Source organism: Mastacembelus armatus, chromosome 22, assembly GCF_900324485.2.
Source record: "Mastacembelus armatus chromosome 22, fMasArm1.2, whole genome shotgun sequence".
NCBI classification, from domain to species: Eukaryota; Metazoa; Chordata; class Actinopteri; order Synbranchiformes; family Mastacembelidae; genus Mastacembelus; species Mastacembelus armatus.
Window position 1 is genome coordinate 7,795,638 of NC_046654.1, and position 221,692 is coordinate 8,017,329.

Below are 221,692 nucleotides of genomic sequence, written 5' to 3' on the forward strand. Positions count from 1 at the left end.
ATGTTTCAGGAATTTTTTTTCTTTTTTCTTTTTTTTTTTCAGGGGGGTTTTGGCAAATGGGGAGTTAATTCTCTCATTTTTGCCCAGAATGGATTAACAGGAACTTGGCAGGTAAGGCTACTCCACATCTGAGGTGTGATTTGAATATTGACCTGAAGCAGTGATATATCCATGTCAGACTGTGATAGCTGCTGCTAGTGGGAGGTCAGCCAAAGGGCAAAATAAAGTGGGAGATGTGCATGAACATGAGAGGTGAGAGTAATGAGACTGTCTAAATAGCGCTGAAAATTGAGCTCAGATTGTTCAGTTTGGAAACTTTTAAGTTAAAAAAACTCTTTGAATGGGGCAAATGTCTCAGCATCTCACAGTCTGACCATCTGTTATGAGTTTGGCAAAAAATCATATTCTCAGTGTATTTGCATCAAAATAATACAGATAACTGCATGCAAAGCTTCCAAGAAACTGTTTAGATTAATTATAGTTGGTTGATATATTTGTCCATTTTTATAAATGTACTCTAAAAAGTATAGTCTTCATGATGTATGTTTTGATATTAAGTGCAGGTAGTCTAGTGCATATAAGGCTGACTGGTGCGAGTCTTGTTTGAACATGTTGGTTATACCAATAAATTATGCAAGCTTAGAGGACAGTTATCTGTACTATGCTGATGTAGCACATTGCCAAGACAAGTACCTAGATTTCAGTGCACATTCACTTGACTCTTCTTTTAGATTAGTCTTATTTACAGCAAGAGCATTTCTTCTGGCCTGCCCATCAAGTTGTCTGCAAGGAGCTCTAATACTGACACAGACTGCACTTGGTTTGATCTCTTCCCCTCTGTGTTTCCCTGCATGTTGAAAAATCTGATCGGTCTCCTACACACAACAGTACGAGGACATTAATGAGAAGCACAGTATTGATTTTCAATGAAAGCACTGCACTGCTTTGTTGCCTTTCCTTAACTTTGGCTTCCCTAAACCTGAAACTGCCCAATTCAATTTTTCTTTGTTGGATTTTTCATCTTTCTCTCTCTCTCCCTCTCTTCCAAGGGGAAATTTCATTAACTCATTATTGTAGTGCATGGCATCTGTTATTCCACTCATAGTTTAGCTGGGGGGGGGGGGGTGGGGGGCAAAAACATGGAAAAAGTAGACCTATTTAAATGCACTGCTTTCAGTAAGTGCTGAGAGGGAAAACTGTAATAGGTACATTTACAATTCCAAAAAAACTTTGCTTTCCAAAACATGAATTTTGTGTGACAGCTCTCTACTGTCACCTCTCAACAACTCCCAAATCCAGAGCTTGTGCAGGGCAGACTCCTACTCACAGATGAGTGTCAACAACCTGCATTTCACGCTGCATTTTAAGCTCATTTGGTCTCAATAGTCTTGACAGGTCAAAGCAGAGCTATAAGAACTATTAGACTTGTCGCTGAGCTTGTGGATGTTGGTGGTCTGCCTAACAGGCATAGCATTTCTCCTCTGTCAGTCTGGCTGGTGGTTGAACTAACACAGTGCCTCTGGATGGAGCTCAGAGTTTAATCCTGCAACCTCTCTGACTTCCAGACTTGTGCCGCTGTCATTTTTAGATCAACTCTGATAGGAGAGGACATATTTAAAATGTACGGCGTGACAGAGACATGACATATTCAGTTCAATATATTTATATGTTTAAACAAGACTAAGGCTCAGGAACTAAGGCTATCAGTGATCAGTCTTGTATACAGAAGAAAAATTTGGAGACTGGAGTTGATATCCAAAGCTAGAGAATTGCCAGTCTCAAGCCCCCTTCACAACCTGTAAACTCCTGATGTAAACTAGGTCGGTGCGAAGACAGAGAGAGAGAGAGAGAAAGAGAGAAAGAGAGAAAGAGAGAAAGAGAGAAAGAGAGAGAGAGAGAGAGACAGAGAGAGAGACAGAGAGAGAGAGAGGGAGAGGGAGGGGTGCTGCTGGGAGCACTGAATTATTCAGCCAAGTCCGCTGAGCTCTGATAACATAAGCAGAACAACAGCAGCGTGTGAGCTCTGTGAAAGACAGCCAAAGAACCAGATCAGTTTATATGGGCAATGCCTCCCACCCTGTTTGGACTCAGAATCAACTTTACATGCTTTCACAATCTGAGAAATGTGAAAGGAAAATCATGAATGACAATTATGTGGGCTCAATAAGGGCTAACAAAAATGAAATATTTGTCTCGTAAAATCATGCAAACATATTATTTTTCACATCTACACATGTATCAACACATTCTGTAAAATTTCTGTGGGATTACAGGCTTCAGACAAGAAAATGTCAAGAAGAAGAAATGCTGAAATGTCAGTCCCTCCCCTGCATGCCCCTCATCTAAACCACATCCTAAAGCTTTGATCAGCATTATGTGCAATACGTCAGAATATGTTTGCTGCACTCCGATTATATGCAGAGGTTGTTAACTTTTACAACCTCTTTTGAATGATGGGGGAAGTGCATACGTCTTCACAAAAAACTGTTGAGGAAATCTCCTTTTTTTCCATCATGGACTTTCTGCCGTGTCTGCCAGAACCACAGGAATTAGATGTGGATGTAGACGTGCTCATAAATCTTACAAACACTGAGGTAACGTGTTTTAGACTTGCTTACCAGGTGTAATTTGTCAAGAATGGGTAACTATTCCACACAGAGCATGGCCCTCTGCTTTAGTAGCTTACTACAGCCGTTAGGGTTTGCAGTTCAGTGTGACATCACTACATCAGGCCTTGGCAGAGCTGTTATTGAAACCAGACAACTCAAGGTGTCCTACACAATGTCACAACAACATACCATGTCACAAATCTAAACTTTGTCACTTTTAAAATGTAACCTCCCAGTGAAACTAACTACATTTTTAAGTTAAGCACACCTTTGGTACTGTACTTGTAATTTACTTAAATATTCCCATGTAATGCTACTTTAATGATCTACAACTACTGCACTTTTTATTTCAATACATTTATGTGTCAGCTACTTTATATATATATTACAAAACATATGGCCATTAATATTATACAATTCAAATAAATAAATTACACTTTACAAATTAGTAATAGTCAAATTTAGTGTGCGCACTTGAGAATTTTGAAGTTCATTAGTTCAACAGCACAAACATTGGCTAACTCATTATTATAAGGCTTAATTTTTTCTCTCTGGCCTGTTGATGAGCCAACTGTTGGTATCCATAAAGCCCAGCATTGTTCATTTTGTCCTCACAAATGTGGAGCTATATCAGATTTAGGCAAATTGTTTCAGGTGGAAATTCCAAAAAATTGCCTTTGGCTTACGGTGTTAAACGATGGATTCATACTACTGCAGATGAAATAAGTCATGTTTTACAATAAGTCTTGTCAAATAAATCAGATTGCAAGGTTAAATGATAATATCACATATACAAAAAAATATTTATTTTGGATTGGATTCAAAACAAGAAAAATCTCCTTCGAATCAATAAAGTCGCCAATTAGAAGAACTCTGCTTATATTTGCATGTATATAGCCTATACATAAAGCTAGTGACATGCTAAATGAATGACAGTGTGGCGTGTATGTCAGCTTGTCATTTGGACAACAATAACATATGAGGAAAAATCATCCGGGCTCATGGATGCTGCAAATGACAATACGGCCTCACCATTGACTTTAACAGCATGTTAATTAGGGGAAACATTTAGCCAATAACACTGTTCTAATCACAGTTGAGTAGATTCCCTCCCCGGGGTCTCATCCGTAAGCATGAGACAGCAAAGGGAAGAGAGCCGAATGTCACTCTAATAAACAGGGAATTACCTCACCACCAGCAGACGCATCTATCTGATAGTAAAGGTTTATGCGTGGTGTTCACAAAACAATGCTGAGATGGCTTTTTATTTTTTCCAGATAATTGATCTCTTGAGGCAAAATAGCATTCTCTCACTGAGGTCCTTGTAAATATCTTGATCAACAAGGTAATAAGAAAGGACAAGCTCAGATTCCCAAGTGTTAATTTTTTTTTTTTTTTTTTTTTTATGAGCAGAAAATTTTAATTAAACTTTAAATCCTCAAAGAAAAACACAAACTTAAGTTATTAATAACTGACTGTTTACTAGGCCCTGTCCCACTAAGCCTGTCAAGCTGTGTTCTGTCATTGTAAAGGTGGCAGATTTAGCACTCACATTGCGTAAATAACTTAACTTAAAACTTAAACACAACTGTTGAACTGGTCACTTGAAACAGCAACTGTTTTCATCATCACTACAAAGCTAATTAATCCTTCATGAGTTGGTTTTAAAAAACACTGTATTTTTTGTTTTGCTCCTGTGATTGACTTGCTGTAGTCTTGAAATATCAACAAACGGCATCCAGCTGTTGCTAAATCCTGATCAGTGCATGTAAACATGGACAGTTCTCATGTCAAATCACCTCTTTCCATTTCTAACCACCAAGAACGGAAGAACAAAACACAAATATGCTAAAATGTATTTTTTGTGTTTTTGTGATACAAAACTGCAGCGATTTTGTTAGAATAACATGCATTTATGTAGGAACACATTAATTAAGAGACCATTTTTTCAGGGCATTTAAAACCAAAAAATAAATTTCGCTGAATGCAATTTTTTTTTTTTGCGTTCCCCTGACTTTTGAAGCTGACTGAAACTCAACAATCCCACTTTAATTTGTTGAACCTTACTTACAAGTTAAAAATGTAATTTCCCTTTCAATTCAGCTGGGAGTGCTGTTAGTTTGCAATATACTTTATTGGAATAATACCTTTAAGGGTTATAAAATTACACTGCAGAAGGCTGTTTATGTAACATAATGTTGCATTAGCAGAAGATGAACTGCAGTTTCAATATGCTGCAGACCAGTGAAGGTTTCTTAGCAGGTGGCCCTTGCAGGAATATGTAAAATGTGCATGTTAATGGAGCTGAGATACCACCACCACCACCTCCTCACCGGTGCCTCCATGTCTCTCTTTCAACACTTCCACCCCCCACGCACACACACAACTCCCTCACAGTTACTCCAGTCTAGATCCCTTCTCCTTGCCTGTCCTCTCTGTCACATTGGCTCTGGACTGTCATAAAAACAGCTTGTGATCCAAACCCCTCTCCTGTTCTCTTCAGTTACATAAATGCCACATACTGTTGGAGTCCTGAACCGTATTTTTAGACTGGCATAGACAGGGCAGATAATGATGCCAGCCATCAGCAGTCCCTTTATATAACACGGAGAGGGGATGTGCACATGCATGGTGCTTTTTTCAGCACCACACTGCTTTTTCTCATGTCTGCTAGCCTTGCTTGAGGCCAGGAACAAGCATCCGCATACACAGCAAACACTGAGCTGTGTTACTGTATGTCATGTACTGTAGTGCATCCATACTGGTTTTTGTAGGAAAAAAAAAATTGACTGTGAATAGCAATCTTTCTGGAACCCAGCACGATGAATCTAGCCACTCTGCAGCAAAATGTGGATGTTACTCCACTATTCAGCCACCTGTGAATGTTTTCTTATTACAGATCAGTTAAAAGAACCCCTGAGAGCCTGCTGCAGAAGGTGTGCAAATTTCTCAAATATATAATGTTATTGTAATGCACATAAACTTTTAAGGACTTTAAAGGGCTCTGTGGACTTCTCCTAAGACATGAAAGCTATGCCGTAGCTGTTTACCCTCAGGACTTTATCGATTAAACAGTAAGGTTTTTAGTGGGGCTGCCTATTCAGTGCCATCTGTGGCCTGTCAGCACCATGGACAGCATCATGTTGGCGTTACTTTCTCCCCGGGACCTACTTCTGGATCTGTGTTTCCTCTACTTTTAAAATGTTTCTGGAACAGAAATACCTAGGGAAGGAATCACATCAAGTTTCATATTTTCTGTGATGTTCTGACAAAAAGTAAAAGAGAAAAGACAGAAAGTCACTAACAGTCTGAGGTGCAGTTTTCATTGTTGTGGTGCAGGATATCTTAGACTTTGACATATTAAATGAAAACACTTTCACATCCTAAATAATCAGTTATTTCTAGTTATTGAAATTTTGCTTTAGGATACAATGTCACATACTATTGCAAGGTTGTAAGGGATAATGGTGTTTTGAGCTACATGCTAATGCTGCTATAGGAGCATTCTCACAACAACAGTGATGTTGGCAGGTTCTTTTAATAGAGACTGCATATCTCTAAGACTTACATACTAAAGTTCTACATATCTGGGCTTGATTTTTCAAACTATTTCTGAAACACCATTACAACAATACAATGCATCCAATGAGAGCATAGTGGTTTTCTTAAAAACAGGTGCTACTCTCTAATCGATATAACACACAGTCTGCCAGAGGAGATATTTGGAAGAACTAGGAAAAACCAAAAAAAAAAAAAAATGCACTAAACAAAACGGAGGTATTTAAAACAGTATGGAGGCAGAGCCAGTTCGGGAGCTGGGGAGAAAACAGATGGGTTTTCAGGTCACAAGTTTACAGAGGATTAAAAGAAAACCAACTATATGAAAATTAGATATAAATTTAAAAAAAAAACATATAGGTAAAGCAGAGGTTCATTAAATAGAACTAAACCAAAGAGACGTGACACCTCCAAACTGACACATTAGGATGCTGATAAACAAGCCAAGTATAATGCAAGGATTGATTACTGTGAGTTTCTCTCCAAATGAAGCTGCTTACTTAATAGGTAATTAGGAAGTGAGCAGATGCTGGTATTGACCAGCTGAGAGACAAAGTAATTGTTTTCTGTTGATTACATGGCCTTTTGACAGAAAAAATAAGTCAGCGCAAAAGTGACCAGAGACTGGGATAGAAGACATACACAAGTAGAGAGACACATAAAAAAGTGGAAAGAAGTAGGTTAGAATTACTTGAATTACTATAATTGCATCTGTAAATAAATCATGTTTTTGTTCTTTTTTTTTTTTTCTTAAAATGGCTATAATCAATATTTCATTCAATAGCATCATGCTAATGTCAGCCAAGGTTAGCAAACTTTATACAGATGCTATACTGATTTTTTTTTTCTTTCCCCTTTTTAGCCGCAAAGGCTGCTATTCAGCAAAGGTCACATTGTCTCACTTTAATTTTTATATTTTGGTTTTTGTCTCTATATTCACATTTCTTGTCTTTCTTGCCTGTCCTCTCTGTCTTTTATTGGTTACAATGTGGTTCGTTGTAGGTCATTGTTGTTTGTATTAGTTCAAGGTTTTTACCAAGCCAGGTGAGGATTCACTACAAATCACTGAACATACTGAACAATAATTTCCCTTAAATAATTTTTCAAAAATACTGATTAAAAAAAAAACAATATCTTTACTATATAATTTGGGCAGAAATAGTCTCTTACAAGGAGCTTTTTGTTAACAAATTGTCTCACTCCTTGTAAACTGTAACTTTCCCAATGACCTTAGCAGAACCTTCTTCTCATATTCATTGAAGATGCTGTGTGTATTCATATTGTCCTGTATAAGGTGCTTACTTTATTGGCATAAATCATCAGGAAAGTGATTGTGTTATTTATGTTTCTTGAGTGCTGGCGCCATCTGGTGGCATTTACCTTAATACTCCTTTCACCATAAATGCACTGGAAACAAGTTGCAAGTCAGAATCTCTTCTATTACAGGAGCTGTTGGTAGGAAATATATATGGTTATATTATAATTATTGTGTAGACTGTAAATAAACGTTTTTGTAGTAAGCAGTGAAAAAAATTCCTGTGAACTTCTTCCAGAGGTCATAAGTTCATCTCTGTGACGTACTTTCAACGTCACCACCACAGTAAAAGCCTTAATTCACATTTGGAAATCTAGCAGATTAAGAGGGATAGCTCAAAGATAAATAGGGCTGTCCCTGGTCCTTTTACTACAGCTGAACTCCTCTTGGTTGTACTGTCTGTTGTCCTGACAACCTTATGTGTCACAATATCCCTCTGTCTCAGCGCTGCTCATCTGGTCAGTTGATGAAGCTTTTGTCTGAGTGCAATGGGGGATTTTAGTGTCTTCCTTTACAGAAAATCTCTAATGGGCACTACAGCACTGTATGTGAATGTAATGTAGGTTTGGGAGTTGAGATAAAGTTTGGATGGAACTCTCACTACTTAAAAAATTGTAGCATGTGCAAAACTTTGGGCACCCTTACGAGGATTTTGTATTTCCTCCTATGACATCATAGATATCATGGTTTGCAAACACTTAACACCTAAATAACAATTAACATTCTTAAAGGCTTAATTTGTAATATTTAGTGATCTATTAGAAAAGCATTATAGTATTCATAAATACGTTGTCATTATTGTCTTCTTCTTTTCCTTTCGGCTGCTTCATCTGCCTCCATTTAACCCTATCCTCTGTATCCTCCTCACCCACACCAACTATCCTCATGTCCTCCTTCATACATCCAAGAACCTCCTCTTTGGTCCTCCTCTAGGCCTCCTTCCTGGCAGCTCTGACCTCAGCATCCTTTTACCAATGTATTCACTGTCCCTCCTCTGAACATGTCCAAACCATCTCAATTCTCAGTGCCACAGTCTCTAAACCAGACAACATTGCTGGTCTCACCACTGTCTTGTCCACCTTTCCTTTCATTCTTGCTGACACTCTTTTGTCACACATCACACCTGACACTTTCCTCCACCAGTTCCAACCTGCTTACACACGTCTCTTCACTTCTTTTCCACACTCTCCATTGCTCTGGACTGTTGACCCCAGGTACTTAAAATCCTCCACCTTCTTCACCTCTACTCCCTGTAACCTCACCGTTCTACTTGAGTCCCTCTCATTTACACACATGTACGCTGTTTTACTGCAGCTAAGCTTCATTCCTCTCCTTTCCAGAGCAAACCTCCACCTCTCTAGATGTTCCTCCACCTGCTCCTTGCTCTCCCTACAGATGACAATGTCATCTGCAAACATCATGGTCCACGGAGATTCCTGTCTAACCTCATCTGTCAGCCTGTCCATCACCACAGCAAACAAGAAGGGGCTCATAGTCGATCCTTGGTGCAGTCCCACCTCCACCTTGACCTCCTCTGTCACCCCTAGAGCACACCTCACCACTGTCTTACAGCTCTCATACATGTCCTGCACCACTCGAACATACTTCTCTGCCACTCCAGACTTCCTTATACAAAACCACAGCTCGTCTCTCGGCACCCTGTCATACGCGTTTTCCAAATCTACAAAGACACAATGCAGCTCCTTCTGGCCTTCTCTGTACTTCTCCATCAGCATTCTCAAAACAAATCTGTGCTCTCTAACATTTTCCTCATTCACCAACTCTTCAAAGAATTCCTTCCATCTTTCCATCACACTTGTGGCACCTGTCAACACATTTCCATCCCTGTCCTTGATCACCCTAACCTGCTGCACATCCTTCCCATCTCTGTCTCTCTGCCTCGCCAACCTGTACAAATCCACCTCTCCCTCCTTAGTGTCCAACCTATCAAACAAATCCTCATACGCCCTTTGTTTGGCCTTTGCCACCTCTACCTTCACTTTACGCTGCATCTCCCTGTACTCCTGTCTGTTCTCTTCTGTCCTCTCAGTGTCCCAGTTCTTCTTAGCTAACCTTTTCCTCTTAACACACTCCTGAACTTCCTCATTCTACCACCAAGTCTCCTTATCTGCTTTCCTCTTTCCAAATGACACACAAAGTACCCTCCTACCTGTCTCCCTGATTACTTTAGCTGTAGCTGTCCAGTCATCTGGAAGAACCTCCTGACCTCCCAGTGCCTGTTTCAGCTCCTCCCTGAAAGCCACACAACACTCTTCCTTTTTCAACTTCCACCACTTGGTGCTCTGCTCTGCCCTTGTCCTCTTCATCTTCCTCACCACCAGAGTCATCCTACACATCACCATCCTATGCTGTCTGGCTACAATTAGCCAATTAACCAATATTTTATTGGTAATGAAAAAAAAGATTAACTGAAAGAAGTTTTTTGACTTTTTGTGGTGGTTCCTTCAAATTCCTATATTATAACCACCTTGGTGGCAAAACAAGAAGATCGTTACGCTCACAAATAAAAAGTGATGGTAAAATATGACTGAATACATATTACATAAATGTTTAAACAGATCCATGGTAAAACAGTGGGATTTCATGTTTGTTTCTTCTGGGCCCTGTCACATTCATGTTTGTGTACTTAGTAAAATATGAAGCCCAGACAGTTTTACTGGAAGGCCTATCGGTAAACAGCTGGATCATTATATGCTCTCTAAAAATTCTGTTTTGCCAGACATATGGTTGTAACTTGACAGAGGTTGTACTTGTTGTCCTTCAAATGGAACAGTTGAGTCATAATAATTAAAATTTCTCACACATGCTCGCCTGCTGCTGAGAGGGAACAAAGGTATGCGTTAGAGTGCAAAAGCCATGCACAACAATGTCTAATCATAGTGCCACAAACAGTTTGCTTCACATAGGTTTTTGTGGGGACATGATGCTATACAGGAGGCAGAACCAGAAGTTTGTAGAGACAGAATATAACTTAGTCTTTCAATTCTCCATCTATGGGAGGAGGAATATGCTGGAAGCAGGAAGAGGTTTGAGAAACCACAGCTATGTAGCAAGCTTGGGCTGTGGCCTGTGTTTGCAGCAGATCCTCCCCTTGTCTGGAAGCTGTTGAGTTTTTCTCCAGATGTGGTTGGCTGATCTTTTTAATGATACACTGGTCCAGGAAGAAAAAAAAAGCAGAAATGGGAAACAAAAACAATACAAATAAAACTCCATGAGAAGGAGGGGTAGATGTGCAGTACTTTTACTTTTGGATACAGTCTAAAATTCTAACTTCTACTTTCACTTTAGCTGATTTTAATGATGTATTTCATTTTAACACTGCTAAGAAATGTAGTATACAACTATTGCATAAACAGGAGGATGTTATAGTTTCACTGAAGATGTAAGAAGGTTTTTACCTTCAGTTTTCTTTCCACCCTCGACAAAACACCCAACATCCTACACATGTTCTCTAAAACTCAGATGCAGGAATTTCCTTGATGGGCCACGTGGGACATGCAGGCTGATTGTTTTTTCTTCACACTTGCAGTGAGAGAAAAAAAATTCCAGTTACTTAAACAGCAGGTGTCTTTGACTTGGTCATCCTCCAGAGAGAACAGGTTGCACAGCTGTCTGGCACACTCATGTATGTGCACAAACAAGCAAGAAAAGAGGGCAAAAGCGGCACTTAATGAAAGATGGCAAACAACTTCTTTACTCGGATGGACTCTGGGTTCTTGTCGGACAGCTCTGGCAGGGAGATGCCCCCGCTGTGTCTTTTGTATGTGCAAGTGGACCAAACAAAAGCTTATTGAGGAATCTCTGGGAAGCCCAAGCTGTTGGAAAGGAATGCCCCCTCTCTTGTGGCCCAGTGCTTGAGTCTTAATCAGTCACTGGAGGGGCTGATGAGCTGGGGGCCTCCCAGACCCGCAGGGCGGACAGGAACTCACTCACTCTTGACCTCACTTGTTTCAATAAAATCTATTAGCTGGACACAGACAGGCAAAAGGCTCGTCATTGTTGCTGATGTGATACAGATAAATCAAACTAATTGCCCCTGTTGGCCTGTACATTGTAGGTCTTTCTGTAATCTTTCTCGGAACAGCTAAATATTTAAAGGTACTGTATAAGTTATCCCTTTTCATTTTTTGTTTTTTATGAAAAACAGTTGTATCATGTATGATATGAGAAAGTGCAGAGAGAAGCTAACTTCTGAGGGAAAAGTGGAAATGATTTTTGTCCAGTAGAAATGGTGGAAACATAAAGGGTCTGTGTTTCTCCCTATAAGAAGGCGTGGTTTTCTCCACAAGGTCCGGAGCCAAACTGGTGTTATGTAACGGGTACACTGCTTCTCATCCTGATGTAGTTACTGGAAGGTTTACAGGCAGCGGGTCTGGCTCAAGTCCGTTCTGTGAACATGGAATATAATTCAGATGTGCGTCTGCACACCAGGGGCGCAGTATTTTTCGAAAAAAATGGTCTTTAAAGCTGTTTTTCATGCGAAGGACTTTCTTACAGCCTTGAACCTAATTGAAAAGGGGCCTTAAACACTGCCAGAGATCAGGGCTTTGTTGGTTAATGTTTAACTCTCTCGCTGCGCCTGAAGGAGAATTTGGAAATGGGTTTTTGCATTTAGAGGAGCCAAAAAAGTGGGACATGGGCAGCGGTACGAGCCGAGGGAAGAAAGTTGCACCTGCGTGTGTCAGCGAGGTGAATGTGACCAAAACAGCTGTCACGTCACCCAAACAAGAGACCCGTCCATTCAAGCCTCTCAAAATCCATGCAATTTTGCGCAACGCGCGCAACCGTACTCAACCGGACTGCCACAGCGAGGGGCACGACTCGGACTTTTCTGGGGAAGACGATAATATAGATGGAGAACTGGACACAGTTCTCGCAGATTATGAGGAGAGGGAGAGAGTTTCTTTGAAGAAACGCGCTCCCAAGAAGACTGTTATTAAATCCAAAACATACAGGCTGTGTCATTTCAGCCGGGAGGACACTGAGGATGACATCACCGAGGAGCCACGTGGCTCACACTGTGGATCAACAGATGTAAATAAAAAGAGCAATGATGCTGTAACAAACTTTAAAAACCACACACCAGAGTGTCCCAATCAGCACAATGTAAGGATGCTTCTTTTTCTGCTATGTGATGATTAGTCTAACATGAGCTCTGCTTCTGTTTTAACAGTGTAACCCAGTTTATTATAGATCATCAACAGCAGGAGAGTTTCAGAATAACAATGAGGCTGGATAACATCCTTTCATTCCTCTCAGGTTTGTCAGGCCTCTCGGGGGATTTTGACCAGAGGGGATTTGCAGGAAGCTGTACCCACACCAGAAAAACAATCGTAAGTAGACAACTCTGATAAATAATTAATTTCCGAGCTCAGTGGAGTAGTAAAAGCTGAGCAGGGCCAGATCATATTTACCTTCAAGCGATCAAGATACAAACTCTTTGTTTTTGCTGCTTTGTTGGGAGATGAGTGTGAAAAGCAAAATGAGGCCAAAGATATTTGAAAGCTTTGACCTCTTCTATATTCAACCCTAATAATCTCTTAAATTTAAACATAATACATTGTGTGAAAAAAACCCCACCAGATTTCCTGTCTTCTTTCCATGATGCTGACATGTTTCTAATCTCTCCCCCAGGAGTTTTGGCAGCTGCCACAGCTCCTCTCTTACCATGCCAGTCATCCTGTACCATGGATCAGAAGAGGAGCTGATGGACACTATTGAGAGAGAGTTTAGTTGACCCCCAGCTGAGAATGCTGAGGCAAAGCTGCTGTCTCTGTCTGCTGTTTTCATGGGACACAGCAGTTACAGCAGAGAAAAAATTAAAACGAGAAAAAGAACCAGGGTTTTTTGGGGCAAATTCCCTGCTACACGAGGACACACACAACACTGCATACATTAACATCTGCACTCCAGGTCTTTGCATGTACCCAAGTCTTACTTAACAACAAGGAGCTGTGTAAGTATAACAACGACTTTGAACAGTTGCCAGGAGGTTCTCAGACAAGATGTTAACTGACACAGGCCTCTGAGGTTTGTTATCTGCAGTGGTAAACCGTCACTGTCACCCTTCCAGTCCTGCTGCACGCCCACAGAGCATGCACCTACTTATTTGTTAGCTATTCTTTACTTTACTTTAACCTGTCCATTAATAAGTGAAGGAGCCAACAGAAATTTCACTTGTTGCTTAAAGTCAGACTGTGGTGTAGGGCAGTAGTTTTGAGGCAGCCCTGCAAAGGTATGAGCATGGATTGTTTAGTTAAGGTTTCCTTTCTTACCACAGCTCCTGAACTTCTTTTACTTTATGAAGAAGGAATGTGTGGCAACAGAGAAACATTCTGTCAGAGTACCCAGCTGCATTCGTGCTCACAAGTTTCCTGCTGCCACTCAGTGGTGGAGCAGAGCAGCTGTGTGCTTGTACGCATACAGCATTAACAGAGAACTTAATATTTAACAAAACATGTATTTCACCCAGCCATGTAGAAGAATCATTTTATAATTTTGTTTTATATTGCAAATAAAAAAAAGACTGATGTACTTTTGATCGCTTTGTGTAGAAAATGTGAGTGTGTTTAGCTTTTGACATTAACATGTTGCTTAGTCAGCTAAAGCTTCAAATAACTAGTAGGAGGTAAAAGGCTTCATGATATGCATTTAATAATCACAGTCACCACTGGAACAGAGTGTTAGAGTGATTCAGCAGGCAGGCTGTACAAAATAAAACGTGTAAAACAAAACAGAACAGAACACCATAAAATATGCACAATATGTTTTTAAGATAAAAATGCTACCTCCCTGTCACTGCAATGTTCATACTGAAGGGAGTTCAGTACATAAATTAAACAGAACTGAATAGTACCAGATTTTTCTTGGCATTTAAGACATTCTTTGAACTAATGTTTTTGCTCCTTTGAAGGCCTGTAGAAAGACATCCTCCTCCGTACTGCTGTCAGTAGTTTAGGAGGCAGGAGAGGAAGCTGATTTCTGAGCATCTCATATTTCCTCACATTCTTTGCAATGTAATCCTCACAAATCCTGTCACAAGAAAGAATCATTTCTCATTTAAATGTTCACATAATTCAATTAGATATTGAGAAGTAAGTCTTTTTGTAAAATTGCTTGAATTTTCTTTCAATTTATGAAAACCTCTTTTAATAAAATGTAGTTTTTACCTGAATAGAGGATATGGCTGCATCTGGAAAACAAGTGCATCGTTGCAGTGACCCTGAAAAGAAATGTAAGGTTTTAAAAGTAGAGTACTTCCATTTATAGTGAACACTGACTACAGCTATTATGAGGACACTATTTTTTGTTTATAGAGATGCTGAGAGTTATTTCTTGCTTTGGAACTGATTTTAAGGTTCACCCTTTGTTCTGAGCACACACTGCTTAATCTTTTTACTGGTATTGTAGTTGTTAGGTCTTTTTTAGATACTTACAGTGTCAACAAGGAGGATGTAGTCGCAACTTCCACCAAACACAATGACATCAGAGTCTTTGCCTGGACACGCTGTGTGCCACAACCTTACACAAGAGAAATATTCAATTATACACATTTCAAATCTTCCCATATTCATAGAACAGTACCCTACTATGATATATACACCCAAGAGCTTATTAATCCGTATACAACAAACAACTTCCGTGCAGTTAATCTTTAGCACCTTGGCTTATCCCTGTAGGGATGCTCTACTTCTCTCCAATTCTTTGTGTCAACATCAAGCAGCCATCCATCACCTAATGGAGAATAATAAATGTGTTTTTTAAATAAAGTTAGTGCACATAAAAAGAACAAGGAAAGCAAGGAAATAAATAAGTGCAGTGGAGTTTATTACTCATTGGTTTGCAGTCTACACTGAGTCCTCCAAACAGGAACAAGGTGCTGTCTGAGACGGCTGTGAGTGTATGCCACGACCTGCCCATTGGAATGGGGGACACTGGGATTCTGGAAGTAATAGTTTGCACAATACCCTCAAAGACAAACTCGGCAAGAACATAAGTCAAATAATAATGAAACTTTTTTGATTTTTATTAATGAAACATTTGTGCAATCTCTCCTCTATATATTTTATGCAAAACCAAAAACTAAATTCTAAAATACAGGCTGGAAGAACAACACAGGATGAAAATTCTTCATGATTTAACTTACATTTCTGACCATGTCCATGATTCAAAATCCAGGCAGTGGGTGTCACTTGTCCTTGTTTCCTGCATTTTAAAAACAGATTGCAAAATCACTGTGATCCCTGTTTTGTGTCTACTAATAACTACATTTTAAAAGGAAGTGAAAAGCTTGTTGAGCTCTCACCATGACTCTGCCGCCACAAATGTAGCCTTTACACCCAATTGTGGCACTGGAGTGTGCAGCCCTAGGAGCTGGAGCACGGCCCTACACACCAAAAAATGTTTCATTTTCTTTTAAGACCTTTCAATACGACTTATCCTTGAATAAATCTAATCTAAATCTCTGTACTATATTCAGTGCATGTGTCGGACCAACATACTTGGATTTGTGGCTCGTTCCAACTGGATTCCATGGGGTCAAATATATGCACCTCATTGTTCCATCCCCAGAAGACATCTTCCACCTAAAACATTAAAACGGCTGCTTTATTTAGTAGCACGAAAACTGATTTCTGCAGTTTTTAACACAAAATGACTGCTATATATGGAAAAAACTCTTGGTCAGTATCATACTCTTACTGTAAAAAAACATTACCCATGATGCTTCATCTACAATGAAACTTCTGTTTCTGCTGTCAATGTCAGTCAGTAATTTGTGACCATATCCTCCAAAGTAGATGATCCTGTAGAACAGTAACCAAAGACAATTAGAATTTTTATCACTCTGTGTGATCGCAATCCCAAACAATCGGCTGTTTTTTCATTTAGATGTTAATGCATGTTGGGACTCACTGCTTACCTTCCATTGTAAACCCAGCAGGACAGTTTGTCCCGAGGTGAGGGAGCAGAACCGAGCTTGTGCATGATCTTTCTCCACATGTATTTGCCATCTGTCAGGTCTACACAATAGATCTGTGTGAAGTCAAACACTGATCACTTTTTCATGTCAAGCATGTTCAGTCTAAGCTTTGACCTTTCAGTCTGTACACACACTGATTCATTTTGTCTATTCATCAATATTTGTTAACTGTTCTCAATAAACACTGTCCATCTTTTCTATGTGACTGTTGATACATCCGCTTCTGGCAGACAGCCAGACAGCCAGAAACATTTTTCAAACGTTGAATGTTTTTGCATCTGGTTGAAATGTTTGAGGAATTATCAGCATCCATTTGGCCACTAGGCCTGAACTTAAAAAAAAAAACACAAATAGATCAATGTGCTTACACCCTAGCAGGAGATTTTATACATAATTTAGTGTTAACATTGCAATGCATAAAATAAAATTTAAAAATGTAGCTTATCCTAAAGTAAACCATGATTAAAGTGTCACGAAGATCAAGAGCATCAATTATCAGGCTTACCTGATTGGTCTGTCCATTGTCATCGCAACCTCCAAATATGTACATGTGTCCATTCAGGGAGCACCCGCAGGTGCCTGACATGGAGGGTGGAACGTCCCCTGTCATGTGAAACACTTCCCTTCAAAAAAAAAAAGAAAAAAAGAAATGTGGGTAAACTGCTCGTATTCACTTAGGTAAAGATATATATTTTACAACAAGACAGCAGAAGCTCCAGGCACATATTTGTCAATAAAAGCTTAATATAAATGTTTTATGACTATGTGACAATCACCAGAAAGGGAAATACAAGGAGACTGTCATGAATAACCATACAGTACTATTCTCTGATTTGACCACCAACATTTACTTATTATTCTTACCATACACCTCGTTCTAAATCATATACCCAGATTTCATCATTGGGTAGGAAAACTTCTTCATCAGCAACTGACTGCAGGGAATAAAATGTGTCTGTTATCATCAAATAAATATGTGCAGTAGAAATAATTTCCAAAAGCCCAGCAATAACCTTCCAATTACTATCAAAACAACTCAAAAACAATCTAAAGCCTATTGAAATGCCAACTGGTCACTTAATATTTATGAGTATAGTTTAGTTTAGAGTTTTTGTTTTGTTTTGTTTTTTTTGCAGTATGGCTAAATTTGTACTGTCTTTGGACAATTACACTAGTGTTTATATTCTTGATTAACAATGTCTTATAACTAATGCATACTGTGTAAACACCATTTTAATATAGAACTGCAACAATATCTCAGTCAATCCAATCCAGCCAGTCAACAAAATACATTTCAATACTCAATTAGTTATTTTTGATCAAACATTCAGTCATTAGAGGTTTTCAGATATGAGATTTTTGCTTTTTTTTTTTCTATGTCTGACAAGATAGCACAAAAAATATTTCTGGATTTTGGACTGTTTATGATGCAAGTGTAGATTATGGATTTATTTAGAGCATTATTAATGTGTTTTAGACCAATGATCCACTGATTAGTCAAGAAAACAGCAGGCAGATTCATCAATAATGAAACTAATGCTGGAACTGGTCAAGTGTAGTTAATATTACTGTTTAGTAATTATCTTTAACCGTTTCCCAAGGGATCCTTTGATTTGAAAAGTAAATAATAATAAAATGAATGTAGTGGATTAAATGTGTAATATTACACTCACGCTAATACACAAGTACAAATACCTAAAGGCTGCTTTATTACACTAGTTGAGTAAACCTGCACCTACATATGCGTGTGTTTAACGCAGACACTGGACGTGTTAAAGATATGTTTGTTTTTCTCACCATGTAACCCCCCCACACGTAGAGCAGGTTTTCGTCCACCACAGCCGTGTGTCCGCTCCTCTCACGGGCTACCAGCTCCGAGCGGTGCCTCTCAACTGCGGCATCCATGCCTGGCTTCATAAATAGACAGGAGAGACATACCTATGAACCTAAAATTATCTAAATGTGTCTAAAAATGACACGTACATGCTCAGCCGCAGTTTGTTACAGTCACACAAGTAACGCAGCAACACACAAACACAAACAGCCGTGTTGTTGTCACAGATAAAACACAGCAGGTTGTGCCTGGTCTATTCAGTATCTACCATTTGTCGTCTGTATAATCAACATTACAGTATCAACATTACAGTATCTTCTTCTGACATTAACATTATATAGTGGCTGATACAACATATGGCAGCACTGTGCAGAAACGTTTTAGACAAATACATACTCAGAGGCAGCGGGACACCCTTAGTCAGTCTCACAGTTTTTTCTTATGTTGCAGAAAATAAAACATCTTATTCACGTCACGTTAAAAAAAAGCACAAACGCCCTGATCTTCTGCCAAAACAGATATGTCAACATCGCTTCAAAATAAAATGCAACTTCCTGTCCTTTTTTGTATTTCAAAATAAAAGAGTACGAAAAGTTTTATTATTACATCGACGAGTTGAGACAAACAGATTAAATGTAGAAATTTAAAAAGGACATTTTTAAGAGGACTAAAATATATATATTTTATAATTTGAGTTTTATTATGAAATTATCCTCAATACCCAATAGGCCTATAAAGTAAGTACTGTTCAACTGTTCAATCCAATACAAAAGCCCTGGCACAACATCTATATTTACAAGCTTCAAAATATTTGATTTTAGGTGACATTGTCCATCCAAGTGGCTTCATCAGTCTGAGAAAAAGCTGAAAATTAGAAAACAACACAAAAATGTCAATTATATGGGCATATCAGTTTTTTTCATATTAGAGAGAATACTCATATTCAATAACTGTGATCATAGTAATACATACATATGCAGTTAGATAAAAAACTGTGGTTTAACTGAATCAATTTAACTTATTCAATTAAATTTCAGATTTTATATTGGCAATATGTTAAAATGTGCTTGACTGCTGCTGAAATTATATACAATAGTTATATACTAATTTATTTGAATTGTCTCCTATTTAGTTTTAAAATAGTGGACAGTAAGTGTGCTTTAACTATGCATAAAATCATTTTGTATGTAGTTGCTTTGAGCCACCTGTAGAGTAAAATAGAAATAAAAAGACATTTTGTTGTCATTTTTCACTTTAGCTGTTTAGTAAAACCGAATATCGAGAGAACGGGCAGTTTCGTTTTCTCGTTTTCCCGTTTTGGTCAAAGCTGGTTGCTCTTGCTGGTATTGTTGTTTTTCCTTTTGGGCTGTGTAGATGAAGTGGAAGGGGACTGGGGATTAGTTTATTAGCCTGACCAGCGCAGTGACTGTCAGCCAGACTGGTTGAGACCATTGGCGGTGTGGGGCTACACAAGTGAAGTTTTAGGAAGGTGCAGTGGACTGCAGACAGTAGATGGCGGTAACGCTTTACGTCTGACAATCGCCGTAAAAACCGCAGAACAACAGAAGAAGAAGAAGAAGAAGAAGAGGAACAATTTTTTTTTTTTTTTTTTTTTTTAGCGGAAGTGATGACATACACAAGGAAGTTGGTATTTAGCGCCAAAGCTTGAGTCGGACAGTAAGATAAAAACAGTCATGGATGTTGCTGGCAAAGTAAAGAGAAAAGTGACGGCTGGCTTTAACATGCGAGGACTTATACTGCGACCGTATGTATTTTAATGGCGGTTAAACGTTGCTAAAATGTTTTTGTTGAAGTAGTTGGTGCCTGCTCGGTGTATAAACAATAGAGTCATGTCAAAGGCAGTCGATACGTTCTGCTTTATTTATAACACTTGTCTGTTCTTGTATTTTGTTCTCCAGTGAAGTCAAGTTCAAACAATAATTACAACGTTCCACCATCATTTTTTGATTTTTATTTTGTATTAATTGTTTGGATTTAACAAGTGATTTAAAGTGATTTGTAAGCTTTCAAAAAATGTGCTGCAGCTAAAAACACAATATCTGCATCTAAAATCTAATGGAGCTGAATTATAAAATATATTAAAATAAAAAAACAACTGAGTAAAGTAAATTAGAGGCAAAGCCTTAAATTCACTTCTAGATTGGACTGTAAGTCAGTACAAGGATCTGAGAATTGTCTGTTCTTGGTGTTTGCCAGTAATCCAGCTGCAGCATTTTGAATGAGTGGTGACCAGCCTGGATTGTATTACAGTAATCTGCCCTAAAATGCCTGAATGATAATGCTATTTGATAGACAGTGAAATTTAAAGTCTCAACAATGACATCCAGGGTTTTTACATTCGTGTTAGTTTTTAGTACACCAGACTAGACAAGCACTTAGAAAGAAATAACACCACCATGTCCATCCATGTTTTCTTATATGTACCAGAGAAGCCAGCAGGTACCTAGTGGAGGTGCTGGAGTCAGTCAGTCCCTCTGAATTGGAGGATGTCATTGAAAGGGTCCTGGATGCAGTGGAAAAACAGCCATGTAAGTACAATGAAGTCAGTCTGTACAGTTGCAGTGTACTTAATGCACAGTCTGCTGTATGCAGTATTTGATGTGTTTTTGTATTTGACTGGAGTGTTTTTCAGGTTTTGACCTTTGTGTGTGTGTGTGTGTGTGTGTGTGTGTTTTGTAACAGTGTCATGTAGTATGATAGAGCTCTCTGTGGTGGAAAGTGCTGTGCAGGACTGCACTCAGTCCTGTGATGAAACCATGTAAGTAGGGATGCAGCTCACAGGTTTTTTCATTATTAATATATGTATTGTTGTTTCGTTAAGTGATCATCATTTTCCTCAATATTTGTTTTCCTTTCTTAAGATAATTTATTAAAATTTCTGCATTGTATTTTTATTATATTTCACTCTTTTCCAGAGATAATGTTTTCAACATCATTGGAGCCTTTGATGTGCCCAGATACATTTACAGTGTGGAGCGGAAAAAATTTGTACCGTGAGTAAATAAACCACAGTTATTTGATAAATATACTGTATCTTCATCGTAGTGCAGTGTATAGGCTTACATATATTGTATTTTAAGACGTTTAAGTTTTTATTTTGGCTATCTAATCCAGTATCAGTATGACCAGCCATCCAGCCCCCAGCCTGTGCGGTTCAGCCAAAGACAAAGCCGAACTGTTCAAAGAGCGCTACACAATCTTACAACAGGTCAGCGAACGCTGCCTCATGATTACATTTCCATATTTTGCATCATATTTACTTATTTGCAACTGCTTACATTATGTGTTACAGTATATGTAGCTTGCATGTTGTATTTATATAGTCATACCTTTTATAGCGTACACATCGCCATGAGCTGTTCACCCCACCTGCAATAGGAGCTGCTGTTGAAGAGGGTCAAAACAAATTTCAGGTATCAAGTCTCAGTGATCATTGTCAATGATGAGCTGCTTTTAATAGCTGGGAAATGGAAATTAACTTTACTGTTTTACCGTTGTTGTCTTTTGTCTCTCTTTAGTTAAAAACAATTGAAGCACTGCTTGGTAGCAATGCTAAACTGGGAGAGGTGATTGTACTTGGGATGATCACACAACTGAAAGAGGTGAGATAGTCTGGCAGATAAATTTACCCATTTCAATTTGAGGCCTTCTTGTAAGCTTGTCAATATCTAGTATATTCTAGATCTACAGTACTTTCTGAAACATGCCTCTATCATTTTAGGGTAAATTTTATCTGGAGGATCCAAGTGGAACAGTACAGCTGGACATGTCAAAAGCAATATCCTTTTAATTTCTTCACTGGCATCTTCCAATAAAAGCAACTTCATATTGTGCAATAATTTGTGGATTTTAAAATAGATGAACTCCTTAACTGTTCTCACCAGTTTCATAATGGCCTCTACACAGAGTCCTGCTTTGTATTGGCAGAGGGTATGTTTAAATATAACTACTACAACTGTAGTTAAAAACGAGTATGATTTAAAAATTCTAACTTTAAAATATTACTACATAATCAGATATTTTATATTCATACGGTTATACATTTTGCTTGTTCTTTGTCATGTAGGTTGGTATGAGGATTCTGTGTTCCATGTCAGCGGCTTTGGGTTCCCACCAACGGAGCCATCGTCTGCAACAAGGTCAGTGAAGAAAAGTGTTCAGGAAAAATTTTCCTTACAAACTAAAGCTGTGTGTAGCAACATACAGAAGATGACATTTGACAGTGGGGTACGGTTTGAATCAATTCTGTAACTTTTCACATAAACTACAGCCAAGGTTCAGATTCAGACAGCTTTATTGATCCCAGAGGGAAGTTGGTTAGGATTAAAGGTGAAGGAACATCTAGGCTCACGTTGTGTCTGTGAAGTTGTTTGAAATTCAGTGAAAATGTTAGTGATCAGGTAACATGAAGGCAAATTACGACAATAAATGATAACATGATGCTTCCTCCCTGTCCTTCTTGGTTTATGTGCAGGGCATACTACGGCAACATAAACTTCTTCGGCGGTCCATCCACCACTTCTGTGAAGGCTTCATCTAAGCTAAAACAGCTGGAAGAGGATAATGAGGATGCCATGTTTGTAATAGTTTCTGATGTGTGGCTGGACAGTGTGGAGGTGATGGACAAGCTCAACATCATGTTCTCAGGTCTGGTATTGGCCAAGTGTAATTTTGTTTTGGGACCAGTAATTCCAAAAATAGACACTTGACACTTAGGAAACTCCAGTCGCCTTGAAGTTCACTTTGCTCTTACAGGATATGCTGCAATGCCTCCCACCTGTTTCATTTTTTGTGGGAACTTCTCTTCTACCCCATATGGAAAAACACAGATCAAATCACTAAAAGGTGAGACTTTTAAAAGGCTTGTTTAAAGGTCCTCATGAAGTATTGCACTGCGCTTCTTGATGTTTGTTTACACAGTTTTACGATTTAATAATAAAAACACTGCATTTCACGATCTTTTATTTTTCCTTAGAGTCATTGAAAGCACTTGCTGATGCCATATGTTCGTACCCCAGCATCCACAGCAGGTAGGATCTGATAGATTTATTACTCAGGTCTGCTCTGATCGTTTTTTTAGAGTTTCAGCATGTTTGACTTAAATTTGTTCATGCTAAACCTGCAGCAGTCGCTTTGTGTTTGTACCTGGTCCTGAAGACCCTGGTCCAGCCACCATCCTCCCAAGGTAAACACAGGGAAAATCTTGTAACTTTATTATGTGAGTTTTGTTCAGTGGTTTTGTACAAATGGCCATAAATATGTTTCTCTCAGGCCTCCCTTGGCAGATCATATCACAGAGGAGTTCAGACAGAGGGTCCCATTTTCTGTGTTCACAACTAACCCGTGCAGGTACAACACATGTGGCTTTTCTTTAAGCTTAAAATATTACAAGTTTGTTAGTCAGCAAATTATTTTACAAGTTTCCACTAGTTTTGAAAGGCTCAGGAAAGATCGTGACCAGGCAGTAAAACTGACCTTGACTGTGATGTTTTTCCTTTCAGGGTCCAGTACTGCAGCCAAGAGATGGTCATCATCAGGGAAGACCTTGTCAACAAGATGTGCAGGAACTGTGTGCGGTTGCCCAATAATAATCTTGACATTCCAAACCATGTGAGTTGCAGCTTTTCTGAACAAACCTGCTTATTGTCAGTTTTTTCTTCCCTTCTCTGTTTCTCATTGTACAGACTTTATCAGTTGTGTTGTCAGAAGTTTACAACATGCCTTTGTAATTAGCATTTTAAGTGTTAAGCATTTTTCTAAGTGCTTTTTAAGCAGTGACTAATTGCTGCAAAGATGTTGCTGAACTAATTAATCCTCAGCTGAAGCTCAAGCTTTTTTTTTAAAAAAACATCTCATTTTCCTCCTCTCCACAGTTTGTTAAAACCATTCTATCTCAGGGTCACTTGACTCCACTGCCTCTATATGTCAGTCCGGTATTCTGGGCGTACGACTACTCCCTGCGTGTCTACCCAGTCCCTGATGTCATCGTCTTCGCAGACAAATATGACCCCTTCAGCATCAACAATGCAGACTGCCTCTGCATCAACCCAGTATGGAACAAAATAAGCTTAACTGAACCATTTATTCTTCTAAACTTTGGACAGAATCTGATCATATTTTTGTAACTGGTAGTTATTTAATTGAATTTAATTAATATCATTGCGATGTTATAGCTCTGAAATGCCCTTGTGTTATTCATCACTAATATGTTTTTCTGTCATTTATTATGACAGGGCTCATTCCCAAGAAGTGGCTTCACATTTAAGGTGTACTACCCATCCAACAGGACTGTTGAGGACAGGTGGGAAATATTCTCCTTAAACATTTGTTTTCAAGTCATTCATTACAGATGGTTTTAGCAGTCATTAATGTTGATACTAATCTGTTGTATTCTTCTAACTTCACAGCAAACTTCAAGGACTCTAAAGTAAAAGTGGAGTGGATTTCACTTGTTTTGTACATTAATCGTGTATGATACTGTATGCTTGACTAGTAATCCATTGTAGTGTTTTATTTTGTATGTATGTTCTGTCATGAATAATAAAAGTTTTATTTGTTGTATTGTACATTCAGATATTTTGTATGTCCAATACTCAGAACTGTGAGGTTTGGCTTGACAAAGTAGACTCCATCTAAAAAATAAATTGCACATAATAGAGTTTTAGATATTTTTTTAAAAATTCATTTTAAGTGCAATTAATTATTGCTGTATACAAATTGAATGAAATGAGTTAAACTGGTAAATACTTGGCGTCACATTTAAAAACAGTTACCTCTGGCTTCGTTTAGAATTTTGTGGACTTCAAGGATCTTTGATGAAACGTGAAACAGATATGTACCTCGGTCAGGCTGTATTGATGCTTTACCATCGTACATGTTTACTACTTGTCGTGTACGCCGACCTTAGCAGGATGGCGAACTTAGCTCGACAACTTCCGGTCGTGCCCCCAGCCTGCTTGTGATGACCTCACATAAATGGAGGACTGAGATTTGCACGAAGACGAACATTATCGAGGTAATGCACTGAGCTGCAAATAAATTGCAAAGCTTCGACGGCAGCGTGTCACATTTGTATAATGTTTCTCTTCGGTGTCATTTGCAAGTTTAATTTCACAAACGCTTTGTAAGGCTAGTTAGCTGACGGCCATGGGAACTTTAATGTTGACGGGCGAACAGCTGCTGGACCTTTGCTAGCTTGGTCACCAGCTAGTGTTAAATAATTCAGGGCATTTTAATCAAGGAGCGTTAATTATATGAGTTAACTTGGGTTTTAGTTTGTCGTCGCTGATAGAAACGCTAAGCTAACAGCTAGCCACGCTGTAACGTTAAAGTTAGCTAAGCTGGCAAAGTAGGTCAGTAACTACCTGCTCTAAGGTGATTTACTAACTCTGAATTATCGTTAATTTAACAGTGACGTGGTTCTGAAGTTTAAAATGTGGGTCTCGGTAAAACTGCACTTTATAACATTATCTTCTTTTTGAGTATGTGTCATTAAAAACTACTGAGATAATCGAATAATCCTGTCAGCTTTACCTAGTTTGTTTTTTCTTTACTTTTCATGACAGGAGACACTGACATGGCAGAGATGGAGGAAGACATGGGAGATCTTCTAGCCGGAGAGGAAGACAATGACTCAGACAGAGATGAAGATGACAGACTGTTTGCTTGGATGGCGAATGACGATATGGAGGAGGATGAGGAAGATGAAGAAGAAGGGATAGTGGAGGAACAGCCCCTGAACACAGAAGCATCTGAATCGTTTGAGGTGGATATCCCAGCTGAGCGCAGTGGTCATATAGCAGTAGTTCACAGAAACCTCATGTATGTGTGGGGCGGCTATAAGGTGAGTGTATAGCTATCCCATAGAAGTCATGCTTTATTTCACTGTGTTCTGTATGTGTGTCTCTGTTTCCATATTTATTTCAATTCCATTTTATCCCTCTCTGTACAAGAATGCTCAAAACCATGGCTTCTTTGACTTGTATCTGCCAAGGAATGAGGTCTGGACATACAACATGGAGACACGAGTATGGTAATAGTGTTTAAATCTAACTTGCATATTGATAACACAAAATTTATTTTTTTCCCCCCACCATAAAAAGTAGATGAATAAAACACTTGGATTTTTACAGGAGAAAGCATGTAGCTGGAGGTAACCTGCACACATCCATGTCCGGCAGCTGTGGAGTGTGTGTTGATGGAGTCCTTTACCTGTTTGGAGGTCATCATGCCAGGGGGAACACAAACAGGGTACAGCATGTGTGTTATGTTTATTTCCAAACACCCTCTGTTGTTGAAAATGATTGCATCAAGTGTTAACCTGCAAACCTGAGGAATGTCGGCCTACTTTTTGTACTGGTCACCTTTCAGAGCTCCTGCTTTCTGTGCTGTGCTTTACAGATCTATCGACTGCCACTAAATGCTCCCAGCCTTGTCTGGGAGGAAATGAGGGATCTTAAAGGACTTCCTCCATCCTGCAAGGACAAGTTAGGGTGCTGGGTTCACAAGAATAGGTGAGGAATTTAAGATCTTTTTCCCAACTGAATTTTAATGTTTAGTAAATGCAACAAATACTAAGATTGTAAAATTTAAATCCCAGGTTTTTGCCCAATGTGTTTAGGAAATTAGTAGCAAGTTAATGAATTTCAGTGAGATGCTCTTCATTTATAATGAGGCACCCAGTTCCCCAGTAGGAAACCTCAAGATCAAAAAGCTTTACATACAGATCACCACTCTATCACAGGGCTGACACAGAGACAGTCACATTCACGCCTTCGGGCAGTTTTTGAGTCACCAGTTAGTCTAACCCCATACTGCATGTCTTTGATCTGTGGGAGGGAGCCAGAGCACCCCGAGAAAACCTAAAGACAAACTTCACACAGTGTCCCAGGATCAAGCAGGATTCAACCCAGAACCTTCTTGCTGTAAGGCAACAGTGCTAACTGCTACACTGCTGTGCCTTCCCTAAAAACATTAATTTTGTTGTATTTAAATGAATCATGTTACAAATTCTGTGACTTTTGTATCACATTATGTCTTCTCAGGCTTATTTTCTTTGGGGGTTATGGATATGCTGCACAGGGACGTCATCGAGGAACTTTTGAATACGATGAATCATCTTCTCTTATGGTCTGTAAACAAAAATCTCTGACAATGATAAACACGTTTCATTGTTTTATTGGTATAGATTTCCAAATTCCATTAGATTCAAACAAAAATTTAGAAAAATAAGATCTCTTTTTGGCAAGTTTTACAAAGAAGTAAAGAAATCTATTCATAGCATTATATGGATTTTCCTTCAATCACATACATCATTGGAGGATTATGAATTAAATGTATATGTATTCATCCCCTTGTATTTGTTTTTGCTGCTGTAGTGGGACAGTCCTGGCCGAGGCTGGAACAATCATATTCATATCCTGGATCTGGAGACATCAACGTGGAGTCAGCCTATCACCACGGTAAACACATGGACATGCAAACGTCACTGCAAAAATGAACACATGCCAACAGTGACAGTGGAACATGCTTTAGAAATATCTGACTTTTTTTTTTTTTTTTTTTTTTAAAGAATAGTAGAGAAAACTGTTTTATATTGTCCATTTTCTTTCTTTCTTCTGATTTAGGGGAACACTCCATCACCCAGAGCAGCCCATGCCTGTGCCACAGTTGGTAACAGAGGCTATGTGTTTGGGGGACGGTACAAGGTAACAAAAAGGGAGGAATTCAAGATGTCCTCTTTGTTGTGAATTGCCTAAATGCAGTCATACAGTTGCATTTTATGCCATAAGTAATTTGTGTCTCTTGTCCAATTTCATCTCCAATGTTCATCTCATTTCAACTATAGGACCACAGATTAAATGATCTATACTACATTGACCTGGACACATGGGAGTGGCATGAAATGTAAGTGGTGTTCTTTTCATTTTCAAGTCATAGAATACTATTCCCCTCTGACCACTCCCTGCCTGGTTTCAGGAGCGTTCCCCAGCAGGGTCCTGTGGGCCGGTCCTGGCACTCCTTCACTCCCGTGTCACCAGACCACATCTTCCTATTTGGAGGTTTCACTACAGACGGAGAGACACTGAGTGAGTGTGGCACTTTTGAATAGCAAATTATCATAGCCACCTCAAAAAAAAAAACAAATCACTGGTCTCACAGAGATGCTTCCGTGTGTTTTCAGGTGATGCTTGGCTGTACTGTGTGAGCAATAATGAGTGGAAACCGTTCAAACACAGTCACACAGAGAACCCCAGGTAATTCTTCCATCTTACTGTGTGTATATAGAGTACGCTTCAGCTCAGTTGATCTGGAGGTTGACCACTTGATTCGTTGAGACAAGACTTGATATTGTGTTTGTGCATTTCAGGCTTTGGCACACAGCATGCTCTGGTACTGATGGTGAGGTGTTTGTGTTTGGAGGGTGTGCCAACAACCTGTTATCTCATCAAAGAGCTGTAAGCTGCAAGTCACATCTTAATGGAACATATGTTTTAACATACAATATCTGTTCTTCTGAGTTTGACTTCTTTTTTTTCTTGGCAGGCTCACAGCAATGAGTTATTGGTTTTCAACGTTCAGCCAAAATCACTAGTTCGGTGAGTGTGTGCAGAAACGTGGAAACGAGTCATTTCACACCTGACACTGACGTGGTTTTCTTTTCATTGTCTCTGCTTCATGTGTCCTTGTGTCCACTCTCCAGATTCTGCATAGAGACCATTCTGCAGCACAGTGAGCGTTTGTCCAGTTATTGGGACTGCCTGCCTAAACACCTGCTGCACATCCTCAAACAGAGAATGGCACATGTCAACACACTGGGCTCCTAGGCAAGAGGATGGGAGAGTATGTATGTATGTATGGCAACAGCGAGTTTCTTCTAAAGCAGGCAGTCCTTGTTAGAGCCTTAGTTTAATGTGTGTGGTCACTTGAATGAAAGCATCATAAAGCAATAGTTAACATCTGTGTATACGTTGGAAATGGGTTCTGGTTGGAACATTAGGTCCACAGATGATTTTCAAAGATGCCCTTTTATTTATTGAGAGATAAAGTTAGTCCTGCACTACTTTTGTCTTTGCTTTCCCCCCATTTTTTTTGTTTCCTTTATGCTTAACACAATTTTCTGGTCTCCTTTTGAGAAGCTGAAATATGATAGCAAGGTTTTCTGTCCATATTATAACAAATGTGTATGTATACTACTGTAGTGAATAAGAACATTGTATGAAGAACTTATTTCTCTGAATTCACACACTGCAACTAACTACTGCTTCTATAGAGGTGTTGGTCTTTAATGCTAATGTTAAAATATAGTGTTTTGTACTTGACAATTTCATAAATACCAATTTACTTTAGAATAGCGACAGAAAACCAGATTTTCGTCTTCAGATTTTCAAAGACCATTGAACGAAACATGAACTGTTGTTGAGGCCAGTGAGGGGAAAATGTAGTTTTGGAAAGGTGGCAGGACTACAGAGTTATGTTTCAGCAACTCCATTTTCTCCTATAGATTACTGTGTAGTGTTAAAGGGATCATTTCTTTAACACGTGCACGGTCATTTGTTCACATAGTCATTTCGTTGGCCTTCCTCTGAACCACCTTAATTTTTCCAATGTTTTAACACTAAATACATCGATGCAGGGCTGAAAGAGGTTGGCTTTAAATAGATTTTTTTTTTGCGGGGAAGCCTATTGCTTTAATGACTCCTATGACTAATGTTTGGCACAATCTGGAATACAGATTTGCTAGATCTTGGGTAGTTTGCTCTAGATGTCACAGACCTAAAACTAGTGCTTTATGCCACACAAGACTATCTACTCTGAAACCACAGAAACTCCTAATGTTTATTTGTATATACAGCTATTTATATATTTGTGAGGAAATGTGTGGGTTCTGAAAGAGGCTTTAAGCCTTTAACTTCTCCTGATCGGCTCCTGTAGCATTAGAATTTTATTTAATCAAGTGGTTAAACTACTGCTACTAAGTGTATTTGGATACTGAGCCACATTGCACTGAGATGCCTCATGTCAGTTCGGCTTTGTTTGCCCGTTTTGCACAATGTTCCCTTAGTGTTTTTTATTGTAGAATACAAGGCATACTGTCAATTTGTACTCAAATAAACACCAATCATAAAATTCGATGTTATTCAGCTTTGTTAATTTACATCTTTTCAATACAACAAATTGAACGGAATCACAATATCTCTGTGAAATACTGTAATGTTTGCAACTCTTGCCAGGTCTGACTTCACCTGTGTTTCATTTCTTCTTGGCAGCCAGCAGGTTCGGAGCAGATACTTTAACTTTTCCGGGCATATTTCTGGAAAGATCCGTGTCCTGCAACACAGGAGGTCAGAGTTAAGTTTTTAATACAGAAGGGGGGAAAAAAACAAAAAAACTTAATTTAGGATTGAAACTAATTACAGATGAGTGGTTGTTTCAATAGGATCTTAGAAAACACCCTAAAGAGCCTGAAGCGAAGTCTAAGCACTTTTGTTGATGCAGATTACCGTAAATCTCTTTTGAGTGAGCAATAGTTTTTTTTTTTTTTTAAAACCACTGCCTGTTAACAATATAATTTATAGTTTCGTTAGTAAAAATGCAGGTAAATTACTTACCTTGACGCTGCGGAACAGGTCTTTTTCTCTGGTTGAGGCCTCTTTGGCTTTCATAAAGCTGAAAACTGCAGTGCGGGCAGCTAGCAGGAACAAAAAATAACGTTACCCTCTACTCAAAAAAATGTCACTGAAAAAAAAAAAAAAAAAGTTAAATGTTTATGAACAATTCTTACCTTTTCCTTTCTTCTGAGAACCTGGTGTCAGTTTCACCTTGTGTCTGTATGGAAACAAATCCCCATTAGCCTTTGCAGCCACTGTTCCTTGTCTGTATCTTTTTGACATGATAATGAATGAATGGTATTACACGTACTTGTAGTTGGAAAGGGCAGTGTATGGAGCACAGACTGGCACAGCGAACATCAACACATCTTCTGGGTGAGGCTGGCCTGTCAGAGAGGTGAGCAGATTCTCTGCTTCCTGAGGCAACAAAGGAAGTTTACCACATAGAGCAGTAAGCTTACTGGTGAGTGCAAATGTTTTTCAGATTTTTCCACAGTAAAATGTTTACAATTAGAACCTACCTCTGCTCCGGGGTTGTCTTGGTCTACATCATCTTCCTGAAAGGGAGATAGCTTTATTTAATCCCGTAAACAGAATTAAAAGAGAAGTGCAAGGTCAGTAAATCTGACTGCCATTTGTCTATTTTCTTATATTTTCAGTATTTTTCATAACATATTTACATAAAACATGTCAAATTATTCATCATTCATATTCTTGGTAATTAGTGGCAAAGGCTTTGTGTCTGACCAGATACTCCAGACTTCTTGTGACGCTTACCAACCTTTTACACGTCTCCACTGGGACTTTGGCCCATTCCTCTTTCCTGAAGGTCTCCATGTCCTCGAGGACGGAAGGCTTTATTGTCGTCACTCTGGTCTTAAACTACCTCCACAGACTGTCAACTGGACTCAGGTCTGGACTTTGGTTGGGTCACTTTAAAACATCTGTATCATTATGTAGGAACTGTTTGTTGACCATCTTGGCAGCATGTTTTGGATCATTGTCTTGCTGGAAGGTTCGGTTCTGACAAAGGCAAATGTTTTTCTATGGATTGGCCTGATGTTTTCGTCCAGAATGTTGATGTACTGCTTCTTTTTCATGATACCATTCATTTTGGCAAGGCTTCCTGAATGGCATCATGACAAAGAAGCAGTACATCAATATTTTGGAGAGAGAGGCAGGGCACACACACTGGGCAGATCACAGGGCTGACATGTAAAGACAGACAAACACTCACAGTTAGCCTAACCCCAAACTGCATGTGTTTGCACTGTGGGAGGCAACTGGACCATCTTGAGAAACCCCATGCAGGCACAGGAAGAACATGCAAACTCCATAAAGAAAGGCCCCAGGTTTAAACAGGGTTCAGTCCACTGCACAACTGTGCAGTCTGGTCAACAAACAGTTCCTACATAATAATGCAGATGTTTTGAAGCCCTGAGTTCAGACCTGTGTAGGGAGTGACGACAAGGAAACCTTCCAGTCTTGAGAACCTGAAGATTTACACAAAAGACTAGAGTCTCCATGGAGACATGCAAAAAAATCTTATACGCAGGTACAAGAACTATCAGGAGACCAGTCCGAAACAAAGGCTTTTCCATTGCTAATAAGCAAGGCTAAGAATTTGGAACAACCATTTGTTTTAGAAATGTCTTGATAAAATCTTAACTGAGATTAAAAATATTATATAATATTATATTATATATTATATAATATATAATATATATATATATATTATATAATATATAAAGTAATTTTACTATAAGAGTACCTGGTAAGGTAAGGCAGTAGGTAATTTTAACATATCAGCCAAAGAAAAAATAAAACTGACAGTTCTTATCTACCTTGTCCTCCTGTTCAGCAGGACCTCCCTCTTCTCCAGGCTGCCTCTCTTCCTCATCCTTCCCTGCTGCCATCTGCGCTGGTTTCCTTGCTGCAGCGTCCATGTTGCGAGGTTTCTGAGGTTGTTTTTGAAAGGGTGGTTTCCTGACTGGTTCGTCTTTGCCTTTGCCCTTCTTTCCTTTCTTCCCCTTATCCTTCTCGTCCTTAGTGGAACCAGCAGACTATGGGAGAAGAGCAGTTCTAGTGTTTGTGTCCATTCAAACAGCAACAGCATTAAAAAAAAAAACAAACGCGGTGAACAGCATCATGGACTTACTGTTCAGTAAGTACAGTACTAGCAAGAGTGTGTTGAGGGTCGTATGATGATTTTTATTCATCCTCACCCCAAGCAGCTGCATCATGAGCTCCCTGTCCTCTTCATCCTGGTCTTTGTACTTCTCTTTGATCTTCTTCAGTTTGTTCTGCAGTGACAACAGGAGAAAAACAAACGAACAGCACAGGTAGATTCATCAGTTTACAAGACTGAAATGAAAATAAGAAAATTATGACACCTACTGATACTGTAGGACTGATTTAAAACAAACAAAAAAACCAGTTAAATACCATTTTATTATTTTATTTGAATAATTCTGTTTTTGTTATGGCATTTTATACTTATTGACTTGATCAGCAAAAAATATAGTTTTAATTCTTGATAATGAAACATGCTTGTAATAATTACACTAGTGTTATTCACCTTGTAAATTTAGTAAGGGCTTAATTCTGAATTTCATTTCTGATTTATTCTCGTCTTAATTTTATCTTCTATAACACTGATTTGGTAAATGGAGCATTTTTAAAAAGTTTTAAAGCCATTGTTTAGATTTGGGCCTTGGCACAGCATAGTACAATAGTACAATTTATCTTCAAACCACTCTCTTACCCTCTGGCCTCTTTTCAGAGGCTGCTGGGAGGGGCCTCCTCCGCTTTTAGACCCTTGATCTTCTCCTGATGCACCAGTTGGAACCTCGGCCTTGTCCTCTGCGTCGCAGTCGTCATTTTTCTGCTTCTTCTTCTTCTCCTCTCTGGCATGAAACACAAAAACACCCGGGGATTAAATCGATGGCTGGACATGCTTTTTTTTTTTTGCACTTGGTCTTATCAGGCTATATAAACTTTACTGTTGTTAGACTCCTATTAAATATTACAGTTACTTTCCTCCCTTCTATGTAATTTTCCATGTTTTTGCTGGAAAATGATAGTTTTTCAAAGTGGATTAAATATTAATGTTCAGTTGACTCACCTTCTCTGCCTGGCAGTCATGTGTTTCTTCCCCTGTGCGTCTGCATCAGCCTTAAGACAAATGATTGAATTGATATGAGAATCTGACATGTTTTAAATGCATGTTTTGACTTGCACGGAGCTGCTTGAATTTACCTGAGTGGTTGTTTCTTTTTTGAAGCCAGAGTTCTGAGTAATCCTAGGAAGAGAAGTTTTAATTAGCCACTATTTATTATTTATTGTGCTATTTATTGTCATGTGCAACGATCATATTATTAGGTAAGTAGGAAGCTAGACAGTATCGTTCCCAGTGTGCATCTGTGGTAACATTACCTGCTGGGCTGTAAATGAGTGAGGGAGATGGTCGTATCAGGAAAGCTGACTTCTTCACTCTCTTTGTTCTCCACCTCTTTTTCCTTCCTGCTATCTTCTTCTCCAGCTTCCTCTCCCTCCACCTCCATGTTGCTCTGCTCTGCCAGGATCCCTGCAGCTTCCTCCGGAACAGCGTTCAGTCCTCTGCTCGTGCCATCACCCACCTCAGCTTTGTGTTCCTTCTTTATCTTTTTCATCTCCATGTTCTCTCCATCTCCTTCTAATCTTTCCTCACCTTGATCTTCATTACTGCTGTCATCACCTGCAAAGGCAATAGAATCTCTTCACGCCTGAAGATACAAAACACAGAGTAAATAAAGTCAATAGCATTGTGTCCTGCTACCTATTAGCTCTTCTCCCTCCTCTAACAGCTCAGCGGTTCTGGATGTGACCTCCTCCATGTCTTCCTCCACAGTCTTCACTTTTCGCTCCCCTGTGTGTCGAAACACGCTCTGCTCATCTACCTGCACAAATAAAAAGCATATAAAACTTACTGTTGAAGAATGAGAGTTAAAATGCATCCCCAGCTCATGATGGTATTTACCTTGAAGAGAAATCCAAAGCCCATGATCAAGTAAGAAGGTGGCAGAAAATTTTTCTTTCCTAGAGAGAAACAAAAAAGTCTTCTGTTTGACATATTCATACCTCTATCACCGGCTCCAACTCTTTTATTTTGTTTTTGGACTTAACACAAGTCATACACTTTCAATTTGAGTGTTGTTACCTCTGATCATAAAACTTCCAGTGGTCAGGTACTCTCCAGTGGGAGCTGTCTTAGACACCTAAACAAAAATATTGCACACAGCATGAACAACAGTGACATTTCTAATGATCAGTTTGAATTAGTTTGTTGCTCAAAGTTACTTTATATTTGCCCAATGCACCTTATAAGAGCCACTGGCAGGAGTATGAGGCAGTGTTTTTATCCTGTGCCTAATAATCATGACGTACCTGATGATGATGAACCCACCAAGCGCTGGTGATGATCTTGGCATCCCAAGCAGCGCTGTAGCACACAGCCATGGTTCCAGCTTCTGTCAGAGTACGAGGAGGGATGGGATCGCCTGGACATGGAGAGGTGAATACAGTTAGGACAACATACAAATTACTTTTCAAAGTAACATTAAGTATCATTATAAACAAAGTCGTTCTAGTGAAGGTCAGGTGTGCAGAGGTACCTGAAGGGTTTTTGATGACACAACTGGTTGCCCCATGGAGGTCAGCATGAACATAGATATCACCTGATAAAGTACAGGTACGCATAATGAGACAAACCAGGTAATTCTTTTAAAGTTAAGATGCGCATGTGTACGTTTTTTCCATTACCAGCCCGGAGGTATCGTTTGACGATCATCTCGTTCTGCTGCTGGTCCCTTCCTGCAATGATGAGATAATTCTCTGAGCTGATGAACCACAGGAACTTCTCAAACCTACCAAAAGAAAAAAAAGTGGTGGGCTGTCCATCAAATATGCATAAAACATAATAAATACCAAGCCTGGATACATGAATAAGCTGAGGTGAAGTGTGTCTTACCAGTAGACCTTCCTGGCTTTCTGAATTGTTGTCACTGTCTGGACTTCCTTTAGCGTTTGCTGTGTTTTTTTCTCTGCAGACTTCATAGCCTTGGATGATAGAAAATTGGAAGAACCTTTAAAAATGCATTCTGAATCAAAGCACAAAAGTTATCAAAACCATCTTAAGTCAATAAATTGCCGGTGGTTGCGAAGCACATGAAGAATATTCAGAATAAGAAATACAAGCCCTGCTTGGATCTTGAAAGCAAATGCCAGATGTTTCTCATTGACTGTACAATAATTTGTCACTATAGCCTTTAGACTGCAACAATTTAAAGAGAATTCAAATGGATAAGGAAAAAGAACACCTCACCTTATCTGCTGCTTCAATGGTTTTCTGTTCCTTCTTTTCAGCACTGCGTTTGTAGTCATAGTACCTGTGAAAAGCGCAATAACAAGGTATGTAAAATCAGCACCTGTGATTTCTCTCTCATAATCCAAAATTCTCTGCCTAAATTTTTACATGTAAACCTACTTTTTGGCATTTGCATAAGCTGACAGGCTGAGATCCACATCCACTAATACTGGCTTGTTTCTTTGAAGCTTCTTGTTCTGTCCTTTGTTTTTGTTTTTCTTCCCTTTGTCATCAAGAGCATTGCTGTTCTCTTCCTCTTCCTGGCCTTCCTCAGAAATGTATGGATTCCTAGAGGAAAATGTCAAACACATGAGCAAACCTGTGCAAAACAGACCAGTGTGTTATAACAACTGTACTTCAAATGGTTAAAAAATGAGCAGATTGGCCCAGATTGCTCTGACGTTTATGCATTACTGATAGGCTCACTTTAAAAGCATGGTGATGTGGTTGGTCTGTAGCTTCAGCTCCTTAATGGCACAGGCCACAGGGTCTCCAGCAGCCTGGGCTTCCTTGACAATAATTCCAATCTCAGTCCAGTCCACTTGATTGGCCAGTGCACTGCGCACAACCTGCAGCGCCCTCTCTACCACTGGCAGGTTCATCTCCACTAGCTCACCTTTTATTCTGTCCACTTCCTGCAACACATGACAAAGTTGTCGCGCTCAAACCTACTGACCTTTGTATGCAGGAAGCTTCATACAAAAGGAAAAGCAAGGAGCAGCATTTTATAATGGCAAACAAACCTAAAAGATGCTGTGTTGCTAACCTGTGCTTGGTGCAAGGCCTCCAGCCTCTGCTCATGGTCCCTCTTCACATTTTCCAACTTCTTCAGAGCCTGTTTCTCCTGCTGCAAGGCCTTCATATCAATCTTCTGACTCTCAATCTTGGAAAAGAACTCGTCCACTGCCTGAGTGACATTGGATTCATACCACATTCTTCAGTGTTCGTTTAACAAAGAAAGGATCAAAACTCTTTCATAATCGAGGCATCATAAACGTAATGAGCAGTCCTGCTAATATTCACCTTGTCAAAAGAATCAAACTCCAAATAGGGGCTCTTTGTATGCTGGGCGAAGAGGAATGGGTGGAATTCATCATATCTGTATGTACAGATCACCATAAAAATTAATTAACCACAATAAAAACAACCCAGTAAAAATGTGAAAATGTATGCATAGTGTTCCTCTATGTGCTTTGAACAAGACATACGTGAGGAGTTCTTCACTGGGTGTGCCAGGAGTTAAGGCTGGCTTCTTCTCTCTCTTTTGAATGATGTACCCCTTCAATTGAAAGCAGAATGTAACAAATCCATGAAAGGTTTACAAAGTACTGCCCTTCAAAAAAAAAACAAAAAAAGACAACTCTTACTTTGCCACTGAAGGTTTCTGTTTTTTCCAAGTATGTCTGAGCAATCTGCATAGCTTCCAGGATTGTAGGTGCAACTGAAAACACAGATAGGTTAAATATTGTGAGTACAACATGTTTAAGAATCAGAGCTATCATAATCCAAAATCTAAAACCATTACTCTCATTGCAAACCAACCCTGATTCCAACTGTTCTATTTGTACCTTGGGCAGCATCAACTTGGCTGTCAACTTTGGCAGAGCCTGACAGTCCTGCTTCTATCAAACTGTGTTCAATCAGAGTGGCTCCATAGGCTGGAAAGGTGTTTGAAAAGGACAAAATATACTGCTCAGTGTTTTTTTTTTTACTCTGTATAAGATCTTTAGTATAGAAGTAGAAATTCAGTCTGCTTTAGTTCAACAAATAAGAACTAACTAATTACATAGTTACTTACGAAGGTGGGGGTTCAGGACCCTTTTTACTTGCTCTCCATTTGGTGCTTTTCTGAGGATTTCAGTCAGTCTACACAAAAAGGAGCAATAAAGCAAAATGTGTTTTTACTAATATAGTAATGATATCCTTTATTTTAATTTGTATGAAAAAACCAACAAAGATATTTTCACAAGGTAAAAATGTGAATACCGCTCTAAACTGATGAGAGGTTCAGGGGGTCGGGCGCTCTCCACAGGGTACCGCTCTCTCACAGCAATCTTAACATCTTCTGCCTCTGCTGTGCGAAACCGCAGCAAATTCAGGATGGTGTACTCATGGTCTGCAAGAATGATGTTACCCTGAAAGTAAACACTGTCAGACCTACAAATGAACAGATACACAAAGTACCACCTGAGACAAAAAAAAAAAATTTAAGTGTGATACTCTCACCCTGTCATAGAGTTCAATTATCAAGTGGTAGGCAGCCTCTTCTGAACCGAACTGGATGTCAACAATCCTGTCAATCCCAAGCTGCTTAACCTGGGTCAGTCGCCGTGTCTTCAGGTGTTTTCGACACTATTGAGAGATAAGTTGTTTAAACATCCAACTCTAACATAACAAAAAACTCTGAAAATAAGAAAATATTGATGTGTGGTAGGAGATTAAAAAAAAAAATCACAATAACCACAAGAGTTTGAACTATATTGTAAAAATCCATATATTTAGGAATGAAAAAAATGCATGCCATATTGGAAAGGAGTTTGATGTTCACCACAGCAAAGTACAGACTACAGGTAAGAAAGACTTTTTTGGAAATGCACTTATTTTTTTACAGTGATACAGAGAAATGAACTTAATAGCATTTAAAAAGCTGGAATGTCATTACAGTTACATGATAAATCACCTCTAACAAGGTCTGTCTGCCCTGATCAACAATGAAAACATCCTGTTTAATAGTAACGGATAAAAAGGATGTCACCTACTTTCATTGCAAAGCCCGAAGGCATCATGTTCTTGGGCCATTCAAAGTCTGTGGAGTGAATACGGGTCCCAGACTCAATCAGGAGAACAGCTTTGCTGTCAGGTCTAAAACAACAACATGACACTCTGAAAAACTGAAAAGCAAAATGTGGGCAGAAATATTGTACTTTACATTTATCTAGGAACTATAGTCACTGGTTAGTAGTCACAGGACCAAATCTTAGACAGAAATATATGACCAGTTTGAAAATCGGATTCATGGTCACAGGTTAAACTACCCAAATGCATAGTAATCAGTAAAATAGCTAAAACAAATGCAGGAGCGATGATCTATAAGACTGACAGGAGCCACTCTGCTGCATAAGGAATACTATAAGTTTTCATTCCTAATGCATTTTATAAATAATAACAATAACACTATAACTAAATGCAGTTTTGAATGCAGGAGGTTTTTGTAATGCAGTGAGCTTCATGTCCATGTATTAAACGCCACTACAGTGAAACTTTAGCAGACAAAACTTCAAACTGTTCTTACTTCTGCAGCCGGATGAGATAGGTCTTAGTGTCAATGTCGTATACGTTGTTTACTCTCATACCAATGTAGCTGTGAAATAAGAAAACAAAAATGAAGGAATCTGCAAACTAACCCGTCTTAACATTAACGATGTTTAACGTTAGCACAGGGGAAGCTAAGTGATGTTAGCACCTACTTGGCATTGATCTCGGCAATTACTGCCCTGATATCCACAGTGGTGAATCTTGTTTTCATGGTGGTTTAAAGCTTTGATAGGATTAGAAAAAAAGAAAGCTAAGCCCCGCGTGTAAACATTTACATTTCTAACCTTAACGCAAAAATCAGCAAGAGACATGAGGAAATAGCGGAACATGCGCAGAAATGTTTCTACAGAAGCCTACGTGGAGCAAAAAGGAGAGGTCCACGCCTTTTTACACAGTGGCCGTAAGTGAGGAGAATGCATTGATTGTGAATGGGGACTCACTGGTGCCTGGTAACGTTACGCTGTGACACTAACACAGTGGAGCAGAGCAGCAGCTGTGCAGTTACTAGACATTACTAACTCATGGTAGACTCTCTAGCAGTGAACGTGCACTAATGATGCACTACTCAAACTGGCTTATTGGCGTCAAAAACAGGGCAAGCCTGCGAAATGCATGCAAAACACCAGCTAACACCGACTGGAACAACAGAGGGAATGCTGTCGATATGCAGAACAACAAATCGCAGCCTAGCGAAAAGACGTCCGAGCTAACGGTGGCCACCCACCTCTGGAGGAAAGGTAATCGAGGAGGCGAACTACAAAGACGTAAAGATCCGTCGTCTCGATATTCGGGCCTATAGCGAATAATTCATCTTGAATTTTTTTTCTTTTTTTTTTTTTTTTTTTTATACATGCCAAGGCATCTTTAGATACGGTTTCCAGCTTAGCGGCCAAGCTGAACTGACAGTCCGATATTGAGCAGGAGTTTCCAGGATCCTCCTCAGGTCAGGGTGGAGGGCGAAGGCGTGCTCCGTTACCAAGGCGACGGTCAGCTAACAGGGTTTGCTAGCAGGGGGCTAAGCTAGCACCCGCGAGACGAGTTTGGTGTTGTTTTGACACGTCGATGCGTGAAAAAACGTACATTTTCAAACGTTACATTGAGATGTACAGGCCAGACATTATGGATAACACACTTACATGTGGCGGCTAAGACTAAGGAGGAATGCATTGTAAGTTGTGCATTTACAGCTGAGCAGTAATGACGGGTCTGACAGGCGACTTTCTCCGAAGATTTCTTTACGTTTGCTAACTAGCTGTTGTAACCTTCAGCTAGGTACTTCACAGTGTCATAATAACTGACTAGCTAATATATTTTATAATTATATATTTATTTTTTTGCCATAGTTTTAACCTGTTTTGGTAACAATAGTGACCTTTACGTGACTGAAAATGTAGCACCTGAACGCACATGGTATTAGTTATTAGGGTTGGCATAAACAGAGAGACGCTTAATTTGATAAACTGGAAAAATGAACACTTGACAGTTTTTAGTGTAGTACCTGTTCAGTTTGGAAACATTTAAGGGAAGATCAGTAATGCTGTGAGCTTAAATATGTAGCTAATTTTGTCTCAATACACAGGAAGGTTTGAACACCTAAAGATCAGTTTAGTGGAGTCACAGTTTTAGAGGTAAAACAGTTAACGTATTCAATGATTTGTTTCTAAAGAGAAGTCTAATCTGCAGTTACATGTTTTTTTGTTTGTTTTTGTTTTGAATGGTTGTGCAGGTTACAAAATAATCAAGAAGATTGGGGAGGGTACATTTTCAGAGGTGGTGAAAACTCAGAGCCTGAAAGATGGGAAATTCTACGCATGTAAAACCATGAAGCAGACAATTAACAGGTATGTATGCAGCAACACTGTGCACAAGCAATCACAGGTGCACTTTCCCCCATCGGTTGTTGTGTATGGAGCCTTGAAACTTGAGTCAGCAGCTTCAAACCCCCTTTGCCTTTAGTATCCTATTGTCAGCTTACTTTGCTGACAGGGAGGAGGTAATAAGTCTCAGTGCACTGGTCCTTAAACATTGGCTGTGCACTAAGAATCAGCGAAACCATTTACATTGACCTGTTGATTCACTTCAAATTCCTGTATGTGTACGATGTTACTGTCAAATAAAGCAATGACAATAACATTGTCATCTTCATTGGACAGATGTTCTGATAATGTAAGCAGATATGCAATTTGAGTAAACAGTTAACTATGTTATATAGTTGCCTATGCAAATGTCATCTATTCTCTGTTAAGTCTGGAGCAGGCCAACAACTTGCGGGAAGTCCAGGCAATGAAGCGACTGAGCCCACATGCAAATATCATCCAGCTACATGAACTGATTTTGTGAGTACTGGAGTGTTGGCTAATGTGAAGTAATTGTAGTATGTGAAGCTTTGTTTTTTGGGACATGTTTCTTTAATATAATTTAATGTTTCAGCGACAAAGACACTGGAACTGTGTCTTTGATTTGTGAGCTCATGGATATGAATATCTACGAATTTATACAAGGCAAGTTTGCAACTATAACTGTACAAGCATATTATATATATACTTATAAGGGTGCAGACTTATATGCTAAGTTTTGGGTTAATTATGGGCTGATGTGAGTTTATTCCTTGCAGGAAGAAAATCCCCATTGCCTGAGCATACAGTAAAACAATATATGTACCAGCTTTGCAAGTCACTTGAACATATGCACAGGTAGTTATGAAAATATAAAAATTATAAATTGCTAAATTAAAAATGAACATCAAATATGCTGAAAATTTCTCCCTTCCTCTTCTTTTTCACAGCTGTGGGATCTTTCACAGAGATGTGAAGCCAGAGAACATTCTTATCAAAGTGAGATGCATCATTTTCATATATTTACTTTACAGAAACTCAACAGCGGTGAACTGGTTTTGATTCATACACGTTTTAAAAATTGTTTTATACAACTTACAGCAAAATGTTCTGAAGCTTGGTGACTTTGGCTCATGCCGGAGTGTGTACTCCAAACCTCCACACACAGAGTACATCTCCACGCGTTGGTACAGAGCCCCAGAGTGTCTCCTCACTGATGGCTATTATAGCCTAAAGATGGACATCTGGAGTGCTGGTTGTGTCTTCTTTGAGATCATGAGGTACCTCTATAAGGGAATTGGCACAACACTTAATCTCTAATCTTTAAATAGGACAACAGAATAAGGTGGAACAGGAGTTTATACATGTCACTTTACAGAGTCATAAATAAATGTACAATATGTTTTACAGTGTCTGCCACTAGATACATAAACAAGTGTTAAACAAATAGCTTTTTTGTGGCATTCAGATTATAGTTTTTCTACCTGTGTGTTTAAATTCAGTTTAAATCCTCTCTTCCCTGGAACCAATGAGTTGGACCAGGTTGCCAAGATCCATGATGTGTTGGGGACACCAGATCAGAGTCTCCTCCAAAAATTCAAGCAGTAGGTTTTCCTCCTCAAATACATTGTTTGAAGAGTTTGCCTCCCTTTTACCAAAGTAACACAAATAAAATATGGATGGTTTTATTTTTATGCATTTAAAAACAAGAAATCTCCTTTTCTCTTGTCTGGCAGGTCTAGAGCGATGCATTTCAACTTTCCTCCTAAGAAAGGCACTGGTATCTCACGATTAATCCCCAACTGCCCGGCCCCAACTATGTCACTGCTCTATCAGATGCTTGCTTATGACCCAGATGAACGTATCGCTGCAGAAACAGCCCTGCGACACACATACTTTAGGGAAATCAGGTTAGTTCTTAAAAATATATGTTTTTAAGAACAGACATTTGTTGACAGATGGCAGTGTCAATAATATTATTATATTAATATTATTATTATATTGGGAAACAATTGAATTATTTGAAACTTTCTTAAAACACACTGGGGAAAGACATTAACTTTTAAAATTCTTAGTCTGTTATCTAAAAGAAATCTTTTCTCCTCTTGCTTTTTTCTCCCAGACTGGCAGAGAAGAAAACTGACACTCTTGACAGAGTGTCTATGGCTATAGATGGAATAGAGAGTAGTGGGACTCGCACATCCTTAGAGCACATCTGGCGCCCAGCCAAACTGGGCAAACAGCTGAGAGGAAGACATACCAGGCAAACACCTTTAATGAGTGTATGTTTTAAATCTACTGGCCAAATTTAACCCTGTGTTAACATCCTCCTAAATCAAAAGAAATACTAATACTTTCTCCCTCCACAGCACAACATGAAGCATGTAGCAGAGCCCGTCATTAGACAGAATGTCCCTCATTATCCCACAGAGCTGCCCAAGCTCAACATGGTCGTACCAGGACCACAGATCTCCTTCCCAGTCTCCACTGTGCCTGCATTTGCCGTCATTCACCGAGGCACACTGCCAGCCATCACATCGAAAAAGTGCCAGACACGCTTGGCCAAGGTAAACACAGAAGCACGTCGCAGAGATCAGGCTTTTCATATTTCTGAATCGTTCAGTCATTAAGACCTCCTGGGAGTCCCAGCTACCATACTCTGCTAAATATAAGATTTGTCACTATGGAAGATTGAATTGATACAGCTAAATGATTGCCTTGGTAGTCCTTTCAGTAAGAGTTTTGACATTCAGGCTGCATTTCCTTTCTCCACAGCCCCGGGATGAGTCACACCGTGTAGCTTTCAAGACCTACTACATGCCACCTCTGGATAGGAAACATGGAGGCTACTGAGCACCAATAGACTATAATGTTTCCTTCAAGATTTCCTCCCAAAACAACATAGATCTATATTGATGAGCAGATTGTTGAGAGGACAAGTTTGGACAGGCGTGATGTTGTAATCTGTAAAGCAACACAAAGATCTTTAGGAAAGAATGCAATGAAGACCGCAAAGCCTGTCATCACCGATTCCAACTGCTAAAGCAAACTGTTTAATACTTATTATAATGATGAAATTCAACGTCATCTCTAAACCAACAACATAATCTGTCATATTAACTTGGATTGAGAATGATTAGTTTAGTTGTGACCGGTTTTACTTGATCTAGTCAGGTGTTACATGTTTACAACTGTTCTATCTGAGCCTATTACAGTACACCAGCTAAGCAATAAGATATTTGACAAGTAAAACGCTGTTAACCATTGTATATAGTATAACTTCTGATGAAAAACATGAAACCCCTGGAAAATAATAGGGTGCTTTTAAGAAGTAGTCACATACCCTGAGTTAAACATCTTTGAATCACAAGTGACTAAAGAAAAGTTTGGCACTGATGAACAGTAAAAATAATTTCAAAGTGAACACAGTTTTCTACAGATCGATCTAGATCGGGTGCAAATACAAAAAAACTAAAGATATGTCAGTATTGCATTAAAATATTCCATGCACTGAAATAAAAAAGCTAAATGGTGGGAAATTCAGTAGGAAAGCCTGGTCAGTCTATAGAAGAACTACAACCAGAGATTTCATTTCCAGGAACAATAGGGCTCCACCCATCCAGTTGAAACTATACTGGACTATACTAATTTCCTGAAGTGGACAAGTCATAGCCCAGATCTCAATTCAATAATTTACAGCAGGAACTATAAAGTGCTGCTGCATCCCTATACTACACATAGTGGCTATAATTAATCAACTGTGATTCAAAGTTGGAAGACAATAAAACATGAAAAGCTCCATGGATTGAATACTTCTTACAGGCACTATATTATTTGTGACTGTAATCTTCCAAAAGCTGTGAATGAGTTCTATGGGACAAAGGGACTTGAAGGACAATGGTCTTCCAGAACAAAGATAAACAGAAAAAAAAAAACAGCCACATAAAGTTCTTGTTATAATCCACAAAATTGCCATTGGAGAAGTAATTTAAAGGCACATTTCATGTCCCAGGTGTAAAATAAACTACAGAACCATTTGGGCTGTAAAGCACGAAATTAGATCACTTTAGAAAAACACCTTTCTTTTATATCAGCTCTTAAGGAACACACCATGTAACACCTGTATTTATATGATCAGATATTGCAGATTGGGCCTTGACAAAGTCCTGAATCTGGATTTTTTTTATGCTATAAGAATGTAGCTTGGCAGTTTACCCTCATTCCACCTCATTTGAGGCAGTGTAGTTGAAAAAAAGTAACATTTTATTCACAGCTGTAAGCTCATTAAAACAGACTGTGACTCAGTCTGCACTTTACTGTTATTGTGATGCATAATCAGAGTAAAAAAAGTTATTACTGTCAAATGGGACTCCTTGGTTGAATCTCAAGTGAAATCTTCTGTGTCGCTTTAGTTAAAATTAAAAGATGAGAATTTAGGGTATGAAGTTCCATGTTTTTTGGGTTTTTTTTTTTTTTGGCTGGGGCATAAAGAAAGCCTGCACCAGGTTGAGTAACTGTTTTCAAGATCCATTCTTGTTTACAAGATTTCCTGAGCTTCATAGACTTCAATACTTGACAGCCCCTTTTTGCGCAGCTACAGCATTTTTTTGAATATGTAAGCAATTCTCCTGCCAAAAGGCAATACAGCTTTGTTGTGAAAGAACAGTACACATGAGTGAGCAAAAAAAAGAACAGTGAACAGTGTATTCAAGATTATTTTAATATTATTAATATGTATACTTTAGGCTTTAGAAATATAACTATCAATGACAAAACTTCCACTGGAGTAATGGTAGTTTGCTTAGGCCCCCATCAAATCAGTTAATTACAATATACACATTATGATACAGAGCAGATTTGAATCTGAAATAATATTAAAATAAATGCTCAATAGATAAAGGTTTTAATAGTTTTTATCATTTTTTTTCACCTATTGTATTAGCCATCTGTGAGTTCTGAGCACACCCAAAAATGTAAAGCCATTTCCTTCTAATAAACTAATTTAAGTGCAAACAATTTTTTTTCTTTAAAAAGACTATGATTGCAGCATCCAGCTTTATAGATTCAGATTTCAAGACTGAGGATGTTAAAGCCGAGTGCAACAAGGCAGTCCTCAACCCTCTTTTGTTCCATTAGAGTAGTTATAAAAACAAACAACAAAATAACTAACAAAATCAGTGCAAAGTCATTGATGGGGAGAATCTACTCAAGAAAAGACAGAAGTGGTGACTGAATGTGGATGGATGGAAAATTTTCAGATGCTCACACACTTGGTCATAAAAGGATAGTTGATCCAAATTTCACACTTTAGTCAGTAACCCTGAGTCACAACTAGGCTACATCAAAACATTAAAAAAATGGGGTACAGACAGATTATGAAAATTAAATGAACTATCCTTTCAATCTCAAGCTGCAATTGTCTGATTTGCATCTAACAAAGCCAAGCCTCATTCTCGGGGGGGGGGGGTGGTTGAGATTTGACATGAAAGAATTTTTTTTTTTTCATCTAAAATGTGTTAAAACCCCAGCGAAAAATAGCATATTAGCGCAATAGTCCACAATTGCACCACACCTTTTCTTGCTTCATTCCTCCTCTAGGTCAACTGAGTGATAAACGGAAACAACAGAAAAGCCATTAACAAAATTGGGAGGGGGAGGGGTATAAAAGAAAAGGAAAACTTGCAATGCTTGCAGGGTGAAGAGCAGCATCAGACTCTGGGTTGCAGGGTTCTTTAGCAGCAGAAATATTGTGGCTATACTACTGTTCCACTGGGAGAGCTGGCTTGGTTTTGGGATGACAATAAACCCTGAAAAAAGGAAAACAAGGAGATTTGCATTGGGAAAGTTCACACAGTGGAGCAAAAGAAATCAAGCAACAAATAGCTCATTACAAATTAGCCTCAAGCCTTGTCTTTCCATATCTCGGTCTCCTGCATTTAATTAAAAGGCTGAGCACAGCAGTCAAAGTGGATGCTGAGTGTACAGTGAGAGACTAATGCTGTCTGGAGAGGCTTGCTTTGAGAGGCTTCCTAAAAGCTGAACTTTATTTCTTTCTTGTACATAGAGAGGGCTTAGTGACAGAGTCAAATTCCTTCTTTGTGTGCAAAAACCCAGCCAATAAAGATGATTGTGATTCTGACGAAGGCACTTCTAATATTGATGACTGGACCATTGAGTTGTTTGTCCTAGAAGGCTTTTTTTTAAAAAAAAAAAAAAAAAAAAAAAAAATCTCTTATTCTGAATGACACGGCCAAACTAGGTTTAACAGTCAAATATTTATTACGTTTCTAATCCTAATCCTTGACCCTATTAAAGTAAATCTGGTGTGAATTTATTGAAATAATTTTTACACTGTATCTGTTCTATTTTCTTTTCAAGAAAACAACACACACTGGTCAGACAACTCCACAAATGACCTGCAGTGAGCCATCAAAGACAGTACCATACACCGCAGTTTCTGGCACTGTTTGTCTTCTCAGTTTTACTGAAACATTTGTTGGAATTTCAAGGGCATTTCTGCCCATGAACCCACGTTAATGTCTGACTGGTTTAAAGTAAAAGTCTCAATGAACTAACTAGCCTTCTGGCTGTTGGTTATGTTCCAAGGGTAGACTATTATGTGCCTCGATCCAGTAAAAACCTTCAAAACACAGACAAAAATGGAAATATAAAAGAGCGTGTACATATTATTAAGCTGTAAGCATGTCAGAGACTGCAGAGAGTCTTTGGGCAAATACAGAGCCATTTGCATAAAAGCTGAAATGTGAAATAGTATGTAGATGACTTCTTAGCTCTGCTGCTATGCACTGAAGGATGAGTACGATGAACCAATGAAAACACTTCATATGGATTAACGTCTTCTTTCCTTTGACAGGTTTACACACAAAATCCTCCTTATCAGAATATATTATATAACCAGGCTGTAATATTTTCATTGCATTGGTTATATTTGAAACTTAGACATAATAGGTATTTCACTGGGAAGCGGATGTACATTAAACAAAGTCTGATATGTTACTTGCCTGTCTGCAGAGAATGACAATCTTTCAGAATAAATCTCGACTTTTAGTTACAGCCCACAAATAATTTTAGGACTGACTGACGAACAATATTATCACTTCAAATGTCCCCACATTTCCTACATTAAAAAGAACTTACCACTTTGCCTGGCCTCGCCCATGTGCAAATAAATCCCTCCTGACAAGCAGTCACTAAACAGTCCTCTAAAAATATGAGTACAGTCAGTCTCTCGTGTGCTATCTTTTTACAGATGAGGGGCTCAAGGAGGGGAACATCCTCCATGCGCGGGCAAAGCAGAGTGCCCAGAGTCTTAGCGGGGTCTGTTTTGGCTTTTGTCAGCAGATTGAGCTTGTCGCTGCTCTTGCTGCTGATGTGACCCATGCTGTGGTTGCGTTTGTGGTCCTTCTCATGGTGGCGCTCCTTCCTATCATGGAGTGACAGTGTGGCAAACTTACTGACACCTGTAGCGATGGCACTGTCCATAATACCACTGCCAATTCCACCACCACTGCCAGTCTTGTTTGTATTGTTCGCTGTTGTTGTGGTGCCGGCTGAATGGGGTAGACTGTTGGAGCGTGGTAATGTAGTAGAGAGGGAGTTAATGCCAGGAGTATTGGCACCGCTGTTGTTTCCATTAGCAGTGTTACTAGAGGTGTTAGTGATAATTGTAGCGCCAGCAGGGGGGCTGGTAGCATTCATCACGTTAGTGTGTGTTCGTGTTCGTGAAAGTGGAAGATGAGGAAAAAGGATGTCCTCAGTGAGGTCCCATAGGCACAGCTGAGTGTCCTGGCCCACTGAGCCAAACCGGTACGTCACACTAACAGGCCGGCTGTCCGTGGAGTTGCGCTTGGAGAGTCGAGACTGTGTACTGTTGGCCCGGTCTCGTCCAAAGTGGATCATCTGATCCTGAAAGTCCTCATCACTGCCACTGAACTCCATTGGGTCACTCTCCTCCACGCTGGTGGTGTAATGGTCAAATGCCACCACACTTACCCATGATTTGTGCCCATGACCTCGTGCTATGACTCTGCAGTCCAAGAACGACCACACCGTCACTAGATCGTCCTCTCCACCTGCAACTATGTACTTTCCATCAGGGCTCCAGCACACACACAACAAGCCACCAAAGTAGCTCTTCATGGTGCCATGAAGCTCAACAGCATCAAAGTTGAACACCCGTAGGAAGCCATCTTGGCTTACGCAGGCAAGGAATTTCCCATCTGGAGAGAAGGCAAACTCATTCAGGGCCCCCTCGCCCACTGTCCATTTAAGAAGAGGGTTCCGTGTGGATTTACTCTTACAAGTGTGTACAGAGTAGTTCTCTCCCTGTTTGAGCAGCTGGTAGTGTGGTGCCGTGGTGCCACAAGTATGCTCCACGTTGTACAGGTACATGTTCCCACTGGCATGTGACACCAGAAACAGGCTCTCAGAACCTGGAACCCATTTCACACATGTTACTCTGGACTTGTCTATTAGTCTCTGTTTGGAGAGAAGGAAGGTTGAGGTTTGAGAGACAGGAGAAGAGAGTGGAGGGAAAGAAAATTGCATTAGACAATCATCACGAAATTGTCTTACAATTTCATATAAAGTTTTAGGACAATTGGAACCATTTGGTTTAAATGTGCTGGGCAGGGAAAAGAGAGAAGCATAAACTAGAAGGAAAGGAATGAGAACTCTTAAACTTTGATCTATGACGTGTTAAATTCTTTACATAATTGACAGGTAAAATGCCTTTTTGATTATACAGAAATTCAACACTATTCAACACAAAGAAACACTATTTTGGGTCTTAGAGAGATATTTTATACAACACAATGGCTTATCACAAAAAAACATTCCCATAATCAATTTGTTGAAAAGTTAAAACATCTCTGCCTATTTTCCTAAACTGACACATCCTACATACAGAAAACACTACACACAGAACTCTACGCTCTCTCTTTCAGAGACCTACCTCCTCATTGAAGAGCTTGCTTGTCTCCTTCTTGATGGGATCAATGAGCTGTACCTGTCCTGCTGAGAAACCCACCAGCAAGGACACGCTCTCTGCTGTAGCTGTGAGGTGATTGAAGTCATGACAAGTTGGCTGCGTTCCCTTGTAGATGCGCTTGTCTATGGGCTTGCTCAGGTCAGCAGCCTGATGAGAGAAATCATGAACACACATGAAGTGAGTGCCATGACATTTAAGTATCTAAAATGACTTTATGAATTTTGTTGAACGACAAAGGCTATTTATTGCAGTGTGCAGCTACATTGTGCAGTACTATCTCAAACATGGACTAGAATTAGTCAAACTGAAGTGTATAAGAATCAAATTCAACCAATACTGTAGCACTTTCAGCAACAATCAACTACAAAAATAGACATTTTCTCTTTAAAAGGGCAGATTCTATAATGTATAATGTGCAGTTTATTTTTAATTCCAGGGAAACACTAGGGAAGAGGAAACTCTGGTCATGTACTATAGATAACAAGTACAACAACAGCTCTAATGTTAATGATTAACAGTTTACCATACTGGTAGAAGTGAAAATTCGTGACTGGAAGATGATGACTTAATGCTTGCTCCACTACTGTTTGCTGTGACACTAAGCATTTCCGTCTCACCTCAGAGAGGCAAAATGTCAAAACAAATCTTAAAAGCAGTTCAGTCCATACAGGTCATATACCTCTGAACAGCATGCATAGTACAGGTCCAGTACTTTGATGACTGACATTACCACCAAAAAGGGTACATCCGGTGCAACGGTGAGAAATACTACTAAGTATGGAGGTTAGGGATATGCACATACAAAATGCTTATACATATGTTCAAGCAAAACATACATACATAACTGCCAGCTCTTAGAAAAGAGACAAATAATCAATAAGGTGATGTATTGTGAATATGATCTTCTGATACATTAAGTTTGGTCTTCATGTGACTAATTTCCCTTCACCACAGTAACCTGCCATTTGACATTTTTTATCAAACTCAAACTGCAAGACTACTATTACTACTACTACTATTACTGCTGCATATTACAATGAAAATTCTGTACTAACAAACTCATGAACTGCTCTAATTCTTGCAGTCCAGACCTTACAGTTACATATAGGAATAAAAACATGCACATGTTCCTGTAACTCTTAGTCAGCTGATTCCTGTCAGCCTGTGATGTCAAGTCAGCTGTTTGCTGGAACCACTTTATGTAGTGACAAAATTCATATGGCTGCTCTAAGGTTTTATAAAATAATAGAGCTTATCAAGATGCTCTTATGGATACCAGTATACTGTAACATTAGACCGTTTCTCTTGGATAGTTTCTCTGTTGTTCCCACTGGTCCAGGATCCATTTGTTAGTGACAGAACATCCTCACATAAAACAGAAACATACTAATCGTCTTCAGTGACGTTTGGCTATACCTGTAACTGCAGATGGTTCACCAAAACGTGTTCAATAGTGAATGTTCAAACAGGCTAACGTTAGCATTTCCTTAGAGACAGAGCAAGTCAGCAGTGTTTTTTCAGGTCATAGATCCCAAACCTAAAAGCTGAGTGCTATTAACGTTAGCACTTAGCTTGGTGTCCAAAGATCACGGTCCTTACACCAAACGACATCCCTGTGATCTGTTCACACCTGTCAGTCAAAGGGCGTTGACAGGTGTTATGGGTGGCGACGTATAACTGTCACTGTCATCACGAAGTGCGACCGTTACAGCGGCGACTTCACCCCTGACAGCTTGTATAAAAAGACCAACTTTACTCTAATGGTCGCAGTCCGACCTAACGAACCAAAGCCGTCATAACACAGCGGACTGAGGGCGGAATTTAGCCCCTGGCCTCAGAGTAGCTGCTGGCTGGCTAACGTTAGCAAGCTGCGTTGGTTAGCTAACCAGCAGGCTAGCTTCTTCATAGCTTCACGCTAACTAGCTGACAGCTAACGTGAAAGTCAAGCACCTGCTGGAGTTATTTATTGAAACAAACACAAGCCACAGTCCAGCAGCAGCCTAAACAGAAGTCACGTATCTTGACATGCAGCATTTCCGTGCACGGTACCTTTCTAACGCCTTTATAAATGTAGAAGTAGAGCTCACGGCCCACATTGAAACAGATCCTGTCGCCGTTGCCCGACTGGTCGTTGACGTTCACGAAGGAAACCTTGACCGGGTTGGAGCCCTGCGAGTTGAAAGGCACCCTGTTAGGACGACTGTATTCGGAGTGAGTGAGGAGTTTGTAGACGCCTTCTCGTGTGGTGAACTGAGTTTTAATTTCGTTCATCTCCTTCCCTCCTCCCTCCGCCGCCATCTTTGAAATTAACATTCATCCCTTTCCCCCAGGCCGGATCTTACGCACGGAGAGGAGCGGGCCATGGAGCGGCCACTCCGGCTCTCCCGTACCCCCCAATGGCTCACCGGGGAACTGGAGAAGGATGTGACTGGATCTAAGTCGCCACAGCTGTATTCTCACCTAAAACGACGCACCATGATATAGACAAATGCCTAATTTAGGAGCATAAATAAAACAGTTATAATTTTCATTGGGTTGTTTTGTTGCTTCACCATACGCATATTATTTTGAAGTCCAATACAGTGTTCTCAGCTTTTACAGCTTTTAAAACTCTATAACAAAACTTTAGGTAAGATTTAAAGCTCATTTAAACGGCAGAATCTGTTATTTTGGAGAAACTAGCATATCATCAAGAAGCGCGATCATTAAGTCTTATTTTGAAAATCATTCTGTCACCGGACGTATTATTTTATTAGACCCTTGAAATTAGGAAACTCAGCGGCGCTTTGGAGCTCGTGTCAGTGTCGTGTGGTCAGCTGACTGCTCACCTGTGACCATCCAAGACACCTGGCACACTGCTGGTTAAGGACTGGGAGTTTTCCTGATTCCAATACAGCGACATTATCTCAGTATTTCACTTTTTTGTTGTGCAAAAAAAAAAAAAAAAGTTGGTCGCGCCAAATGAAATGACATGGCGTGCAGGAGACGACAACGCTCACTTACAGGTAGATATGAGCTTCTTCTAAAGTGTTCCCATGGCACGTTCAATTTTACACCAGGGGGGTGGGAAAATTGATGTATCTTCACCTTGATTTCTTTTTCCTGGACGTGATATTGTGCTGCTGATTGATTTTCACCTAAAGTTTGGCTCACTATGTTGCAGGTAATATTTTGCAACAAAGAAAACCTTAAGAAAATTATCTTGGTGTTGTTTTTATGTAGCCTATTTTCAGTAGATTTTCAGTAGATTCATAAGTTATTTTTTTTCTCAATTTAGATCATAGTGACAGACATGTACCCAACAACATGGACCAACTTGCTTTCAAATACATGGTAACGTTATGATTTCTTCACCATACTCTGATGACTGGTCTGTTTATCAGTTTGAACATTGTTGATCAATGCATTAAAGCTTTGGGTCTGTGAATATGGACTGGAGTGACCTCTGTTTTCTATCAGGAGATGTGTAAAGTGGAGTCCAGCACCGACTCTGATTCAGAAATCAGTCCAAGATGGTCAGACACCAGCACTATGGTATTGCTCTTGTTCTGAGTGTGAACATTGCACACAATGACACAATAAGCATAAATGGATAGGTAGCAATGTAAACTTATATAGTATACATACATAAATGACTTAGAAAGAGGTCAAGCCCATTCCTATACCTAGGATGTTTTCCACTGGATGTTCCCAGAAATTTTGTTTTAAACGAGGATGAAATTTAATTTCTTCTCTAAAAACTGACCTTATATCATCATCGCCTTGATTCCACCAGTGATTTCTCGCATACATGCTCAGCTTTCGACATCCACAGTCTTTTGTGATCTTAGTAACTTCATTTAGCTTTTTAATTAAGAATGGATTGCTCTTGTCAGTGTAATGCAATGCTGATTTCCTTGTTGAGCAGGGATGTGTGAGCAGTGCACCAGAGAGTGTGATGTTACGTCAGACGCTGCCATTGAAGCCAGCAGCCAAGCACGGTTGTTACTCTTTGGTAAGCATTCTCCTTTCACTCATTTATCTAATTACTGCTGATCTGTGAATGCACATGTGCTTATTTCTGCAGTTTCTGGACCCATATGATGGGAGCTCTGAGGATTCTGATGGTTCGAGCATCAATGTCGGTGTGGCCAGGCGAACAAGGCAACAAGGAAAAGGAGGTGGGGGATGTTGGTTCTCTGGCCGGAGCAGGAGATACATCCTTCATCACCCTGCTTCTGTGACGTTCAGGGAAGTGATTAAAAATGGAATAAAAGATCCTGTACCAGAGCAGCAACATCTATTGGATGTCCAGATGAAATGTGGGAAGGACTATGAGCTACGGCCTTGTGACCTTGACACTGACAAAGATGGTTGTAGTGATCTTATAGTTGAAACACCAAATGATTCAACAATGCACACCCAACCCATGGATGTCGAGTTGCAGCTTGATGATTCTGGTTTGCACACTACAAGATCCTCCCCATCTCGCACATCTGCACCACTCACCCCAGTGGGGGGGGGGGTCGCCCCAGATGCTGGGTAGCTCCTCTGAGAGATCCCCCAGCCCAAGTAACCTGAGATCTCTTTACAAGAGAAAGCTGGCTCTCCCTGGAACAGAAGTGGTGGAGTTAGGGCAAAGAAAGAGGCAGTGTGTTGTCAACATGGACTGATAGACTGAAGTGCTGCAGTCATCCAGTGCTTTATCATTTAAGGTGGAATAAAGATGTACTGTGAATGGTTACTTTGAAATGCACTTTAATTTATATATGGAAATGTTTGTATAACAGCATCATTTATTTTACTACCTCCATCAGTGCCACATTGTGCTAACCCCCTTTTTGAGTAGTTATGATTTATGATGGGAGTTACCATGGTAACCTGCTTTAACCACAGGTTTTTCATATGATCAAAACTTAGTAAAATTGTACTTGATAAAAATGAAACTAAATGAGGGTAAAATTTTCTGTAAGTGTTCACCTTTGTGTTTCTATGTAACCTTGGCTTTATGTTTGAAGGTGTTTTGCTGGAAAATAAATATTAAAAATCACAGTTCTCAGACTGCAGTGATATGAGTTTTCTAACATAGGTAAAAAGACTAAAATTATCCTGGAAGTTAGTCCATGTATTTTAACACTAGGAATAGTGATAAAATATGCAACTAAATTCATTTTATTCAGTGTTAGAAAACAAACCATATGCTCCAAAGTTCTGTGTTTGCTCCAGCCAAGAAACCAAATCTCTTCGTACATACTCACCAATATTGTGAAACTTTATGTATCTTTAATAACAGCTTGCAGAGTTTTTAAACCTGTATTTATTCAGGTTAGTTTCACTGAGAGCAACACCCTGATCACATTCACACCTGGAAGCTGCCCAGTACAACCACAGTCAGACTGGCTAGCTATAGAACAACTGAGAGGTGATGCCCCACCCAGATTTAATCTGCTCATGTAGACTGAACTCCCCATTTTCTAAACATTAGCTTGTTTGTCTAACACTTATGTGCCATAATCTTGTGACATGTCCTATACTTTTGTTGTTGTTCTACTTCAGCAAAAATACAAATTTCTCTAACCAGCAGATGACAGTAATACACTGAAACTAACTGCAAAGCCTCCAGGATCATTACATGAGGTTTAGACACTCAAAATGTATGATCATTATAAAGACCAGTGTCAGGAGGGATCTGTTCTGGCAACTTCAGAAGAGTGGGATTCTCCACTGAAGTGTCTAAAAACAGTAACAGGAGAGATGTCACAAAAATCTTTTTGACATATTTCAATGATCAGTGTTTCCTGCTCTTCATGTCAAAAGCAGCTATTACATTTTCATTTTTATCTTGTAACTACAATTTCAATTGACTGAAGTTTGTCCTAAGCAAGGTAGGTCACAACTAATATACCGATGACTTACAACTGCACATTTCACAAGGACAGAGACACCACGCTGAGATTATTATTGCAGTTTATGTCCTTCCAACTGGCTTTATTCAATCTAAAAAACATACAGGATCTTTCATAAAAACGTGATTTCCTTTCCAATGTTCCTTTTCATTCAACACTTTCTGTTCATTTACCATCTGACGACATCTCTTGACCTTCTAAGACACTTTCCAAAAACACTAAGAATGAGTACATTACTGTTTCACAAACATTTCTACCTACATTTCATATTGGAATGTGACAGGCTACATGCTACTCTTTAAATGGTGATTAATAGGGATTAAATGCAAGAGATGTAGTATGTTTAACAATCAAGACTCCTGTCTTCTGGAATGACCTGCTTCAATTACTCTGTGCACAGGATAGCAACTCCACGCTCATAGAAGCTATGAGGATCTTCCTTAGTGGCGATGTCAAAGTCAACAGTGAAGATCAGGTCAGATCTGGTGAAGTTCAGATATACTGGAAGAGTCACCTGCAGTGAGAAGAACAACATAATGTGATGAAGACAGCAAAACCAAAGCTGAATCTTACAGCCTTGTGTTTTTGATAAATCCTCTAACAATACAGAAAGATGAACAGCTGTGTAACCATATTCATACCATGTGTCTCTTCTCTGCGTTGCTTTGTTTGATCCAGCGGAGCTGAGTGAGAGGCAGCTCAGTGGAGATGGAGGTGGACAGAGAGAGCTTGTTGTTGGCACAGGTAGCTCCCTGCAGTTTCAGACCTGGGAGGGAATAATGAGCACATTTAAAACAATATATTTTTTAGTTATTACAACACAAAGTTATATCTGCTGGATATAAATGAGTTCTGTAACTCTCAGCCACACAAATCCGGGGCAAGGATCCTTTTACAGTTGCATTGCATTTGAATTGGTAACATTCAGTTCAAATCTTCTATAGATTATTAAAATATATGAAAATAAAATTATTCAAACACATGATAAATGTTTTATTATATTTCCTTGACATTGCTTGTCTGACCTTTGATGCCAAAGCTGCAGGCATCCAGTGAGGCGCCCTGGGCTGTGGTGACATTGACCTCCAGACACAGCTCTTCCAGAGACCAGCTGTTTGCCTGGGCCACGTACTGGCGGGTTGCAGTAATGTAAGCCTCTGGCACAAACAGGCTGCCCAGGCACACATGGATGTTCTGAAGAAAGGTAGACAGGAACAGGAAAGGTTAGCAAGAATACAGCGAGTGCCTCTTGAATGTGTACACTAACAGTTAACCAAAATACCTTCAGTTCCTTGGCACCCCCACTGGCAGCTCCCTGGGAAATCTGCTGCAGCTGTTTGATTCGCTCACTGAAGTCTGCCACCCACTGGATCACAGTCATGGATACTGGAACTGTGTAGCGACACCAGCTGCGAGGAAGGATGCCTGCAGAGAAAAACAGGTTTATGCTCGCCGTTCTCTTCAAGTATCATCTATTTGGTGACGTACTGCTGATGAAGAGACAAGTTTCACCTTTAACAAGGTCACTAATGAGGGTGCGCAGGTAGTTGGTCTGCTTCTTCTTGCCCTCACACACTTGAACCACATCAGACAGATCCTGACGGACTTCCTGCAGCATTTTGCCGCCCATCTTCACCTCACGCTCAAAGAACCGGAACAGTGGGTCCTGGTGTTTGTGGATTTGAATGAAGACGACATTAAAGCAAATGCTGAAGCTTGGCAGATGAATTATATTCAAAGTGACAAAAGTACAGTAAAAGTACAGCAATTCCCAAGGATATATTAGGTTGGCCTCCTGAAGCCTGTGTTCCAACCATCTTTCCTCCTATTTCTGCCATTACCTTGATGTTCTCCACTGTGCGTTTAAGTGGATTGACAGTTTGGGGCATGAGCTGCAGCCAGTTGCAGGCAGTGGCGTGCAGGGTCCTCATCCAGGCTGGCTGGGCATCAGATGTGGAAGAAGTGCGCTCCTTCTTCTCCGTTTCATAGGCAAGGTCATCCTCATCCTCCAACATCTGCATTTTCAGCATCTTACCCATCATGTCAGTGCCTGTGCAGCCCAGCAAAGGGAGCAAGTGAGCAGGGAGGGCAGTGAGGGAGAGGTGGATTGGACAAGACCATGGCAGGAGGGAAAAAATAATCAATTGTGGAGCAAAGAAACAAATAGTCTACATTCAGAACATGTTAATAAAGGAAAGGAATTGTTTCAGACAAATAAATAATTAAATAAAAATAAATAAAAAATTAGGGCTACATTGGGAACGACAGACATGAAAGGCTTCAGGCAACATTTCCATCAAATACAACATTCAGCATAGTTGTCAAGTAGACAAATTAACTGTGTTCTTGACTGACTGTAGATGTAGAATGTCAGGTTTTGAGGGAAAAACTAAATGGGAACAGGGATAACAGAGGGGGGAGTGTGGAAGATTTTGCAAGGGGTGGATGCTCTGGTATCTGGAATAACGGGAGTTTGACAGCATGGAAAGCATTCTTTAAAAAAAAAAAAAAAGGGAGGGGAGGGATATGATTGGGGGGCAGCTAAGGGAACAAGGACAAGTGTGGCAGTTTTGAATCCTAATCTGAAGATGCGGTGGAATTCATATCTCAGCAAAGCGACATGATGGCTGTGAAATACAGCTGCTGGAGGGTGAGGTGACACACACCCTTCCTTTGGGCACAGCACCTAACAGCATGATGGCTAAGATCACAGCTAGGTTATAACTGCACTGCTAAACTGGATGGCTATGATATACAAGACTACAACTAGGGGCTACTTGCAAAATTACAGAAAACTAGATGGTAATGAGAACATGAGACTTTAGCAGGGGTAGCACCCAAAATATGTTCTGAGCACAATATACCCAGCAAAAAGAAGCCAAAAAAAAAAACAAACAAAAAAAAAAAAAAAACCTTGACCCGCTGCACACACCCTGTCAGTAAAGATACTAAAATAGAGAGAGAGAGACGGTTAATGATGGGCCCTGTGAAAACAGAATCTGAAGAGATGGACCAGTGAAGACCAAGCAGGACATCCTGTGTTCCAGTTACTGTGACAGAACACCACAGTAGTGATGATGACCAGCTGCAGCATACCCTGAGTGGTGAGCAGGACCTTCTCAGCATTGCTAGGCAACCCTAGCCAAGATGGAGTTTGAGTGTCTGGAAGCATCTCTACCCAGTGCATGAACTCTTCACGTCTGTAACAAAATGATGAGTGAACTTTACTGATCAAGGTCCAGGGGAGCAAAGTCAATATATAAAAACAGAGGAGTGGTGTAACTCAAATGCGCCACTACTGACCGAATGCCGTCGGGCATCTTAATGTCTTTGTGTCCGTCAACCTTGAGAGCCAGTTTAAACTCGCTATCAAAGCTTCCCTTGGTGAAGATCCGATCCAGGAAGGTGTTGAGCAGACGCTGATCAAACTCATTATCAATGCGTCCACCATAAATGGACTGGGCCATCAGGGTTTTCAGAGCGGCCCAGGGGATCTTGTCTGGTGCGATGTTCTGACGACCCTGTGTACAGCCAAAGTGTTGCAAGGTTGTCACAGTTATGTCCTAATACTTAAGTACTTTAATCTTAGTATTTACACAGTAGTCAGAACTGTATGGGCCTTATGGGTTGTGAATGTAAGTTTCTATTGGCAACAAATATTTCTTGTACTGACAATCACAGCACTGTAAGTGAAATCAGCAATAAGCTCCAACCTTAGCGGTGTCGTCCAGCCAGGTGTCAACTGTGTCACAGGCAGAGCGGAGGTCTGACTCTCCAAACTCGTATTTCTTAGACCAGCCCAGTGGTGCATAACGCAGACGCTCCTGGATGACAGCATGGAACCAAGCCAGCAGGAAGTAGAGACGAGCACGCTCATTGGGAGCCTGTAGAAACATGGGGGGAGGGAAGATGGTTCTTCAGATGCCAGTTGAAGTGAAAGTGTGCAGGCAGTATCGGGTACAACGACTCCGTTTGCCATGCTTGTGTGTTGGTGAAAGAAGCTCATGTCACCTTGCACATGCGAGCCACAGGGATGCTGCAGAAAGTCCTGAGCATGTTGGCTTTGACACCAGGAGGAGGCTCAAACACAAAGATGCGACCAGCACGCAGGAGATTCACTGGTACCTGGCAGGAAAACACAGCACTTAAGAGTTTGAGGATGTTTTTAAAAAAAAAAAAAAAAAGATGTATATATATATATATATATATATATAAATAAAACTGTATATTGAAACTCTGGAACTAGAGGTGAGAATTAATTTGTGGCTTTGCTCTCAGTGAGTTCTTCAATGCCAAGAGTATGAAATGCAGTTATTTTTTAAATTTTATTTATTTATTTTAAACCAGTGATGTGATATACCTTGGGGTTGATCTCCATTGTCAGGAAAAGTCTGAAGCTGGCATGAGGCTGCATTGAGTGAAGCTTCTTCTCCAGCTGCATCAGCCAACCGGGAGCCAGGTGGACGTTCTCCAACATCACCCACCTGCAAAAGGAAAACAGTCAGGATACAGGTCCTACAAAACAAGGTGGCGATGCTCACAGAGACAACATTACCAACCTGCCAGACTTGACAGCAGTGTTTATGTCTCTGTCAGCCTTATTGAAGCCCTCAGCCGAGCCTGTGGACAGAACAGTCACAGTATCGTCACCAAGCCTATGACTGGAGGATCTGATTTGGGTGTCCGTTTAACCACAGCAGAAAATCGTTGCTTACCGATAGAGACAGAGGTGATTTGTTTGTTCTGTTCAGCAGCCAGATCTCTGACCAACCCGCTGGCATCATAACCTGGTACAGAGCACATCAACACTGGAGTGCTGGGCTTCACCTAGAGACACATCAAGAGGGACATTATCCAGAGATTCAATAATAAATATGGCAAATGCACCTGAAGCAGCAATTACTGAAGAAACACTGTTTATTACCTCATTATCCACAATGTTAGCCAGGTCAAGAGGCTGCTCAATGATGTTCATGAAGGTTTCTCCCAAGACCTTCGAGACAAAAATGTGTGACATAGCCAGCAGCCGGTCAGGGCGGAAGGCCTGAATCAGCAACAGCTGATGCACTGCCTGGCCAATGGGAGCTGAGCAGAAAAAAACAAAACAAAAAACAAAACATAAGGTTATTAAAGCTGAATATTTTAATCAGTAACATAAAATAATACATAATTATTTAGGGTAAGCAAAGTGTAAGTCCATGTACTCACTGGACTGCTTCTCTTCTGACCACAGATAAGGAACAGCCAGCTCTGGAGTGTTGCTCTCAATCCACATGAAGAATTGCTGCATCACCAACAAAACCAGGAAATAAGGATCACTGACAATGTACTCACATACCAATAAAGTTACATTGACAAATACCAGTATGTTCTAACAGAGAAGTGCTAACAGACAAACAATATCTGTCAATACTCACCTCGTCGGCCTGAACTTTGGCAATAAGGTCTTTGAACGCCGGCAGGTGGCTCAGGCGGACCATGGCCTCACTCTGGTCAGTGGTCAGACCCTTCACTTTGGGCAGTGATGTACCAGTCAGAACAATCTCCTTACCACGCAGGAAGTGCTGGAACTCAGTATCATATGAGGGCTCACTGCAAAGAAATGGATTCAAAGTGAGAAGATTTTGAATGACTGATATTACTGAACAACCTCTTGTGTTTTTTAAAAATGCTGCCTATGGTAGTAGTCTGGGGGTGTAATACCGGTGTCTTACCTAGTCATGCCCTTTAAGCTGATCTTAGCCAGCAGCATGGAAAAGGTGATGTGATCCTGGTGCAGCATACCTCTGGCTACTCTGTTGAATGCCACCTACACCCAGGAGAAGACAAACAGTATATGTATTCAGTTAATATTCATTTACAATCATCACACCACCAAAAACCAAGGTGCTTGTGCTTTAAAAGTGCAGTTTGTACCTGGAAAAGGTCTTTGGTGATGTGAGCGAGTCTCTGTGAATGGTCGCTGATGTTCTTGAGGTTGGGATTCTCATACAGCACTGTGTGGTAGGTGTCCAGGAAGAAGTGAAGAGAGTACTGGTACAGGAAGTGCATCTAGAACAACAGTAAAAGATGTATTAGGTAGTGTCACTTATGTAAGTCATAATTTGAATATCAATATTAGAAAGACATGGTGAGATTTAACAAAAAAAAAAAAAAAAAAAAGGATGAAAGAGAAACCCAGATGTGTCCAGACCTGGTTGAGAGCCTCCATGGTGAAGTAGATGCTGCTGCAGGCAGAAGACAGGGACAGGTATTGCTGTGACACTGCCTCCACCTCAGCCATGACAATATCAGTCTCCTCCACTTTCCTGGTCACCTCAGCTGCCTCCTTCTTCAAGTTCTCCAACGTAGTGATGATGGTGTCGTCGTCAAGGATACGGCCCTTTACCTCATTGAGGGCCTGCAGAAGGGATTTTTCCAGTTGACGCAGACGCAGCTGGAACTCGCCTAAAAAGGAGCCAGGAGGACAGTTGGTATTAGGATTTCTCGTGTCTCAAATATTTTACCACCATAACTCATGTAGCATCCCAGTCAGTGTTGACCAGCCCCCTCCTCTTCTGCCACTTTCTGTCTCACCCTGCAGTTTGAGGAGGTCAGAGCGTTTCTCATCCACATCAGGTCTCTCAGCCTTTAGGACCTCGTTGAGACACTGGCTCTGCAAACTGCTGCGTGTCACGGTGAAGTTGACAAACGTTACACGAGAGCACAAGTCTGGTGGGAACTCAACCTGTATACATTAGAGATGTCACAGATTTACTTCTATATACAATCATTTCAATGAGGAAACATTTTCTGTCTTTGTAAATTAGACTTATTAAAATTTGTTCATCTTCTAGTAATCCTGAATGACTGAACTCACTGTTGGATCCCGTGTGGAGAGGAAGATCACAAAGGAAGGTGACAGATCAATGTCCTGGTCTCCAAGGGTGATAAGGACACGTCCTCCAGTCCTGCGCACCTCTCTGTTCAGCACTGGATTTAGGATGGGGTCGTAACTTTCTACATCCTGAAGGATTCAAAAATTAAAATGACGGTTAAACAAATTCTTCATGAACAGACATTGATTACACAGCAACTGCACCATAAAAGGTCAGCAGCGTGAAGTAACTGCTTTTACCTGGACCAGAAGAGGGTTTCCAAAACGCAAAGCACTCTCCAGGTTTTTCCTGAAGGCGTCATCCAGGAAACTGGTCCTGGTGATTTTGCGGTCTTTATACTCATTCATTATGAACTCTGTGGCTTGGCCAGATGGATCGATGATGAGCGGGTACCTGTGAAGGTCAATGGTATAGAACAGATCAATTGGACTGTAAAATCAAGTCAGTGCCAAAAATATATTATATTTTCAAACAAATAAGACACTGACCTGTTGAACCTCTTGAGCATGATAGCGTTCTCAGTACAGAGGTCATCAGCTGGGAGAGAGTTGGCTTGCCAGCGGAGCCTCTCGTCAGCATTCGACAGATACTCAGTTCTGGCGATATCTGTACGGAACTGGGGAAGAAAATTTGGCCAAGTGGAGTTAGGAATCTGACACCAATTAAAGGAAATGCAAAATATGTATAATATTGTGCAAGGATGGTGCATATGATTCATTTTATGACATAATTTGTGTATCCCCAAGACATATTTGATGTATTTTTTATGTCTTCAATGAGCATAACAACCACAGTAATACACTGCATCTACATACCTAATAGTAATGTGAATGTGGCTGAGATTTGTAGATGTGATGACCCCAAGTAACTTCAGAGTTCTAAGTACCTGAATGTTGGCCTGCTGCAGGTGGTGAGACCAAGTAGTGAAGAGGTTCTGTCTCATCTGTTGTTCAAAGTAGCCAGCATAGGTAATGAATGCTGCAGAGAGGAGACAGTCTCCGGCTATGGTGGACATCTGGTTCTTGAAGGTCTCGCTGGTCTTCTCCCAGCGTTCCCTTTCAGCAGACAGACTCTTCAGCAGGGCTGTGCTGCGATTCACCTGGGAGCAAAGGCCAAGAAGATGCAAGATGTTTCCATTATGACCAGACCTGAGGGGGAAACATGAAGGAAACTAGGCACAGGTTTGATGAATTGTTACCTTAGCCTCAACTGCAGCCAGGTCGGCCTTAATGGCCTGGGCTTCTGAGATGAGGACGGCGTACTCCTCCTTGTAGCGGGCGATGCTAGCCTCCAGGTCTCTGATCATCTGCTCCACCTCTTCTGCCTTTGTCTTGTTGTCTTTGGCGTCATCTTCAAGCTTCTGTAGTTCATTACGCAGTGGCTCCACACGCTTCAGCATGTCAGCGTAATTGAGCTAGGGGAGCAGAACACCACAGTATACATTAAAAATGCATTCCGTTTTATCTTCTGATTTTTTTTTTTTTTTTTTGTTTCTTACCTGAGCAATTGCCCATTTCACCATAGGCCCGCAGGCCAGAGACGCCCTGTTGACTTGGTCATAGTTGTAACTTGGGTTGGACAGATAGTTCTTCTTCATCTTCTCACGGATCGAGTCACTGGATAAAGTGAAAACGGTCCAATAAGTTAGAAGGTAGAAGCATCTTTTACAGTAAATACTTCAATGTCACAAATCAGAGGAAATTAAATATGAAGGCTATTCTATCACTTAAATTTTCCTTTTGCTTGAAGAATGAGTGTACTTCGTATCATATCACAATGACGACATATGATCACTAACCAGGTTTCAGTAGCTGTTCAGCAAGTTATTGGTTCGTGTTCTGATTCCACAGACACACACACACACAAAAAAAAAAAAAAAAAAAAAAATTCCAGAAACCTAAAATCAAGTAATAATCACAGGTTCCACTTGATTAATATGCTGATTGAATATCATTTGCACTTCCAGTGGATAAGGACTAAACAGATACACTGGTACCTCATTTCCTCAGAGGAAAAGTTGACTATGCTGCTGATGAAATTGTCCCTGATAATAACTTGTCTGATTTTTTTCCAGTCATTGGTCTCCTCGCCCAGCATAAGACAGATAGACTCCAGGGCCAGTTTGACTGCAGCTGGGGGATTGGTCATAGCCCGCACTTCTACTAGGTGCTGTCGCTTAATAGAACTCACCGCTAGTTAGGTGAAAGGAGGAAGGTGTTTGAAAGGAAGAAGCAGTGAGAAGAGGGGAAAAAGGGGAGGGTTTGGGAGCAAAGGGGGCAGCAAGAGAGAGGGACAGGGAGCACTTTAGTGAAAAAAAAAAAATTCAGAATACATTCTCATTTCACCTGATCTCTTCAGCTGAAAAGTTAACAATGGTGGGGATGAAGTTCTCTCTCATGATGATGGATCGGATCTGCTTCCAGTCAGTTGTGCTCTCCCCCAGAAGCAAGCAGATAGACTCAAGTGCCAGCTTCACGGCTGCAGGTGGATTGGCCATGGAACGCACCTCCACCAGGTGCTGCTTCTTAATGGACTTAACAGCTATCAACATCAGGCGAACAAGGAGGGTGATTATGACAAGGGCAGGGCAGTGATGAAGGGAGGATGTAAGTAAAGATCAGATTGTTAACAGTAGACAACATTGTAATATAATGGAACTCAATGACTGAAGAAGAGAAAAATATATAATCACCAAAATTCTATTAAGCAAAGTGTATAACTGTGACAACAAATTAATTATACACAGTGAAGACAGATGTGAGTAAATAAACCACTGTACCATTCTGAGCCTCAATAACAGCAGGCTCCACCTGGTCGAGGTCCTGTTTGACTCTCAGTTGTTTGTCCTTGATTACCTCCTGCTGCTTGTACACAGCTTCCTGGATCTCCTGGCTCATCACCTGGAATCGCAATAATAACAATATGAGTTAATACTTTGCAATACAGAGTTCACAGAATCACATCTGTAGTTTGTAACATGTTCAAATGCTTAATATCAACAAGTTGTGTTTGTCCTCTAGGAGAAAATTATTCGCCCTGCGTACCTTTTTCTTCTCAGCCTCCTGCTGGTCTTTGACCATCTTCTTCAGCTTGTCGTTGGCAGCAGCGTTCTTTGCCTCCAGCTCTTGGCTCTTAATTCTCAGGTCACGACGAAGCTCTTCCACCTTGATGAGACAGTAAAAGTACAACCAAGGAGTTGGACAAGAGCAAGCAAAGAATGACACCTGGCTGGTTTGTGGAGAACAACCTTCCCAGGTTTTCAAAAGCGGGCGGGACAAAACAGCATTTAATGTATGCATATACATTAAATAAAATAAAATACAAAATTACCTGATCAACAGTCTCCTTGATCTTACGGAGACCAACGTTGAGGTGCATCTGCTGCTCCTCCAGCTCGCTGCGTTTCTCATTGAACAGGTTGGCATACTGATTGATAAAGTCCAGGTAGTGGCGAGGTGTAATGGCCATGGTATGACCACCTCGCTTGGCCAGACGGTTGTTAGCCTATGAAGAGTTAAAAACATTTATAAAGTACACATATGAAGTGTTACACATACACACTTTGTGCCTATTGAACCAGCATTGCATATATCTGTACCTGGTGAAGCGTCTGGTGTACAAACACACAGCCATTGACGATAGCCTCGCGATGAGATGGTGGCTGGGGCAGTTTGTCATACACAGTGGGCATGTAGTCTGGCACCTTGTAGTTTGGTTTCTCCAGGTCCATCTTGCTGGTGAACTCCTTACCCACCTGATAAAGCGCCTCTGTGGACCAGTCTCCAAACCAGTTCAAGACACACCTGGCATAAAGAAACAGTTTTCATTTAACACAGAAACTCAATTTTCTGTATTCCCTTCGTTTCTCCGATGCAATATATTCAGTCAGGATCAGTGTTCATAATGCCTCTGATACCTGTTGAAAAGGGCAGGAGATGTGGCAGCCCTGTCTTTCAGGCCCTCTGATGAGGGGTTCATGGTGAAAACCACATGGAGGTTTCTGATGACCTGGCTAGTGAACCATTTATACAGCTCCTCATGTGTGTCAAGCATCAGGCCTTCCTTCTGGGCTCCCTCCTTACACTGAGTCATCAAGGTGGCATACTCATCCCCTTCAAACAGACCAGGGACCTACAATGGTAATATTTTATATTGAAAACCAGAAAATGGCTTGTACACAACCCAAACAGATTTCCCAATTTCAGAAAGCTAAGGTTTTCTCAGAGGACTGCAAAGTGGTAACAACTGGTGCCTTCAAACAGACCACAACGGCAACCTTACCTCTCCATTGGCCAGCAGTGTGTTCATTCGCTCGAGGAAACCAGAATCTAACACGTTGGACTCATCCATGATGAACGCTATCTTCTCGTTCTTGCAACCTGAGCGACGCAGCACTGTACGCAGGTCCTCGTCAAAGTCTTCCCCAGTGTATTTCCTGTGTACCTGAAAACACACATACACAAATCATTAAAGACAAAGGCAAATGAACAAATGTGGCTCTAAATATCTTCACATTCATTTTACCAACCTTGATCTGGTAAACACTAAGTCCGTTCATCCAGGCTACAAAGCGAGACAGAGTGGTCTTTCCTGCTCCACTCACACCAATCAACAGGAGATGGCCCTGAGGCTGACGGAAGATTCTAGAAAATGATTCATAATAAAAAAAAAAAATAAAAAGTTCACAAAAATTCTGAAAAGTCCATGAGCAGTATGAGATAAAGGAATTCAGAGGCTGTCACTTACCGGTCAATCCTGAGGACGTGATCCAGCACCTCGTTGAAGAGCACCAGTGGGACGTCCAGCTCCTCTTCATAGAAAACCTTCAGACGTGCCTTTACATAGTCCCTCAATTCCTCCTGTTCCACTGGGATGTAGTCCTGCACCCACAAACAAGAAACTCAGCAAAAATGGAAACTGAGCAGCTGAAAATTGAAGGTAAATTCAAATCTTTCAGTGGCATTGCCAAGGTATAATTAACACAGCATGTTCAGCCTCTTGCTACTTTACCTTGGAAAGCCAGTTGCTGTAGAGGATAGGTCTGCTGAGAGCCTTCTCCTTATCAATGTTGGGGAAGTGTTTGAGAGCAACCATGTCAATGTTTTCATCTGTCCATCTCCTCTCTTCATCTCCAACCAGCCTGAAATAAAGTTTAGGATCAACATCATCATGTTTAAAATTACTGTGAAATTTGTAAGTGGGACAGATTCACTCTGCTAAAGACAAGAGAATGCAGCTAACAGGCCAAAACCATTTCATCAATGGTTCCATCCATATAACCAACAAAGCCTCTCAGAAACCTGCACCCACCTATCCTGGAAGAGGCGAAGGGCCTCATGGGCCCAGATTCGGATAAGACCCTCGACAGGCAGAGTCTCAAGTGGCCGCAGAGCCTCAAAGATACCCCTCACCCAGCGGGTCATCTCTCTGGGAGAGTAGATGTAGTGGGGCTGTATGTCCTGGGTGAACCGTTCCTTAATTTTGGGTGAAAAGGGGATTACATAAGATATGCAAGCAAAAACAAACTATAAAAAGTCACCAACTTAACATACTTCTTTTTAGTTTGTACACTGGGATAATGTGTATTAAACTTTACGCTTTCATTATTTTGTAATTTCCTTTACCTGAGACATGGTGTAAAACTCAACCATAGCAGCAGTGAGAGGCTCAGCATAGGTACGCAGAGACGGAATGAGGCGCAGCATGGCACGGTTGAAGGTTCCATAAATCTGGGTAAGAGAGGCTGGGCCTGGATAGTCCACATAGACCACAGGAACATGACGCAGGAACCTAGAAACAGCACAACATGGCCAGTGTTATGACTTATGTCCTATGCAGTGCATTTTCAGTGTCCTTACCATTTGGAGATAAATTTTCAGTTTGTGCATGCACCTGTGTGTGAGAGGCTTCCTGCCAGGATCAGTGGGAGGATTACAGGCTCCAACAAACTGGATCCTCTCCAGTTTGACCCAAGTCTGGTCTGAAGTGCGATAGAAACCTCCGTGTTCCACCATCTGCAAAAGAAACAACAAGGAAGTCTTTAACATACATGGATTATGGATGTCAAAACTTATAAATTGCAATTATAAACCTGCAATTACAGTTGTATTTGCAAACAATGTATCATACCTGTCTGAGGAAGGAGATGACTCTCTGCGTGCCGTACTTATCCATGTCCGGCAGATTTATCTCATCACAGAACAACACCAACCACTTGCCCAGCTGGACGGGGGCAAGGACCACACCGTTGGGGGTGCGGCGGTACTCACAGTAGTGGTCAAAGGTCTTCAGCAGCAGCTCTGGGGTGGTGGCACTGGAGAAGTTCAGACCCACGACCTGATAAACAGGAGAAGGAATTGAATTTACATATTTGTCATCTATAAAATATTCTCACCTTTGCCAAGTTTATGCATAATTTAAATTCCTACAGTCATGTAGGATAGTGTCAACTGGTGAGTTACAAACAGATTCAAGGATTTTTAACCATCAATTCTTTTATTTGTTGTCTCACCTCCATATCAGGCAATGCCCTGAGAGCGCTAAACAGGGTCATAGTTTTTCCAGAGCCAGGAGGTCCACACAGCACCAATGGTTTGTGCTCTGCCAGCCATGTGTAAAGCAAAGCTTCATGGCGAACAGTGTCCAAGGTGGGAACCACAACATCAGGAGATGCCACCTTGTGGGTCTCTACCTCAATCTGGGGGACCTTGCCCTGCCAGGACTGCCATTCCCCTGAGATGCACACCTAAAGGCACAGAAAACAATATAGTGTTTGTTCTGAAAACGTTAAAGTACAGGAAACAGCTGTTTTAGTTTACTGTACCTCGTAGTCAATGATAGGGACATTAGGTGCGGAGGGGAGAGGCACAGTGGTGATGCGACGGATGTACTCCCCGAGCTCAGCCCTCATCTTTAACCGTCCATCACCAGAGAAGGACCAGAGCACTGCATAGATCAAATATCTCTGCAGAAAATACCATAACATTCATCAGCTTTAGGAAAGTGCAAACATTTCTGCAATGATAAAGTTCCTAGATGATACAACAATAAGACACATATGCAGCAGCTTTCTTTGTAACTGAAAGTGTTACCTGCAAATATCTCTCCAGCTGGTCAATGGGCATGGGAAAGTCAGGATGATTGTTGTTGTAGAGTGCCACGTTACGGCAGGCCTGGTGCAGCATTGAGCACAGTGAACCCAAGCAGCGCAAGCGGGTGAAGTCCATGATGTGCTCCATCTTGGACGCGTGCTCCAAGGCCTTGATCACCAGACCTGTGGAGGTGAAGTAAGGCTGCAGGATAGATGCAGCATCACGCTGGATCTGGAGGAAAACACACAGTAGAACATCATTAAAGAAGAAATGTCTTGTTGCATTTTTATGTAAAATATCTTCTTAATATTTACTTGAAGCATTGGTGATGCAGTCTCCTCTTCATCTTCTGTGCCCTTCCTCTTACGCTGAGCTTCATCCTCTCCCTCATCCAGTGGAATGCTGCGAATGCGAGCCAGGAAGTTGTTGAAGATCATGTCAGTGCTAAGGACATCCTCACTGAACCAGACCATACCGCAGCGAGACACAGTGGCCAGAGTGGCGTACTTAAGGTCCTGTACTTCAAACATCACACGAACCTGTGACGAGAGACAGAAAGTCAGGATAAATACCAAAAAATGCTCCTAAAATTTTTTTCATTACAACAGATTTAAGTGAGGAATCAGCTTTTAAAGTACATTTGGTGGCAAACTGAGACGCTCTCCGTTGGGCAGTGTGAGCAGTTTGTTGTCATCCAGAACTGAGTTGAGATTTTCAACCCATTCAGGGTCAACATCACCATCAAAGATGATCCACTGCCGCTTCTGCAGTTCACCTCGAACATTGTCAATGATCCTGGAATAGAAAGATTAGGTGTTATTTAAAAAACAAACACTAGGAAACCTTAACAGCAAACTGTGTCAAAGAACGCACTTTCTGAGGATGTGTGTGAACAAGCCATCGGTCCATTCACGGGTATTAGGGTCCAGAGTTCCATACAGATGATCCTTGCTGATAGCTTTCGGGTCAATTATGTGGGCGACGCCCTCAACACCCTCTAGTCTCTCCAAGGCCTTGAGCAGCACCCTCCATGCCATGGACTTCCCACTACCTGAGGGGCCAACCATCATCAGACCATGGTTGATCTGTGTGATCTGGTACAGCTGGAGCACCTGGAGGAGTTTGAATGAGACAGTTTCATAATATTAAAATTACCCAAATTCTGTCAAACCCTACACATCTGTGTCTCCAGATGCTGAAGCTAATGTCTATTTCAGGACACACAAAGAAGACAGAGTCAATTAAACTACATACCTTCTCCACCCACATGCTGCCCACATCATCACCATCCCCATAGGTGAGGTACATCTCCCCACAGACTTTCTTCAGCTCCTCCCTCAGCGCAGTCATCTCTCCACGATGGTACTGGACTCCTGGGAAGACATCTGACAGCAGGCTGAACAGCAGAGGGATGTCCTCCGCCACCAGCTTGGGAACCATGGTCTCACATACACTCTGGATCAGGATCTAAAGAGAACGGAACACAGACAAATACCCATTCAAGTTCTCTCCAAGCTAAAAAATTAATAAAATAAAAAATAGCTTGCAAAATACAACACTAAAAATAATACTGAAGCTTTATTTCCCAGTCCTACAAAATATAAATGTTTATACCTCTTGTTCAGGAAGGTTCTCAGCGATATCATTCTCATCAACATCCTCTCCGCGCTCCAGCTTCTCCCTTTTGATCCTCTGGATGCGTTCACGCTTGACATTACCAGCACTGATCAGCACACTCTTTAGAGCTCGCAGGCCGAAATCATAGTGGCTCTGAGATGACAGCTGCTCATCACACAGTCTGAAAGAGGAAGTAGATTCATTCAGAAAAGAAAATCCCCTAAAAACGAACTTACTTAAACAGTACATACTTGAAGAAGGGCACAATCTTCTTGGCGAGGATCTCAGCAGTGCGGAAACCTTGCGAATAGAGCATGACCTGTGCAATAAGCTGACGGTCGGGCTTAGTCATGGCCAAGCTGCGGAAGAGCTTCTTCAGATTATCAGGCAGGTTGGAGCGGCCAGCATAGCCAGGGTTCATGGTGATGAAGATGGCCATGTCTGGGCTCACCTTCACCTGCTTGTTGAGGAGCTCTGTGGTGACCGGCACACCTAAAAGAGAGACAGAAGAGTCTAATGTAAAGTAATGTTTAAGTGTAGATAAAAAAATGATGGTGACTAAGGTGGAGACACAGATTTACTCTCAGTTGAAATTTCATGCTTTAAAAACCTTAACACAAGTTGCACATATTATACTTACTTCTATCTCTGTTAGGGTTGCTGTGCTCCCTCAAGGCCACCTGAATGTACTGAACTTGCTGGGAGACAGCAGACAGCATTCTCTCTTCCAGACGGTTGAACTCATCAAAGCAACCCCAGGCTCCGACCTGACACAGGCCCACAAAGATACGACCCATGGCCTGGGAAAAAAAAAAAAAAAAAAAGGGTGATACTACTGATGTTTATGCTCTTTCTGTCTTGGCTATAAACTAGCCAAAGAACAAACTGAAAAGGTCATACCTGGAAGTCAAATGTCTCATCACAGTTGAAGACCAGGACAAAGCGACCAAGCTGGTGACCAAGAGCTTTCACTGACTCAGTCTTTCCTGTGCCAGCAGGTCCTATATGACAAAATGAACTTTGTTTTTATAAATGTAAAACAGTACTTTTCTTACTAATAAATTCTTCATCTCTAGTGCAGAAGAGATGTCACATTTAATAACATACCAAATGGTGACCCTCCAAGGCGGGCCTCCAGAGCCTGGGTCATGGTCAAATAGCAGCGGTCTGTTAGAGGGGTCTGGACAAGCTTGTCCTGGACACCCAAGTACTCAAAGCCATAGTTAAACTTGGCATTTGCCATCTGAATGGACAGCTGTTGCAATACATCTGTCTGCTTGGGATCAAAGTAAAAACGCATTTGGCTAAGCCACTCAAAGGACTTGGGGTTGTCAATTTTGTTCTTGATCAGAGTCCTGGTCACGTCACGTTGGTGCACCAGCTCGGTGATCTAAGATGAAGAAGGAGGAGGATTTCAGAGTTTTCACTACAAAGAACATTTTCAAAATGCACGGAAAAAAAAAAAAATATCGCACTAACCAGGTGCTCCAGTTTCCTCCTGCGAAGTGGAGGCTGCTCCATCAACACAGTATCAGCCAACACATTGAGTGTGGCTTCCACATTTGACAGTACTCCCTGCATGGGTGTCATGTCCCCACCACCAGAGATAGTGGTCAGTGCAGACTCAATGTTCTCAGACCAGGCAATCTGGGTGGACAGGACCACCAGCTGTGCCTGTGGAGAGAGGAAAAAAAAAACATTTCCAACATGTTGCCAAATGTACATGTCTGTAACAAATACTGAATGTTCTCAGTGCTGACCTGGTAACGATCAATCCAGCTGATGTACTGGCTCAGGTCAACGGCTGTGCCCTTGTTGAAAGTGATGACCTCTGTGACAGACTCAGCGAGCAGCTTGGCAAGCGTTACCCTCATCTCCTTCTCCACCAGCGTCAACCACTCGTTGATCTTGGGGTGTTCTGTGATGGAAACTGGCGTCTTGTACAGAACCTCCTCACCCTCGCGGGACGAGATCCCCAGCACCTCTGTGTTGTCCTCGTTGAGCAGGATGCTGGAGACGCCAGCAAACATCTTTTTGAAGTGCTTCTGCAGTTTGGCCACATTCTTGCTGTTGCCAATGATCTCAAGGAGGTCCTCATCTCCCACAAAGTAGAACCTTTGGTAAAAGAAAAAAACAAAAAAAGAAGAATCATAAATTAGTACATAAATGTATGAATCACCAAAGCTCACTACAGGAAAGTGATTCTAACTGATATTTATATTGCATTTTCATTATTAAAATCAAAAACAATGCACATTTCCACTTTGAGCTATCACTGCATTACCTGGGGAATGAGGATCTCTCTCTCTCCAAGTATTCTCCAAGAGCTTTCTGGATTTTGCCCAGAAGGTCAGCAAGTCGCTCCAAAGACCTCTGCACTCCTTGTATGTTCAGCACATCCATCACTAAAGGAGACTTTGTCACCTTCTTCATCAGTGCCAAGAACTCTGTGCTGATACTGTGGAATTAACACATGGAGAGATTACATTAAGTTACAGAAATAAAGGTTTTACAGTTGTAACTGGTGGAACTCATACATGAGTTCTTTGTGAAAACTGAATTACCTCTGGAATCTCTGGGTTTCTACAGGCAGCAGATGTTTGATGTCAGCGCTGCCTGTGAAGATGCCTTCCAGGTAGACCCAGCGACGCTGGACATCAATCCAAACGTCAAACAGAGCCATGATGCGATTCAACTTGTCTTCCCAGCTTAGGGCATCTTCCTCAAACACCTGAAAGAAAAAAGGAAGAAAGGGTATGGTGATGATGCACTTCTGATGCAATGAAATAGTTGTACACTGCTGTAAACGACTGTCCAAATGCAGAAAAAGTGAAACTGTTTACCTTGTAGTAGGGAGACAACTTCATGGCAGACACGCTATTGATGTGTTCTTTGACCTTGTTGAAGAGGTCATCCCAGCCTCTAATCAGACGACACTTGTTCTGGTAGTTCACAAGGTCCAGCTCATATGAGTTCCACACTTCACGGATCTGAGAACCAGCAAACACAGCATATGATAATTTTAAAGCTCTGCAAAAATGTTAATCATTCATCATTATTTGGACTGAAAACATTGATAAAAACATAGCGTGTCCCCTCCATAAGCATCACAACTACACAGTTCATCTTCACCTGCTTGAGGAACTCCTCCAAAGCCATCTCTCCCTGTGCTACCAGAAGAACATCTTTCACCACCATCTCATTCTTCTGCAGATCTACATCCCAGATCTGTCCCAGGGTCAGCTCTGACAGGACCCAGTTCACATGCAAACGCTTCATTAGCTGCTTCCAGTGGCGGTCCTTGAGAGCCTCAGATTTCAGCTCAATCACCAACATGTTGACCTGGTCAGAAAAAGGATTTAATAATCCATTATTTTAGTTTTTACATTAGAAAATATGTACTTAATATGGAAAAGCCAGGTGCCTGACCTTCAGGTATCCTTTAAGCAGCCTCTGGACATACTCATAGGAAGCATACTGTCGCAGTCTTGCTTGGAAGTTCTTCAGCTGGTTCAGAAGAGCATCCAGGTTCTGCCGAAGCTACGACACCAAAAAGAGAACAGTTAAATGCAAGGCAACTTAACATCAATGATCTGCATGATCAATGTGAATTCCTTACCTTGCGAGGCTGGACAGACACCCATGGCTGCTCTTTCATTTGGTCAATTTGTTCCCAAACCTTTGACAGCTCAGACCAAACCTCTTTCAGGTCATGTAGCTCTTCCAGTGCCACCTATAAGAAACAAAGATACGGTGAGAGATAAAACTCCATGCATAATGGGGTCTTTGAGAGACCTAGTGGTGATCTTTCTGTGAAGGCATGAGGTATTACCTGCACCCTCTCTTCACTGCCACTGAACAGGCCAGTATCAGTGAGCTCCAAGGCCTCTTTGGCACGGGCGCATTTCTCCCTTTCAACCTTCAGACGGCCAAAGTTGCCTTCATAGATGGTCAAAGACTGAAGAGCCTCCTCTGGACGCAGGTTACCCTGATGGAACAGTTGCTCATTAGAGAATGTCAAAAAAATCTCAGATGATCACTTTAACAAATGTCTTCATCTATTCGACCTCACAAATGAGCAGTAACCAGTGCACCTGAAAAACTACAAACCACTACAACCTCCACCTGTAAAGTACGTTTCTTGTTGAACTTAAGATAACTTACAGCAACTGGTTTTGTCTTCTCCCACTCATTGAGCAAGTCAGTGGTGCGGTTTTCCACAGCTTTGTCCTCCTGAACGATCTTCATCTGCAGGTTGGCCACCTGCTGCTGGATAGCAGTATCTTTGCGCTTCATTATGTCACTGAAGGCACCCCATTCACCTTCAATGTTGTCAATGTAAAGCCAAGATGGAGGGAACTGGAATCTCTGCTTCTCCAGTAAACGCTGTCCATTACGGAACAACTGGCGGTAGAAGGGGGAGAATCTGGTTAGAGCCAATCATGCTTAAACTAAATTCATGAAGGAGAGGGCACAGTGTGTTTGAGTACTTACATCCACATTTTTTTCAAACTGTTTGATCTTGCGCTTCAATGTCTGCACATATGTTATGAAGTTGACAGCATCTGAAGTGCTAGCTGTGTCCACAGAATGCTGCTCCAGGTCTTGACGGGACTAATAAAGGAGCAGAAAAAGGTAAGAAAAAAAAAAAAGTCTAGTTCACAAAACAATTGTCCAAACAAAGTCTTTGGAATCAAAACTGGCCAAAAGACATGGTCCTCAATCATGCTATGTGTTACCTTGGAGATCTGGGCATGGAAGTCCTGCATGTTCTGTCCAAGCATCTGTCCAAACTTGCTGAGGACTTCTTTGTGCCAGGAGTCATACTTCAGGTTAACTTTGGACTGGACCTGCCAGGAACAAGAGGGATGTCACCAAGGGGTTTTTAACTGTATAAGATGGGGCAGCAAATTTGCATATAGGTTTACATAGATGGCTTCCACTTCCTTTACAATAATGGAGCTAGTAAAGGTGTATAAAATGTCATCTAAAATGTCTTTTTATAGACTGTTACAGACTCAACCACTGTGTTTTAATTTTCAGGAGAATGTTAAAACAACACCTATAATTGCTACCCATCATTACCTTGCCATAGTCAATGATCACAGGTCCAAACTCTTTGCGTGTCTCTGCATTATCAAAGGTTCCACGTGCTTTGCGGATCTGGACCAGCAGGGCCTGCCACTTGGTGAGATCTTCACCCAGACGGTTGTAGATGTTCTCAGCTTGCATGTCCCACAAGCACTGGTACTGTAACCATACCTGAACAGAGCCAACGAAGAAAACCATTGACCAATGGAGGGATACTGACAAACATATGTAAAGATACTATGATTTGAGTTAAAGAGGAAACAGTATAAAAAAATAAAACTGATAAATTCAACAATTTCATTATATCTGTTCCTCCAACAACTTTGTTTCAACAAGTCTAAATGTATACAACACTTGATGTGATTCATTAATACAAGGTGGCTCTTACCTTAACATACTGCTCCACCTCATTGACTATATCTTCCACTGCATTGTAGGCCTCCTCTAAAGCTGCAGGCCCATCTGGCATCCTTGTCAAGGCATTTCGGTAGAACTTCTCCTCCTCTGACAATTCATAGTGGACACCAACCTGGTGGGGAACAACACAGTTTCTTAGATATAAGAAGTAACAGTAGTCTTAATAGGACACAGCATCCATACCCTCTCCATATCTCAGCTAAAAGATAAGTAGTACATGCATCTTCTTTCTCCCAACATTCAGATACATACTGTATTAAACTGTCTCTACCTGGTATCTCTGGCTCTGGATCCTGGGAAGAGAAAGGATGATCATCTTCCAGGCAAACATCTCCTGGTAGAGCTTGTAGCGACAGTCTTCAATTGGTGGGTTCAGGTAAATGACCTGGTTAGTAATCCTTAGCTCATGGACAACATTCTGAGAATTTAAAAAAAACGAAAAAAAAAAAAACAAAAAAAAAAACGTTAGCTCTTTTCAGGTATCCCAAGTTGACTGTTTTATTTGTGGCACTAGCATGGCACAAAGCAACACAATGACAACCTAACCTTGATCTTGGGCTCGCCTCCAGGTTTGTGGCTCACTTGTGGAGCCTCTGTATCCATGTCCACATCAGCTTTGTCTTCTACCTGGCCACGCAGCACCTGGGTCCAGGCCTTAAGACCAGCCTGCAGACGCACTCCCAGGATGCGTTCGATCTATGAAAAAAAAAAAAAAAAAAAAAAAAAAAAAGGTGCCATTTTAACACCATCCTCAAATGAAGAAAAAAAAGTTACATAATTTAGGACATTTTATCCTTTTTTTGTGGCCCAACCTCAATGTCAAGCTTGTTGACCCAGATGGGCAGATTGGAATAAGAGTGCAAATTGAGGTCATCCACAGCCTTCTGGACTCGATTGAGGATGTCAGAGAAGGTCTTGTTATCAAACATGCAAGTCTCCAGAGAGCGAACCTCCAGATCTATTTTCTCCTCAATCAGTAAGAGGTCATCCACCTGAAAACAACATTGACAAATAACAGTGTGAAGTGAGCCTGTATTTATACAGTATATATGCCACTGAAAGGTGACAGCGCTTTAACACTGACCTTCTCCTGGAAGTTGAAGACAGTCTCAGCCAGCCTCTGAACATAAGGATCCAGCTTGTACGACTCCCACACCAGAGTGATGCCTTCAGTAATAAGAGCCTGAACCTCTTTCTTGAGCCCAGCCACCAGCAGCGAGATAGAGGACCTCTCCTCCACCTTCTCACAAGTGCGCTCATAAGTGCGAACGCTCTCAATCAGAGAGATGGCAAATGGATATAGCTGGTTAGCTTGGTGGGCTTTGTTGACAATGGCCAAAGGAACACGGAAGCTCAACCACTTTAGGTTGCGGACCTCTTTGGACAAGGTGATGATCTCAGGAAGGAAATTGACTTTAAGTTTCAGCATATTTCCTGTGCGTCCTCGGGCACGGGTATTCTCGATGGTGAAGATGCGTCCAGACACACCAAGGTTACGCTGCTGCACCTGATTTATGAGGGAAAGGGATGATCAATAATTTCAAAACACAAGATGACAAAAAACTTGCAATGTAACAGAGTAAATACAAAAACAATATTGATATATGAGAAAAATGGCCAATAAACAACATTTACAAATGTTAGACTACATTTAAATCTATAATCAAGTCCATACCTTGCGAGCCCAGTCATCAAATATCTCTTGAGTGTTGAGTTTAGCTCTGAAGCTATCTCCATCCTGCTTCAGCTTCAGCCCCTCCACATGGTTCTCCCAGCCTTTTCCCAGAACATCCTCCACCCTCTTCATATAAGCAGTCAGCTGACGGTCAATCTGCTTGGCCCAGATGATGGACCCAGACACAGGTGGCAGGTCCCGCACATGGCTCATCTTACAGGCCTGGCTCTGAGGATACTGCACTTTGAACTTGTCATGCAGTGACTCAATGTCATCTTTCACACGCTGGATGAGCTGTGTCTGGTACTCTCGGATGGCACCACGGATATGGGGTCGCACAAACAGAGCATTGAAGCGGGAGAAGATGCGGAACATCTCGTTGGCGTTCTTGGCGGTTCCCAGCTGATCACGTAGGCGGGCAGTGATGCGGGTTTCCACGCGGTCGATACGCTCATCATAACGCTTCATAGCAGCTTCCCAGGCTTCCATGCCTTCCTTTGACACATCCAGACCGTCGACCTCTTTGACATTCTCGTATGCCAGGTTGACCTCTTCAATAGCATTAGCATCAGCTGCATCAAAGAGAACTCCAGCTACCTTCATGTCTTGAGGCTCAACTGTCTCTCCAGGGGCATGCTGTGGCACAGCAGAAACCTGGAGACAAAATGTTACAGAAACAGTTTTAAATCAAGAACAAATAAAAATACTTTTGTTTCTATAGTAAAAAGCTTTAAAACAAGAAAACATTTCATTTTAACATTAACATTTAATAATTTCAAAATATATACAAAGAATGTGCACTCTACCTGAGGCCTCAGCACACGGACAATGACAGCTCTCAGCTGCTCATGCTGCCTTCTGAAACGTCTCATGTGGTCGAGACGGGACTGGAGCTTCCTGTGGGCGGGGCTTAGACGCCACACCATTTTCAGGTTCTCCTCTCTCTTCCTCTTGACTATATCCCTCAAAAGCACCTGGAGTTTCTCGTATTCATCCTCCCAGGTCTGGAACACCTCGAAGCAAACAACCATCACCTGCAACAAAAAATGAATTACATTTAGGAAAACATTAGATTCTGATTAGCTAAAGTAAGCATTTACATATTATGGGGGGAAAAGGTACAGTAGACTTAATTTACGACACTAACCTTTTCAAATTCCTCATAAGCAATATGCATGAGCTTCCTGGTGCCCAACACTTTGAGGAGCTGCGAGCTCAAGTCCCTGGAAATGGCCTCTACCAAACGCAGAGCTCTCTGAATAGGATACTTGGTGTTCCTAATCTTTTTCAGGTGAGTGAATATGGCCATCAGAGCCTGGCGAATCTTATCAAGCTCTGAGGCAGAGAGCAGGTCATTGAGAGGGAAGTCCTTCATCAGAGGATTGTAGTCATTGACAGTTTCTACAGCCTGTTTCAGACCTGTGGGTAAAGGAAGGGAAAATGTTTATTGTCCAAACAACTACCAGAAAAGCAAGCATGAACTTTACAAACTAAGAAAATTATGAGTAGTTATTACTCACCTGTGTCAGTGTCAAAGCTGACAGTAGCATGGAAACGTTTGCCGTGTTTTAGGATGTCCAGTGTGAGCAGAACCTCGGGGCTCTCTCTCTTCTCCTGGATCCTGTTAAGGGCTCTTTCCAGATTCAGCCAGAAACTGATCTCCTGCAAGGCTGTGCCTGAAGCTGGGTCACGATCCAGCTTTGTCACCTGATAAAAAGGTGGGTGGAAAAGGCATAAAAACCCAGTGGGTAAGTAGGAAAAAATATCCCCAGATATTTCCTATTATAAGGAGTATCAATAAGTTGGTTTCTCTCAGTTTACCTTTTGGATCTCCCTGATCCAGCGGTTGACTCCAGATTGCAGCTGGTTAAGAAATGTTGGATCCTCCACCTTATCACCGAAGTCTGTGACCTTGGGCTTCTCCCCACGCTCATAGGACTGCTTGGCAATGTTTGTGATGATGGGATGGATGAGCAGGCTGATCTCAGGAATCTCAATGTTCTGCTGCAGATGAAGAAGACCCATCTCCAGCTCAGCAATCTTCTTTTCAACAGAGGGAGCCATCTTATCCCCATCTCTGAAAGGTGATCACAGGGATTTAAGGGGTTTGGATTCATTTTCAATCATCTAATGTCACTTTCACTACTAATGCTGTGTTACAACATCAGGTTAATTTAACAGAATGTGGTGAAACTATCAAAATAATACAACACACTTGAAAAATTACCTGTCTGCCTTGCCAGACTCACGGATATAGGACTTGAAGAAAGGTGCAACAGCATTGCTGATGAACGAGTGGAGCGTCTCGTAGGGTGAGTCCTCACTCAAGGTCAGAACTCGAACTTGGGTTGATATGGGCTTGTCTGCATCAATGACTCCAGTCCTCTTGATCAAAGCCAAGCTGCAGGGAAGAAAGGAGCAAACATTGATAGCTCTGAATTAACAGAGTGAACTCTATTAAACTAAACCCACATCCTAAACAGTTAAATGGAGAAAACAAGTTAATTAGATAGAATTATTCCACTTTTTGCTATAGCACAGCTGAACAGACCACCTCTGTTCAGCACTTTAGATGCATAATTTACCTGTTGGACTTGACCCCATAGTGTATGTCAATGTTGACGTTATAAGTGATGCACTCTTTCTCCTCCTCTCCTTCATCTCCAACATCCTCTGTGTGAAAAGCAAATAAAAATCAAGGTTATATTTCTGCGTAAATCCATAAGGGATGTTGGAAGCTGTTAAAATCAGATATGAGTTAGTAGACTACAAACATTTCCCCCTATAAACTACATTTAAATTACAACCATATCACTTGATCAGAGCATCAAGATAAGTTGAAGTTGTTCACCATGTCTCCAGTCACTATTTAGGGACTTTCACTTAGTCCAGTAAGGCCAAAAACAGGACTAAAAATAAATTATTTGGACTGCAGACAAAAACTGAGTTCATCTTTATATAGTGGGCCATGATGCAGTAGGCTGACATTGCAATCAGTCTATCCATCCATAGCCCCACCCTCCTCTCCAAGTGAGGTCACGGTGGTAGGAAAAGAAAATCATCTGCAGACACTTCCCTCTCTGCACTGCAGTATTAATATTCTCAGCAAAACACAAATGGGCTGGGGCAGTGACTCTGGCTGGGAAACCAAAACCTACACTCTCAGACTCAGTGGCTGGTCATGTGCATGACTAAGGGATCAAGCTTTAGCACTCTTAAAACATTAATAAAGGCAAGCAGCTCAGGATTAATATGCCCGGAAGAAAGGGGAAATAATATATTCATTGACACAATGATTCACATGATAAAACCCAAGAAGGTGCACACAAAGATTCATTATCTTTGAAGCTCCGTGACTTATGTCATCTTCTGAAATGGGGCCCTGTGGTTTTATAAGTACTGTGTGTTTGCCTTATTCGCTTTAGTACAGGACCGATATCAGTAATTTTGACGATCCTAATTTGCATACGATCCTGCACTAATTCAATATGTGTCACTGGGACTTCATATAACCACTAGCACACCTTGGAGTGTATTGTGTGATCATTTACCGTTTTTCACTTCCCCACCCAAAGTGGCGTAGTTGTGTTACAGCAGAATGATGGGATGGATGCGTTAATAATTAGCCCCATCTAACCAGCTACCAAAAACACTGACTTTAGGTCACATACAGCGTTGAGATGGCTAGCTACCGTAAGGCTTAACGTCATTTCGCTGGTGATGGATGGACAGCTAACTAGCAAAATAACGTTACGTTCATTTTAAAGGGTCGCTGAACAAACAGGCTTGGTATTTAAATAAAATCATCCATCTAAGCGCTTGTTGCTAAACGTACCTTTGAGTGCACTTCTCTCCACCAAGATGGTGTGAACTTGTGGATCAGCTAGAAATTTTCTCATCTGCTCCACGGCGCTCTTCTCCTCCAGGGCGGTTTCCAGTGAGGCCGGGGCCTCGCCGCCATCTTCCAGGAGCAGCGGTACCAGTTTCCGAATGTGCTTTTGCAGCACCGAGGTATCAGCGACCGTTTGAACGGCAGACACCTCCATGGTGCCAGAGTTCTCCTCCGTCCCCCCGCCGTCGGACATTCTGTGAAGCGGTCACCGAGGAGTCGGTAGTAGAGCTGGACAAAGAAACGACACTGACGTTAGTTATGTAGCGGGCGGCCTTACCAAGTGAGCTGGTCACAGGCTGACTGCCGCTGTCAAACACCGCAACCGTGGCTGTCTGATTTATTTGCGCAATGGATTGTGGTACATGTCGTTAAAATGACGCGCAATTCATTGGACTACATTCGCCAATAAACTACAACACCCAAAATTCAGTTAAAAGAATCTGGAATTTTTTTCCCTTTTTGTTGTGATGTGCATGACACATATAGCAAGAAGATATGACATATTTTATGTCATTCACTACTCCCTACATAATGTGCACTAAATAGTTCACTCGCTAGTTTTATTGTGTGACTGTTAGTGTCGTGGCATGTAACGCTACACAAGTGTTAATTTTAGCACCTGATATAATTTTGATAAACATGTATATATGATTTTAGATACATTTTGATTTTTTGTTAGTTTTCAATGCAGAATGTCATCCTGGACCTGTGAAATTAAAACACCCACAGTCAATAATAATAATAATATTAATAATGAAAGTCAGGAGTAAAAATCCTGTATTATCATGAATCCAACACAGATTTTTCAAAGCGTACTGAAACTTTGTAATAACAGAAGGTAGAAAGTGATTTGAGGTTTTGGTGTTTTATTAAATAAATATTAGCATAAGGTAAAATTTCAGTTTTGAAGAATAACACACACACACAGTTAAAACAGTATATAAACAGCATGAGCTGGATTCATTCTAAACCATATTCCTGAGTTAGAAGAGCAATACATTCACACTTTTTACATCATTGATTTGCAAATTACATTACACATCCATTTATGTAAGTCCCTGTCCAGAAGTGGTTTTAATATAGTTGCTGACCAAATTGAGAATGCTGCTCACTTAAAAATAAAAGAATAAGCTTAAGAAGTATGGTAACAGATTTCCTTAGTCTGAGTAAAACAGCCTATTATGCCTAGGTACTGCACGCAACCTTATGTACATAACTGGACATTTTGTCATATACAGTATTTCTATACACAGATGTATGTATCCTTTTTGTCAGAGAACTCATCATAAAGGGTTAACCTTGGCAGAAATTATAAAGTCTAGGTACAAGAACATTGGCTTGTGAACCCTGACCTTTCCCTGGAACAATTAGAACTAATTTCATAGATGTAATTTCAAACAAAACATAAGAACACATGGAAATACTAGCAGCCTATTTTGCTGTCAACAGGGAAACTCCAGTTTTTACTCCTGCTGCACAAAACAACACCATATACCTTATCTGATTATCTTCAGGTGCAGAAAACTATGATCCCTGACTGACTTTAGTTGTATCCTCCCCTTTTGGGTGTGCTAAACTCTGATTTCACCATCTCACTGATTTACAAAATTTTAAATGAGCAAAATGTGTTATTAGTGCAGACAAACTGCAATTCAACTATAGTCCATGGCCAGGCAATCATTCCTCCTGAGGAAACTTGAACTTAGCATAGACGATGAGCATGACTATGGACATGACGACACACATTGAACCAATCACAAGATAAGCAATGCCCAGAAAGTCATTCTTGCCACCCATCCAGGAAACGTTGCTGAACACCACCTTCTTTCTGCCCACTATGCGCACAACAGGATAGTCTGGAAGACAAAATGTTAAGGATATACACCAAGAATGGAAATACAAAGAATTTTAGCAATCAAAAAATACACATAGTAATACTGACAGCATTAAATACATACAACCATACTGAAGACCATACCACTAAATTTAAATGTTTTAGCTCATTAGCTACAAAAATCACATTTAGCTTGGTAATTATTAAGACACATGACCTGTAAAGCCTTTAAACTTGGCAACACATGTGTATGGTTAAATAATGTAAAAGCAGTCTTTGAGGGCTTTAGAGAGTCCCTGCCTAGACTTACACCGATGAGTTGTGAAAAGTATTTGCCTAGCTCATTTACGTCAAAAAGATTTACCTGAACTCCTGAGTCATTGTGTTTACTCCACCCCTAGGTGGTAAAACAAGTCAGACAAAGCTGCTATGGGGTGTAACTTTACATGAAATGGCTGCCAACTCAACTTGAAGAGCTATTACTGTTCAAATCATTAAATCACTCTAGTTTTACTTGTGTAAAACAGTCACCTATAGACTGGATTTTTATTATTCTACCCAAACACTATTGTTTGACAACATATACTGTATAGTACTCAAAACATACTGGTATTAAAGCATGATTTTTCTTACTGTGATGATTGATTTTAAAAAGAAATTAAATCTTGTGCCATTTTATGGGTGCTGCTGACAGTTGTTGCTATCTACATAAATGAAAAGACTTAAATAAGGAGAACATTAAATGAGCAACATGTTTCTGACTTTTGATGTTGTTGGAAAAAGATCAACTATAAACCATGTGAAAAAAACATCATCTTCTTTTAGCACAAGATTTAAAAACTCCTTCATCCCAGAATCTGTAACACATGTAAGGATACTATAGGCAATTTCAAGGGAGTAGTTTCCAGCTGGCAGACCCTGTGTATAATCTCCAGAAGTGATTCGCCGATACAGCTTTCTGAAATTTGGCAGGGCTGCCCTCCTCATCCACACCAGAAAATCCTGATTGATGAAGCCGTTGTTGTTACTGTCTGTGGGGTCCAACTCATAAGCAGGCTTGGACCAAAAAATGGGTTTCACTGTATCTGAAAGTAAAACATCTGATCAGCCATCACGACTCAGGATTCATGTGATCATGTGAATTATAATGAGTTCTTCAAAAGGATCCCTTAACAGCCCCCCTTTTCTGTGCTAAACTAAGCTTTCACTTTAACACACAATACACCAATTCTACTCTTTTTCTACCTTGTGCATATCCAACTGTCCTTTCAGTACACACAATTGATCTGCATCATAGCACTACTTAAACAGCACAGCTTGTGCAGGTACTACCGTTGAAGGCGTCCTTCAGAGGAGAAACATTAGGGTTTCTGTATTTGATGTTGGAGTCTGTCCACCAAGCAATCCCTTTTCCATCCAAGGGTACCTCCTTCTTTGTTCCATTGATGATCTCATACAGCTTGAAGGTGTCTGTAAAAACAAACAAACAAAAATGAATACTTCATTAACAGAGAAAATACATTTAACTCCAATTTCTTTTTGGTCATTTTAGATGCCTTTACATACCATTGAACATGCTGTTTGCTATTGATCCGCATGGTACAATCGGTTTGTTATTCTGGTCATACTGATAGGGGGCACATTTGTCACTAGGGGACTTCAAGAGACAGAAAACAGTGTTAATATGGCTTTTGTTTTTCCCCCAATCATATTAAATCGGAGTGATGTGTATGTTTGTTTTTCATTACCCTGTGTTCTTAGCTCACCTTAAAATATGACAGGTCTCCATAGAGCTGTGAATAATCTTTAGACACACCATACCTTCTGTGGTTCTGGAAGTAGTTGGACAAACCATAATAGAAGAACACAGGGCCCTGTGGAGAAAAACAGAATCACAAAAACACAGACTGGTAAGCAGCAGCAGTCTGGTTCAGCGTCACAAATTATAACACTGTGTGTGTGAGTGTGTAAGAGAGACTGTGTACAAAGCTTCACTGTAACCTTAAAGAGGCTGGCAATGGAGAAGTCTACACTGCACACACAGCTCTTTACATTTGAGTCAGTGCATTTGAAGCAGGGTGATGTTTGCTCAAGCCCAGTGTAGTCCAGCTGTGTGGGAAAGAAGAACATAGGTTATTATTTTCAAATCTCTTTAAATTCAAGAGTATGACACTGTTTACAAGCCACAAAGCTGTGTCAGACGTGTAAAAAATGTCATCTGAAGGTTTGTTCTCTTCCTCCTCTTTATTGGCTTTGACCCTTAAATCGCAGCATGAAATAAGACAGATTTATGCTTTCAATGGCCGCAATCCTACCTCCAACACTTGAATGCTCTGTGAAGTGACAAAGAGTGCGACGCCAATGCCGATAAAGGCCACACCAATGATCAAAAACCCTGGGATGACAATTCCAGCAGAAAGCATAGGCTGCCATGCTGGAAGCCTCTGCTGAGTGAAGGCAGTGTTGTCGGGTCGTTCGGATGGCTCCTTCTCTTGTTTCACCATTTTCCTCTTTCTGTTGTACAGAATGTTAATAGCTCACCAGTAGCACTGTGCCTTTCCTTAATTGTAAGGCAAATATATGAAACACTCCCTAATGCAGCCTAAACAAATAAGCCTTTCTTTCAGCTGCTCTAAGTTTAGAGACTTAAACATTAATGTTACATTTATTTGATCTAATGTTGAGTGCTGCACAATGTTGCAAGCACATCTAAAGATTCAAACCGAATGAAGAAACTGGAAATGTAACCACCTCCAACACCCAGTTCAGCCAGGAACTCAACGCAGAGCACAGAATTGACATTTGCTCATATTAGACTTTATACTAACCCGCTGTTTAAGAGAAATTCTTGAATATTCTCGATTACATCTACATCAGAATTTAGGTTTTACTTACTCAGTCGGATAAAATGGAGAAACAAAAGAATCAACAAAACATCGGTAAACTTCCTTAAAAGGCACGACGGTAACAGATCACCTTTACCTGTCTACCACCTACTTTCCCTGCCCGCCCTGTTCTGCAAAGGTGACGTCAGTTTGCGGTGATCCGATCTGGGATCAGTTCTGGCGTTGAACGGAAAAACGTGGGGCGGAAACGCTAAACCCAAGTCAGCCAGAAAGAAAAACTCTAACCTCAGTTATCAACGATAAAACTATTGCGTTGCACTGCAAAAACATTATGCAATGCTAAGCTAAAAAAACTAATAAATCGATCCATTGCTTTCTACCGTTAAGTAATAAATAGATTGGCTTCTTTTTGATTGATAGCTGTTTTGGCCAATAGGTTTACTGAATGGTACTTCGGAGTTTTCGATCCACCAATCATGAATGAGAACATTGAGAAGCAGCTCTAACACACCGTGCAGTCTTTGTGTTGACATCCTCAGAGGACTGAGAGGTAATATTCACATTTTTATTGCTTTACGCTTACTTTTAAATTCTAAAACAGTGGTCTCCGATGTGGAGACACTTATTTAGTATTACATGTCCATGTATCAGTACAGATCCCTTTGCCAGAGAAGCCAGCGCTTTGTTTTTCACCAGGTCGCACCTGCTGCTGCGCTAGCTACGGTCTATTGTTAGCGGTGTGAGCTAATGTAGCATGGTTGCGCAAGATAAATTTGAAATAAGATCCATTTGGAAGCGCTTCCGATTTTTGGATTAAAGCGTTTGTTGCAGTGATGTTACAGAACTATGATATTACAGTCAGATGTGCTGTAACGTTGAGCAAGCCACCGTCAAGAGCAACGCTACAGTAAGCTTAGGCTAAAGCTGATAGCTATATTCAGCTGCTAGCCTCGCAGTGAACTAGCGTGAGTCCGTTTGGTCAGATTGGCATCAAATCGATATTAACAGAGAGATTTCTGATTCACGGCTATCTTGGTCAGATTCATGACTCAAGCACCAACATCCACTCGGCCACATGTTCAGGCTTTTCAGCTTTTCTCGAGTGGGTTTTTCCCCCACTTGGCTAACTTATTAAAAGTCTTAAACTAGTAATCCACAATAGAACATAACGTGTTTTTGTTTATCAGTGGATATTAGATACATGGTTTTCCAAACATTTAACGTTAGCTACGGGAAATTCAATACGATGTAATATAAAAGGCCAGCGTTTCTGTTTAGTTGGTCCTGTTCGTAACTGTTCTTCTGGTTCTGTCTTCATTTCTTAGTGTTTGAATGGATATTACACGGTGCACGGAGAAATGGGTAAAACAAGACAAGGTTACTGTACCATGGAGCCTTCATTTCATATAATCATGACATTCATGCACAGCTAACATTAGTTAAATTGTCCAGTGATGCAGATCTAACATTTTCAGTACAAACAGTATCTTGTTGCTGTTATAGCAGGTGCATTCACTGCCCCTCAGCAACAAGATGACCAGTACTCTGATGGTTTTACGTTATAAACTAAATCTACCTTTCTGCAATAATCTTAATTGGGAATGCTACAAAGTGCCAAAACAAAACACATTAAATACCCACACTTCATTTTCATCTTTTCTTTTAAAGAATAAGTTGTATTCTTTTGTTGTATATTCTTCTTTTATTGATTACTCTGTTGAACATTTAATTTTAAATCATGTCACCTAAAAATGATTGTGAATATTGTTGAGCTGTGATATGTTTCATTTGTAATGGTTTAATCTAATCTCCCCCTCCGTTCAGGAGAGGCCTCCAACATCCTCCATTATGCTGTCTAGCAAGAAGTCAGATGCTGGCTCCTCCTCCTCCTCCTCTTCATCTTCTGCTGGACCAGCAGGAAGTGATAGGGTCCCAGTATCTGACACCCAGATTGGTCCCTCAGCCTCAGCTGTAGGAGTAATGGATGCAAAGAAGAAGGAGAGGTCATCCCCTAGTGGGGAACCTGGAGGTGTCCCTCTACCCCACCAAGCAGGCCCTGGGGGGGCAGACCAGGACTCAGCTGAAGTCCGCAGGACAAGTCGACGTAAACGAGCAAAAGTAAACATTTTAGGTTTCTGCAAGGTTAGGGAAGGAAGGATTTTACCAAAAACTGAGGTCGTGGCGGAATTCACCGCAGTCCGTGGCCAGTTGTTGTCTACTTTAAGTCACAGGTTTTGATTTGCACGAATCATTGAAAATTCTAAACCAAAGTAATTTCCTGTATCTTTGCAGCATAATGTTCATGAAGTGGGATCACACTAACTAATCAGTTCTGCTAATGCTGGTTTTAATGATGCTTTTATTGTGCCTACTGTTGCAGGTGGAGTACCGCGAGATGGACGAGAGCCTGGCCAATCTGTCGGAGGACGAATATTACTCTGAGGAGGAGAGGAATGCCAAGGCAGAGAAAGAGAGAAAGCAAGTCATCCCTCCTCCAGCTCCACCAGTAGAGGAGGAGAATGATAGCGAACCAGAGGAGCCATCTGGTGAGTCTGAATCTTGATCATGTCAAAACTGTGAAATGAAACTTGACATTTATATCAAAGAAATGTGTAGATTTGAAAGGTCTTGTAAAACTTAGGTTCCTGTTTACATATATTTCAAATGACACTGAAAAGCATCATCTTAAACTGTCTGAAAAGTGTGTTCAGGCGTAACAAAACGGTGTTGTGCGTGTTAATTTCTAGGTGTGGAAGGAGCTGCTTTTCAGAGCCGTCTTCCTCACGATCGTATGACGTCTCAGGAGGCCGCCTGCTTCCCTGACATCATTGGTGGTCCACAGCAGACTCAGAAGGTCTTCCTCTACATCCGCAACCGTACAGTAAGTGCCAATACACACACATTACTTGGTGTTGAAATTTTCAGGACTGTAGGCTTATTGTTTTCATACATATTGATTACTGTATTTTAATTCATATTTATCTTATCCAGCTCCAACTGTGGCTGGACAACCCTAAGATCCAGTTGACATTTGAGGCCACAGCACAGCAGCTTGAAGCTCCATACAACAGTGAGACAAAAAATAATATCAAGATAGCTTTCTTTTTTTCTGCTGTCTTTTTTACTATAATGATTGAACTCATTTTGAAGTTAAGCATTAATGTGTTTTTGTTCTCTATTTAGGTGATGCTGTGCTGGTCCACAGGATACACAGCTACCTGGAAAGACACGGTCTCATCAACTTTGGCATTTACAAGAGGGTCAAGCCTTTACCCAGTAAGTTCATTTCTTTCATTACACTGGTAGAATAATACAAGCCATTAGCCAAGTGTTGGTGCAGCTTATGTATTCTACAAGGACCTTTAGTTGGAAAGCAAACTCTTGGATTTGCTTGACAAAAGCAGTTGTCTGGCTTTGGGATTTATGACATACTCTGGCTTGTTGCCAGAAACATTAAGAGACATTCACCTGGGAATGGTCAGTGTTATAATCAATGCACTCCCTGCTTGTTGTTGCAGCTAAGAAGACTGGGAAAGTTATAGTTATTGGTGGAGGTGTTTCTGGCCTAGCTGCAGCCAGGCAGCTGCAGAGCTTTGGGATGGATGTTACAGTGTTGGAGGCCAGGGTAGGTCACAAAGAGGGTTTCTAATAATTTGATGTTTCAGGTATATCTATGTTTATTGCATTCTCTTAACTTGCTGTTAGTAAAAATTTATTATTGAAAAATATTTACTGTACTTTTATAATTGATAGCACAGCTCTCGGTTTCATATGGCATAAACAAATACCATATAAAAAAAATACTTGATCTTCCCATGCAGGATCGGGTTGGAGGCAGAGTGGCCACATTTAGGAAGGGCAACTATGTCGCTGATCTAGGAGCCATGGTGGTGACAGGGCTGGGTAAGACTTTTTTTTTTCCTTATATGACTATTAAAGTCAATCTCTTTTGCCTGCTTGCTATGAGGAACTTTGGTCCAAATGAATACTGATAATCAGCTCAACCTAGAGCTTCACGATGGAAACATGCACTTAGTTCTGAGGTTACTGCTTTAACAGCACCAGAAATACTGGCCTCTTTCACATTCAGATTCTGCTATTACTAAGATCCTCCAGTAGATGGTGATGTGTCACTGTCAGTTTTATGTGTTTACTTGTTTAGGAGGGAATCCTATGGCAGTGATCAGTAAGCAGGTTAACATGGAGCTGGCCAAGATCAAACAGAAGTGTCCACTGTATGAAGCCAATGGCCAGGCTGTAAGTATAATGAGAGATCTTACTCAGAAAATTGAGTTGCCTCTCGTCCACTATCCATAGCCAAGTCATCAAGAGTATTCTCACATGGAACTAGTAAAATCCAGAAATACCTTTTGGGTGATTAAATAATTGCTGTAGCCATAAAAAGACTTCATTTTCTCTGTTACTTACAAAACCACCAGGTTTTCTCATAAAACCCAAAAGTTACTAAAGTTTGATAGATGGCAAGAGGCTAATGGCCGCAGAGGCATGGACATGATTTAATCTAGCCAGCTGGTGCTTGAAAAATATGTGCCTGCTTCAGTCATTCTGACATTTTTAGCTCTGCAAACAGATAACCTCAACAATAACCATCTGCCAGTGTAGTTACAGCTGCATGAGATATGTGCATCCCAACTACAATTTTTTAAACTAGGACCTTGTTTTCTTCCCTTTTTTAACCTAAGATGCTTGTGTGTATATATACACAAGTGTTCCCTTTTGGCATTGACATGCTCTGTATTTGGGTTTATACCTGTTTTCCAAGCCTGTTATTGTCCTGGCTCTCCATGATACACAAAAAACACAATCGATGATGGATTCACTGCTTACCGTTGTGTGTCATCAACAGCAGCTCCAGTTCCTTTCAGGGCAGAGCTGAAGAGAAAACGGATACAACCTAATGTCATTAAATTGGAATAAACAGTGCTTTCCCTCCCATTTTTGTTCTGTCCATCAAGTGGTAGCAACAGTAGTAGGATGTTTAGGTTCATGTTCAGGGCACTTCCACTGAAGTAGACACTTGACAAACAGGGTTCTTGGTGCATCACATCATGTGTAACTGGTTTCCTTCTCCACAGGAAAAGGCCAATTAAATGTACATGTAATTTTGTGAAAACCTGTTTGAGGTTAAAATTGTTTACTTATTGTGTTCTCTCTTTCCCTCCCCCCTCCCCTTTTGTCTTCTCAACCACTTCCGTGTTCATCTTTTGGTGAACTACTAAAGGGTGAACGGTGCACAAGTGTATGTATTGGTTTATTTACATAACACATTCCTTACCACATTTTGAATCACTCTTAAAAGTCAACGTTTCATCTCCATCCCTTTTAGCTTCCATGTAACTCCATCTATAGTTTCTGCTTCACGTTGGAAATAAAGACATAAACAAAACAAGCAGCTCATGTTAAACTTTAATCTTCCCACAATAGGAAAATTACAGTTTTTCTTATTTATCCTGTACATCCATCTATTTGGACTCTGATGGTTATGCTAGAATGGGTCCTGCACATATTGAGACTTAAAATGTTTTTCAGTAAGACCTTTTCTCCAAAACTGTTGCTTTCCTAGAATTGTGTCTTTAAATGTGTTACTGCATGTATTTGGGAATATATCTGAGGGGCATTGACTGTATCATTTCTGCTTCTTCTGCTTACAAAAATCAGTCAATGACTTAAATGCAAATACAAACATAATATTTAAATGTGATTATTATGAAAATGAAATTATGATTATTGAACTGCTGATAATACATGTCATTAAGAAAATTCCCTTTCAGCTGTAGCTCAAACATGCCTGGCTTGCTTTTTAGCCTATGTATTTACTTTAGTTGTGCAGATTCAGTCTTTGTTGTATTTATCATGACTGATGGCCTAGTGTCCTTGTTATGTGATTGATTGTGTGCGTGTGTGTGTGTGTGCGTCTAGGTGCCAAAAGAAAAAGATGAGATGGTGGAGCAAGAGTTCAATAGATTGCTTGAGGCCACCTCATACCTCAGCCACCAGCTAGACTTCAACTTCCTCAACAACAAGCCCGTTTCTCTAGGACAGGCCCTGGAGGTGGTCATACAGTGAGTACAGTGTACACTACATGAGATGTTGACAGATGTCTTTTATGCATGTGGACCCAAAGAAGATATGTGTTTAAATACAAACAGTAATTCTATGTCTGTGCACAGGCTGCAGGAGAAGCATGTAAAAGATGAGCAGATAGAACACTGGAAGAAGATTGTAAAGACACAGGAAGAGCTCAGGGATCTTCTGAACAAGGTGAGCGATGTACATTTGCTACGTAAAGTTGGCTCTGTTTTCCATTTGTGCTTCACAGTAAAAATATTTGAAATATATTCACTATTGAAATATTTTATCTTGTTCTGTACAGTTTGCTGCTGCAACACTCCAAATTTACCTTGTTGTGGGACAATTAAAGGTCCATCCTATCTTCCACTTTCTTGGGGGAACATTTATTTTCAAAACCTTCCACATTTAACTGAAATATTCAAAAGATCCTTGTAGCAAGCAATTGTACATTTATAGGATGGCTTAATATAGTGACTTTAATATTAATAAAAGGGAAAAAAAACTTAAGTCAACTTACTTGTGAGTAATAGATGCAGTAATTCCAGTAGATGCAGACAGATCTGATGGCTCCCAGTATGGTAAGAAGAGCAGGCTTGAGACTAGAACACTGGTGGTCGAAATCCAAAAAGTAGGAAAAGACACCTGGTAATACTAGTGAAAAAGCATGTCAGGTCAATCAAATTTTTCCAACACAACCAATCACCGTGACCACATTATTTAGTGTTCACGTTACTTCCTATCCTCCTGCTTCAATTCCTGACTTCTCCTACCTCCCTTTCCTTTTCTTACTCGCTCAGATGGTGACCACTAAGGAACGGGTTAAGGAGCTCCATCACCAGTATAAAGAGGCCAGTGAAGTCAAGCCACCTAGAGATATCACAGCTGAGTTCCTGGTGAAGAGCAAGCACCGTGATCTTACTGCACTTTGTAAAGTAAGCTCAAACCCTATCACTACAAAAAAAAGCTGAGGAGTGAGGAAAAAAAAAATAACACATTGAAATGTAACACTTCTTCCTCAGATCCCCACGATAAGGCGTAAATGAAATTGCATTACAAAAATAATCTAGTCAAAGCAGTTAAATTTAAAACCTGACTCTGCAAATGTGTTTTGTGGTGTTGTGGTCATTACATAGTCTCTGTGTGTTCAGTTGCTACAGTTTAAAGTACTTTAAGGCAGTATTAGATTTAGAGGGGTTGATTATTAGGTGTAACCACAGAACAGGAGGTTGATCTCTGGACAGAATATTTGTTTTTGTCCTCAGAAATGACATTTGCCATTAACAAAGATCAAATGATTTGAAGTATTATTATGCTCAAGAAATACTACCATGAAAAGGGGATGTTTCATAGACTACTAGGGTGGGTTCTGAGCTATCTAAATAAACCAGACAGGCTGTGTTTAAGTGGTTTAATGCCTTGGTAGGATGTATTATTAGAATGAGTGCTGCTGTTTTATTTTTGGTGGGGACAAATCACCTCCACTACTGCTATGTGTGGGTTTTAGGGGGAGGTTTTAGTTGGTTTAAACACAGCTGGTGTATGAACTGGATTTGTCTGCCAGCAGTCCACTGACTGAGAAACCACTTCAAGGCCTTGAATCATGGTATTTAGGTCTGCAGATGTACACACACACATTTTCACACATTTATGAGTGCGTGGGTAGAGGATTGTAATGCCCATATTGGGAATGATTTTCTGGATGTTTCTGGTGGAGTATTTCCCCAGAGTCATCTTTCTAGCCTGGTACTGTCATTAGGATGTTGGTGTCCTAGACTTGATTTGGTGTAGCTGTGCCATGTGTGGTAGCTAGGTGGTGTTAACTTACCAAACTCTAGAGTTGCTGTCATAGCTGCTTCTATTGTGGTGAACTGATAAAACAGGTTGAGTCAGCCCTTTTTGTCAAGACTGCTTGTCCTGTCTACACGACCTGAAGCCCTGAGGGTGTGTGCTTTATAAACACACACACACACTTATACCGCGTTGCCATTATACAGTTTTAGCATTACTCGTCTCTGCTGGACTGGACTCAACTTAGGTCGTTTTCCATTACAACTGAGTATCACCTCGACTGAAACGTCCGCACCTCCTCGTAGGACCACGGTGTTGTTTAGTGAGTAGCGTTAGCCATTTGCCTCGCTAAAGACGATAAAAATGGAAAAACAAATGGTTGCTGTTCCGGGTTTTAAAAATGGCGGGTTTTTCACTCAGTTGTCGGACGTAGAGCTCGTGACTCGTCCCGTGACGTCACTCCCGGTCCAATCGGTGGCCCGCAGTCCGCTGACGTCACATTTTAATACCTGCTCAACTCGCTTGGTGCAGAGCAGGTACTAAAAAAGTTTCCATTAGCGGATAGTACCTAGTACAAGGTACTTTTTTAGTATCAGGTACTAAAAAAGTACTTTTTAAAATGGGTGCAACCTGGTACTAAAAAAGTACCTGGTACCAGCTACTATCCCCTAATGGAACAAACACACACAAAAAAAACGAGTCGAGTAGAGCTGAGTAGGGCTAGTGAAAAAAACCCAATATTTTTATGTGCACACACTGTCAGTTAAAGGCATAAGTCTCCAGATTGTCCTCACTGTCTGTCCTGTGTGTGTGTGTGTCTGTAGGAGTATGATGAATTAGTGGAGATGCAGGTCAAACTGGAGGAGAAGCTGCAAGAGCTGGAGGCCAATCCACCCAGGTGACTATACAATAGTGAAATTACAGCATATTATATTTTTTGTCATATCTCTTAAAGTTTCTCATCATAAATTATTGTGCAATTATAAAAAAATACTTCCTTATTGGAGCCCTGCAGCCCTTAGCAACAGATATTTACTTGTGTTTTGCCCTGTATCCATCTCTTTATTTTAATTTTCAATGAATGTTCTGTGTTTAAGTATATGTTGTTATGCAGCCTTTCCAGATCAAATTTTCCAGCCTATGTATGAGAAAACCTGTCAATCCTGTGTCTGAATAGCTGTCAGTATACATCACTATCTGTCTTTCACTCCCATGGTTCCCACAGCGATGTGTACCTGTCGTCCAGGGATCGGCAGATCCTAGACTGGCACTTTGCCAACCTAGAGTTTGCCAACGCTACGCCCCTCTCCACCCTCTCTCTCAAGCATTGGGATCAGGTATTTACATGCACCCATTTTAAAATATAATAAAACTGTGTTCTCCTCTCAGTGGTCGTGTCATGTGTCCTAAGTAAGTTATTGCTTTAGGTTTAGGTTTATGTGCCATATTATGAAGTTTATTGTGCTACTGGAACAACAGGTTTTTCATGTGTCTGCAGGATGATGACTTTGAGTTCACTGGAAGTCACCTGACAGTAAGGAATGGTTACTCCTGTGTTCCTGTAGCCCTGGCTGAAGGTCTGGACATCAAACTGAACACAGCGGTGCGACAGGTTCGATACACAGCATCTGGTATGTACTCGGGACTGTTTGCGTGTTTTCCATGATGGACTTCTTACTTGATGCTCCTGTAGATGTGCAGTGTGTCAATCTGTTCGCTTGCCAGGCTGTGAGGTGATAGCTGTCAACACTCGCTCCACGACCCAGACCTTCATATACAAGTGCGACGCTGTGCTGTGCACCCTGCCCCTCGGTGTGTTGAAGCAGCAGCCCCCAGCTGTGCAGTTTGTTCCCCCCCTGCCAGAGTGGAAGACATCTGCCATACAGAGGATGGGCTTTGGCAACCTGAACAAGGTTGGTCTTCTTCATAATTATACAGAGCCATATGGTGATTAGGTTTCATCAAAATGAGCTTAATTCCTTCCCTCTTTCCTTTAAATCACAACCTGTTTCCAGAGACTTGTGATGATGATGACGATGATGATGATGATGATGATGATGATGTGCCACATTTTTGCAGATTCTTCAGTCTTGAAATGCGTCATCAGAATTAGATTTTAAATTATGCAACATGGTTCCAGCAGGCCTGAGGATTTTGGTTCCTAAGGGAGACCTGTACCACTTTTTGCTGCAGTGTCCTAATACTTCAGTTAGGCTGCTGCAGCCAAAACACAATGAGCATTCAGCATTTTTACTTGCATGTTTATGTATCATGGCCACTGCATAGGGGGGGAAAGCCTGTCGGCATGTGAGTGAAAGATTTTTGCTTTTGACAGTGTATTATCAAACCGATCAGAGTGCTCATTTTGCTTCGCCCCTGACCCAACAACTCTTGCACTCTCTCTTTTGCTGAGTAATATTAGCAGCAGAGTAGTTTTTCTCCTAATTGTGCTGCAGCATGGAGGAGAGTGCTGCATGATTATGCAATCTGAGCTGCTACTACTATTTGATATCCAGCAGAGGGAGCTCTATCATTCACACAGCTGTGACTTGTGCTGAACATGAGATGTACTTTACAGACTGCTGAGCTGTTTTTTCATCCCTACCTCAAGGTGGTGTTGTGTTTTGACCGTGTGTTCTGGGATCCAAGTGTCAACCTGTTTGGTCATGTCGGCTCCACCACAGCAAGTCGGGGTGAACTCTTCCTCTTCTGGAACCTGTACAAAGGTGATGAGAGAGCACATTTCGGCCACACTGTTAGTTTGAGAAGAAATCATTCCTGTTTATACATTGTGTTTCTCTAAGAAAATGAACAAATTGTCCCTTTTACCTTGTCAGCCCCGATTCTTCTTGCCCTGATGGCTGGTGAAGCAGCTGGCATCATGGAGAACATCAGTGATGACGTTATTGTCGGACGCTGCCTGGCCATTCTCAAAGGAATATTTGGAAGCAGCGCTGTACCGCAGGTACACAATTGTACATTGTTACATCACTATTAATAATCGTTGCATATGTCAAATTGTATATTTCTTTTAAAAAAAATGACGTCCACATAAATCGATGAAATTTACAGAAAAGCAGTGGTTGATTGTATCTTCAAGGTAAATCATAATGGTGTTTCCAATAGTTTAAATGGTGAACTGTTGAAATATGTGTTGGTTATCATGGCAGCCAAAAGAAACTGTGGTCACCCGCTGGCGTGCCGACCCCTGGGCGCGGGGCTCCTACTCGTACGTCGCAGCAGGTTCTTCGGGTAACGACTACGACCTCATGGCACAGCCCATCACACCTGGCCCTGCTATACCAGGAGCCTCACAGGTAAAGACACAAAAGCTCATAAAGAGACTGTGGGGTGAGAATGTGAATGTATGCTTGTATTAGACATCCCAGCCTGCCTACAATATTCAGTCTTTTTTTTGGGGGGCTGTTTTGATGTTGGCATGCTGATTGATGCTAACAAGTCTTATATATCATATTAATGTGCCGTTTGATGACTGCTGGCAGATTACCACCCACCAAATCCTCTATTTTCTTTTCATTTTTTGTTATATTGGGCCATCGAACATTGATTTCAGTGTGGCTTTTCTTTTCCTCTCAGCCTGTCCCTCGTCTGTTCTTCGCTGGTGAACACACAATCAGGAATTACCCGGCCACAGTTCACGGCGCCCTGCTCAGCGGGCTCCGTGAGGCCGGACGCATCGCAGATCAGTTCCTGGGTGCCATGTATACACTGCCTAGACAAGCCACTCCCACAGCCACCAGCAACCCTCAGCAGGCTCAGCCCACTCCCAGTGTCTGAAATGGCCTTTTCCAGTTCCTGCCAAGACTGTTGACCAACTATAGCAGTTTATGAGAATGTTTGCACATATACTGCTGATGTTTCTGTCTTTGAAAGATGTTGGAAGTCCCAGAATCAGCTTTGCCTCTGCCTTCAGACTAAAATAATGACTTTATACTTTATTTTCTGGTTACTTGTATGTATACTGTGGAACTGAGATTCTTTCACTAGAACATTTCATTTTTTCAGATTTCTAGTTTGGGATGTTAGCATTCCCAGCAAAATGTGAGAGTGTACATACAGTGTACCTATATTTAACTAATTAAGTCAGACGTAACCTACTACAAAGGCTCGGGGAATGAGGAGGAATAAATTCCAATTTTATTAAAGACTAATGTAATACTTCATCTTCAACTTTATAAACGTGGGGTTTCCCAGTCTTAGGAGAAGCATGGTGTTACCTTTGGAACTTGGAGTTATTTTGATTATTTAATCCCAGGTGGAGTTTGCTTGCAGAACATATATTTGTGTGCCCCTATGTGAACATTAAAAAAATGACTAAAACTGTCTTTACATTAATATAAACACAGTCTAGAACCAGGTCTCACACAAGGCAGAAGACCAACTCAGTAGCACGTCGTGAATTCACTAAATGTTTTTTGCCTTTCTAAGCAAAAGACGTTTCCCTCAGTAGTGATTCCAGGGGCCACGTCTTTGTCTTAACACAGACTTAAAACATTGCTATGTACTCTACTGTAGCTGTATGCCTCGTGAGTTTAATTAGTATCATTTCAGTTGCAGATATAGTGATTATAGTTTGTACTAAAAGTAAGAAGAGTGACAGGTCAAAAGGAATTTTTTTTTTTTTTTTTTTGCCATAGCAATTTAAAGTATTTTATTATCACATAATAGTATGTCATTGCATACCTTTTTTTAATATTGTCAATTTTTGTTATTAAAATGAGAGAAATTTCATCTTGAAATCTCTGTCTCTGTGTTTAATAGAGTTTTGCACAGAACTAACTAATTGCTATGCTGTTTGTGGCACTGTGTGAGGGGGACAGATGAGGGTCTGTGGAAAAAGCTTCATGTAGTGGGGGATCTAATGAATGGGATCCAAATAGTGTGGAGTTGTATTTCAGGGCTCTGTGTCCCTCTGTTTCCATGCACTCTCAAGCATCACAGGCCCTATTTTCCCCCAGAACTGCAGTTATTATTGTCGTGACCAAAGGAGATGTTTGATGTAACAACAGTAATTTGAGCTGGGGTTTTGGACTGTAGCACATGGGTATTTTCACCTCCCTGGTAGACCATAGGCGCAGAGCAGTGTGTAACTGTTGACTGGTGAGGTTATTTTTAATAACAGCCTCAAGCCCACATCAACTGATTACTTGATAGAGAGGCAGAGTCATAGAAAGTCTGGTGGGGAGAGTTATGAAAGTGTTTGGGATGTGAGACCACGGCATGCCTGGGCATATCTCGTGAATCACAGGTGTGGGGTAGAATATAATTTTACACACATAGGCCCACATGCTGTTACATGTTCTATCATCTGTAATCTTTAAATTTGCAGTAAATCCAAAATTGCAACAGCATTTTTATCCCCCTAAATTTTATAGACATGCAAAGATCCCAATGAATGAATTGTTATTCCCTGTAATTGTGAGCATGTTAAGATTTAGCCCAAATCACTGTTTTGCCTCAGTACAGCATCACAGAGCAGGCAGCATTACTCTTGATAACTAGTGAACTAGTGCCTATAAGTTACATAAAATCTAGTGTTACATGTACAATTACCAAGCAGGTGTCACCTTTAAAGGCCGTGTACTCAAACTCAACAACCCTGTGGTTCCACTCACACATTCATCATCCCTTTCAGTTTTTCCTATGACACTTGTTGTGGGCAGTGAAACACTCACTCCCCCACTCACCTGGACTGCAGCTGACTCACTGCTACAATTGACTTCACAGCATTAATTCAGGTCAGGCATCAGTACTGAGGCTCTGGAGCGCCCGCGTCCGAACAGGCACCCGTGGTGTTAGGGTATAGCACCTCCCTGCATCTGAACAGAATTAACAGATTAAACCAAGTAGCAGTGTTAACCCATGACTCTCAACCATTTTGATTTATGACTTCCCACATTTTAAAAAAACAGCCTATGCTTGATTCTTATTAACACATCAAAATGTTTTCTGTAATAAAGGCTTGTGTGATTCAATACATACATACACAATAAATATATTTTATGGGTAATTTCTGCTCCAAAAAAGAGGAAATTTTATAGTTTTATTTTTTAAAACTCTTTGGAATAATCTTTTTTTTTTTTTAATCAACACAAGACAATACACCATACACAGCAAATAAAACAAAATTCTTTGTATACACTGACGTGAGTTTATTGTTGAAATAGATTTTGCAAAGTTGTACAGTTGTCTAAATGCCAATTCATCATCCTCTGAAGTTGTCTATGAAACCATCCATCATCTATACCTGCTTATTCTTATTGAGGATCAAAGGGATCTGCTGGAGCCGATCCCAGCTCTCTTTGGATGAAAGGCAGGGGTCCACCCTGGACTGGTCACCAGTCCATCACAGGGCCACATAGAGACAAACAACCTCACACACTCACACTCATTCCTATGGGCAACTTAGAGTAACCAACCAACCTGACATACATGTTTTTGGACTGTGGGAGGAAACCAGAGTACCTGGAGAAAACTTGAAAACTTCAGCCAGAAAGGCCCCTGCTGGATTTCGAAGCAGGAACCTTCTTGCTGTGAGGCAACAGTGCTAACCATTGAGTCACCATGCTGCCACTATGAGAACATGTAAATTACAGTTTGATATCATGATGATTTCTGTAATTAATGTGGAAATCCAATTTTAAAATCCAACAGGTGCTGTTCACTGACAATAAACAGAACAGACAAGATTGCAGCATAGATGAGGACCAGGCCTGATGGGTTTTTGACCACAACATTTTTTTATCACTTCCCACCTACAGTATATATAAAAGACAAGCAACTGAATGCAATAGATTCAAAGTGGTAGTCTGAAACTGCAATTGTGTAAAAACTGTTCTAGTGAATGTGGGAAACTACCAGGCTGCTGAGTTTAAGTGAATAAAAAAAGTAAAGCAGAAGAGTAACCCCTCTGAGATGCACTTAGACAAATTGTAGCTGCGAATCAGAGATTGGTCAGTTTCACATGAAATGTAGGTTTTATCAGACTAGATTGTTTGAGATTAGAGGATTATTTAAAGTAACCCACAGCTGCAGGAGCAGAACTGCTGGATTTCACAAAGTGAGGCGTAGCTGCTGAAGAGAAAGTTGTGTGTGCTGACTTTGCATTCCCCAACAGCTTGTGGTTTTCCTCAATGTACCTGACCAATTTGCCTCATTTGTCTGCCTGCTTATTTTGCATGTAAGCTGCTGTTCTCTCACTTTCCTCTGTACACACACACACACACACACACCCTCACACACACACACACACACACACACACACACACACACACACACACACACACACACACACAGGGTGTACCCCAATGAAAGCAGAACTTGCTGAGCTTGTTCCGCAAAAAGATTAATAGAAATGGTTGGTTTTTACAATACAGTGGGCTATGAGCACACAAACACACACACACACGTTACAAACAGCTTGGTTTTTATTTTTATTGGAATACATATGGTCTGCTGTACAGTTGGCAGCTTCAAGAGACCTACATGCAGAGTGCGCCAGCCACAGTAAGGTTAGAACATGCACAATGTATTAAGTCTAAAACAGAAAAAAATGTCCATCTGGCATCACTGCCACATTGAGAAGCAATAATAAATCTGATCTCATTACATACATTTTTGTGTTCGACACCCCTGTCTGACAGTCTCCTCCTGCACACAAATCTATAAACACTCAGCATTAAAAAGAAATTTGATTGTACAGGCCTGGAATCCTTGTGTCTGTGTATATGTGTATATATGTATATGTGTGTGTGTGTGTGTGTGTGTGTGTGTGTGTGTGTGTGTGTAAAACTGCTGAGATTCAGTTTTATGTTGGTTTTAATTACTATAAGATGATTCCAATTATTTTGTGTATGTTTATATTTTATGCACGTGTCTGGGTCGTGCACGCTTCTTTCTTTGGCAGCACTTACAAACATGACATTCAGAAAATGTACAAACCCTGAATTTATGAGCGAGGGAGAACAGAGCAGCGAAGAGGCAGGAGCGCTAAAAGATCCCCCATAAAAGCGGCACAACACATGGTGAACCGCTCAGCACTGCAGACCTGTTCAGCTCCGATAAAATGCACATAGTGCTCATTCTTCAGTGACTATGACACAACCCTGGCTTCACTCTCTCTTTTAAACAGTATTTCTCTCTGATCCATAGCATGTCAGAACGTCCCCAGGTCGTGAGAAATGTCTTGCGTTAAAACAACAAACACAAAATACAGGAAGAAGTACTCTCCAGGAGTGTAATAACAATGAGAAAGATACATCATCTTGCAAAAAAAGAAAGAAAAAAAAATTCTTAAAATCGTGATGGACAAACAATATATTTCAATAATAAGGCCCACTTTACAAAATTACAAGATTTTCCTTAAATAAAATCTATCCATTATAGCTTCCAAAATAAGACATCTTTTGTTTAACAAAGAAATAAAAAACATACATAACCAGAAAACAAAAGAGAAAACCCTCAAATTGAATATTTCCCCTTTATTCCAATATCCTAGAGACATGGGATCCATCTTGGGGAAACATTGGCACGGCCTCTTGATGTAAACTGGAAATACTGCGGAATGATTTTGGCACAGCGTTAGAAGGCTGAGATGCAGGCAAAATAGGGTGCCATAACTTAAGAAATATGTTGAAACATGATTCATTCACTGAGTACATGCCATTTTCCATTGTTTATCTAGTGAAATTATTCTTAAATGCTGTAATTGGGCTGGTGCAAAAAAAAAACAAAACAAAACAAAACAAAACAAAAAAACACACATCTCTTGACAGGAGTACATTCAGCAAACAGCTCCTGAAAACAGACTCAAAAGTACAATTCCGGGACACGAAAGAAGAAACTTTTTGACTAAGAGGACTCTAGGGTGCATTAGTCATTTTGAGGTCTTGAAGTTAAGTGCTGGTTAAGTGCAGATTACAGCCTATGGCACCCAATGACACCATGACCCTGGCTCCACAAAGGAGGCCTTTGAGGAAACAGGGAGAGCCATTTCTGCAGAGACACGCCAATCTCCACTAAGTACATTCTAGTCTACTTTATAAAAGGGAAAAAAACAATGACTTGTAAATAACAGATGTTTATACATACACCAACAGAGCTTTAGAGGATTTCTGTTAAATCTCTAGCTGGTATTTGAACAGGAAAGCAGAAGCAGCCTCTTTACTCTTCACTGCTTCACCTTATAGGAATTTTGAATCATTTCATTCGAAGATACGTCCCAAACATTCTTCTTGAGCAGCATCTATCATACCAATTCTCTGATTTAACAAATGTTTTGCCAAACTGCCATCCATTCATTCATTCATGGATCACAGGAACCGGCAAATCCTAAAACAGCACCCAGCTCTTTCTTTATGGCGGCACAAAAGGCCAAAGTCCAGAAACCTGAAGAGTCCTGAGTCCCAGATGACCAGTGAGTACAGGTCACCATGTCATCACTGTACAGGCTTTTGCCACTGGAAGCAATACATAAGACCTGTGAGTAGTGGCATGATGCCCAAATAGAAGTCATAACTGGTCTTCATCATGACACGCAAAGTTCAGTTAGGAAACTTTCAATGGACGGAGTGAAGATACAGCCAGGAGAGCAGCAGCGTGAGTGGACTTTAGAGTTTTGTAAGGAAGAAAAGCAGTGTGCATTGTGAAGGATGGAGTTTCAACTTTGCCTTTATAAAAAAAACCAAAACTGTTTCCTTTGAACCCTGTCTCCAGAAAGAAAACCCTCCAACGCACCATAAAACCTACAGTTTCCGACAGCCTGGCCCTTCTTGGGAACCCTGACTCGAGCACTCTCTTCTGTTTGAGGAGGGGGAAAGTTAAGAGGCAAGGAAGGTAGAAATAAAAGTGACAGAGGCTGCACAGTTTAGTTGTATGGGTGAAACTGTCTATTGCATGGTGCATAGTAGGGCATCATATGGGTGGAGGGAAACGGGTAACACAAAAAACTTTATGGAGGCAGTAAGGCAAGCTAAGGGTTGAGGAGGGCAATAGTGTTTGTACTTGCATCACCAAGTTGCTATATACAGTAATCCTGACCCACAGTGATGTCAGCCTTAAAAATAAAATTTAAAAAACAGTATAACATGCCAACTCTCACAAACACACATGCCCATATGTCACTGGGAGCCTTCTTACCCAGGGATCTGCAGCAGCTTACAATGAACTAGTTCACGTCAAGCTTTGAACAAGAGCCCTCACTGACATATTTGTAACAGCATTCACTGAGGAACAAACATGTGCCTCTCTGGCTCCATGAGTGCTGGCTAAACTGGACGTTGGATACTCGTCTGTTTTTATAACGCCCAAAGTGGACGTCACTGTCGAGCTGTCCATCTTCCTCTCTCCTCTATTTATATGTCCTGAGTCAAGATATAGAAACAGGTTTAGATGCAGCCCTGACCTCTGACCTTTCAGCTACCTAGGAGCTGTCCACCTGGAGTTTAATAGAACAATTGTTTGGGCCATCAAAACACCACTATTGCTTTGGACAATGGCTTTCCCTTTAGAAAATGAGAATCCAAGACAGATGCAGAGACACAAAGGAGGAAGAGAAGCAGAGTGGAGATGAAATTGCATTTCCTCTTGGTAAATGGTAAAAGTGGTGGGATAAACATTAAGAGAGACCACAGAAGGACTATATGATCACCAAGTCAGAACAGTGTTTTTTTCTCCATCACAGCACTACACACTGCAACTCTGACAGACATAACCAGAGAAAGCTCCTTTCCATGGCGGTGTGGTCTATATTCTTTGAAAGAGAAAGAGGGAGGGGGACAGCATCTTCTCAGGAAATCTTGTTTTGTCCTCCATCAGAGAATCAAAACACTTTTACAATATTTCATACAACACGCACCACAAAAGAAAAATGTTGAACAAGGTAACCTTAAACTCTACTGCATGTAATTTATCAGCAGAGCAAGTGGAAGAATAAGGGTGTAAATCTGAACTTGCTGGGACACTCCACCTATTCAACTATATCTCAAGGCACAGATGAACATACTGTTGATAATAATGAAAATGAACATTAATGATTGCATATAATCGCCTGCTTGCGTAAATGATAATGTGACAAAGTGGCAACAGATCGTGCTCCTGCCACTTGGAATACCTCTTGAAAATAAAACAATCTGTACATAATATGGAGACAAATAAATATTACAGCTAGATTGTGAGTGATAAGAATACAGAAGAACTGAGAAATGTAGTCAGGCTGAAACAGATCATCCCCAGCAGGATCTGACCCAACAGTACTAAAATCCATAACAGCAGAGAAAGCAGATAGAAAGCAGGCTTTAAAAGTCCCAAGTTCTTTAGCAGATCCCATGTGTTCAGAGTTGTCACAGTTATGGTTATATGATCTTGTCAGAGGAAGAATGCAGTCATGTTGGATTGGTGCATCGAGCCATGAAGCAATTGGTCATTCTCACTTGCATTGCATTCCTCAGCAACATTCATAAATTTTATTCTGGGATCAAAGTTTACATCACCTGTCGTACTGCAGTTAATCTTGTGTGTCAGCCCAAAAATCCAGCAGGAGCCTGTTCAAACTTTACAGAAAGGTTTAACAATGTCAAGTGAGGTTTCTGGCATTGATATGCACCATTTACCTCAATGAAAACACCGTTTTTCATTACTGGCCATCATGATATCAATTTCTTCGGCACCCCCATTGCTGCTATGGCCTCCACCAATGAGAGATTGCTCCAATATATCAACTACAAGTTGATATTTATGATGTAACAAAATAATACACCAATATAGAATTAACAAACAGAGGTAAACTGGGACGATTCGCACGGCGAACCCAGTCACATGTAAGTTCTTTGTGGTTGAAGTGTCCAACCCTTTTGTGTTTTTCCTATCACTGGCTGGCATGTACACAATATTTACAGCAGAACTGAAAAAAAAATGTCTGCCAGGCCAGGTTTGCTGGTAATCTGAAGTCCAACGTTCAGTTTAATCAGAAACTCAAAATACATGAATGCAGACAGTTCCAACAGCTGTAAAATAAAGCACCATGGAAATTGTAGCATGGTTTGAGGTTATGAACAATGCCCCCGCCAAATGTTCTTTTTTTTTTCCCCCTACAATGTGCACTGCATTTCATTACGTGCAAACTATGAACTTCTTGTCTTGATATGGTTGAGCAGAAAGGGAAGGGAAAGGATGATGCAGAACAGGAAGCGAATTACCAAGAAGCGAAACAAGTGGTGAAAAATGTCAAAAAACATGCAGTAGGTCCCTACTTGTGAAAAATAATGTGTGTTTGTGTGTGCACTACTAAAATGCAGCCAACCAGCAATACTACAAGCAGAGTGCATGCTGAGTCACACACTCTTTCAACTGCCCTGTATTTTTTACTTTGAATCATGCAAATGCTTGCTTAACATCTAAGACCCCAGATTAAATCCAGTTTGAGGTTACTGCAAGCCAGAAGGTAGTGAGAGCATTTAAAAATAAACCAAAAGTTAATAATGTGCTTGTATTCACTTGTTGTCAGCATATGTGTTTGTATGGTTTATGTATATATGTGTGAGTAAATCAGAAAAAAAAAGCAGATGGCCAGGCTGATTAATCAAAGCCATTATGAGCTAAGTAAGAACAAGTGAATATTAATGGTATCTGCAAAGAGGGTAATTTGCTTCCTGTTTTTGGTCACATTATAAGTAAAGACCTGTGTATACAGCCCTGTGAGATGAAGATGCCTTTTTAAGTTTTAAGTTTGCCAGACTGCTGACTTATGTTTGGGTTTTCTTTTTAGTTATCAAAGAAGGATGTAATTTTGATTCAGAAGCAACATATCCAGCTGTAATGGTCCTCTGGGAAAGGCATTTATAAGGTTTGAGTCCTTCCTCCAACTGTCTTGAAACAATCTCCGGCATGAAGGATTAATCTCTAGCCATCCCCAGCATGCCAGCCTCTCCCTTGTCAAGTTTCAGGATTACACTATAATACATCCAACACAAGAAGCAGAAGAGGATAGATACACGGGCTGGTGAGGCGACCACCACAACACTGTCTGGGCTCTGTGTTTCCATTTATTCCTCTTTTGGGATAGAGTAAGTTCCGGATACGAAGAGCCGTTTACGTCTCAGCGCTCAGGGTCAGGTCTGTGGTTTGTTGTTCTATATGGCTGCAACTGGTAATTTTATTTTCTTTGCTTGTTCCATAGCTCCAGATGTCTGTAGGAGATGGTGGTAGGAGGTGTAGCCATTAGTTGATGGGAGACTGATGTTTGGCTTTGCTTGTGTTATTGAAAGATTAATGGAGTGCTGTTAAGAAAACAAAAAGATCTTAATGCTTCATATTGTAATATTTTATCAAATATAGAGCAATTTCTTTATAATTTCCTAGAAAGTTTGCCAGAAAGATCAAGGTCATTTGGCACCAACTACGGGGAAAAGACTCTGTAAACACAGTGGTGCATTTCTAATAACATTATTACAATGAGAGTCTTTTAATGATGAGACATGAACATGTAAAACTGTGAAATTTATTAGCATGCAAGAGGAAAGAAATTTCCAATTATAAATGATGAATCCATTTTTAAATGTAAAAAAAAATGCAGCCTTTTCTTTCAAGGAAATTTCAAGCTAAATTACAGTTCTCTGGAAAATACTCTAAAAAACAACAAACATTAAAACAAGGCATTACAAAGGCTTTCTCTCTACATTTTCTTGCATTCTAGCTTAAGGACACTTCACCAGGCTGTAGCATGCAGTGAACCTGGGGCTTCTCAGGGTGTCACTGTTTATTAAAGCACCGTGTCAGAATACACTACTTTCACTAAAGTGTGTCACAGCAGTAGTGGCTCAGCTTAATAGTGGAAATTTGATGTGAAAGTCCCTTAAGAGAAGTCACATTATTACAAAAGGGGTAATTAACATCAGTTGTCTTTAATTAATCAGCCAGGAGTCAAAAGAAAAGATAAGGAACAAAGAAAGTGCATCTCTTACCGATCCTCTATGCTGTAGAAGTCCCACTTAGACTTCTTAGTGGTCTAATGATGCTCAGACTGACGGCTCCACGGTCGGCTCACCGTTCCACTCCTCCCCTCAGTTCTGGCCCCTGACCCTTGACCCCGACTGGACCACAGCTCCCCTCCTCTGGAGGAGGAGGCCCCTGCTGTCTTAGACGTCCGATCATAAGAGCAGACTGAGTCGCTGCTGGGTAGTTGTCGTCTCCAGGAAGCTGGGCTGTGGATTGGTTTTGGAATGGGGTCTGCGTTATCACTAGCCTAGAGGGGTTAGCATAGTAAACATAGAAAGAAATTAGATCAAGAAAATTGTTGTCCAAAGCTAAATAGGCAGCAGCAGCAAAGCCCTGTTTAATAAGTGAATTGGGTTGGCATATGATGGCATGGGCTTGGAGAGTAAGACTACTTTTAAGCAGAGGTTAGTTTATTCAATCCCATATAGTATGTTTATAGGAGCTAGGGGCGAGGAGGATTTTGTTTGGAATTTTGCATTATGGGCATTGAATACATGCTGTTTATGTTAACTGGTGTGTGACAAGACAAGTCTGCCATGTGGCCTGCTGCCAGGGGAAAAATTCCCAACCAAAAACCCCAAACATACCCCCAAGCTGAGAGATTTATAATTTGGTGGGCTGACTAGAAAACAAACCCCAAGTTACTAGTCTGTGGTAGCTACAACAGCACGTCCCCTCTCATAACCTCAGTAACCCTGCTCTAAAAAAGCAAGAGTTAGATGACGATGCAGTTCCTACAGCACACAGAACCAGCTCCTGTAATTTCAGCTTTAAAAAAAAGCACCATAATTAGTGACATTTGGTGGGTTGGAGTTGGCTTTTGATGCCATTTTAGAATGCACTCTCGCTAATTGGCTTTAATGGAGCCCTGCTGGACTGCCTTTCTCTGTCTCCAGGGGTAACAGACAGGAAATCAGTTACCAGCGAATCCTGCCAAGTGGGCGTGTACAATGTGGTCATTTCCTGCTCTAGTCATTGGAGGGAGGAAACAGCAGAGTGGCATACTTTCCTTCTATGGTAAGCTGGTGCAGGCCCGGGGGGCTTTCACAAGATTGCCATGTAATGCACTACCAGTTCTCCTGATACACTGGAGACTTGTACATTATTCAACACATTGTAACATATTTAAATAAAAAAAATATGCTAGACAACAAATGTTGGCATGTAATAATGGGCAAGGAATGTAGTGTACTATAAAACTGGACAGCTTTTAAACGATGTAGGAGTTCAGTAGCAGCAAAAATAAAAACGCTGTGTGCTACAGAAAGCTTTCCATGTGACTGAGTATTAATTTAATAATATACTTGGGTAAGAGAAACTTCAGCCTGTAACAAATGCTACTAAATAACTCAATGTGAGATAGAGGAACTCTATTAGAAAAGCAAGAGCTGCTCCTGCTCCCACCTGAATGCTTTTATCTTCGAAAAACCCACATTTACTGGCTGTCATACTCAGCAATAGCAAATCATCTCTGGCATGATGATTTTGGCGTAATGAAAGTGTGGGGGACTGAGAAAAGCAGTGTTGCTAGGTAAAATGTCAAACTACATCTTAAGAATGTCTTGGAGATTATGTGAGTACACATGTTTACAAATTGTTTACTCAGCTCATTCAATGTGATGCTTGGAAGAAAAAAAAGTCTCTAAAAAGTGCTTCCTGGGCAAAAAAATACATCTAGTCACCAGAAAAATATGTTGAGTTGCTACTAAATATGTCTAGTCGCTAAATAAAACATTTAGTTATTCAGAGAAAAAAAGGGTCAAGTTGATAAAGTTCTCACAAGTTCAATTTGACAACCAAAACAAAAACTGTATGACCACTCCACTTTCTAATACAGAATAAAGCCCAGTTGGTTTAACAAAATAACAAACAGCATGTTGAAGCTGCTGCAGAACCAATTATATCCCTGCTTAAAATCAGTCTGCCCTTGGTCCCATGCACATTTTTCAGGAATGAAATTGTCCAGCCAACCTAAACTCTTAAATCTGCTCTCCAGCATGACAATACCCTTGATACTCCAGGTGAAATGTTTCAGAAAAGGTGAAATTTGTATTAGACTTGCCCAGATGATGATATGTTTATTAGTTTTGAGGTATGAAAGTCATTCATTTATTGCTTTTTCATGCGTCATTTAAGCACTGTCTGATGTTTTAATCTACTACTAAAAAGACCACAAAGTCAACCTTAAGATGCTGTACAGAATGTCCCGGGGAGCTTTTTCTGCAGAAGTCACATTAAGTGTATATAGGCACCGTAATATTATTGTCTTTGTTATGCCCAATTTCTGTGTTGTCTGTTGTTGTTAGGATTGTGTGCACTAGTGAACATCTTGGCCAGCTCTTCCTCACAAGGGACTTCCTGGTAAAATGAAGGTTTAAAAAAAAAAAAAAGTGAATGAAGAACAGTGGAGCAACTGATCCCACACTCTAGCTTGCTGCTACTGGTTCTGATCCAACAGAGGATGTTTTGGTATCTTGTTCATTGGCCGTATCAGCACACTGTCCTCAGCCAAACATAAGGTCACAGCTCATTCATGCACTGGTTGAGGTTTCCCTCTGCTACAGTGGGAAGGAAGTATAACAGTGCTGTTTTGTTCGGTACTGAGGTGTGGAGTGACTGCTTATAAACAAATCCCATTTTAACACTGACCTGTTGGGCTTATTCAACAGGAATTTGGGTTCAAGTGTCTTTTGGACCAAGTCTTATATTCTCTTTCCCCACCATCTGGTCTGCTGACCATGTCTATTATCAGCATTTTAACAAGACAAGACTACGGCTATGAGGCTATAGTTGAGCAGCAGTGTTTTAAACTAAATGTTAAAGTCAGTATTTTACAGTACAACAATAGTGACAATGTTAACATATTGATTGAGTAATGTAAGGTAATATCACCTTAGTTTAACATGTTAGCCTTCATTACCAAATATCAGTAAACAATGTGCATTGCAATTTGTAGTGCAAGTATTTGGTCATAAATATTTGGCCAATTAAAATTATGATGGTACAAGAAAAAAAAAAGAGATGACTATGATTATTACAGTCCTGAGTCTGTACAAATTTGTGTTTAACCACCTAGTAGATGTTATATTTCACTGAATATAGATACAGATTTATGTTCTACACAGCAAAACTAGATGTACTAAATTACATGGAAATCCAGCCAATATTGGTCAAAACATAAAAACCTAAGTGTCAGGGAATCACCAAAGTCATTAGACCTAATCTCTTTGAAGAGTATGCATGTGTAAACTAAAGTGGCGATCAATTCTAAATTTTTTTACTTTGCACAGTCACTGAATTCTCACGAGATTTGTGAGTTCACAAAATCCTGTGAATCCATCTTGCGAGACTCTGCAGTGTGTAATTTTACTGAACTGCTAGTGGTTTGGAACAATCAGTGTCCTGTGAGGATGTGGCATCAGTTAGGGGTGAGATGATGGCCTAGGGTGACAACAGCGAGAAGTGACGGTTTCTTAGGGTGCCCACCCCAATGGTTCTGTGTAGCAAGCCATCTGGTGTGTCAGGATAGAGAATTTAGATTTTGGATGAAAGTGGTGGGGAGACCATTTGCTCTATTAATACTGGTTTGGACAAACCAGAGGCAAAAATCAAGGCTAAACTGCATACATAGATTTGGGACATTATCATATGACCATGACCTTTCGAATGAAAAGATGCCATTCTTTGTCCCATGAAATGTTGGATAAACGACAAATGAGTTATTTATGAGGCTAAAAAAGAGAGATAATCAATAAGCTATCAGTTAGCATAGGCTTCCCCAGGATATTTAAGGAATTGGAAGTGCTGTCTCCTCTTTAATGACTATTGATCATTGGTGTCTTTCTAGCCTACAGGAAGCTGATTTAAGTCTACCTTACTGTCATCAGCCGTTTAAGTAAATGATCAGAAGAAAATTAAAATGATGTAGACAGGAGACATTTTAATCACATTTAGAAACAGACTTTTTTATGTTCAAAGAGAATTTAGGAGGAATAAATGTCTAAAACAGTAATATGTCATCACATATACAGTATAGACATTATATATACAAGACTGCTGCTATTTAAACGCAACTACAGATTATGTTTTGGTCAATGATAGAAGTACAGACACCCGGTGAAAAAATACTTAATAGGATGTTACCTAATGATAACCAACTACATTCCTCTTCCATCAAACTATACTTCTCCATGTGCAAGCTTGTAATAATACCACCCTCTTCTATCAGCCTTGACACTTTAATCACAAACTAATCCCAACCTCCCACTGTCCTAACTACATCTGTATTTATCCAAACCTAGTGGGAATGGACATTGTTTAGACCACTGAAATGTTCTGAAAATCCAAACCAAAGATGACTGGCTATGTTTCAAGACGTGCTTCAAAGCCCAATCATGATTTAAAATATGTTTTTTTTTTTTTTGACTGTAGAATTTTTGTTCATAATTGCTATCCAAATTGAGTGACCAGTTCATATATCAAACATCAGGATGAACATGGTTTAACTGTACCACATAGTCAACCAAACGGGTTTAGGAAAATCCCATAATAGGGTATAAAATGCATGATTTGCTAAAACGCTGAAGGAGTGACAACAAAACCTGCAGTTTATCAGGCCACTGGTGATTTACCACATCAGAGACAAGGCAGGGACTCATTCAATAGACTATTTCCAGGGTAATCGGGGACATTGAGGGGAAAGGATGTGGAACAGGGTCACAAAGAGGAGACTTATGAGCTAAACTGAGAAAAGAATAAGTGATCAGTATCCTGCAAATGCAGAGCTGGGGTCAAGGCTGTGTGGTGAAACTGACCCTGACCAAGCACCTCAAATGCATGTCAGGGTTTGGATGACAAATTAAATAGGGGGATGGGAAGGAAGTGTGGTAAGAAAGGGTCGAGGCTTAGTGCGTTACACAGATTTCAGTGAGCCCAGTGGAGCTAATGGGAGGGAGGGGCCTTAAAGGCAATTACAGCTCCAGGGCCATGGTAGCTGTTATGTTTTCATATAATGGCTCAGTTGGCTCGAGATGAGAGCCAGCAGATGTCTGGGTCCTCTGTACATTTACTATATAAAGTAAATCTCTATTAAAATGTCTTAAGAGCATTGATTAAAGGTGTTATCACAGAAGGATATAATTAATTCTATGTTGCATGATTTAAAAAAAAAAAAACGTAAAATGATTGAAAAAACTTCAGAAGATGAATAAGAGTAGAGAATGGAACACTTACACCAGGTAACCAAAACATTTAATATTACACATAATTTTGGTTGAACTGATTTGATTTCAATTGACCTTTTTTGTTGTTTTTTTTTTTTTTTACTTTGTCCTATTTTCCTGTACCTTCAATTGAAAGGATCTGCATTACCATTTGACCAATATTAAATTAATTCTATACATCATCTTCCAACTTCAGTATGAAAAATGAAATTATTTTAAAAAAACAATAATAATAAACAAGATTAAAAACATGATCTGAGGTAATAGTTGACAGATTTTGGAGACAGTTTGGTCTAACAAAAAAACAGGCTTGGTGCTGTACCTACCTTCAGTAATATGAAACTGATAATTAGTCAAAACAGTGAAGACAAAACATTAAATAGTGCCAGGATTTAGGATTATCTTCTAGAGTGGATCTGTGTGCGCAGTATAAAAAAACGACTTTATGGCCCTAGATTGCAAACAAAACCAAAGATGATGGATGAAACAGCAAACACTTTGCATGTGTGTGCCGGTCTCCTTGGCAACATTCAGTTTATTTGCAGGGGAAACACAGGGATCTTAGGCCCCTAGTCCAGCCTATTTTGTCAAACTGACAGACTGGCATGTTGTTGGAGCCATGGTGCCTACTCTGTAAGCAGTATTACAGCCATTTGAAAGTATTCACCTTTTTTTTTTTTACAGTACTCCATCTTTCTGATGACTTGCATAAACTTTTACACTCCATTAATTATCTAGGCAAGCTTACATGACTGCATGTACACCCATATGGGCAATAACCAGGCTCAATCTGGCTCCTTACACAGAAATGAGCTGGTGTGTTAAATGCTGATGAAGGAATATTTTAGGTTTTGTTTACAGCCATAATAAATGTGAAAATCTAAAAATCTCAGAATTGCTAAAGGGGGTGAGTTTTCCCAAAAAGTTATTTTTACTAATGTTTGCATATAATAGCAAAGTAGCCTGGCATGAGCATCAACTGTAATGTGGTCACTCATTTCAATACAACAAAAGCTATTTTCTTCTTGAGGTTTAACCAGCCTTCATTTCCCTTTGTTAAGGTTTTTTAAATTCCATCCTCCCTTTTTTGTCCCTCAGTTTTCTCTTTGTGCTTAATGGGGCAGCAGGAGTGCGGCCTGCAGAACTGCTGTGCTAAGCTTCAGGTTTCAGAACCTCGCATCAGGGAAAAAAACAAGCCGAGTCTCATTCAGCGTGAACATACCAGGAGCTTAGCCCTGCAGTTATACTTTCTGGACTTTTACCTGTGAGAAAAACTATTTGCAGAAGGTTACAGATCATGACCATAATCACTGGTAGTGAGTATTTCAGAAGATACATGATGATATATGACCTTACTTGAAGGACCAGTTTTCCAAGAATGGAGAATTTTTATTTACTTATTTTTTTTAAAAATGGTATGTCATGGTGAATGGAAATGTCTCTCTCTGTTTACTGTAAAACAAACTTACCTGTGGGTATTAATAAAGTAACCTAACCTAAAAATGATAGCAAACTAGTCTAAGATCCTATCTAGGATCCATGTGATACGTTTGACAGTCAACATAAACAAAACCTTAATGAAATATGTTTCTACCCAATACAAGAATACATACCAATACTAATATTTTCTTCTGTGCGAAGCTTTTCATTTTAACAATTTATATTTACACCCTATTTCCACTTGCATCATTTGAAATTGAAATGCTTATGAGAGTAAAGAAGTGTAAAAACCTAAAGCAGTCGTACCTGGTGTGGTTGTGTGTATGATCGGCCCCAGGACTGAGACGTCACAGGTGCATGGGGTATGGTTCTTCCAAGGACTCCTGTTTCCACAGTGGGAGACTGAGAACTCTTGCCCCGGCGAAGCACTGGTTCTTCAACGTCTCTATTGTTAGTAACCACACTGTTGATCCTACGCATGTACACCTGGTAGCCACACAAAAAGCAACATTATGTAGCCATGAAGAGGTACACGTGACCTCCAGTGTATTATTCCTCTTTGTGTAGGGAATGTACTCAATCATTACTTAATCATTCTCTTACCTCTGCAGGGGATGGTCTGACTCCCTTCTGTGATGCAACATTACCACCAGCTCCTGTGCCACTATTTAGTGTTTCTTCTGTGTCAAAGGTGGTTGCCCGGTAAGCCCTCCATGTCGATGCTGCTTCTGCCTCGTCCTCAGAGCCACCATCAGCCATCGTCCTTGTGTCCCCTTTTCCCCGGCGTATCTCATCCACGGAAGCGGTGCCTCTGTTCCTCCAGGTGCTTCTCATACTCACATTCTTCATGTCTGGTAAACTGTCTTCTTGGGAGTGCTGGCTTTGTCTTTGGCTTCTCCAGCTGGTGACTGTGGTGGTGCTGCTGCTGCTCTCGAAGCCTGACTCTGCATCATTATAGTCTGAAGAAGTATTGTAGAGTTTGGACCTGGAAAAGGACTCGGTGTGGTCGTCCGCCCCACAGTCCTGGTCCTGGCAGGGCCGCAAGGTGATCTCACTTTTAGGGATGGAGATCTCATATGGGATGGAAATACTGCCGTGGTGCTCACTGCTGGGGCCTGTCAATGAATAACATTTTATGAAACCAAAACATTTCACAGATGCAACAGGCTGACAGTAAGACTGGTAAAACAGTAAAGCATCATTAAACATTTACCCATCAGATGCATGATGAAAGCAACCTTAGTGTTGTGAACAAATACCTGCAACTTTAATGAGATTCTCAGCCTCAGCTTCTTTAGTTCTAGTTAGAAAACACTAGCATGTTACGCCTCTTTTTCTAATGTAGTTGCCATTTAAATTTCATTCATGTTTTAGTCCCATTTCACAGCACATTGTGCGAGTGCTGCAAAAGTGTACAACGAGTGTTCAACACCAGGCGTACATGATACCATCACACAAATGTCTGACAAGAGAGAAAGTTTCAGTCATAGTGCAGACAATGTTTGAAGTGTTACATTACATTTCAGTGATGTTATATTGTTGTTTGTGTTAATGAAAGAAGTTGCTGCCATTAATGAACCAATATAATCTGTTGTCGTTACAGTGTAAAAGTGTTCGAGTGAAACAGTGAATTACTAAAACCTACCTATGAGTATGTTACTGGTGGAGGTGTGGCGTTCTCTGACGGGTATGGGCTCACTGGACACACTGCTGCTGCGGCTGCTGGTTCTTGAAGAGCTTGGGTCATTAGGGTAGATGGTTATACTACTGGTCATTTTACTAGTTGTGGTTACAATTGGTTTGGTTGAGATTTTGGGTTTGCCATTGGTAGCCAGAGGTTCTGAAATCATCACTTCTTTCCTATCAATCTCAACAATAGCAGGCTTGATGACAGCTTGTGACCTCAGGGCCTCACGAGGGCTGCACACTCGCTGGATCTCAATCCCTGATGGCGTCTGTGTGGCCCCCTGGTGCCCTCCCTCAGCTAGCTGTGTTCTATTGTGGAGCTCCTCATCAAATGAGCTCCTGAAAGAACAACCCTCTGAATGTGAGTCATGGACATGAGAGTATCTAGGATATCTAGAGGTTGTAGTCCTACTGCTTATGTTTTTAGTAGCTGTCTCAGTTATGGGCTCAGATTCAGACGGCCTTGAACCTGTAGATTCTGTCTCAGAGGCAGAGGAATGACCCTCTGACCCCTGGTCGTTGGGCAGTAGAGGAGTGACGTGGGATCTGTAGGCCGTGTATGAGCCGTTGGCTTTGGAAAGGGTCGAGGTGACAGATACAGAGACAGACTCCTGTACCTGGTCTATTGATTCTTGATCTGATACAGATGCTACTTCCTTCTCTAGCGCAGAGATACTGTTGATATTGCAGGAGCCCTCAGGCATGATATCAGAGTTGTTTGACTCACTATCACTACCTACATACAACTTTGAAAACTTTTCTACTCTGCTCTTTGTCTCCCCATCAGCCTGTTTGGGCATCGTCCTAAGAGGCTTCTGATCATTAGCTGCTGGAGGATAACGACTAAGAACATGCACCTTTTTATTATCACTAGAAGATGTATTTACAGAGCTGTATGTGGCTCCTCTTGTCTTCTCCTCAGTTATTCGTCTGGTGTCTCTTATTCCATTATCAGATGATATTGCATTAGTTGGGATTTTGGGTGTCCTCTTGCCTTTGTGAGCAGGACTGAGGGCTCTCCTTACTGACTTAGGAGAACTGTCCTCTGAGTGGCTCAGGTCTTTGCTCCTCAGCTTAGTCTCTCTCTTGTGTTGAGGAGAGAGCTCCCTGTTCCTGTGTTTGGGGGAGTTTGGTTCTGAGACTGTTGCAGCACTCCTATATTTAGGCTTCTCTTGTCTGAAACTACCCTTCACAATAATCTCTTCATTGTCAGCTTTGCCATTCTCCAAGACATTTGCAGGACTACTGGGGCAAATATTGCTGTTTCCACTGCTGTGTTTATCCACATTACTGCTTACATTTCCTACAATTCCACCTTTCCCACATAGCTGTGTCCTCAGCTGTTCTACCTGCTCACTCAGTTGCCGAGCCCGATTTCTTTCCATCTGGAACTTCTCATGAAGTTCGCCATTTTTGGACTCCGAGTTCTTCAAATCCTCCTCGACTATCTCAAGCTGTTTAAGGCGATTCTTCAGCCTCTCAATTTCCTGTGTCAGCTCCTTTACTTTGTTGTCTTCCTCCTGTGAACCATCAAGACTGCTGTTCTTCTCATTTTCAGATTTGTTCACCAGACTGATGTCACCAGGCACCTTGAAGTAGTCAAGGCTTTTCTCAGCCCTCCTAAATTTACCTGTGAGGAGCCCTGTGGATGACAGCTCGTCTTCAATTCGTGACCGCATAAAATCTGCCTGGCCAGCGTCTGTTGATATGCCAAGGCGATTCTTCTGGTGCTCCAGTTTTTCAGTCAGCTTCAAAATGAGCTTCTCATCTTCTCTCTGCTTCTCCAGTAGCCTCTTACGCTCACTCACAAATGTCTGGGTGAATCCCTTGAGTTTCTCAAACTCCATAGCCAAAGCTTGCTCTGCTTTGTCCAGTTTTGTCTCAGACCCCTCCAACTCCTTCAAACGGGCTTTAAGGGTCTCTAACTCAGATGAGAGCTTCTTGGTCAAATTCTTTTCCTCATTGAGGCTCAGGCAGAGCTGGCTGCAGTCAGACTTGCTTTTCCCAAAGGCTTCTTCCAGTTTTTCCAGTTCGGCCATCCTACGTTGTAGACGTTCGATCTCAGCCTTTAGCTCCTTTGTAAGGTTTTCCTCCTCTTCCAGTTTCTCTCTAACTGTGCGGCAGAGGTCCTCAGCTTTGCGTACCTCCTCATCTTTACCCTGGATTTTTAGGAGACGTTTCCTCAGGGCCTCCACGTCGCCAAGCAAGGTTGAGTTACTGCCTTCTGCCTGGATGATCTTGTCCTGTAGAGGTGAGTGTTTTTCCATTCATTAATTTATTTATGTATAGAATGTTAGTTCCACCTTACTTCCCTGAAGGCTTCTGAAATATAAACAAACAAAAAAAAAACACACCATCACAAATCACCCAGTACTGACCTGCAGGTCGAGCAGCTCATCCTCAGACTTCTGCAGCTTGTTAGTGGCTTCTTCCAGTTCATCCAGTCTTCGAGCGAGACTCTGTAGTTTGTGCCGTAGATGGCGATGTGTCATGTCTTTATGATCAGACATGGCTACAAAGTTCGTATTTTGTTTAGGTGTTTATTTTATTGCTCAGATTATTTGATAACAGTGTTTTGGGAAGTCCACATTTGTGAGGTAGTTTTAGCAAATCCTTTAGCCTCTTAAGGAAATACTCTTCTTCTGGTGGTGTGCTTTGCTTTGTTTGTGTGTCTGTCACTTTAAAACTGAAGTTTACTTTGAGTGCTGTTTAGCAGGCAAATCTTTCATCTGTAGGAGGGAGAAAGGAAACAACAGTCATCATTAATTTGTCAATGATTTGTCATTTTCATTTTTTAGACGTAGCAGGGTAAGTGAAGTAAAGCAGTGAAAGAGGAAGAGATTAGCTGATGGCACACTGTAGCAGATAAGAACGGTCACAATATTGTATGATTTTACACAAACTATGAGACAGGGCTTGAAGAGGCGAAACAGAGCAAAGCATGAAGGTTACTATAAAAACACAATGCACATGATTTTGCACATATACAAATAAATCTTGTTCCAGCTACACTTTATAGCATTTACAAACATAATAGGCAATACAGTAGCTCTCTCAGTGAGCACAAACTGTACCTATGTTTCCTTTTGTCACTGAAGTAGAGTGTACTTCACCTTACCTTCACCGATAAAGGAACTGGGGATGGTGCAGTTTACATGCGTACATGAATAATGGGGTTTCAACATGCTTGCACACCTGCGCAGGCATACACACACAGACATCCACATTTTGTCGTCTCCCTGCTGTTCCATCCAATATTGATTTCTGCCTGCCTGCTTCTGCCGACAGCAGCATATTTCAATAACACCGACCTCTTTCACATACCCCCAATATGTACACATGCACACCCGTCACTTTGGCAACCACTACATCCCAGGTCTGTCCCAACATGACACTATTCATGGTCACTTGGAACTGGTGTGATGATAAAACAACAAAATGACCACACAATGTGTGTCACATATTTCAGACATTTAGTTGGTGTAGTGTTTTCAGGGGCTGCATCATGAGTTTGATCCTACACACTCCCAACAAGCTTATCTCTCCAGTGTATAGGCAGAGATTGGCTGTATGTGGTGGGAATACTGCCAATTTCCATGCCGCAGTGTTCCTGTCAGCAAGGCCTCCATAAATCTAACAGCCAATGCTTTTGTCTCTTGCATGATTGAGGTAGAGGTCTTTCTTTACTTCTAAATCCCACGACTCCCTTCCCCCACCATCACTCTGCAGAGCTTCCCTACTGACCACGAGGGGGGGATGGAATTGACCTGAAGGTGGGACATAACATCTGCATCATCACTTATCGACCCCCCGATCACCAGCCCCGACTCCATGTCTCCTCTTTCTTCTCACATACAGTACCACATTCAAAGCTACAAACCACAGCACTAAACACGACAGTAGTTTTCTTTTGCTTGAAATTACTCTTAGTAGTGTAAAAACATCAACCAGTGCAATAAATTTTTTTAATAATCTTTTTTATCTATATGAACTATGTGCCTACATGGTATACAACAAGGTATAACTTGCCATTGCGGTTTACTTCGGTTCAGCTTCATATATTTCCTATCGTTTCATTTGGCATAAAAAAAAAGCCCAAACCACCCTTTCCACAATTCATTAAATGTCTTGTTGAACAAAAACCAGCCATACGCTTTGGAAGTCAATATGGTAACAATTACTTTATAAAAAAAAAAAAAAAAAGCGCTATTTGAACTCAAAGCATTTAACTGTAGCATTTTAATTACTACTTTCATAATGTCTAGTGGTTTGGTAATCTTCTCAGTGGAGTACAAGACTTCAAGGAAACAGAGACCGTAGATTAAAGTGGGAATGGGGAAAAGACAAATGGGGAAAAATGCTGGAGAGAAAACTGCTATCTTAGCTGTCCACTTGAATGCCAAAACACCTTAATCAATAAAGTAATTCTGTGTTGCATTTGGCTTCTGCAGCTGTGGCGTGCTTAGTGAGTTGAAGGCCAGTTTTTGTTGCTGTCTCGAGGTGGTCGCTGTGGTCCAAACCTGTCCTGACCGATCTAGTGCCAGTGGAGTAAAACTGTTACATATATTTTTTAATATATCCATTAAAAAAACAAAACAAAAAAAACAGTAGTTGCAGTTTAATTCCTTATGACACCTCTTCAGACTGAACTATACAATTTGGAGAAATTTTAACAACAAAAACTTAAAAGAGAGCTACAATGTGCCTCAGCAGAGAACAGTTATTCCCTGGAAACCAAACTAGATGGATAATTTTCCAGTTTGGTGGTCCTCTCACTTACCAATGAAACAACCTTCAAGTTCAGTCTTTATGGCCCCTTACATATGATTTTTCAATTCAACAGAACCGAGAGCAGCTCTGGTCAAGCCTCATCCGGGCTAATAACATTTTGTTAGGTCCAGCTACTCCTGTCTTGGCAGGCTCCCTACCTCTCTTCTCATTCTCTCTTTATTTCTTTGCCAGCTTTCTACCTCCCTCCCTAATCTCTCCCCTTCCATCTCTCTCAGACACGCACAGCAGCATGACCAAGTGAGAGCTTTTAAGGGGTGGTGGTGCGTACAAAGCCAACCCGGTCAAGGGCTAACCTTTGCCAAACCAATCAACATACCTGATTCACTTATTACAGGGCTGGGGCCTCATTAGCTACAATCAGGACAAGACAGGAGGGAATTAGAAAGATGGTGGGTGAAATAGAAAAAAAAAAGCTGAAAAGAAACCAGTGGAGGAAAAGGGAGAAGCAAGGAATGAGATTTGAAGAAACGATGAAGAAGGAATGTAGGTCATCAGTATTTACAAATTCCTTCTATTTAGGAAAAAGACCTCCCACATTTAAGTGCTCACAAGCCCTAATATTTTTGTATCCCTTTGATTTCAAACACCTGGATACTTACGAATTAGAAGGATAGTTATAAGTTTATTATTCAGCGTCAAGACTGACATGAAGAGTACAAGGTGTGGAGCTGTTTGGTCAAAAACGGGTTTAAAACATGTAGAAGGGAGGAAAGGAGGGGAAGGAAGTAAGGCAGGAGGGGAATTGGTGAGATATTCTGAACTTGGCTCAATTTGAAACAAGTTTTATTCCCCTGTTCTGTGTGTGTTTGACAATTCTAGGACACCTGGAGAAGGGTAGGAGAAACTGACACATTCCTACTGACAGATTAATAAGGGCACCACAGTCCCTCACTCTGCCTTGAATAATCTTAACCAGGCCAGTGACAAGCTACTAGGCTGCCTCTCTTCTGAACCAGGGCATTATCTGGGTTTAAGAGCCAGGACACAGAGCTTACATAAAATGTTTTTGATTTGGTCTGCTTTGGACATCACACAGATCAGAACAATTATTATCCAGATATTATTCCAGTCAATGAGATTATGGTGGTCGATTTTCTGATGGATTCTGTGAATATTCTAATCTGTGTGAATACTGTGACTATAAAAAAAAAAAAAGAAAAAGCAAAGCCCAGACTGATTGCTCCATACAACACTATGACTCTGGCACCTTTCACTTCCTACAATCTGGACAGGAAGTTCCCTACTTGAACCTTCACTCTCTTTTGCATTGCTACTTCTGCTGTTATGAGAAGCAGGGCCCTGAGACTACAGGAAGAGGCTCCTCTACCACAGAGGACACCGTGAGATGAGCTCTGTCTGAGTAAGTTTATGTGGCTCTGCTGTTAAAGATGAAGATGGGATGTTAGTGTAGGGCTGAATCAACTGAATGCAGGAAATTGCATCAGGGCCCAGAGCCATTCACCATGTTGAAACTGGTGGCAATTTAATTACCTGTAAATAATTTCCTAATAGTGAATTTACCAATAAAGTATATGAAAAACTGAAAAGCAGTTAATTTAACCCCTACATGGTTAATATCACCTTGATCCAAAGCATCCGTGACTAGGTCCAGTTGCATAGCTAAGCAAGCATAGCAAGTTCCAGCTAAACCTGTGCCTCCTGTACGCATGAGAAGTAACAGTAACAGAAGTTCATACCTGGAAACCTAGATATTTGTCATTTACAGGTAGTAACCACGAGTGAGTATCTAAAAAAGAGAAAATGAAGGCAAATGCAAACTGATCACACACATAGGAAGGACAAAGAAAAGAAAAAGAGTTTTTTTTTTTTCCTCTGAAGAACAATACGAATGAACTTGGAAGTAAAACTTTTTTGAGGAGGTCCATCCACTATGCTTGTACTTTCTTAAACGCGCACAACAAGGTTACAATCATACACTATATCATTAGGGCTTCAGCCACTCTCTTCCTGGCTGCCTGTTGCCTTGAGTACATTATGTTCTACCCATGAGAGAAAGAAAAAGAAAGAAAGAAAGAAAAAACATCTTGTTTGCACTTGTTAGAATGTATGGGTTTTCCTTATAAATGGTTAATAAAGGGCCCAAGTCCAATCAAAATGTCTCAATCACTTCTTCATGTAGGAGGTTATTGCAACTTTGAATATGTGAATGTGACAAATACTGTGTGTGTGTGTGTGTGTGTGTGTGTGTGGAAGGACGACTGCAGTGGATGGATGCTGGCGCAGCAGTGGAAGCCACAAGATGGTGGAGACCTGATGCTTGGCCTGAAGTTTTCCATTTTTCCAAGAAAGAAAAAAAAGGCATCCCATAATGTTCGGTTTGTCGTTTCCTGTGCTGTCACGTTAGTTTTTTCTGCTTCTTCCACCCTTTCAATTTTGAACCACTTCTGGAAAAGTAGGAAAGAAATGAAAGGCAGCCTTGCATTTCAGCAGAAAAATGGATAAAGAGCTAAGGTCATGTAGCTCATTTATTAAAAGGAGCTGATTGGACGAGATGGGAATATAATATCACTATAAACAAGAAAACAGATGCTGTCTCCTTAATGTATATTCTTTCATGATTTTATTTTCATCCCAATTTTTTTCTTCCACCAGTTATTACACCAAAACAGTGTCAAAATGAAATAAAAATTGAGTTGGTACATCTGCTCTTCACTTCTATCTTCAAAACAGACATCATCAGAAATTTAAGGTGTATGGTGAATCGTGCCACTTTTATAGGTCTGCTGTAAACACTTTGAAGGTTATTTTAATGATTTCGAGCAATTCATTGAGAAAACACATCAAGCAATAATGAAAAAAAAATTTGTTAGCATTAAAAATAAAAGCTGTTCTAACATAGTAATAGTGCAGTTCGTAAAGAACAGTGGATAGTGTACACACCCAAAACCAGGTACCAGGAAGAAAATCTGGATACAAGAGAAAAGGAGAAGTTGTCTGCATACAAAATAAACTTTTATTGATGCCATAAAAGCACGTGTACGCGCACACACACGCGCATACACACAGGGCCATAAAAATAAATATGACTGAAAATCTCAAATACAGGATACTATGCTATCCCAAAAAAAAAAAAAAAAAGATAAAGTATAATCTAGCACCTAGTCCAGCCAGTGAGTTTATGCTAAGGTAGCCAAAAGTTGTCCTTATGACATTTATGTAAAACTCATAAGTCTTAATTTAAAAGCTTGGCTGAAAGTAACCATTCTCTCATTGGTCTTAACCCAGTAACCCAGAGACTCTCCTCAACCCCACCCCAGTCTGGATACATCAAGAGTCTTGCTACTGGGGCTTAAAAAAAAAAAAAAACCCACAGCAGTCTGCTTGTACAAGCAGGGAAGATAAGAAGATGACAGAGGGAAATATGGGGGAGGGGAATGAGAAATGCCAGTAAAATGGAAGAGGGAAGGAAGAGACAGAAATGGCAGGGTGACAGAGAAACGCCAGAGGCGTTGCAGTGACGGATCTGTCATCTTTTTTGCAAGAGTATGATGGTTGCACATATGCACAAAATCTTTGGCTTCTCCATTTTTGATCTGATTGAAGAGGTGACTTTAAAGCCTGACTCAAGGCCATCAAAGCTTTTTTGGCTCTGCTCTTGATCTTGATGGCAGATCAGTAAATTAAAGCATGTTCTTGATCAGAAAACAGTGAACACAGGATTACACGCACTGGTCACTGTTATTGCGATCAAGTAGCAGAGCAGGGGAAAGATATTAGATGCTCTATTTAAAAACAGCAGCGCCCAAAAAATACTGGCCAGTCATTTGCTAAGCAGCCAAGGAGATCTGGAACAACTTACTTATAGTCAGTGCAATAAAAATACAGAATATCACGGTGGAGGTTTGGACAGATTCAATATATTGCTCAGTGATATTTCCATCAAATGCATGCTCACCAAATCACGGAGAAGATTAATGCAATCTCTATATTTCCCTGTTACTAGTAATATCTTTCCAGTATGTCTCTGTTTCAGTGCTCAATACTGCACAGCAACCAGTTGTGTTTATTGCAAATGCACTGTCTAATAAGTATACACATCAATGCTCTGTGCTAATCTTATTCAATAATAAAATTATAAATGGATGCACATTTTAATATTTATTCATTTGAATATATTTGGAAAGATGTGCAAAAACATCTAAATGTGTGTTTCAAACACAAGTTAAGTAATACTCGTGGTATTGACACAAAAATACATATGTCCTCATGTGACTTCGTAGATTCCATAGAGTATGTCCCCACTCTAATTTGGCATGTCCTCAGCCTGTTGCCCAGTGTGTTTAGGGTCAGAGGTCACGGACACTGTAAACATGCTAAACACTCAAACAGGAGTGAGGCCCTGCATAGGAGAATAGTGCTGTTTCAGACTACAATTGAGACAAACCCAACTGAGCTGAACTGTATCAGTCTGACTAGAAACTGGAAAATCAGAGTGGGTTTTTGTTGCCAAATAATGTGGTTGCTGTACAAGTAACAAAAAACACATGGATACTCAGACAATAACATGTTAATGATGAGTACTGTGCAAAAAATGTTCTGTAACAAATTAGTTATTTAAGAATTGTAACCACAGAACATAATCAGACAGTAACATTAGTGATATAAATTTACTAAATCAGTCATGCTCAGCAAGCAATGAATACAAGTAATTTGTCCCTAAAGCTCATGCACATGAATACAATCTTCTACTAGATACAATGAAAATACATACCTCACATATAGAAGCAACATTTGTGTACAAACTTTAGGAATGTCAACCCCCCCCCCAAAAAAAACAACTCTTGTTGCATGAATGAGTTTGTGTGTTGTGTGTGTGTAATGAAGCCACAGGAAGTCACAGTTGCAAAGTGATAGACAAGAAGACTCCAAGAGGAGAAGAAACTGTTCACTGAGACTGACATGGCATTAATATGAGCCACGATTAGAAAGGATCACCACTGAACAGAAAAGGAAAAAGAAAGAAACCAAAAGACAGGCAAGGAGATAATCTAAGTCTATTTGAACAGTTGTTAAGGACATTGTTGTGTTTGTGTGTTGTGTGTGGCAACAATGAACAAAACAGAACCAAATAGTGGCCATTGGCTGTATCACTGTATAAATATTGAGTGGTAAATAAGAAAACTGTGGAATTGAAATGCCAAAGACTTAAGTTTGTTCACTAGGGTTCAGTAACAAGTTTTTTTTATTTTTCCAACTCCATATCTTAAAGCACTTTCTTTAAAAAAAAAGAAAAAAAAAAAAGCATATCCCATGTGTTACATAATATAAGCTGAGGAAGTCATGTTGGTATAGCTGTCCTCATTATGTTCTTAAAGTGCAGACATTTTCCTACAATGCTATTTGGTAGTGTTGGAAATCATAGATTTTATCTTCAAAGCAGCCAGTATTTTTAATTGTTAGGAAGTGATGAGCTAACCTGCTCATCCACTGCCTGCGACTCCAGTTTAGGACATCAGTCTATTATGTGTCAATGCCTAAACAGCCTTTAAACAAGCAGAGTTGATGGTAGACTGACATTAAAAAATGTGGTCACAGTGGATAAGTCCATGTGCAGACACTATATTTATTTAATTTATTACCCTTAATCTATAAAACAAATGAAAAGCACTTCAGGGAACAAAAGCCTTAATCTGTCTAAATCCATGTGAAGAGAAACTATCTGACCTCACAGTGAAACTGTGTTCCTGTCAGGATCAACCCAAGCTACCTATTTAAAGCTATGCTTAACAGCTGTTTAAGCACTCTCAGGTATCAGCAGACGTCAGCTAAAATCCTTTTATGAGTCAATGAGTGCACACGGATTATGAAATGTGAAGATGTGTTTAATAATGAACTCCTTGGGAAGGAATGTGTGTGTGTGTCACTGCTTCCCACTGATAAGGGAACATAAAAACAACACAACATGATGACACTTGTTAAGAGCCAACACGGGGTAACTAACAGTCTGTACAGCTGTGTGAATAAGTATGAGTCAGGCTGAGAAGGAATGAGGCGAGGCAGACAGACAAAAGTTAACAGACAGCTTAATAGTGATAAAAAACAGAGGATGCCAGATAAATAATTTGTCCCTTTACTCCTTAATTCCCCCCTCACATACAGGTTGTGTCATGTGTTCTGTTTGGTTGAGGCTTTATTGGCTTAAGGATTTAAAAAAAAAAAAAAAAACAACTCAAATTTCAATGAAATCTTCCGGCAAGTTAAGTAAAAGAACAAATTATTTTTTAGTGAGATTTACTTCCTTTTCACTCTACATGGAGATTCTGATTAAAAGTGACATTTTAAATGATACGAAATCTAACAAAGTGAGTACTGAACACCCATGATAGAAGTATGGACACTGTTTTACTTGTAATTGTAAAAGCTGACTTTAGACCATCCTCACTCTGTTAAACAAACATTTGCAAAACATTAGGCTTCATTTCCAATCAGAAGATAACAGAGTCACAGTGCCTGCAGCACCTGCAGAGTATCACTGGCAGAGAGTGTGCAAGTGAACCGAGCAGTATGTGAAAAACGCAAATACACACAGGTGCCGCAGAGCGCACAAATGCATTAACAGGCTTATCATAGCAGTCAGGTGAGATTTATAGTGAAAACACTGCATCACATCCGTTCTTTGCATATGGACTGGGTTAAGGAATGTAAAGGAACTAACCGTAAATCAGGCGAAAGACTTTCGACAAAAAGCAACATAGCACAGTAGGCAATTTCATTTTCTCCAGTAAAGGTCAAGGACAGCAACCACACCTTATTAGTATTCATTATTTTCTTTTCTCACTTTCCCTATTTTGCTCCTTTTTTAACATTTGTCATTTTACTTCTACCTCTAACGATCACCCTAACCCTACATTACTGCTGCTGAATTCCTTTCTTTTCCTTCCCTCGACCTTTACCCTTATTCTCTGGCTGCACTGTTCCATTTGCACATCCTGTCCTGTGTACCGAACAGACAAGGAAATGACAGCTGAACATCAAACTCTCCACGATGATGGACTGGGCATTTTACCAGGCTCGCTCCCCTGATGGCTGACAACTGACTACAAACACCATCAATACAACAGCTCTTAACATACAGCCCTTCCACCTTCTGTCTGGCTGCCTGAGACCCTGCTCATTCAGTGCTTTCCCATCCTTGCGCGCACACGCCCGCCCGCACGCACACACGCGCACGCACACACGCGCGCGCGCGCGCGCACACACACACACACACACACACACACACACACACACAGTGCTTGGATGGCAGAGCTTGGCAGTGCTTCATCAGCCTGAGTCTTGGCATTAGCTGCCTGCTGCGGCTGAATGGCGACCTCAGTGGCTCACTGATGAGAGAGAGTGCTGTAGCAGATGAAGCAAATGTGCAGAGCAAAATGTGTGTGATAATGCGATGTAAGCAAAGAAAGACAGAAGGAAAAACAGATGAGGAGGAGAGAGAAGAGATGAGGGGAGTGACTCCACAGAATGCAGAGCAGGTCCCTGCCAGAGTGGATTACTGCAGCAGGAATGCAGCACTGGCTGCAGGATGGAGGGAAGAAAGAGGAGACAAGGGAGAGCAAGAGAGGTAGCAGGAGGTAAAATCACGAGGTTTCCTATCAGAGGAGGGATTGAAGCATGCTGAATGATACAGTTATTACAGATTGTCCTATTGCGACAAGTAATCAAAGTAGTTAGACTTTAAATGTATGCTAAGGGAAAGATTAAAGAACTAACCAGCAGAGCTGCTTATTCCGCACATATCTGTGTGCACTATTAGTAGGACTCTTGAATTTAAACAAATCAGCATGGATTCTGAAATGAAGATGAACATTTTTGCACAGATGATCCACTAAGGCAAAGTTTGTGAGGCTCATAAAGCTGTTCATTTGATTAGATTAGATTTAACTTGTCTTGTCTTTCCTTTGAAATTACCGAAACAAACAGGAAAACAAATGGCACGGTTTGTTTTCAGAATTAACATTGCATGACCTGGGTAGTTTGATTGAGAAGCAACAGACAACAACAAGAAGAAACCACCAACAGAAATGAAGACTTTACAAACAGAAAACAACCTTTAAGCTGCATATGAAACTATAACCTAAATTCAGTTAACAAACAAAGGGCATAAATAAATAAATAGATTAAAAAAAAAACCTGCTTAACCATTTATGAAAAAGCACAAATTTAGTGAGATGTGGCTTGTCATTGACAGAAGAAGGTCATTTTCCTGGTTTTCAGGGACTTTGTTACTTGTAGTCTATTTAAGATGCATTCATCTTGTTCAGGACGTGAACAAGCATCCAGAATAATAAATGTAAATGTAAATGAAGCTTAGTAAAAATATACACAACACGCCCTGTACACATATTGACCTTAAAGTGCTGTGTGAGCAGACAGCTGAGAAGACACAGTAAGACAGTGATACATATATTGTGCTGACTAACCTGCCCTGATCTCTCTCACGCACGCACGCACGCACGCACAACCAGCTGCTGTCCCTAAGAGCATTGTGCACGTTTAAGTCTATGAGTGCATTGACATATCGAACAGAATATGCCCATACAGTATCGGTATGTGTGCCACTCCTGTGTGACTTCAGACTACAGGGAAGGAAGTGTGGCGCCGGTGTTTGTGCCCAACAGGAAACAGACTCAGAAGGCAGAGGAGGGGAGGAAAAGGCTACAAGGAGGAGGAGGAGGCTACGAGGCGGATTAGGAGGAGGAGGAAGAGAGAAAAGGAGGAATAGATAGGCAACAGGGGAGAATAATGAGAAGGAGAGGAGTGGAGGAAGAAGAAATGAAGGAAGCGGAAACATTTGAAACTTTACAATATCCAATCTGTGAACTGAATTTGTGTCCTGATGACCACAAATCTTTAAATATATACATATACATAGTTATAATCTGGTATCTCAAGGTTTTTGAAAGCCATATTTTTTGTTAATGTCCCTTTTCTCTTTTCCTACAGTTAATATTATGAATACTAAAATTATAAATGTCACCATAAAAAAGGAACCCAATAAATCCAAAGACTACCAAAGGAACAGTTTGTTTTAGAAAATATGCTTTTCTTTCTTCACCTCGGAGATATGGGACATGCTATATTTTACATTTTTTAATCTAATCTAAATTTGTATAGATTTTAAATTTGTAAAGTTTTACAGACTTTCAGTAACACCCTCAAAATATGCACACACCGAAAAGAGCACAAATAAATCAAATCATCATTGTCCAAAGCACAGAGAAACATAACTTACATTGGAGATGAATTCTTATGTCTGCAGCATGTTACAGCACCCACTGAAAGGTCTCACTCCTGTGGTTAAAACACACAAGCAGAGCATGAGATTAGTGAAATTGACTCACTGATCTTCATAACATCAGAACACACAAACTGATGCCATGTTTCCCCATTGTTATGCTTGGCTGTTGGCAGGGCCAAGAGCTTGTGGCCAGGCTGACAATGCAGTCACTGTAGGGGAGTTCGTTCACAGTCAAGCTAACAGGCTAAGAATGAGCTAACTGCTCAGACATGGGATGCATTTGGAGGCTTTGCAATACACTCATGCATGAGCAGACAAGCTGCGTTTGGCCACGACAACAGAAGGCTCCATTCAGTTCTCTGGGGAGGCACTGGTGTACACACACAAACACACACGGACCATTATCATAATCACCATCATACTAGAAGCTCTCATCTGCTTCAAACTATGTGCACGGCTACACACACACACACACCAACCCAGACGAGGAGCATTCCACTACAGTAGCATTCCATATGTTTGGTTAAGCACCGAGAATCCAGATTTAAGACTGGAGTCTGGACTGAATTTAAAGAACGAGCGAGGGAAATGAAGGGAGGGGAAACAATGAGATAGAGGAGCGGGTCAAAAGAGAAGGAGTACATTCCTGTGAAGTCCATCAACAGGACACTCGGGTATAGAAATGGGTATTAATACATTTAAAAACTATCAATCTTAGCTTTAATGCCTACACAAAAAGGTGCTTTGGAAATAACTTAAAGGATTAATCAATTATTAAAATTGTTGCCTATTTTTTGTCAGTGGACATATTGACAAATTGTTTCAACTCTAACCCTCAACATGGGATGGAAATCAAACACCTAAATAAACCTGCAAATGCAATTCATATTAGTGCGGCTGAAAATGATTTTTTGCCAAAGAAAAAAAAAAAAACATTAATTCTCAAAATTGTTGCCGATTAATCTTTTATTGTCTGTCTGATCTTTTTAGCTCTATACCCATGAAGTAATCGCAGGACATCTTTATTTCTTCCTCTGTGAACTGATCAGAAAAGGGTTTTCAAGTGAGGAGAGTTGCAAGTGATGTGCTCACAGGCACTTTGATCATGTAAGTAGCCACTGATGGACATAAAGCATCAGTCTTTTAGCTGCTCCTGCCACTCTCTACGCTTCTGTTTGTTCACACACCTTTCCTTTATAGGAAGGAGGCAACTTTGCTGTTCTGCCCTCAGCTGCATCATTATAGATTCATGAAGGCAGCAGCATAATCACATAGGTTTTGCTGAATCAACTGACATTCTCACATTATGCTGTGTAATTAAAAAATAAAATGATCAATGATGTGATCAATTATTCCTTATAAATTAAAATATATGATTTTACAAGTAAGATTTGATATATTCTTAGCAATGCAATACCCCAGAGACCATACGCTTGTGTTTGGGGGGGTGCCAAGATCACATTACAATTTGATTACAGTGATACATATATAGATCTAATATATGACTTTTAAATCTTTCTAAAATCTTCAGTGGGGGGATTTGTTTATCTTGATTCAATCGAATTTTGCTATTTTGATCATCATATAGAGCGTACATCCTGTGAACACTGATTGTAATTGTTAGGTCACTTGTACCCTTTTTTCCCTACAAGAAACATATTTATCTGTCGTGCACTGTGCTAAACAAAACTTTCTGTTCCTTACTCTATATCAATATGTGGTATGACTGTTTATCTTAGGGTATGATGCACTTTTTGTTCTGGCCCTCTTCAGGCAGTTTAATATTACAAAACAACATAATCCCTGGCTCACCTACCTTTTCATTCTACATCAAGCTTTTTATCATGTTTATTTTTACACGTCTTTATCACGTATCATGAAACGTGATAAGATATCAGTGTATGCTTTTGAGCTCTTAAGGCTTAAGCCTTCGAAACACATACAGCACAGTATATATGAGGCCACACACAACCACCAACACTCATCTGATTTGGCACAGCGTCTTGTAGGTGGTTTTTGTTCCTATGACATTAAGTGGTACTAAAACACAACAAAATGTATTTCAAGCAGGGTGAGGTGCCCTTTTAAATGTTCATTTTATCCACATATTTCCACTGAGGATAAACCAGTATATGTCCATTAGTTAGCCTGAATGTCAGTAAGTCACAGCAAAATGGATGTATTCAAATGCAACATGAAAAAAATGAGTGTGTTAAAAGAAAAGGACAGAGGAATCACATCGAGTAAAATAAGAGAAAATTAGGATGAGCAGAAGGGGGGGGGGGGGAATTCATGCTCAGTATCCTTCACTGGAGAACATTTCAAGACTTGAAACTCCATCCTGGGTTCCACTGGCCAGGCGGGCCTCGTTTGCATGGGAGCCCATTTCCTGTGAGTGATTAACACAACGGAGGGTGTATGTGTGTGTGTGCGCGCACTGGGGGTTGCAGTCCAGAGAGGTCTGGGGTTGTTTTGTCTGCTTAGGGGAAAGGAATGCCCAAATCAAACATAGTGAACAGTATGCCAAGAGTGAGGAGAAGTACAAAAAAAAAAAAAAAAAAAGAGGATCAGAAAGACCAAGCAGATACACAGAGAGGAGAACAATGGACAAAACAAAATGGAAGGAGCACTAGAGAAGACTATAGCAAGAGACTGATTTTTCATTTGCAGCCACTGAAGACTGAACAGCATTCCTCCTGCTGCCATTTGCATTCTAAAGCAGAGCAGCAAGGTGGAGTGAAAATTCTGTGCTGAGCTGTCACGTGGAAAACCATCCACCTCTTTAACTTTACCGTGAACTTGCAGAACCTGTCCTAAAATCTAATGACTTACAACCATGCAGCCTTCCTAGTTCCACAAATAGCAGCTAAGGCTTTCCCACACTATACTGCTGATTATACAGATAGATTAGTGCAGACTATTATTCACTGATACAACAGTAGTATGACAACTAGCAATGTCACAGATCTTTGTAAGCTTACCTTTAGAACAAAGCTCAACAGTACAGAAATCTCTAGGCATTTAAGAGTCCTTACAGTTCTTTCATTATGTAAGGATAAACAGGTACATGACAACCAACAGGGCTCCAGTGTCGGACATAGTGTAGTTGTCTAATAACTTGGCAAATATATTGACATGATACATATTCATCCCAAGGGTAATACCAATAATTTGAGACTCCTAATTTTGCAAGTAGAAGAGCAGAATCAGCTGTAGGTCTATAGTAGCTCCTACATAGCTTTTATGGATTCACTGTCTTAAATCACTTTTTGCTACCATTGGGTGAATCATTTCTCATCACTAGAAAATGAGATTTTAAATTGTGAAATTTAAATTTGACTGTCCTCAAGCTTTGAAACACTAATTAGATGGCTAACTAAATAAACAGAAAAACAATCTTAATCTATTATTTTATATCTGGTCAAGGTTTTGTTATATGGGTATGGTTGCATTGTGGGGTTTCACATTTCTGATACTGTGGCATTTCTAAACAGCCCTGGATTGAGCTTTACTGGGCACACTGAGCTGCTCTTATTTCCCAGCAGTCTGAAAGTTCAGTTTCCAAACACTTCCTTGTGTTTGTATGCGAGCTGGACCCTGCCCATGCAGGAGTGAACCATTCCTTGACTGGCAGAGCAGAAGTGATAGGCCACTATTGTTTCCTTTTAAGGTCAATTGTGTCTCAAATGCTTGGCATGGCTGAGAGTACAGATGCAGATGGCTGGCAGGAGAGGTAAAAACACTAATTTAACTGCATTCCTCTGTGGAAGTCCACACCTAGAGAGAGAAAGTAGAATGGAAAGACACGTAATGAGACAGTACGTGAAAGTATTTTAGACAAGTAGGGAGAAAGGCAACTGGACACTGAAATAGGCACTATTTTAGAGGTTCAGACAAAGAAAAGGGTGAAAATTAGGAGGTAAACCTGCACGTTTTTGTCCAAGTGGGTGGGCGACAGTCATTCTTTGCCACAGGCATCAAGCTCTGCTGTACCCTTGTTTGACAAGTCAGTCATAACACCACCACATGTGGTTAACCTGTTTGTCAAGGCCAAGAGACGAGGGCAAGTACTTGCACATACATACATGTTTGCATAGGGACCTAAAATGTTCACAAAGTGACAAAGTCGGTTGTGTAATTCATCCCAGGGCCACAAGTTCACGACTAACTGCTCAGCCAAATTTGTCTGAGCAGCGAAGTGCACTCACTATTAGTTACTCTGAATGAAGGCATCAACCAAATGTCTACAATAAAACGCAAAGTTTAAATATTCTGTTGGAGTGGGAAAGACATGGGAGGGGGGTCTGGATTGCTAGACCGGCTTAGCTTCACAAATAAACTCAGACTCTGGGAGAACGAGAGGGAGCTGGCTGAAGGTTGGATCATAAAATATGCCTGGTATTCCATAATGGTCCACAGTGCACAAATGAGCCACTCAGGGACTTGGGAGCGTTATTGGATTCTTGCGAGGTTCCTGTGTCTGTGTCCACATATAAACATAATTATGAGTTAGCCAGATATTCAATGCCACATCATTTTAAGGTGTGTTATCCAATGATGACTTGACACAAACCATCACAACTGACAGAACACGGAAAGATTCACTGTCTTCATGAGAAACCCGACTTTGACCAAGTTGTGCCTCTTGTTAAACCAAATGTTGGCTGACATTTAGCCATAACGGGACACACAGAGAGGAAGAGAAAGAAGTAGAGAGACCACCAGAGGGGAGCTGGTGACACAGACGTTTGAGTTGCTAAGCACGTTTGTCCGCTTCAGTCTAAGGACATGGGAGAGACTGTCTGTTATCACTGTCAGTGATCCATTGTGTTTGCTAATACAGAAGTGTTCCTGTGACACAGGACACTCAGCTGCAATGCTTAAACAGTTAGTCAGACAACTGATAAGTCAATCAACAGAAAATCATTGAACAATTTAGACAATCTATTAATTTTATGTGTGAAGCAAAAAATGCACAGAGTTAGCTTGTTTCAACTTGTGTGGTTTGCTTTAGACAGGGAACTTTTGGGGCTGTTAAGACAACACATGCAACTGAGTAGATGAGCTAATTGAAAGCATAAACAAAAGTTTTGATTATTCTCAGTTTTCAAATATGAAAATATGATGCTTTTCTTGCTCTTGCATAATCTTAACCGGAATATTTTGGACTGGTGGCCAGACAAAATACACATGTCAAGATGTCACATTATTATTATTTTGTTTTTCACTACCTTGATTACTTAAGAAAATGATGCATAATGAAAATAATCAATAGCTGCAAGCCTAACCTGAGGACATCACATTAGTTTCTGGGAAACTAAATGTAATTCAGTAATGTGGGCATTACTGAAAAGACAATATACAAATCAACTAAAACAATCATTAGTGAAGTGTCCTGGTAGCTGAGCGGTCTCAACACAACCTCTCTGGTTTGATTTCGGTTGAGGAACTTCGTTGCATGTCAAAGTCAGCTCTCTGTCTTTACCTCACTTCTTGTCTGTCTTTATATAAGCAAAAGTAAAAAATGCCACAAAAAGCAGCTCTAATCTACTCACAATTTGTCTTCATCTACTACTACTACTACATAAAACTAGAACATAAAAGGCTTCATGTCTCTTAAAGTAGAATCTGCACTTTATCCAGTCTATTTTTATGGCCTCACCATGGCTTGCATTGTGCTGCTTCACTTCCCTTGGTTGGGACAACTAGCATGAGAAGGAGCTCCAAAAGCAATGCTGGCATGGAGAGAAAAATCAGCCAACCCAGCCCTCAGCTGCCCTTTACAAAAGGCAGCAGTGCAAGGATCTCCTCCAAAATAAAACCAAAGCAGAGAGGGGGGGGGGGGCTGAAAATAGCCTAGCAGTCGGGGTCTGCATGCATCAGTACCACAATGATGAATGCTCCTAAAACCAGACTTGCTAATATATGGACAGAAGGAGGGATGCTTGTGGGAGAAGAAAAACATCTAACTGGTTTAGTTTGAAATAAAGTTGAGTGAAAACAAAGGACAAACAGAAAATAAGGGTACTGCGGAAAGTCATGCAACTGTCATGCACATCAACTAAGTGTACAACTCTGTAAAAGGCACTAAAAAAAAGTATGTTAACCAGTGGAGATGTAGCACAGAAGACAACAGCCATGGACGGGAGAAACAGAAGAGGGGGAAGTGAGCATTTCCCAGGTTTCTATGGTGTCTGACATTCCTCTCACTGAGAACATGTATATTTTCTGATCACAAGAAAAATAATCTGAAGGAGGAATTTTATTTTGAGAGCCGCCATGTAGACCCAAGGCTTAGAACAAATCAGACAGACGTGTGTGAGTGTTTCAGTGTGAAAACGTGTGTAACCCTCATACAGCCAAGGTGGCAATATAAGAGCCAAGGCTCCCAGGTCAACACCAGACAGATTATTTGCAAAGGAAGCGCATGTGAGGATCCAAACCCGGACTGTTTGAGTAACACACAATCAAATGAACAAACATCCACACCCACACACACGGAACACACGTGGCCTTCTGAATGCCACTTTTGAAGATGTTGAGAGATATCACAAGTAGAAAAGTCTATTGCTTCTTTTTTTTTTTAGGTCGATCTCACATCTCTGTTGAGCCGAAAGACGAAGTGAGCTGCTTCCTGTGTATGTTTCATTACAGAGGCCTCAACAAGGTAAAACTGAAAAAGAATAAAAAAGGATGAGACTGACCTTCAGAAGAACTGCCCTAAGCCAGGCCAGCAAAAGCCTGATTATTTAATTATTTGTATTTGCCCTATTCTTATCATTATAAAAGCCAGATTTTACAGGTAATCTGTATTTCTTTCTATTTATCCAGTAATTTTTTTTTATGAATATCTGACATAGATTTATGAAGTATTAGATAAGCAGTACAGGTTATGTGTCAGACTATTTCTTGCCTAAAACTAAAACTTCCTGGAGTTGCTGCAGGTTGGAGGCTTTAATCAGTAACTTATTACAGACTAGGTGACAAATTAAAGGTAAAAAAAAAAAAAAACAACTATTGTCAAATGCTGCTTTGATCATGATGGAGAATTATGTATATAAAATGTTCTATAGGTGTACCATAGGGACGATACATACTGAGTCACATCATTTTTGTACTTAAACTATTCATTCAGTGAGGATCTTCATTGGTTATACCATTTTCTATTCAGTTTTTTTTTCTTGCATTTGTCATAATTTGGCACTTTTCAGTCAGATGTGGCATAAGACACACCAGAGCACAAGACAAGTATACACATTTGATGTTCTCTCTAATGGGCCTCAACCAGAAACAGCAGCACCAGAGTCAGGACAAAAAACTTTCACCAAAAAAAGATGATTAATACTATATGTGTGATCCAGTCATTAAGATTTGAAAAATAATCTGATGCCTCAACTCATAAGACCATTGCTGGGGACCAAGACAGAAGTTTGGCCCGTTTAAATATACATTTGTACACTCCGCTCCAACATGGCCCTCAACACACACTCTCAACCTCATGATGAACCTGACCTCTGCTAAGACCCGGACTGTCACATTGCTAACCACTGTCAGCAGCCATCCGACTGCAAATAACAGACTAAAATATAAATTGTAGGAGAAGAAAACAGAAACGATAATGCCATGGAAGAGAGGTTGAAAAAGACATATTACAGCTCTCAACACATAAACACTCTTTAAATTGTAGTGATGGTACCCAAGACATACAAACCCTGCTGCTGGGTGAAGGACTTTGGTTCAACATTTAGCCTTTTAGGGATATTACTGTGACTATAGAGTTGTTGCAGAGGTGAGTCATCCATGGGTGGCATGAGGTTTTTTTTTGGTTTTTGGTTTTTAAAAAAAATCTATTTATACCTGTGTTCCAGGTTTTTAATTTTGGCTCTATCAAAGCAAAGCATGCATAGTCTCTTCCACCACTATAGTGTCACGAGACTGAAGTACAGTCCTCCCCCCGTTGATTATTATCTGTCTGTTGTCTTAGCCAGATCTCTAGAAAGAAGAATCCATCTTGAACCAGACTGGAATGGCTCCTGAAATATGCCAAATATGCCCCTGGCCTCCCTCCCTTTTGAAAATGTAGGCCTGCTTGCTAGCCCACCCTCCTTTCCTTTTAGTCCCCCAACCCACCACATTCCTGCACAGTACTCAGCACCGAACTCACGCATACTTATCACAGATGACCCACTCACATAGAAAATGTTAGGGACATTAATAACATGGGTTTTCAACCAGCTGACCCAGACATGCCTTTTATGGGTAAGCAGTTCAGATTTCTCTTTTCATTGACTTCCAAAAATACTCCTGTACCAGGGGGAGAAAGGGGAGTAACAGGAAAAATGGAGGGGTGGGGGGTGTCTACTCTTTGCAATGCAAAAAGAAAAGGAGAAAATGAGTGAGACAAGATAACAATTGAAAGGAGAGAGGAAATATTGGTTGTTTGAGGTGAACACCTAAAAAAATAAAAGCAAGGCTGAGGAATTTGTAAGAAATATCTTAACTTAAGCTCTCCCCCGTTAAAATATCACAGTCCCAGCCCCCCCCCAACTCTCTTAACTTTGCTGTGCCTCCTACATGCTTTTGAAGTCTATTTCCTTTACACTTCTTTCCTCTGCATTTCCAGGATCAATGAGCCATTTTTGAGAAGTCTGTACAGTTTAGAAACAAAACAGACACATGGAAGAATGTCTGTGAAACAACTTGTTGGACGCTGAAACGTCTAACAGCAACCTAATTCCAACCAGTTGGGAAAAAAATAAATCCAAGAAGAGGATCCGCTTGTGTTTCACATCAACAACCTGAAAGCATGTAAAACACAAACATAGTAGCAGGGTGACCCACATTATAAGTCTGGTTCGAACTCGAGCCATGTGGGGCAGCTGTCCTGGCCGGGCCACAGATTAAACATTAGACGACTTATCACCTGCAGCTATAACGATATATCTAAGAGCTACCAACACATTCTTGGCACGAGTGTTTTACTAAATAAACCGGTATCATGAAGAGCAGGGGCGGGAGGGCAAGAGAGTTTAAACGACAGAATGAGGTAACAATTCATGTTAGAACCTCAAAATAAAACCACTGTTTTGATTCAGGTTATCTACAGTGTTTGCACCTGAGGTAAAGTGAAATGAGGTCATATTCACTAAGAATAATGTTACTGTTTGCAAAGCAAAGACAAAAATCTAGACATACGACAGTGAAAGAGTCACGTGTGAAACCATGCCCTGTAAACTCCAAAGACCAAACTTTCCACTTTAGATCTATTTAAAACTATGGAACTGGAAGTAAAGGCAAAACTGGAAAAATGTTAAAGCTACAAAAAAAATACAAATATAGAATAAATAGTCAAACTAAACTGCATTCTAGTATGGCATCTATTGACTTGACACTAACTATGTCTCTATCTGTTTCTGATTGATAAGGAAATGATAGAGCTGGAAAGCCAAAATGAAGACCAGATGATGTTTTCCCCCTCTTCAGTTACATGCCATAGTTTAAGATCCTTCACATGGTCAGCAGCAGGAAAGCTGCTTGGTTTTAGGGGCTATAAGGGAACAATGGCTGTTCATAAATTAAAATTTCTGAAATATGGCACTAGGAGGCAGTTTTAAAGTCTCATGTAGGTCAGCATTACAAAGTGTGGATAATTCATGAGGAATGGTGATAAAGGAACATTGAGGTCCTCTGTTCAGAGCCTGTACACTTCACAGTGTCTGTGCCAGTTTTATACCTTGCCCATTATTGATTTTTCTGGGGGGGACGCTGTTAATATTGCAGTAATTTCTAAGCAGAGGTACAAATATAATGCACTAAGCAAAGCTTCACAGTTTTGAACAACACCTCAGAATATTAACATTTAGCAAGCCTGTTTACAGTGACACTCAACTTCATTCAGAGGGAATAATAGGGAAATTACATTTATAGCACTCTGGTAAGTATGTCAACTGACTAGCTGGCTCATACAAGAATACAAGCAAATAAAAATGTGTCATTCAGATTTCAGGAATGACAGAGAACAGGTCTGAGTAAAGTTTCAGTAAATGTGTTTTCCTCAGACTTGATGAGTCACCACTGTCAGGCTCCCAAAGCTCTGATACATACAAGACAATTTATTAACCATGATGTTGGCTTTGAGCAAACGCTTGCACTAAGCGTACAAAGTTGAACAACAGAGTAATTTGCCAAAAAATACAAATAGAAAAACAGTATCACATATCATAACATGGTCTTTAAACACCCTGTCACTCAGTATAATTCCAGCAGGTCAGTAAATACTAGAAATGTCCATTGGGTAAAATGGAAGTCAGAGTTACACAATCTTGCAATATTGCTTAATATTTTCAAATCAATTATGAAATACAGAGATTATGATACAAATAAGAAACTAAGAGGTAAAAACAAATGTATGGTGCTTCAAAATGAATGATTTTCTTTGGGAATTAAATGGAGTTAAGATCAGCAGAAACTCAAAACCACAAATATAAAGTTTTACATTAAGAAGGAAAGGTTGACCAAAGAGGCTATATAAAATGTTTTTGCTATCCCCTTCATGTCTCAATAATGTGATGACGTATAATTATTTATGATTTAAAAATCACATACTGCTAACTAGCTGAGTTATTTTTCAACTGTTTCTGAATGGATTTTGCAGAAATATCGCCATATGAATATGCAATTATTAATATAGATATGATCTATCTTGCCTAGTTGAAATAACATAATTTCATGTTATGTCATTAAAATGTGTGTTATTGAATACAAATGCATAATTCAGCAGCTCACATGTACCCAAATCTGACCTGTATGACATTTTAAACTTTCTGATTAGCAGTGAAGACCGGTCAAGTGATTATTTTACCCTAAATGATATATTGTTCTATTTGTGTAAATGTGGGGAAAAAAAAAAAAAAAAAAAAGTCAAATCTGTGTTATCATGGATATATGCTGTAGCTCACACAATACAGTCACAAACAACTCCAGCCTTCAATGGAGCAGATCTCTATTATGAAACTGTTTGTTCACTCTCCTTGTGCAGCATAACAGAGCGACTGTGGTCACCGCGCCACCACAGGACAGAGAACCCACCAGAGCAGCTGGTAATGAGGAGGCCGTTTGGCACGCTCTGCAGGGCTAACGAGGGGGATTTCATTCACACTCACGCATACTCAGTACGAACAGAACGCATTTTTGCTTTGACATGCAGTTCTGAAAGAGTGGAAGCACATATCTGTGTGATGGTGTATGTGTTAATGAGGGCACTTGGAGCTGAGATGGAAGCATGTGAACACTTGGAGCCAAGATGTGCTTCTAGCTACTACTCACTAAGTGACTGACACTTTCAGCCTCTAGTATCTGATGACAAATCGACATGGCAGGGAACAGCACTGAGGAAAAGCTCTTTGGCATGCAGACGTGTGCACAGGCGCACAACATAGCAAACCTACGAATACATACTGAGTTCAAGTAGTTTGAACTCCAGCTGAAATCACAGAGCCCTGCCCTTTCACTGGCCCACCACCGATAAAGAAAGCTGGCAGGGAGGTCAGACAGGAAGAGGGAAGAGAGGGAAAAGAAATGGGAGGAAAAGAAGATGACGGTAACAGGAATGTGAACAGTAGAGTAACACAGAACCACTGAGTAAAGAATATTTTCATGTTTACTCAGTTATTTTTCGTTCCTGTTCATCACTTTTGTCTTTAAAACAATGAATAATCTCAAATCCGAAAGGCACAGTTAATGCCATTAGATTGTTTCATATGACCATGTTTACCTAACAATCCAAAAAGATAAACAAAATCCTCACGACTGAGATTCTATTTTTCAAATGAAAACAGTTGGAAAACACTGCATTTTAATTTCAATGACTAATCGATTAATCAGCCACTTGTTCCAACTCTTACTACCTCCGACATACTCAAACACCAGATATAAAACAGGTACACGAACAGTCTCACAACAGGCAGCTTTATGGCATTACCCCACCTTCCTGCAAGTCTGCAAGTAAGCAGTAACTCCAGCTGGCCTGCGCAGCGTCAGCAGCAGCTTCTGTCCCCAAAGCTGAGCACATTATTGCATTATAACGAAACACACATGCATACACACACTCAGAAGCCATGTGTGGGCTTTAATACAAGCCTGTAAGAAACGATGATTCATCTGTGCTATTTTAAGGAGGTCCCAGTTCTGTAATGCCTGCAGCATCACTATGTCCTCTGTGTGCATCCTCCCCTGCTCTATTCCTGGGTGGGAGGGTTACTGAGGCTAAAAATGAGAGTCTACCACTAATAATAACCAACACCAACACCATCCGGTCTGTCTTCTATCATAGCTATGCATTACAGCTTACACGGGTTACACTACACATGACATTAATCTGCTTGTGTGGGTGATGATGATTCTTTTGAGTGAGATGTTATTTTGTCTTTCCATATAATGATGAAAGGACTAATAAAAGTGCAAAAAAGTTGTTGGTTTATGTTTTGTGGATGAATTGCTTTGTCCTAGATGACAGTAAACTGTCAAGAGCTGTTTGTTATGTAAACCAAGCAATTTGAATACCTGTCCTCAGGGCTTTTGAAAATTATACAGGTAATTTTTTTTTTTTTTTTTTAAATCGACAAAACAAAACACAATCTGCATTAAATGGATTGTACTGGTACTAACACAGAGCAATACTCTGTGCCCATATTTCCACTTTGTGCTTTTTGTGGATTTAGATAACAGCTTGATGACAAAAATATTTCTCAAAGCATGTTCCCATCTAAGCAGTAACAATATTCATTCTTATTTGCATTCACTTGCAACAAATGACGCAAATGTTAATGCCTTGTAATTCCACCCTGATGTGATGGTACTACAATTACAGCAAGGGCTCTACACATTGTCCTTGATGTGTGGAGTGGCAGTAATACAACCACTGACAGGCTGGGTTTGACATTCCCAGTGGTTTGATTCTCCCAGGCAGAAAACCTCAATATTTTAATTTAATCCCCAGAGCCGTCATTTAGCCACTCTGTAATCTCCAGGTCCAGTGCTTAGTCTGATAATTACCCTTATTGGACACCCATAATGATTAGTTTTTGGTTTCACCCAAAGCAGTGCAGGCAGTTTCATGGGGCAGTCATGGGGTTCTGCGGAGTGGAAAACCAATCATGTGTGGTATAGCCCAGGCCATAAAAGAGGAGAGAGAGGTATGATTATTACTTTGCATGGAAGGTGACAGCTCCTGGACAGCACATAGGGCAAGTTTTGTCTTAGTGTAACTTTCACTTCTTGGCAACAGCACTTATAGGATGACCAAACAGGTGGTGGTGGTGATGGTGGCACTCCTGCTGTGTCAACATTAACCATCACTACACTTACCAATCACGTTCTGCTACAGGAACAAAGGTCAAAGTGGGCATTCATGTAATCATCCCTCTTCAGAGGCAGAGCAACCAAACCCAACTTGAAGCATAATTTCTTAAGACTGTAAATGCATGGATAAAGCAGAAATCAGGGAACATTTAAGCATCTCCATCTTCACTTTGCTGCTACTCTCATTTAATTTTCCCTTTGCATTTTTCCTATATTTCCAAACTAACAGCACAACTGCTGACATTCCCTCCATATGAGGTGTAATAATTCCCCCAAGTACCAAAGAAAACATGTTTGACATATCTACCACCATGACAAGCTGCCATGCAAGTGTCTGTGCAGAGTCCAAAAGGAAAGTGGATTCACTGCAGCACAAGTTGGTGGCTCAGTCAGCTGGTATAATCTACAGCTGGTTTGGAAAGCAAGCCTTACGGGAAAGTCATCAGTGTTTTTTTTTTTTTTTTTTTTTTTGGCTCCTTCATGTCTGAAACAGGTCAAGGCAGGTCCTCTCCTTCTCCTTCCTTCCCTGTGCTGCGCTTTACGAGCCCCACCTGGCAGATTAGTATTCCACCACTACAGCTACCTTTTCTACTGCTGACAAATGAACACACTCCTCTGTTACCCTTCTGGCGAAGCAGCACAATGGGCATACTCTTTGGCCTTTGGGCTCTGCCACCTTGGTTTTATACATATGTACAAAAGCCAGACACCAAGTGTTCCATCACAAACACATAAACTCAAATGTAGAAACCAAATCTTGTCACTCTGTGAATTTAACATCAGGGGCTGCAACTTCAAGCTACTTTAGTAATTGTTCAGAGAAAGATAATTGACAGACAAGACAAATTGTAAACGCTAACCAATGCTGATTTGTCTTTCTCTGTGGTGACTTTCATAGATTGACCAACATGTGTACAATGAACAGAAAACTCATCCTACAGATTAAAGACGTCCAAAGGTGTCCCATTTATTTAATGTAACAAAACACTGATGTATTCTTCATATTCCCTACACTGACTCTGGTGCTCAGTTCAAATTGTGTTTGTTTCCCTTAATTTTCCCTCATAACTAGAGCTACTCACCTGAAGTATATTTTGGTCAGTCAAATCTCCCACATACCCTTCAAATTATTTAGGTAAATATGATGTTAAGCTAAAGTCTTCCGGCTTTTTTTGTCCCACTATTTTAGGGGAAGGTTGGACCAAAACAGTGCCTGTAGTCTTGATATATGCTGGTTTAACATGGCTGATACTTGATGTCGACGAGAGAAACTAAAACATTTTGACTCCATTCATAAAACAAAAATACCCTAACATTCCCGACGACTTGCGAAACAGGGGAAAGGCGGTAGAGACAAGGTACATTTTGAAACAACTCACAGAAAGATGAGGTCCTTTCCCCGCAGTGGCTCAAAACACAGGCTGCATGAATGTCAAGAACACGTACAAGTATCCTAACGTCACTCTCCGCTTTCTGCTGCTTGTTTTACAGTCGCCTGAATGAAAAACCACCGACGTTTTCCATGAGACAGACACAAGAACTGTGTTGTGAAGACTGTGACATGTAGAGGGAAATAAACGCTGCGTGCAGCGCTACATTTTAACCACCTGAGGGTTGTTTCGCCGCAGTCCTGGCGTCCTGTTCGCGACAAAACGACCAGAGGAGGCGGAGGAGGTTGGAAGGAGGGTTGAAAACTTGCCGCAGTTCAGACTCCTGCAGTCCCTGTTCACTGGGACCTACTCAGGAAGCCTCTGTCTGAATCCTCAACTATAGCTCCCATGTTCCCCATCCAACCCAGAGAAAACACACACACACACACACACACACACACACACACACACACACACACACACACACACACACACACACACACACACACACACACAGTAAAAGGCTGCAGCTTTACCTTAGCGGCTCCACCGCCGGGTCAGATAAACAGTAAATCCACAACTTCCCACGGTTTCGGTTCATGCGGACGGTAGGACTCACTGCTGCCGACAAGGCCAGGACAAGTTCATCCACATATTCTCAGGCACAACCAGAGAGTTGGAGGCGACGGGGGGGAATGCTTTTTTCGGTTTCCTGCTTTCCCTAAATCCCTTTCGTTGGTCCTTTCCTCTCGGATATCCCCCTCCCTGCCCCGTTTGAGATCAAACTATCACATTCCACCGCGTCCTTAACAATGAAAAAAGGTGGGTTTTCCTTTTCTGCTGCCGGAGGATCCACCCCTCGGGATGACTCTGCCCGGTCTGACCGCAAAGAGAACGCCCTTCCCGGCTGCGAGGTCCCGCCTCTCTCCCCCTCGCAACATAACGCTGATCTGACCGGTGAGGAGGACTGACTCCAAACTGGGCTGAGTGGATAGTCTGAATATATTCTGAGTTAATGTGTCTACACTGGTGCACAGTGATACAACACTGGTCTACATAGTAATATATTATAACTGAGACCCAAGCCACAGTTTGACAACACTGTGTCCCAAAGGACCCTCATGGAAATGTGATTTGATATGAAACCACATTATGTTTAAGTTATGTAAGTTAAGTTAACGATGCATTTCATCAGGCAGGTTTGATCAGTTTTGTGGTTTACTTATTCTCTACAGAAACAATTCAAATCATTTTGTTATAACATCCCCTTTGACTGGAATAACTTCTTCTCACACACAAAATTCCTAACTTCTTCAGGAGACTATGTTTTTTATTTGAAATCAAGACTGTTTCTAATGTTTACTTGAATTTAATTTAATTTTGTCTACACAAATTTTACACAAAATTTTTGTGTAAAATTAGCTTTAGATTATCCCTAATCTTTCAGAACCTGTTTTAAAGAATCTTGGTGGTTCTCTGAGCCTAGTTTAGGGAAGTTTGTTTTGAACTATTGACCAGGTGATTGCTGTGGAAAATACAACAGACTGTGTCACCACAATCAGTACTTGCTGTTAAACTCTCCTCAATCTACTGCTCAGTTTGTGTCGATAACAGTGGAGAGTTGCTGGGTCATTCAAACCAGACCACATCAACTCTTTCTTCCCCTGAGTCCAAACCAAGAGCAGCTAAGACAGCCCGACCTTCCAGACAGATCAATCTGTGCTGCCATTCAGAGCAGCCCCTCTGCTGTCCCTGTACAGGGGCATCTATACATCCTCCTTGGCTTTAATTGCAATTGAGTGTGCTAATATTACATGCACTACAGTAAGATAAAGACTGCAACAGATTTGTGTATTTTGTGATTATTATGATTATTGTGCGTACACTAAGTTCTTCATTGTGCTTCACTGTCTTTTAGTTTCTACTGTTACCACTGTGGAAATGATTCAGTGTGATAAAAAAAAAAAACACCCCTAATTCTTATGTCAGCTAGTCAACCAGAGAAATCCTGCCCACACAGATACACACTCACATAGTGAAGTGTTTCTTTTGTATCACTTGAACCATTTAGACTGACTCTTGCGAAACACAATTTTTTTTTCGTTGTTGTCATTTTAGGACGCTGCTGTATTATCAACAACAAATCTGTACTGCCCAGTTTCCATTCAAAAGCAACATCAGCAAGCCATTGTTGCACCCTGTGAAAGGGAGAGGCTGAAGGACACAGTTATTAGATGTCAAAAGCCTCATGTTCATTAGTGATCTTGATAGTGTCTTTAGGACTTCAGCAATTGTGTAATTAAAATGGTCCTTTGTGGAGATTCCAGTAGTCAAGCTTTTTCTCTCCCCTTCGCTAAACATCCCTCCCTGTCAAAAGGCCACACCTCTTTAATCAGATAATATAAATGTCATATCTAGTTGGGGAAAAGGCCAAAGATACTGAGTAATCAAAGAGAAATGAAATGCTTTCTGAGGCTGCTCCAAGGCAAACTGAAGACATAACCAGGCATGCCCAGACACCTGGATGCCACAACAGGAAAGCCAAGCACAGGTGTATTTGAATTTGTATGTGTGCGCTGACGTGTCTCTGCATCAGCGTAATGTGTCTATCTCTTGTGTGAATGTGCATTGATGTCAATAGCGTTGGAGAGAAATGTAGTTTTTAAAAGATAATAATAAGGATTTATCTCTCACTTTCTAGAGCTACTGGTCTGCTCTAGGCAACTTACCTGTAACCTGTAATCTGTGAAGTAGCAAATAACACAAAAAAGTCATCAGGATAGTAGAAAGAGTGAAATGACATGTAAGTTAAGACACGCATGGAAATGCCTCTTTCTTATGAGGATGTGTCTTGTTCATGTTTCATCTGTATTGAGAGGTTTGGCTCATGCACAGACAAGTTTCTGTCATTTGTGGAATTTGACTTAATACATCAAATAATATAAATGCAAATGCATATTACAGACTGAAATTTAGACCATAAGGACAAGAAATGTAATCTCCCACATTGCATACTGAGGGATTTACAGACAAGCTGATTCAGGAAGAGACATGTTCTTGCAGACATCCTTCCTAATAACAAACATCCTCCACCAGCCAGCAACATTAACTTGTTTTTCCAATGAGAATTTATGGATGAACAGCATAAAATATAATGATATTGCCAAGCAGATTGTCTTTCAAGAAGTCCACATGACTGAGTTGTTTGCATGTACATTTTAGGTATTTTAGCTCATCCCAAGTGACTTACTGTGACTGCAGCAGCAGAGTAATCTCTAATCATCCTCTGCAGAGAACCAAAATTACAGTCAGCCAATAGTACAGAGGGCATAGATCAGGTTGATAATCACTTGACAATGTACTTTTAACTACAATATGCACATGCAAGAAATTAAATGACAGCAATGTAGAAGGATTTAACGCCACAATAAGGCTTACACTGGTGCTTTCCTATTTTACGTCCTATTTGGAGCGGGCCTAGAGGATTAATGTGCTTAATACACTGTACTCTCAGAGTGGGTTATGGCCAGCATTTAAACAGATGTAACCCTGTTGGACCAAAATGTGGGGCAGCTTGACATGTAGGAAAACATGCACTTATCCACTACGATCAAGCACTAAAAACTCCTATAACCTTACATCTATAATGCACTGTACACATGCTATGTTTGACAACTAAATATTCATTAATAGCATGAATGTCACTAACAGTCACCTTCCAATAGTTCTTTTTGACTTTTGATATTTGCAGCTTGTATGTGTTAATTTAAAATACGTCAAACAATATCCCATAAAAGGAAGAACTCCAATTCATTTGATAGATATGTCTTACTGTCAGGTCCTGTATCATTTTGAAGTGCAGATGCCTCAGCCTGTCCCGCTCACCCAGCCATGGCCGTCTCTTTCTCACTGCAGGGGGACATTCCTAAAACTTCAGCCTCTATCATGCAGTAATCTGCCTGAGTGAGACCTACACTTGCTGGTTTGCCAGGGAAGATTTGCGGCTAAATACTATCAATTATTCAATTCTCAACCCCATATTTTGTTTCTGTGGTCCTGAGCATACAGCCATGGCCTACCTGAATTTAAAATACTCTATTAGGACAGTTCATGTCTAATACAGGCAAAGAGGCATAGAAGAAGTGAAGAAGCAACTGTGAGAAGGTGTTAAAAGGACAAGAAAATCTTCTCACAATCAAACGCCCCCCCTTCCTCCTTCATGACTTTGACTTCTGCCTACACAGCTCATGATAGCTAGCTATCTCATAAAACAATCTGTTGGCAGCATTCCCTCTCTGCCTCTGAACACCTGGAGTAAAAGTACAAGCCGTCTTTGAGAGCATGGATTCTTTAGACTGACCTGTGCAGCAGTGCAGAACATCAGGGATCACCTGCACAAATCTGTATCTGATTATTTTTCTTTTTTTCTGAGCCATACAGAGGCTTGTGTTTGAGAAGAGAAATGGCATGCAGGCAGAAACCATAGGCAGGTGTTAAGCCAGTGAATTTGTGAAGCATATCACTACTGCCAGTGTAACATGGGACGTTCTAACCCAATAAATGAAGCTTTTTCTACTCTTTCAGCCAAACTTAAGTGTAATTGTTTTTGGTTACAGAGTTAGTGTTGTACTACAGGGGACATCTGCCAGTGATTTTGTTTTCTTACCCTGCAAAGTGTTGTGATGCACTAATTTTATTTCAAACGTGTACACTTATGTAGTGATATTACATTGAAGATGAAATGAATTTATATGTAATGATTTCCAGTGTAGCTTTTAAATACAATTGCAGTTGCCCACATCTCACAGAAGTTGCTCTCTATGTCATGACCAAGACAAATCTCAGTGACTTGCTGTGGAATCTTTCACATCCACACCCAAACCAAGAAGCATGTGAAAAGATTTTTACAGTGTAAGTCTGAATACCCGGCAATGGCACAGCCTGTCTGGGACTCATGCAGGGCACCAACCACCAAAAACTGTGCTCTCTTGTTGCACTGCCAAGCCATAATAACAGCAATAAGGTTGAGGAGGCTTGTTAACCTTAATCTAGGAATTACACTGCGGCACCAGGGAGAGGAGGACGTGTTGTGTTGTGTGTTTGTACATGGGAGCTGAAATTAAACATTTACCACAGAGGGGGGCTGGTGCCGTTTTGAACTACACAGAGAACGAGTGTGGTGGTTCATGCAGTTCACACAGTGCTGGATCCTTACTGAACTAAAATCATCACACTACTGTGCATTGTTCAGGGGGCGGGAGAGGCCTTTACCTCTTTTTTTATTAACCTCTTCTTCCCCCATGTGGTCAAAATGGATAACTGCACAATTGTCTCCTGACAATATTCATACAGGATTATGTATGAATAATCCATTCATTCATCCATTATCTATACCTGCTTATTGTACGGCTAATGCTGATGGATTGGTTTTACATGGGAGAAATTCTGAAAAAACAAACCTGAAACCATTAAAGTGAGGGGAACAAATATAAGCTACTATTTTTTTTTTAGAATTTTAGATAGTGTACCAACATACACTAAGGATACAATTTCCTCCTCTTCTCCCCCTCACATTTATACAACTTAATTAAATGTCACTAACTTTGTGCCTCCTTTCTCCCATAGTTTGTGCTCTCTCTATCTCTGGCCTCTCTGTCTCTCTGGACCTTCTGCAGGAATCCCTGGTCCTGGAGCTGTATATTGTTGATGTGCAGTTACTGGTTCCACCAACCCAAACAGTGTTTTTTTTCCCCTTCCATTAAAGGGTCTGTGTAGATTCGTCCAGGAGAGGTTATCTAGAGGTTGAGTCATGGCAACTGGACTTTATGTTCTTTAAAGCTGAAATGTTTCTATATCCAAGTGGAGAAACCCTCTCTTAACAGGGGTGAGGGACTCAGACATAACCTACCTTCAATATACCAGGCTGCCCTTTCATCTGTTCCCAGCAAATTAAGAAACAAATCCAATGTTTCTCAGGAAGAACAGACTGAAGACAGCTGGGGAATCAGAAGGAGTCCACTATTAGATCCTAAAGACCCTCACCTGAGCTCACTCCTTTGGTCACTTAATGAGCCTATTCAGACCAGGTGTGAAGTGAAACCAATTCAGGGGCGTGGGTCTAACGACTCTCACCTGATATGCTTAGCCCACTTAGTGAGCCTACTGGGGCAAGGGTGGAGTGAAACTACCTGGGAAATAAATTTGGAGGTTCCAGTCCAGCCTCTCTCAGACCGATGAAGCCACTTGGATGGGTAGCGAAATGTTTCAGCTTTAAAGAACATAAAGTCCAGTTGCCGTGACTCAATCTGTAGATATCCATTAAAGGGTATTTTTCCTCTCTATTGTCACCAAATTCTTACTCATATAGGCTTTGCAGCATAAAGTAAGGTTGCCCTGAGAACTCAACACTGCAAAAAGAGAAAACACAACCAAATACAGAGATGCATTGCAAATAAAGAAAACCCAACCAAATACAGAGATGCATTGCAAATAAAGAAAACACAACCAAATACAGGGATGCACTGAAAATAAAGAAAACATAACCAAATACAGGGATGCACTGAAAATAAAGAAAACATAACCAAATACAGAAATACCACGCAAAAATAGAAAACACAACCAACTACAGGAATGTGCTACAAGTAGCACAGACGTAAACAGAAATTATCTCTATTTCTGTCTCTTTAATGCCCCCAGGAAACATTGCGGATAAAGTTAGTGAGCAAAAAGCTATCGCCAACTTAGGATAAAAGCAGATATCGGCAAAGGAAAAGTCAAACTAAATAATCATGAAATGTAGGTTACTTCATTTTCTAACTCTCCATAGTGATCTGGTGTTAAGTTGGTAAAGCGCCTCTGGATGAATTTTTAAGAGGAGGAGATAGAAACTGGTTCAGTGAGAAGTGGATTCAATTATATACAATGAGCAAATGTTAATGTGGGGAATTCAAAAAATAAAATAAGCACCTGCTCATTCTGGTTTTCTAATGTTTTAGTAACTTAACTTTACTCCTGAAATGAAATTAGTTCTCAATGTCAAAAAAAGTGACATTAATACATGACTGTGTTCATACAATCATGCAGTGGTCTATAGTTTTAGCTTCAAAGTGTATGATCCTTCCGAAAACATTTTCTGGAGAGAAATAAGAGACTTTTCTTTTGATGTGTGCCTTATGATGTTCACAGTGATCGCAGGTTTGAATTAACTACAAAAGTGTCTACGCCTCTAGGTGCTCAGATCAAAAATTTATATTTCTATGAATAGGGAAATGAATACCAAATCTAAAATTCCAAGATTACTCCAAATCACCTTCTGTTTTTTTTCCAGACACGCATATACAGACAGACAGATTGCACAATGAGGGGTTTTCCCTTACAGGCTGAAGAAGTTTCACACCCCTCTTAAAAGCCACACACCACCCTGGCTTTCAAATAAAACACATCTTCAGAGCCCCTGAAGCATTCATTCCAAGGAGAGGAAGCAGGCTGGTAAGTCGAGTGTGTCATTTCCTATTTTATTGTTTTCTGTTAGATAAAGAAAAGTGACTCGTCACTCACATCAAATGAAGCAACAATTGGAGACACCGTCACTGAGAGGGAAGCTGCGTTTGGTTTGAAGTTGATAATCAACAGACATTCGCCTCTGACGAACAGAGCAGCCTCCAGCAAGACACTAAGACCTCACCTACCCCGAACAGGAGCGCATTGATTTAGGGACCGTCTGTAAATTACTTTCCAATTGACATACACACCACACACGCGACATACAGTACATGTTTTTGGACTGTGAAAGCAAACCGGAGTACCCGGAGAGAACATGCAAACTCCGCACAGAAAGACCCCTGCTGGGTTTCAAACCAAGAACCTTCTTGCTGTGAGGCACTGACTCCACTGTTCTCCAGGAACAAGCGGTTAGAGATGATGGATGGATGGATGGATCTGCTGGAAACTATCCCAGCTCTCTCAATCATTGAAAGAAGATTCTTCTTTAAAACAGTGTGAAATTCACAACAATATATAATTCATGTGTATAAATTGAATTGATTGATCGATTTCAAACTTATGAAGAAAAATGTACAATGTTCACAGTGTAAAATACTAAATACATGTACACAGTATGTAATTAATATACATATTACACAGTATGTAATTAATATACATATGTACATAAATAGAAATGATATATCTTTGCATATTACACATAAATAAAAAGATATATATGTATATACTGTTTGCTCAAAAAGGAGTATTTGTGTGATCCAGATAACCATAACTGATGTATGATTCTTAGTGCACGTTTTTGGAGTATGAAGAGGGGATGTAGTGAACTTTTATAGTTATTGCCCCAAACATCTATACAATAAGTGAGGTAGGGCAAAACTAATGAACAATACAATATTCCAGGACATATTTTTCTTTATTAATTATTGAGATACTTTTGGATATTTTCTTTTGTATGTATGTGATGTGTGGTTTCCAGCTTAATTTACTATCAATAGTTATTTTTAAAAAAATATTTTCTGATACTTTTTCTATTATATCTATCCTTCTATACATATTTATAGTTCTGAGTTATTTTTATAATTACCAAATAACATTACTTTAGTCTTATTTAAATTTAGAGATAATTTATTAATATCCATCCATGTTTTTAATTCAATTCATGCAATTACATTTCACTTTTACATTAAATTAAAATGTGTGTAATTATGTGTATTAGAATTACCATTAGAAAAAATATACTAGTATTATCAGCAAATAATATCAGTTTCAATCATTTAGATACATAAAATATATCATTTATATTTTTTAATAATTTGGGACCCAGTATTGATCCTTGAGGGACCCCCAAACAATGCCAAGACACCCTGATGTAAACTCACCCATCTTCACGTACTGTTTCTCTGTTAAATAGCTTTCGATCCAGTTCAAAGCCATTCCCCTAATCCCATGCTTTTCCAGCTTGAGTAATATAGAATGACTAAGTGTATCAAAGGCTTTCATTAAATATTCCAACTGCATATTTTTTCCTATCTAAGGTGTTTGTGATCTCTTCCACAGCTTCAATTATGGCCATTGATGTTGACCTCTTTGTTTTAAAACTATGCTGCATTAATTATATCATGTTTATCTATAAATGTTTCTAATCTGTCATTAAATGAAAATTGAGGGAGCAGAGAGACAGGTCTATAGTTTGTGAAGATGTGTTTGTTTCCATTTTTATACAGTGGTATTACTTTTGCAACTTTTGCATTTTGTTTGGAAATGTTCCAGTTTGAAATGATAGGTTGCATATGTATGTTAGAGCTTTCGAAATACTATTTATTACTTTTTAAATTATTGTCATATCTATATCATAACAATCAGTAGATGTTTTATGTTTGTAATTATTAACTATAGTTTTGATCTCTGACTCACTCATATCAAAGAGAAAGATTGGATTTCTTTTGATAAATGAATCATTATTTCATTATTATTCCACTATGCAAATATTTGAAAACACCCCAGTGATGTATAATTATTTAGACAATTTACAGTCACCAATCAACCTGACATACATGTTTTTGAACTGTGGGAGGAAACTGGAGTAGCTAGACAAAATATGCAAACTCCACAATGAAAGACATCTGTCAGGTTTTGAACCAAGAACCTTCTTGCTGTGAGGCAACAGTGCTAACCACCAAGTCACCATGGTGCGCTTGGAAATCTTTGACTACAAAATATTTAGCACAAGACCATAATAACTACTGATCACAGATGAATCAAATGACAGTAATACATGTTGAAACAGGTGTTTGTATGAAATAAATACAGTATATTCAACAGTTTTTTTTGACACAAGTGTTTTGAGTGAGTGATAATGAAGCATTGCACTTCACAAAATACCACCAGAATAGTTTTTGGTATGAAAGGACACACTAATTTTTAAATATTTTCTCTCACACAGGCTGAAATGTTGGCATCAACCACAGAACGAGTTGTTGTGACCGGTACCTCTGGTCTTGGTGTTAAAGCCGGAAATGACTCAACCTTCCTGGACTCTGAGTTTCGTTATGTCCTCTTCCCAGTTGTCTATGGCATCGTCTTCATCCTGGGCTTCTTTGCTAACCTGTACGTGCTGTTCGTCTTGCGCTCCCTCCGTGAAGCCAAAGCCATGGGCGAAATCCGGATCTACATGGCCAACTTAACCATCGCTGACCTCCTTTTTGTGTGTGCCCTTCCTTTTTGGATTGACTATTACAGTCGTCATGGTAACTGGGTCCACTCAGACTTCATGTGCTGGCTGATTGGGTCATTGTTCTTCATCAACACCTACGGCTCCATCCTCTTCCTTGGAGCCATCAGCCTCAACCGGTACTGGGCAGTCACCAGGCCGCTGGATGCAGCCTCCTCAGATCACAGGCGCCGTGGGATCATTGTGTGCATTGTCATCTGGATGTTGACTGTAATGATGGCTGTTCCGTATCTGAGAATTCCAGCAACCAACACTGATGAGAACAATGTCATTCGATGTTTTGAGGGGTACCAGAATAAGTCTGAGTCAGAGAAGAAAAATGTGGCAGCCACTCATTTTGCAATAATTGGAATGTTTTTTTTTTTTTTTTTTCTTGTTATCGTGTGTAACTTCCTTATTGCTCGAGCTTTACTTCTTCAAACTCTTGGTCAGTCAAAATTCACGTCTTCAACAATTATATCCAAAAGATGCCACAGGACCATGTCCTCCTCAGCTAAAAGGCCCAGGGGGGTGAAGAGGAAGGCGCTGCAGATGTTGTTGGCAGTGGTGGGAGTGTTTGTTCTGTGTTTCCTGCCCCATCATGTGGTTCAAGGCTTCTGGACACTGGGGGTGTTGCAGATCAAACACGGTTGGGGCCATGTGGACTGGGACCAGGAGACTCTGCAGGCGCTCAACGATGTACATCAGATCACCTACGCTCTTATGGGAATCAACTGCATTTTGGATCCTGTAGTTTATTTTTTTGCCACGAGGAAGTTCAGAAGGTTCATCATGGGCCACATTAAAAAGGTTGGAAAGGGAGAGGGGTGCTCGCAGGCAGTCACCACTCAGCTCTCCATGGACAGCAGGAATCACAACCAGAGACTCCAGAGTGAGCACCAACAGCCCAACGCGGATTGATTCAAACATGTAAATAATATACAGTATTTTGTTGCAATGATAAACTGAGGATTGAGCATTTGAACTAAATATGTAATGTAATGTGTATGTGTAAGTAGTCAGAGGCTTTTTTAAAAACGAGAATCTTGGTGTGGTTTCACACGTGATGTTGAGTGTGAATAGCTGAATGCAAAGGAAACAACAGAATTGCACTGCAGTCTTGGGTGATTTTAAAGCTGATAGAAGTTTTCAAGCAGAACAGGAGATGTCTATGGCTCCATGAAGACACAGTCTGAAAATTGTCAGTTTATTATTTCAATCACTAAAGTGTTCTCCACACAGTAAGACACTAAATATAGCAAATATATCGAACCAGTGGCGATTCTAGGAGTCCATTTTTAGGGAGGCTCAGGCTCTCAGTAGCTGACAGCACTGAGAGATGAAGACCTTTTATATCAAGCCTATGTTAACAAAAAAATTTAATTGAAAAAGAATCTATGATGATAAGTGGGGTCATTCCCCATCTACACATATGGACAAACTGCACTGGCATTCAACCCACTGTTAAATCTGTCACTACTGTGACATATATGTTTCTAACACTTCTAAATAATGGTTACGAGTGAACAATTACAGATTTCAATAGTATACAGCTGTTTTAGAAAGAACAGTTGCTAAATATTTGCTTATGTAAGTTGAGAGGATTATGTCATAATGACTAGAACAGTCCTAACTACGTAAAACATGAACATATCAACCACCACTTGTCTCTGGGTGGTGACATCTGGTTCTTCAAGGTCGTCTCCATTCTGGTCTCTCCCTCTTAGCGCTGACAATCACATATGTAAACAAACATATTGTAATCAACTAGAAAATACTCTTTAAAAAAACAAAGCCAAGAAACACAGCAGTCCTATTTATGAGGTCGATAAATGCAAGAGGTTTGGTAGAAATAACATTTAATAACATATAAACGCAGTGCATATGTAATGTTAGTACTTCACTGCCCAACACCTCAAAATGTCAGTCAGCTGCAATACAAATGGGCAAATAGCTTATGGCATTAGTCACTACATGTCCCTGACCATCTATCCACATTCTCACCTGCTTCATCTTCCTCTCTCTTTTTTTCTCTGTCTCCACCCTCCTCACTTTGTGCTATCATCCAAAAAGCAAAGGTAACAACCAAACAGAGAATGCACCATTGCTGCTCAGTGCACTGGGGTCATGTTATTATGGGCTGTCTCACATGAACCAGTCTGTTTTCTTGTAATAAATAAATAAATGTATGTTTTGTCTGCAGGGGAGAAAATGCATTTTCAATGGATCTTGGTTTGTTTTTACAATATTTCAATCCACTGTCCATAGGTGCAGGTTACTGTTAATAGGCTGTCATCAAGACTAATGCTCTCACAATAACGTGGTTCAAACCAGCAGGATATATTGAGGGGCAAAGTAGTCCCTCAGTTTAATCTATAGACAAAAGAAATGGGTTGATTTACACAGCAAAGTGCGCATATTTCGCTACCATGAAATTAAATGGCCATCGAATATTAATTAATCAGCGATATAGCTCACATTAAAACTCGTTGTAGGCTAATAGTGAATAAGCTGCTGTAACGAAGTCTGCAGAAATAGACCTAATAAATGAAGGTAACGATCAATAAACAATTCACAGAAATATCCACATTTCTACTTCCTTTACATTTCAGTTATTAGGCCAACCTTCACATTTTACTGATGAAAACTCAGTTAGAAGCGCAGATTGACAATGTGACTTTTGAAGTCATGTTGCTCAGACCGCCACCAATCAGAGACACATCCGACACCTGCACGTGATCTCATTTATTTTATTGCTCCATTTGAAACTAAAATTGTTTACTCAATCTCTAAAAACCAAGTCCGCGCACTAATCTAAGAGTTCAGGATTACACGACTATACAAAATCATTGTGATGAGCACTTTACCTTTCAGCGGTGCTGAAGAGCCACTGAAAATAGTCTAAACCTCCAAATCGCTTCCTTTAAGTTTCACGGACACTCACATAAAGACAGATTGCACAATGAGGGGTTTTCCTTGTAGGCTGAAGAAGTTTCACACGCCTCTTAAAAGCGTTTACCCTTCCGCTCACAGCCACACACCACCCTGGCTTTCAGATAAAACACACCGATCTTCAGAGCCCCTGAAGCATTCATTCCAAGGAGAGGAAGCAGGCTGGTAAGTCGAGCGTGTCGTTTCCTATTTTATTGTTTTCTGTTAGATAAAGAAAAGTGACTCGTCACTCACATCAAATGAAGCAACAATTAGAGACACCGTCACTGAGAGGGAAGCTGCGTTTGGTTTGAAGTTGATAATCAACAGCGATTCGCCTCTGACGAACCGAACAACCTCCAGCAAGACACTAAGACCTCACCTACCCCGAACAGGAGCGCATTGATTTAGGGACCGTCTGTAAATTACCGTCCAATTGACATATGTTGACCTATACTGAACCTGGACAGGGTGTAGCCCAGACTTTCCCTCGAAGAGAGCTGGGATAGTTTCCAGCAGATCCATCCATCCATCATCTATACCCGCTTATTCCTAATTAGGGTCACAGGGATCTGCTGGAGCCTATCCCACCTCTCTTTGGGTGAAAGGCAGGGGTACACCCTGGACAGGTCACCAGTCCATCACAGGATCACACTCTCACACTCACTCCTATGGGCAATTTAGAGTCACCAATCACTACGTGACATGATGTACATGTTTTTGGACTGTGGAAGGAAACCAGAGTGGCCAGAGAGGGAAGAACATGCAAACCACACAGAAAGACCCCTGTTGAGTTTCGAACCACGAACCTTCTTGATGTGAGGCAACAGTGCTAACTACCAATCCACCGCTCTGCCCTCGAAAATCCTCGCCTACAAAATATTTAGCACAGGACCATAATCACTACTGATCAAAGGCGAATTCGATGACAGTAATAACCATTGAAACAGGTGTTGGTTTCACATAAATATATTCAACTGGCTGTAAAGTAATTTGACTTTAATGTGCTCTGTTATGCTGACTCAGTTCCTGTGATATTTGACTTCCTGGATGTACGCAGAGACACAGGACAAAGTAATGTATTTTTGAGACTAATGTGTCGTGTGCGTGATAACAAAATGTCGTGCTGCACAGTAAAAAATGATGTGATGATTGCTCTGAATGTTTTCAGTTGTACAGCTGTTAAGCAATAACTAGTGGTAGAAAAGTGATTTAAAAAAAAGAAGTGAAGTGACTTATGGCCACGTCTGTGACCTATACTCGAAATTTGTGCTCTGCGTTTGACCCATTCAAAGTGCACACACACAGCAGTGAACACACACACACACACACACACACACACACAGCCGTAAACACACACTCGGAGCAGCCAATGCTGCGGAGCCCGGGGAAAGACTTGTGGAAAACGTGGGCAAGAAAAATCAACTCACTAAAGCGTTCCACATTAAAGACCCTCACCATAAATTAACTCAACAGAACTGACACATACATATTTATCTCTTACCTATACTTGAACTCCCTTCCTATAAACATCAAAGTGAAACTCTCGATACTTATTTGGACTAAAATTACCACCAGAATAGTTTATGGTATGAAAGGACACACTAATTTTTAAATATTTTCTCTCACACAGGCTGAAATGTTGGCATCAACGACAGAACAAGTTGGTGTGACAGGAACCTCTGGTCTTGGTGTTAAAGCCGGAAATGACTCAACCTTCCTGGACTCTGAGTTTCGTTATGTCCTCTTCCCAGTTGTCTATGGCATCGTCTTCATCCTGGGCTTCTTTGCTAACCTGTACGTGCTGTTCGTCTTGCGCTCCCTCCGTGAAGCCAAAGCCATGGGCGAAATCCGGATCTACATGGCCAACTTAACCATCGCCGACCTCCTTTTTGTGTGTGCCCTTCCTTTTTGGATTGACTATTACAGTCGTCATGGTAACTGGGTCTACTCAGACTTCATGTGCCGGCTGACTGGGTCGTTGTTCTTCATCAACAACTATGGCTCCATCCTCTTCCTTGGAGCCATCAGCCTCAACCGGTACTGGGCAGTCACCAGGCCGCTGGATGCAGCCTCCTCAGATCACAGGCGCCGTGGGATCATTGTGTGCATTGTCATCTGGATGTTGACTGTAATGATGGCTATTCCGTATCTGACATCTCCAGCAACCAACACTGATGAGAACAACGTCATTCGATGTTTTGAGGGGTACCAGAATAAGTCTGAGTCAGAGAAGAAAAATGTGGCAGCCACTCATTTTGCAATAATTGGAATGTTTTTTGTTATTTTTTTTCTTGTTGTCGTGTGTAACTTCCTTATTGCTCGAGCTTTACTTCTTCAAACTCTTGGTCAGTCAAAATTCACGTCTTCAACAATTATATCCAGAAGGTGCCACAGGACCATGTCCTCCTCAGCTAAAAGGCCCAGGGGGGTGAAGAGGAAGGCGCTGCAGATGTTGTTGGCAGTGGTGGGAGTGTTTGTTCTGTGTTTCCTGCCCCATCATGTGGTTCAAGGCTTCTGGACACTGGGGGTGTTGCAGATCAAACACGGTTGGGGCCATGTGGATTGGGACCAGGAGACTCTGCAGGCGCTCAACGATGCACATCAGATCACCTACGCTCTTATGGGAATCAACTGCATTTTGGATCCTGTAGTTTATTTTTTTGCCACGAGGAAGTTCAGAAGGTTCATCATGGGCCACATTAAAAAGATAGGAAAGGGAGAGGGGTGCTCGCAGACAGTCACCACTCAGCTCTCCATGGACAGCAGGAATCACAACCAGAGACTCCAGAGCGAGCACCAACAGCCCAATGCGGATTGATTCAAACATGTAAATAATATACAGTATTTTGTTGCAATGATAAACTGAGGATTGGGCATTTTAACTAAATACGTAATGTAATGTGTATGTGTAAGTAGTCAGAGGCTTTTTTAAAAACGAGAATCTTGGTGTGGTTTCACACGTGATATTGAGTGTGAATAGCTGAATGCAAAGGAAACAACAGAATTGCACTGCAGTCTTTCAATCTTTTCAAGTTTTCAAGCAGAACAGGAGATGTCTATGGCTCCATGAAGACACAGTCTGAAAATTGTCAGTTTATTATTTTTATTTCTATTTCAGTGTTCTCCACACAGTAGGACACTAAATATAAGAAATGAAACACCAACAGGAATGCTCATGTATTAGGAGCCTTTTTTGGTGTGTTCAGAGCGTAATCCTCAAATGGCTTACACACACTTGAGCTTGGTGAACTTGATGCTTCCTCACTGCAGCTGGCATTATGTACAGTATATGATAATGAGGTTGTTGTCTCCCATCAGAGAGGTTGTTAGGGTTTTTTTTAGCTACGCCTGGACACATTATATCCAGAATTGTGAAACCACGGTAGTAAAATGGTTGAGCCACATTTCCCCTCTGGTATTTGATATTGTGACATTGCATTGATGTCTCATGACAAAATTCCCATGATTCATACTGATAACTGAAAACATAACTGTAAATATTTTCTGCATATGTTGTAACTTATGTTTTGCTATTATTTTTTATATCATAAATATCCCATGATTCCCTGTGATAAACTGTATATATATTTTATGTATTTGCACTATGCTGTGTACTTTAAACTTTTATTTTTGTGTTCATTTTACTGGATGGTGAGTATTTATATAATATAAAAACTGTGTATGTACAATAAAATGAAGTAGAAATTAGATACACAAACACAGCAAGTTAGAGCTTTTATTAGCATATGCAAATACATAGAAGGGTGGTTTGCTTCCTGTTTGGTGGGAACATTTTCAGCTAGCTAGAAATTTAGCACGTAGCAGGAACCAAATGCTTTTTCTTTTGTTGAGTAATTTCTTCCTCATTTTATTGCATGTTTCTCATACGTGCTTATGACAGACATGAGTACACGTTATCAGCAGTCATGTTGGTGGGATCCAGATCACTGTAGGCTTGGTTGGTATTTGTGTAATTCATGTACACGTCGTCTTCTTTTCCAGTCTGTGGCAAACCTCCCCTGACGTATTGAAAAATGTGATTAGTTAATACATACAACATGGGAACAAAATACAAACATAGTGTTCGTGTCTTACTTTGTTGCTTTTTCTGGTCCGGGAAAACCTTTAAGAAAACCAAAAAAATGAAAATAATACTAGAATATTTGTGTAAAGATGATGTTCAAGAGTAAAAATTTTTCTACTATTGGTTACCTTTAGCTGCAGGGGTGCTAGAGGTGGTCAATGTGCCACCAAGTCTTTGCCAGACCAGCCACAAGACAATGGCAAGATTGATTATCAAGGCCAGAAGGGAAAGGACGAAGGCAGTTATTCCAAAACTCTCCACCACTGTTGTAAGTCAAGAAAAGAGAAATCATTAATGGTTTAAAGGGAATTAAATTTTTGACAAACAAAATTTGCTAGTTGTTAGACATTAGCTCACTGCAGATACACTGATATGTGTGGATTAGTTTGCCAATAAGTCACATGGAAGCTTTGAATATGCAGAATATACAGTATGTTTGAGGAAATTTAGAAACACTTTCACCTTTGACCAACAAAGAGTGACTGACAAGTTTAATTTCCAACTATGAATGTCCCACTAAGTATACCTATATCTAGCTCACAGTCCTTTACAAACCAAATTTAAACCTTCAAATTCAGTAATGTTTTCCATTGGGCTCAATGTGGAATTGGTTTTCCTTCTGCTGACAGTGAATCTTTAACACTTTAAAACAAAATCTCATTTGTCATTAATGTTTTGACTAACAATGAGTCCAAAGCCAGTCATAAAACCAATATTTGGTAGGTGTGTGCAGACCTATAAAGATTTTACACAGTTTTCATTCAGATATGCGTCAAATCAAACCATAGCACTGACCTGTTGGCAGCATGGCAAAGATACGGACAGTGTGGCTAGGGCTTATGCCCTTCTGAAAAAACTGGTCCTGAGCCCAGCAGCGGTACGGACCACTTTGTTCTGGCTCGGTGAGGGTCAGATTCCTATTGGTGCTCACGTTTTGCCAGGTCTGGTTTTCCAGGCGTTGCCAAGTCACCAAGGGCCAAGTGCTGAAGGCTGGCACGGTGACAGCAGTGCAGTAAAGTGTGACTGTTTCACCTGCTGCAACTGGGTGGTCTGGTATGGCTACAACCTTCAGATTTTCTGCAGAAGAAGGGTGAGATGTAAGAGAGTTTGAATGGAGGATGATGGATGGAGGAATAGAGGGAAAAAAGTTACTGAAATATAAATATTTGCACAGTATAACTAGAGTTTTTTTAGTCACAGTAACAATGTGGTTCTAGCAAACTAACACACTCAACTCTACATATTAGTTCAAATAGTGTTTTATTAATTTAATTTAAAACCAAGGATCAACTTCTGCGTTACCTTTTGTTGTAACTGGAGAAGTGGAACGATGTGTAGTCCACTGTGGATAACTAACCTCGACTGCAGCTGCAAAGCCTAGATACAGAAAAAATCAATTATTACGTGTTTAAAAGTTGATATTAGTTTGATATTCTGAATACTCCCCCCCCATTTGCAATAGAAATGTTCTTACCTGTGTTCTTGGACAAGATGAACAGGAAGCTAAAGCTAAACAGCATGTTTTTTTTTGAGATGACTAAAAGGCAAATGCCACAGTTGCTTCAGCTAACAGGTATGACAATGAATCAGCTGTTTTAATCAAAGCACAGGTGAGAATTTAGGAAGTATAAAACTAGGAAACTCAAAGAAAGAGAAGTTTTAAGTTCCTTATATTCAGGCTCCAGATATTCAACAAAACAATTGTGCAGAAATAATTCAGCAGTCCCTGATTCTTATAGAGGGTAGCGCAATCTGTCGAACTCTTTTAAGCAGAATCTTGCTATGACTTTAAGTGAAATCTTGAATGTGGCAGAGAAAAAAAGAGGAAAACAATTAACAAAACCTCAAAAAGCCACAAATTAGCATAAAGATTTGATGACAGCTATTTGATAGTTGAGGCGAATGCTCACTGGTTGCCAGATTGGGTCAAAAAACCAACACAGAGGAAAAGCAAATCTAAAACACTCATATTAATAAAATATAGCAAAGCTTTATGCAGCGGTCACAACATTTTGAGAATAGGATTAAAATATTGTAGCATTTCTTAAATGCATTACAAACATTTACAGCACTGATCAGCCTAATAACTACTACAAATGCACATGGTTTCTTTTGGGTGCAGCTGTCCATACAGATCTGATGACTTTAAAGGGGAAGAAACCCACTAAGACTGCATCTACACATGTGCTGTCACTACTTATATTCAGAACACACCTGGTTTCATTATGTGTAAGGACATTTTATGTTTGGCTCATTCATACTCTACCCATACAGATTGTATGTGGTACTCAAACACAACATTACTCTAAAATGAGGGTAGTTCTAACTAATCAAGGTTAACATTTATTTTATTTTTGTCATCCCAGTGTCACTGTCTGAACATTTGTCTCCACAAAGCAAGCTGGATTTAATTTCTTCCTATGACCCATGGTATCAGTTCATTAGCTGTCTCTGTTGTGTTTAACAGTCTTTCCACAGGTCATGTACTGGTGTGCTGAGCACTGCTGCACTAACCCATGCAGTATTAAATAATGTATAGCTTTACCACAAATGGACACAAACACTGCAGTTATGTCCTTAAAATGTGGAAGTGGTTTCATTGCATCACTGAACTGTTGCTAAAACCAACCAACACCTGCTATTTCTTAGTGCAGGAAATAAACAAAACATCTGGGAAGCGAGGGAACAAGTTCTTACAAATCTGAACCATGACTGAACTATGCTGAACTTTACTTAAATGTGACAATACTTGTGTGTACTCAGTTATAGTAGAAATATTGCATGTATTATACAGAGGAATGACTCGATATGAACAGTTAACCAACAAGATTAGCTGTCAGGTAAATAAAGTGGAGTTAAAAAAGAGTTTTCCTGTGAATGGCAGCAGAAAGGAAAAATATGAACTAGACTCAACAAATGGCAGGAAACATCCAGCATCAGTGTTGTGTTTACAGTTGCACATTAAAGTGACAAAAACAACTAATTAGTTTCATTCCCACAGTCACTGTGAAATTTCTAAATGATATAATCTGCAACCTATTCATTCCGAGAAAAAGAATTTTTGTTTTTGTTCTTTCCAGTAGAGAAAAGATAGTGTGAGATAGTGTTTCTGCACAACTCCAGTGGCCCTTTGTGGCTTCTTCCTAATGAAGCTGTGTACACCAAAGGCAGCAGAGGAGCCACTTTCTCACTCTCTCTGAGAAAAGGATAAATGGTGATGCTGCATAATTATCTATGTCTGTGCTCATGTGTGCATAATGTGGGCATATCAGTGTATATGCACACGTGTGTGTCCCCCACAGTCATTATTCTTCATTATTCTTCTGTTATTCATTCACTCATTCATTATTCTGCCTGAACCGCTGGCAACAGTTATGCCCATTGGTTCTTACAACACCACTGTGGACCCCCTGCTCCCTAGAAGACAGTGAAATAATGGGATGAAGTTTGTATGATGTGTGCGTGTGTGTATTTCTCTCTTTGAGAGTACCATTTTGAGGATACTTCTATCAAAGTGAGGACATTTTTCCAGTCTTCATTTTTTTCAGACTCCTGTTTGAGGGTTAAAACTTGGTTTTAGGGTTAGGATTAGATTTAGGTTTAGGGTTAGGGCTGGGTGTTAGACATTTAGTTGTGTTGGTTAGGGTAAGGGTCTAGGGAATGCATTATGTCTATGAGTGTCCTCACAAAGATAGAAATGCAAGTGTGTGTATGTGTGTATACACAAACTGTAATGTCATCCCAGGAGCTGCTATTTGCCTTTAACTACCTGAACAAATGCAAATAAATTTCATGTTGTACTTTATTAATCCGTACTATGAGTATTGACCTTTGATCACTAGGGGGCAGCATGTGTCTGGTAGTTGAAAAAGCCACCCAAAGCTGATTTGTGAGCAGAAGATGAATAGTGTGGATCTCTGCACTGTAAAATGTGTGAAAGAAAAGAAAAGGAGAAATGGATTCCTCTGATCCAGTCTCTGATAATGTCAAACAAAAACACATAAATCTAGCTTTGCTCTAACGGAGTATTACAACACCACCAGCGATTTCATCAGGATATTGTGCAAAGAGGAAATAAAAATGAATCTAGGAAGTCCTGCTTCTAAATCGAGAGGCTGCAGAAAAGCTATCCCATATATATTTTAGCTGGCCTGTTGAACAAAACAAAAAAATAAATAACTAAAAATAACCAGCTGTGATTGGATTACTGATTCATTTCTTCTTACTTGACATGCTAGAGATGTCTTGAAAGTCTAGATATTTTCCGTGGACTAAATTTTGATGTACATCAGTGTTTGCAGCAGGTTGGATGGAGGATTTACTAGTTCAGGAGAGACAAAACTATAAAGATTTAACTTCTGCTAAAAGGCAGACACTGTGTTTACAAGTGAGAGTTTTACTGACAAATTTAGTTGCACGTGTTAAACGCTTTGCACATTTCTATTTGTAGGAACAGCTGTTTACTTGACATTGTCTATGTTTTATGTTTTCCTGACCTCACCTTAAGTTGACCTTATTTATAATGTGCTTTGAAATATTTCCATTAAATCAGCTTTATAAAAGACCTCTATCATATTGTCACATTGAACTCACATTGTCATTTGATGGTAATGATAAAAAATATCTGTTAGAACTAATTTAAAATTTTCACTACAAAACAACAACAGTAACAGATGTGTGTGTGTTTTTTTGAGATTACGTATCAGGTGCCCCTTAAATTCTATGTCATCCTATAAAAAGCTGGTGAGATCACCCTAAAATGCAGCTTTAAGCATGTGAAAATGATTTTTTTTATTTTTCTGAGCAGCTGCAGGACCAAATCTGTGTTTCCACTCAGTGGGAGTTTTAGCTGAACATATGATTAACCACTTGGTGGTGCTCACTGCTCCCATTTTCCATTCAATTCTATTTGTTCATGTGTTATAGCCTCTGAGCCGACAGACGTCCTTTAAACCTTTATTCCTGTTATCCGAACCATCAGTCAGCATTTTTAAGTGCTTAATGTTGCTGGTTGATATGGGTGGCTCTAGGTCATGATCCCATTAACTGCATGGGCAGGTTTTCTAGTGGACTGGATAATTGGAAATTGTAAATTTACAGTAAAAATATGAAATGTATTTACATACATGACACAACAATCATTTTGGCTTTTAAATTTAGACAGTATGATATTAATCACACTTTAATTGCAGTCAGCTTTAATGTAGATTATGCAAAAACCAAAACATTCATATACAAAGTGCCTGTTATTTGGTTTATAGGTTCATTTCCTCCAAATGAATTCATGCTTTTGTCTCCAGCACAAGCAGATACTTGCCTTCAGTGTCCATGTGACAGTCTTGGGCTCTGGGGTGTTTTTTAGTTCACACTTGAATTGCTGTTCCTCATCCTCTGGTGCTTTCAGTTTATGTGTGTTCTGAACATTAGCCCTATGGGGGGTTACAGTCACTTCATTACAATGAAAATATATTATTAGCTTTTTCAGCAGAGAAACCATGAGAATTCAGACAGAGATTTCCTCTTGGAGACACTTGTTCTTGATGACCCAGATGAAATATGAAGCCATTGTGTGTGCATGTGTGCAGGCACAAAGACGAAAGAGTGCGCTCATCCCTGCATCATTTTTTGATGGATAAGTTTCCTGCCTCCACTCGTCACACGTTGGTTGTCACGGTGATGACGAGTGGCTTCCTTCTGCTTTTCTGGCGGGCGGTGCAATGTGACAGCCATACGGATAGCTGCCAGCATGTGTCTCCCTGCTCTCCCTTCTACAGACCCCCCCAAAACCCCACCCTCACCTGCTCTACTACTCCCCTCCTCTCAGTTCAAATGACAACGTCTTCACTTATTGTCCATTTTACCAGTCCTCTCCTCCACATCCTGCAGCACAGCATCTTAAACTATGAATATCATTTCTTTCTCCCCCATCTCCCTCGGCTGACCTGTGAGTGCTTCAGAAATAATAACAGTGTTGAGAACAGCAACAGCCGTGACAAGCAGTATTACAACCTCGTGCAACACAACAACAGAGGACAGACAGCACTCAACTCCAGATGGGCGCTTCCTGTGCCAGGCAGGAAATGGCACTGAGCTCCCTCGCCATCATATTTCATTTTAGCAGAGAACAGAGATGATCATCACTTCATCTTCCGCACATCCATCCCCCAATGGGTGAGCTGTAAATTCATTTCAGTCTTTTTGTTCTTTCTTTTCTGTGTGGGTCCCACTTGGGTTGTTGTCATCATTGGTGAGAAATACTGAGCTTTCGAATTCCAATATTTAGACTGAGAGCCTTTCCTCTCCCTGCCGTGGCGTCTCTCTGAGTGGAATGGAGATTATTTGATTGGGGCTGGCCACACACAGATGCTCAGAAGTGCAGACAAACATTCTCACTTTAATGCTCATGAGTATATGGTGCATTCCAGATTATATTTATTAAAGGACCACCCTGCTGATTTTCCATACAAAGGTGAACATACTCATCATGGGGAGCAGTACTCAGCATGTGATGACAGTTATAAAATGTTTTCTGTGAAATCTTTTCTAAAATAACTTGGCTTGAATTTTCATGGAAAGTGTTTAAGAGTTTGAAAGATGTAGGCGTTAATGGCAGGAGGAGCCAGCAAATACTTAAAAGTGTTAAGTTGCATTATGGGAATTTGAGGACACTGTTTTTGGACAAGCCAGTTTGCTCATCATGCTGAGTACCCCTGTGGCCAGTCTGTGAGAACAGACTAAAATAGACATGGAACAGACTCTGCAGAATCTTATGAACAAACAGCAATAATGATACTATGAAAACACATCGAAGTTATCAAACGGGAAAGAAACGCGTCAATTTGTTGTCTATATGTGTGTATGTTGTTTACCTGTATGCATGGACATATGTGTGTGAGACTGCACCATCCCTGTGCGGTGCGGTACAGATAATGTGCTCAGTTCTGCTGTGTAGGCCCTGTGTTGAACAGATGTCGTGTTCGCTGATACTGTCCCTGTGCTGAGCAGGAACAAATTACAGTCCGATACACACACACACACACACACACACACACACACACACACACACACGCTACAAATATAACCTTCAGATTACAGATGGCCCCTATCAGAGGCTGCTGGTTGGATTTGCAAGATGTAAATACTGAGGGGGTAATCCAGCACAGGGCAGAGGGGAGTATAACATGGGGCAGGATGGGTACCAGATGGCGAATGCGTATCTGTGTATGTGTGTGTGTGTTTGTGCATGTGTGTGTGTGTTAGAGGGAATGTTAAGCATGCTGAAGCACTGACATTGGGATTATGGTGGTCTGTCTTTGATGTGCCACAGATGGACCTGTGTTTTTTTTGTTCTCAGCACAAAATGCAGGTGAATAATAGCAGTTGACATGGAAAACCCCTGATCCCTTTTCCCATTATCTGTGCCCACAATGCACTCTGGCAAAAGGTTGGGAACTTCCATTATTTGTAGAGGCCTACGCTTAGACCGACCTTGATATGAGCAGTCAGCTGAGTAACAGGAGCACGAGTGCGCTGACTTTCAACCTCAGTTTCCCTGTGGTTGTGTACAGTGACTCATATATCACACAGACACAAAGGAAGAAACACATTTGAGTTGTCATATGAGGCCTTGTGTAATTCTTTGACTCACAGAGGTCACATGCCAATCACGCTGCCATGCTATGTTCTGGTGTACTATCCTGGGAAACATTTTCTCCTGCACATCCTTTTTCATTTCTCCTCCTTCCCTCCTTCCTCCTCCACACCCCATCTTTTACACCCTTTTTGTCCTTGCCATAATTTCATCTCTTCGCACGTCATTAGCAAGCTGGCGCCTAATGAATTTCTTATCTCTCCGAATTCAGTGACTGTTGTGATAACGTTTATTGTTTTCAGTTTCACTATTCCCCACACTGGAGGTAGGAATGTGTATGTGTGTGTGTGTGTGACGGAGAGAGGGGGAGAGAAAGTAATAGAAACAGTGAAACAGGCAGCTCTTAAACAGAAAGACCGTGGGGGAAAAAAAGAGAGATGCCCTACAAGTGGTGACATTTTGGTTGTGCATCATCCAATATTTAGGTTTAAATTGTAAACCCAACTGAAAGTTTTAAAATGTGTGTATGTGAGCTGTAGAAGCGGATGGCAGCACGCTGGGAGGGATACAGTACATGGAGAGATGTCAAGAAGAACAGGTGGTGGGGAACGACAGGATGAGGAGAGCAGGAAATGTTAAAAAAAAAAAGGAACAAATACAAACAAGTGACTAAACCTTTTCAAGAAGAAAGAAAAGACCTTGAAGGAAAAAATAAATAAATAAATACAGCAGATTATTGGAAACTGATACAGTGAGAGATGATTAAAATGGAAAAAAAAAAGGATGGGAGGCAGATCGAAGGACAGAGTGCTGGCAGATGGGAGTGTTCTGGTCTGTTACTAATGTTCCTCAGAAGAATTAAAGTCCAGGAAGAAATTAGTACACACACACACACACACACACACACACACACACACACACACACACACACACGCTGTTGGCTCCATATAGGTGTTAGTGAGGGCTCCTGTAAACATCAGTAACCCCCCTACTGGCTTTCCCTTGGATGTAGTTAGTGACTTAGTGATCCATGGAACCCCTCACACACTGGCATCAGCCCCTGTAGTAGCGCATGGTCGATTCAAGGTGTCACCTCACTAAATACTGATACACACACACACACATTTATACTTACACATACTGCCAAGTGTTGTAGGAAACGAGGAAAGGGGTGGAAAGCTAATAGCATCTGTGTCGCACTGTTAGCATTAGTGTGATGTGGTGTCAAAACAAGACCTCAGTCGAGCTGTATTTTACAGGTATAAGGAGCACAGCAGCACTACAGTGGCTTGGGAATGTGATGTTCTTTACAATAACATTAAACTGAGCTGATCTTTAATAGTTATTATTATGTCTGTGGCTATCTTTAGCAAAATTGTGGCTTTGTCGAGTACAGTTTAACAAAATTGTCATGCTCTAAGTCAAGCTGGGATGGAAATGAGAGTAATTCCACATTTTACTTGAGGAATACAGTTCTAAGTTGGGTCTTATTAAGGCAAATTTGTAGGCAACATCCTGTGAACATCAGCCTTGATAAGCGTCTTTCTTGTACAAGAAAAATACTTCCCCTCAAAGATGTGATATCTGACTGTTGTCCTACTGATAAGCAAACATTTCATAGCTTGTGAAAAGCGACTTAGAACTTGTTCTCAGTGTTTAGTGTCTCCTGTTAAATCTGGCAATGGAGCAGTTCAAATTGAATTTATTCTGAGTAGAAACTACATTTAAAATCTGACTCCTTCTATAAACTACGGCCCTGCACTGTACAGCTTTTTGGCAAATGATCTGAAGCAGTGCTCCAAAAGTTTCCTAGAACTAGCAGTTGGTCTCGAAGAAAAGATATAAAAAAAAAAGCTAAAGTCTTAAATGTAAGGAATTCCACTATTAAAGTCGAGGTGGGATATAAGATGTTGCTCAGAACTCTCTTATGCACAGGAGAAAACGGCTGAGCAATGATATTGTGGTTGATATGTGAATATCCCTTAAGATCTGGCGCCTCGGGCAGTTGTCCTCTGCTAAAAAATGACTGCTACTACAACTACAGGTACAGTAATAATGGTTGTATATGGTGAGTCACATATCAGACAGGCACAAAGGAAAGATATGTGGACTGCACAAATATTAAACATTAGATATGAAAAGATTTTTTAAAAAAAATCTCTGCTATAAATATGTCATAATCACAGAATTCATTTTTAACAGGATCAGAAAACTGCACTGGCATATTTGTGAAATTATGGAGTGATGTTAGAGAGTGAGATCTGTCAGGGACGGTCTCTAAAAATGGAGCAACAGCTTAAGCAAGATCATACTTTGCCCGACCTCAGTGATTTAACATTTTCCTAAATCCCTCATATTTTTAAAACTTTTCTCCTCTGAGGGTGTTGTCATAAGGCTTCTATTTGACTAGAGTGCAGTATCTCCAGATACAGTACCTGCAGCATAACAAAACAGCATCCCACAAATATGGCAGATTATTTTGAAAACTGGAATCTTGAAATAGAAGTTACATTTATTTTTACTCACTGAATTATTCTATAATACCTAACACTGCAGGAGTCAGGGGATACATTACCAGAGTTAGAGTATGAAATCATTTAGATGGATGGATGTGGACAGAAAAAATAGGCATGATAAGGCAAACACAACTGTTGCCTGTTTAAAAATGATTTTAGCTACTACAAGGAAACTACAAGGACAGGGGAAGAAGTCTCTGGAGAGGCTAATATGGGCTTTCATGCTTACATTTGATGCCAACATTACACTTTGAAGTCATGAAGCCACTGAGGAATGGATTTATTTGGGATGCAGGAAAGCACAAATTAAGGCATCTCTTTGGCCTCTATTGAGCACTTTCTTGCTTTCTCTTTCATTTTGCACGCATATGTGTACCTGTCAAAATCAGACAACAGGCCTTGTCAACCCTTTAAGAAATCATTAATTTTACATTCAGATTTCCCATCATTTGTTCTCTCGCGTACGTCGTGTTCTGCACCAGCAGCTCAGACAGTCATTGTACACGGAGTAAGAAATCTACACAAGGACCCAGAAGCTTCATTTCACTCGCAGTGTCATCACAGTACACTCAGCCAGAAAGCAGTCACCTCGTTGTGTTGGCGCTGTAGTGCTTGCCAACTGTCCACATGTCGTAGGCACTGCTGAAGTGGGTGCAGCCTGCAGAGAGAGGCTTAACTACCTCAGCGGGAACATCAGTAGTGCAGTTCTGCTACCTGTCCCCACACATATGGCCCTGTTTTTCATTTTTGGGTGTAGACAGTGGAAATGAGAGGAAGGAGAAGGAGGCAGAACAGGGGAATAGGTGAGGAGAAAGTGACACGACAGAAGCCTGATAGAAGGCTGCTGTAAAGGAAAAGAGAGATGACTAAAGAAAGAGAGATGTGAAGGACAGAGACAAAAAACCCAGAAAGGCAAGAAATGAGTGATTGAGAAAGATAGAAAAAAGGCTTGAGAGGGTGTGAAATGCGAGAAGAGAGTTTAATTTGTTTTTCAGCAGTGTCGTGCCATCACAGAAATGTGTTTACCAGCCCCTACTTTGCCATTAGTGACACTCGGGCGCTCCTGTAGAAGAAACCAAATAGGTTCATAACTGCCTCATGTATCCTCCAAATGTCCCCATAGCTCTCCGTCTGTTGGACTGTGTCCGTCCATATGTCTCCTCTTCTCTCTTCATCCATCCCCCTCTCTGTCTCCCTCTGTCTCCTTCGTCTAGCTTTTGTTTTTTCTCTTGTTCCTGCTTGTTCCCTACTTGTGTTTGGTCTTTCTTCAAGTTTGAACTGCTGCCTTACTATGATAGAACGCTGACCCAGAAGTGCCACAGTGCGGTAAAGTGTGGAGGGGTGGAGAGCAGGCAAATGAGAGAAAACCGGTCACATACAGAGCTGTGTCCAACTTTAGGGACTGCCTCCTTTGACAGATGTGGCCTATGAAAGTGTAGCCATCCAACATGTGATGGGCTGCAAAGGATGCACCATAGAATAAATAACCTTCCCCCTATTTCTTCTCAGAAACCAAAACCACTCAATGTCCAGAACACCTTAATGTTACGAACATGGCTGTGTACTGTACCAGATCCAGCTGTGATATGAGCAAAATTCACACACACGCTATAGTGATATGCTCAGAGCGACAATATCAACATGCAAGCGGAAACATTTGCAAAAAAAAAAAAAAAAAAAAAATTATGCAGGAGCACTTTGCTGGTTATGCAGCACAGATTTTATCTTATAATGCTGCATAATTGTCAAAGTACTCCAGCTTCCTTGCAAGTATTTTTGCTTGTTTGCTGCCTGCATTAGGATGCCGTGTGCATTGAAGCACACCTTCACAGACACTGGCCCATCGAAAAATCGGCCATACTACTTCTTTAGTGACAAAAGGATCCCGGTTCTGCTTTGATATATTGGTAAAAATGATGGATGATGTTGTACTTTAATAACTGTTATATAGATATAGAATGCCTTTTATGATGACAGACCTACGTTCTTCACCGCCATAATCAACCAGCCTGTCAGAAGCAGCCTGGAGGTGAAAGGTGCAACTCTGGCTGTGGCTGCTGCTGAACTCTTTAAAATGTATTAGTCTTCTCTCATATTCTGGTCTCAGACCTGTCACAGAGTGCAGCTAAAAGAGGGACATGGGAAATACCCTTTATTAATATTTTAACAGCTTAAACAGTTGGAGATCAGGCAGAGTGACACATACAGGTAAGGCAGATTGAATCTGCAGGTCAATACATAGAAGAGAGCCAGGCCAAAGTGTGCTAGTCAGAGGTCTTTTTAGAGTCAACATCCAGTATTGGCAGTGTTGACTCAAAGTTGTTGACTTAAGGGATTGGAAAGAAATGGAGGAACATAGAAAGAGACAAAGGAGAGTACAAGAAGAGCATGAAATATGGTGTAAAAAATATCAAAGGAAAAAAAAATCTGTTCTGTGGGTGTATGTAGCCATCTGTATCTCTGTGTGCCCGAGTTTGCCTGTGCAAGTCCATGGAGTCTTGCTTGTGAGTACATGTATGCATGTGTGTGTCTGTGTGTGTGTGTTTGCTTATGTGTGTGTGTGTCTTGGGAGCAGCTTGTGAATGGGAGGATTTAGAAGGGAAAAGTTGGAGCAGAAAGCTGCTGGAGGTAATCTTTTGGCCTACAGCTGATAACAGCCCTCCACCCGGAGTCTCTTAACAAATGTTTGAACCACCATCAATCAACCAAATGTCCTTCAGAGAGAGAGAGAGAGAGAGAGAGAGAGAGAGTAAGAGAGTGGTTGAAGGTTAGAGAAGAGTAGTGATGTAATCCAGTACTGAGACCATGTAGCAATAGTCCATGTCGGATAACATTTAGTGATTAAAAATATGTAATAATTTAATACTTTCACACATTTGTGAAGCACTGCTACATAATTAAAGGAGCACGCCAATGATTTTACACCACTTGTCACAGGAAGTACCACATTGTGTGAGATTAGCTGTATAAGGTCTTATGTGGCTCTCAAGGGAGCTTTATCAATGCTGAGAAAATTACCTAAGCAATATCTTTAGGGTATCTTAGCTTGGGTTTGAAAATTACAAATGTCTGAGACTAACCCTGTTACAAACTGGATGTGTGGAGAAAAAAATACAGGCTTTGCTGCTTTGATTTGACCTTTCTTTTTGCACATCTGCTGCTAATAAAGGCATGAGTATGCTTCAGATAAAGAGCTTTCTTTGGAAGGTTTTCGTCCAACAATTATTTTATAACTTCCCAAATCACACAATCTGACAGTACGGCCAACCTTATGTAGAGACTGGACAGATTTGTGGGTTTGTGGAAGGAAGCTGGTGTTGAGCCTCAACTACCTCTGTGACTGATTGCGTATGCAAATGTACAAATTGCGAATATCTTTAAAAAGAGACTGTAATGTGCACTGATATACTCACTTGTACAATTTTTCCTGCACACAACTCTATTGGATGGAAATGCAGCCTCAGCTGAAGGTCTTGCTTTTGCTGATGCCCAGTGGTTTAACTCTGAACCTTGCTGCAGCGATGCACTAGCATGCTCCAAGCTGTGTCAGTACACTGTGACAACACTGCTGGGTGTGGTTACAAGTATAACAGACCACACTACTGACTACATACCTCTCTGTCATGCTAGATGAGGTCAAGCACTTGCATGGTATTAAATCACTCTTTAAATCCCCCAACTTTATCAAAGTGTAGGAGCTGTTTTTTTTGTTTTTTTATAAAATTCAGGTCATGTACTGCAACACTGGAAACGCATGCAGAAAAATCTATTATGCTTAGAGTTTATTTGAATGCATGTGGTGGCACATCAAATGGCCAGACTTTGTATGTGTGATACTCTGTGTGTGTGTGTGTGTGTGTGTGTGTGTGTGTGTGTGTGCGTGTGTGTGTGTGCACATCTGTCTGTCTGTCTGTCTGGTCTGGCCTAATGGGCCCTCAGCCCTTGCATTGCTGACAGAAAATCAATGACCCACTCGGTAGACCCAATACTGCTACCTCTGTGTATAGAGAGAGAGAGAGAGAGAGAAAGAAAGAGGGGGATGAAGGGATGAAGGCCGGTGTATGGTTGACCCACTGTAAGTACTATAGATTCATGTCTGTGGCTCATGACAGAGTTGTCAAACATCTCCTTTCACTGGATCTTGATTTCCATTGTATCTTTCTGGGTGCTCATTTTCACACACAGCAGTGTGGACTCAGACAACACACAGATTAGCACAGTGCTATTCTGAAAAGTTTTCGGCATGACATGCCACAATGGGGTCAGGTTAATCAGACTACTCGTAACTTTAGAGTGTCATTAGAGGAGGAGGACACAACAGACAGAACAAAAAAAAAAAAATGGAAAGGCGAGATAAACTGAATTAGAGTACAAGTGCACATTGTGTGCAGCCTCGACATGCATCCTGGCAGTCAAATGTGGTTCGTTCTGAATCTGAGACATGGCATGTGGGAGCTGTGTGAAAATCTGTGCTGAAGGTGTGAGAACTCAAAGTTAAAATTGAATTTTAAGATAGGAGAAATTCAAACTTGCAGCATAAAAAGCGATGATTCAACAGCAACAGAGGCTATATAATACTTATAAAATAATCATGGTATCATGGTATATGCTAAAATGCTTCGGAACACTTTTCGTTCCTTGCGGTGAGCATGTTTTCTTTAAAAAAGATTTAATGAATGATTTTACTAATTTTTCTGTGTACAAACTCCATCTTTTGAAAGTCTTTCAACCATGACAGCCTTCTGCCTAAACTCAACAGAACCTGTATGATATGTAGCTGGGGCTAGCAGTCACTTGTGTTAGGGCCTATCACCCATAAAATACTGAAATGTTGTTTTTTACAGATGATTGCATAGATTAGACCAAGCAGCTACAAAATGTTCAGCCATCTTTGGAGGTGTATGTGGATTTTGTTCATTTAGAATAGAACTAGGATATAGATAACTGGCTTCTGGCTCTGGTTAAATATTTACCAAAAGTCAAGATCCCAGACCTCAGCAGGGCAAAGCAGTAGTGAATCAACACAGTCAGTGTGTATTAGGTCAGTGGACACCCCTCCCTTAGTTCTGCCTCTCACTGCTGTGTGGATTTCCCTGAAAAATGCTGGATCACATGGTAATCTCAGTTTAATACACAAATCCCCAACCCCAATCCAATCAAACCTAATACCCCAGCTGGGTCTGGCAGGACAGGGCCCACCCACTCTCCATACTTCCCAATATCATCAAATGCCACCACACCTCCACATTCCTAAGCACTGGAAACTCCTTGTTAACTTGTGTGAGTGTATGGATAGATTTAGGTGTGTGTTACTGTGGTGCATAGTGTTTAAGTCAAAAAGCTTTCACAGAAATGATTCACACTTAAAAATAACTTTTAACTGAGGGGTTTGGATGTGAACGTGCAATTCTGCAACACTCAGACAAAAAGATAAATGTAGAGTTGGAATTTACAAATGTATACACATGGTTTTACAAAGAGAAATCATATAATCTTTAAAAATACACACACACACAAAAAGAAAGAGAACTACAGAGACTGAGAGAGAGAGAGAGAGAGAGAGAGATTGTGTGTATCAGTGTGCATGTAATGCCCAGTCGGCAGTGTTTAACGCTGTCCCAGAGGGTTTAATCCAGATTATCAGGAGTATAAAGTCAGTGAATCTCCCTCTCAGCTCGGCCTAGCCAAGCGCTTAGTGCACACACGCACACACACACACACACACACACACACACACACACACACACACACACACGCACACACCCATAGATTCTCTCTCTTTCTCTCTGTCTTGATCTATTTTACTTTTTCAGTTCGTCTCATCCACAAAAGAAGAGTCCCTCTTCTGGATTATCCTCTAGGGGGTGCTGTGTATCCAGACAGGAGTCGTCCGGTTTGTGTGTTTTTAAAGCAAACACAGTCGACTCACAGATGCAGCTCACTAAGCTACATAAAGACCTCAGATCAGCTGCACTCAGCTTGACCTATTTCAACATATTTGCCACGTTATTGTTGCCTCATTCGACATTTATATGATCCCTTCGCTCGAGACATCCTCCTTTGTCTTACACTTTGTGAACATTTGATCTTGTAATACAACAATCAGTGCAGTGCAGTGAGTCTAGATCTGAACTGGTAAGCTGTACGTGACTCTGTTGACAGCTGTTTTTGGATAAAACCACACGGCTGAATGTCTCTCCATCTCTGAACAGCCGCTCCATCATTTACATATTGCAGTGTGATCCAGTGGATCTGGATCATTTCACCATGTTTAATCTGACGGTGAAGATTGACGCTTGCAGCAGGGTAGGGCTGGTCTGTATAGGTTTCCTCATATGTGCTCACTCACTCATACATCCTGGTGACAGCCAGTCTGATTGGATCACAACCAGTCATTTTCCACTCAAATAGACAACAAATGAAATGTCTTTGCTACAGGCAGTGGTGCTGTCTGGTCAGAAATCCGAAGCTGTGGCCTTCCCCTGCTTTTTTCTCTCTATATATGTGTATCTCTTGTATTTCGGTCAGTCCGTCCCTGAATTTCTTTTATTTTGCTCTCTGCCCCCCCAGCACACCCTAATTCTGCCTCTTTCGAATTCTCTCTGCATGCATGTTTCCGGGTGCTCTCTAAATTAGGCTGAAAATGAAAGATTAACCTCTGGAGATGAGAAGCTTCCTTAATGTGCTGTGTTCCTCTCACTCCTGTTCTTGTTTCAGTAAACCACTGCATTGCAATATTATTTAATGAGAGCAACTAATTGGAATCAGCTGGAAAGCAGAAAAACTGGGTGGCCAAACCTTTCATTAGGCCACAAGATTCAAACATGGAGGATTATGCTCATTAAGAGAGAGTATTTTGTGTGCATGCATATGTGCGAGTTAATCGAGACTGGTGTGCCTGCTGTAGGTGCACACACGTTTCTGGGAATTCCTGGGTATGTGCACCATCCATAGACTCCTGATTAAATTAAATGTGTATTTATATCACTCAGCAGTGTGATACATTGTGTAATCTTGAAACCACAGCACAATTCTTCAGCCTCCTAACACTTGCATTATTCTGTATTGTTTGCGGATAGTCCTTTTATGGTCCATTGTTGCTTTTTTCCACCCACCACAGTGAATCTGCAGAAGGCTGAAACAAAGCTTTGCCAATTACATTTTTGTGCATGGTTCACTGGCATACAAGCTTCACCAGGGTTTCCAGTGACATCAGTGTGTCCATGTTTGCTTTTCCTTTAAACAAAGGAAGTGCTTTAAGAGCTGTAGGTGGCCTATTGAACACTGTATCACATTGCTACAGTAGGTGTGGCAATGCTCAAATCACAATGTACAGTATGGTCACCTGAAAGGCAGCACAGTGATTCATAAACATGCTGCAAACACATGAGTCACTGAGTCACAACTTCCCCCAGCACAATTAAACTATTTTGTACAGCTAAGCTAAAGACACACCAGACAACTGATTGTTGATTTTGTGGTTGATGAACAGTGGTTGTTGTATTTTTGTATTGTAATGGCATTCTGGGATATTCAGTTCAACTTTATTGCCAATATAATAGTGTGCAACAAATCAAGGTCATGTCACAGCCAGGATTTATGTTTATGATCCCATGACGCAGTCCCAGCATGAGGTTGTTTAAAGTAACTCATCTTCCACATAAAGAATGGGTAGCTACAAAAGTCAGTGAGTCTGTTCAGTATTCTCAAAGGATGAATCCTGACAACTTTGGTGAAATTGACATTTGTACCTTTAAGTGAAATGTCTCAATAACCTTTAGGTGGATCGCTCCAAATGAAATCTGGTACACACATTCATGTCCCTCTCAGGATGACCTTTGATGATCTCAGCTTTTCCTCTAGCTCCTCCATCCAGGCAAAGTCTTCACTGCTTCTTCTGTTCTTTGGTTTATGACCAAAAACCTGCAAAACTAATGATATTCACCATCAATGTCAGATCTCCCTTTGGGTTAAGTCCCAGTTATGAAATTATAGCGTGCTCACATGCTAAACCAAGAAACTGAAAATCAAATGTTACCTGCTAACCATCATTGTATTATCAGTGTATTTGTAAGTACGTTGCCATATTGACATTAAAACCTAGCTCAAAGCACTGCAGGACAGCATCTACTGCTAGTGTGGATGAGACTTTACCACTTACTGTAGATTATTTTGATTACATTTTGTCAGTTGACAATTAATGTCCTAGTGAACAGAGGTGTTGTCATATCATATCTCTGTAATCTCTTTTTGATTTACTCGAGGTGTGCATGCACATACATACATACTGCTATCATATGAATGCAGCTGTTTTAGCTGGGCTGTTTCTATCTGTTTAATACTCAAAATAATGGGATCAGAATTTCTCATCAGAAAAAGTGCAGAAGCAAACCTTTGGGTATGAATACACAAACACACACACACACACACACTCACGCACACACTGCACTCAGGTTATTACGGGCTGTCATTGTTTAATTCTTGCTCATTAAATGCTCCAGACAATGACAAAGAGCCTCAGTCTTCGACAGCTTCTTTGTTAACCCCCTTCCTCTTATCTCTTTACGCCTCCCATTCTTACCCCTCTCTTCTCCGCTTTGTGTCTATTGTATGACACTCAAGGACGATTTGACGGTGTCCCAAGCCACCACTTAAACATCCCTATTCATCTCAAACTAAAACCTGCGAGAGCGAGTGAAATACCAACTTGAATTGTCGAGAGAACAATTTGCAAAAGCCTTGGAATGTCAGATACCACTTGCCTCTTACTGGTAATATAAAACTTGCACTGAGGGAGATGGCGCTGATGGCATTGGCAGCAGAGACAGTGGTGATATAAGATGCCATAACCTTGTGTCCTTGTGCCGAGCGTTTTAGAACCATCAATCTGTTTGACCTTTATCTAACACTCAAGCTCATCATACACTCAGATCCTTTCTCTCTATTTCTCTCACTCTCTCCAGATCTGCTCTGACAATGATTGTTACAAAGAGTGTTGGGAGTCTACATGTGTGTGAAAGAAATGCTGAGGAAGATGGAGAGACACAGGGAGGCTGCCCCTGAGTGCACTCACGTAAGAACTGGAGCCACCTGAAAGCAACGGAGCACAGAATGGTGAAGATGAGAGAAAATGAAGACACAAAAGCACTTCCCTGGTGTAATTATGCTTTAATTTCATGGCCAAGTATCCACATGATGTGCCTTCCATGCAGAGGCTCTCATTAGATTTATTGCACATCAGAAATATAACTGGCATCTGCCTGGAGAGTGCATGAGTTTATGTAAAGAAAGGTTAAAATGGCAAAAAAAAGATATAGAGATTATAATTGAGTGCAGGTGTCTTCTAGCTTTAGATGAACTGTGACGTTTGGCATAATAGAGCCATGAAAGTGAGAGCTTTTCCTTGTGCATGAATTTCACCCAGAGTGAACGTTCACTTCTGCTCAAATAAAGCAGCCATTAATCTGTTAATAACAATGATTTTGATCAGGCGTCTGCTTATTCCATGCAGGCAAACATTTTGATCGAAAGGAATTTCTATTTTTTTTCTAAAGTAAAATCCTTTTTGGATCAGAAGAGTCTCTCCCTTGATGCTCATGAAAGGAAAACACAGCAGCAAACGACAAACCTTCTCAATGCATTATCTCAAATACAAACAAAGCTCAGAGTGAATCTGTAGACCTTACAGTACTTCACTGCAAAATTCCCCCTGCATCCTCTACGCTAGTAAAGCAGCAGCATCCTGATGCTTGGATCAATGTTGCAACAAATAACTGTAATGTGTCTGACTGTGAGCGCTGTCATGCACTACCTGACACACTGTTGAGGAGGAATAGGATCCTAATGTAGTTAAATCTGCACACTCATTACTGCAGCAGGGACTTACTTCATTAACAGCCCCCCCTCCCCTGCTAATGTGCCACTCTTATTTTTGTGCTTTTATGTGTATGTATGTTTCTCTGTGTACATGTGTCATATCAGCATGAGACACTAAGGGATGGAGGCAGAGATTGAAACTTGATTGGTGTGTGTGAGTACACATGTTTGTAGGCGTGTTGCAATGCAGATTTATGATGGGATGCAATAAACAGTCATCCATGGGCCAATGACTTTGCAGCAGGGATGAGACCAGTATTAACTGACTACACTGAGCATAAAACTCTCTGAAACTAATCAATCTATATCTCAACTCTCTCATATTTTTAAAATCTGCCTGCTGCTCTCTTTTACACTACATCTCCTCCTTTGTGATTCATAGAGATATAAGAAGCGAAATCAATGAGGAATAATGGCTTCTACCTGGATTCACCTCATCAATACAGTTTATGGGGAAAAAAAGGGCCACTAATGTGCTGTACATGCTGTAACAGTGTATATATGCAGTTTCTTTTTCTCACCAAAAACCCCACAGTGCTTTTACAGCACATGGAGGAGGTTTACTGTCAGTGACATCCTGCGCAGCTTCTCTGCCTCACCTTCCTCCCTAAATACACTGCAAACCTTGCAAACCTCAAGCATGCACACAAGCACACACACACACACACACACACACACACACCTCACCAGTGTCTGAGATTCCAGCAATTAATGGGGCGGTAAATGAGATTGTTACTGATGTGTGGTAGGGAGGTGAACGAAGGTGTGGAGGTGATGGAGGGAGACAGGAGGAAGACAGAGGAGAGCCTGGGGGAGGCAAATGCCGTGAAGATGTTATGATGCAAATTAGAAACTTTTGCATGACTCAAATTCAGGTTAAGTCCTAAAAACAGATTTGTATGTAACTTTCCTATCCCTGCAAAACAGGTATGCAGTGAAAATACTCGCCGAGAGCAGCAACATTCTAATTTCTGCACGGTTTGCAGAAATAGCTAAAATTTGTTTCGCAGTTGTACGAACAGCAAAAGGTTTTTATGCTATACTGGTCGTAAAATTCTTGACAATTTCAAGATTTTAAGTCAAACGCTACCGTCCGTTTGGAGAAGAAGTGCTGAAATCTACTGTGCTGCTCAAGCTACTTTCTTTCAGCTGCTAAATTCACTGATGTTACTGATTTTTAACATTTCCTGAAATGTCTTGTGACAAACCCTAGAGAACAAGAGTGAACTTGTCAGTTCTTCATGTAGAAACAGATAGTGGAATAGTAAGAACAAGAACATGACTTTATCCACTGAAGAAAAATCTATTTCCATACTCAGCTCAAAGTGCAACATGTGTTATGGCACCACTGTGTTATTCTCTCATATTGGAGTTTCAGTGGGAAAAAAAATCACTGTCTCCTTTAATTGATTTCCTCATGTGTGCGATCCCTCAGAATACTTTTACACTGAGTGACTGGGTGATGTTTTGGGTAGCTGAAAATCTTTTTAGCTACTGCCGGGAACATGTTTTTCTAATGTCATTACAGCACGTTTACAGTTTGGCAGAAAAATGAAGTTCACATCTTTTTTTTCCATTAAAATGAAAATAGACAATAATCACCAAATTATTAATGTTTGCTGCTAATACATTTTGTATTTGCTCCCTCTTGCTGGCACATCTTTTATACAAATATATATTATGACCCACATCCTCTGGCAGTGAGACTGATTTGAATTGCTGATTGCTCCTGCTTCTTCATTTGTCTCTTCTTCCTCACTGCTGATCCTTGGTGACTGCAGCAGTGGCTCTCCAGTGAGGCGAGACAATAAGGCAGGTTTGGACCTGTGTAACAATGTCCTCCTCAAGGGTCCATTTTTTTCTCACAGGCCTGCAGGCGGATGGTTCATCAGGAGGAAAAACTATCCATTTATATCACTTAATCCAGTGGACACACTATTAGAGTGCTAGACAGGGGAGGAAAATACACACATATGTGTCTGGACACTTACATACACACACTCATGCACGCCCACACAAAGAAAGAAGAACACACTTACAGGCACATGTATAAAGGTATGTGAGCATACATACACACCCATGCATATGCATTCAAGTATTAGATCTGTCCCTTGTAAGTCCTGATGTGTGTATAAGTGTGAATTTGTGTATGAATGTTAATGAAATACAAACATATAGCTTTTATATAGTTAGTCATTTGCATGAATCTGCCAGGGCTCTATATTTTAACGCACTTTTGCCAACTTATTATATCGTATTTTATCATCTGCTACATCAACTGTGAAGCAGTTTAATTTTGTATTAATCTAAAAGCACCATGTAGTTTTCAGAATACTATTGTCTTCACAGTCTGCATGCTTGTTTTTGTATGCATGCTCCTATGTTTGCACGTGTATTAGTGAGTCAGAAACAGTTTGTTGGATGGGTCTGAAGCCACAAAATGTTGGGCACATGAGACATTTAATTAATGTCACCCCCCCCCCCCCCCCCCCCACCCCCCCCCCCCCCCCCGCAATCATCCCCACCTTCCATTCTTGGGTCTATAGCTGGCAGTGCTGTTTGATTTTTGTCACAATGTCTCCAAGTAATCTGTGGGACTGCACACAGCAAATGTCTTCAATCTGCTCTCTAATCATGGCTCAAACCAGGAGAACAATAACATGCTGACATCCTAAAGCAGATTATGGTGAATCTGCTCTCACAGAGCCCCACCGATCTGTTCCACGACTGCTACTGCAAAACAGAATAGAAACAAAATATTTCTCAGGTATTTGGGTTTTTTTTTGTGGACTTTGACAGGCTACTTTCTTCACTCACTTTAGGTTTTTAACTGTGAAACTCATCAACGGAAACTAAGAAACTAAATCTTCATGTTTGACAAATAGCAATTAGAACAGGCTGAATTTCAGGCTATGTAATTTAGGATGAAAAACAGTCATAAAACTGAGTCTAATAATAATTTCACCCACTGCTTTTGTCATTATTCCCAGAAAGATGGCAGCAGTCATCTGACATTCCATTTACAATGGGCTCCTACTGTGGCTGAAAATGCAGTTCATTTACATGAACTTATCAAAATTGAACACGCACAAAATGAATGAGAGCCATCCATGCATAATACATTTAATATTTAAAATGGCTGGAACCATATTTTATCTATATGTCCACGCCTTTGGCACATAACAACCTTTCCAATCTCAGCCTTGCAGAATCCAACTGTCACTCATATGGTATTATTGCAGCCTCCCCACAAAAATATCAAGCTGGGAGTAGAATCAGTTGGGTATGGCACAAATGGTAATAATATGATCAATATGCACCATCTTCTGTGTTTTAGATATGACATTTAGTCAGACTAATGACTATTTTTTTAAGCAGCTAAGTGAAGCACGATAACACGTTTCTATTGCTACACTTGTCCTCTCATTCCAGTTTGGCTTGTGCTGAGAATTGAATCTCTTCAACTGAACAAATTGACTGTATGCGGTGAGCGAGGCAGCACTGACCTTTTCCCAAATAGTTCCACAGTACAGTGGAGCTCCGGTTTGATATCTACTATACAACTCAAAAAAGACGCCGGTTGAATAGGCAGCCCATTTCTTTGACTCTACAGCAAATAAATCTATATCTCCTTCTGCCTGCCCCTCTCATACCTTTCTGAATCCACTTGTCAGAGACCCCAACCAATAAAACCTGATCTTCATAAGTCTTGAGGGGAGAGAGGGGCTAAGTTTGGGGAAATTGCTGCATGGAAAAGGCAATATAGGACCTACAGATAAGAGAGAGCAGAGGGACTAGCTGAGGATATTACCTGCTTAAGGCTGTGATTTACATTTGGGATACAGAGACAGGAGAGAGGGGTGGAGAGGCCCTGAGCTAACTGACTGTTGGCTGCAGACAGTATATGGTTGGTAATTAAAAATTTCCATACTATAATGATGTTTTGGTAAGATTAAGGATGGCTGACTGAAATGACGGCTCACTCTTCAATGTCACCAGAGCAGCCTTAAATGTACTATTTCTTTATATTTCGTCACCATATTTGTGCACTACCATTCCCCAAGATAGTAACTCCTGTCTGCATCTATCCTCAGAGATGGAGCAGAATTCGATCTGACATCCTACAAACATCCAGTAACAACCAAATGAACAGAAATGAGAAGCAAAATGTTTTCCTAGTCTGGGCTGAGCCTAAACACCATCTGACTTTACCCAAGATTGGTGAGGTGTCATATTCAAGTGTTTAGCTCTCAACCTAGCTCTGACCATTCCTCTTTCTCTAGCCGTATATTGGAAAATACATTTCATGACATTCAATCAGCATTTTTCTACATTTGTATAATGTGTGCATTTGTATTTGTGTGTGTGCGTGTGTGTGCTCTCTTGTGCGTATGTATATGTTGCAGACTTGATTGATGGATGGCTGATGACAGAGCTGTCATGCAAGAGTTGTCATGCATTTTCATATTTGTCTGCCTGGAAAACGAAGCACGCCTCAAAGTTCTCTCTCTCTCTCTCTCTCTCTCTCTCACTCACTCACTCACTCACTCACTCACTCACTCACTCACTCACTCACTCACTCACACATACACACTCTCTCACCCCCCCCCCCCCCCCCCCCCCCCCCCCCACACACACAATAACCTGGAAATTTACACAGATTTAGTCTCTTTATAGTCTCTTTATTATACAACAAAACCCCTGGCAACAAAAGTCAGTACGCTGAAATTGAATTGTTTTAATTTATAAATCTTTTGATGACAGCTGATATCAGCCTCGCACACATCTTATGTTTGTATATCGAGGCTATATGTTTGTATTTCATTTCAAGATGGCCGTTCTTCACAGATGATTCATTTTAGCTGCTCTTTGCTGGAGGGGGGGGTTACTTTTCTTCTTGCTTTATAAAAGGTGCTCAAATGGCTTCAGGTCAGGGCCATACTTGTACAAGTCAGGGGGTTTTCTTTTTTCTAAAAACGTGTGGGTTTTGCAGTTTCTTTGCAATCATTGTCATGTTCGGAGACATTTTCTCATCCAGTGTAAATGTGTACAAACACACCTTTATAGGTCCATCCTCACATAAGCACACTCTCAGTGGTCCTGGTCAATTCTACACCAAATATGCCAAACCTCATTTGATCCAAACTAATATATTTTGGTTTAATCTGACAAAACAATGTGCTTTCAGTATTCATCAGGGTTCTTTTCGTGTTCTTTGGCAGTTTAATACTGCAGTTTTGTGCTGGTTTGTGAGTAATGGTTTTCTTCTTGGAGGCCGTCTGACTTTAAGCCATATTTTTTGCACTGTCTGATCAGTCACAGAGATGCCAGATGCCACAAATAATATTCATGCCAATTCAGAAACTCTTACCCTGTTTTTGAATCCAAGGTTGTGTTACTGTATTGGCAGTATGGCTCTTCCTATTACCCCTAACAACTGCTGCAGCTGTGGTTCAGCTTATGTTTGGGAGCCTTCTGATGCTCTTGTACCCTTTCCCATTTTTGTAGTCTCAGAATCTGGTTACAATCACAATCTTACTTGTTCGGGCAATTCCCAGGACAAAAGTGAGAAAACTGTTGTTTCATTTCTAACCTTCCTCTTGCATCACAGATGTAATCACTTTTGTTGTAGCGGTCAACAATTGTGCAGAGACAGAGTATTGGGTGTGCCCAGCTTTGTTGTATGCTGTATATTTTACCATTTAAACATATACGTCTACATATATGGCTGTTTTGTTATAATAGATGATGTTTTAGCACTGTGTTCCCTCTCAGTGGCAGCTCTGAGACTCCTCTTTACCATATTGTGAGCTGTCCCATACGCCACTAGAGTTTGAATGTTGTGTTTGCGAAATTTTATCTTTGCTACGCTTTCAGTTGGAGATGGGTATGTGATGGTAAATGAACCGTATCCAATTATAGTGCAACAGAAAATTGGTGGCAGGGAAAGAGAGAGGAAGCAGACACACATATAAAGTGACGTCATGTGATTTGTTTTTAATTTCATGATCACTCTGCAGCTCACATCTTTGGACTAGTCTTATAAACAATATGTTCAATAATCATCTGGGTTATGTACTCTATGCAACTAATATGGAAACAGTCTGGAAAATAGTCTCAGTTTTTATTGGCTTTAACCAAACTATTGCTACAGCTGCAGCCACGTTTTTTGATTTAGGTGGACACACTAAATTGCAATTAGTACTACTGACAAAGTTGTAGGGTTTTTGAAATACAGATTAAGAAAAAACAATGCAACTAAGGCTGACATATACTGGCTTTTATTCCCTCAAATGGATCAACCTCTAAAAATACTGGATGCTACAATTCTCATAAAATATCTTTATCTGTCTTTTGTTAGGACCTTCCTGGCTAGTAAATGCCCATACAGTATCTTATCCATTGCAACAAGTCTTTCTCTTATAAATTTTGAGTCTAAAGCTCAATCTGAAATAACCCTGTTGACATCACACAGTTATTTTCTCAGACTTTAGAAAGCTCTCTCCAGAGCCACAAAAGAAATTACTGAACCTTTCAAAGGCTGAGCAGCAAGTCTCATGATGAGTCAACTGATTGATACATGTAAAATTGCTGCTAGTGCTTCTATAACAAAGAAAGAAAGAAACCAAAGTAAAACCCTGTCCTCTCTCTAGACACAGCAGCCAATCACAGTCCTGAGCAAACACAATCACATCACTGAGAGGCAATCTGGATCAGGAGGCGTGCAAGTTAAAACACCCTGTTCAGAGATCTCTTAGCTGCACGCTGCATATTGCCGAAAACACATCGGCATCCCAGACATCTCATTACCGTGATCTCCTTCCTTTCTTCTCTGTCTTACTCTCCCAATTGGCATTCCTTGATTTTTCTCCTGCTCCCTGTTGAACAAACACATATACACACACTGATAGTCATTACAGCCATCCTCATTGGCCAGGAAGTAGAAGTGGTTGCTTTTTTTTTCTACTTATTTCCATCACCCCTCTGCTTTGCCTGCTCTTGGCCTCCTCTAAGATAATACCTATTTATCCCAGAGGGTGTTTACACAAGCGATTCAGGTTAAGTGACTCGCTGAGAGGGATGACAGACAGCAGCTTTCCTTTATTCAAAGAAAATTGGATTCATCAACTACTGCTTAATGGTCGCGTTCAAGCTTTTGACTACACTCCGTCTGGCACATTAGTAGGTGTTTATCTCTGCGTTTGCTCATATGTATGCCTAAGTAAATGCCTGAACCTCATAATCTTAATAAGGGATATCTGATTGCTGAGAATATGCTATTGGTTTCGATTTTCTGTGTTTAGCCACCATAAAGCCTGCAGCCTTTACATCTTGGTGTCTTATAAAAAAAAAAAAAAACACTACAGGAACCTGCGTCTTATAAAAATCACTATCTGAGTTCCACATCATAAACTACAGCAATAAACAGCCCCATGTCCACTATGCTAATATGAAGGTTTTTTGCATGCTTCCAGCAAATTGCATGAAGTGTTTTTCAGTGTGTTTTAACAGAGAAAGTGAGGAGCAGCAGCAGGTCCGAGGCTCATTTTAATAGGTTATTTTAATCTAAATGCTCTTCAGGTTACTGAGTCACAAGCATTAAAAACACCTTTCAGTAGTCATCACCTTGCTTCATTTGTTTTTTATTCTCTTCAGTTGAATTTCTTTTTTTTCCTTCTCTCTCTCTCCTGCTTCCTTGGTCTTTGAAAGAAATATATTATATCTGTACTGGCCCTGTTCAATTACAAGTGAAATGCACCTCACTGCTTCACAATAAGCTGTGATCACAACTGAAAGGGGGGTTAAGTACTTTTTTAAGAGTTCAATAGTAAGTTTATTAGCTGTAAGGTTAAAAGAGATAGGAAAAAAGAAAGGATATATGAGAAAGTTACATGAATCAAACATACACAAGGTCACAAGTGAAGTACTGAGGGAGGAAAATGCTGTCAAAAAGACTCACTGAATGGTATCTGTGAGCTGTTGTACAAGTACAACCACTCATTTCAGTGTTTCTAACTCATGTAAATGGTCTATTTTTGTGTTGATAAATTCTAGCTGTGGCTGGAACGCTGCAGGTTTGGATGAACGTGTGAATATTGTGAAAACTGGATCAATCATAGCAAAAACGTAGAATTACAGCAGATAATCTCTTTTAATGAGAAATCCACCACAGAAAAATCAGTCATCAGGCACTGAGCCACTGAGCTTCATCCTAATCTTTGAAGTTACTCGCACATCTGAACAAAATAATCGAATGTCTAGCAAATACAATATTTAACTCCCAATTAGCTGCAATGTTTTTACTACTGTAAGATTTGTCCAGTCTGTGATAAATCCACATGATAAAGTTTCATGTCCTTTATCATGCAAAATACTGGCTTTAACTGTAGAGATAATGGAAGGCCATTCTATACTACTTTGTTAAACGCAGTAGAAGGTTCAGATGTGAAGGAAATATGAAATAAATTTGCATTTGGTAGGACACTTTTTTTTAACCCAACAAAAACCTTGTCTGTAGCTCTGCATATCCCTAGGTACTACTGTGTTTGATAAAATAAAAACTAGATTTCACCAAATTAGACATAATCTCAATATACTGTCTAGAAATGAAAAAATGAGGTTAAAGGAAACAGTTTGTAAATAAGGATATAATAGCAAAGACATTACAGCTGCATCTTGAATCTTTTTGCAGTACTTTCCTTGCACTCTCCAAACCTGCCCACCTATCTAATGGGTGTTAGAACCATTTCATTCTAGTTTGTTTCATGGGTGGAAGGGCTCTCTCATTGTAATTAGTTTCTGCGGGACAACAAACCATCAGAAGTGTGTGCCTTGTTTCTGATTTATGAAGCATTTAAAAGGTTGCAGTGGGGAAAAGACAAAAGGCTCCCATCTAAATAAAGCAGGCCTCAGCCAAGCTCTCAAAGCCAATGTCAGAGTGAGACGAGAGGGAGAAAGTGGGAAAGGATTCATGATTAACTTTCATTTCCTATGCCTTACTATTCCTTCCCCAAATGAAATTTCAGAAGTGGAGATAAATATTCTGGCAGTGCCCGGTTTGGTGCACCTAACGTCCAGGAATAGCTACTGCTCAGCTTATCGCTTTAAATTCACAGCAAACTAGCTGTCCAGCTTGCCCTGGCAGTGTGAAAGGTCTGCATTGCTTTAGTGTGTGTGTGTGTGTGTGTGTGTGAGAGAGAGAGAGAGAGAAAAGCGAGAGAGAGATTGTGAGGGAGAGGAAATAAGGTCAGTCTATCTCAGGTTGATATTTATAGATATGGGGGTTTCTGTGTCTGCTGGCCTGCTTGTGTCCATATGTAATATGCATATGAGTGTACGTGAGGATCTTGTAATGGTTTATGTAAGGAGATCAATAGAATTGAATGCACGACTCACACAGCCTTTTAATCACATTCCTCTCAGCCGATTTCTAGATGGACACGTGGATAAGTAGATATTGATGTCACGGCTCAAACATCCATCCTGCTCATAATTTTATCATAGTGGAGAGGCAGGTTGTCCATTGGCTCTTGTAACTATACACTCTCATCTGCTCTGGAGCTGAGAGGTAACAACCACTTTCCTATTTCCCATATATTCCAACCAGAAAGTTTCACTGACAGTAGGCGAGAGACTTAAAGTAATTAACGCTTTTCCTCTAAATTTGCTAGATATGCACATTTAATATAAAAACTGATGTGATATTGCAGAAGAAGTATTCAGTGTACATTTAACTTCAGTTTTAATCAAAGAGAATTTGTTTATATATCCAGGAAGTCCTCAGAATTAAATGAGAAAGTAAAGTATGTTGCTTGTTCATACCCTTTAGAACGCTGTTCTATAGCAATGTAATCTAAATCCATCCTTTGCTACCATCATACTACAGCCACTAGAGGGTTTTGTCATGTGACTGCAAGTAAATGTGCTAAAAATGTTTCCTCCATCATGTAAAACGACTGCATGTGTATGTTAGTTTCTCTTGGACCCATATGAAAAATGTTATTCTTTGACATGTTCTAACAGTAAAATGCTTTTTGTGTTTCCAGGGTTTTTATTGTTGTAGTACCACTGATTGCTGCACTGTACCCACCTCTGGGTCTATGGGCCTATGGGTCTAAAAAAAGTCTTCTGCTGAATATTATTATGGCACTTGAAGGATCCAGGGTTTTATTAGCTTGATCCATCCTATTGATTCATAGTATGGCTGACTTACAATACTGTAGGTCAATAACACTGGAGTGCCATGCATTCTAATGAGGGATTCTTTTAAGTCTTGAGTCTGAGCTGAATCTTCATATTCCCCTGACTTTATGGAAGTGCAGTAACAAAATGAAACGTTTTTGTGGAAACATTATAACCAGCCCTGCCTCCTCAAACGTTTGTTTGTATACAGCCACAGAAAATAATTTAGAATACTATACTATAATTTACTATATTTTCAATAATATAGATCATTTGTTAATTTATGGTTATGCCAAACCTTAATATGTTAATATGTTTTCTGGCAAAATGTCTCATGTTGTTGTACAACATGTTAGTTATGTTTAGATACGTAGTTACATCATTTATGAAAAAAAGACAGGGCTGCAGCTCTCGATCATTTTTGGAGTCGACTATTCTATCGAATATTTCAGTGATTACTCAAGTAATCGCCACAGATGGAATTATAGACGTCTGGTCTTTGATGGGACCCTTGTGTTGTCCATTGCTTTTAAAAACTGTAGCCCTTGTTTCATTACAAAAAAAAAAAAAAAATCATCAGCCTTTTGCTTTCACCATCTGCCGTCATGACAAACGTGCAACACTTGCTGTTTGCTGCTGTGGAATAAACCTGCAAATACACAAACTAATGCATCACATGGTGTCATTTGTATTAGCCATGGTTGAAATATTAACATTTATTATACAAACATACACATTATTATAAAATGATAACTAAGAAGTATTCATGTCTCCAAAATCATATATTGTGCTGTACATTATACCAAACAATTCATCCCTGTAGTCAGCATGGTGCTGATAAGGTCGCAGTAGTCTTAGCAAAAACTGGTATTTGATTAGGACTTTATTGTAAACATTATGAAAAACATAATCAAGGCAGAGGGAAGAATTAAACAGGACAGTCATCGTGAGCCTTGGGAAATTTTGTGGTCCAGTTTACAATTTGTTAGTAGTGGAGATTTGTTTGCCCAGTCCCTGCTTCATCAGGATAGTTGTATTCCCCATTTTCATTGATATTCATGTTGCTTGAGACTGAGCCATTTGCTCACTTTCTGTGCCAACTACGGTCTACTCACCAGTTATGAAAATTTATGGGCATGTTTAGAGACCATGGACATTCATTATAATATCAAGGAGAACCAGTGGACCAAGCATGTGTTCTCTCCTACTACCTTAAAACGATCCATCTCGCTTTATGCTCTACCCTGACCTGCACATACAGAGTACACAGTTTTTTGTGCTTGCTCATACTGTACTGAACCTCCACCACATGGCCCACGCATAGCAGGCATTTCACTCAGATGTGTGGTAACACATTTTGCTTAGCATTCTCTGTAATTACAGGTATTGAGCATGGCTGTACTGTGCTGCAGGTGATAATTATTCATAGCACACAAATGAAAATGATTGACGGATGGACACGTAAAAAATACTGTATTTGTCTACTATATTTGTATTAGGTGACTACATATCATATAGGAGAGTATAATCATACATTAATCATCCTTGTTAATTTTCTCACAACACCTTTGTTTATTCTGTGTTACCTAGACTTACATGTATTTAATATATAGTTTCTATAGCAAATCTGGTAAAAATGACACCAACTCAATCATGTTTGGGATGTCTTGTCAATAAAACAGAAACTTGTCATCAGGCTAGTGCTGCTGGTGGGTTCAGGCTGTCATTACATAGGGGCCAGAACCTGGCGTGCTGCAGTGCGTAACTGGAAGGCTGCTTGTTTCTCTCCCTGTGTGCATATATAATTTGTGAGTGGGTGTATGTGTTTTGCATATGGGCCCCTGTCAAACTGTGGGCAGTGGAGACAGTGTCCCTGTGGTTTGTGTTCTGTTACTGTATGCCTGCTAATTATTCCTGTAGTAATACTATTGCAAATTCTGCTGCCTCCGTGTCTTCACCCTCTCCCCTCCTGTCATTTTCACAGACATTTTCAGCTTTCTGCTGTTTGACTTGCGTTGTCTTGGCAGCCAGTTCGATCATACAGGTTTGTGAAGCCATACGTGCTGCCACATAAACATGCAAACAAAAAAGAAAATATATCTAAGTGTACACCGTCGCCAAAAATTCTCTTAGTGAGAGTGTTGGCAGCATCTGTGCGTGTCATTCTCATCAGACTTGGATCAAACAAATTTGTAGATTCTGAGAAGACTGACCTTGTTGACGGTGTGTGCTGGCTGCAGTGAGCTCGTCTGAGAATGGATTTGAAACGCTGCCTAAATTGGGGAAATGTGATGAGCAGAGCTGAGAAAAGGCCTTCAAGGGATGTATCACGTTCTTAGGCCATTAGCCTTTAGTCTAGGCTTTGCGTCTACTGCCTCTTGGTTTCTGCTGGTGGCACGGTCAATAGTTAATTAAAGGCTGACACAGGAGAAGGGCCATCATAGTGTTTCAGCAATTCTTCTCTGCACTACTACACTCTATTCTTCTCTGCTCATTTCTTCTTTTGTCTTCTCTTAGAATTAAGAGTATTTTGGTTTATTTATTATAGTTAGAATCTGCCTAAAAAAAACTATTGGTATTAATGCATTATATTTATAATAAAAAATCTTATTTTTCTAAATGTTCTATTAATGTTTGTATCTTGCATCAGACAGAGTTAATTCTTTAACACCGGCAGTCATGACCTGAACAAACCCTGAATTTTGCCAAGCATGCTGTTGTTTCTTTGGTTGTGTGCAAAAAAGGGATTATCTGTGACATTTTGCATTTGCTCATTTTTGGTTTTACCACCAATTAATCCATGCACCTGACATTCATACAGTGAATAGCCAAATAAAAAAAAGACAGATCTATCAGGAGCCCTGAAGGAAGTGTTAAAAAAACAGAAAACAATAAATCCATAAACCGATAGCTCAGGTGTTTGTCTGACTGCTTGTTTCTTGCCTAATTGGAGTGTGGTGATGTTGCCATGTTCCTAGATTGAAGGGAAAAAAAACTGCTTTAAATTATAACTCAAATATATACAGAAACAACTGCCAAAACTGCAAAAATAAGACTGTATATAAAACTCCATTTTTTTCTTTAAATACGACTGTTACATGTAAACACTGAACTATATTTTAATCCATGCAGTACACAGTCATTACAGCTCCGGTCATTACAGCTATAACTTGTCATAGCAGGAAAAGCACAGGTGTATCTAATAACACTAAGTGTCTCAGTGAAGTATACCAATGGGTTTGTGCATATTAGCACTGAATTGGAACACCTAAATGAAATTATTCTCATTATTGTTATTAATTACACCTGTGATTTCCCTGCCATAGTAGAGTGGCTGCATTGAAACCAGCCTATTAAACGCACTGGTAAGAAATTGTGTTTACTCTGTACCCACAATCCCTTTCGTCTCAGATTTATCTATAGAACATGTAAAGACATCATGGGAAATACCAGCAATTAGACCTCTGGGTGTCAGATCCTTTGATATTTACTTTTGATGATCTGCCCTCTACATGTACTTTGTTTGATCAGCTCACAGCCTGCTGGCTGCTGTGTTTTGCTTGAAATTGAACCCTTCCTTCCCCCTTTTTTAAATCGACAGGAAAGCAGTGGTGGCATTTTCGTGCCAGTTTGTCCCTGATCGGCCTCGCTCCTGATAAATATCTTAGCGGTCACTGACCACAGAGCAGTCTAGGGTGCCCTTTCGTTTGCATGCGCACACCAGCAGTTCCCCTCCAACAGGGAGCAAACATCTTTCAACTAATGATCTACTTTACATTTGTTTTAATTAGGTGTACTTAAATAGCTCTGAGCAATAATTAACTAACCAGAGCATCGAAGTGGGAGTAAGTGAGTGAGTAAGACTTTCCTGTTGTGCTGTGCTGTTGTTGTTTTCCTTCTGTAGCGAGTTCCATCAGCCAGGGCAGCATGCCAAAACTGCATTACAGAAGCAGCTTGTTCTTTCTTCCCCTCTTCTTCTCCACTGAACATCTCCAGGGTCTGCCTGTGATAGCCATACATCGCCTGTGTGACAACAAACAACCCACCATGGGACAGGTGCAGAATGAGAGAGTGAGAGTGCAAATCGACAGTTCAATGCAAACATGATTGAGAAGAGATGGGAGAGGCAGAATGAAAGGTGGGGGGGTGGAGTGACACAGGAATGGAAGGAGAGCAGAGAAAAGGCGAGGAGAGAATAGGAGGAGGGTGGAATTGGGCCGACGCTTCCAGAGCACAGCTCAAGATGGTGTTTGAAGTGCTTCAGGGGTCTCTTCCCTTTATTGTCTCTCTTAATGAGCTTTTTATGTTCTTGTGTATTTTACACACCATGTGATGGTTGCTGAACGCCTCCTTCGTGGCCTCCTGATGGATCTGTTCTTTTTTATCCGGCTATTCACCACTGCATGTAAATTTAATTATAAGCATCTGGTTAGTGAATAGGACTAATTAGCAGATAGGGGTTGGAACATCAGGTCAGAGGCTTGCCTCTCTCTTCTGCCCTCACCCTCAGGCAGAGATTATGTCACTTTTTTTTTTTTTTTGGACTGATCTTGGCTGTGTTCTGGACAGAATAGTTACAGCAGCACGAAGCTGTGTGAAATAAAGTAAGGTTAGGGCAGCTGAAAAGTACTTCCAAACAAAACAAGGAGTAGACTGACTGAAAATGAGATGAATAACACCCTGAATTCAAAGGCACAGCTGGGTTTATAGAAAAGCAAGCAGTCTTATAATTAGAGGAGAAGCTTGAATTCCAATTGAGGGTGAGTGCATAACCTGTTAAGGGAGTAATGGAAGGAAAAGGAGGTTTTGAAACTTAGAAGAAACACTAAAGTTTGCTTTCAAAGATTCTGTGTGATTTCAAGTACTGTATTCTCGGAGCCAGAAGCTGCTCACTGGGCATGTTTTCCACCAAAATATCGCCTGTAATGATGCAGCCTGCAGGGTGCAGAGGTATCCCCACAGACTTTAAAATTAATGCCTTTTTTCTGCACTCTCAGTACTCCAAAACTTTAAAGACACACCCCCATCAGTAACATACTTCTGTTAATTTAGCCTGTGGAGTCCAGCAACATTTTCCCTTTTTTTTTTTTTTTTTTAAAGATCTTAGCCAAGGTTATTTGTCTTTTCCAAATTGGCAAAGACTGCTTGAGTGTGAAAGTGAAAGATTGATTCCTTCATTTGTTCTGTGGTATTTAAAAGCTCACAGGAAGAACAAATGTGCTCTCAGTTTCTCTGGTCCATGAAATGATCTGACAGCTGATGTTTAAATGCCGATTCTCTTACTGTCTCTTTGTCATGTGATGGAAAGCTTCTACTTGCCCCATTTCCACAATCATTGCAGCATATAGCAGTAGGTTATAACTTATTGTCTATTGATGTTTTACTACCCGTCACAATGACTTGGATTTTTTTGGACTTGATTGAACTTCTGACCTCATTTTTATTAATCAGAAAACCAGCAATTAGAGTCTAACATAGACATTAGCCTCTGTGTGTCCTCTGCCTCCAGGAAGACCTCATAGTAATCACCCTGGTACCTTGATAAAACAATAACAATGTGCTGTACAATATGTCAGAGTAAACTTCACTAAATGGAAGTGATGGTTAAATGAGGAACAAAGGGATGATGTTGAAGCAGGAGTAGATGGAAGGAAGAGGAGAAAGTGCTGTCTTACCTTGGAGGAGGACAGAAGCTGTTTAATTGTTTTGTAATGGAGGTCAGCAGTTACATGGTCTCTTGGCAGTCAGCAAGCCTTTGTTTCCCAACCAGCCTCGTAGTCTCTGGGGCTCCATGACTAAATGTCTGATGTCTGTGAAGGAGATGAAAAGTGATGGTGGAAGAGGCAGAAACAGGAGACAACATGGAGGACCTCTAAAGCCTTGTTTCATTTAGTCCTCTGGTCACAGAGGGGAGTGGTGATTGACAGCAGAGGTGACTTGCCTGTCTGCTCTGCTGATTACCGCACTGACTGACTCTCCCTCTATCCCATTGTCTTCTTCTTTCTATCCTTTTTATCATTCCTGTTCTTTTCCTCCTTTTTCCCACCTCTCCTCTGTAACAAACATGGCAATGGGATAGAATACAAAACAAAACAAAACAAAAATGTCAGAGCAGTTATGAAAAGAGAGGCTGTTTCTTGTTTCTTTTTTTGACAATAGTAGGCCAGCACAGGCCACTTTGCAATTTTACTTTTTTTTTGCACGAATGCTGCCAGCAGTTCAGGTCGGCTGTATTTTGGCAGGGGCAGCTCCATGGAGGTATATTTTTCTGGGGCAACCAGCCACTGTCTACATCCACACACACACACACACACACACGCACACACACCTAGTACTATAGGAAATGGCATTTTTCTGCTTATCTCACCATGTAATAGTTTGGAGTTGTAGGTTAAAAAAAGTAAGCTCAGATCAGTAAAGGATGAAATATGTCTCTGTTGTTTCATTTAAAGGACTTTCTGGAAAATGCCCACAAATGAAAGAGGAAGGAAAAGAATGAAAAGAAGTGCAAAAGTCTAAAAACTTAATCTGGTAATTGTTTGATGCAAGTTTGTGTATTACTCTGTCATTAAATGAACCACACTGTTATTACAAATGAGTAAATAATCATTTTCACCCTGGTTCTGTTAAAGAGGTCACAGCAGTGGTCTGTGACAGAGGAAAGGAAAACTCAACACGACATCTCCTCCAGCACCAGAGGGGTCTCAAGAGAGGCGTTTAACAGGAAATTCCCAAAACCAGTTACCTGGTTTTTAAAAGGTCTGTCCTTATAAAAGAGATGATTAAAATGTTTTTGTGTAATGGGACGTAACATCAGCGAGGCTGTGAAACTTTTTGATATAGTCAAAACTACACACCGTATCTAGAAGCCTATCTTCTAAATGGATAATAGAAGAAGTGTTTGGAGACTTAATGTTTTATTTGGTTTATTGAGAAGGCATTGTGTGACATTAAGCTTTTTTTCCTTGGTAAACACAACATAAGCAGAGGCCTCAAACAGTAGGCAAGGGGGCAGAATGAGAAAGAAAGGGGGAAGCATAAACAAGATGGGTCTGGCTGAGTGAGCAAGCTAATTAACTCGAAAAACTATAAAAATGTAAATTGCAATTTGCTACCGTGGGCATCTAATTAAAGCCACTGGAATGTTAAGGACCAAATTGAATTTGCTAAAGAACAGAAAAAAATATATGATTTTGCCATATTGTCCAGGATCGATCTCCTACAGTGGCCTTGCCCACAGTCATGTGAAGATTGAAAAGAGTGGGTAAGGAAGTTGGTGGAGGAGGAAGCAAAGAGAGACTGGGAGAGAGATGATGCAGACAGAAGTGCAAAAGGGTTTGTACAGAGAAAAATAGACAGACAGCTATGCTGAACTAAAAGTTCCTGCAAAACACTTTGGCAGAGGAAATGCAACAGCAAAACACAATACCCACCAGAGACAGCGAACATAATCAGAGCCAAATGGGCTCCCTAATACTCCGCAGGTGCAAAACACAGACAGTTACATGATAGTTGGAAGAATTATATGAAATGAGGATTGACTGGAACCTGCAACAAATCCTCATAAGGTTCACCAAGCCTCTAAGATCCTCCATGGCCCTGGAGTTAATTGTGTTAGCTTAATTGGCTCAGTGTATGTATGATACTTTGATGTAATTATTGTGCATGCAAAATTGTTGTGGTTTATCTCATTATATCATGTCCTCTAGGCATGCGATTGGTGTGTAGATGCATGGTTGTGTGGTGCGTACATGTTTATGTGTGGATATATCTTTGTTGGAGTGTGGGTCTGCATATGTTTGTGCATGTGGGTAAATGAAAAAAAAAACCAAAACAAAACAAAAAGAGCCAGGCCTCTGTTTTTAAATGCCAGTCCAGTTCTCAATCCAAAACTGGAGGTGTATGAAAAAAATAAACCCTGAGGGGAATCTAGCCAGCTACAACACACACTTTATATTTTACTCATTCTGTTTTTATTTTACGGCTGCATAGCTCTGAATATTTAAGCTGTCATTATACCAGATGGGCGCAGGACAGCTGAGGATTGTATAGCTTTTATTGAAGTAATAAACAATAATCACTAACTCTCCTAACAAACAGACAGACCTGATTGAATGCTCTGACTTTCTCTATGATGATGTTGAATTCATAAAGCTAATGACTGGGATTCTGGTGTGACAGAAAGGTGAGCTTTTTGTGGCTTTGCATAAATTGTCATCCCTAAAAGCCTTTTTTTTTTTTTTTCTGTTTCCTCTTATTTGCCTTTCTCATTCTCACCTATGTGTGAAACATCTATTCACTCACAACAAAACATCTTTTTTTTATTAAAGTTATTTTCTCCCTCTTCCAAAAATAAACTCTTATCATTCTAGACAGCTCATTGTGGAGCCAAGAGAGCAAATGTAACTGATAAGAAAGAAAGCTGATGGACAAATTTACAAGCAGTCATAAATCCTTGCTTTTCTTCTCTGCCTCCATCATCCTCCCCCAACCTCCTCCTTGGCCTACCAGTGTCCTGTCAACGATTGCAGTTTGCTAGCCCAGTAAAAGTTTTTTATGTGCAGAAAAGAGGGATGGTGTGTCTGTGACTGGCATGAGTTACAGGCTGCAGTAAACAAACCTGAAAAAGGCGATAAATAGACTGAATCAGGATGGCAGCTCCAATAACACATTAACAAGAGCCGCTGCTCAAGACATGCTACTGTGGGCATAATGCATGAGTGTGACGTAGCGTTGCATCAGGGTATATCAATATCCTGGTGTTAAAAACGGCATTGCACCTCGTTTTATAAGTGTCAGCACAGTTTTAATACAAGCAGCGTATGTCCCAGGTTAGGTTGCTGTAGGAAAGTGGGCAGTGCTGTGTGTGTGTGTGTGTGTGTGTGTGTGTGTGTGTGTGTGTGTGTGTGCGTGTGTGTGTCCAGTGCTCTGCTTCCACTCCAGGCAGAGTGGGTGTGTCAGCTGCTTTCTTTCACTCATGCTTCTCCCTGTAAGCTGCAGGCAGCTTTCATGGTTAAAAAGAGGTATGGCTGCAACTACAAGTGCTACAAGTGAGATATGACTGTGTTGCTTATAGCCGACAGTCAGGCCAAGTCCATGGACACTGCAAAGTCTGTCAGTAAAACATGTTTCAAATATACACAAACCAAGGGACCTAAGAAAGCACCACGCTGACAGATGTGGCAATTTAACAATAAATAAATTAAAGGCAACAACAGATTAGTGATTAGTGAATGTGATGAATTTCATAACTACACCATTCCATGCCACGTCAGAGGAGTGTGATTTATTTAGTGAGATGCAGACCTTTTTTCTCCATCAGAGTTTGACGAGAAACTGTCTAATTTGACTGTATCTTTTTAGCTGATGTTTGATGTGCCTTTTATAATAACTGATTTTTGCTGTGGGATCGTTTAAGTATTGATGTTGAGATGTTCAGGCAGGTTTTGGTATCGAAATCATAATTTCGATATTGTGACAACACTATTGTGATGTGTGTGTGTGTGCAGATGCTGTAGTGATCTATTCCCAATGCTTGTTGTTTACTTAGACATTCGGACGCACAACTTAAAACTCTCACTATGTGCAAATGTGCTTTTGAATCTTTTTCTCACATCATGCCTCAAAAACACAGGAATCAATTGCAGAGACACCAAGGAACCACTAAAGCAAGTCCCCTTTATTACAACGTAATGCAAACAACAGCAGGTAAAAGCTTGGACAAGAGGTGAAGTCATCAGACTTACAGTGGTTGATAAGTGACAGGAGTAGAAAAAATGCAAAGGGCCAAAACATCCCAGTGCAACATATTATATATTTAACTGGTGGGTATACATACCAGGGAGCAAATGAGGGAATGAGGGCAGGGGAGCAGGTGGGTGTGGGGGGATCAGGTGAAACAACTTGAGGTTTAATGTGGTGTAGCTCGGAGTGTAGGTGGGACTGAAATGAATTATTATGCAATGAAATGCGGCATCTTTTGAAAATTTTTTGTCTAAATGTGTGAAGGGAAAACACAAAAGCAGATCAGCTGTCAATATATTGCCATCCAAATCCAAAAGAAAACATACGAAAAAGATGCATAAACTCTGATTTGAGATAAATTTATCTCTGGCTAAGAGCTGAAATGATTAATTGATTATTCTGTGAACTAATCAACTGTTATTTTGATAACTGAATAAATGTTTTTTCTAGTAAAATGCCAAATGTTTTCTGACTCCAGCTTCTCATTTGTGAGTATTTGCATACAGTATTCTCTGTCGTATGTGATAATAATTAAAGCGTCTTTGGCGTTTACACTGTTAGTTTGACAAAATAAGCCATTTTTAAATTGTCATTTTGGTTTATAGGAAATGGTACGTTTTCTTTTCTTTTTTTTTTTTTGATGATGATGTTCCTAAATTCAAGAAGAAGCAACATATTAATCAGTAATAAATCCAAATAACTGTTACTATGCTGGATTATAAGACTGCAGTTACATACCATATCTAAAATATTCTTGTTATTTTGACAAGCTCCTGTGTAAGATCTTATAAACTGCTGCAATTGGCATTTGCAGAAGTTGACTGCCCCGTGCTTAAGGAATAACTGAACAACCCTTATGAGTATTGTTCTTCAGCGTTTTGTTTTCTCCTTCACACACAGTCACGAATATTCACACATGCCAGAAACTGACAAGGCCGTATTGATTGTATGACAACTTCACTAGGCAGTGTTATCTATATTTGTATTAATTCAGTTTCATAAAAATATATTGTGACAGTAGTATTATTTTATTACATATGGCAGGTATGCATGTACACACACACACACACACACACACGCACACACACACGCACGGATATTGATCACAAGTAAACCACTCAGGGTAAAACTGCATGAGAACAATGATATACATTTATGTGTTGTACAAAATGACAGTTAATGATTACCCAGTAGTGTTTTGTTTTTTTTTTTTTCATCAAATAAATGAAGACATTCTTATTTTTCTTCTCTGCTGGTTGTGCTACCTAGGGCCATTTTTTTTACACCAACTGCATTCCAACTTTACATATTCGTTGCCTTAAGAACAAAATAATTTATTACAACAAACAGCCTATTAATAAGAAATCAATATGAGACTCCCAGAAGTGTTTTGCACAAAATGTTAATGAATTTTTAAAAACCTCTTAGGTGAAACAAATTGAAAAACTGAGGAAAGAAAAGATGCTAGATATAGACTGTCTGAAGTAAATGATATGTGAAAAAAAGCTAAAATTATTTTGTGTTTGAATCCACTGTTAATGATGAAATTGTTTTGTGTGTAAATGTGTAAGTGTAAACTTGTGTGGGTGAGAGAAGAGGGAGTGTGAAGGAGAAATAAAAATAATTGGCCCTTCTGGAGGGGAGATGCCATTAAACAGCATATTTATTGCTCCCTACATATCATTTTAATTTACATTTATGGGGTTGTTGATATCTGTTAAACATGTATTGATGCATTGTGAGTTTGTGTTTCATATTGCCAGGCTCATTTCCTTTTATTTGACCTCCATGTGCCTCTTGGCTGTTCCAAGCGTGGAATCAGGATAAATATGTTACTTACATTTGTCGGACTTCCCATTTTTCCTTCCTCATATTTCTTTTTGAAACAATATTTTATGTGGTCACTAAGTTATTGCAATAAGCAGAGGATGACTGTCCACAAAAATCCACATTTTATGTTAAAGACAATGTACAAGATATTGAGACCAGTCTTTTGTATTTTCTTCCATAGCTTGTCTTTACTGCTCAACAGTGGCAAATTTCACGTACTTGTACAGTTGAACCTTTAACTTGATCAAACACACAAGCAACCAGTCACAGGTACAACACACACACATGCACGCACACAGACAGAGAGATAGAGAGAGAGAACATAGACTCTAGATCAGATGCTGCAGCCTCTGTAAAATCTCTTTGAACTGCAGGGCACCAGGCTCCATGCAGACCTGTGTGTCATGTGTGTCTTACTGGACTCTCTCTCTCAGTCTCTCTCTTCTTGCAGGAAGACTGTACAGAGCCTTGGTACAGAAGGACACAATGAGGTGGCAGCTCCGCTTGGCTGGGCAGGCAAAGCTGGAACAGGAAGAGAGATTACTTCCCAGAGGGTCTCTCTGGGTGTATGAGTGCGTGCGCGTGCCCGTATGTGAATGCATGCACGTGTGTGTGTGTGTGTGTGTGTGTGTGTGTGTGTGTGTGTGTGAGAGGGTGTGTGTGTGCGTGTGTGTGTGTGTGTGTGTGATCCTTTTCCAATTAGGAACACATTCACCTCGTTGGCACCAGGGTCAATGGTGCATTATCTTTTCCCCTTTTTTTAGGAAGCATCTTTGCATACTTTCTAAACACAGACCACAACCACATGACAAGATGCCACTACTGCATATGGTTTGCACAGAACCTGATGCAGAGAAGTGCCATTATACAGCGTCAATATATACCATTCAGAGTGGGAGTGAACTTGATTTGACTTGACTGGTGTGCATTACACAGGTTGCCACTATATCACAGTGCTATAAATGCCTATAATGAAAAAAAAACATCAGAAAAAAAACAACCTATTTAGGCATCTCTCTAAGATTTTCCCATCCTTGTTGCTGCTGTGGATCTGCCAGCTCTACCAGCTTTGAGCACCATTTTGTAGTGTAAGTTAAAGTTTCACATAGGCTGAACATTTCTTTGGTACATGCAGAAGTGTACCTGTGTCACAGTTCCCTAAGGGATGATAGCAGAAAAGCTTTTACTGTAAATCAACTGAATATACAAGAATAAACCAAACCTTAGTAATATTTTTGTGTATTGTAAAAATAACACATCCTTCAGTACTGTAATTGTATATAGACAGAGTCATTTTAATAAAAGGACAGAAATATGCAAACTCTAAAGAGAGAAAACAGAACTTCACTGCTGTAATATATATATATATATAATATATATATATATATAAATATATGAAAATATCTATTGAAGATCTGTTAAGAGTGTTTTTGTCATGGCAACACCTACATATATATTAATTTTTGCACTTTGCTGAACATTTTCAATGCCTGATGGTTTTAACATCTTCATTGCAGACCCAGGCAGAACTACCCCCTATGGTAATCATCCCCATTGTACCTCAGTTACCTTAACAGTCCCTGCTGCACACCTGCTTAGTTTTAGCAACAAAAACAACTAGGGAAATGGTGTCATTTGAGTTAAAATAACAAGTTACTACTGGATTGAAATTGGAAGTGAACAGCTGTCTCCCAAATGAAAAGGCTAGATTTTGGTGTCCCACCTGCACAGCGACCACCTCCCAGGGCGCACTTTGCTTTTTATATCATGTCACAAACATCATCTTCCTTTTGCTGCTGGCATAAACACAACAGTCACAAGAGGTCACCTGATGTGTCAGTGCCATGTTCTTACCAGCCTTATGATAGGTGCAACCTGTTTTAGACCATCACTGACAGAGTGAGTTTATGCAGTAATAATATTTGAAAGGACTATTTACCTTTGGCTCTTTACAGAATCTACCATATTTGTCACTGTTATAGTTTTGTTTTGCTGTGTTGGTTGAATTTTTACTTGCTCAACATATGGATGCTAAAGTCCCAAAGAAAAAAGACAAGACACTGACAGGAGTCATAGCTATTCTTTTGTCTACTGTCTTTTTCTATGAAGGGCCCCCAAGGGCTAGATAACATGCAACCTGTTTCATACTAACTAGATTTTCATGATCCTGAATGTACATCTATGAGCAGTATGCAGACAAACAGATAGACAGACAGAAAGAGAGGCAGACAGACGGGACATGTATCCGGAGGGGAGAGTGGTATTCTGTGAGGATTGATAGACTCCATATTGTGAGCTAATGATCTCCCTAGGGCGCTGGGGAGAAACGATGAAACCAGCCTGCATGACACTGTCACACTCCCTATGCCACACTGCCACCTTCATCTCTCAGTCTTTTCTCTCCCTCTCTCCATCTTCCTCTCAACCTCTCTTTGTCTCTTCCTCTGGGAAAAGCATCGATTCACCTTTGTTTGTACTGTCACCCACACATATTCAACTGTCACAGCGAGAGACGAAGTTCACTGAACTGATGGAGATGATTTAGAATAGGAGGCATACGCTGTCCTCGTTTCCCAAAAATGAAACTCCAGAACATCCGTTCTCATTTAGTTCAATCTGGACGAAAAATGCCAGAAATGTCTGCAGGAAGTGTTTAAAAGTTATTGGAGAGATGGTTGAGAATAGGGGGGTGGAGATAACATTGTACTCCAGGCTTTGTAGACATAATAGGAAAAAGATCTTTTTAAACCAATTTTCAGTGCACTTACAGTCACAGGCACAAAGAATGCATTCATTGGTCGTGTTTATAGAAAAGCATTATCAGCTCCTACAATCTGATTCTCTTTGCCTTGCCAAGCTGTCACTGCTTCAAGAAAAGACAAGTTAGGAGAGGAGGGAAAGACACAGAAGTATAGACTGTGGGTTGATTGCAGGAAGCTTGATTAGTATTATCGCTGAGGGATTGTATCTGACAATAAATGGCACCAACCTGTTGCTGCTAAAACAATGTCTTCCAACCAAAGACAGTAAGTATGTTTGTGTGTGGGTACTGTGCCCACAGACAGTGGATTATGAAATATTGCTAAAGTGCATCCATTTCTCTCTCTCTCAGTGAAACAGAGACGAGTCTTGTGTCACTCTGTGGTTCTTCTCGATTTCTTTGTTGTTATTTTGTTTCTGTGTAGTTGTTTTATGCAGCTGTGTGTCTCTGCAGTCATTTTGAGTCTTTGTAGTGGCTAGACTGACATTCCAACAACAATGTTGCAAATCACTTCAAACTGAGGCTCCGGATCAACGGTTCCCTGATCCCTTGGGCCCCTAGCAAGGCTGCACAGCAATCCATCCATGGCTGCGCCTGTATTGAGGACAAACATATTGAAATGAAATACATTTTTCTTGTGTCACCACATCATCTCTCCAGTTCTTAATGTGACTTCTGATTCTGCTGTCCTCCAGTGCTGAAAACAAATAATCTCCTTTTGATGCTGGCACCTTTTGGTTCATTTCAGCCTCTCCTGCAAGAGGAAGTCTTTGCACTGTAAAATTACAGTTTTCTCAGGCTCACCTCTCTTCACCTCTCCTCAGTTCTCAATCAAATGTACACAGCGAGGTCTTTGTTTTGATTACTTTGCTGCCTTCATATTGTTGACTTGTTTTATATAGAGATATAGAGATGGAGAGAGACAGAGGAGGTGAGCCACAGCTGGTGAATGGACTGTGATGGGGTTAGATGTGGGCTGAACTGTCTGTTGGTTTGAAAATTGCTCAGAATCATGTATCTGCTATTTCAACCTCTTCTGTGCTCCACTGGAGTTTGGACAGAATTGACAAAGAAAGTGCAGCATTTCAAGAGATTTATGCTCTTGGGCTACTTGTTGACAGTGTATAAACTTTCTCTATACATCTGACTCACCAAGACATGTCTAGATAATGGTTTGATTTCCTGCCATTATACATGGCATTACAAATCTTGGTGGAAAAATAACATTGATTGAAAGCCCAGGGGACTGTGAATCACTTACTGGGCCAGATTCGTCTCAGCAGCTTCATCTTGACACATACAGAAGCCAGCATGGTGTCCTGTTTGTGCCAAGAAAGTAATGGCATTTCTGAGTATGCGGAAAAACATATTTTGTTTCACTCAAATGTCGAGTTCTGCATCGCAAAGGCAAATATCAGTAAATGCTGTTGGTCAAAAAAGGTGCAGCATTTGTATCAAGTATTATATTTGATGCATAAATTTTATTGAACGGACAGTAAGATTTTAATTTTTACTGTCCAGTCATACAATTATCAGAGCATGTTTGCTGAAATTTTACTGGCTTTGTGATAAACACCAACTTGGTCATTATTTTGTCTGATCTTCAATATGAGGTTTGGAATAAAACCACAATTGCTAATTCCCCAACCTACTCATGTTTTCTTCCTGCCAAAATATGCAGCCTCTTAAACCAACTTCATGAGTGCTTGCCTCAGCAGTCAGGAAACCAATCAATACATAGCATATACTGTATCCTACAGGACATATCCTGTGTTAATGCCTCTCTAATTTGCTAGCTTTGTCATTTCTATACACCATACAAGACAAGATGCAGCTTCCTGCAGTGATTGATGGCACCTATTACTCTCATTAGCAAAATGATGTTGGAAAAACTGAAAAATATAGAACAGTATTAGAGTTTTTTAAGGGGGAAGTATTGGTGTTTGGTGCTTTCTGAATGCCCAATAGCATGAACACAAAAGGAAACATGAGAAAATTTAAATCCCAAATAGGCATTTGATTGTATGTTTATTAGCGTGACACTGTGTATTTTAGTTCCCATATGTATTATGAACTCTAAGTCTCTCTTTTCTTGCTCCTCTTTATTTTTTCACCCTCCTTTCCCCACTCCTCTCTCTCTCTCTCTCTCTCCAATAAACACACGTTTGTAAACATTCCTCTTGGGAACTTGATTTTGCATTGATTTACATTCATTTCCTGGAGACCTAGCCAAACCTTAAGCCATAACAACTAGTTGCCTAACCCTAACCCCAGCCTTTATCCTAGCCTTTAACGGTCACCCTAAAATGAAATTATTTACATCATACACTGTATAACCGATTTCAGTCCCCCCAGTGCAAGTAATACCAGGTGCACACACACTTTCATACTGCTAGAACAATTACAGGTAGTTTCCCCTCTGTGTTAAGAAAGCTAGTGAGGTGTACTTGTTCTATAATTACAGCTCTCATTGTGTGCATCCCACTACAGTGCCCCACACCACCATAACTGCCTCAGCCGCTTTGTTCAATGGACGTCAGATCACACAGTGTGGTCTATGTTGAGAGAGACCATTATATTAAAACACTGCAGGAACTTCTGAAACAACAGGGACACTCATTTCCTTTGTTCTAATTTTCTTTCTTCTTCCGTTTTTGACACCAGCCTTCCTGCAGTTGTCTTTTGTGTGCAGCGACACCTGCTCCTTTTCTTCTGTCTTTATTTCCATTTTTCCTCCCTTACTCTTTTTATATCTCCCCCCACCAATCTTTATGCCTCGCATGCTTTCACACTCCATTTTCCATGCTGGCTCTGGGTATCCCCACTGTGGAGAACTCTGCCTGTTTCAGCTGGGTGTGGAAACAGTGTACTAATATTGCCTGTTTATACCCATTGGGTGGGATAATGGCAGCCATCACTCACTGATGCAGCACAAAAACTGACATTTTGCTCTCCTTGCGCTGACAAACAGCATACATCTCCCACTGCTCTGTCACTCACGCTTTTGTTTCTTACTGCCTTTTCTTCTCTCTGAACCTGTCTGTCTCGTGGTCTCTCTTTTTTGCCAGTGGTCTCCGTCTGCGTCTAAGTGTCCCTGCTATCCTCTTCTGAGCCACAGTTCACACTGTCAAGTTGGGATCGTACGACAAAGCTAAGGTCATGACCCCTGAAGGATGTTGTTGCAGAAATGGAAATGGCACTTGATTCTAAAAGCTTTACAACTGATCACTTTACTCATATGATAAATTATTCAGTTAAGTGCTAAACAGAGGGACACATTAAGAGTCATGGCTACTATTACAAGTCACTCATCCTACAGGGAATTCTTATTTCAGCACAGTAATGGAATTATTGGCAGGAAGAATGACAGGTATACAACTAATATATGTGCCTTTAAATCCAGCAATCAAATTCATTTCTTTTCTGCATGTAGAAAATACAAGAATACAAGAAAACACAACTTCAACTAATCTTCACACAACAAACCAGGATTTAAGTACCAATCTGTCAAGGTTTTTGTATTTTACTTAATTAGAAAGTTTTTCATTTGAAATCCAGTCATTTTAACCTTATATTTTCTTTTAATTATGCCTTATCTTATTTAGTTAATTAAACACTGAAAAACAAAAAATAAAAACTGCTCAAGGATTAGTTAATTTAATTTAATAAATCAATTTAGGATGCCCTGAAAAACAAGATGATGAATCTTAAGGTAGTAAATTAATTTGAAATAAATAAAATAGCTAATTTAAAAATAATCTTTCTAGCCAACAGGTGAATGTAAGACCAATATTCAACATATGTTTGTTTTGGTCTCTACTAACACCTATAGGGGAAATATAGCTGGTAAAATGCCCCCACTGTCTTCACCAGTTAGTCACTAACCTCAACGCTGCCATTCTATAGTGGGGGAGGTGGCAGGCAGGATTTCTGTTTTTTTGGTTTGTTTTTTTTACCAGAAACAGCTGCCTGCAAAGTAGAACAAAACACTAAACTGAAAGACAGTAGAACACTCTGTATGGCTCAGGTGAACTGCAGAGTCAGACAATTATTCTTTTTATTCTCCAGGTCAATATTTTTCTTTTTCTTGCATGAACTACTCTTTGTAATACCTCTATGCCCTTTGCATACATAATAGCCATGAGACAACTGAGACAGTATCCATCCATTCTGTTTCATTGCAGTTGTATGCATGACTGGCTTTATGGAATTAAATGATACTAGAAAATCTCCCACATACATATACTGTTTCCACCTAAGTTAAAATCATATTTGTTAATAGCATGTGAAATCTCCGTCATAACTGCACAAAATATATACAACCTTTGCCTTCCAGCTTGTGACTTTTTATAAAAAGCTAATTAATTTTAAAAAAAAGGATGTAAACAGCTGACACAAAGGACAAAACAAGTGCAGCACCAAATACAGTGGCCAACAGCAGCCCCTTCCTGTGAGAAGGGCCTTGAGTGGGAGAGATATGTTTTTTTTTCTCTAAAGTGGAATTGTCACGTCACTTTACCTCACACAGAAATGAACTGCAGAGGCTTATTTGTGTAATTGCTTGGTTTCAGTTTCGGTTTGAGCAGAACACCAGAATAACCAGTCTGTTAGAGAAGCTGTTCTTTATTTTAGGATGTAGTGATTTGTGTGTTCATACTGCACCAAAAGAAACTCTGAAACCTTTCAAAGATTTCTATAATCTGGTTAAACTACCCAAGAACCTGAAGATGGTCATCAGTTTTAAATATATTGCAATAGCATAATCACCATAACCTAATAAAGAAGGTTTTGCAAGTCCCTGGTTTAAATTCCCTCCCCTTGCTTTTTCGGAATCTGATGGTCAAACAGGGACTGCTGTACCTGGACTGGCGAGCTATAGCAACTGGACTTCTTGTTGTTGAGTCAAAATGTTTCACCGCTCATCCAAGCTTCTTCAGTCTGAAGAAGCCTGAAGAAGCGATACCTTTATGCTCAGACCTCATGCCACTTGGATTAGTGGTGAAATGTTTTGACCCAACAACAAGATGTCCAATTGTCATAACTCAATTTCTGGATAATTCACCTGGAGAATCTCCTCAGACTGGACTGGCGAAGTTTGTGGTTGAGCAGGCATTACAAGACACAGGTCTGAATCCCTTGACAGTTCAGTAATACCAGTCTGTAATACAGTCTGCTGCAGGAATCTGAACCACTCAACACTTAACACATTGTGATTGCTGTAAATTAGCACATTAGAGATCTGTCTAAAATGGAAATGAAACTTATGTGGGTATGAGAGTAGTGAAGCACACAAGCGTGCTTCTCCTCCCCCTGCATGTTTACATTGTGTTTCTGGGTCAAGCAGGAAAGTATAGAACTTTTGCATCACACATGACGATGAGGTTTCTAACTGCTTAAACACAGCCACTGTGACAAAGGCTACAGTGAATGTACATAATTTGTCAGGGTGTTATTTTCACAAAATGTGAAACAAAAAAAAAAAGAATTCACTTGATTGCCTCACAGGAACCTCAAAATGTAATTTTTCTGCAGTGGCAGCATCCACTTTACAGTAAAGTTTAACCTTCTCCCATTAACCCAACCGATCCTGGAGCAAATTTGTCTGCCCTTTCAAATTGCTGTCTCCAGGGTAACTGAAGCAAAAACTCTTGCACCTGTTAAATACTAAACAGAGAGAGTAGATAATTCACCTGAGTGCATTCACTTTTTTTCCTAGATTAATAACCTCCTGTGGTCCTAGACATGCAGCATTTCAGTGGGTGGATGTTGTGCAGTGCTGGTGGGGAATCTCTCTAAACTCTGATATACTATAGGCAATCATTGCTGCTTTTGATGGGGAGGTGATATTTTCTGTTTTCATGCACATCTGCACAAATACAGAGGCACCGACACATGCAATGTCATGCTTCCCTGTCGTGCAGTCAGGAGTTCAGTATACACTGTGTGGGATAAGCAGAAGCTGGTTCCTGGGCACTCCAGAGGTTGCCACTGGGGTTGCTGAGGGTCAGTGATCTGTAGCCCCACAATCCCAGAGATGGTGGCTGTCGTGTGGCTACAGCAAGACAGCACGACTCGGCTGCAGGGTCAGGGCACTAGGGACTACGGGTGTTCTCTTTTCAAATGTGACAAATATGATGTGACATGTCAGTGCATGCTCAAGAACATCGCCCTCTTTCACTCATGCTAGTGCACAGTTTTGTTTTGTTTTTTAAATCCTGTTTCTTTCATTGGCACCAAAACACCCACACACAGGAACAGACACATAAATACAAAAAACTGCTGCTTTTTTTTTTATTATTCTCTCACAAAACCAGACAGAAACACAAAGACGTTTAAAAAGAGAAAGTGCTAGAGAGTTACTCAGTCTTGCATGAACATACACACACACACACACACACACACACACACATACATTACTCTACTCCCCCTGTGGCTGTCATCAAAAGCAGCCACTCTGCCCTACACTATGTAAAAGTAACAGCTTGCTTTCATTCTCTGGTCTCAGTCTTTTCTTTTTCTCCAGCTCACTCCCCCTCCTCTCTTGTGCCTTCCAGTCATTCCACGTCATCCCACCAACACTTCTACTGCTACCCAACAGTTAAGTGCATTTGCAGACCCTCTCAGATAGGCTGTCATATATATTTCAAAGGCATTTCAAAGCACATTCATAAGGACTGACTGCACATTCACAGAGAGGCTGTATTTCACACTGTAGCTTTTTGGAGTCATTTTTCAGCCCTCAATAAGACATTTTTTTGAATGTCATGTTCTCATACTCACTGTAATGTTAAGGTGTGCTTATTATTTTTAAAGTAGGTCACTAAAAGATTTGATGTGTCTTTTATAGACTTTAAGGAGATATTCTCTTAACAAAAGTTTATAATTAATTAATTTACCGCTGCATTAAAATGATACAAATGATACATTTTCATAGGGCACACATAACTTTAGAGGGCCCAATCAATTTATGTATTTGGTACTTACTTTTTAATAGTTTTACAACACAAGGCTTTTGCATTGCCATTTCCCTACTTAAGATACATATCAGTATAAAAATAGCAACAGTAGAAACAGTGATACAACATACAGTACACACACAGATAAACAGAAAACATGATCTGATGGACAGATTAATAATAAACATAGCAGCATGGTCATGAAGGAAAACAGCCACACAAATCAACAACAAAAATCCCAATTTCTATTTCAATTTTTGATGCTGTTATGGAGATTGTGGTAATTTCACCTGCGTGTCTGTTCGTCCTCATAACCCCTGCCCAGGATCTTAGAAGACCAGGAAGTATTAATAATATTTAAAGTTAAATGCCATCTGTTACCAGTGCCTAACGTGCATACCAATTCGGCATTGCAATTAACACAGCCAATGATGTCATGAACACCAGAGAGGCACGCTTTGAGCCTCCTGCTTCAGGAAAAGACAGGCAGATGTGATGTGAACAGAGATGACTTCTCAGTTCTTGCGGGAAAAAAAAAAAAAAATCCTCTTGCACCCCCTTGCCCTTCCTCCATATGTCCATATGTGATAGGATCCCCAGTATCGTCTTTACTTAGGGGAATCTGCTTTGAAATATATCGGCTTTATAAATGCCTGTCTCTCTCTATTTGAATGTTTTATACACAGAGCAGGGAAGCATCAGTCAGGTGAATAAGAGGCATGCTGTTTTTTTCTCAAATGAAAGCAAATTGCATTTTCCCTGCCGTACACAATTTGTCGCTGCAGGGATGTTTTGTTTGTTTTTGTCTGTGTGTGTGTGTGTGTGTGTGTGTGTGTGTGTGTGTGAATAAGAGGCAAATGCATTTAAATAGGTAATAAAAATACCAACGTAAGACAATGAGGTTCAGACATTCATTTACACTACAACTAAATGTAAATATGTAATTTAAGAGTAGAAATCTGTTTGTGTCTTAGATCTTTATCTTAAACCTTTCTGTCAACACTGAAATCTCTTCTTATTCTCATTTTAATTTATTGGCAGTTGGCTAAAAACAAACTGATGCACCAAAGTTATTATAAGCTAAGACTGTATTGCCTCTTAGTACCACCACTGTGATTATTTTGTTTCATTACAGGCAGTCACATGATTAATGGCATATGGACTGCACTCACAGTGTATAATAAAGGGAATTACATACTTTTCTGTTTGGCACTGAGCTGTATTTAAGGTGTCCTCATTCTTCTATCTCCAGGCATCCCCAGCTTATAAGTTATTCTCTTTTCATTTCAGGTTCCCAGTTAAAAGACCATTTGAATTGTTAACTGTAGTTCTCTATCACATAATTAGTGATCTCCCCCTTCACTGGGCTTTAAAACCTGTTCTAATCCACATCCGGTTTGTCTAAAATTGACGTCAGTAAATCACTCATGTTTCTCAAAGCTTCATCATCTGACAATTACAGTATGTCATTGTTTTCAAGCAGAATGGCTTTCCTCTCTTTATCTCTCTCTCTCTCACACACACACACCAAAATAAGACAAGCTAAAAATTATATGTTTGAAGAGACCGTTTATCGTGGCCTTGTAATCATACTAACCTGGTGGTTTTAACCAGCTAAACAGAGCGTTTCAATAGGACTCTTTAAAGCAAATATCGCAAAATTTAAAACACCATTACTCTTTCAGCTTTACCTTTTTGCTCTTTCCCCTACTCCTCACTATTCCTAATGCCATGTCTACAGTGGAGTCGTGTGTAGAAAGGGCCAGCTTTTGTGCACCACAGTGGGATCACTGGTGTCACTGTTCACACATTCAGGTTCATGTGTCATTGACCTGTGGGGGACAGGACAGCTCAATTCTTTGGAGCATTAGGTGTTGCAAAGGCTGCTGAAAGCACCACCAGTGAACAGTGAAGTCATACTGTGAGGCATGAGGCATTCAGTGGATTTTACTTTGATGAATCAGACTGAAAAAGCCTGACAGGCCACACAGACACAATGGCCTATTTAGGATTAAAGTATGTCATCATTTGACAGTCAAAGTATCTATGTATTTAGAGAGGACAAATAGTATTGTGTTCTCTGTAACAAACATAATAATGTAAACAATTATCAACCAGAGTGAGGCGATACTATAATAGATGTATTATCCATATGTTTATCATCTAGGCCTGTGTCTGATTATTGCTGCTATGGTCCAGTGGGCATGTTAGAGTGTATGCTCTGAGGGAGTGCAAGCTATGCCTTCCAATATCAGCTGGCCTCAAAGCTGCTTCTATAATGCATGAAGATCAATACACTGTGGCTTTGTGAGTGAGGCCTTCCAACTCTGTGCCCATATCAAGTATTACCGCCAACTGCCCTGCTGTTTGAAGAGATCTATGCCTTTGGATTTACCAGGGCTCTGGGGAAGGCAGACTACAGTCTGGATACCTGACCTGCTATTGTTTTGGGAAAAAACAAAGTTAGTAGTGCTGCATTTGGAGTATTACTGACATTTGCAGTTTTATGACAGTGTTTGATGTTGGAGATCAGTATTAAAGGGATATTTCAACAATAATCTATCTCATGTCTCTTTTCTTCAAGGTTTATGGTCATCGAGTAATGATTTACTGTGTGTTGCTGCATGTTGTGCCCCCAGTAATTGCTTTTGTGTTATTTTAAGAAATTTTGATTATCACATTAGTTGACATACAGCTGTAGTTACTGATGCAAATTCAACTTTAAAGAATAATAAATGGTCAAGAAACATGACGCTAGTAATAATGAAATCTAGTCAAATCTATTTCTATCACAGTTTCCAAACACATGCAGTTCATATCCTAGTACAATGATGCATTTATTGTGTATTTAAGACACAGCTTTTTTTCTGTGTTCTCATTAAACCATTCATTTACATGACCACTAATGCTAACACAGTCCACAGGGTACTTTTGCATGATTCAAAATATAGAGTGGCCTTATCTTGTCTTAGATTGATCTTCAGGGACAGTTCTTACCAGCTGTGGAAGGGTGGGCTGGCAGATATCCTGGGTGGGCAATTCTTAGGATAAATTCAGAATAATGATTTATTTGTTTGTTTATTTACTTATTCATTTAACACACATTACAATGCTTCCATGATTCTGAATAGACTACTAAACAGAACGTGTAATTTACTAGAGGTTCCGACAAATTTTAATTGCTTGAGTTATTTAAAAATGAATCAATTTTATTTTAATCATTTTGACAATGATTCAATAACTCACTCGTAAAGACTTCACTTGTTTCACTTCACTTCTTGTCAGAGCTCTTAACAGGCTTCCTTATAGGCACCAAAAATCTATGTATTGCACGCAAATACTCAGGCTTGTTAACGTCGTGTTTTTGTCAGTCAGAAACTGAATGTGCTTCTCTGCACTGAAGGCAAGTCGCCAGTGTGGAGCATATATCAGCTTTCAGCCAATTAAAACAGAGAAAATACCGCATTTTTCTGGTGTTATGTTTTGATTGGTTGGGGCAGTCTACAGCCATCCCTCAAAGTTCTTAACACACAGCCCGCCTTAGATCGCCTTTACCAAAGCACAAATCGTAAAAACTAATAGATAAATTCTGTCTTTCACTAAATCCTAATTGGGTGGGCAAGACTGATGTTTGGGTGGGCTAAGCTCATCCCTGCCCATGCCTAAATCTGGCCTTGTTGATCTTGGGGACTAGTGCTGCAATTGCTCCTCTGTCTGAAATCCCCAAAACTACTGTCATAGTGAATCACAGAATTACCAAAAATAGAATGCAACAGTGGCTTTGGTTGTGAAGTATTTATGTTTGAATATTGAATATATTAAACTAACCCTTAATTTGAAGATCTTTTTAGTGATTTGATTTTTTAATTACCCTTTGAGGACCTGACCACATCACTGTGTGTTTGATTTTAACTTTTCTGAGCACCACATTCTTCCAGATTCTGAGGCAAGTTCAACTCAGGTTGAAATTCATTGCTGTCTTGCTCACTAAAGTCTTTGTATTTAAAACTGTTAAAATGTAAAAGGTCCAAGGCATAATAGGTGCAAATGAACTAAAAGGAGAGTCAGGAGAATGTCAAGCACAGTCTGCTCATGTTTGCTCAGTCCTGCAAAGAGCCTTGATCAGACAAAAGTAAAAATACCTGCATAGGTCATGCAAAGGTTTGTAGGGGCTTTAAAAACTAAAATCTGTTCTCATATCAATTTTAGTATGCACATAATAATTAATCTTTGATCAGGTGCCACTAAAGATATGTTATGGCTTTACAATACAACTCTCAAGCAACAGCTTGATAGGTTGTAACACGACTGACTTATATTCAGACCCTTCATAGCAAATCAATACACTTTGTCAATAATATTCTTGTTGGGAAGACTAAACAATCTATTAGACTCAGTGGTGCTGTTGTAAGGACTTTATTTAACTTTATGGGTTTTTAGGTTTTAATGGACTCTTGCATAGTGTCCATGTAGAACATTACTTGTTCCTTAGTATGTCTAGGGATACATTTTTCTTATTTGATTTATGGTGATAAAACATAGTAGGCAACCATACAGACAACAATCCTGATCCACTTTTGCATTGGATAGTATTTAACCCAGCCTGATATCATGTACACTTGGTTTGATTTTCACAACCTGAGAAATTGTTAAGCCCAACAAGCCCCTGGTTGCTCTCCCTACAGCCTAATGGCCTACTCTAATGGCTGTTAGTCTTGTTTCATGATAATTGGGGGCCCACTGGCTCTGCAGCAAAGACTGCTATCCTTTTCTTACTGAGATTATTCTTGTGGCCCCCTCTAAGGCCTCTACTTTGTAGGTACTGGTTTCTGCTCTAATTATATCATAATAGCTATTTTCCCCCACAGCGTACAGTGGTTGCCAAAACCGAAGGTGGCCCTGCAAATGAGCTGGAGATCAAACCAGGGACACCATGACTATGAAGACACAGTGTAGCTGTAGAAAAAAGAACACATATTCATCAAAGCATGGTCTATTGAGGTCCATTTTCAGTATCTGGTCACGTTTTTCCTCTTATTCTTTTCTTACCTGCAAACCTACCTGGTTATCAGCAGCATGTCATTAGCAGCTGTGTGTGTGTGTGTGTGTATGTCCTTGAAGCAGCATGTGTAAGATATTAACTTGACCCATGCGGTGACCAACACTGGTAACCTAACAAGATCCAGCTATAAACATATAAACACATAAGCACACATGAACACATAAATCAACAATTTGGTTCATGCTTCATGCATCAGTTTTGCAAAGTCTGTTTCCACAATTCACAAAGACCAGCTCCTCTCCTCGTTGCACATTCACAGGAGTGAGATACTGTGGTACTGTTTGAACAGTCATTTCTCAGTCCAGCTGAATTCATGCTGACGCTACAGTTTGTTCAGTTTGCTTTCTGAAAACTCCCCTCTTCTTCTTTTTAATCCTCTGAGGGGAAGCAGAGAGAGGGAGAGAAAGCGAGAGAGAGAGACCAGCATTGAATGCTGACGGTGACATAACTTGCTTCCCCTGCATACCTTGTTTACAATCTCCCTTCCTACTGCTATACCCTCCTCTCAATGGAGCTATAAAAAACAAATAGGGGCTTTTAGAGAAATTGCTTGTGCACTGAAGATTAATAACAGTTTCACCAGTTCACCCAAGAAAGTCTCCTGAGGCAAAAACGACATTGGAAGATTAAAAGTGCCACATTCTTAAATTGGAATGATTCGGTGTTGAGGCAGTTCTCTAACCAGCTTACTGAGAATCAAGACCTTAGTCTACCTGCCAGACAAAGAGCATCATTAAATATTAGCCTGTTGATGAAGATTTGCTACAGGAGTGTAATGATGAGCGGAGCATGTGATCGATGTTTTGTGTCTAAGACAGCAATGTGATGGCATGAGAGGCACAAAAACACAAAAAGACAAGAAATCCTGTGTGAGTGTTGGTCATCTTTTCACTTCTTGGATGAGAATCAGCTTTTTTACAACAGCCAGCAGGATAGTGGCTGATGTAAAAAGAGTAGCTCACCACTAAAACTAATTGAAAAACTAATTAGCCATTTGAACTACTTTGACCTTATAATAATTAAGATGATTAAATAGCAAGATTAAGATATAATAAATTACACAGACATCTAGCCCCCCACCCTGCTATCTCCCACCACACACAGGGTGGGGTAGCGTAAAGGTAAAAATAAATGACAAAATAAGTACAAAATCACAAATAAAACAACTATTATATTCCTGTTG

The 221,692-nt window shown here is 40.3% G+C and overlaps 15 protein-coding genes across 25 annotated transcripts; 8 read left to right on the forward strand and 7 right to left on the reverse strand.

Annotated features, from left to right (window-relative positions):
• Positions 1–11,804: 11,804 nt before the first annotated feature.
• Positions 11,805–14,213, forward strand: LOC113144991 (uncharacterized). The gene is made up of 3 exons (XM_026331720.2): positions 11,805–12,609; positions 12,763–12,836; positions 13,138–14,213. The coding sequence occupies exons 1-3, from the start codon at positions 12,061–12,063 to the stop codon at positions 13,238–13,240; spliced, it is 726 nt and encodes a 241-aa protein (XP_026187505.1). The 5' UTR covers positions 11,805–12,060; the 3' UTR covers positions 13,241–14,213.
• Positions 14,133–18,856, reverse strand: LOC113143680 (kelch domain-containing protein 1). 2 transcript variants are annotated; one of them, XM_026330545.1, is made up of 14 exons: positions 18,714–18,856; positions 18,281–18,390; positions 17,348–17,418; positions 16,989–17,106; positions 16,424–16,536; positions 16,220–16,307; positions 16,005–16,088; positions 15,809–15,889; positions 15,650–15,708; positions 15,336–15,445; positions 15,165–15,237; positions 14,940–15,024; positions 14,673–14,725; positions 14,133–14,535 (listed from the first exon to the last, which is right to left on the reverse strand). In XM_026330545.1, exons 2-14 carry the CDS (start codon positions 18,386–18,388, stop codon positions 14,394–14,396), a joined length of 1,185 nt encoding a protein of 394 aa, XP_026186330.1. In that variant the 5' UTR covers positions 18,389–18,390; positions 18,714–18,856; the 3' UTR covers positions 14,133–14,393. The 2 variants fall into 2 exon arrangements, with proteins under 2 accessions (XP_026186330.1, XP_026185483.1); XM_026329698.1 differs by having other exon boundaries at positions 18,281–18,394.
• A 1,098-nt stretch (positions 18,857–19,954) lies between these two features.
• Positions 19,955–24,904, forward strand: pole2 (polymerase (DNA directed), epsilon 2). Its single transcript, XM_026303506.1, has 19 exons — positions 19,955–20,082; positions 20,766–20,866; positions 21,021–21,096; positions 21,254–21,331; positions 21,453–21,546; positions 21,677–21,751; positions 21,857–21,940; positions 22,060–22,116; positions 22,220–22,268; positions 22,405–22,477; positions 22,813–22,985; positions 23,094–23,183; positions 23,314–23,368; positions 23,464–23,523; positions 23,610–23,687; positions 23,840–23,948; positions 24,212–24,388; positions 24,572–24,639; positions 24,746–24,904. Exons 1-19 carry the CDS (start codon positions 20,012–20,014, stop codon positions 24,762–24,764), a joined length of 1,587 nt encoding a protein of 528 aa, XP_026159291.1. The 5' UTR covers positions 19,955–20,011; the 3' UTR covers positions 24,765–24,904.
• Positions 24,905–25,283: 379 nt separating this feature from the next.
• klhdc2 (kelch domain containing 2) lies at positions 25,284–30,470 on the forward strand. Of its 2 annotated transcripts, XM_026299947.1 has the most exons (15): positions 25,284–25,353; positions 25,904–26,181; positions 26,291–26,370; positions 26,471–26,588; positions 26,739–26,851; positions 27,383–27,467; positions 27,716–27,799; positions 27,965–28,045; positions 28,186–28,244; positions 28,317–28,426; positions 28,522–28,594; positions 28,708–28,795; positions 28,884–28,936; positions 29,041–29,085; positions 29,228–30,470. In XM_026299947.1, the coding sequence occupies exons 2-15, from the start codon at positions 25,915–25,917 to the stop codon at positions 29,235–29,237; spliced, it is 1,266 nt and encodes a 421-aa protein (XP_026155732.1). In that variant the 5' UTR covers positions 25,284–25,353; positions 25,904–25,914; the 3' UTR covers positions 29,238–30,470. The 2 variants fall into 2 exon arrangements, with proteins under 2 accessions (XP_026155732.1, XP_026155724.1); XM_026299939.1 differs by having other exon boundaries at positions 29,041–30,470.
• On the reverse strand, positions 27,500–40,006 carry nemf (nuclear export mediator factor). Its single transcript, XM_026299927.1, has 33 exons — positions 39,821–40,006; positions 39,646–39,714; positions 39,113–39,215; positions 38,580–38,705; positions 38,340–38,488; positions 38,152–38,219; positions 37,922–38,011; positions 37,721–37,794; positions 37,562–37,632; positions 37,377–37,452; positions 37,120–37,260; positions 36,780–36,988; positions 36,474–36,641; positions 36,312–36,375; positions 35,958–36,046; positions 35,750–35,853; positions 35,602–35,664; positions 35,375–35,487; positions 35,148–35,205; positions 34,968–35,026; positions 34,767–34,887; positions 34,385–34,685; positions 34,208–34,250; positions 34,074–34,123; positions 33,714–33,855; positions 33,175–33,252; positions 32,794–33,012; positions 31,471–31,506; positions 31,260–31,366; positions 31,123–31,166; positions 30,950–31,029; positions 30,584–30,668; positions 27,500–28,405 (listed from the first exon to the last, which is right to left on the reverse strand). Exons 1-32 carry the CDS (start codon positions 39,877–39,879, stop codon positions 30,591–30,593), a joined length of 3,252 nt encoding a protein of 1,083 aa, XP_026155712.1. The 5' UTR covers positions 39,880–40,006; the 3' UTR covers positions 27,500–28,405; positions 30,584–30,590.
• A 66-nt stretch (positions 40,007–40,072) lies between these two features.
• mok (MOK protein kinase) lies at positions 40,073–45,949 on the forward strand. Of its 2 annotated transcripts, none has more exons than XM_026300758.1 (12): positions 40,073–40,405; positions 41,395–41,509; positions 41,915–42,004; positions 42,099–42,169; positions 42,283–42,361; positions 42,454–42,502; positions 42,605–42,783; positions 43,006–43,107; positions 43,240–43,413; positions 43,626–43,785; positions 43,873–44,070; positions 44,279–45,949. In XM_026300758.1, exons 1-12 carry the CDS (start codon positions 40,222–40,224, stop codon positions 44,354–44,356), a joined length of 1,479 nt encoding a protein of 492 aa, XP_026156543.1. In that variant the 5' UTR covers positions 40,073–40,221; the 3' UTR covers positions 44,357–45,949. The 2 variants fall into 2 exon arrangements, with proteins under 2 accessions (XP_026156543.1, XP_026156544.1); XM_026300759.2 differs by lacking the exon at positions 40,073–40,405 and adding an exon at positions 40,536–40,836.
• A 253-nt stretch (positions 45,950–46,202) lies between these two features.
• wdr20a (WD repeat domain 20a) lies at positions 46,203–52,858 on the reverse strand. The gene is made up of 4 exons (XM_026300757.2): positions 52,563–52,858; positions 50,478–50,660; positions 48,662–50,002; positions 46,203–47,310 (listed from the first exon to the last, which is right to left on the reverse strand). The coding sequence occupies exons 1-4, from the start codon at positions 52,824–52,826 to the stop codon at positions 47,257–47,259; spliced, it is 1,842 nt and encodes a 613-aa protein (XP_026156542.1). The 5' UTR covers positions 52,827–52,858; the 3' UTR covers positions 46,203–47,256.
• Positions 52,859–53,334: 476 nt separating this feature from the next.
• On the forward strand, positions 53,335–55,038 carry LOC113129490 (uncharacterized). The gene is made up of 5 exons (XM_026305517.1): positions 53,335–53,518; positions 53,791–53,846; positions 53,973–54,047; positions 54,421–54,507; positions 54,580–55,038. The coding sequence occupies exons 1-5, from the start codon at positions 53,485–53,487 to the stop codon at positions 55,036–55,038; spliced, it is 711 nt and encodes a 236-aa protein (XP_026161302.1). The 5' UTR covers positions 53,335–53,484.
• A 1,409-nt stretch (positions 55,039–56,447) lies between these two features.
• dync1h1 (dynein, cytoplasmic 1, heavy chain 1) lies at positions 56,448–83,380 on the reverse strand. Of its 2 annotated transcripts, none has more exons than XM_026299970.1 (78): positions 83,003–83,380; positions 81,753–81,840; positions 81,395–81,568; positions 80,989–81,244; positions 80,688–80,874; positions 80,315–80,586; positions 79,974–80,201; positions 79,168–79,821; positions 78,577–78,999; positions 78,305–78,484; positions 78,039–78,188; positions 77,764–77,910; positions 77,464–77,604; positions 77,070–77,246; positions 76,724–76,834; positions 76,479–76,598; positions 76,149–76,388; positions 75,817–75,972; positions 75,604–75,717; positions 75,414–75,524; positions 75,117–75,326; positions 74,828–74,974; positions 74,549–74,715; positions 74,269–74,442; positions 73,745–74,099; positions 73,464–73,658; positions 73,092–73,374; positions 72,885–72,985; positions 72,625–72,784; positions 72,236–72,476; positions 71,982–72,165; positions 71,622–71,834; positions 71,241–71,479; positions 71,006–71,162; positions 70,682–70,906; positions 70,368–70,598; positions 70,100–70,240; positions 69,788–70,021; positions 69,406–69,612; positions 69,169–69,290; positions 68,901–69,066; positions 68,587–68,750; positions 68,287–68,416; positions 68,023–68,156; positions 67,805–67,919; positions 67,558–67,719; positions 67,193–67,407; positions 66,875–67,079; positions 66,607–66,780; positions 66,321–66,440; positions 66,056–66,176; positions 65,273–65,468; positions 64,775–64,892; positions 64,475–64,690; positions 64,163–64,375; positions 63,765–63,892; positions 63,516–63,669; positions 63,258–63,404; positions 62,975–63,125; positions 62,592–62,845; positions 62,315–62,449; positions 62,113–62,207; positions 61,816–61,990; positions 61,607–61,682; positions 61,323–61,483; positions 61,114–61,225; positions 60,958–61,018; positions 60,759–60,882; positions 60,410–60,523; positions 60,112–60,282; positions 59,702–59,919; positions 59,495–59,598; positions 58,240–58,448; positions 57,911–58,064; positions 57,681–57,823; positions 57,424–57,592; positions 57,040–57,164; positions 56,448–56,912 (listed from the first exon to the last, which is right to left on the reverse strand). In XM_026299970.1, the coding sequence occupies exons 1-78, from the start codon at positions 83,250–83,252 to the stop codon at positions 56,784–56,786; spliced, it is 13,923 nt and encodes a 4,640-aa protein (XP_026155755.1). In that variant the 5' UTR covers positions 83,253–83,380; the 3' UTR covers positions 56,448–56,783. The 2 variants fall into 2 exon arrangements, with proteins under 2 accessions (XP_026155755.1, XP_026155746.1); XM_026299961.1 differs by lacking the exon at positions 65,273–65,468 and adding an exon at positions 65,622–65,817.
• A 528-nt stretch (positions 83,381–83,908) lies between these two features.
• On the reverse strand, positions 83,909–87,922 carry tmem30b (transmembrane protein 30B). Its single transcript, XM_026300020.1, has 8 exons — positions 87,789–87,922; positions 87,209–87,407; positions 86,895–87,002; positions 86,660–86,767; positions 86,460–86,550; positions 86,226–86,363; positions 85,772–85,978; positions 83,909–84,915 (listed from the first exon to the last, which is right to left on the reverse strand). The coding sequence occupies exons 2-8, from the start codon at positions 87,395–87,397 to the stop codon at positions 84,737–84,739; spliced, it is 1,020 nt and encodes a 339-aa protein (XP_026155805.1). The 5' UTR covers positions 87,398–87,407; positions 87,789–87,922; the 3' UTR covers positions 83,909–84,736.
• Positions 87,923–88,229: 307 nt separating this feature from the next.
• On the forward strand, positions 88,230–100,372 carry kdm1a (lysine (K)-specific demethylase 1a). 4 transcript variants are annotated; one of them, XM_026299982.1, is made up of 22 exons: positions 88,235–88,289; positions 89,065–89,116; positions 89,564–89,857; positions 90,117–90,285; positions 90,487–90,620; positions 90,731–90,809; positions 90,923–91,015; positions 91,258–91,364; positions 91,561–91,642; positions 91,902–91,996; positions 92,982–92,999; positions 93,680–93,822; positions 93,931–94,021; positions 94,630–94,764; positions 96,445–96,518; positions 96,846–96,957; positions 97,119–97,251; positions 97,346–97,533; positions 98,232–98,346; positions 98,458–98,585; positions 98,791–98,937; positions 99,218–100,372. In XM_026299982.1, the coding sequence occupies exons 2-22, from the start codon at positions 89,072–89,074 to the stop codon at positions 99,416–99,418; spliced, it is 2,583 nt and encodes an 860-aa protein (XP_026155767.1). In that variant the 5' UTR covers positions 88,235–88,289; positions 89,065–89,071; the 3' UTR covers positions 99,419–100,372. The 4 variants fall into 4 exon arrangements, with proteins under 4 accessions (XP_026155791.1, XP_026155767.1, XP_026155774.1 ...); XM_026299989.1 differs by having other exon boundaries at positions 90,120–90,285; positions 99,218–99,418; XM_026299997.1 differs by having other exon boundaries at positions 88,236–88,289; positions 89,065–89,101; positions 99,218–99,418.
• Positions 100,373–103,055: 2,683 nt separating this feature from the next.
• luzp1 (leucine zipper protein 1) lies at positions 103,056–147,577 on the reverse strand. Of its 4 annotated transcripts, XM_026297533.1 has the most exons (9): positions 146,998–147,210; positions 146,770–146,885; positions 132,026–132,084; positions 120,360–120,710; positions 117,941–120,224; positions 116,899–117,410; positions 116,602–116,781; positions 109,600–109,880; positions 103,056–108,915 (listed from the first exon to the last, which is right to left on the reverse strand). In XM_026297533.1, exons 4-8 carry the CDS (start codon positions 120,489–120,491, stop codon positions 109,644–109,646), a joined length of 3,345 nt encoding a protein of 1,114 aa, XP_026153318.1. In that variant the 5' UTR covers positions 120,492–120,710; positions 132,026–132,084; positions 146,770–146,885; positions 146,998–147,210; the 3' UTR covers positions 103,056–108,915; positions 109,600–109,643. The 4 variants fall into 4 exon arrangements, with proteins under 4 accessions (XP_026153318.1, XP_026153237.1, XP_026153405.1 ...); XM_026297452.2 differs by lacking the exons at positions 146,770–146,885; positions 146,998–147,210 and adding an exon at positions 147,297–147,577; XM_026297620.1 differs by lacking the exon at positions 146,770–146,885.
• Positions 147,578–156,711: 9,134 nt separating this feature from the next.
• On the forward strand, positions 156,712–157,909 carry LOC113130623 (platelet-activating factor receptor-like). The gene has a single exon (XM_026307404.2). The coding sequence runs from the start codon at positions 156,713–156,715 to the stop codon at positions 157,892–157,894; it is 1,182 nt and encodes a 393-aa protein (XP_026163189.1). The 5' UTR covers position 156,712; the 3' UTR covers positions 157,895–157,909.
• A 2,030-nt stretch (positions 157,910–159,939) lies between these two features.
• Positions 159,940–163,983, forward strand: LOC113130613 (platelet-activating factor receptor-like). The gene is made up of 2 exons (XM_026307393.2): positions 159,940–160,090; positions 161,538–163,983. The coding sequence occupies exon 2, from the start codon at positions 161,544–161,546 to the stop codon at positions 162,723–162,725; it is 1,182 nt and encodes a 393-aa protein (XP_026163178.1). The 5' UTR covers positions 159,940–160,090; positions 161,538–161,543; the 3' UTR covers positions 162,726–163,983.
• LOC113130633 (uncharacterized) lies at positions 163,791–165,547 on the reverse strand. Its single transcript, XM_026307416.2, has 6 exons — positions 165,466–165,547; positions 165,294–165,368; positions 164,787–165,068; positions 164,120–164,254; positions 164,003–164,030; positions 163,791–163,926 (listed from the first exon to the last, which is right to left on the reverse strand). Exons 1-6 carry the CDS (start codon positions 165,509–165,511, stop codon positions 163,800–163,802), a joined length of 693 nt encoding a protein of 230 aa, XP_026163201.1. The 5' UTR covers positions 165,512–165,547; the 3' UTR covers positions 163,791–163,799.
• Positions 165,548–221,692: the final 56,145 nt, after the last annotated feature.

What these genes read in the sequence shown, in the direction of transcription:
- dync1h1 (XM_026299970.1), bottom strand. Translation starts at nt 83,252, where the DNA reads ATGTCCGACGGCGGGGGGACGGAGGAGAACTCTGGCACCATGGAGGTG. An exon ending in TGTCTGTCCAGCCTCGCAAG is followed by an intron (nt 75,525 to 75,603) that starts GTAAGGAATTCA and finishes TTGGTGTCGTAG; the next exon opens with CTTCGGCAGAACCTGGATGC. An exon ending in TGCTTAAAGGATACCTGAAG is followed by an intron (nt 75,327 to 75,413) that starts GTCAGGCACCTG and finishes TTTTCTGACCAG; the next exon opens with GTCAACATGTTGGTGATTGA.
- wdr20a (XM_026300757.2), bottom strand. Translation starts at nt 52,826, where the DNA reads ATGTTAATTTCAAAGATGGCGGCGGAGGGAGGAGGGAAGGAGATGAAC. An exon ending in TTTATAAAGGCGTTAGAAAG is followed by an intron (nt 50,661 to 52,562) that starts GTACCGTGCACG and finishes TTCTCTCATCAG; the next exon opens with GCTGCTGACCTGAGCAAGCC. An exon ending in GCAAGCTCTTCAATGAGGAG is followed by an intron (nt 50,003 to 50,477) that starts GTAGGTCTCTGA and finishes CTCTCCAAACAG; the next exon opens with AGACTAATAGACAAGTCCAG.
- LOC113130613 (XM_026307393.2), top strand. Translation starts at nt 161,544, where the DNA reads ATGTTGGCATCAACGACAGAACAAGTTGGTGTGACAGGAACCTCTGGT.
- kdm1a (XM_026299982.1), top strand. Translation starts at nt 89,072, where the DNA reads ATGGATATTACACGGTGCACGGAGAAATGGGTAAAACAAGACAAG. An exon ending in TCTACATCCGCAACCGTACA is followed by an intron (nt 90,621 to 90,730) that starts GTAAGTGCCAAT and finishes TATCTTATCCAG; the next exon opens with CTCCAACTGTGGCTGGACAA. An exon ending in TTACAGTGTTGGAGGCCAGG is followed by an intron (nt 91,365 to 91,560) that starts GTAGGTCACAAA and finishes CTTCCCATGCAG; the next exon opens with GATCGGGTTGGAGGCAGAGT.
- pole2 (XM_026303506.1), top strand. Translation starts at nt 20,012, where the DNA reads ATGGATGTTGCTGGCAAAGTAAAGAGAAAAGTGACGGCTGGCTTTAAC. An exon ending in CTGCTTTGTATTGGCAGAGG is followed by an intron (nt 22,269 to 22,404) that starts GTATGTTTAAAT and finishes TTTGTCATGTAG; the next exon opens with GTTGGTATGAGGATTCTGTG. An exon ending in GCTCAACATCATGTTCTCAG is followed by an intron (nt 22,986 to 23,093) that starts GTCTGGTATTGG and finishes TTGCTCTTACAG; the next exon opens with GATATGCTGCAATGCCTCCC.
- klhdc2 (XM_026299939.1), top strand. Translation starts at nt 25,915, where the DNA reads ATGGCAGAGATGGAGGAAGACATGGGAGATCTTCTAGCCGGAGAGGAA. An exon ending in ATGTGTGGGGCGGCTATAAG is followed by an intron (nt 26,182 to 26,290) that starts GTGAGTGTATAG and finishes TCTCTGTACAAG; the next exon opens with AATGCTCAAAACCATGGCTT. An exon ending in AGTCACACAGAGAACCCCAG is followed by an intron (nt 28,595 to 28,707) that starts GTAATTCTTCCA and finishes TGTGCATTTCAG; the next exon opens with GCTTTGGCACACAGCATGCT.
- LOC113129490 (XM_026305517.1), top strand. Translation starts at nt 53,485, where the DNA reads ATGGCGTGCAGGAGACGACAACGCTCACTTACAG. An exon ending in GGTCAGACACCAGCACTATG is followed by an intron (nt 54,048 to 54,420) that starts GTATTGCTCTTG and finishes CTTGTTGAGCAG; the next exon opens with GGATGTGTGAGCAGTGCACC. An exon ending in AGCACGGTTGTTACTCTTTG is followed by an intron (nt 54,508 to 54,579) that starts GTAAGCATTCTC and finishes TTATTTCTGCAG; the next exon opens with TTTCTGGACCCATATGATGG.
- nemf (XM_026299927.1), bottom strand. Translation starts at nt 39,879, where the DNA reads ATGAAAACAAGATTCACCACTGTGGATATCAGGGCAGTAATTGCCGAG. An exon ending in CCTCTCATCAGTTTAGAGCG is followed by an intron (nt 38,220 to 38,339) that starts GTATTCACATTT and finishes CTTTTTGTGTAG; the next exon opens with ACTGACTGAAATCCTCAGAA. An exon ending in AAGACAACCCCGGAGCAGAG is followed by an intron (nt 31,367 to 31,470) that starts GTAGGTTCTAAT and finishes TTGTTGCCTCAG; the next exon opens with GAAGCAGAGAATCTGCTCAC.
- LOC113144991 (XM_026331720.2), top strand. Translation starts at nt 12,061, where the DNA reads ATGTTTAACTCTCTCGCTGCGCCTGAAGGAGAATTTGGAAATGGGTTT. An exon ending in AGTGTCCCAATCAGCACAAT is followed by an intron (nt 12,610 to 12,762) that starts GTAAGGATGCTT and finishes CATTCCTCTCAG; the next exon opens with GTTTGTCAGGCCTCTCGGGG. An exon ending in CCCACACCAGAAAAACAATC is followed by an intron (nt 12,837 to 13,137) that starts GTAAGTAGACAA and finishes TCTCTCCCCCAG; the next exon opens with GAGTTTTGGCAGCTGCCACA.
- tmem30b (XM_026300020.1), bottom strand. Translation starts at nt 87,397, where the DNA reads ATGGTGAAACAAGAGAAGGAGCCATCCGAACGACCCGACAACACTGCC. An exon ending in AGAGCATTCAAGTGTTGGAG is followed by an intron (nt 87,003 to 87,208) that starts GTAGGATTGCGG and finishes TTTCCCACACAG; the next exon opens with CTGGACTACACTGGGCTTGA. An exon ending in TCTGAAGGACGCCTTCAACG is followed by an intron (nt 85,979 to 86,225) that starts GTAGTACCTGCA and finishes TTTTACTTTCAG; the next exon opens with ATACAGTGAAACCCATTTTT.
- mok (XM_026300758.1), top strand. Translation starts at nt 40,222, where the DNA reads ATGATGCACTACTCAAACTGGCTTATTGGCGTCAAAAACAGGGCAAGC. An exon ending in CAGCTACATGAACTGATTTT is followed by an intron (nt 42,005 to 42,098) that starts GTGAGTACTGGA and finishes TTAATGTTTCAG; the next exon opens with CGACAAAGACACTGGAACTG. An exon ending in GTCTTCTTTGAGATCATGAG is followed by an intron (nt 42,784 to 43,005) that starts GTACCTCTATAA and finishes GTTTAAATTCAG; the next exon opens with TTTAAATCCTCTCTTCCCTG.
- LOC113130623 (XM_026307404.2), top strand. Translation starts at nt 156,713, where the DNA reads ATGTTGGCATCAACCACAGAACGAGTTGTTGTGACCGGTACCTCTGGT.
- luzp1 (XM_026297702.2), bottom strand. Translation starts at nt 120,491, where the DNA reads ATGTCTGATCATAAAGACATGACACATCGCCATCTACGGCACAAACTA. An exon ending in ATGAGCTGCTCGACCTGCAG is followed by an intron (nt 120,225 to 120,359) that starts GTCAGTACTGGG and finishes TCACCTCTACAG; the next exon opens with GACAAGATCATCCAGGCAGA. An exon ending in CACCAGTAACATACTCATAG is followed by an intron (nt 117,411 to 117,940) that starts GTAGGTTTTAGT and finishes ATTCATTGACAG; the next exon opens with GCCCCAGCAGTGAGCACCAC.
- LOC113143680 (XM_026330545.1), bottom strand. Translation starts at nt 18,388, where the DNA reads ATGGATGCCGCAGTTGAGAGGCACCGCTCGGAGCTGGTAGCCCGTGAG. An exon ending in ACAATGGACAGACCAATCAG is followed by an intron (nt 16,537 to 16,988) that starts GTAAGCCTGATA and finishes GACTTCACACAG; the next exon opens with ATCTATTGTGTAGACCTGAC. An exon ending in TTTGTGGCGGCAGAGTCATG is followed by an intron (nt 15,709 to 15,808) that starts GTGAGAGCTCAA and finishes TTTAAAATGCAG; the next exon opens with GAAACAAGGACAAGTGACAC.
- LOC113130633 (XM_026307416.2), bottom strand. Translation starts at nt 165,511, where the DNA reads ATGCTGTTTAGCTTTAGCTTCCTGTTCATCTTGTCCAAGAACACAG. An exon ending in CATCTTGTCCAAGAACACAG is followed by an intron (nt 165,369 to 165,465) that starts GTAAGAACATTT and finishes TTCTGTATCTAG; the next exon opens with GCTTTGCAGCTGCAGTCGAG. An exon ending in CTTTGCCATGCTGCCAACAG is followed by an intron (nt 164,255 to 164,786) that starts GTCAGTGCTATG and finishes GACTTACAACAG; the next exon opens with TGGTGGAGAGTTTTGGAATA.